The sequence below is a fragment of the Emys orbicularis genome, chromosome 6 (assembly GCF_028017835.1).
Source record: "Emys orbicularis isolate rEmyOrb1 chromosome 6, rEmyOrb1.hap1, whole genome shotgun sequence".
NCBI classification, from domain to species: domain Eukaryota; kingdom Metazoa; phylum Chordata; order Testudines; family Emydidae; genus Emys; species Emys orbicularis.
Window position 1 is genome coordinate 108,049,018 of NC_088688.1, and position 288,358 is coordinate 108,337,375.

At 41.5% G+C, this 288,358-nt stretch overlaps 1 protein-coding gene across 1 annotated transcript; it reads left to right on the forward strand.

Moving 5' to 3' along the window:
- Nucleotides 1–88,395: 88,395 nt before the first annotated feature.
- MPDZ (multiple PDZ domain crumbs cell polarity complex component) lies at nt 88,396–212,298 on the forward strand. The gene is made up of 48 exons (XM_065405917.1): nt 88,396–88,461; nt 97,830–97,901; nt 98,584–98,750; nt 107,821–108,048; nt 109,182–109,321; nt 111,436–111,649; nt 114,665–114,793; nt 116,265–116,468; nt 119,987–120,101; nt 125,148–125,236; nt 126,784–126,979; nt 128,387–128,476; nt 131,248–131,297; nt 133,116–133,262; nt 134,807–134,971; nt 139,360–139,548; nt 141,938–142,147; nt 144,178–144,294; nt 147,925–148,086; nt 152,075–152,359; nt 153,683–153,809; nt 159,257–159,455; nt 168,425–168,529; nt 169,780–169,872; nt 170,480–170,657; nt 174,305–174,415; nt 175,984–175,998; nt 178,072–178,164; nt 183,098–183,260; nt 188,603–188,799; nt 191,055–191,146; nt 191,470–191,560; nt 191,881–191,961; nt 193,369–193,461; nt 193,563–193,637; nt 195,415–195,604; nt 197,025–197,170; nt 197,583–197,666; nt 197,760–197,953; nt 198,410–198,557; nt 201,901–201,987; nt 204,229–204,325; nt 205,070–205,113; nt 207,437–207,559; nt 209,145–209,249; nt 209,591–209,703; nt 211,119–211,242; nt 212,152–212,298. The coding sequence occupies exons 2-48, from the start codon at nt 97,886–97,888 to the stop codon at nt 212,296–212,298; spliced, it is 6,228 nt and encodes a 2,075-aa protein (XP_065261989.1). The 5' UTR covers nt 88,396–88,461; nt 97,830–97,885.
- Nucleotides 212,299–288,358: the final 76,060 nt, after the last annotated feature.

The window sequence follows — 288,358 nt, forward strand, 5'->3', positions numbered from 1 at the left end:
AACTATTTTAAAAAATGCATATGGTAGTAATTGTCTAGCAAAATGGTTTATATCTAGAAATAACTGGCAGACAAAGGAGGAAAAACTGGGAACAATCCAGACTCCAAGAACATTCCCAAAGGACAATATTTGCAACAATAGGAAGGATAATATAGTAGAATGACAGGCATAAACCAGAGTTGCACTGTACTCTTTTTTTAAACTCTGTTATCAGTTGTCCTAAGATCTAAATTCTGTTTGAGATGTGTTTTATTTATAAGCATGAAAACGATTGACAGATTTAAATGAAGGGTAGGTGTGTGTCAGATTCTTGGCAAACGGTTGATACTGCAGCTCTTGGGTGGTGTCAGGGAGAGAGAGAACACAGTCCTGAAAGGACCTCAGCACCACGAAAATTACAATCATAACCCATTACCCCAAGCTTGTTTGTTATGTCTATATAGTTCTTTTAAAATAAAAATAATCTACCCACATATGCAGCATGCTATAGATTAGCTAGCTTCGTGTGTCTAGCTAAAAAGAGTTTGTGTGTTCTATTGTCTCTGTCACACAGATTGTGTTAATTATCTGTCTCTGGTGTTACAAGGTTTTTCCTTCCCCTAATGGCAGTTTTTTGGTGTTTTATTATTTTGTTTTGTTTTAGGATCATGTTGCTGTTAAATTGAGTTAGCAAATAAGAATAGTCAGACAAAATTGGTAGTGTGCTTAGGCAAATATTTGTGAGATGCTTGCTCTCAATATTTTTATTACAAGAGGGGCTCCATTTTTGTTGTTGTAAGAGAGGGCCAGAGAATAGTGAGCGTGTCTGCAGATTTTCAAAAAGGCAGTTCTCTATGGGATACAATACACAGACAGTGAATACGCATGAGCACGCACACACACAACCCCAATGTAGATAAGTTTAAAATAATAATATGAATAATAAAAAGAGCAAATAACAGTTTGCAGACACCTAACACAGTATAGTTTACCCTGGCATGAACTGTAGTCTAATGATGGAATAATAACATTTGGCACTGGCCAGAAGATACAACTCCGCAACAATGGCTGCACTGTAGCCTGTGTGGTTTATACAATTGCCTAGTGCTTTACTTGGGACAAAGAATTTTAAAACAGAGGCAAAGCAGAAAAAATAAATGAGCAGGTTCAAATTTACTGTAATATAAATATACATACACATTGTTGCAGATGTTATTCATTGGCAAATGTTGCCATATAATTATGCTGTGTGCTTCATAATATTTTAATGAGTTTTTTACTCTAAATAGCAACAAAATGGAACAAAAAGACGCTATTTAGGAGGAGAAGTCCCCCCCCTTTGGGAAAAGCTCATAACAGGTTATGTAAAATGTCAAGCGCAAAAAAAAAAAAAAAAAAAAAAAAAGTCTGATTCCAATAAAGTGGAATTGATTCTAATATGTGGATAGTTTCTGAAGCAGTGTTTTAAACAGTTCATTTGTGCTAAAGGTTACAGCCTAATTCTGGTTGATTTTATTTAATTTTTTTATTCAGGGGTGGGGAGGAGAGGGAAAAGCCCTTAAGTGGAATTGTTGCAAGGATGCTATTAATATATTGTGCTAATTAAAATCTTGAAATAAATAACAAACCACTTAATATGTAATGTAAATGTCATGCTGATTTAAGCATTGTTATTTATAGATTATATCTCTTTGGAGGATGGATGGCAGTCAGTGGAGGGGTATTTTGCTGTTTAACTTTGCCAGGATGAATTTCATTGAAAACCAACAGAAGTTGGATAACCACTCAGCACTCAGTGTTTTCATACAAATGGCCTGTGTTAGCATTAGCAGATTTTTTATTTTTATTTTTCCCATAACTTGGCATATCCCCAGCTACCTGAGCAAAAACCCTAAAGCACGATAATCCACTTGGATTTCATTCTAACATGCCACCAGTTATGGGTTCTTTACACAAAACCTTCTGTGCTTTCTCTTTAAAAAGATTAAGTATAGGGACTGTACTTTGGGGCCTGCTCCTGCTCCCATAGCAGCCAGTGGGACTTTTGCCCTACATTACAGTCGAGTAGGATTGGGCCTTTAGCACAGATTAGTGAAATCAATTGAAAGAAAACAGCAAGGTATGTTCTTCAGGTCTGTATGTGCCAATCCTCTTGACTTCTATTGATTTCAATGGCAAAACTCCCATTGATTTTTATAGGAGGAAATCAGGCCCCAAACAAAGTAAATTCTTCATATTTAGAGTTGCTTAACTGGAAAGTACAGAAGGTTTTGTGCCAAGGACCCATATCTGGTGTCATGATAGAATAAAATCCAAGTGCATTATTTTGGTACAAGATCATGTTCTGGGTCGAAGACCCTTGATTTTCCCTTGGGAATCACATGCCCCACCAACAGAGCCACAGATCAGAGAGCTGCAGCATTTACTACATCAGGATCAGTCTGCCAAGTAATTTTTCTCATTTGCTTTTAAAAACAAGTACATAAAATTTCAGCAGATACTTGAACTGACAGATCAATGACATTCAGTCAAACCAAGATATACAAATTCTACTCTGGTTTATCACTCCCTGAAATCTCATTGAAGTCACTAGAAAGATCCACGATGTAGATAAGGCCAGAATTTGGCCCTTCATCTCTACAAACTTCTATATAGCGGCTAATTAAGGATAAAATCCTTGAGGAAGTGCAGAGTAGCCATACAATAGCTGGGATATAGGCTGGATTGGCCAGCATTCCTTCTAGGCACATTCCCATTGACACTTATGGGAGGGTATCCTGAGTGAATAAGACTTGACTAATATGAGAGCCAAATTTTAAATACACCTTTTAATCAAAGTAACCAATGAAATGGAGAGGAGTGAGAAGACGAGAGAAAAGCAAAGATGCAACAGAACAGAGAGAACTGTAAAAGTAAGTGAAGAAAGGCAATAAAGACTATTTTAAAACATGGTTCTGCCATCTCAGCTTTGTTTTCCCTAACCTATGTTGCTGTGCCACAGCACAAAGTAAGCCTGACCTGATCATGTGAGACTTTGTATTACAATCTCCTAGTGCAGCATTCAGGTTTGATATCCAATACAAACAATACAGAAATCGGTAAAGTGACTGTTGATTTCTGAAGTCAGAAAGCCTGCAGATCAGAGTTTACCTTGGAGATATGCAGCCTGCTTCCTAAAAAAGGAAACCTCCTTTGAGCACTTTAAGCCTGCCCATTAAAAAAACATCATTAAAAACACAGGCATGCAGAATACTCCTGGACCAGTCTGCGTTGAGCTTGCAGATTCTTTGCAAACATTCTTTCTCCTTGCCACTATCTTGTGAACGCACCAAACTTCTTCAGAAAGGCAATCTGTGTGTAGAAAGAGTGATTAGAGGGCTACAGTCATTCCCTATCCACTGGTACTAATTATTTATAGTGATAAGTGTTTCAAAGGGCTGATTCCAATTCTACTCCAGTTAAGCAGTAAATACACAAACCAAAAATGTAACAATGTCTGGGTATTAAAATTCAGAATTAGACTTACCTACTTCAATACCCACAACAGGACAGACCGGGTAGAGAGTACCCAATCAATTTTTCACAGAGCTCCTGTTGGGGTGCGTGTGCGTGTGTGTGTGTGTGTGTGTGTGTGTGTGCATATGCCATGAGAAGGTCCAGTAAGGATCATGAGCTAAATCCTGGGACACCTTACATGAGCGCTCATAAGTAGGGCCTTACCAAGTTCACAGCCATGAAAAATGTGTTGTGGACTGTGAAATCTGGTTTCTCCCCATGAAATCTGGTCTCTTGTATGCTTTTACCCTATACTATACTGATTTTCATGGGGGGAGACCAATGTTTCTCAAATTGGGGGTCCTGATCCAAAAGGAATTGCAGGGGATCACAAGGTTATTTTAGGGGGGATTGTGGTATTACCACCCTTACCTCTGCGCTGCCTTCACAGCTGGACGGCTGGAGAGCAGCAGCTGTTGGCCAAGCACCCAGCTCTGAAGGCAGCACCCCACCAGCAGCAGCGCAGAAGTAAGGGTAGCAGTACCACTCTGAAATGTTCCAAAACTTCAAAAACTTTGGAAAAGTTAGAGTGGCAAAATTAAACAATTACACTGTATTCTGCCAATCTGGAATTTTTCTGAAGTTGGGAAGTTTTGGAAAGTTACAGAGTGGGGGGGGGGGGAAAGTGGGGGAAAGGGATCGGGGGGGGGGCACCACCTTGGATATCATTCCTTGTATTATACTCAGTGGCAAAGACTTTAATTTGTATGATTTTTGAAAATATATTTACAACAATATGGAAAAATTCTTCCATTTTTAATCTTCTGCAATGGAAACAGCTTGAAAATTATGAAACTTTTTTCAGAATTTTTTTTTTTTTTTAGACCAGTTTCAATGTTGATACCAGTGGAGCTGCCTCCAGGGGAACCCCTATCCTTGGCTGTTGGAAGCTTGTTGTTGTTAATAGCAGGGCTGAATTTTTTGTTCAGAGTTTTCTTTATTTTCAGGTTTTACTTAGTTTTAAGGAATAATGAATATTTTTCACTTTTGGAAAGCTCCTATTCTCTCTCTTACATGATGCTCTTTACTGGCATATCTTTGGGGTAGCCATGTTTATGCCCAGCCATTTTCCTATGAATTATACAAATCAGGGCCAACAACACCATTATACCATGCCAAACCTTTCTTTTAATGCAGTGCATTTTACAGAGAAGCAATATTAGGACTATTTAGATCTTAAAATGTTAGTTCTCCTTTTTTTTCATATCCCTCCCCACGGATATCTGGATTGCCTTAGTGCTGTGAGTCCAACTCTACAGACAGAGAAAAATATTATTATAATTTTTTGGAATGTCTACAAGCTTTTTGGAATAGCTTCTCTATAAATCAGGATGTCACTTTCTGGACTGATATCTCATCAGAATCCTCCTAGTGCTAGAAATTAATATTGTGCCAACAATGAAAAGGCGTATCTCTCAAAAATGATCAAAACCACCTTTTTCATATGTGCGCCTATCATGTGTATTAGTCTGGACTCTTCGAGAGCTAGCTGGGTTTCCTACTGGGAATCTGCTCTGTGCAACGCTAATAGTGGTCCCGTTTCTAGCACCATTGGATCAACAGATACCGGACATTAAACTTGTCACTGGTTGTGTGCGTGGCTATTGATATAGAATTATGTATCCTTTGCAGTATATTTGTGAAATGGTATTCCCACTAAATTCTCTCTGGTGCTGTTTGTCCGCTACCTAATGCAGAGCTGCCTGTTCCTCACTGATATTCTGCTGAAGTAAATGAAATGTTAAGTGGTACACTCTAGTTACAGTAGCACAGACAGTGTGTTTTTTGCCTTGAAGATTCCAGTGGTTAATAAAAATACATAGCCCTTCTAGCACATAGTTACTACATTATGCTATCGATGAGGGAATTGTCATCTTTCAAAACAAGATCTCCTTCTCAGATCTTGCCAAAAAGGCCTGGATCAAGACACCACCGTGCATTGGCGGAAAGTACAGTGAGAAAAGCATTTTCAATCAGTCCTCTCTAGAGCATAGTGTTCCTGCTGTAATGTCTCTTGTGCTGTGATAGTTCTGCTGTGGCTCTGCAGTGGGAGAAAAGCATTATGAGCAGCAAACAATACTTTTCAGAGCAGGAACCATGTCTTTCTTCCTTTGTACTGTGCCCATTAGAATGGGGGCTAGTCTCCCTTAAGACTTCTGAGTGCTACTGTAATATAAATATTAAACGGTAATAATAGATAAGGAAGAAGGAGACTTTAAAGAAGGCTGGAGTAGAGTGAGGGCAATGGAACTTTTCTTTACTGATTTTAACTATTTTCACCAGTATCACAGGGTATGTCTAAACTGCAACTAAAAACAAAACAAAAACCCACAACACTAATTCTCAGAACCTGGGTCAGTTGACTCTGGCTCCCCGGGATCAGGCTGCAGGGCTAAAAAATTGCAGTGTAGATGCTTGAAGTAGAGCCCAATTTCTGAATTCTTCTCCTCCCCCATAGGATTTCAGAGCCTGGACTCCAGCCTAAACCTGAATGTCTGCACTGCAACTTTTAGCTCCGCAAGCCCAAGCCATCTGACCCAGGTCACCTATGGCCATGCCTCAATCTTTTATTGCAATGTGTAGACACACCCTTTGGTATATGGTATGTCTTTTTATTACACATTTCTTCTCACACTCTGCCTCTGGTTGGCCAACAATTTATCGTGGCCTTTTCAAGGAAAAGTCCCACTCCCTCTTAAAATGTTCTCCCAGTGTAGTTAAAGAAAAGATCTTGTTCCATACTCTTCCTCACACATACACACATACTTTCTGTTTTGGGTGTCTCTGAGGAGACAGATCCTACTCCAAGGTTCCATGTGTCATTGGCTAATGTATGTTGCTCCAGAAGTAATTATACTCTTGGGATGGAATAGAGGTTTTTTAAAAAAACCTCTATAAAAACCCCATCAACCAGAAATGGGAAATTCACTGTGCTAGTCTGGGAGGCCAGGGTAGCAGGTGTCCAGCTCCCCCCGGCTTCCTCCACGGGGGACCCAGACCCCCACAAAATGCAGGAGGCACCTCCGGCCCTTGGGCATACTTGTCCGGAGTCACTCGGTCCCCCTCTGCCCTGCTGCTGGCCCCCAGAACCACCCCAAATCCTTCAGTGGCCACGCAGGCAAGGCCTGGCCTGGTAAGCCAGGTGCTAGTGGTTGCTGAGTGCTAGAAATTTTCTTCCCTTCTCCTTTTATACTGCAAATCCTTATCTGCTTTAAGAACTGCTACTGCTGTTCTCCTACCCACATGCTCCTAAAAGAGAAAACAGGGGCAAAATCCTAGCTTGCAGGAGCTGGAAGTGATATGGCAGAGTGCAGAACTCAGTTATGATGGTGATGTTATTAGAGGCATTGTCCACTTGCCTTCTTGGTTTTCCTCACAGTCTATAAAGAGCCAGAGTGTCCCCCTTAATCCACCTACTAATATCAATACAGGTAAACTGGTGGTGAGACCTTTCTCTGAATCATTTACTGTGAATACAAGCAATTCCTGGTCTTCTGCCCATTGACAAAGGCTGCATCCTTGTGAGAGAATACCACATACAGCAAAAATGGGGATGTATATACAAACATTGTTTTCCTGAAAACTATATGGGCAAATTTAGAATTCCTAGGGCCAAATTAATCCCTTGTCTAACTCCACTTAACCCAATTTAGAATACAGCAGTCTGTGGAATTACAGCTGAGGTGAATTTGGCCTGTTATTTTCTTACATGCCCATCTACAACATATTATCTGGTCTGTTGTGTCTGAATAGAATCATAGAATATCAGGGTTGGAAGGGACCTCAGGCGGTCATCTAGTCCAACCCCCTGCTCAAAGCAGGACCAATTGCCAACTAAATCATCCCAGCCAGGGCTATGTCAAGCCTGACCTTAAAAACCTCTAAGGAAGGAGATTCCACCACCTCCCTAGGTAACCCATTCCAGTGCTTCACCACCCTCCTAGTGAAAAAGTTTTTCCTAATATCCAACCTAAACCTCCCCCACTGCAACTTGAGACCACTACTCCTTGTTTTGTCACCTGGTACCACTGAGAACAGTCTAGATCCATCCTCTTTGGAACCCCCTTTCAGGTAGTTGAAAGCAGCTATCAAATCCCCCCTCAGTCTTCTCTTCTGCAGACTAAATAACCCCAGTTCCCTCAGCCTCTCCTCATAAGTCATGGGCTCCAGCCCCCTAATCATTTTTGTTGCCAAAAATATTGTCCGTAGTATTCAGGGAAAGGATCTGTGGAAAGAAAAATATGGCCATGAGCATATCGAGTAGTCAGCAGAACCAAGAACATAGTAGAAAGTACCTTTAACAGTGTTTTTCTAATGTGGTGTGGCAGAACTCTGAGAAACAAAACTGGCAGGTAAGAAATTCATTCTTTGTTTTGGCCTCGGTGTGTGTCTGCAAACAATTCATTATAAACAGGCCTTCACTGAGGAAAAGACTCACATTTGCTGTTCTGGATACAGGTTCAGAGGTTAAGAATAAAATAAAAATCAATTAATCACAAACGGTTCCAAAGAATGTTAAGCACAGTAATTACAAGATAAGCACTGAAGTAATTTTCACTTGACTGAGTGTGGGTGTGCAGAAGTAAACCTACAGTTTTCTGGCTGATGCAAGAATGGCTTACATCCTAATTAGAGTTTATTGATGCTAATTATTAAAATATATTTTAAAGTTGCAGTTAAAAACATGAACGTACTTGTATGGTATCTTGTAACTGTGTGCTGTGGTAAATTGCTAGGATTTTTTCTGAGAGAGAAAGTGGCTGAGTGAGGGTAAATAGCATGATCGAATTCTACCAAGTAGGTTATTGCTAATAAATCTCCTCAGGCACCCTTCACCCGAAAAGTGAACCAATATTGGGCCATGGCACTGTGAACAAGGAGCTGATACAGAAGAGTCAATGTAATGTGAAATTATGAGAACATCCTCTTGAAAATGCTGACCACTCCATACAACAGGAATCCCAGAGAAAGGAGGCCCCTTGGGACATTCCCTGCCTCTGGGAAACAGAGCTTTGGGTTCATTTCAAAATGCCCGTGTCAAGTTATCACTTTCTCAAGATTTCACTATCCTAATTTCTGAAATAATTGCTTTAGACACTGTTGTATTTAACAGCCTCCTGGAAATTTAACATTAAATCTGTTTCCTTGCCACCATTTTTTAACTCCATCCGTGCTTTTTGTTACAGTCAGAATATTGCTGAATGTGGGATTGCTCACACTGACTATTTTATTTAAAGGGGGGGGGGAAATCCCTTTTAATTGTGATTACTATGTGAGTCAATGCTAAGGTGTTTTGCTTTGTTTGATTTTCCTAAAACACCATACCTGGATACAATGAACCCCATGGATTAGCACTCATGCAAAAGGTAGAGAAGATATGCAGGTGAGGTTTGCAATTTACCAACCCTGACAGCGTTGATGGCCCAGTCTAATAATACCATAGGTCAAGAACTGAAATCATAAGAGCCTCCCGGAACTTCTCTGTCCTCAGGCTGATGGGCAGAACATGCATGTAACACGAAATAAAATGAGAACTCGTCTTCCATAGGAAGGAGATAGCTGCCTGTACACTAGCAACCTCTACTGGCTTCTACTAGAGGAAAGGTTATGATCGGAGTTGGGGGGGGGAAGGCGGGGGAGGCAAGTGGGGAGAGACAGACAGAGAGAGAGAAATTGGGATTTAGCCATGTGTAGTGCATGTGCGCTCTCTCCCTCTCTCTCTCTCTCTGTATTAAAGAATTCCCAGGGCTCTGTCACTACTTATGTTCTTTCTGATCATCCAAATGTGCCTACAAATCTGCTACAGCAGAGCAAAATCAACCTCAGTCATTGATGCCTTAACTATTCTAGTCAAAGTGGGAATTCATTCATAAGCTGTTCATACTTTAATTCCCCACCTTAATGGGAAACTTGACAAGAGTCAGACCTCTGCTTTGGGATAAAGAATATTAATAACTAAGTGTGCTCATTGACCTGAAATGCTGCCTATAGTGAGCACCTATACAGTCGCTTGAGAGCAAGAAAGAATCCTGCTTTAGCCAAAGATGCAGTGGATGAGCTCTTTTCATGCTGCTATTTGTTTGCAGGAGATGATCAGTTTGCAAAATGCATCAGTGTGGGGAACCAGAATAATCATAAACATTATTAATAATTAACAATTGCATTTGTAATGATGTGCATACGATGTTTAACACTTTCATACTTTACTCCAAAGATCTCCAAGCACTTCACAAGGATTAATATTAGAGATGGACTTGAGCTGTAAAATTCAGATCTCCATCTGTATCCAGGCTTCGTCACAGTTCAGAGTGATTCAGATCAGTGGTTTTGATTCAGCCTATTCCATGTAAAATACAAAGGTCCACAATGTTTAGATTTGGACACTACTTCAGCAAAATTCATATTGGTCAGATACAAAGCTTTGGTTTGGGTTCATCTCTAATTGCTAAATTTTCAAGACACACCTGCCAACTACTGCAGGTAACTATCATTACACTTGTTTTCCAAATGGGCAAACAGAGGCACAAGGAAGTTAAATGAGTTTACCAAAGTCTCACAGTGATTTATCAGCAGAGATGGGAATAGAACCCAGGAATTCTTACTCCAGATCCCTTACTCTGACCATTAAACTTTTCACCTTCTGAACATGAAACAATTCATGGTTAACTTAAAAGTCAGATATTAAAGGTCATTATGCTAGAAGCCACTCCTTTGATTACTGAGGAAGGTGCATAACTACAAGGTAACAAAGACACACTAATTAAAATTTGGCAGAGGACGGGGTGAGGTGGAAAGTGTTGTCCGTGAAGACTTATTTCAAAGTCAGTGGAAAAAATATATCACTTTCCCCTCCAGTGCTTGTTTTCAGGAAAATAACTAAGTACTTATGTTATTATTATTATTATTATTATTATTTTAAAATAACATGGCTAGGCAGCCTCATAGTATATTTAAAAAAAAAAAGAGATGCACATGCATCATCAATATCATCCCAGTGGCATTGCTTTGTGTGATTAGTATTAAGATTCAAAGCTATTTTACATAAATAGGATGACAGCTTAACACAGTTGGGGGTGTTTTTATTGCCAATTTAACTAGTGTTAAATTAGTGGGTATTTAAGTGTCACTAAAACAATTTAGGGACCAATTCACAAAAGTATCAACTCCAGTAATATTTAAATGCAAATAAAAAATTGCACTTTAGTGTACTGTTCAATTCATCATTGTTTTCTAATCAACAGTAATGCCACTTCGTTAGTAAGCATCCTGGAAAGGATGCCAGTTGCCTACAATTAAAATACATCACCTCGCTGAGAAGTGTCTTACAATGCTAAGTAAGCCGTGCATTGCTCTATGCATCTTCAGAGCACTGAGCCGCCTCAAGTCTGGTAGCAGTTAATGGAAGTTGAGTATGCTCAGTACCTTAAAATGTTGGGGCCTGCTTTTTAAAAGTCTTCTGGGTTTCCAAATATATATCTCAGATGGCTCACCTGGAAACCTTAAATTTACAATGTCATATTGATCTCCTAAACTTCTTTTAATGAACATACTAATCCACTGAAACAGAAGAATTCTAACGCCAAACTGGGCTCTATTTATAAATACCGCCACACAGTTATCAACCAGCAAAAGTATTGTTTCTTTGTTTTGTCCAACAGCGGGGATGAATTATTCATGAGGCCCAATTTCATATGCCTATTGTGTCTGCTGGTAAAGACACTGAATGCTGCAGCACCAGGAAAGTACAGTGCTGTGTGCCATCCAGGGGCTTAGTGTGTGCTTTCAGGTTAGTGGAGCAAGCACAGGAAGTTAACAGTGGCATCAGCTGTGGATGCAGCTGTTTTGCCCACCCTCTGTGCTAGAGGAAATGTGCTACAGGATCCCCGCCTCCCCCCGCGAATAGGGTGTGAATGAGAAAAAGTTGGGGGATCAAAGAAAGATGAATGTTTCACAGTAAGTGCTGCTGTTCTTCTCCCCTTCTTTCCCCCAGTCCTTTGAAAACACACTGCAATCTCCAAACGGTTCATGAGTCATTTCAGTCTGGTAATTTATGTATCAAGTTTTTGCTTGTGGAATTCAAAAATGATTTATTCTTTAGTTTATTGCTTTATTTACTTACCTAAAGGATTAATTGATGTGCCCGCATCCCTCAGGCAGCAGAGGCCCCCTGTTTCTGTTTTTTAAAAGGAAGTCAATTGCTAACAGACAGGAGTTTCACAAACACACTAAATCAGACCTTCCTTATTGTTCTCTGTTTATAATGAGTTCCTTTTGGCCCATGTAAAGTACCTGTCACTGACTACCCATTGAAACAGAATCCTACACCAGGCACATGGTTGACCGTGGCAGAAAGCCCTAGAACATAGGCAATAGTTTTAAGCCAACATAGGCACCCTCTGCAAGCAGTTCTCTTGAACTGTGCTTTCCCGAAAGTAATAGAGCCATTCCACAACAAAGGGAGTTATTACAATTCCATCTGGCATCGTTTATCAGCAGATGAGAGATGTGCAGGCATAGAAGTCCACAATTTGATTTACTAAAATGGAGATTTCTGTTTATCTGCTGCTTTGTGTGACTATCCAACCCGTTTCACTGGATATTCACTGCCAGAACTGATAGAGGTAGTGACTGGGGGACTAGGGGGGGGAAAGGATTCTCTGTCTTCATTTCTTTACAGTGCCTCGCTACTTATTCTGTCACTTTGTGGTGAATTATAATGTATGCTGAAGGAGCTCAGTTTTTCAAACCCTGGATAGAAATGTGTGTACAAAACTCTTTAATGTGCCAGGGTTTTTGTACATGTACCTCTCGCTTTCCCCCAACTATAATTGTAGCACTTATGCAGCAGTTTTTAATCTTTAAAGAACCATACAAAGATGAACTAATTAATTCTCACCACTGCCTATAAAGCAGGTAGTTTTAGCTCCATTTTACAGATGGGACAAGTTAGGCACAGAGGTTAAGTGACTTGCCCAAAGCAACAGAAAAGTCAGTGTCAGAGCCAGAATTGGATCCCAGGAGTTCCTGGCTCTCAGATCATCTTTTGATGAACCCTAACCTTGATGACATATACCAGAAATGCATGTTGTTTGGATTCAGTTCAGATTCTAAACTAGCTGGTTTCCAGCAAATCAGAAAGGGCATTTGAAGGCTCCCAAATGAACAACTGCTGTTCTACATCAGGCTCTTTGTTGTTAGTTTGGCACCTTGCAGCAAGGATAGATATCACATGAGTATGGAACTGAATATACGAATGATGAGGTAATGATACTTCCATAGTAATTATGCCAATAAATGCATTAATATCAAGGCCTTTGATGTCATTATGCACCTGCTCACGTGGATGCATATTTGAAGATTTTTTTTCCCCCCATTAGTTGTTGAATAATTGTGCTCTGGAGGATCAGCTTTCATTTTATTATTTTTTTTTAAATTGATTCTTATAGTGGTAAAGAAAAATTTCAAAATCTGAACTGAGTATATACCCCTGCAATAATGCCTGCCCGAGTTTGCAGACAGCCCAAACCAATAGTTTTGAGAGGACTTTGAACTGCCTCCATTATTCTCTTTATAGAGTTTTGATTCAAAAAGCTTAATAATGATAATTTAAATGTCAACACTGTTGATTGTTTCACTGCCTATTTAACAGAAACATTAATCCCACAAGCTAAATCAGTGTGGTTGGCTGTTGTAGCCCAGCAAAGGTTTGTTGTCAAGAGCTGCTGTGTGAGTAACGTAGAATTCAACTTCCATCTCCCAGTTATAGTCAGTTCATTTCCATCCCCCATCAAAAGAGGGCAGTAACTGGAGAAGAATCACTACTAACAAACTCCACAACTGCCACTTGAAAACCAAACTTAACTCTCATGCCTTCCTAAGTGCCAAACGCCCCCTAAAACTCAGAAGTTAAAATCTCCAGCTTCCCTCTGACATTTTCTACCATAGTTTCACATTGCAGTATTAAAAAAAAAAAAAAAAAAAAGTACAGCTAATGACAACTGGAAATGTCTTCTAGTATAAAATGGACAGTAACAAAAAATAAATAACATATGGAATACTGCCCTGATTGTACTCTACTGTATTAGGAGGTGCTGTGAGGAGCAGAGGGCTTCCTGGGAAGAAGTGCTGCGTAATTCCAGAGTCCCTGCTGCATCATTCTAGGACTCTTGCCAGCTAATTTAGGTCTTGTCTGCATAGGCCAAAAGGCCTCTGAGCATGCCCAGTGTGGACTGTATATTCTAAAGCCTGAAGAGTCTACATTCTGAGTTGGATGGTCATGCAGGTAATAAGTCTTAAGCATACATGGCCTCAGAAATTCTATCAAAACAAAGATGTGAGCATTATCCACTGAAAATTGATGAAGTACCAGCTAATCTCTAAGTACAGTTTTAGATGTAGGATTGCATTTTGACAAGGTGAGTCAAGTTTTAGATGATTTTAATATGCCATTTTGGAGGCTTTAAGTTTAAGCAAATGCTATTTGGTATTAGTTCTGCTCCTGAGGTATTTTAAAGAATAATTTCCCAGATTTCTGAAGGATTACAAAGTGATGAAGGGTAATGGATGATTTTTTAATTTGGGCTGTGGATTATAAAGAGCAGTGAATGACTTCAGAAAGTTTTGTATAGGCAGACTCCTATCACTGAATTTTAAAAAATCCTGAATTTGGTGAAGCAGCCAGTATCTGTACTGGACATAAATTGAACAACGAATTGCTAATTGCTAATTCAAATTAAGTAAAAACAACTGTTCAAATGTCAACTGCATAAGGTAAAGTGGATCTGCACAGATTTATGGGTATAGATCAGTGATATTCAGACCTTAGTGGTTCAGGAGCTAAATTAGCAATCAACATTACCCCAAAGAGCCATAGTTGTGAGAATTCCTTGTTTCAGTTACTATTTATATATAAATATTATTCCCACAGCAAAATGACCAAGTATTATTATATTACCAACTACAATTGGTTAATAACATAGTAAAAGCCTCCTGACTGGTTAATAACTTAGGCCTGGTCTACACTAGGCGTTTATGTCGAATTTAGCGCCGTTACATCGAATTAACCCTGCACCCATCCACACCACGAGGCTATTTAGTTCGACATAGAGGTCTCTTAAATTCGACTTCTGTACTCCTCCCCAACGAGGGGAGTAGCGCTAAATTCGACATGGCCATATCGAATTAGGCTTGGTGTGGATGGAAATCGACGCTAATAGCTCCGGGAGCTATCCCACAGTGCACCACTCTGTTGACGCTCTGGACAGCAGTCCGAGCTCGGATGCTCTGACCAGCCACACAGGAAAAGCCCCGGGAAAATTTGAATTCCTTTTCCTGTCTGGCCAGTTTGAATCTCATTTCCTGTTTGGACATCGTGGCGAGCTCAGCAGCACTGGCAACGATGCAGAGCTCTCCAGCAGAGATGGCCGTGCAATCCCAGAATAGAAAGAGGGCCCCAGCATGGACTGATCGGGAAGTCTTGGATCTCATCGCTGTGTGGGGCGATGAGTCCGTGCTTTCCGAGCTGCGCTCCAAAAGACGGAACGCAAAGATCTATGAGAAGATCTCTAAAGCCATGGCAGAGAGAGGATACAGCCGGGATGCAACGCAGTGCCGCGTGAAAATCAAGGAGCTGAGACAAGGCTACCAGAAGACCAAAGAGGCAAACGGACGCTCCGGATCCCAGCCCCAGACATCCCGTTTCTACGAGGCACTGCATTCCATCCTAGGTGCGGCCGCCACCACTACCCCACCACTGACCGTGGACTCTGAGGATGGGATATTGTCCACGGCCGGTTCCTCGGACATGTTAGCGGACGGGGAAGATGAGGAAGGAGATGAGGAGGACGAGGCAGTCGACAGCGCTTACCAAGCTGATTTCCCCGACAGCCAGGAGCTCTTCATCACCCTTACAGAGATCCCCTACGAACCGTCCCCAGCATTTAACCCGGACACAGATTCAGGGGAAGGATCAAGCAGTAAGTGTTTTAAACATCTAAACATTTATTTTTAACAGAACTGGAATATTAACGATAAGAACAATGTGTTTTTCATGATTTGTGTTCCCTAGGCGATTAACGTTTCAGTCCCAACTATTTAAAAAAAATCAAACAATGTCCGGTTGTGCATGATTCTGCTGGCCAAGCCGCTCCACTCTTTAGTCCCTGCCAGTGCAGCTATATTAAAATGCAGTCTATATGACTGGGGATAGAGCTGAAATCCTCCAGGGACATCTCGACAAAGCTCTCCTGGAGGTAATTTGAAAGCCTGTTCATCAGGTTCCTGGGGAGAGCGGCCTTATTGGGTCCTCCGAAGTAGGAGACGTTTCCGCGCCAGGAGATCCTCAAGTACTCCGGGATCATAGCCTTGCACAGCATGGCGGCATAGGGCCCTGGTCTTTGCAGGCTTTCCCGAAGCATCCTTTCCTTATCACTGTCCGAGATCCTCATTATTGTTATGTCGCTCATGATGACCTGCTTTGAATTAGGTAGGGGACTGTTAGTATTGGGACTGCTTGCCCGTTCCTTTACAGAACAGTAACCGCCGGTTTACAGCCACGCGGTGGAGGCGGGAGAGGGGCAGCATACAGGGATCTTTCCCTGGGACAGCCGCGAGGGGGTGGGACAGGGGCAGAGTTCATGCTTGGCCGATTGCTGGCAGCAGAGACTGGCATTGCTTTCAATGTGAAAGGAGGTCAGTGGTACTACTAAAGTTTTAAGCAGCCACAAGTCTACGGCTTACCATGTCTGCCTGCTACAGAAATTCCGGTGTCCTGCCCCGCTTCCCAGATCGGCAGTGCAAGACCCCAGGCACTGAAGGCGAGGTCCGAAAATTCGACCTTGTCCTGAGTGCGCATGTGATAGGTGCAGTGCATGGTCTTGTTCACAGAGAAAGACTATGTTCTTTGTTCACAACTACATTTATCTTTCGGAGGAATTCACTACCTTTTTCTCATTCCCACAGCCACATCTGCGACTGTCTCCCAACCCAGCCTGGCATCACACTCCCAGAGGCTAGCGCACATTAGGCGGAGGAAGAAGAAGACGCGAGAGGACATGTTCTCAGAACTAATGGGCTGCTCCCGAGCCCAGGCAGCCCAGCAGAACCAGTGGAGGGAGAATTTGTCCCAAATGCACCGGACACACATGGAACGTGAGGAGAGGTGGCGGCAGGAAGACCAGCAGGCGACTCAAACGCTGCTTGGACTTCTGAGGGAGCAAACGGACACGCTCCAGCGCCTTGTTGATGTTCTGCAGGAACGGAGGCAGGAGGACAGAGCCCCGCTGCAGTCTATCAGTAACGGCACTCCCCCGCCACCAAGTCCCATACCCCCCTCGCCCAAAGTCCAAAGAAGGAGGGGCGGCAGAGTCCGTGAAAACTCTCACTCCACCCCTGCAGACTGCTCAAGCACCAGAAGGCTGTCATTCCCCAAAATTTGAAAAGTCCTTTCCTGCCCGCCTCACCCAAGCCCCCGTCCAAGTTTCACCCCCCAGTTTCATGTGTGGTTGTTAATAAAAAATACGTTTCTGTTCATTACTGTTTCAATCATGTTCTTTTGGAGGAGAGTCTGTCTGAAGGGGGGGAAGGGTCTTGGTAATTGGACAGGACAGTCACCTTTAGCAGGGTACAGACGCGGGGGCAGGTCCAGCAGCAGGGCACATACACAGTGCAGTGACTAGTTACCCTGGTCAGTCTGGGAGGTGGTTTTCATGTTCTGTGCGTGGGGGGGTGGGGTTGCACTGTGACTTTGTTGCGGGGGAGGGCAGTTACAAATCTTATGCAGCGGTCCTTGTCCTGGATCACAGAGCCACGCAGCAGGGGATCTGTAACCCTCCTCCCCCTGCCATAAAGTCACATAGCCCCCACATACACGCAGTCCCGCTCAGGAGGGCTGGCAGGCTCCGTTGAAACAACCAGTCCGCCCCTGCGAATCCTGTCATTCCTGGAGTTTAGAAGGATCATTTGCATCAGTACACTATACCCGCTCCCCACCACAGTCTGCGTCCCAGGTTTAAAACATTCCCGCGAAAACAGTAATAAAGACAACGGTGTTCATTAAGAAAATAAAACTGATTTTATTTTTTTGGAAGGGGGTGAAGGGGGTATGTAACTGGAGAGGATAGTCAACATTAACTGGGTAAAGAAACGGGGGCAGGTTCAGCTTCTCTGTACAGAAACTTAAAAGTCACTGGTTACCCTGCTCACTCTGGAACCTTGCTTTCAAAGCCTCCCGGATGCACAGCGCGTCCCGCTGGGCTCTTCTAATCGCCCGGCTGTCTGGCTGGGCGTAATCAGATGCCAGGCTATTTGCCTCAATCTCCCATCCCGCCATAAAGGTCTCCCCCTTGCTCTCACAGAGATTGTGGAGCACACAGCAAGCTGCTATAACAATGGGGATATTGGTTTCGCTGAGATCACAGCGAGTCAGTAAGCTTCTCCATCTCCCCTTGAGACGGCCAAAAGCACACTCCACCACCATTCTGCACTTGCTCAGTCGGTAGTTGAACAGTTCTTTTTCACTGTCCAGGGCGCCAGTATAGGGCTTCATGAGCCAGGGCATTAGCAGGTAGGCTGGGTCCCCAAGGATCACTGTAGGCATCTCCACATCCCCAAGAGTTATTTTGTGGTCCGGGAAGTAAATACCTTCCTGCAGCCGTCTAAACAGACCAGAGTTCCTGAAGACGCGAGCGTCATGAACCTTGCCTGGCCATCCGACGTTGATGTTTGTAAAACGTCCCCGATGGTCCACCAGTGCTTGCAGCACCATTGAAAAGTAGCCCTTTCTGTTAATGTACTGGCTGGCCTGGTGCTGCGGTCCCAGGATAGGGATGTGAGTTCCATCTATAGCCCCACGGCAGTTTGGGAATCCCATCGCAGCGAAGCCATCTATGATGACCTCCACGTTTCCCAGGGTCACTACCTTTGAGAGCAGTACCTTAACGATTGCGTTGGCTACTTGCATCACAACAACCCCCATGGTAGATTTGCCCACGCCAAAGTGGTTCGCGACTGACCGGTAGCTGTCCGGCGTTGCAAGCTTCCAGAGGGCTATGGCCACTCGCTTCTGGACAGTCAGGGCTGCTCGCATCCGGGTGTCATTGCGCTTCAGGGCAGGGGACAGCAACTCACAAAGTTCCATAAAAGTCCCCTTCCGCATGCGAAAGTTTCGCAGCCACTGGGATTCGTCCCAGACCTGCAGCACTATGCGGTCCCACCAGTCCGTGCTTGTTTCCCGTGCCCAGAATCGCCGTTCCACAACATCCACATGACCCATTGTCACCGTGATGTCCTCAGCGCTGGGTCCCGTGCTTTCTGACAGGTCTGTGCTACTCTCAGACTTCAGGCCCTCACCGCGGTGCCGTAGCCTCCTCGCCTGGTTTATCTGCATCTGCCTGTGGTAAAGGTGGATGATAACCTGCGAGGCGTTGACAACGGCCACAACTGCAGCGATGGTCGCAGAGGGATCCATGCTCGCAGTGCTGTGGCGTCCGCGCTGTCACTGACCGGAAAAGTGCGCGAACTGATTTCCCGCCGGCGCTTTCAGGGAGGGAGGGAAGGCGGGCGGTAGTGACGGACGGATGACGACAATTACCCAAAAGCACCCTCGACCCTTTTTTTTTCCCCAGAAGGCATTGGCGGCTCGACCCAGAATTCCAATGGGCAGCGGGGACTGCGGGAACTGTGGGATAGCTGCCCACAGTGCACCGCTTCCAATGTCGACGCTTTCCCCGTTAGTGTGGACTCACAAAGTCGAATTACTGTCCTTAGTGTGGACACACACGTTCGACTTTGCAATATCGATTCCACATATTCGATTTAAGTGAAATCGAACTACCCTCGTAGTGTAGACATACCCTTAGATTGTTTAATATGTTTTAATATGTGCTGCAGAGAGCTGCAGGAGACGCATACAAGAGCCACTTGTGGTTCAGGAGCCTCAGTCTGAGTATCACTGCTATAGATTAAATATTAGGACAAATTCTAAGTATGTTGATAGCCAACAAGCCTGTAAGTAAATTACTGCATAATTATTTAATAAACTGGCATTCAAACAGGCATCAATTGACCGGTTTTAAAATACAAGATTTAACTAAATCAGTTAGATCATCTTCAGCTGCACAAGGAAGGGATCAAGGACAGACCAGCACAGAAGAGAGGCTCCCTGAATGCTGCTCTCTTATACTGCTGCTTCAGTGGCGCCTGTGGACCATGAAGGGTTGTGAATCATGTGGCTGGCCACATTGCTTTCTGCTCTGACCTCACATGTCCCCTGCAGTTGGAGGTGCTGCCGCCAGGGTATCCCCCAGAGTGCTTACACCCTACCTTAATTGCCTATTTATGCCAGCCCAACAGAGCAGCCTTCACTTGGGCCCAGGTGCATTTCTTAGGTAGCAAGTGCAGCCAGTTGTATTTCAGTTAAGATTCCTAAACTATGGGAAACTATGTCCAGACTGAAAGGCATGTTATCAATTGCAGTTGGTTGTCTATAATTACATGAAATAAAATGAGGAAAGAAAAACGTATGGTAGAAACTGATGATAAATTATTTGAAAGATTGTGAGGTGGGTTGTTTGTCTTTAAATCCCTTGGAATCCTATACAAGATGCTGACGCTGCAAAGATTTGGGGCAGATTTATAGTTATTCTGCTGTAAAGGGGCCATAGCACAGATGCACCTCCTCCTCAGTGAATAGCACTTGTTCAAAAGGGAACTCTATGACAAGCACAAATAATACTCCATCAACTCTGTACTACCTCTTACCCCAGGGGTGGGCAAACTTTTTGGCCTGAGGGCCACATTGGGGTTGCAAAACTGGATGGAAGGCCGGGTAGGGAAGACTGTGCCTCCCCAAACAGCCTGGCCCCTGCCCCCTATCCATCCCCTCCCACTTCCTGCCCCCTGACTGCCCCCCTCAGAACTCCCAATCCAGCCAACCCCCCCGCTCCTTGTCCCCTAATCACCCCCTGGGACCCCACCCCCTATCCAAACCCCCCGCTCCCTGTCCCCTGACCGCCCCCCCCAAACCTCTGCCCCATTCAACCGCCCCCTGCTTCCTGTCCCCTGACTGCCCCCCGGGACCCCCGGCCCCTTATAGAACCCCCGGCCCACTTACCAGGCCGAGCAGAGCATGCAGAGCAGCATGTCTGGCTGACACACCGGCCAGAGCCAGACACGCTGCCGCTTTGCTCGGCAGGAGTGTGCAGCTCCCCTGCCCAGAGCGCTGCCCGTGGGGCTCTGCGGAGGAGGGGGGATAGCAGGGGAGGGGCCAGGGGCTAGCCTCCCTGGCTGGGAGCTCAGGGGCCAGGCAGGACGGTCCCGCGGGCCGTAGTTTGCCCACCTCTGTCTTACCCCCTAGCAGGATCATGAGACAATATTAGGGAAGCACTGGAGTGGCTATGGGTTAAGCCTCTAACAATTCCAATGTGAAAGAGATGTTTCCAGAAGCCTGAGCAGCCCCAGCTGCGCTAATTATTCATGCCACTAATTGGTTGGAAAGAAGAAACAGCACCTATCTGCCTTCTGAGTACTTATTAAATGTTGCAATCACTGCTAAACCTGTTCATAGGGAATAGTCTTATCAGAAAGATGAAATTATCAGAGGAAAAATTCAAAGGTAGCACAAGCGCACCATTGTGAATGACAACTAGAGGATGTTCCAATAGCTTATGAATTTGGCAAAGCCATAGGGCATCTTATGAAGGTCAATTAAAAATGCAAGCTTTACTGTGAACATCATTTTCCATAGAACCATGCCACACAATGCTCAGAGTAGTCTCCTAATACAAAATATCAATTTGATTTTCCTCAGGAGATTAGCTCTCCTTTTGCAATGCAAATATTTTCAAGTGTACTAAACATGTTCTAGCACCTCAAAATAGGCACTAAACTATTCGCATGCAAAATTACCCAGAGTAGGCAGACTGGCATAAGCTTATGCTAATGCCATATGTGCTGAAGAATTTGAGCCAGGAAACAACTAGAATCTGGACACTATTTACAATTTAAATTTAATTTTGTATAATAGTATAAAAGAGATCTTAAATCTAAAGCTTCAGTTAAAATTAATGCTTCACATAAAGCTAATTCCCACCCCTAAGTCATATATTTAAAATTTTTCCTTTCAAAAAATAATTCAATTCAGGAACTCAGTGAACAAACTCTTCCAGTACAGCTGTTTCTCTTCTATTCTCCCTTCTCCCATGCTGTAGCTGCTTGTTTCTAATATGAAAACCACTGTCCCAAAACAACTTGTGTTCCTTCTAAATGTTAGTGTTTGTGTCACTTTGTTACCGCCAACATACTGTGTGATGCAGACTGATCCAGAGGTTCATTATCATTCAATATATAAACTGACCTCACTCATATCAAAACCAGTTTGCACGTAGAGAAATTGGATCAAACACTGTTCTTGGTTATACCACTGTAAACTTGGCGTAACTCAGCTAAAGTCAATAGAGTTACTCCAGTTTAACATTGATATAAATGGGAATAGAATTAGGCTAATTTTATACCTCTGTTAAATACATAGCATAATACAATTCTGTGTTTCACAGGTATCCAGAAGTACTGCCATATGGCAAAAAGACATGGTGTCACCTATTATTTAGCGTATAAACAGCATGAGCTTGAATGGGTATCCCCATGATTAGGGAACTATATCTACTCAATTAGGGGAATCTGGTAGTGTCTATATATAGTGTCTGCATCACAGATAATAGTTGTACTTTTCAGATAATCACTTTTTAATGGCAATGGTAACAGGAAGAAATCTTTTGTCCATTCAGCTCTTTTACAGTTGAAAGAAATCCATTTTAATTGCCTACCCTTAGATCCTTCAAAAAATTGGTTCCTTCAAATGTAGTTTCCAGCTCTGGAAGCAAAATAATTCCATGATCAACCTTAATTGAGGTTAACTGACTGGTAAGCAGATCTACAGAGTGGCTGAGAAAGAGGAGTTATCAACACACAGCTTTTCTTCCCCTTCAGGAACAGCACTATGTAGTCTAGGGCTTAGTACAGTATGTGAGCCTCATTCTGATCTCACTTAACATCAGTGTCAATGAGACGCAACTTCATTGACTTCCGTGAAGTTACACCAATGTAAATCTGGTATAAGTAAGATTCGAAGCAAGTCCTGTATGTCCATTTCAGCTTGAGGTTTATAACCAAGTTTAACATGCATTGGTTCTTTTTAAGGAAATAAAAAGAAATAGCATTAATTTTAGCAGTAGCATTATTTAATTTAAAAATTTACAAACTAGAAAACTACAGCCAAAGTCTAGATTTCTAGACAATCACAATAAAAAGTAATAGGTACAAAGAGCCAGATTCTCTGGTGGTATAAATTGGCATTGCTTCTTTTTGACTTCCCTTGAGTTACACTCATTTACATCAGCTGAGGAACTGACCAAAGATTTGTTTTGTTTTGAAAGGTAAATGCTGACCAGATATGCTTAATCTTACTACAAGTCTGTCTTTGAATATGCCCTAAATTTTGACTACTGTATCTTTAGTATCACCAAAAAAAACAAACAAAAACCCCTCTAAATTAGTTAGTGTTTTACATTCTGGACCTAAGTAAAAGCTGCTTTAAGTCAGATCCTTTCTTCCTAAAAAAAAATCTTCTTTGATTTGCGTTCAGTCTTAGAAATGTTGAACCAATGCCTCAGAGCATGAATCCATTTCTGTGAGGGTTTAGTTATAAGAGCCAACATGTCTGCTGCCTGGACTTTCCAAAAAATGTCCCACAAACGTACTAGAAATTTGCGGTTGTGTAGAAAGTTTTAATGGAAATTCTCCTCCACGTTTATGTGTCTACCCTTGCATATTAATACCATTACATTTAAAACAGTGGTTTGATTTCAAACATTGAATTAATTAAGCGGCAAAGAACAACGAAGTCAATTGGTATAGCAAAACAAATGCCAACATCTCCCTCTACTGGCTGTGGAAGAGAAAAACAAGAATTGTGGTTTTGAGAGAGCAAATCTTATTTTCAACCATGAGGCACCTTGAAAAAAAAAAAGTCATAAAAACTGGTTCAAGTTTAGAATAAATTGTGTAGTGGATTGTTTTGACTCCACTAGCCCCCCGGGGCTATACTGCCCTTGCACCTCACATGGGCCAGGGCCAGTTGTAGTCTTTGCATTCTCTTGAGTGCAGTGACTGCTTACTGCTAGGACCCTCTGAGACCCTAGCCACTGCAAAGGGGATGGGGAGGATGTGGCGCCAGGGTTGTCTCCTACTCAGCAGCCAGTAGAGCTGGTCTGCCGTGGAGGGGAGCATATGCTTCCACCTTTTAAGGGCTACACTGCAAGTGTACTCCACCTATGCTCTGGGGAGCTCTGGAAAGCATTGTCTTATTGAGGGACAGTGAGCTTTCCAGGAGTGTGTCTCCCTCAGCATGGGCTTGTGCCTTAAAGGTCCCAGGGGTTAGTTCACCATGGATATTAATCCAAAAAGTTTGGTTTCTTCTCTATAATAAAGTTTTCCCTCCTTATCTAAACCTTTTTTTTTTTGGCCTGGAGAGCAGGCTTGGAATCTCATGGGCAAATCTATGCAAAGCTCTGACTGCATCACTCACCTCTACTTAGAACTGCTATCCTCAGAGCACCTGAAACAACATATGACAGACCTATCCAGCCTCACTCATTTGAAGTGAGCTGTCTCCTCTTACATTTGGAATCATTTTCATGCAGCCATAAAGATTCACCGCATATATCAATGGAAAAAGTAATGTAACACTCCAAATTTTTCAAATCTCACTCATTCAAATGAGTGTGACTTGACTAGTCTGAAATGATAAAATAACATGAGGGATTTCAAAGATTTCACTTAAATGCACAATGAAATGAAACCTTTAAACTTTAGGAATGAAGATCTAAAATTGTGCATCAAACTGAGAGATAATGGAGTTTTTCTTAGTGAATAGCCTGTCACTTTTAACCCCAAGGTAAGTTTGTTTTACTTTGCTTATATTGTTTACTTGCTTACATTGGTGGAGTCTTTTTATTTTTAGCGTGGTGGCAGGGGTATATTTGAGCAGGGTAATGTAAGGTTACAGTGGCTCTCTCAGAATCTCCTGTTCCTTCTGCATCACGCAAGAGAAGAGATTTTCTTTAAACTGAATTCCAAGGGGCCTAATTTCCATTGTCCCCCTGTTGTCACAATAGCAGTTGTGTACAAACTACCTTTCCCTGCACCACTGTGAGAATTTAATCCTTATTAATAGATAAATTTAGTTGCTACATTGGGACGCCCTTCAAAGGCAATCTCAGCTAACCTCAGGGTAAGCTTGGTTCTTCTAAAAAACATTGTATAACACATCCACTGTAAAGATATGATTTACCACACAGGAAATATCCCAAGAGTAACACAGAGCCTAAAGTAATGCCTCTATCTTGCACGTTTAAAGAAGGTTGAATACAGTGATCAAACTAGATGCAGCACAACTGAGCATGCTTGGTTACTACTGTACAAATTCAGGGAAGAAGAGAGAGCAGAAGGAAATAAAAGGTTAAAAAAATAAATTCACCCAACTGCTTCAAGCGATATAAGGAGGAAAATGAAGCCAAGGGCCATTTGTGGATTTCATTTTCAACTCTTTGGTCAGAGACTGTGGTGATTTGAGCATCATTTTAAAAACCTACGTTAAATGGTTAGGTAGACCAGGTGGAAAAATAGTCATGCACAATGTAAAAGGATAGGTCCCCTGGATACTGGCTAATCCTAGTCTACATTAGTTTTAAAGACACACGACAATTTCAAACCTAGATTCCTAAAGTTAGGCTCCTAAATTCATATTTGGATATCTAAATATAAGTGGCCTGACTTTCAAAAGAGATAAGCAGCCATAAATTCAACTGATGTCAGTGGGAACTAAAGATGAGCAGCATATTTGAAAATCAGGCCTTTTTTTAAAAAAAAAAAGATGCCTAAATATGAATTTAGAACCTAAATTTAGGCATCCACATTTTAAAATTTCAGTCATAGGATTTTGAATTATTTAAATAACCCTGTGTGACAGATGGGACCATACCTTCCAAAGAGATTAGCACAAGTGTTGAGGCCACCGTTCTGGTATAAAGAAGCAATTTTATTGGAGCAGGCACTTACGGATAGGATTAATAATGACAATAGATTAGATTATAGCTGCTGTACAAACTCTATACAGGCGGCCAGATCCCACCCACAACCAACTTTAGAAGGTATAATAGATTCAAAAGCCAATGTCTACAGAGAGGTAGATTTGTGTTAATGTATGTAAGGGAAGTAAGATATAAGTGAAATGCCAACTCCGAAGATATAGCAATTCTGATTCACTATAATTGTAACATTGCTTTGACGAGTACAACTTTTCAATGACTATATTTAACTCAATGACAGAAGTTTGTGGTCAGTTGCATGTTTTATGTGAGGGAAGAAATTATAATCAGGTAACAAAGTACATGTCTATTACTATAGATTTAAGTTTTAAAGTATATTTTATTGACATGACTATTTAACTACGATGGGCCAACTTCTACTCTTGAATGCACATCATGCACACACTCAGCAGTGGGAACTGAGGACATTCAACACCTTGCAGGAGCATCTAACATCGGGCTTACAGTGATCAGTGTTTTATAAAAACCCACATAGATTAGATAGATGCTATGTGCAAATCCCATTGATTTTAGTGAGTGCCCCACATGTATCAGAGGGAAGAAAATAGTCCTGTATCGCCATTCCTGGGATTTCCCCCCCCCCCCCCTCCTTTCTCTGAAACATCTGTTACTTTGTCATTGTCAGAAACAGGAAATTGGAGTAGGTGGATCACTGTCTGATCCAATATGGGGATTTTTGTGTGCCTATATATTCGGGTGTAATATCTACATCAGAGTTGAGCAGTTAACGTTATTTCAACACTACATATGGAATACATGTACAGATGCTATAATCTTATTCATATACAGAACTTGCTGGGTTTGGTGTGCAGGTGGCTGGATGGTAGTTTAGTGTTTTATGATATACCAGGGGTCAGACTGGCCTCTTCTGGCCTTAAACTCTCTGATCTTTGCTGTCTCTGAAGTATACTCTCTATAAGCAAGAAAATGCCTAGATACACCCATAACATGGACTAATCACTGTTTGTTTGTTTTTTAAAAAAGACATGAGTTAACACATTTACACAGCTACTTGAAAGCTGGTTAGTTATGTAATGGCTTTTGTTACCTGTACTCCCTTTGGGAAATATGAGTTGAGTGAATAGGCAGAGTAAAAAGGCACTACAGGAGCAGTAGCAACAGACCTAAAGGGGTCTCAGGCTAAAACATTGGGCTCACAAATCAGGCTATGTCAACACTGGCGTGCATACTTGGTTACTGGACTGTGTACATTCTTGCGCATGCTCCCCATCATGTGCCGAGTGTCCACATACACTGTGCAGAACACAGTTAAGATGCTGTGTACACGCGTATACCCATGTCCATGCTGCCACTGTTGTTGTGTGATGTTAGCACTACCATTTTGGACAATATACCAGGGTTCTGTGCATCATAGGGACACGATGGACCGCTTTTCTATTAGGTGTTGGTACTGTCTCCCACCGTCACACATTTGCCGACGGTGGTGTCTGATGATGGTTTCTTGTTGTTCTCTGCCAAACTGGATTGAAGACATAGAACAATAGGATGATCTACTGGTTCTACTGATCTGGTTCTACTCCTGCTCCTTGTTGCAGACAAATGCTTATACAATGGAGTAGGCAACCAACAAGATCCTAGATGGAATTTGAGCAGAACTTTCTGACCCCTCGAAGGTGGTTGACCTTGAGGGTCAATGCCAACTCATTCAGCTCACGTGGTATGGATATGGTGAATGCCAATATTGCCTGGTCTGACTTTGGTAGGCCATTGCTTCTGGTGTAGGAGAACCAGCACATCATTTTGGAAACATGGAATGACCCACAGTGGCTTCTGAACGAGGAAACAGACCTTCATGGAGATGTGTAAGGATCTTTCACCAAACCTCCAGGGTCAGAACACGCAATTCAAGGAAGCCATACCAGTGCCGAAGCGGGTGGCTATTGCCCTGTGGAATACCCTGTGGAACCTGTGCACTGCTATAGATCTGTGCAAACCACTTTAAGGTTGGAAAGTCCACTGTCAGGGTTGTAGTTGTGCAGGTTTGCAAGGCAATTAACACTATCCTCCACCCACATGTGATTGTCATAAGAAACGTTTCAGAAATAATAGCAGTATTTGAGAAGATGGGGTTTCTGAACTGTGCCGGGGTCATTTATGGCACCCATATCATTAATGGCACCCATATGGCACACTTTGATCACCATAAGGGGCAAGTGTGTATGTGAAGCAAAGAAGGCTACTGTTCACTTGTTCTGCAAGGCTTAGTGGATGACAGAGGCAGATTCATGAATACAAATATGGAAAACTCTGAAAAGATTCATGACACCCCGGTACTGAGGAGATTAGGATTATACTTGAATGGGAGGACTTTGTTCCCCAAAAGTGATATTTTTCTGTAGGATGTCTGTGCTGACTGTTATTGTGGGGGATCCTGTATATCCACTCCTAACTTGGCTCCTGAAACTACCCCAGGACATTCCCTGGAAAAAGGGAATTCAATTACAAACTCAGTAGCTGCAGAATGGCTGTGGAATGCGCTTTTAGTAGACTGAAATCTTGTTGGCATTGCTTATGCATCTGTCTGGATGCCAATGTGGCAAATGCTGTTCATATAATCGTTGCCTGCTGCACGCTCCATAACGTTTGTGAGGATAGGGGAGTGCTTCCACCCTGAGTGGGCTCAAACTGGCTTACAAACTCTATACAGGCAGCCAGATCCCACCCACATACACACTGATTGCTGGTTTCTAGCGAGCCAAGAAAATCAGGGCCATATGTGCACATCTTGGCATAGCAGAGAGGCAGAGGATGACATCTTCCCGTGTTGAGGGACATCTTCACATGCTGTACAGCTGCTGGAAAAGCACATGACAGAACATTGGCACATACTTGTAGGATTATATAGCTTTATGGGGGTTTTGTTCCCCCATAGGGGATGGTCATTAGCCATTTGTTTGTGGCACAATTCACACATTAAAGATAATTTATACCAGAGCACTTCCACTGGATTAACTCTTTAGGGCTGAGTTTGTGCTGTGAAGGGTGGCGGTTGAGTTGTAATGAGATTATTGTGCAATGTTTTTGTCTTTGCTGTTCACACTTGTTTACAAACCTCTTATCTATAGCACTCAGTCTTTCTTAATGACCTTAATAGTTGCGTGGGGGGGGGAGTGCACCCTTTTTTTTTTAAAATTTATTTGTCTAACTGCCCATAGCAGCTGTTATGGCTAGAAACTAGTCAAGGTTGGGGGGAATAGGGGGAAGAATGAGGGGCCATTTAATCACCAAGCCATGGTAGATGCCTGTATTTTCTGCATGTGAACTAAGCCATAAAAACATTTATCTACCCATTTTTCTGTGTTGTAGATTTCTGCTGCATTGAGAATGAGCCGTGCTTTCTGTAAGCATATAACATTAACTGCACTTTCCCCATCCCTCCCATGTGTCCTTAGGACTTTGGATATTTGTGAACCTGGGATGAGTGTTGGTGTGGGACAGACAGAAAAATGCTTTGCAATATGACACCAGCAGACAGTTACACTATTCCAACTCGTGCTGTGAAGCATGGGGCCCATTTCTGAATGTGAAAATATATCTTATGTTCATCACACTTAGGAAGGGAGGGTCCATGCATCTCAGGGAAATAATTAAAATATTTTAGGGGAAAAAATGTCCACCAACATTATTTAAAACATGATGGGACTGAATCTGTGAACACTGCACAAATGTTAATGTTTCTGCACAATCAATTTGCCCTCCCCTGATAATGGGGGAAAGCTGGGGAAATTAGTTCTTGGGGACAACTAGGGCTGGCTCCTGTACAAGGTTTGAGGGGGGCACTTGGTGGAGATCAGGGACTCCTGCAGGCTCAGTGTTCCCCTCCTGGGGGTGGGTCTCCCTCTGAGGTATTTTGGGTGCAGATGGAGGGCGTAGTTCCAGTAGCCCTGGTCACTCAGGGGGTTGGGTTGTTTGGCTCAGCAGCACTCTGGGTGGCAGCCAGAGGATGAGGAGGTGGCGGTTCATGGACAGGTGCAGTGGCCATGGCAGCAGGCAATTCCTGAATTTGGCCACCAGTTTTTTGAACCTCTCCATTAGGGAATGCTTCCATTCCCTATGGTGTGCCTCCTGCTCCATGAACCAGTTCTTCAAAGTCTCTTCCTGCTCAAGAACGTGATCCTCCCATGCCCACAGGAATTCAAACTGTTCTTGGTTCTTCCTGCCCATCCCTACGAGCAGTTCTTCCAGGGTTCTTGTCCAACTGCCTCTGCTGTCTCTGGGGTGATGTTCCTGCCCTCTTAGCAGAAAAATTTCATTCCAAGGAGCCAAAGGTCCTACCACTTCAAAGAGAGGAGTAGTATATATATTTTTGTTCCTTTGGAAGAAGCTGAGAAATCTCCCCTGCATAATATAACTTTTCTGTAGAAATCCACAATTTAGCTACTTTTCAGTATTCCAGGAATGTGACTGTTAAGACTATCCTCGGTTCTCGGACAATTTTTGCAGCCCATGAGGAAGCAGCAGATAAATGTACTAATGTTTTTTAAAAATTATTATTTTCATAGTGTCTCAAGGCAGAGTGAAGAGGAAAGGGCAGTTCCTTCCAAGGGCTAAGTTACCAGTTTGCAATTTCATTTTTAAAGGCTGCCCATCATTTGGAGAACATAGCAGTTTTCGAGGTACCAGAATAGAAAAGAGAGGTGGCTTTCCAATCATGTTGAGATCAGGAAATCTATTTCAGACAGATGTCAGCCCTCTGCATATTGCTGAATAGAGGAGTTTGGTCAGCTATAAAGTTGAACCAAGCAGATTTGCACTGCTGTTGAACTTCAAGCCCCATCTGGAGTTTCTGCTACATCAGAAATGTGCTGAAATGTGCTTATAAGATTGGGAGGCAATTTGACTGGAAATTGTCAACTAGCATACAGCATTTCTGTGCAAAGGAAGCTGAGAACCATGAAAACTATGCACCCCAGCATCACCAGAAAGTCTTGCCTGGTGCCTGCCTAACAATGCTGAAATGGACCGGGGAAGAAGGAGACATGCTACAACTTTATTTGGTTCTCTTACGTTTCAGATCAGCACCAGAGGTCCCTCGCCTCTCCACTGCAAAGGGATGCTGTACGGTGTTTATGCAGCTGCCAGACCAGATCCGTCTCCCACCTCCATTTCCCCCCAACTTATGCAGCATGGCTCGGTGCAGGGAATGGCTAGACACCAGGGACAGGGATTTGTAACAATTTTGCAATCTTCCAAGGGAGAAAAGACTGCTGTGACTAACTTTTCTTCAGACAACCCAACAATTCCCATCTTTCCTGCACCTAACTGCCCTCCCCTCCACTTCAGCCATCCCCCACATTTTGAACAGCTCCTCTTTGAAAGGGGTTGGTAAGATCAAGAGGGTGGGTAGCAGAAGTGTTGAAACTATGTAATCTTCTAAGGGACAAAAGACAGCTGTTACTAATTTTAGATAAACAACTCTAAGTTCTCTATTACTGTTCCACCCCCAACCGGGACCTTTCTAACATGCACTCTCCTGTCCCCTGGTACTATCGCTGCCTGATTGTGTATTTCTCGGCCAGCAGACACAGAGGTACAATGATTGCTCATTAATAATTTATTTTTAAGACATATGTGACACTGCTTCCCATATTTTTCATAGTAATATTATGATATGATTGTGTCATAATCATAATGTATTTTATGCAAGATGGGTCACATGAGGTATCATTGGAAAGGTTATGATGTACTGGATATGATTATCCTATTTGTATAGATGTATCATTTTTGTATCCAAAGTTAAGAATATTGACTATACATCTGTACTACAAAAGTGTTTGCACCTGGGGAACGCCCACCAGACAGAATACAATCAGTTTGGCTGGCAAACTGGGAATTAGTCAAGGACCATTAGGGAGAACAATAGGTCTTTGAAGATGCTAATCTCCCACCTTCCTGAGAATCTTTCCTGGGATGCTACAAACAGCCTCTGACTGAGGGCTGCTTTGACACTGCAGTGTCATGTGATCAAGTCACCTGGTACTGGACTCCATGATAAATACCAATATTTTTCCACTGGGGGTCGGGGAGACACACTGGAAAACAAGGATTCCCACCACATGTAAAACCTATTTAAGGCAGGGGAGTGACACAATCGGTGTCCATTCTTCACTGAATCCCCAGCCAAGATGATTACTGTGAACATCTAAGAATCTAAGGGCTTGTCTACACTGGCACTTTACAGCGCTGCAACTTTCTCGCTCAGGGGTGTGAAAAAACACCCCCCTGAGTGCTGCAAGTTTCAGCGCTGTAACATGGCAGTGTAGACCGTGCACCAGCACTGGGAGCCGCGCTGATGGCTATTCCCCTCTTGGAGGTGGGGTTTTTGATAGCGCTGGGAGAGCGCTCTCCCAGCGCTATGCCGCAACTACACAAGCCACATTAAAGCGCTGCCGCAACAGCACTTTAACATTGCTAGTGAAGATGTGCCCTAAGACTTAACTGGGGAAGAAAGGACTGAACCCAGGCGAGAGGGTGTCTGGCCTGTGAAAGAAATACCGTCGTTTTAAGCTGCAAGCAAGAGCAGCTTGCCTTCAAGAATCTCTGCAATCTGCCTAAAACAACATTTAGGGTGAAAAATTACTCCTTGTAACCAGTTTCTTCAGTATCTTAAGTTTAGTTTGCGTGTTTGCCTATCAAATGAAACAATCTGCATTGATCTGTTTGCTAACCCTTATAATCACTTTAAAATCGATCTTTTGTAGTTAATAAACTTGTTTTTGTTTTCTCTAAAACCAGATTGTAGAATTCATAACTGGGAGTAGGGTGTGCAAAAGCTGTGCACATCTTCCTTCACATTGGGCGTGAGGGCGAATTTCAATGAGCTTGCACTGTATAGTTCTCTGTGTAGCACAAGATGATACAATTTGGGGTTTACACTCCATAGGGGGTGTGCACTTGAGTGCTGGGCAATTCCCTCTGAAGCCTTCCCATGCAGAGCTGATTTCAGTGTCTGTGTCTTTCTGCAGCTGGGTTGTCCCAGCCTGTGTGTGTGCTGGAGGAGGCTTGAGGGCCTGGCTCAGCCGGACAGTGTAAGGGAGGCAGACTGGTGGAACAGGGTGCTCAGTGGTACCGCAGTTCCAAATGGCACCCTGGGGGGTACCCGTCAATCAGCCAAACACATAGTAGTGGTTCATCAGAAATCAATAACATAGTTTGTTTATGTTGTGTCTTGCTCTGAGACCATTTTGGGGTGGAGTGGAGTGGGGGCTGGACTTAAAATCAGGAATGCAGCACCAGAGCAAGAAAGGATATTGGCAGGGGAAGGTGGCAGTCCATTGTAACTTACCAGTCTCAGGGCTCTCCTGCCACGGCTTGGGATCCTTTTCAGGTTCATCAGGGTCAGGGGGCAGTTCCTTGATTGGCTCCTCTGGGTGCAAAATCACATTCACCTCATCCTCCAGGGCATCCTCTGCAGTCCTTGCTGCCTTTTGTCAGCAAGGTGCACAACTGTCCTTCCTGGCTTTTCAAGGGTTTATACACCTTGCAATGCTTTTATGGATTTGATGAACAAATGGAGTGTTGCCTTGAATTAGTGACAACTGCAGGATTGCAGTCCAAAGGTTACAATTGTTTGTGTAGGTTACTACTATATCTGCCTACAATGATATGCAGTCTTTTAGAATAATTCCTAATATTAAATAACTATATTAACCTTTCACTTTGGCGCAACCACTTGTAGCCTTTATTTGTGCACACCTTCCCATAACAGGCTTGTGCAGTCACCCAGGCAGTGCTCTCCTGGAAGTCCGATCATCTAAGAAGGCAGTTCTGATTGAATAATGAAAGGGGAGGAAAGTGCTTTTCCCTTTGTAGTAGCCTGATGTGTAAAATGCACCCAGATATTTCAGAGATGGGCACTACAGAAGAAATGCACATGTTTGTAATCATTATAATCTGGAAGTTCTTAAGTAAAAAAGTAAGCAAAACTCCCACTGACTTTTGCCAAGTAACTGAATTGACAAATCCTTAATAATAGCTAACATTAGGAGAAGGCTTTTTTTATATGTGATAGCCATAAACTTTACCTACAAATACCAGTTTATCAACTTTCAGCCCTACATCAGAGAGTGCTGCTCTTTATTTTTAATGTGCCCATCATCATGGTATGCGAGCACAAATGCAAGACAAATCTGGAGTAGGGGAGGAACTACAACCCTGTGTGTAACTTATGAGGTGTTGCTCTTTTCATTCTTTTGGACCATATTAAAATGCAGACTCAGATTTGAAGGGAAGTGAGTCTGTTAATGTCATTCTCATCCAAACTCCATGTGAATAATAGCCTAAAATCACTAAATGTGCAATTACACTGAGTCAACAATCTGTACTGGGAAGCCACTGAAGGCATCCAGGCAGCCTGAAATAGTGTATTTCATGAGGGAAGAGGGGGGGTGTTAAAAATTGTTTAACTTGTCCTTAATTGCTGCTTTGTTTAGTATAAAATTTAATTCTTGAGCACTATCCATCTGTCTGTCACCTGTATGAAAATAATCTAGAAAAAGATATTGGTTAGGATACACTGTTACAGCTCTGCAGTTTATGTAATTCCCACACCTTACAGACTTACTACATAGTGTAGGAACATATAAATATTTTGGACTAAAACAGAGCAGAGTGTATTAATACCACTATTAGATACCATTCCTGCTTGGGTAGTAGTCATTCAAGGCAGATACTCTCAATTTCCTCTCTGTCCCTAGAATCATTTACCAACATTTCTCTATCATGAATAGGGTAAGCCACTTATCGGCTCCTGCTCCTCACCTATCTAAGTCATGTTGATTTTTATTGCCCTGTCCCTTTGTATTGACTGCCCTACCACAGTTTCCCATTAAGATGAAATTTCATCACATTACTGCATGTTCCTTCAAGGTTATTGCTATAAAAACCTAAACTAATTCACCCTAATTCTCAGTTTGTAGCCTTTTTTCAGACACATACCTCTTCTACAACAAGCTTCTTTCACTCACAAGTACCATGTGCCTTTGATGTGGAAACCAATTCTTTCCTTCTCAAGTACTATACTTATTGACCTTGTAGATCAATCTTTGGTAAAAGCTTCTAAAAAGGTGATTTACTAAAACAGAGAAATCGTACCCATTTGTCCTCCATCAGCTCTCTCTTCTACTTCCTTAAAACAATAAGGTGTCAAGCATGATCTCTCATTTATCAATCCTTTCTTTCCTCATTTTAAAATGACTGTATAATTCAGGTGTCCTTTTACTCTGTCCCACACCAGTTCTTCCAAAATGGCCTGTCTTAAAATTTCCCCACCCCATGTAGTTAATGGTAGATTATGGTAATTTGCGTTTCTATTGCATCTTCCATCTCAGGATCCCAAAGAATTTTACAGACGTTGAGGACTTAAGCTGTGCAACCACCCTGTGAGATAGGTAAGTATAACTATCTCCATAAGGAAAGGACACACTGAGGTACGAAGAGATTTTGTGGAAGCCTGTGGTGAGAAGGGAATAAAACCCAGATCTTCTGACTCACAGGACTGTGTTTCATGTAGTTAGTTCTATTTTTTTAATTACCCTGATCAGATGCTCTAAGTGTCATTACAATAATTAAGATCTCAGAGGCTGATTCTGCCTCCCACTCTAGCCCTTATGTGCTGCTCTGGCAGCATATAGAGTCCATACACAAGCTGCAAGTGGATAAGGGAGAATTACCCCAGCACGGGAACAAAATAGGGATAATGTAAGCAGCCTTACACTGTTTCCCCTGCAAGCCATAGCGTTGGGGATGGTGTATGGATGGGGCTGTCAGAGGGAGAGATTGTGCCCATAGAGTTGAGGGCAGTGGGTATTCTGGGCTACTGAGCAGCCCTGGGGATACTCTAATGTATGCCAGGGATTATTTTGGCCCTGCGGCAGGGCAGAATCCGGAGGACAAAATGTTAGCACCACTTTTGCTCCCATTCCTTTTGCTGCACCTTTCAGGAGGCAAATGGATTTTAAACATGCAAAACAAACAATAAAAACTTACCTCCTGAACCTCTAAAAAGACTCTATTGTGCAAACCTATATTAGATACATGATTACCCTTCCCGGACTTGGGAGTGGCAGGCTTTGCTATGACCGCACTTAATTTAGTGTGTGTGACCACTTTCTGTAGCTCCTCCCCATCCTTTCCCTCATTGTTTTACTGCAATCAGTTGCACAGAGTACTTTGTATATTCTTGTAAAATCAGCTCTGCTGAGATTCAGTGACTGTGTTCTCTCTCTTTCTTTTTTTTTTTTTTTTTAAATTCCTTCTTTGGTCCAAAATAAAGCCTTTAACTTGAATATTTATGGTCAGAATTGCCTATTTCCCCTGTCCCCCCAACTCTATAGACTCAATGTTATTTTTAAAAATAAAGCCCAGGCGGGGACAGGGTAATGGCTTAATCCCACAGCTACATTCTTAGGTTTGTTTTTGTTTTGTTTTTTGCTAAAGTGTCCAAACAATTGAATGAGGATAGCATGTCTAGAGCCTGGAAAAAATAATACAAGGTGCCTCATTTTCTAGGGTTACCATATTGCAATACTGCAAAAAGAGGACACTCCATGGGGCCCCTTCCCCGTCCCTGCCCCAACTCCGCCCCTTCCCCAAAGTCCCCGCCCCAACTCCACCCCCTCCCCTGAGCACCCCGCATTCCCCCTCCTCCCTCCCGCCCCCCGGCTGCTGCTGCGCTGGGCAAGTTGCTTCGGCCCCCGCCGCGGTGGAGAGCAGCGGGAGCCGGGAAAGTTGGAGCCCGGGGAGGAGGCAGCTGCGCGCTCGGATGCTGCCGCCACCTCCGTGCCCCAGCAGATCGGGGGGGAGTTGTTAGTTTTGTTGCAGCCACTCCACTTGCACTCGGGGTCCCCCGAGCGTCTTTTGCCCGAGTGCGAGTGGCTGCAGCAAAACTAACAACTCCCCCGATCTGCGGGGGCACAGAGGCGGTGGGCGGCATCCGAGCGCGCAACCGCCTCCTCCCCAAGCTCCGGCTGCTGCTGCGCTGAGGAAGTTGCTTCGGCCCCAGCATGTGGTGGAGAGCGGCGGGAGCCGGGAAAGTTGGAGCCTGGGGAGGAGGCGTTCCCCTTACCATGCCTCCCTATTTTCCCAGACATGTCCGGCTTTTTGGAAATTCCTCCCAGACGGGGATTTGAGGACCAAAAAGCCGGACATGTCCGGAAAAATCTGGACGTATGGTAACCCTACATTTTCTAAAAGGGTCAGAGACAGAATTTATTGTTGGAATAAATCTATAGTGGGTATTTACTACCGAGCAGCTGAATGAAAGGAGAAAAATATTAATGACTAAGCTACTAGAAATGGGAACAGTATATGAAAATAGCCAGCTGAGAATATGCTCAACAGTGGGTTATTGCACCAGCCATTTCAGACCTGGAGATGGATTAAAATCCTGGCCCCTGGTTACATGGCTATAAAGAATTCATAAACCTCATGCAGCTATGGATAGGAATCGGGGACTAGACCTACCAATCCTGAGGACTCTTGTGCCCAGTGTCTCATGGAGTGGAGTTTGCCCTCACTCATTTACAAGGACTGAGGTTGTAGTCCTTGATAACAAATGAACTTTAATGTTTTTACAAAACTACCACGTTTCAGCACAGATGGCAGACCCATTAGTGGGGCAATGTGTGAAGAAGTTGGCACATTGCTGGTGTCCTATGGGCAGCATGGACAGGTTGCTCTACAATTTCCTTTTCTAGGCTCTGGCATGTTGGAAACAAATGAAGATCTTAAGCTTTCTTTTAGGAATCTCACTTCCCAGTACAAATCTCCCCTATTGAGTCCATGTATGCACCCTCCTTCACCTACCTCTGCCCACTGTTTTCCTTTCTTCTTTTCGGTCCTTTTCACTGATGTCACCACTGCATTCTCAGGTCTGACTTTCCACTCCCTCCCTTCCTCTGCAACCCCTACAAAAATCATGCTCAAAGTGAGACTCTGATGCAGTAATCTAATTTGCAATGTGCTATTTGATTTCTGCAGCTCAACAGGAACATCCATTTGCAGAACTACACACTTTCCTGCCAGCTTGGCAGGACAAATATTAACCTCTTACTTCAAAGCCCAGTCTTTGGTGAATGCTGATTGTTTAACCATAAATCAATCCCCAAATGAAACTAACAGCATAATTCCATATGGAAATTCCTATAGAATATAGTAGGGTGAAATCAATAGACTTCTACTGACAGTTAATAGGTACTGTTCTAAAAACCTATAGAATTTAACCAGGGAAAGGGAGTGTGGGCTTCCCTTCCTCTGCTAAAAGTGGAGGGAACCTTCCTTTCTCTCCCTAGCTTGGGTAAACAGCACTCTTCCAACTGCTCCCCCTCTTGACTGTTGTAGTGAGAACTCCCCTTTCTTGTTCCATCTATTTTAACAACTGCATTTAAGAGAGATCCTTTTTACAGTTATTTTGTAACCATCCTATACCATTCTTTAGCAGAGATATAATTTTCTATTAAATCCTATAGGGTGGCTTTAAAAGGACCAGCTGCTATGGGAAGGCTATCATCTATTACATTCTATAGGACTTTTTCATAAAGGATTTCTGATCATTTATATACTCGCAGTTGTACATGCTTCTCCAACATTCACTGTGCTTTGCAGAACCCCACATCTGTAGTTTAAGCGGAAATACATTGAAAAAAGCTTTAAAAATAAATGTATAGCCCATAAAAAACAGAACTTGCTCATACCAAGTCAACTCTTTCACTTGTACTTATAGTTGGTACCACTGTAAGTTGCACTAGTTGCTGTCTGTAGGCTGTCAGCTTCCCTGGAAATAGTTTACTCTTAAATATTTAATGATCATTTGTTTCTTTAGGAGATTCAGCTCCCGCTCATTCTTTGAGGGAAAAAAAATTCTCTCTCAGCATCATTCATATGTAGGCCTCATGGTGTTTGGAAGACTTTTCAATAATCTTTTAAGCTATATTTGGGGGGCAAGAAGAGATTGCAAAATTTACTGGAGTTCATGAACCATTTTCTCCTGGAACTGATTGAGTGTGGGTTTTTTTTTTCTTTTTCTTTTTAAGTTAGATTCAATTTTAAAAAATGATCTGTAGATAACGTGCTATGTGCGTATTATGGATAGACTAATACTCCAGAACCAAACCTAACTCAGATTTTGTCCTATGTATAGTGGATGCTTATATATAACATGTTTTTTCATTCGATTTTTCTCTCTCTGCTTCTTATCTCACAGTCTCTTTATGTTAGTTTTCACTCCGCTCACCCCTTACTCTATTTTTCATCCCTTTTAAAGGTTGAACTGTTTTCTTTTTTCATAGTCTCTCCCAGTGGAAGGTAATCCCAGTAATGTTTTACTTGAAGTCCAGCTTTCAAACCTGTGATGTGAAAATGGGTTCAAAATTAGGCAAATGCTCTGTGTATGTGTGACTTACGAAGATGCTGGCCAGTGAAGCTGTGTTTTAGATACTTATGCTTGAATTCTTGCCAGTGAAAACAACTTTGAGGTTTTATTGTTGTCTGTTGCTAAAGGAGGAGTGATATGTCTACTGTTCTTACCTTTTGGCCTCTCCGGTCACCTTACTTCATTCTTATTAGTAGTGCTGTGGTGCAGTTTTGTTGTTGTTGTGAAACTAAATGAAGCATAGATGGCTTTTGTCTATCAATTATAGACTAGAGCAGACCCATAAATCATGGTAAAACAAGGATTTTTTTGAAAATTGGCTATATGGACATGCACTAAGGCAACGGTGCATTAGTATCTAGTATTTTCTGATATTCTACTGTGGACAAATGTGATGCATGAAGGATAGTAATTGCTATGTGTAAATCAAGCATATTTCCATGCTAGCATCATAATCATTCTTTACATTTTTAGAGTGCTGCAGAACCCTGTATGAACTCTACATTGCACACAATGTTATGTGATTTACAACTGGTAAATATATAGAACAGTAAAATAGCAGTACCCACCAGGCATGATTCCAGTCTCACTCACGCTGGTTTTTACACCATTGCAACCTCATTGCCGTCAATGAATTCCTCCTGATTTACACCAGTAAAGTAACATGATGATGAAATATAGAGCACAAAACCAACCATCATAACTGGGTACTAATTTAACACCTTTGAAGCAGTCTTAACAGAAAAACCAGAGATTGAATGGATCTGGAGTAGGTTTGATGCAAGACAACTTTTCTGCTGCTAACTGTTTTGTATCATGTTGGTGGATAAATAAAGGACTTCCTTCTTCAAGCCTGTGAAATTTGTACCTTTCTTGAATACACAGTTCACTTAAAATCTCTATCTAAACTTTCTAGCTACTCAAACCACATTCCCTAAACATTGGAGTTAGATGAACATATTTCTGTTATATAACAGCATTAGGTTCATAATACAAAATGAAATATTACTGTGGGAAGATACAAGTGCAAAACCATGCATATATTTGGGGTTTGGTGATGTAAATGCAAAAAGAATCCTGTTCCACACTTCTTAGGCAACATTCCCACTGACCTTCTGATGACCTGGGATCCTAGTTTTCTGTGATTAAAAAACCCCTCAAAATTCTCTGATTTAAAAAAAAACAATAAAAATCCATGTTTTTTCTGTGATTAAAATGAAAGGCTGAACTTCAGTTTTCCTAGCCACAATATACATGGGTATCAGTTGAACACATTTTATTGATATATAATAGAACCCTGTTTCTTTGAGTCTCCCTTATCTGGCTCTCTGTATGAACTGAAGCACCAGCTGCGGGGGGCTCACTGCCCCCACACCCTGCCACTGTCAGCCCCAGGCAACTGGTGGTTTGGTTAATATGGAGAGCTGGATAATGGATGCTCAGATAAATGGAGTTCTACTGTGCAGGTGGGGGGGTGTTGTTTGTTTTTTTTCAAAATGTAAAAACTAAAGAGTCTCTGTAAAAACATTGCTACGTTTTTCTGTGGCAAATGGATTTCTAAGATCCCTGATGATGACACACTCTTTCCAAATACACACTATATCCAGTATCTTTTGTTTAGCTTAACAACTACCTTCTTTATCTAGGGCAGACCTTACAGAAGTTTGTGTTCTTCTCCCTTACTCTAAAATCTTTTTTGTTTCTTCTAGAAATCTCCATCATTTGTAGTGCAGCCAATCCTGCTTGAACTGGCTGTTTCTTGTAAATGGATGAAGTAAAGATTTATTATCATCAGAACATGTGGAAATTAGAAAATGGACTAATGGAAACCATTAATGTCCTCTCAACAACCAGATGAATTGTAGATCAATACAGTATATTAATAGATTGGAAATGATTTAATATGGTATAAACATCCAGTCTCAGACAGTAGATGAAAAGAAAGAGCAGCTCTCTATTATATATATTTGAAAAATACAAAGCACTATCTCATAATAAAGACATGGTTCCCATCTAGTATTTTGATATCTCTTGGAAGGGATAATATGAAAGAACTATTCAGCATCCTTTTATAAAACCCACCCCACTTTGTTTGATATGAAACAAAATATTTCCTTATAAACACAAGGTTGCAGTACTATTTGTAACAATGAATAAATCCTTTGTCATGTATTCCACAGGTAAAATAATAATAATAAACCCCTTATAGCTTGCAGACAGTAATTGTTACTTTCATTAGTATCAATACCTTCTTTGTTTGCAGTGCGTGCATAACATTGTAAAAAAGAATGATTAAATATGATTGATATAACAGTTGTGGTCCCCACACACATTTTATATAAACCTCAAAGGAAACCTCAAAGAAGTTTTTTAAAAAAACAACAACCTCCAAAGGAAAATTACTGCAAAAGTACTTTGTGCTAAACTGGCATCAGGCATAAAAATAAAATAATGTCTGTAAGTGAATGATTCTTAAGCTTAAGGGACTAATTAAGATTTTAATGTGGTCTCATTCCTTGGAAAATATTAGAAGCCCTATGATTTAAGAAACTTTACTTCACAAATAAGAATTTGTGGAGGTCAGCTCATATGTAGCTTCCAGGATTGGGTTTTAATCACAATTCTTCAATTAGTTCCTGTTGGATCACATTGTGTCATTACCTATGGGAGCATTTATGAAAACAGGGAGGATGATTTGAACTACCACAATTCCCATAAATGAGGGATCAAAAGATTAGACCATTGTAGTTCAGTGAAAAAAAGAGAAAACAAACTATCTCCATCAGGAGGACAGCACGTTCAGCCAGACTTCACAGATTTTATTTTTTCATTGTTAGCAGTCCTCCGACACCCTCTTTCGCAGGGCTTGGTTTTAATGCCTTGCTGTATGCTGGGTCACTCTGATCAGAAAGAGAGTTTGGGACACACACATACAAATATAACTTGCAAAATATAGCTAGTTAACTGTGGGAGTTCTAACTGGTTTTAATAGGTTGCGTATAGTTTTCAATGGTATCCAGCAGAGGAAAATAGGCATGAATCTTGATGGCCTAATTTCTTTAAAGCGTGGGTTTAAGATGTCAGGAGTGGTGATGGAAGGTGGCCTAAATACCCCTTTCCATTAATTTTGACAGCACACACATAAATGAAAAGCAAGAAAAATTACAAAAAGCTGGTTCTTATTATTCAGATAGGAAAAATGAATGGGAGGAGGAGCCTGGCAGAGGGATTCAGTGTCACATCATTATGAATTTACTTCATAGTAATGTGGATTCTGTAAGTGCTCCATTGATGTTCAATTATACTTCAGTATTAGTTAAGTGTACCATTAAAGTCTTGTATTACTGACATAGGCAATATTTATTTAATTTAATTTTATGGCACATATTTCAAACAGGATAAGATGAAAAATGGTCCAACCTTCCCAGTGATCAGGAGGTTTATTGGCGTTGTCAAGCAGACTGAGGACTGACAAACCAGTCCCATTAATGTATCCGAATCAAGTGACATTGTGGGACCTTGCAAATTAAGCAGGGGTGGAAGAACTGCCTGAACAGGCTTAGTACTTGCTGTACTCCAAAATGGTTATATCTGTGACCATGGGAAGGATGGTTTGATGTCAAGGACTGGGGGAGGGAGGAGGAGGAAACTAAGGAGCTAAAGGTTCAAAATTGTTTTGATTTTAGGCTGCAGATGAGCATAATTCTGGTTTGAGCAGAATGAATGAAATCAGAACTTGGAATAAGTTGGTGGCCACCCTCCAGCTCTTATCAGGTGTAATACCACCATAATTGGCATTAACTAACCTCACCATGCAGGCAGTCTCATCAGAGAGCTCAAGAAGTGAATGGTCTGAGTAAATGAAGAACACTCCCACCACTATAGGTGGTCCCACCAATGGAAGGTTGAGACACATTGGCGGGACCATGTGGGAAAACCTGCACTGCTGTCTGTGTTTATAACTGTTCTGTGGAGAAATAGAGGACTTCAGTTTCCAAGGCTGTCAATCTGCTAACTTTGGCAGCAGTTAAAAAAGAAAATGCAAGGCAGATCATTGGATACAATCCTAGAGGTATGAAGCTGAAGTTGTTTTGGAATCAGAGAGGGCACTAAGTGAGACCTCGCTGGGAATACTGCTGCGTGCAGTTTGATCACTGGTGAGACTGCAAATGTTCATCAGAAGACAAACAGAATGTTAGGATCCAGGCTGTATGATGTTCATATAACAGTATTATTTGTGACTGCAAGGCAGAATCACATTCTTCCTGTCAAACACAGATGTATGGATATGTTTTATGTATGCTTATTATTTTTAAAAAAATGCAATATATAGTTAATTAAAAAAATGAAGCAAGATTAGCCAGCCCTGGCTTGAATACTGTAGGCAAAAATGAGACATGAAGGAATATTATTGAGGTAAATGAGATCCAGAATGGAAAAATATGAATTAATGCCAATAAGTCTCATATTATAGGAACCAATTTAAAATGTGGAGGTTAAAAAGGACCAGTCTACCGGCAACTCAGTCAGCATTTATTTTACACTAGAGTAAGTTGTGGGCTCAGTATTCAAATTCAGCTCTTTGAGAGGCAATCCAAGTCCTATATTTGGATGCTCAAACCGTATCGTAACTGGAAGTGAAATAGCAAACTCTATTGTAAGTCACACCTTTAGTTATCTGGGTGCAAGCTTGTATATGGACACTCATTTCACAGTAAGAGTGGTCTCTTGTGCTATAACTTAAGTTGATTTTTTACCACCTTAAATTATGTTGAAGTAGGCTACTCTTAGTGTGAAATAAGAGGGTCCATACACAGACTGCACTGACATAACTAAATTGGTTGTAATTTACAGGGTTATTTATTTCAGTTTCAGTTTTTGTGTAGACAAGGCCTAGGTGAAATGAGCATTTAGACATCTAGATTTTTAAAGGTATTTAGGCACCTAAGGAAGCAGATTGGTGCCTAGTGTCAGAAGTGACTAGATGCCTTAGGCCAGGGGTTCTCAACCTTTTTCTTTCTGAGATTCCTCCCCCCTCCACATGCTATAAAAACTCCACAGCCCACATTTGCCACAACAACTGTTTTTCTGCATATAAAAGCCAGGCTGGCATTACGAGGTAGCAAGCAGGGAAATTGTCCGGTGTCCCATGCCACAGGGGGCCCTGAGAAGCTAAGATGCTCTGGCTTTGGCTTCAGCCCCAATTGGTGGGGCTCGGGGCCTCGACCTTCAGCCCCATGCAGTGGGGCTTCCGCTTTCTGCCCTGGGCCCCAGTGAGTCTAATGCTGGCCCTGCTTGGCAGACCCCCTGAAACCTGCTCATGGCCCCCCGACCACTGCCTTAGGCAGTGAGAACCACTGCCTTAGGCTGCTCTTTCTGTTTTGCTGTCCTTTTATAGGTTAATTGCTTGTTCTTTTATTTGGTATAGCCAGTTTTGCTTTCCTCTTCCTTCCTGCCCTCCTTATATGTCCCCACTTGATGTCTCTTTGTCTCCAACCCCAACCCCTTCTCTCCACAGAGTGAGGAGTTTAAAAAAAAATAAATCTTATTCTCAGGTCTCACTCCTTCCAGGTCACTGAAAGGAATTAGTATCACATGGTGGGTGGGAGTGATTTCTAGTGTCTCACACTGGGGTCTGGGGTGCAGGGTAGACTGAGTCCCAGTTGCTCTCTCATCTCTGGGTCCCTTTCTTATATCCATTCTTCCTGAGTGAGTAGGGCTGCAGGTGTATTTCCAGATTAGCTCCATGTTCCCAGGCAGATGGGGGAGAGCCAACTGCTAAGAGTGAAGATTCCTGTACCTGGTCTCTGCCTAGGCCAAGCCTAGTAAGCTGAATACAGAACAGTTCACACTCCAAATACTCTCTCTCAGTCAGCAGTGTAAGAGTAGCCAGTGGCACCAGCACAAACTGACAGGGATATTTTTTTAACCCTGAGCCATGTCAGGTGATTGGGAGCCAAGAAATTAAGTTCTTCCTCTTGCCAGCACTCCAGTGGGTCACACCTTTATTACAAGGGGAAAGTACCCTAAAATCAGGTAGCTTTGTACCCATTCAGATACCCTGGGGTATCTGAGATTTTTTTTTAACTATTATTCTGTATCTGCTGTCAGCAGTGAAGGGCGAGACAGATAGACTGAATCATAGTGAAATCATGTAATTTTTTTCCAGTATATGAGCAAGATGTTGAGAGAGATATTCATTTGGATAATTTCTTAGCTGCCAGTGATTATAAATCTATCCCTGGGTACAGTACAGTATACAGATTCTGTTCTTTATTGCAGTTGCACTGTGGCGTCATACTGCATGCTCGCTGTGCAGATCCACAGAAAGTCCCATCCCTCTAATTATGTATCTGCTCGCAGAGAAGCAGCTGTTGGCTGTTGCCTCACCTGTGAGTCCCAAAATGTATTTGTGTGATTTTTTGTTTGTTTGGTGCATGCTGGGACAGTACAGCTGGTGCATAACAAATGGCACATGGGAGTTTCCAGTCAGAAGCTATGTAGTGTGCTCAATCCCAATGTCAAGTTTGCATTGTTATGTGCCAGGGAGTCTCTAGCCAGAGTCCTCATGTGTACTCAAGTGCCATGTAAAGTTGTAGCAGAGCTGTCTGCTAAGTTTGTTATTGCCCCGTCCTAATGAAGAGTTGATTTGTTATTACATTCCCTTTTGTTTGGTCACACTTCTTTGTAGTCATAGGTGTCTTGAAATTCTGGTGGACAGTCTTCTGGAAAACTCTGAATTGGGCGTTTGACTACTTCAGGCTATCTAGAGGCACACCCAGGAACTTCCAATAAGGAAGCAGAGTGGCGAAGAGGAAAATTTGTTACAGGCATAATTTGCATGGAAGTTTTTCTCACTTATAGACTCAATCTGTTTATTCTGTTTGGGAGGGGGGGGGAGAGAAAGAGATTGAGACATTACTAATCTTTAAAAGCCTTTAAACGTAAAACAGTTAAAATACAGCTAAAATATAATAAAGTATGTAGCACAGTGTCCAAAAAAAGAAAGTCACTGCATTTAATAGAGGAGGAGGTGCTGGTTTTAGGCAATGACCCTTGAAACCTCAGGGATTTGTTTAATAGGATGAGTACATAGTCTTTAAAAGTCAGCACTGGTTTTTGCCTTTTAACCACTCAAGTGTACACTGTTGTCCCCATTTTATGCCCTGGTGAGTCAAAAGTGAACATTAGGATGGATACACTATTCGCTCAGGTGTCACTAATTAATCACATGTTGCTAATGAGGTACTGAGTACAAAGCTATGGCCTTTTGAGCTGAATTTTAGTTCTTTGCCTTATTTTTTATTACAAGGATACTTTCATTAATGGCTACTGTTTTATGGCTTCTTCCCCTTAATAAAATGTATTAGTATTTTATGTGAACATAGTAAAACCTGCTGGCAACATCACTCTGCTTCAAAGCTTATGGCAATTTGACAATCACTTGATTTTTAGTGCTGATTTGAAACTTCTTGTTTTTGTCTTCATCATTTTTTATAGTAAGCTGCAAAGTGTCAGAAATTAGTAAACTTTTTTTTCAGTGCAAAACATCATCCACAGTAATTAGATTTTGATATTTATAGTACATTTTGAGAAATCAAAGAGGAAAACTGACAGACATAAGAAGTCTGCTTGTTGAATGTCCATTATAAATTACAGAATATTATGAGGGTGCTGAATATTCTGGAGAAAATAATGAATTGTAGACAAAATAGAAGGGGTTCAGTGAACAGCGACAAAACTTATAATGCGCTTGACTTATGATAAAATCTCCAAATTTATTTCTCTAGATATTTATATTACATTACTATAGTGTCTGAGCACCTAAAAAGCTAAATGTATGTTTGGATTAGTTTGGTAAGAACTGAGTTAGTAGCAGTGGAGAATGTAAGTGTCTATAGATGTTTGAAGGAGGGAGGGGATTTGTTTTTGGTGCTGCTAGAGTGTATTACTGGAAGTAACGGGATCCAATTAAGAAAATGAAAATTTAGACTGAATATCCAGTAAAACTTCCTGACACAGAGATCTACTAGAATGACTAAATAGGCCTTTTCTATGAATATCTAGAGATGGGGCTGATTTGTAAAGTTTGGATCTAGAGGAGTTCCAAACTCCCCCAAAGAGCAGGAGATTGCAAACCAGGGCTTTTCATTTGTTGAGCCACAAAATTTACATCTTAATCTGGGTCTGTACGTGCCAAAATCGAGGGCTTTACTTTATATTTTTTGAGCTGATGTTTTAGGTTCCAGTACATCTCTGAGTATCCTGCAAGGGTCACATGATTGGAATGAGGGGTGTTCAATAACTGAGGAATTTAAGTCTCATTTATCTGACATAAAAATAGGGGTAAATTAAACTCGCAATGTCTCCTTCCTGCCTTTATCTATGTAACGCTTTACTTCAGCTAAGACTGGTGAAAAAGCAAGGGAAATTTAAGATGGGAACAAAGCAGATGAGAGAGACAAGAGTGAATTAGTTTATTTGAACTATCCCTCTTTCCTCAAACCTGTCCAGGTCCCTCGACCCAAACCCAAGTATTATATTTGAGGTTTCGTTACGGACCCTCCTGAGGAGGAAGACTGCTGCAGGGGAGTTTTCCCACGGAGTTCAGAGAAAGCAGGATCAGTTCCTGAGCAGGTAAAACTTGTCCAACAGGGTGTAAATCAGACACTAAATATATGAAACTCAGAGGGAATGTGACTAAATCTGATGATATATAAAGACAAAGAAACACGTTTTATTGCTGGGAAAGTACATGGGGGCAGGATGAGGTGCTTTATTTCCATGAGAAGTTCATGTGTCTGGAGAATGTCTGTTAGGCAGAGAAAACAAAAAAGGGATGGCGTTAGCCATGGGGACCTAACTGCGAGGCTTTGAAAGCACGGCAGGCTTTTGGAAAAGGAAGGAAGCCTAAGTCAGAACCAAATTTAGGGTATTCAGCACAATTATCATCCCATTAATAAATGGGAGAACTGAGCAAGCACAAATACAATGGAAAGTATTTAAATGTGGATGGGTTTGAAAACAAATGCTTGATGAGGTTCATAAATGTCAAATGAACAGATGGAACTGAGAGTGAAACCAGCAGGGAGATAAGGCAGAGATTGCTGTACGCAGTGGTGGAAAACAGGAAACTCCAGTTGGTGGGCTAAAGGGTTAGGATGAAGGAGCAGGGTTTGCCAAGATAAGAGCTGTAGCAGAGGCGGATATGGATGATCTTCAGGCTAAAAGGAAGAGCACAGGTCAGATAGATCAGTTAAGTGAAGAATGACTCCTTGGAAGTGCTGGAAGAAGAATGAAGTGGGAAAAGACTATTCACTGCAAATACATTATTAGATTCCATATAGATATATTCAGTATTCTCTGTGCTATATAGTATGACATTGAAAGTTTTTATTATCAATTTTGGTCCTTTCATGTGTCCCCAAATGTGAGGCCATCACATGCACAACCATTAACGCATCCATTATACTATGTACTGTAAGATCTTTGGGGCAGGGACCATCATTTCGTTCTGTTTGTACAGCATCTAGCACAAAGGGGCGCTGGTCCGTGACTGAGGCTCATAGGTGCTCCTGCAATACGTACTGTAAGTCAGCATTTCTCTATCCACATTATACCATGTACTGGAGATGAGCAAAGTGGTCACATTTTCTTTTGGTGAAATTTCACAATTTTAAAAGGCAAGTATATGCAGAGAAGGAACACACCAAATAGCCAACTTCCCACTTCGGGTACCCTCTGTCCTGACCCATATCCTGACCCATATCACTTCCATGGGGGGAGGGATAGCTCAGTGGTTTGAGCATTGGCTTGCTAAACCCAGGGTTGTGAGTTCAATCCTTGAGGGGGCCATTTAGGGATCTGGGGCAAAAATCTGTCTGGGGATTGGTCCTGCTTTGAGCAGGGGGTTGGACTAGATGACCTCCTGAGGTCCCTTCTAACCCTGATATTCTATGATGGTTTCCTGCAATTTGGCTTTACTTCACACTATGCCTCAAAGGGAAGAATTTGGGCCTGTTTGTTTTATATGTACAATAAACTAGTACAGTCATGATCACCTAAGCAATCAAACTCCCTTCCTCTAAGGCTAAATGTTCTCACAGTTCTAGTGAATGGTGTGTATACGTATAAGTAATTCTCTCTAGTAGCAATTGTAATGTTGAGGAAGACCGTAGGCCTAATTACTAGAGGTATTGAGAACCCACAACTCCCACTGATTTTAACAGGAATAGTGGATGCTCAGCACCTATGAAAATCAGACTCTGGGAGCTTATCAAGTTTGTGTTTGCTGCCCCCTCCAACAGTGTCAAGAATTACCATGTAGTGAAAGCATCCATTCATTTTCCCTGCAGGAATCTATGATGCTATTGATATATTTCAACCTTTGATGATGACATGAGAGATGAATGCTACTGCCACTTCCAAACTCCCGTTTGGAAGGGACAGTGTCAACTTAGACATCATACTTCATCTGAAAGTGCTTTATTTACTAATATTGCAAATAATTTCTAAGATTACTGGAAGTGAAAGAGATTAGAAAGAAAATATTTTTCTATTTTTTTTCCAGTTTACTTTGTTCATTTGACACCATTTTGTGTTTAGTCAGTTCCCTTGTTATCCCTGTGTAGTGTCTAAGAATAGGGATTTCAATAGTCTGTGAGCTTTCTAGTGGTGCTCATTGCATTCTATGTTTTAGAAGCCGAACCCCTCCCCCCCCCCCCCCCCCCGTCAGAACAGCAGTACGTATGTAGCTAGGCCTTGTATATTTGTGTGTATATTTAGTAAATATGGCTATTTGGGACCCAACAGTGCCTATGTGATTTCTTCATGTTATTTTGTTGTGTGAAGAGCAAAAGATACCACAAATAATTTTTCCCTTTTGTTTTGTGAATTTTGCACAAAGCAATGGGGGAGAGAAAAACATTGGGGAAAAAACCCTGAAAAAAGTGATTGTAAAACTAAATAAAAATGAAATCCTATAAATGATTTTAACTTGTTTTTTTAAATTTGACTAGATTTGAAGTTGACTGTCTCTTTAAAGGATGCATTTGGTTTAAAAGACAGAAATTCTGTCTCATCCTAGGATAATCAGCACATATCTCTGATGTGTGTCACTTTGAAATAATATCTATAAGACCTGTCTTATTTACAGCCAGATAAAAGCACTTGTATATGAACTTGCAATGAGTTTTTGTAACATTCAGTGACTATGAAGGCTACTCTGGAGTGTTTATTCCCTCTGTTTCTCGTCCAATATCACACTCTCCTTACTCTTATTTAAAACTGAGTCTGAATGCAAATAAGGATTAACCTTACACAGAGTCTGGCACAACAATTGATGTACTTGCTAACTTTTTCCTACATAGCTGTTAGCAGAGAGAATTTAGTTTAAAGAGTTGCATTATAGAAATATCATTTTTAGTTCTTGACTTGCTGTCATTTCTTTTTCTTTTCAGTAACTGAAAACTTTCCTTGCCCTTTGAAGCCCCATGAAGTCTTTGTATGATCAATACTTTAGATAGTGACTATCACAAGTTCTTATGGGCAACTGAAGGAGCAACCAGGCAAGTGAAATAAACTATTGGTTTGCTTATAGTATATTTTTATTTAATTTATCCTTGATTGTAGTAGTGGGTATTACATTCCTGCAGAACTCTCATTTTACCAGTATTTGGTAATTCAGTTTCATGCAAATAAAGTGAAATTTTGAAATATCAGCAACTAAAGACCATTGAGTTTTCTAAAAACTTTTTGAGTAAATTTTTAGTGCTTATAAAAGCTGTAACTCAGGTCCTAGAGACTGAAGCCCCAATTCCTCAAGAACATGCTTAACTTTAAGAATGTGCTTATGTCTGCTCATATTCAGCAAAGGACATAAGCTAGTGCTTAAGTCCCAAAGTTGCTTTAGTACTTTGCTAAATTGGTGTCTAAAGTCTTCTTTATATCCACAGAAAAGTATTGCACAGATTCCTCACATTGTCACACTAATGTGCCTCCTTCCTGACCTGGAGTGGCCACCTCTAAGTGGCTCAGGATTGTTCACTCTCCATGCCTATTTAGCCCTTGGCTTCTTGGCTGAAACTGCCCTTGAAGGTATCAATTAGTGCTAAAATGGTGGCGTTGTTTGTACAATGGATATCTATTGCCTGGAAGTGATTTCAGACCACCAGATTCATTCGCATAGGCCTGCAACCTGCCATCAGATGGAAACAATTTAAGTTGGTCAAATATTTAAAAAACCTAATTCACAAATATTGTCATGAGTACAAGCATTGGCCTAAATTTTGAAAAGTGACCAGTAATTTTGGGTGTCCAATTTAAGACACCCTAAAGGGGCTTGGTTTTCAGAGGAAGGGGTGCTCAGCACTTTCTTTACTGACTCTTCAGTATATGCTTTTAAAAGAATTGTGTATTATTCTTTCAATGCGTGCTGTAACTTCTATATTTGTGAGTGTAATATTAAGTTGTCTTTCCATGTTACTTCACTTGTCAAGTGTGCTGTGTCAGAAGTAAGGCTCTCATTCCGCAAAGCACTAAAGAATGTAAACAGATGCTGATGTGCATACTTAAGCACTTAACTGTGTGCTTAATTATAAACTGATGCTTAGGTTCCATTGAAGTGAATCGGAATACTCACTTGATTAAAATTATGCATGTGCTTAAGTTATAGCCTGAATCAGAGGCTAGGAACTGGAAAGGAAATGAGTCATTTTTGTCTATCCACCTCTATCTACTTAAGGTGATCACTTTTAGAAGTGAAAATGACAGTAACCGCAAATTATAAATGTTTGTAAGCATTTAGGTTGGTTAACTTTCATATTTAAAAAAAGAAGTAACATTTCTTTTAGTCATTTCAAATGTTCTACAGTATGATCATAAAGCAAAAACAGAATTTCTGATACAGATATCAAATACAGAGCTGAATTGGCTGAAATCATAGCATTATTTATCCCGTCAGCCCAATTTTCAAATGTTGGCATCTTAATCGGTTATCCAAATCTTGCATTTAGACACTCTAAATAGCACTAGCCACAGGTATTTAAAATGGTCATTATCATGCCTAAAGGGGGGTCATTCAAATGTGAGATTTGGCCAGCCTGTTGGTACCCATGTTTGAAAATGAGGTTATTATAGATGTACATGAATATAATACAAAAATATTGTCTGGAGTTTGGGGTTATATCGAAAAGTACTATGCCTTTGTCTGAAAAAGTTAAAATGAAAGTTCTAGGTTAAAACACTGGGCCTATTAAAATCACTGGCAAAACTCCCATTGATTTTAATAGGGCCAGAATTTCACCTTTGATGTCGTAAGCCAAATACAATTGCAACAGTTTTTTGTTATTTTCTTAAACTATAAGGAAACCATATTAGTATCTCTCTTACTACACCTTTTAGTCATTTTAAAATACTTGCCTGGTGAAGGTTAAAGAGGAAGCACAGAAAAGAGATCCAACTTACAAAAGAGACCTGGCCAACACAACTTTGGATCAAGGCTCTGTCTAGCACAGTCTGTACAAGAATGCTGGCATGGTTCAGGCAGTGAGTCAGTGCAGTGAGGAGACAGAACAGTTGGGATTTTTCTATGAATATTGTAGCATACTGTAAAAGGGATTGTGGTGGGTTGGTAGGGGGTTTACTCACACGGTTCATCATTCCACCAGGACCTCTCAGTAGAATTATACTATTGTATTACATGATTTCTTTCCTATTATGTTTATTAGATGTATCTTTATAAATTCACCAACTCCAGATGCTATAACTGGATGGGATGGGGTGAAGGGGCAATAAGAAGGAAAATATTTCACAATAATGTAGTTATCATTTTAACAGCATAGACCTCTTATTTTTTATTTCCATAGAATGAAGGGGGCGGTGGGCTTTCTTTTTACCTTCATTTTTAATTCCTTAACTGCAGCCTCCTTATCATGGGGTATAATGATTCAGATACAGGCCTTGATCATGCAAATAACTATCTAAGTGCTTAACTTTATGCTGTATGAGTAGTCCCACTGCCTGTAAGCAACTTGTGTAAAATTAAACCTGCATAAGTCTTTACAGGATTGGGGCCATAAGTTTCACCTATGACTATAGCAATGAGGTGTTTCTGTGGGCATATCCTCTCCTAACCCCCAACAAAAGATTCTGCATATCAGCTGGCAAGGCTAGGTTCAGCAAATATTGCTTTCAGTGCTAGAGGACACCTTTTTAATTAGATAGGGTTCATCTTTCAAGACACCCTGTTCCAACAATATATTTTCATGTCTGAAAACCTCCTCTGTGAAGACATTAAGTTCTTTGGTTAAAAAAGAAAACAGAATTAATTTTTTCTTTTGGCCAGACTCCGGAGATTCTACAGAATTACTTAAAATTTAGTGAACAGAATACAGTAGTCATTTCTCCTCCCACCCCCCAAACTCCATCTTCTCTTAGGGTGAAGTTCTCACCCATGTAGAGGGCCCACACAAGACCCCTGCACCACTTAAGTGTCACTTAACCTTTCAGAGGGGAGCTTAAGTACACCTCTACCCCGATATAACGCTGTCCTCGGGAGCCAAAAAACCTTACTGCGTTATAAGTGAAACCGCGTTATATCGAACTTGCTTTGATCCGCCAGAGTGTGCAGCCCCACCTCCCTGGAGCACTGCTTTACCGCGTTATATCCGAATTCATGTTATATTGGGTCGCGTTATATCGGGGTAGAGGTGTAGCACATAGGTCCTGTTCAGGCATTCTGAAGCCGTTCTGCAGAGCTCTTAATTTTGTGCCAGGGGGTGAAAGAAAGAAATGTGTAGTATTCATGACCTGGGGAGGTGGAAGCTCCAGTTCTCCCACCTCCAACCCCCGATGGAAGGGTTGTTGGGGCTATGGAGATGCACTGCAGCCACTAGAGTGAAGCAGGAACAGCTAAACTTGGAGTTTAAAAATAAGGAAGGACTCAATTGTTACAGTCAATAAGGCAAACATTTACCACCAATATCAGAATGAGTTTATTTCATCATATGAACCCTTTTAGTGTGTGGTTTTTTTTTTTTTTTTAAAAGAATATTCCAGCTAGGATTAGTGGGGGAAGTAACAAATTTTAAGCCAATACTTCAAAGTAATTGTACAAGGAGAAATCTTGAATCTGAAAATGTGAATCTTTTGACTGGAAACCTGATTCCAAATAAGCCATTAACATGGAGTCACAGACAGTCCCCTTGGGTATTCCAGTTTATCTTGCCACTGAGACAAGCTTGCCTTTGTGATAGATGGTCCTTACACCAAAAATCACAACAATATTCAGGTTACTTCCAGCAGGGCCGGCTCCAGCTTTTTTGACGCCCCAAGTGGCGAAGGGAAAAAAAAAAAAAGCCGCGATCGGCGGCACTTCGGCGGCAGCTTCAGCGGCAGCTCTACTGCGCCGCTTCATTCTTCGGTGGCAATTCGGCAGCCAGTCCTCCCCTCCCAGAGGGACTGAGGGACCCACCGCCGAATTGCCGCCGAAGACCCAGATGTGCCACCCCTTTCCAGTGGCCGCCCCAAGCACCTGTTTCCTGTGCTGGTACCTGTAGCCAGCCCTGACTCCCAGTCCCAGAGGACCAGTCACTTACTCCAGGTTAATTGTACCTTAGATTTCTTACCAAAGACAAGCTTTTAGTCAATCCTACAATAAATTAACTAAAGATTTATTAAGTAAGACAAAAAATGAATTATTTACAAGTTTAAAGCAGGTAAACAAACACACACAAATGAATTCCAGTCTTAGATTCCAAAAGGTACCATTATGCTGCTGTAATATACAAACCCAGCATGTCCTTTAGAACTACCCCAAGCCAAAAAGCTTGGAGATCCCTTGTTTATGCTTTAAAATATTGCCCTCTCCAAATTCCAAGTAGCATAGTAATCTAGTTCCTACTGATCAGGGATTTTTATTCCCTTCCCCAGAGTTCAAACTGATGGGACAAATGTTGGCACCTGTCTCCTCATCATAAGGGTGTGTGAGATGGGGCAATGAACAAAGTCTTTGTCCTTTGTTCAATGGGCCTTTTTCTGTGCAGGATGAGCACTTCACTTATTAATTAACATTTCTTTCCTGTTTGGCGAGTGATACAATTCTAGAGCTTTACAATGCAAACACTCAATATAACTTTATATCATGGGCTACCGATGTTAAAAGTGAGGGCAATATATGCAGCATGCTACTAGCATTTCATCAAGTCTAAACATATTTTTATCAACTTAACATCTATTTTAACAATGCAAATGCACAGGTGCGCCAGACTGGTTTCCAGCTATGCATCTGTCAGTGTTCAGTGCAGCCTAGGGGCCTTGGCATGAGCTGGCATCTGGTCTCCCAGCGTCACAACTTCATCACTAGAGCTGCCTCTTTCTCTATATGCCCTGATTTTAATCTCTTTTTGACACCCCAGGGTAGGTGGTGGTATTTAATGTCTATTTATTATCTACTATAATCCATGCAGGACAAGAACACTTTATTCCACCTACTGAGTCATGCCTTGTACTAAGTATAATAGCGATAAAACCAATGAATTAATGTTATATTTATGTGGATGCATATATTCTTCCCTATGAATTCTATTACATGTTGTGTTTAACTATGCAGAAGATGCATATTTGATGATGACCAAGGCTGGCTTCAATCTCTGCTGGCTGGCAGGTAATGAGAGCTCTGTGGAGGTAGCACAATCAGCCCCTGTAGAGGAAAGAACTCCTCACATTGCTCAAAGGCAGCCAATTAAGGAGCAGCGCAGATGGATTCCAAAGGTAATCGCAACCCATTCTTCTCAGCTGGCAGAATGATGGCTCTGATGTGGATAGAGGGGATTTAAATCAGGGAGGGAAGGGAAGAGCCTCAGGTTTGCAAGTAGCTCCTTTGGGGTGAGAAACAAGTGAACTAATGGAAGTTTAAGATAAAGAAATAACCTATTAAATGACTGTTGGGGTTTTAGCCCCTCTGCTCCCATTGAAGCCAATGGGCGCTAGAGGCAAAACATTGCATAACATTTTGAAAATCTCCCCCAAAGTGTGGTTTGTAAGTGAGACGTCATCAGTAATTCATTTGATATTCATCCTTATAGTGATGATCATGTGCTCTCCCTCCAACATTCACAACGTGGGCATTATGGGACAATACAGCACCCAGGGCAGTCTCACTAGCAGCAGAAATTAGGCATTTCTGCTGCACTGGGTGGAGAGAGTGGGCAAAAGGGATTAGAGTGTGTATGGGGGGGGAGTGCTCCTCACTATGGGGTCCGTCTTCGCAGGGGTTCTGAATGCAACATTATCCAGTGGGTAGGTTGGGATATAGTACGGGTGAACTGAGGAACATCAGGGCCAGAGGATCAGCTGATGCCTGGATCCTTCAGTTCTATGCCCTACTGCTGCCACTCTGTGTGGAAGGATTGTTGGGACTGTGGAGACGCACTGCAGTCACTGGACTGAAGTAGTTTCCACAGAGAAGTTTTGCAGCTGCTCTGTGCCCTTGGTGATGGTATGATTCCTTCCCCTGTGGCCCCTCCATTAAGATATGGGGCCTTGGTTGGAGGTGGGAGAACTGGAGCTCCCACCTCCCCAGGTCATGAATACTACACATTTCTTTCTTTCACCCCCGACACAAAATTAAGAGCTCTGCAGAACGGCTTCAGAATGCCTGAAGCAAGCAAATGCAACAGGAAGGTTCAGCCTACAAACCATTTAAATGCAGCTGATTGTGGAGCTGCCTAGCCTTCTGCAAACATATGTTTACCAAATTACCCTCCGAACACAATCAACTGCTACACCAAATGTATTCCCGACTAAGGGAGACTCAGGGGTGCACAGCAGTGAATGAACTCTGTTACTAGAGATGTTGTGGGGTTAGACCCTTCCAGTCTTGCATCTGCCATGCCCAGAGGGATGTGAGGCTGTGGCAGGATGCTGCAAAAGGTCCACAAGGAGGCGCTAGTCCAGTTGAGTCACTACGTGCCCCAAACTGAAGAAACAGAGGTAGCCCAGAGCAGTGGATTTAGACTCTCTGCTGGGAGACCTGCCAGTCTTGCTTCACACAGGGCCCTAGGCTGTGACCTGGTGGAAAGGGAGGGTCTGAGTCCTTATGGAGGTGTGCTAGGGGGGCCAAGGTACCTCTGCCAGGGAAGCAAGGGGCTAGAAGTCAGTTGCACCAACCACCAGGCTGCCCAGCCCTCCAAGCACCCTATTACAGGAACATAGGTTGGCATGTTTTCAGGGTTTCACTGAAGAAGGGTGGTCTCTAGGAGCTGTAAAGGAATGTATCTGTCACCCCCAGCTTTTTGGCCAAAGTTATTCCTTTGTTTAGGTGTGTATATTTATACATTGCCTTTAAGGAGAACAGGATCAGCACCACACTCTAGCAATCTCAATCCAGGGGGTCTTTGTAATATGACTGCCAGTAACTGGGGAACCAGTTATTTGATTTTTGTTTGTTTGTTTTTAATAAAGAACAGCAGTAATAACCAATAACTTTCAGTCACCTCCAAGTGTTGGCAGAATTCTCTTTCTAATTAAATTAAGCTTGGAAGCCAAGAGATCACTGCTGTGGAAATAGTGTTTGCATTTCTGCATCTAAGAAACAGGACATCCTGATGTTAGTTCCTTAGAAACTTTCCAGGCTTCTGGAGGCAATGAGTCTATCTGCAGGAACACAGTAATTTCAACACTTCATGGAGTGAATTCCTTAAAAATTCCTAACAACAAAAATTCCTGGACTTTTTTATGTTGGCTGCTCCCGAAAGTCAGACTATTAGTTGTGTTTTACCAGTATGGCGTGAATGTTAATTACAGGATTATCCTGGCCATTCCAGGACATGTAGCCAGCTGGGCTCACTACTCTGTGTAGTAATAAACACTATGCACATTTCCTGTTTCCTGATCTCACACTGGGTATTTATATATATATATATAGATTTGATGGTTGATTTCAAGGTTTATCACTCTTTCCCCATTCATTTCCTGCTTTCCTCCTCTCCAAAGCACACTCCTTCCTGAAGTATATCAAAGTAAAGTACATTTCTGGGTGGGGAACTTTTATTTCCGGACAGGTAACACCCACCAGAAGCAGTTAATTTTGGAGACTTGAGATTTGAAAATGAAGATTTTTCACAGCACCCCTGACTCCCACTACCACTTCTGCATGTTGTTGCCTGACCCTTTTTAAGGTTGATATTGTTTCGATTAATGACCAATTGATCTGACTACAATAAGATTCTTCCCCCCAAATCAGACTACACTGAATTCACACTGTGGAGTTCAATATCTTGTGGGGAGTCTCGGGGTGGATAACAAGGACACTCACACTGAGGGCAAAATAAAACCTTAGATACCTTTATTAAAATAATAGCGAAAGCTACAAAAGATCCAAGCCACATAACAAGATAAAGATAATACAGGATTGGGTAATTTGTGGTATCCTTCTATGCATAAGCTTTTAGAAATGCATACTCACACTCTTAGTTGAGCACTGGCCCTGTCTCCGATGGCACAAGTTCCCCAATGAGTTGAAGGGTCAAGGAGAAAAGAAGCAGACAGCAATGGAAGAGGCCCAGGAAAGAACAGGCCCACACCACATGGTGACTGCCCTGTTATAGGGCCTGAGCATCATCTGCTCATGCTCAGTCCTCCATGCCCATTATAATGCCCATATTTAGCTTTTTCACAAATATAATACTGAAGTGTATTTATTCTATAGGTTAACATAACGATACGGGTAACTACCATTTCAGCACACGATCAGACCTGTCACCCCTTGCTTAAGCGGGTTTCTGGTCATTACTTCCATGTTCCTTGCGGTCGCACTGACTGAAATATTCTAACTCCTACCGTTGAGCAAGCTCTTCTTAGTTCCTAAAATCTAAAGGTAATGGTTGATCTGTGCCAAGAGTTACCGCCTACTTAACCACACTTATGCAAACTTATGCTCCAGCTAATATCTTACAGGATACAGGCCGGTAGGTTTCTTGTGTTACAGTTGAATATAATAAAAGGCAAGCCGGTGAATATAATGGGGCAAACTTGCCTATGGGCTACATTATCCCATGAATATTGTCATAGGATGACTCTTCCCTAACTTGGGTGATTGAAAGTTTATCATTCTTAATTAGTTTTTCCTAGAGCCAAATCATTTACCATGCTGTCGTAAGCAGTGTGTCTATATGTAAATGAAAGGAAATGTCATATCATAGCATCAAAGACCCGTCTAGTCCATCATCTCTGCCAGTGCACTATATTTCCCAAGTTTGTTCTTATTTCATGGTCCAGTACATATGTGATGGCTTTATTGCACACCTTATAATGCCTTTGGCATTAACTGATGCACTGCAACTTTATTCTATTAGCTGCTTTATTCTCATAAGGTCTGCATATTAATTGTATTTTACTATTTTAAGCACAGACCTCTCATTTTAGCTTTCTGCGTTGGTCAGGTAATTCCTTAAGATGGTTTCCTTTTTCTTATGTGATTTTCAGTAAGTTAGTGGAGTGCACAAGTGGTTTAAATATATATATATTTCTATTTAATGCTTGTGAAAGATGAGTTTGATGGGACTCTAAACTGAAGTCCTCTGATTCCCTGCAGAGCAGTTCCAGTGTGGTTAGGAGCCAGACAACCCACACTAGCCTACTGGCACTTTCCTGGAGGAATAACGCTCAGAATGAGGAAATAGTGCTCTTGCCTAGAACCGCCTCATCTTAAGAAAGCCCATGAATATGCCATTTGTATCAGGGGTGGTTGTTTGTTTGTTTGTTTTTAATTCTGTCTATGAGAATTGGACTAGGATCATTTCACATAGGCCACTGGACAGCTATCTGACTTTCATTCATGGGCTTACTCTGATTAGTTACCTAGAGATAAAAGGCTCTTATACCATAAGCATTCCTGGCCTTTTATATCTTTATTAACACAAACTTTAAAAAAAAAAAACCTAACTGCATACTCATGTGATACTCAATGTTTCTGCTCACACAGTACAGACACTTCTTCACCAGGCTTTTAGCGGTAGTTTTTCAAGGAGAGATATAGGGCTTGAGCTAATGGCCCTTATTAACTTTAATGGGTATCATGGCAAAGTCCCACACAAAAAGCATAAAATATTTAGGGAGCAGCCTGTTAAAATAAACACCCCAGATAATTAAATCTAGTGGAAAATGAGGCGCCGTTACGGTACCCATTGTGGATCCTAACAAATAAGTGATAGGTAGAACTGGCTGAATAAATATTAACAATAATTTGTTCAACAGATTTTGCTTTTTTTCTGTTTGCAAATTGCTCATGAACAGGTTGATCTCAATCAGAGTTGGGGGTGCTCAGCACCTTGCAGGTTTGGGCCATATACTTCCCAAATTGTTGGGGTTTCCCCATCATCACCTGTAAGATGTGCGGCATGCCAACTGGAAATACTTTTTCAGGTTATGAAGTTCTGCAGATGCAAACAAAAATTATGATACTATATTTAAAAAAAGAGAGCAATAAAGTGACATGAGCAGTTTCGAAAAACTCTTACTTAACTCTTTTTAAAATACTTGATTACATAGTTCTAATAGATTACAGCTGGGACAATGCCAGCCATTGTAGATACAAGAAAGGTGAAAATCTCCCAAAATTAAACTGAAATGAATGTGGCCAAAACTCAGTTGAATTTCCAAATAAAACTCCTCTGTAACTGCATTGGGTGCCAATAAACGGGTCAACTTTAAACCAAGGAACTTGAAATATAACACAAGCCAAGTGCTAGTTTACTATATTTCATGGCAAGAGGGATTTTTTTCCCCAATTGAGACATTAGAGGACACTTTTCTATGTTAAAAAAGGAGTTGCCTGATTTTTGCCTTCTTATAAGCTTATTTGCTTTATTATAGTCTTTTCAGTGAGACAAAAAAGGCCGATATAAAGTTCTCAGTCCAAATTCTCCTAAAGTAAGGAGAGTTATTCTGGATTTACACGAGTGTAACTGAGAACGGGATTCAGTTCTTTATGTGGAAATTTACTGTGAGTGCTCAACAGTGCCCTCCTTTTGATTTTTGCCTTTTTTGCTGTGGAAATATGTTGGTGATATATGAGAATTTACCACTACACTTTATACCTCTCCGCATCCAATTTCAACCCCTATCAGGGTGGGTGTGTGGCTGTATGTATACAGAGGTAGTGCTAGCCCACTGGGGGACCTAAGCAGGGCCGGCTCCAGGCACCAGCCTACCAAGCATGTGCTTGGGGCGGCACCTGGAGGGGGGCGGCGCTCACCCGGGGAGAGGGGAGCCGCAGCGGACTCGCCGCCCTCCCCCGGCACTCCGGCCGGCCGGGGAGAGCGGGGCCGCGGCCGGGCTCGCTGCCCCCCCCTCGGCGCTCTGGCTGGCCGGGGAGAGCGGGGCTCGCTGCCCCCCCCTCGGCGCTCTGGCTGGCCGGGGAGAGCGGGGCTCGCTGCCCCCCCCCTCGGCGCTCTGGCCGGCCGGGGAGAGCGGGGCCGCGGCTGGGCTCGGCACCCTCCCCTGCCGCGCTCCCCGCCGGCCCTGAACCTAAGTAGGAATATTTGCCCCCCACACAAACACACACACATAACACATACTTAAAAAGCGAATTGGGTGTCCCCTTGAGCTACTTGGGACCATAAGCAGTTGCTTAGTCTACTTATGCCTAGCGCTTGATCTGTATGTAGGCAACATTTTATAGAATTAATACCAGTAAAATATTTGGTTTCTTAATACAGACATGAGTCGAATATAAAATAATTTTAAAAATAGAAAAAGCTTTTAATTGTACATGTGCCTTAAGTACCTCCTGCATAGAATCTCCTTTTTTTTAGGTCTTTAACCATTGAAAAAAAAATAATCTGAGCCAGATTTCTCCCTGGTGTCATTCCACTGATACACCAGGGATAAATTTGCCCCTTTCTGTCTCTTTCATTGTATTTCCTTTCCAAGACCTTTGAGACATGTCTTCTGTGAGTCATGTTCAAAGTTGGAAGGTGGCCCATTATCATAGGGGCTCAACTGAGCATTCAATTAAGTCAGCAGAAATGAGAGGATCACTCCAGGGCTGATTGATGAGAGCTGTCCTGTATGTGAGCAGCCTGCAGAGAGTTTCTCATACAGCTTCATGAAAAAAGTTTTTAAAAACGCAGAACCTTGGAGGAGGGTCTGGTTGCCTACAGTCAAACAGAAAAGGGCTATTTGTGCAGTGCTGGAACTCAGCTGACAGGAACAAGGAAGGGTGCTGCTTTCAGTGAGCCTCATCTCTGTACCATGGCGGCCTCTTGAGTTACGGGGGTTCAGCCCTGGCAGAATTCCAGCACTGTCTCCTGTGCCAGTAGAGAAACTTAGTTTAAAAATAAAATGAGTTTTGTCAGCAGTGTGCAGGTCGTAGGCTAGTAGATTTTGATTTAAAACAACAACTAATAATCTCAATTGGTATAATTGGCTGAGGATCTGTGTAATTAACATTAATAGTGCTAACTAAACATAGATATTGGGGGGTCTGAAAGAGAGTGGAAGGGGAAGCTGAGAGGAATTGATCTGAAGGGTTTTCAGAAAGGAGAGTGAGGTGGACAAGGAAGAGAAGAAATAAGTTTGCCAGAGAAACTACTAGGGAGACAAGGTGGGTGAGGTAATATCTCGTTTTATTACTTCACCCGCCTTGTCTCTCTAATAACCTGGGACCGACGCAGCTAGAATAACACTACATACAGAGAAACGACTGTCATTTATGTCTCAGAATGCTCAAGAAAAAAGCTGAGGGTGGGGGGAATAAGTAGCCATATGGAAATGCAGAACAGAAAAAGAAGAGGAGGAGTATTGGGCTCAGAAATGTACGTTGAATAGATATAGTAGAAAAATTGACTAATGTAAGCAAACATAGAAGAAGGCAGCGAATAAGTTACACCACAATATACCTGCTCTGCAACTGACTTGTGTGACCATGGACAAAACACCTACGTGCTCTATGGCTCAGTTTACCCATCTGTAACATGGTGGTGATAAGAAGAAGAGTGAATTTCAATGAAGGAAAGAAAAAGGGGAGAAAGAAAGAACATACTATCTTTTAAAAATTGTGCCACTGAAGTTTGATACTGAAAGCAGCATGTGCACTAAAAGCACTCAGAAATACATCTGTAGAGGTCAAGATACATGACTGTGTAAGAAGGCGGGGGTTGAGGGTGGTTTAGGAGACCCAATGGAGTTTGGGAAGTGGGCCAGGGCCCTAGGTTCCTATGTATGAAGTCCCCTGCTTCAGTAGGGATAGGGTGATATTTTTATTTAAAATAAAATGCTTTCATATATGTTTCTTGTGATGATGCTGTGATATTTGTACATATGTATTTGTTTGCATCTGACGGGAAATATTCCAATGTGTTGGAGGCCCTGTGGTTTTATTAATTTATTATTAGAACAAAACTTACCATGGAATCTCAGATAAATACCATTTGGCTTCCATGTTTCAGTATAAAATGTTTGCTTTTAAATGTCCTAAAGTCTTCTGCAAGCAATTGCATTTGGTATTTCAGAATTTGCCTGGGGAATGTCCTGGATCCTGCACTTAAAAAATTTCCCTACTCCCCCTTAAATGAAATTCTCTCTGCTGGTTATGTCTAATTGTTTTCATGCATGTCAGATCTAACAGGGTTTTATATAATGTATGCCTGTGTAATAATATAGGGTACAAAAGGGGTTTCTCATAGTTCTGTGTCTTCCTCATTCTCAGGAATTGTCCTTTGAAACTTTGTGTTTAAGGAATCTTCAGAGATGAAAACCTTTGGGTTTGTTGTTTGCATTATCAATTGAAATGGAAACTCCAAATTAGGGTAATTATTCCAGACTAAAGAAGTGTCCACAAGGGAGAGTTATACCAGCATAGCTCTATTCTGCTAGAGCTGTGCTGGTCAATTTATACCAGCATAGCTCTATTCTGCTAGAGCTGTGCTGGTCAATTTTCCCATCTAGAGAAGCTCAAAAACTGGAGAGCTCAAGAAGAGATGAAAGGCTTGATTCTTGCAAACCCTTTGTGCAGACCTAGCATCTCTCCTAGATACACTAGCCAGCAAAGACTTCTTGGGGGTGCTTATGGCTTCATCTTCCTGAGCATTGGCATCCATAATAGGGAGATGCAACTACATACTCTGTCATCTGTGGGACAGACATTTGCTCTTATGTTGTGTACATAAAAGTCCCACAGCTTTCCAATTTCTGGACCTATGCTGATCTCATTGATGTCCCATGGATTTGGAACTGAGACATAATGTAAAAGGGAAAGCTTTGTTATCTGGTGCTGCTCTTTAATTTATGCAAAACTGGGGTGCTGTCATTCTTAAAATCATATAGGTCTCCAAAATGCACACTGTCCACACAGAGGTGGAGGTATCCTTAAAAGTAGATGGGACTATCTGTCCAAAGCATTCTGATCCTGGCATTTCAGTCAGACCATTGTAGAGATAAAGGTGAAATTTGCATTGTGGTTAGGATTCTGAACAATCCCCAAATTCAGGTGTGTATATTCTGGTGTGTACAGATCATCTGTGGTTTTGGTTCTGCCCCATCTCTATATAAAAACTTCATTTCCCTCAAAATACAGTGAAGACTTTTCTCTCTTCCCCTGTAAAAAAATTAAGTGTAATCACTTTTGTAATGTTTAGATAGTTATGGTAATGCTCTTTCTCTTGTGGCAGTGTTCTATGAAAAATTCAGTCAGTTCTACCAGGTACATGAACTCTCTAATCTGTGCTTCAGTCAGCTCTCCCGGGTTCATTTTTCATTGCATGCCTGGTAAGCATCAGCAGTCAAGCTAATGACGTTTCTCCATTGGCCCAAAGAGAGATGAATTTCTATTACTTTCCTAACACAAAACATGCTATTTAATCCCAGGCATTTAGAAATGCTCTCAGCCTCTTACCTGGTGCCAGGTTGCTGGGATGCTGCCAGAGGACTCCATAAGTAGTGCTGCCAATGTGCTAGCCAATGGCACAGAAACTTTGGCTGTCACTAGCTAATCTTTCCCACTCTTGCAAGAACTAGCATTGATCAACTGGATACCTGCTAGCACCTAGACAAGAGGGCGCAACAGGCAGAATCACCAACATTTGTTTGCTTCTCGCTCATATCTCGTGCCTTCATAACATGACCCATTTTCTTCTGCTGCTGCCACTTAGTGCCTCCTGCTTGGGATCGTGAAACTATTGCCTCTGATACAAGCTGCTGTCCCTTCTGAGCCCTGCCACTGCTGCTGCTGCCATTGCTGCTCCTTACTTCTGGTGCTGCAAAGAGCCAACAAGCATAGGCTGCTTCAAATGCCCCATTTGTAGGGTCTCTTACAACCCTGGATGTCTAAGATCCTGTCCAATTAGATGGATGGCCTTGCAGTTCTCCAAGCTGAGGCTGTTCCTGCTGCTGCAGCATTGCCATGCCACCACCTTGCTTTTTTCTACAGTGTGTGTATTAGCATACAACACAGAGATCAAGAAACCTCTCTTGTCAGCTCAATTCTCTCCACTCCCAGATGATCCAGCAGAAATTTTCTCAGTGCTTGAAGCCTATGCCAGAACCACTGGACATCCTCATAGGGTACCAACATGAGGGGAAGTGGACTTTATATATGAGTATTGGCTCTCCATGGAGGCTGATATACCGATTTCTCTCCTTGATGAGGCTGTAACACATTGGGTCTACCCTTCTGTGTCAAGTGGTACAGCCCAGTGGACCCTTTCTTGTACAATGACAGTAGCATTATCTCACATACTGGATCTCCCTCCTGCTGTGGCCAAATGGTATTCTAGTTCCTATCTCTGTTACTATGCTGATTGGGACTGAGGTCAGACATCTGTCATTATTACCACCCAGACAGACTTTACTACTAATACTGTATCGATGAGATGTAGGGTAGCCATCATGAAATATGATGACAATATCTACTACATTTTTTAAAAGATGGTCATTGGCCTCTATTAATGCACCTGCAAATGTGTACACACAATCACTTGCACATACAAGTTTACACATATGATAGAATTTGAAAAAAGGACCCAACCTGCATGTGCAATTCAAACACAAATGGGTTTTACACATGTAAAAAATGTAATTGGTAAGCACAAATTAATAGTGTGCAAAAGCTCATCTCAAAGTTTTACCAAGGCAATTTTATTCAGCTCCTTGAATTCCAAATATCTTCAGAGCTCCCAGTCAAAATATGCCTTCAGATCATGTCAAGCAAATCATGAGAGCTGGAGAAATTGGACTTCGCTCCCTCAGCAGTCTCCTCCTATCTTGCCCCTACACAGAATAAGTACTTGGTATTATCTGGATCCCTGGAAGCAGTTTGCAGTGAGGAGGATGAAAAGTTTTAAACAAGTTTCATGTGTTGGTGGGTAATGTCACCACCTAAACATCTTCTGTCAGTAGATACATGGAGATATACCTATCTCACAGAGCTGGAAGGGACCCTGAAAGGTCATCAAGTCTAGCCCCCTGCCTTCACTAGCAGGACCAAGTACTGATTTTGCCCCAGATCCCTAAATGGCCCCCTCAAGGATTAAACTCACAACCCTGGGTTTAGCAGGCCAATACTCAAACCACTGAGCTATCCCTGTCATGGCAGCATGTCAGCGGGTAAACTGGGTCTTGAAGGGGGTTGAGCTCAGCCTCACCTGTGCCAGATTTAATCTGCCTCCCAGGAGATAGGAATGCAGAGTCCAGAGATCAGGTGGCAGTCACATGACAGTATATAAGGGAAGCCAGTAACTCGGTCCACTCTGGTGTGGAATACTGTTTGTGTTTCCATTAGATTTCATTATATGCCACAAGGGGTGAACTCTGTGACCTAGTTCGAAGGATAAGTCACCTCAGTGTCAGCAAAGCACTGAAAACTCCTGTTCAAAAGGACACCATGTCCATCCACCAGCCTGGGGAAGGCAGCACAAGAGGGAAGCGATTCTGGCAGATCTTTGGGGAGTAAGAATCCATTACATAGTCCCACACAGGCTAGTAAGCTTCAGAAACAACAGTTTTACTTTTCAGTGTGGTTTTCTATGTTACTTTCTTTGGGAACTTGACTAATTCCCACCCTAATTCTATGACCCCAAAAATAAATCCATCCCAGATATGTGCATAGATTCATATACACCTCTACCTCGATATAACGCTGTCTTCGGGAGCCAAAAAATCTTACCGCGTTATAGGTGAAACTGTGTTATATCGAACTTCCTTTGATCCACTGGAGTGCACAGCCCCGCCCCCCGGAGCGCTGCTTTACCGCGTTATATCTGAATTTGTGTTATATCGGGTTGCGTTATATCGGGGTAGAGGTGTAGTTTAAGGCCAGTGAGGACCATTTGACCTTCTAATCTGCCCTCCTATATATTACAGTCCATTAATTTCACTCAGTTACTCCTGTATTGAGCCCAAACACTTGTTTGACTACAGCATATCTTCCAGAAAGGCTTCCTGTCTTGATCCGAAGAGATGGAGAATCCACCATTTACCTTGGTAGTTTATTCTGATAGTTAATCACCCTCATTGTTAAAAACTTGTGCCGTATATCCCAATTTGAATTTGTCTAGCTTCAGTTTCCAGTCACTGGTCCTTTCCTCCACTATATTAAAGAGCCAGTTAATATCCATTATTTTCTCCCCATTAAGGTGCTTACACACTATGATCTAGTCACCTCTCAATCTCTTTGATTAAAATAATCAGATTGATGTTCTTAAGTCTCTCAGTGGAACGGATTATCTCCAGCTCTCAAATCACTTTTGTGGTTCTTTTTTGCACCCTCTCCCATTTTTCAATATCCTTTTAAAAATGTGGATAACAGAACTGTACTCAGTATCCATCTCATCAATGCTATCTATAGAAGTAAAATTGATCCCTGTATGCCTACTCACCTCTTTATACAGCCAAGAATTGTATTAGCCCTTTGTGCCACAGCACTGCTGTGGGAGCTCACCTTGAATTGCTTGTCCATTCTAAATCCTTGACCCCTAAATCCTTTTCAGAATCGCTGCTTTTCAGAATACAGTGCCCCACTCTGTATTTATGGCCTGCATTCCTTGCTCAGGACATGTTCCACAGCATACATACCTTTGCCTGGTAGTTTTAACCTGCACCTCTCTCTCTAAAATGAATCTGGATGTTGCAGAGGCTGTTTCTCTTATGTAGGTTGCAGCCAGGTAATCTGGTCTGTCCGGTAACTGCTCCAGAGACTTTTCTTTCTAGACAGTGAGGCTTTGTGTTTCTTCACAGGGACTTGTCCTTCAAACACGGTATCCGTTCCTGTCTCTGTTGTTCTAGGTGCTGGAGTACCTGAATCAGGACCTTTGCTGAGTTCCTGATTAGTGAGCCTCAGGCCTTAGATACATGGCATTCCACTTCCTTTCAGGAGTATGTTAGGTGTAATGCTTGCTCTAATATGGCCCATCCCCATAGGTTGCCTCAAGGTCTCTGGTGCCTGCTTTCATCTTGTTTTTTTTTTTCTCCTCCCAGTGCCATCCATATGTCCTGGAAGCTTATCTCCTTCATCTCTTCTTACTGGATCATGATCATGGCACCACACATTGGTCATTAAAGTAAGCCTCTGGTAAATGCTATTGTTTCCAAATTAACTTCTTGTTAGGCAGATCCAGCTCACCTAGTCCAGGTATTAGGGAACTAAATGTGATCAGGGCATACCCATTGTCCACAAGCTCTGCAACTGCCATACTGTACTGGATGCAATTGCTCCACATATTAATGATAATGATCCAGTAATGCCCACTAGTTATTGAGTGACATACAAATGGACTATCCTGAGGAGATTGTTTGCAGCTGTGAACAGGTTATTAGTATGGTCTGAACTCTCACTATGTTAAGTTTAGAAGAGAGATAAGCTTGCCAGCGTAGATTGGGACAGGAAAGAGAGATCCATCATGAGCTGAAGTGTTCCATGTGCTCTTTTGGCAACGGTGCTGAAGCATACCATTTGATTATCCTGGCCTCTTTTGTGACTGATGTGCATTTCTCTGACATCTCTGAAACCTTCCTCCTCAACATAATGACTTGGCTTGAGGCATGGCTTGGCCTTGTTGAGGTCAGGGATACCAATTAAGGATCAGAATAGTGGTATTTGTGGTGCGTGCTCTTGGAACAAAGAGGGAGATCACACAATTAGGGCTAATGAGGTCTCTACTTCTGAATTCAGAGCTCCTGTGTTGTGAGTTTATGACATTTAGGGAGCTGAAGCAAATATCTATAATTTTGTTTAACTTGACCTTGTATATGGCTGAGCTTCTTCTAACATTGCTGTTTAATAGTTCACACACTCGTGTGTGGTTTTCTTCCCCTCATTTGGTTTTAAGAACGAATCTCCACAGTTCTCATTCTTCATGACCATCATGGACCCCGGTTCATGGAGTGAGAATGTTTTAGTCTGCCAAGAGGTGAGTTCAGGGTTTTGTTACTCTGTCAATAGTTTATGACATCACTAACACCTAAATCAATGCAAAGAATGCAGCTGTGTTCTGCATTAGGTGTTAAGGATGTCAGGGAGGCATTCAGATAGCAGGTGTAATGGTGGTTATATAAGTACCTAGATAGACTGTGACTCTGTACATAGTAATATCTGTCTCTGTTTTTACTCATGCCTTACTTGGGCAAAATGCTCACTGGAGTCCTTAGAAATTAATGTTCTACATGCAGTGGCTAAAACAGTGCATTGTAAAGAAACCCCTTATGTTAGGTTGTACACAATAACGAACACTATTGGTAGCATGTATATTTTAGTTTGTTTTTATGAGAGAGGGACTCAAGTTGCAAAATTTGGATCAGGAGTCACTCTCAAGCACTGCACAGCCTGCGGGTGTTGGGATCAGGGATTCAGCCCTTAAGTGGAAGGGACCTGTGTAATTGGATCTGTGGATGGATTTCAAACATCCCTGAAGTTAAAGGTTGTTGAGACCCAGGGTTTGGGTCCAGGCCTATGATTCACACCATACATGTATGTGAATGCCATACAGCTTCTATAGGTATGTTATAGATTAACTTCTGCTAAGTTATTGCTCTCTCTAGGAGCTCTGGCCCTGATTGGCTGTGCAATGGCAAGAATAAATCTTCCCCTTCCTTGCATAATTATGTGGAAGCAAGCCACTCACAACAGAAATTCCTAAGCTCCCTGTGCTTTGGGGAGCATAGAGACTGGTTGCTCCTGCTCCTCCTGGAGTAGGATGCTGTAAAGGGGTGGGAAGAGGTGAGGCCATGGCCATATATTGTGGGGAGGCAATTTGGTTCACTGTAATGAATGGAGCAGAATGCATTCCCTTTGGGACTAAAGAGAAGCCTTTAAGGCACAGTGATGGTGGTGTGGATCTGCACTACCCCCTACCCAGACTTGGCTTAAAAGTCACAACTTCCCCCTGAGTTTTGTCAAATCTTTAGCTCCCTGACTGGAAAAATAGAAGGTTCTCCCACCCCTATCTCACTCTGGGTGGGTCAAATTCTGAAGGCTTTACTCATTCTTTATCTCAGACTTTGCTCAGTCCTTACTCATACACCCTCCCTTTGAAGTAAGTGGGAGGTAGTGTAAAGACTGAACAAAATCCAAGTTTAAGGACCTCTTGATTTGGTCTTGTGACTGGATAGCTGAATAGGTCAGTCATACTCAGTCATTTCTCGTGTCTTACAAAAGATAATGTTGTTTTTCAACATTTCATAGCTGCAATTTCTAATTTTTTTATAACAAACCAGCCAAATATGTTTTGCATTTGTTGTGCATTACCAAATTTACAGCTAAATGATTTTGAGACTAGCTTGAGAATTATGGTCATTCCCTGCTCTTTCAGCCAGGCTTATATTTATATTTAGGCTGTTTATGTTTTTTGTGTGTTTGAAGGATTAAGGGTTCTAGTAAAACTGAGTACTTCTCAACAGGGGGAGCTACACGATATTTAGCAAAACTTCTGAAATAACCACACACAATATGTCTAGACAAATGTCATTTAAATTCAATTAGGTATATTTGGCAAATCATCTCAAGCCCCAGCTAGTTATCTGACCTAAAACAAGTTCCACTATAACTAACTAATGTTAGCTCATGATCATACTCATTGTCTGAATAAATTTCCTGCATACAATACTAAATAAGGAAACCACTTTCCACAGTCTAGTAATTGAGTTCCATGACTGTGGTGACACCTACTGGTACAATAATATTTATAACTATTATACATAATATTTGAGACAAAATATGACCAACTTGTTAACCTGGGTATACAGAAAATGTTACCCCTTGCGAATCACTTATTTTTAAAAAATAACTTGTTAATATAATTAACATTTGTTCTAAATGAAATGTACTGTCAAACAATTTTATTGCTTGAGAAGATTTGACATTAAACATACCACTGCAGTATTGCATATCTTTTAGCAAAGTGGAGAAGAAATGTATGTTCTTAGTTCTGTAGGGTAATTGTTGTTAACTTCACTTAGGCTAGCAAAGGAAAATGCAATGATACTGTAGCTAAGGGTATGTCTAAACACGGATAAAAGACCTGCAGCCCAAGTCTTGTGAGACCAAGTCAGCTGAACTGGGCCAGCTGCAGCTGTGCTGCAAGTCTTTTATCCCTGTGTAGATGTACCCTTAGGGTTCAGGCAAAATGAGGTCATTCTGTGTTAAATTTATCTGACCCCTCTGTCATCAGCTTTAAATGGTGATGAGTGTCAGATTCCCACCTCACAGAAAATTGCTTAAAGGTGTGGCTAGCATAACTCAATCTCTGATTTGACATAGTAGGTCATTCCACCAGCCCCAGTCAACGTAGTACCTAATTCTGTGATTGCCTTTAACTGCTAATAATTCATTTAAATTTTTGCCCTCAGAAAAATGCAATGGTAAAAGGAGCTCTTCTGGAGAAAACTTCATAGCTGAAGAGGGGCCATGGAAGGAAAGGCATTAAGTGCAGCCAAACGGTGTGGCTCTGCAGTGCTTGGTAATCAGGCAACACAGGGGCCTCCTATGGAATTCTGCAAAACTCTGTCTATTGCTGAGACAATCTCCATGGTGATCCATGGAACGGGAGCATGTGAGAGAGTGGGGTTACATTATGGATTGGCTAGGGAAGTGGCAGGGCCATGCTTGGTGGGACTACAAAATGCAGGGTCTACTGGTCACATACCCTGTGTGTAGGGAAGGCCTAGGTCCTGATTCAGCAAGGTGCTTCTTAAGCACGTGCCTTTATTAAAGCACAAGGTTAGTCCCATTGAAGTTAAAGGGACCACTCGCACACTTAAGTACCTTGCTGAAGTGGGACACAGCTGATGCGTCTTCTTCTCATTGGCTGTGAACATGGCCGACACCCTGACTTTTGACCTGAAGGGAGAAGTACTTCCTCCTACCCCTTCATTGATCCCCCTGAACTGTTATATTTGGATGCTGCTTGAGGGAGGAGATTTTTAACTCTTAGCTGGCCAAATACATTGTGACATCAGTGGAGTTACAGCAGGGTTGGATTTGGCCCAAACATTCCCAGGAGGAGATTGGTGGCTTTGGTTTTAGTTTTTAAAAAAAGCCTAGTCAGCAGACTCCTAACATCTAACTTTCACTGTAGTTTACAGAGAAATACATCTAAAATTGTGCTACCTTTTTAAAAATGTTTCATTACTAGATTTCATAGGAACATGAAACAAAATGTTTAAAGTTAGTAATGTTCTCTTTCATTTTAGTTGAGGCTCTCCAGACTGTAAAACAATATTCTTAATCTTCTCCAGAGAGGGGAGGCATGACGGTAGCCATGCCAATTCCATTAAGAATGGAGAAGCAAGACTAAGAAATTAGATCCCTTTCTGATTTAATGAAGAAATATAGGTTGATGTGCACCTAAGATACTTATAATGCGAATGTGGGGCTCTTGGAATGGTCTTAACATCCCTTTTAAAATGAAAAAAGTTGTGGGACCTCTATAGTAGCTATTGCTTGATTTTGTTTATTATCTTCATAAAATTTAACTTGAACAAGTAGTACAAAAAAGTCAACATAACATACTAGGGGCCCTTGTTAAACTGAACAGAGCTACCTTTAAAATGGATGATTTATGCTTGTCTTGGAACTAAACAAGAATTACTCTGGACATATACTCCTTTACTGTAGGTATGTTAGGAATTTTTGGTCTCAGCTTTTGGATTTTAACAAAACAAGAACATAAGTTTAAACTACAGAATCATCATAACAAAATCAGTGGTCCTGACAAATGATTATGAACTTAATTTGAAAAAAAGAAACAAAGACCTGATGTCCTGCTTATTATTTTTTCCTTAAAATCATATTTTGCATGTCTGAGGATTTCAAAGCACTTAGAAACATTAATGAATTAAGCGTCCAAATAAACCTATGTAGTAGACGTGTATTATTCCCGTTTTATAGTTAAGACACAGGGAGATTAAATTACTTGCTTAAATTCACAAAGCAAATTGGGAACGTTAGGGCTAGAACTCAGATCTCCTGAGTGCTAGTCCTGTGCTTTAACCTAAACTTTGTTTGTTTGTACACTTCTTTCCTTATTTTTTTTCATAAATCCAATAAGTATTGGAGAGGAGTGGAGCTGAATCTTAGAGTTAAGGGTGCAAATACATCATTAATTCAAACCATTATTGAAATGTTCAAAATTCAAACGTTTGAAATTGAGGAAACTCAGAATTAAGTTTTCCACAAACAACTTTAAATCTGAGCTTGCATTCTTTCAAACGCTGGAAATCTTTCAGCTGATTTCAGTGGGTCTTTGGATTTGGCACCATATGAGGATACTGGTAACTGCTAAGTGGTATAACAACTTTAGAAATGGTTCATATCATTCACTACAAATGAGAATGTAATACACTGCAGTAGTACATATGTTGAATTTATTTCAGTGACTAATATTCCAGCATATGAGGCCAATTGGTATATTGTTAAGTAGTAATGGTGAGTATTAGGCCTACCTGTGAAGGACGGCATCTTAGTGACATGCAGAGAGAGAAGATGGAGGAGGTAGCTACAGTGGAACTCCTAGTCTGTATTTATACATTCAGAGAGTAAGGCCTGAAGGGATCATTATATCATAGTTTGTTCCCATGTTAATCACCCTCACTGTTTATTTCTGTTTTGAATTTGTCTGACTTCACCTTCATCCACTGGAAATATAAAATATATTAAAGTGTATTATCTTATTCAATCATTTAAATAACAGCACTGATAAACACAGGAATTGATGTCTTGGTCAATTTATTAGTTTAATTATTCTTAATCACTGCTCTTCTTGATAAAAGGTGCTTTGTAAATATAAAGCATTATTAGTACTAGTTCCTCTCCTCTGATGCTGTTGAAAGAGACTTCAGCTGGTTTGATTTGAGTAAGCCACATATTGGTGTCAGATACTGTGGCTTTATCTGTCTCTAGATTTGGGGTCAAGTTCAGTATTGGTGGAAGAGCCAACTTCCACTGACTTCGATGGGAGTTCGTTACTCTACTCATGCCAGGGTTGAATGTGATATGTGTTTACTGTATGAGTCAAAAATGTAGAGAAGACAGCATATTCTTGCATCCCTTCAGTCAGCCTCACTCTTTACAAACAAAGACTGTGACAACTATTTCTGCACCTGGCATCAGGTAAACTATTAAATCCAATACTGGTCAGCTATTTTGTGTATCCCATCTTCACTCTTCAGTTAGAAATCTTACCAATATTTTATCATATTGTAATTTAACAATGGTAAATGTCAATAGCTTCCACACGCTGCAAGGGTTTCTCCCCAGTGAATTAGTGAAATGTTAATGTTACATTTAGAGCTAGGTAATAATAGCTCTGACTATGAAGAGGCAGGATAAACCCTACACTATGTCTGAGCCATGCTGGATGCCTGATTAAATAGAGAAGCTAATCTGGACTGGCTGCCTTTCCCATTTTATGATTCTATAATAGATGTAGTGAATTCCAGTGATGAGTGTTTGCCTGTAGTGCACGCTTCTTCTTATCTGACAGTCCTGGTAAATGTAATCCTTAAATTTCTTAGTGTTTCTGGGGTGTTCAGTTGATGTATTCACAATTTTGAAGAGAAATTAAGACTCTTTCTGAGAATTGTCCCAGATCCTAGTTTACTGAGCCATCTGCCAAATTAATTTGAAGTATCTATCTTTTTTTGTTTGTTTTGTTTGAGCTTCTATGCTGAAAGTCTATCCGATTTATTATTTTTCTCATTGGAGAAACACTTACTGAGCTTTAACAGATGTTCAAATTCTTTAATTTCTAGAGTTTCCAAGTCCCCCCGGTCTTAATGAGTTCCTTCAGTACTCTGGGTTACAAGACTTTTATGTTCTCACAGAAAATTTGATTTCTCAAATCTCCCATCAAGAGTGAAAAATTACTTACCCCCTGTGACTAATGCTGAGTTTTTATGGAAGACCCTCTTGTAGGCAATACATAAGTGTTATTACCATACTTAGTACTTGCTTCTCCAGCTAACTGCTGATGCCTAGAAGAAGTTAGTGACATCTGAAAGTGAGTAGACAAAACTGACACATGAAGTTATTCTCCAAATGTATTTGTTGCAGGGCTGGGGGAGACAAAGATCCTGCATCTGATTCAAAACTGAGTAAGAAAAGTTACTCTCCGCATACCACCAACAGAGCCTCAACTGCCATGGACGCTGGTTTGCCAATTAAAGATATTTCTTGGTTTTCCTTTATAAATTAGAACTAGATCCAAATCAATTTTCCCCCCAAACATTGGGGGGGTTGTTTGAATTAAGTAACCCAATTTGAGACTGGACTCTCCAGTTGGACTCTCAGGACATCAAGCCTTGGCAGTTGCACAGGAACGGACCAAATGGCCAACAATTGCTACGGCCGACTGTCTGGCTAAGTGTAGAAGAAGAAGAAGAAGAATTTGAGACTACTACAGATATGGACCCAAGACATACAGACCAGATTTGGCTGTGGATTCAGATTTTAGATTTGGCAGTTCCAGTTTGTGCCTGTCTCTATTTTTAGTAAAAGTTGTATAAGGGCTAATTCTGCTGTCACTTACACTAGCATAGTCATTGACTTGCACCAGTGTAACTGGGATCAGAGTATGACCCACAGTTATTCCAGTGTGGAACAATGAACTGTCACATTATTATAGTCTGTGGGACAGATGTCTCAGAATAGGCACAGCACAGAAGGTGCAGTCCGGGGGAAGTGCAGGAAAAAGGTTCTGGGCTGGCTGTGGGCTATTGCAGCCCCTGCTCTAACTTATGGCAGCTTTATCTAGGCTATCCAGAGGCTGTGCCACAGCCTGGAGCAGTCCAGAATTGCCATAACGCTCAGCACTATAGATATTCAACTTCTGCCCCTAACATGCTTCTTCCTGGCTCTACCTTGGCACATCTCTTATGCTGAGCGCTGTGATGGGGGCCAGACAGCAACCCTACACTGCTCTTGCACTGGGGGAATTCTGCAGCTGGCTGCAGCACCTGTACAACCCTTATATGTCAGCAGAGTAACCTATAGGGTGTGGGTTGGGGGCCAGAATTGGGTACCATGTGTTTAAGAAACTCTTATCTTATTGCAATATAGGGTTATATCTTTCAAGAGCTAAGAGCTGTCTGTATTTTCTACCTTTTAGCATTCTTTCTCTCCCCATGTGTTTAGTGACATTAATTTTTCAACTTTTTAATACTATTTTGCAATTTAGACCTGCAAAATCAATAAAATCAAAGTTCCCAAAGTGATGTAGGTGTCAGACAGCATCACCCCCATCAGAACGTTTATTTTCTAGAACAGAATTTTTATTATTTTCTCTCTGCTTATAAATTATATGATGTTAAAATATTAGTAACATCAGCTTCAAAATTCATAACTTTGCAACTCTTAAATCCATGTTCTCTTCATTTTTTTTTCTTTTTGTTGCTACGGGGACAAACCTAAAAGCAAGCATCTGATGGAGGTACTGGAAATCACAGCTCAGCTGAGGCTTTCTTTTCATAGCACATTGAGAAGCTTACTGGCTGTAGATTTGATTATTGACTGAGGCCAGAAAATTGAAAAGATGTTTTATGAGGGACCCATAACTCTATGCTTTGCTCTCAGTGATGTAGGGACTCTTACAGGCACTGATTGATGGATGGAGTCAAAAATTGAGAGCTGCTGGTTATTGGCATTGTTGGTGCTGAAACATAGCTAGCTAACACTGCTCCTGTCTCCTCCACCTGCACCTGTATCCAAACAGAGAACCTGACCATGGATACCTCTACCCAGATCCTGGTGTGGATTTGCAGAGACTGTGGCCTGCATTTCCCACTCTCAGAAAGCCAGGCTGGGGGACAGTCCTCTGTGAAAGGTGCCTGCTGGTGGAATCTCTCAGGAAGCAGGTGGGAGAGCCTACAGGAGGAGGTGGCTAGACTGAGGAGCATCCGTGCCCATGAGGAATTCAAAGAGAGTATTCATATGGAGATGTCCAAGGTTAAGGAAGCTATCTATCTAGAAAGGACTGTTGTCATGCCACCACGGGAGGAGGATATGGCTCTGTCACAGGGAGGACACTGGCTGCCTGTTACGTCTGGCAGCAGGCACTGCTCCACCCCTAGTTCCAACCCTCCTACCATAGTGATGAAGAACTGTTATGCTGCCCTGGCAGCGAGCAATGAGGAATCACCACCAAAGGTGGAGGAGGAGAAGCCATGTACCCCCAAGGATCGCAGCCACCACTCCCAGGAGGAAACATAGGGTAATGGTGGTTAGTGACTCTCTTCTGAGGGGGACGGAGGCACCCATCTGCTGCCTGACATGGCATCCTGTGAGATATGCTGCCTGCCAGGGGCCCATATCTGAGACATTATGGAGGGATTGTTAAGGATCATCCAGCCTTCTGATTACTACCACATGCTACTCATCCATGTGGGCACTAATAATACTGCCAGGTATGTCCCTGAGCAGATCAGAAGTGACTACAGGGCTCTGGGAGTAAGGGTGAAGGAGTTGGGGGTGCAGGTGGTGTTCTCTTCGATCCTTCTGGTCAGGGGTAGGTGGGCCCAGGCAGACAGATGCATCCTGGAGGTGAATGCCTGGCTGCGAGGATGGTGTCACCAGGAGGTCTTCGGATACCTTGACCACGGGATGCTGTTCCAGGAAGGACTGCTAAGCAGAGATGGGGTCCACCTATGGAGGAAGAGGAAGAGCATCTTTGGATATAGACTGGCTAACCTAGTGAGGTGGGCTTTAAACTAGGTTCGATGGGGACAGGTGAGAAAAGCCCACAGGTAAGTCCAAACATAAAGACCTGCGAGAAGGTTCAGAATTTGGGGGGAGCATGTGCCATTATAGCAGGGTTAAGGGAGAGACAAGAGAGAATGTGGGGAAATCAAATTAGTATCTTAGATGTCTGTATACTAATGCGAGATGTATGGGAAATAAGGAAGGACTTGAAATGCTAGTTAATAAACTATGACATAGTTGGCATCAGAGACTTGATGGGATAATACACATGACTGGAATATTGGCATAGGAGGGTACAGCTTGCTCAGGAAAGACAGGCAGGGGAAAAAAGGGAGGAGGTATTTCCTTATATTAAAAATGTATACACTTGGACTGAGATTAAGATGGAAATAGGAGACAGACTTGTTGAAAGTCTCTGGGTAAGAATAAAAGGGGTAAAAACAAGGGTGATGTCATGGTAGGGGTCTACTACAGACAACCTAACCAGGAAGAAGGGGTGGATGAGGCTATTTTAAGCAACTAACAAAATCATCCAAAGCACAGGACTTGGTGGTGATGGGGGACTTCAACTACCCAGGAGCGGCGCCAGGGTTTTTGACGCCCTCAGCGGGGGTCCTTCCGCGCTCCCGGTCGTCGTCGGCAATTCTGCGGTGGGGGGGGTCCTTCCGCGCTCCCGGTCTTCGGGGCACTTCGGCGGCGGGTCCTGGAGCGAGTGAAGGACCCGCCGCAGAATTGCCGCTGAAGACCCGGAGCGTGGAAGACTCCCGCCGCCGAATTGCCGCCAAGGGCGGCAAAATGCCGCCCCCCCAAATCTTGGTGCCCTAGGTGACCGCCTAGGTCTCCTAAATGGAAGCGCCGGCCCTGCAACTATCCAGATGTTTGTTGGGAAAATAATACGCCAGGGCACAGATTATCCAACAAATTATTGTATTTATGTAGTATACTTCATTTTTTTAAAGTACAATTTCTAGCATGTATTGAGCATTGCAGGGACTGATAAACTCTGCTCTGTTACACATATGTAAATCCTCAGCAATTCCATTGACTTCAATGGGGTTACTGTGGCTTCACACCAATATTACTTAATGGATCTTTTCTTATCCACAAGAGAATCTGCTTATCAAAAGTCAAACCATGTAGGGTCTATTCAATAGAAGGGGGTCTATTGAAACAACTCCCTGCTTATTACATTTCCTGTAATGTCAGGGACTGAGGAATTTTTTTTTTTTTTGGCAACAGTCTTACATTGACTCGTAGTCTGTGATTCACTATAACTCTCGGATCCTTTTCTGCAGTACTCCTTCCTAGGCAGTCATTTCCCATTTTGTATTTGTGTAATTGATTATTCCTTCCTAAGTGTACTATCTTGCATTTGTTGTTATTGAATTTCATCCTATTTATTTCATACCATTTCTCCAGTTTGTCAAGAACACTTTGGATTCTAATCCTGTCCTCCAAAGCACTTGCAACACCTCCCAGCTTGGTCTTGTTCACAAACTTTATAAGTGTACTCTATATGCCACTATCCACATCATTTTATGAAAATCTTGAATAGAACCAAATCCAGGTCAAATGCCTGTGGGACCCCACTTGATAGGCCCTTCTAGCTTGACACTGAACCATTGATAACTACTCTGAATACACTTTTCCAACTAGGTGTGAACCCACCTTCTAGTACATTTGTCTAGGATATGTTTCTCTAGTTTGAGAAGGTCACGTGAGATGGTATCAAAAGCCTTGCTGAAGTTGAGATATCACTTCTTAAATTCTGTGGCTATTCATTGCCTGCTCTATCAACCTGGAGTCCTGTTGCTGCTCTTTGCTTGGAACTAGAAATCATATTTCTGATACTTCAAGGAATGGAAACTGCTTATCTAAAATGTGTGATAGGGTATCAGCATTCTGTGGCATGATGGAATGGAGAGTGAATTTACCACATGCTTTTTAGTGAAGGTATGACAAAAAGGCTATACCAGGAAATCCAAACAAAACAGTCCACCCCCAATTTTTGGGGGGGAGAGGGAAGCAGGCATAGCATGAAGAGAGAGCATTTATAACTAAAAGAAGGCTGAGGTCCCATATTTATGTACTGTATAATCAAAGATCAATCACAGTGCTGATTGAACATCAGAAACCTTGATTTGTCAAATGTTGCCTTTTTTTTTATTAAATAAGTTATTTGACCAGCTGCTTTTGTATCACACATGGAGGTGGTGATATCCATGTGATTAACTGTAGCTATACACAGTGGACTGCTTCACCTTAGTCCCACTAATCCATCTTCAGAGAGTTTATTCTAAAAATAAATCAATTTGCTGTAGAAATGTCCTTGCAAATATGGTTCCCCTCCCGCACAAATACATTTTTGGTTTAGCATGGACTCTTCTCAGCTGAATGTGTCCTCCTGAGTGATGAGATGACAGAGAATGGAGACAAAGGAATACAATGTCACTTAACCACATGACACCATGTTAACACCCAGGACAACATAACACGCGGCAGAATTGGTCAGCGCCCCTTCTTTTTATTTTAAATCCACAGTCCCCCACATCTAGGCACGATCCATTTGTCTAATCCAAACTTTATTAAAAAGACATCTTGCCTCTTTAAATCCTGGAACAACCATTGTATTGATGAGTCTCCCATGTCACATTACATCTGGACTGCATCCCTTTCAGCATTTCCGAAAAAGTGTCTTTAAACTTAGTGGTCTGCGACTGGGGTCTGTCACATCTGTGGGCACCTTGCAGAAAATACAACAGTTCTTAAAATAGCCTTAATCTGACCAAACCAGACTCTCCTTGTAGGTATTCTGCATCTGAATAATCTATGATAAGGTGTATGTGCTTTGTCACTCATTTGGCTACTCTATTCTACCAAGAGCCAGGCCTATGCTTTTAAACCATCATGTTTGTATGTAAATAAATGCCCTTTTAATTTGCTGTAATTTCAAAAATTTTGTTCTGTAGTTATAAATAATTAACATACCTTTTATGAGATTTTTGATTCTGTTCTACCTTAAGGCATACTCTACCCTTCAAGCAATGTGTAAACACCAATAGCAATAACAGTTAGAGTATGTCTCCAGGGGAGACAATCTTCCTTCCTCCCCACCCTCCCAAATGCAAATCTATGCAATACTCTTGCCAAAATATATGCTCCAATAAATCAAACTAATATTCTGTACTTGCCAGTACAATAATCCAAAAATTGAATGAATCCCACCACCACCTTGACAGAGTTCCTAATTTTAACTTTACATAATAACATGAAGGGTGTTACCACCAGCTGCATTGCTGTCTGTTTAGCCTTCTGATTTTGAAGCATTATTTTTATGCTGAAAATATAGGGGAACATTATTTTGCATTTGAACGTATGTTTCTATACTGAAAGTTGTACTATCATTGTTTTCAAACCTTTCAAATGGTGGGGCAAGCCCTTTTGGAGAGGGCAATACTCTGTAATTTAGGAAAACGAACATGGCTTATGAAACTATTTAGTGTTTACATATATATATATATATATATATATATATATATATATATATATATATATATATATATATATATATTAGTTACGTATTGTTTTTCTGGTTAAAATTTGAACATATTTTGAGTTTAATGTCCTTGATTTTGGGGGAAAAAATACAATGGCTCAAATTTATATCTATATTTTCTTCTGTACCGTTACAACAAAAAGAAAAGACCTGAGAAAATAAATACATTGTTTCATACAAGAGCCAGCAAATCCTTTCTTTCTGGGGAAGGGTTGGGGAGATATCATTGTTCTCGAAGGAATCTGAGTGAATCATTTTAGTCTTCTGCCCTCTGTGGTAGGACCTCATCTAAAAAGGAAAAACAGAATAAACTAGCTAATTACTCAGGCATCAAATTGCTTATCAACTGTCTTCCTAGCCACTCCCCTAGACTGTCACATAGTTCCATTTACTAATTTACTAATGGATCTATGTAATTTATTCTGCATAATTTCCTTTACAAAGGCTTAAGAGAACCCGTACTAGTGTGACATTTTTTGTTATACCAGTATAAACTTCTAATCTAGACATGTTGAAGTGGTGTGAAGTAGATCTTGCATCACACAAACTCCTGTTACAGACAGTGTACTTAAATTGGTGTAGTTATGCCAGTGCAAGTTAATATAAACAAGGGCTAAGAGAGTACGTTTTATGAATTTTAGTAGATGTAACCTGACTACATCAAGAGACATGGCAAAAGATGAATTGTAAATGTCATTTTACTTGAGGAGTTAATGAACGTACCTTACCCAATATTATGCACATTAAAAATATTTTAAAACATAGATCCACTACAACTGCACAGTACACTTGGAAGTTGTCATACAGTAGATATTGTTATATACCTAACATGGATAATTACCTTGTGGGCCTAATTCTGGCCTGCCTTACATTTCCTGTAAGTCTATTGACTTCATTGTCTTTGACTTGTGGGATGTCATGGAGTGTAAAACAGACTAGAACTTGACCTTACTGAACTAATGTTTTCCAGTAAGCACTTCAAGTCACTTTGATCTAGGTAAAAAACCAAGCTCTAATTGCATCCCCTAGGAACACAGGAATTGACATACTGTATGATATCTGTGGTCCACTCAGTCCAATATCCTGTCTCCAACAGATGCCAGCACCAGCAGTTTCAGAGGAGAGTACCAGAATCCCACAGTAGGCAAACGTGGGATAATCTACCCTCAGCCAAAGTCTCATCCTCCTAACAGCATGTTTTCTTTTTTTTAACCAAAGCTGCACATTGACCAGAGGCCTTAATTGAGCTGTTTACAATGAACTCAGATTACTTTCCTGAGTTGATACAGTTAATTTAAAACATTATACAGTGTCTGAGTAGTTCACATCTTCCCCTCCAATGAAAACGATGTAAAATCTACCCAGTGGTGCAAGTAGGGCAGTCCCGTATGCCATACCAGAAAGATATTTATAGACACAGCGTGGCTGTAGCGCCCCCAGTCCTTCTACACAGTTGCATCTCCTGTCTGGGGTTTGTACAGCAGCCCCCCAGGAGGACAGGGCTGGGGGTGGTAGAGCCACGCCGGAGGAGCTGCCAGCGGGGGCTGCCCGGTGGCACCACATTCTGCTCCTTTCACCGCTGGTGTTCCCGGGAGAGTCCTGCAGTTCAGAAGTCTCCAGCACAGCGGGAGGAGGACAGAGCCCCTCCCAGCCCGGTAACGTGGGATGGGTCATGGGGAGAGGAAGGGGAAAATGCAGGGCATGAGGAGTCACGTGGGGTCATGTGAGGAGGTCACGTGCCCCCCCTTTAGCTGGTGCAGCATACTGAATGAATTGTAATGAATTCTATTTGTACTACTGTATCTACCAACCATCTTCGAAATTGGCATGCAGAGGTCACTAACTGGTTCTCATGGTCACCACATTCCCAACTGTCTATCTGCCCTAATGATCTAACTCCTATCACCACAGCCTGTTTTTCTGTCAACTTTAACATTCCCAGGAGTGATGTCATCAGTGTACGAAGAAGCGTCAGCCTCCTTTATATCAGTTAGAAGGTATGCCCTAGCTGAGGGTGGGATTCCTCCATTCCACCTGTGTGCCCTTCCAGCATGGGCGTAGCTTCCTCCACTTTCCCAACTTCTTAATTCTTTCTTTTCTGCTGAAAACTTTTTTAAAAAAAACCTCTTGTTGTTAACCCCTAAACTTTGCTACACAACATAATATAGCATGTGTCACCACATCTCACATTTGCAATGAATTGATAAGGGTTCCTAATAGGAAAAAAACAAAAAGGTCTCCACCCATCAGCTATGCTCCTAAATAAAGTGTCCAAATGCCTGAACACACAAACTTCCATTGATTTAATTTGTAATATTGTCTGAAGGATTTTGGCATTTCCCTGATGAGACTAAGAGACCTAAGACTTCTGGAACTGCTTAATTTGGTGTCGTTACCCCTTAATTTCTGTGCAAGGACAACTACACTTCCCAGAGCTCAAGTACCATTCCCAGTTAGCACCACCTGGGCTGCAAGTGACTCCAAATTTTCTATGGACATGGTGTCCCTACCCCCATTCCGCCTACTGATCAGTGGAGCTGGGTAGCTGCAGAGGGGAGTGCATGCTGCATCCTATAAGTGATGGTATAATAGGTGTCAAAGAGCTCCAGGAAGCATTCTGTTTCACAATGCACAGTGTATCCTGGCCACAGGTACTTTGCAACTCTTTCACTGCTGCAATATGGAGCAGTCACTAACACACATAGTCTGCTCCTGTGTTTCTGTTCTTCTGCAGGTTATTTTATGTGAGTAATTTTACAGCTAGTAATTATACAAGCAAACAAGCTGTAATTTACTTTTTAAATTTTGGGCTGGTACAAAAAAAGTGTGTGCAAACTTCAGAATTACTGGGGAACTTATAGAAGCCCAGTAGAGTACAGAAATGTCACTGTGACTAATATAACCCTGCTATTTAATTTAAAACAAATCAGTGGACAAACCAGAACATGATGGTCTGAAAGACAAAACAGAACCTTCCAGGTTGTAAATGTTTGAGTTTAATACCATGGCTGTATTTGTAGGATCTCTGTTCAGATATAGTCCAGTACAATCCCATTTAGCTAAAGGACAATGTTTTTTTTACCGTATTTGAGATGAAGAACACAATGGTGTCTTTTATTGACCTAATGTGGCAATGTTTACAATTCAGTTACATTTTGACAAAGTAAACCAAATCAAAACAAAAACAAGCAAATCAACACACAGTACCAGGCCCCAGTCAACTGCAACATGACATATTCAGCAGGGCAAGCCTGCCTTCTTTCTGGTACTAAGGATGCTATCACAACAGAGCTGCCTGAGTAAACAGGGAACAAGAGGTGATTTCTTGGCAATATAAAGGAAAATAATGACCCTACTGATAGTTACTAAATAAAAAAGTACATCAGATAGGAAGCAAAATGCTCAGCAAACATAAGAAAAAAAGCATTAGCATTCTTTTTTGTGCTGAAAATAAATTGCACTGTCATTGCTTTTATTCCACTTACATATTTGTTGTATTTTACTCTAGGGATATTTGTGTATATATATGTGAAGGGTGCACAGTAATCTCCATCTGTGTTTTTTTGGATATTATTTCAAATCCAAATAAAAGCTTAAATCCCCCCCCCCAACACCTCCCCTTTCTTTTAGCCCTACAATCCTACTTAATAACAAAAATTTATTTAAAGAAGTTTTCTCTCTTCTACCCTTCTCTGTTCAAACCCTGAACAAAATATCCCTTTCCTGGAACAAACAGCAGGATGTTTGGTTCCCTTATTTACTTTGTACAGTATAATACATATATCCCTCCCCCATTTTTTTTCCTCTGTAAGAAAAATCTCTTCCGATTCAGTCAATTTTAGAAAAGAGTAAAAAGAAAATTGTAGCATACAAGTCAGGGAGGGGTTATTTATGCAGTCTTTCCTGAATTAATAAAAGTGTTGCCTGAATAAGAGATACAAAATTAGGTCCAAATGTACTAGTGATCAAACCTATTTGATGGTGGAACAGTTTCTCAAAGGAAGTAGGGGAAACAATCACTGGCACTATTTTGTCTATTTTTTTCAATTTCCTTTATATATTTTATAGCACTTGGTATAGTCACTTGCAATGTTCCCATTGCACACAGTCATTTTTTGTGCTTTTCTCACAGTAAGGGGGAGAAAAAACATTAAAAATTAAAAAAAAAAAAAAGGAAAATGTGACCGCAAAACCACAGTAACTGGCAGGAGAGGAGGCAGCTCGGGGCCAGGTCTAGTATCTGAAACAACAAATAACTTCTAAAAAATGATTGGATTGCAAGTTGATGTCCCTTTAAAAAGAAAGAGAACTAGGTAAACGGCTATAGGGAATAACGCTTAAAAGCCATGTGCGGCCAGACCAGCTTGGACCGAGTTTTTAAAAGGCCACTAACGCCCCAATCCTGCGCAAAACCGTGTGCATTACTTTACTGACTAGAGTAATCCTGTGTGTTTGCGGGATCGGGTCCTGAATTTGCAACCTCCAGCGGGACGGCACTACGCAGCGTCCTGGATGAGCACAGCTCTGCATGCTGTCTCCACAAATTGCTTGCACATGTGAGGTACCGTGTGTGTCTGTGTGTTACAGGAGCCATCACTTCCCTCCCCCCAAGAAGACATGCTTGTGGCATGCGAATGCGGAGGCCGCCACTTTGCAAATGTGCTCCTGAGCAGAGCAGCTCCGAGGCCCCCCCTACATCTTCCCTCAGCAGGCAGGGCAGACGCAGCACAGAGCAATGCGGGCGAGGGCAGCAAGTGGGGCCCCTCCTGTTGCTGGCTGCTGTTGTCATGGTTCCTTCTTTGCAGCCGGTTCCTACTCCCACTTCTGCGGGGCTCGGCTTAAGAACGTCTGGTAGCTGGGAGGGAAAGGGAAGGGGGAGGGGGCGGCTCGCCGTCTAATGGTTGGGCAGGATTAAGTTTCATGGTAGCCTCTGCGTGTTTATCCTGCACCTCCTCTCAGGGCCGTTACTTGGGGGCGGGGGGGCAGGAAGGTCTGCAGAGCCAGCAAACAAGGGCTGCAAGTGGTCTTCTCCCCCCCCCTCCCGGCTCGGCTGCGGGGTGCCTGGAGCAGCAAGCCGGGTAAGCTGCGAGCGGCGGGGCGGCGGCGAGCCCGGGGGGCTGCCCGGGAGGGTAGCGCTCGCTCCGCCCGGGGAACGTTCTGTGGGCGCCTCGGGAGAGGCCCCGGGTCTCTTTGCCCCCCCCCCCTTGGTGTCACTGTAAAGGGATGTGGGGGGGAGGGGTTCGGGCATGTTCCCCTCTCACCCCAAAGAGGGGATTTACCCATAGCCCCCCCCCCGTAAAGTTTTCCTGTGCGGGGAGGGAGCTGGGGCTGTGGCCCCTGGGTTTTGCTAGGAGGAGGGGAGGGCGCCACAAGGCCTTGCGCGGAACAGGGGAAGCAGCTGGTGGTGGTGGGCTGAGCCTGTTGCTTCTTTCTTGAGCTTTCGTGCGGGGGGCTGGCGTGCAGCGGCCGTGCAAGGCTGCCGCAGCAGGGCACGCTCGCCGGCTGGCGTTTGCTAGACCCGGGGCGCGGGGGAGGGAGGGGAGAAGGGGAATGATGCTCTACCGAGAATGTTTACTTGGCTCGGCTCGTAAGGGCGCGTCCCTGGAGGCGGCGAAGGGATACTGGTCACTGCTGCTCCATCGCCGGCCTGGGCCAGGAGAGATCCCGCTGTAAACAAAAGCCACATCTCCGCTGGGTATTGCAAGTAGCTTCTGGCGTGGGCATTTTGTAACCCCTGCGAGCTGACCGGAGGGCCCCCCAGCTCGCCTCGTGGGCTCTGCACGCACAAACCCTATTTTTAATACGGTATTTTGCAAACGATCTTGTGTTAGTCAGCTCCCTCCCCCCATTCACCCCCCCATTCAACATGATAAAGTCTGAGCTCCAATTTAAGGGTGTCAACGAACGTGTTGCACGCCTAATTGCCTGGCGTAGAGAGAAGGGGAGAATGCAGGTTATGAGGAGCATCCTCCGTCCACACCATCAGTTGTAGAGAATTTGCAAGGTGCTCGAGGTCTGCTGGGAAGAAGAACTGCATGTGTGGTGAATCTGTAAAACCTTTTGCGTTGAGTTGTAGTGAGTGTATGAACCTAGGAATGCTGAAATCCTTCCCCAAATCCTTGTGATTATTTGTCTTTGAACCGCTTGGCTAAAAAAGAAAACCCTTCTCCACCCCCTATTCCCCAGATTAGTGCCTGCAGGCAGAATGTTTGTCTGAGAGACTCCATGAAAGCTGAAGTTGAAGAATTTGATGCAGCTACTAATAAGAAGGCTACACATAGTTCTGCATATCTTGTGATAAATAAACTACATTTGGTGTTGGGAAATCATGATGACTCCCTGTTCACTTTCACTGGAATTTCAGGAATTCTGATCTTGAAAAAATATTTATTTAAATCAACATATTTAGACATTTTTCCAGCAGAGTACAAACAAGGGCCAAATTCTGCCCTCAGATAGTCCTGTTTACTCAGTGGGAATTGTGCAAGGTATCAGAGGATAGAATTTGGCCTTGTGTCTGGATAACTTTATTTTATTTATTATGTTTACTTAGGTGTATATGCTTTTAAACACTTGAGAAGATGAAACTGATTACATACGTGTGGAATAAACTATAATACCTTTTGAGGGAAAGGTAACGTTTGCACTCTATTTATTTACATTTCATGAGATGGATGCATTAGTTTCTGACTTGTGTTGTGATGTATTTCCCCTCCAGTTTTAAAAATAGTACCTCATACAGCACTAGTGATGTTTGCCCCATATCACCTGCTGCCTGTTGAAAATAAAGTGTTAGTTTTGCTGGGATTTCTTATAAAGTGAGAGGAACATGAGGGAGAAGAATAGCAACCCCTTCCATGAAGTTTTGCTTAAGCACTGATTGCTAATTAGGGTATATTATTATTATTTATTTGTATTACCTGGGGTCCTTAATCATGGACCAGGACCTCAAGGTGCTAGATGCTGTACAAACAGAACAAAAAGACAGTCCCTGCCCTGGAGATATTACAATCTAAGTAGTATCTGTAAGGGTCCAATCCTGCTCCATTGTAATCAGCAGCAAAATGTCCATTGATTTAATTTTTAGCAGGATGAGACCCGTTACATTACTATATTATTCACTTCTCAAATGGACAACTTGGCGGTGGGAATCAAAACTAAAAGAGAGAAAAAGTGGGAGAATGTTACTTTAGAATAATGATTTGCTTTGCATTTGAAAACAAGAATGGGTACAATATAGCAGATAAAACGTAGTGTAGTTTTTAAATGTTTAATTAAACAAATAATGTATTTAAGAAAATGAGCTTCCACTTCCTATTTAGCTTCAGCATTAATGTATTTGTCATTAAATGTCTGAGTTGGCATATTATATGTCCTGAAAACTTCCCTGATTAACCAACAATTTATGTGAAGGGAAAACTGGGAAAAAGTGTCAGTCACTTAAGAGAAAAAAACCTTGGATGTCTTCGTTAGCAAGATAGAGAAAACTATGCCATTTGTAGTGTTTTAGTTTAATGTGCCTAAGAAAATAAAATTATGAAATAATTCTAACGGTATAGACATATTCTGTTAGTGTTAAAATATATTTATTTGGAGAATCAGATATCCAGTGTGTGACTGTCATTTTTATTTTAGAGTTGTCTGGGGTAGTTGATGTTAAGCTGCTATAGCTGCCATGCTTATTTTTGTATGGAAGAATGGTACAAAATGCATACTAGAGTAGTTTATATAATGAAAATGACTTATTTATATAATAGCCCAGACATGGTCAGATAAATAATAAATATCATAGAAAGATATTTTTGAAGAGTTTATTTCTTTTCTTTCAGCATCCCAGTTTTATTTAGAGAGCGAAAACATGCATCCACAGCTACCTACCTACTCTGGTCTTCCTACATTGATTTTTTTCCCGTGCTGATTATCATTTTGGTACCGTGCTAATGCTTTTCCTTTTCGCTAGCAGAGAAATGTGCCTATAATCAGTTACTTATGTCACTGGCTTTTATGAATATGCTCCCAGAACCTTACACTCCAGCCTACTATTGAGTAGATTTTTGTCTGAATACATTCTTCCTGCTTTGGGATAAAATCTGCCCTAGGCCATCTAATTGATATCAGCACGAGGAAACAAGAAAAAGCTTTGCTTTAATGTTAGTACATACCCCTTATATTTTTTTTCTGGCTTTGTGTGTCTTTGGAATCCACAGAACACAGTTCAATGAAACTTTTTACAGCTTATCAATTTATAGACGAGTTTGAATATTTTATTATAGAATAAAACTCCTCGCACACAGGCCACATTTTAATCATCAGATTTAAAACCATCTGAAGGCTTTCAGGATCATCCAATCCATGCTCCAAAAAAGTAAAACAGAAAATACAGTACTTACCCAATAGATTATGATTTCTGTGAAATTCATAAGGGTTGAATAAATCAGCTGCTTAAGTGACCTTTACTAGCATCCTACTGAGGTACCTGAAGTCAGCAGGCTACCATGTTTAATGAATATGACCTCATTAATTTAATACTCATGGCAATGATATTTTTATTTCACTCATTGGGACTCCTACCAAGATCATATTGCAATATTTAATTTTGTTCCTTTTCTACATCTGTCTATACATTTATGTGTAAATATGTGCCCTCTACTATCTTGGAAAGAAGCTTTGGGGCTGTTTTGGCTGGTAGTTGAGAAATAAGTGGCCCAAAAAGAATTAAGGTGTTAAATTGGTAGAATTCTCGTTGTTATTTGGAGCAGGTCTTTCCATTGAAAATATTAGCATAGTCAGAAGAAACCTGTTACATATTCTAATATGACATTGTAAAAATATGCTGAATTTAATAGTCTTTTAGTATAGAAGACATTGTTTTATATTTTCATGTCCTTCAGTTGTAAGAAAAACACTGAATCTTTGACAAACCTTTTTTTGAACTGTTGCTTACTGTGCTGGGAACTATTCAATATCCTGTAAAATATGTAGATGTTTTAGGAGTCCTAGAGTAAATGGTTCAATTTATAAATGTTTAAGAGTGTAAACATGTTTGGATTTGAAATACTAATTCCCAAAGTATATTTGTTGAAAAGCTTGCCTTGTTTTACAACTTGTGGTTAGCTTTATAATTGGTTGAAGCGACTAATTCCATCCACGTAATACAAGTTTACATTTCATATAGATGCTATTTTAAAAAAATAGTTTACCAAAATATAACGTAACTTCCTTATGAAAAATTCAGTTCTCCTAATAGATTTCCATTTTATAATGCTGCCAGCAGTTAATAATAGTTAAAATAATTAAGAATAAATGGAATCAGGTGCATTTGTCAGTAGGAAAAAAAAAACTTAAACATGTTTAAAATTTTGAATCACACTAAAAATATACTTAATTAAAAAGTACGTGTTAGTAAATAGAATACTTGAATGTACTTGTGTCTTATCACAGAACAGATTGTAATATTAAGAACAGGTGTATAGGTAACTTCATCATACAGTGTTGTGCTAAGTTCCAATTAAACAGCAATATGATTTATACAAAAGTGTTAACAAAATAAAACTTATAAAAATAAAGTAAATAAAACTAGAAGCTAATTTAAATGTTCAAATTATTTTTTCATCCATCCCTCAAAAATATTTAATATGACTTTTAGCTAAAGTAAAAATATTTTTATTCACTGTCATAATTAATATATATTCAATGTATTATATTTTATTTTGTGCATCTTTTTTCATCTTGGTTCATACAAAATTATACTAAATTTGCAGAGATTGGGAATAAAGCTTTTCATACTGAATTATTTACAGTCTTAATATGACCTACAGTCTTTTGTGAACTGTCTATTTTTTAAATACTTAATTGCATTTTTACTTTAAGGGTCTCAAAATCCTCTTTTATTGGTGTAACTTTTAAAATTTAGATTTCAGGCTTCTTGGGCCTGTCAGTTACATACTTTTTAGTCAAGGGAAATTTGTTTGGTTCATGAACTGTGTAGAAAAGTGCAAATTGCTTTTGCTTATATTAAATCCTCAGTGCAAATTGCTTTTGCTTGTATTAAATCAGTCCTCCTCCCATCATACAGAAGGGTGTGCTCTAGACTCTACTGGCTGAGGGAACATGTGGTTAATCTCAGTCTGGAACATGAATGTCCTGTCAATAAAACTCTGTATATCGCTCCTGTGTTTCTTCTTACCTTCTTGTCTCTGTGCCTCCCCATTTATCCATTCCCATTCCCAGCCTCTCCAAGCACCACCAGCAGAAGGTTGTGATTTGTGCATAGCATTTACTGAGCACAGTGAAAATGATACAGTCCATGCAATTCTTGTCTGTTTCACTCAACTTTTGTAGGCACTCCTAGGAAAGCACTTCAGGCAGTAGCATAGCCATGGTTCTCCATGGAGGTGAAAGTAAGAATATAGCAGGGTTCTGCTGGAAAAGTGGTTTTTTCTTTATCCTGTGCCCAAATTAACCTACCTACATACCTTAGAAACAGAATAACATGATCAAAGCAAAACAACATTTGTATGCCATGTGGGAGCCCAGAGTTCAATGTTTGCCTCCCCCTCGGGGTTGCAGCCAGTGGTGGCAGTGAGGCTAGGTGACAACAAGTTTACCTTTGGGGATTGCAAGCTGTAGTGACAGGGAGACTTGGCAGTAGATAGTAGCATCCCCTACTTGTGGGTTGCAGTTTGTACTCAGTGCCACTGACAACGACAACGCGATGGCATCCGAGTGGCAGCCAGACAATGTGGGGCGGGGGGAGACAGGACAAGGATGGAAAAAAGGTGTACTAAGCAGGCCAAATTCAAGCGTAAATGTAGATCGAACATTTTAAAATGTTGGCCTTAGTGTGTATATAAAATGTGTGTCCTGAATATTCTTTTTGTTTAATTGAAGCAGACTTCTGTTTAGTCTCTAAGCCTTATAGCCAACATTTGGGCCTGGATATCAGTCTTAATATAGGCATTTCTGTTGTATTCTGAAAATGCTACCAGTACAGTAATGGCTGTAGGATAAAGCCTATTATGGTGCTTTCTATTTTTGACATTGCATGTTTGCTAATCCAGCGCTATAAGCATTAGTTTCCAAGGTATTTATCTTAAAAAGGATTTGTGAAATACTAGATGGAGTACCAATCAATGAAGCAGGATGAAGCGCTCTCTTGGAAATTATATGATCAAATATAAAAGAACTCATTAGATGTGGGCCAATTTTTCTTTTTGGTGAAGCTTTTGACGGTTGAGTTAAATGATTTCACTGCTGTAGTTAAAGCGATACTGTTAGCATAAAGCTCACGGCTAGATTCAAGAAGGCCCTACTCCTGTTCCCGTTGATGTCAGTGGTGCAGGATCAGGCACTAAGGGTTCAAAGATGCAACATGCTGTACGCTTCTTGCCAATTGCTCTGCAAAATTGGCCCTAAAGTTGAAATAAGGAGGTGTAACTTACATTCTGCTCCAACAAAGGCGGATTCAACCCAGAGGAGAGCAAGTGCATTCTTGCTGCTGCCTCCCATTGAGATTATTCTAGGGGGACCAGCTTTAACCTCTATCTCTAGGAGATTGGTGGATGGGCGGCACTGAATCTGCCCTCACTGAGCCTCTTTCTAGTCAGTATCACCTACATTTTGTTGCTGTTTTGGTCCCCTGTTGACTTTCCCCAGCAGAAGGGAAAAGATGCTACCACTTTTGCCACCTCCTTGTCCTCCCTGTAGCCTGTGTCATCATAAATCCGGGTGTGAATTTAACCTCATATTTAAATAATCATGATTATCATTGCTTCTACTGCTTAAAGGATAACTTAATGATTATTAAATCATTGCTTAAATTATAACATAAATTTTAAATGTCCAGTTCACTTTTTATTGGCTTGTACAATGATAACAGAGGGCAGTTTCACTTCTCTTTCCAGTTATTGAGGGAATCTAGACCAGAGGTGGGCAAACTATGGACCGCGAGACTTTCCTGCCAGGCCCCTGAGCTCCTGCCCCGGGAGGCTAGCCCCCGGCCCCTCTCCTGCTGTTCCCCCTCTCCCGCAGCCTCAGCTCACCCGCCGCCGGCGTAATGCTCTGAGCGGTGGAGCTGTGAGCTCTTGCCAGGCAGCGCAGCTGCAGAGCCGCAGCCTGACCCAGTGCTCTGTGCTGCGTGGTGGCGGTGGCTGGCTCCAGCCAGGCGGCGCAGCTGCCTGTCCTGCTGCTCTAGGTGGCACGGCTGTAGCACCGCCAGCCACCGGTGCTCCAGGCAGCGCGGTAAGGGGGGAGGGAGCGGAGGAGTTGGATAGAGGGCAGGGGAGTTCGGGGTGATGGTCAAGGCAGTCAGAGGGTGGGGAATGGGGGTTGAATGGGGGCAGCGGTTCCCAGGGGGCAGTCAGGAACGGGGGTGGGTGGGTGGATGGGGTGGCTGGGGGCAGTCAGGGGCAGGGGTCCCGGGGGGCAGTCAGGAATGAGAGGTGACCAATTAACATTGCTATAGTTGTGCTTATTAGCATAGGCAGTACAGTACTGATGAAGCCAGCGCATAGAATGGTTGTTAGAAATGGTGACTTCAGCTCTAGTAGAAACAGAGTAGTGGACTCAACGTCAAGTTAAGATAGTAAACTCTTTGGGGCAGGGACTGTGTTTTAATCAGATATGTCTGTAAAAAAGCTGGATTGGGGCCTCTAGGTGCTACTTTAATACAAATAACTAATCAGAGTAGCCATATTGAAAATGAGAAGATCAAAAAGAAAATGCACCTTATTTTCAGTCTTCTAAGAGTGTAATACAAACAATACACTGAATCCTGCCCTCAGATATACTGGTGTAAATTCAGCTATGCCGCCATATCTGAAGGTAGAATTTGTCCCAATGAGCAGGGAGTTAAATACCAGGAAACTGTTAAAATAAAAGCTGCTTTTTTTTTTTTTTTTTTAAATGAGCCAAGAGCTTTTGTTGTAACTGCTCATGGTGTTTATATGGTTAAATACAGAGCTAGGCCAAGGCATAGTAGTGAAAGCCATTATGATTGAGAAGCTATCTCCCCTCCCTCCCCCCTAATAAATAAAACCCAAACAAGCTTCTCATCTTGTGTGTATCAGCTTCACATATCAATACATCTATAAAGAACAATCTGCTTCTTACCCATTAACATACTCATCCTTCAACATGTAAAATTACAGGACTGCTCCCATACCAGTTCCTCCACCTCTCACTCATCAATACTTTTTGTTCTATATGGAAGAGAATTCACTCACAGGAGGGTCACCCCAATTTAGGCAGGATTTATTGCTGCTGGAGAGCTGATATAACAGCTCCTGGCAATGAATCATTCTGAGCAACCTTACATTTTCATGGACTGTTCTAGTGAACAGCAGCTTTAGGATTGTGGAAACCTTTTCATGTCCCTCCTGAGCTATGCTATGTGCTCTTTGGCTGCAGATGGGGAATGGGGACTTACTCCCCGTTTGTTTTCAAAATGGGGCTTGGCAGGGCTTGAAGGAAACATAATTGGTATGAATGGATTACAATGGCGAGAGAACTGCAGACTCGTCCATCAAATTACAGAAACCTCTCTAAGCCCAAATATGGGCTTTGAATAAAGGATAAATTTAGGTATTTGCGTATCTGGCAAGAAAGGTAACTGGACAGACTAATTTGGGGAAGCCAATCCCTCTTCAATATGTAAAACCACCTCATCTATCCACTCGCTTATAAAATATAGTTATATGCAATATTATGGAAGCTGATCTAGCGAAATCATAGCCTCCTTCAGTTTTAGACTTCTTGAGATTTGATAGGCATGTGTGGGCATCGGCTATGCCAGATGAAATGAGAGAACAAATTCATTAGAGCTTGTAGTGTCCGTTACTGCTCTGTGTGTCAGTGTAGTGTGTGTCATGTGATAAGGTTACTTTTCATTCAGTCACTTGGAGAATCTGAATTCCAAGCTTGATCTGAACTGATGAATTGCCATGAAAAAGACAATTCTAGCTGTGAATCAGTGAAAGCATCCAAAAATAAAATGGTGTGAAATATTCAGACTTGTTGGAACTAAAGAGATGTTTGCGCACAAACTGTATTTAAACCCACTAGATTTTGGGTTTCTCTACTAACTCAAAACACAGTCCATGTTTATCAGCCATTCTTCATTGTTCATGACTTGTTCAAATGAATCTGGGCAGGTAGATATTTTCTCAGTTTCTGTGTAGGGAGGCATTCCGTTTACATTCTTCCCAAACTGCATGATTAATTGCCCTGTGGGGTTGTTCTCCTATTCCTGCCCCCATGCCTTCATCTGTGCCCCACCACACAGAATTCTTAAATGACCAGGTCTACCATGTCTCCCACCTCTCTGGTCTCCTTGACAATACACTTCTTCTAAACACTTATAGACCACAGTTCTTTGCACTTTGATGTGTTAACCAGATTTAAGTCAGGATGCAATATATTGCATATATATCACATAGGCACATAATATTGTTACAGATGTGAAGGTAATATCCATGTGATAGATACATTTTATCATGCACTTGCCTGCACTCAGCCCACTAATCCATCTTCCCAGCACCCAAATGCTCCAGACTTTTGAGCAACTTCAGAAAGGCACCATTTTCTTAATTAAATGAAAATATCAAAGAAATGTTTCCTCCACATATGGAATTCCTCACCCCTCTCCACCCAAATCTCTGCTGCAAATAAAATTGCATCTGTCTGAGAGCCAAGATGGCAAAATTCAATCCTGGACCAGTGATGAATTTCAAATCCAATGTCTCTTGGTACTGTAGAGCTTGAGATGGGAGTTATTCTATTCTAGTCCTGCAGGGCTGCAAGGTATTACATTTTAAACATAGCTTTTCTATTTTTTTAAAAAATCCCATGTAAGGTAATTTTATGAATTTTGTGTGTGGCTCCTTTTGAGATCTTGTACAGTTTACTTCATGGTAAGTGAAGCTCCTGACTTTTCAGGTGGATGGATTTAAAAAAAAAAATAGACCCAATAATAATTTTTAAATCTTTCTAAAACATTTGTAAAATAGTCTGTAAAATATATCACGCATACAAAATACGTGCTGGTATATTGTTGTATAAAGGTTTTAATGGAAGTAATTTTGGATGACATGCATAGCTTACATGTGGCTTCACTACTCATGAGTAATTGAGACATCTCAAAGTTGTGCTGATAAAGACCTTTACACCAGCATGTATTCAGTATAAGCACACAATAATCATGGAGCTAATAAGATACATACTAGTCTTTATCTTTTCATCCCTTTGGGTTTTTTTTGTTCTATCCTATCTTCCATCCTTTGTTTGTACATTGTCTGTTTAGATTGCAACCTCTTGACTATGAAGTGCTATCAGATTTTTGATGCTGTGTAAATAATAAATGAAGATACTGATTGCACGTATTCCTTTGAATCTCATAGATTTGCTTTGTTTTGATGCAAAACCATGGATTCTGACAGTTGGAACTCAAAACTCCAAAACACAAATTGTGCATGTAACACGTGGAAATTGATATTGTAGGAAGTACGTCACATGTGCTCATGCAAACAAAGCCCTCAAGTTTTGTACAGCATCACTTGGAAACTAGATTTACAGCTTCTGGTTAAAATAGTACACTACACCTAGCACATCAGTAGGCAAAAACAGCATTGTTATGGAAATTTAGAAACGTTATGAATAATCCTAAAAATCATTTTATACCTGCCTCTGGAAATTTGCACTACATGCATCTGACGAAGTGAGTATTCACCCACGAAGCTTATGCTCCAAAACGTCTGTTAGTCTATAAGGTGCCACAGGACTCTTGTTGTTTTTTACAGATCCAGACTAACATGGCTATCCCTCTAATACTTTCCATTCTTAGTTTTCAGGTTCAGAAGTGACTTTTGGAATATAATCAGCTGCTAGCTTATTTTAATTGTTTAAAGAGTGGTTGTGTTGATTGTTTTTCAAGAACTTCAGTGTTTTAAGATTTGATTCTTAATTCTCTTAATGTGATCACTTTTTTTCTACTTCTGTTATTTTTAGGGAAGTATATTAGCTGCCATTTGCAATTTTGGGATAGAAAGTGAGCAGTGGAAAACATGCTGGAAGCAATAGGTGAGGTTTTATGTTACCACTATATGTTTGTGGCCAAACTAGGTTTATATGATAGATGTGAACTTAAGACATTACTGTATAAGATAATTGAGCTACATAGTGTCAAACATAGCTACTATGCATAGAAATGTCTGATGATGTTTGGATTCTTGTGTTCATGCATGTATTTTGAAATGCACATCATGTTAATTATTCCTGATGAGCTATTTATTAGCATTGTCTGTTTCAGTTTCATTTTTTCATATTTAATAATAGAGCTAGATGGAAAATCATGTACATCTTTTGTGAAAATTAAAACAAAAAATCCACAATATCTCTACTTAACGGTGTTTGTATTACAACAGTCAATTGAAAGCTCACAAACTGTGATTCCTGCACCTGAGTTTACATGAACAATTTTTCACATATAGGACCCAATTCTGCATGGACATGTGCCACTACTATTGGCTTCTGCCCTTCCTTTGATGTCCATGGGAATTGTACCCACATAATTGAGGGCAGAATTGGTCTTTTTTTAAATTGTTTTTTAATGTTCAATATTTTTCACTTAATGTTAAAATTTGTAAAATATCACCCATCTCTAATTTTAGCTGGTGGGAAAGTGATGTTGTTTATATAGTCTTTGCTAGCTGCATGTGAGCTTTTGTAAGCTACTGCTGACTGCTAATGAATATCGCTGCAGATACACATCGGGCCCTGCAGGCAGTGGAGCGCCTGCAGGCGAAACTGCGGGAACGAGGTGACTTAGCAAATGAGGAGAAGTTGAGCTTGCTAAAATCAGTGCTGCAGAGCCCTCTCTTCAACCAGATCCTGAATCTTCAGACTTCTGTCCACCAGTTGAGAGATCAGGTAGGACAGTAGTATCTTGGGGAGAAGAGAAAAGATAAAATGTTGTAAAAGCTTATGTTTATCTGATTGCTGCTTGTGATAAATTAACAAAATGCAGGTTGAACAGTAAAATTAAATAACTAAAATTGAAGGGCTGATCCAAAGCCCATTAAAGTCAATGGAAAGACTCCCATTGACTTCAGTAGACTTTGGCTCAAGTCCTGAAGCTCATGTATATGTATAGATGTTTCTAGCTGTTTGCCTGTAGCTTATTGCTGTGTACTGTAGGAAAATGATGACAACATGTGGAAAGTTGTCAGAAGGCTGACTACTACCACCACTCAAAAAAGAAGGAAAAGGATACAGTCATGATAAATTATTATAGAATTAGGGACAGATCCTTAGTTGCTATAGCACCATTTACTTCCAAGGAAATACTCGGATTTACATCAGATGAGAATCTGGGGCTTTATATCCATCAATTGGCGTGCACTCTTTGTGTGATTTATCACGCTCATAGGCAAGAATACCATGTTGTTTAAACATGGATTTGTATATAGAAATCAAATCTGAGGGTGGACAGTCACTGCTATTTTGCCTTCATATTGAATGATTATTTTGGGCCAGATACTGCTTCCCTTTTGGTACAAACACATAGAAAGGAAGAGCTTAGTTCTAAAGATCTGTGACCATGATCCTTTTGTGCTACACTGCAGCTTTTCCCTAGTGGAGGTATGGCCTCTGGTGGTATAAAAAGACTGACCGGAGTGGCCATTACTTCTCATGGAAGGTTGAGATCCACAAGCACCATGGGGCCATTTACTTGTATGGAAATAACAGATAGTAGGCAACAAAAAGGCACAGAATAGGACATTACATTTTCAGCACTTTATCAGCATGAGTAAGAAAGCAGACATTTCCGTTATATTGGCTGGGTTAGATTTTTTGTGTGTGTGTCTTGAGAGAGCTCTTGAGTATAAAATTAGTTTATTGAATAACATTTAGGACCAGATTGTGCATCTGCCTCAGCATCCAGCTGTTCACTGACCTGTGTGAGAGGGGCATAGCTATGGCTGTTGGATACAGAAATCCCACAATTCCCTTCGGGTTAGCCCGTGCTCCAGGGGCAGTAGGAGGAAGCAGTCCCTGTATTCTGAAGCACTATGGGACTGCAGCTGTGATTTGCTTCAGGAGTGAAACTAGTAAAAGATTTCTAGCCCCTCATACAGCAGCAGCCGGGCATCATCTGGCCCTTGGTTTCTTGTCGTTCTTGGAATTAATCTTGATGCTATTTCACATGGGCAACAAATACTTTTGTAAAGTTTTACAACACTATCTTATTGTAAGTTTTACTCTTCATGTATTCGATATAGAGGAACTAGTTGCCTGAGAGCAATACAGCAATAATAATAAAATCTTACCAAAAAAATCAGACTGTTGAAATTCTGAGATTAACATAATGCACAGTTAGAGAATGAAGATTTAATGCTGACTTTAAAAAAGGCACAGAATGAGTTATGTGGTTGATGTCTGTGGGAGCATGCCATCTGATAAAGGTGCGCCAGAAAGTGTTACCAGGAATTTGCTGAAAAGTGAATGGAATTTGTATTACTATGTGTAGGGTGGGGAGATAAATGGGATTTTTCTCTTTTAAATGATTTTACTGATTTAGGTGAATACAGTATTTATCAAATCTGTAGCACACAAACACTCTTTGAGGGAGACAACTTTTTTAAAGTGAAAGGTTTATCTGAGGACATACACATGCAATTGCACAGCTATATTCATACATTCTGCTACTGTGATGGTGCTTGCAAATTGGGTGATTTTAATACAGTTTGGGTGTCCAATGAGCTATCTGCATGTGAATTTACCTGATCTGCATGCACCGGCACGAACAAATGCATATGCAAATATAAGTGTGCAACTGTGCATGGATCTCTTTTAAAAAAAAATGCATCTCTCTCTGTCTCTGTAAAGAGCATTCCTTAACTATAGTTTTAAAATAGGGACATGAAATTATCTGAGGTTGCTATTTTTTCTTCTTTAAATGTTTTCAAACAATACAATTGAAAATTATTTTTAAAAAAGAAAGAAAAACAGGAAGCTCAATTAAAGAAAATCATAATGATATTCCCAAGGAATTTCCTAGGTTTCAATTTTGTCCAAGGATATCTTATTTTCTTTGTATGTGTTGTGTAAATGTTGTGCTCTTGAAAAGATTGACTAAAGTTACTTTCTAGTGTAACTGACAAGGAAGACAATTGGTGTATTAGAGTCAGGAAAGAAATGCAGCATACCTTTGTTGTTCAAGCTCTGGGCTCCTGTTGAGGAATAAAGTTGTATGATGGTTTTGTGCGCAGTAGGTATTAAGATGAACACGTCAAATTTATTTTCACTTGAAACTGAACAGAGATTTGAGCAGTGGTCGCTAGGGTCTGAAAGCAGAAGAGCAGGTGCATTAACCTGTCCATTACTTAATGTTGTCTGAGGATTATTTATGTGATTGCCCGTCATGTACTATGTGCTTGTTGAATATTCAAGAGACGATAAGATGAGAGAGACATGCAGACTGAAGTTAGGGGAAGGGGAACAATGATGGCAATTATATATAAAAATCCCATTGATTCACTTGAAGCAACACTACAAAAGTGGGTCTTTCAGAAAGACTTGTATGACACCCCTACCTTGGCTACCTCCCTGAACTCAGCAGGGGCTGTACCATGCATAGGGGCTGTGTGGGGAAGGGATGGAGGTGATTATGTGAGAAGCTTAATTCTTAAATGTATCTTTGATAAATATTTAAAATTTGCTAGTAAGCCTCCAGGAGATTAGGTAAACGTAGTCCTAGCATACAAATATCATTTGCACTGTACTTAAGAGGTCGTTGCCACCTCTTTGGGGTCCAGAAAATTAGACTCCGTATTTTTGTTCACCGAGAATGAATCAATGATGTCACAAGCACCAAACCATAAGCTGAAAGAGCCACTCTCTGTTTTCATTCCCTTATATTTTCTCTGTTCTCTTGAGGTTTTTATGCTTGCTGTCACCTTTCCATCCTTTTTATTTGTGTTAATTGAGAATCGATCCCTTTCATCAGGAGAGGTGGGCTTACCTGACACCTCTAGGGTTTGAATTTGTTCTAGACCATTTGGTTTTGGTCTGCTGATTTGTTTATTTTGGTGTTGATGTTATGCATTGCCTTTTAGTATGTTGCTTAGATGCCCTATAAATATTTTAATTGAAATAAACAATTTTTGTTGGTTATTTTGAGATTCTTACAATGCAGAGTTAGGAGATGGAATAGGAAAAATACTTTCTCTCACTAAGAAAAAGCATGGATTCAGTTCAGTTCCTAGTAACATCATGCCTTCAGCACTCATTTGCATATAAGTGTACTAAAGCAACCAGGATGCTCCCCCCCCCCAACCCAGCAGCCTCTCTCTTTACTGAATGTTTGCTTTCTGAAGCTACAGAGCAAGCTCGGTGTTTGAAGATAAGGGAGTGACAGAAAAGACAAATAGAAATTCTGCCTTGTGGTTTGTTGAACTTCTCAAGTTTTAAATAATTTGATTTAATTTTTTCACCATGTAAAAATATTCTAAACATATTAATCACCCAGCAATGGCAATCCTCTCTTCTCCTTTCTGTCTTTCACTCTATGCTTCCTCTCCTCCCCCCATCTTAAGAGCTCAAGGCACTGCTAATGAGAAAAGTCCCTTCCTTGGCTGAACTGCATTCCTCAGATATTTTTCCCTTGGAATTATTGCCATTTTACATATGATTCAGGAATGGAAAAATAACCCCTGCAATGCAGACATATGCTAGCTTGCCCACAGTGGTCAGGTGCTCAGTGCTGTAAAGTCTATACAGCAAAGAAATTAAACACAGGCACTGGGAAACTAAATTTTTTTTGCCTGTGAAAGGTCATGTGATGAGCAAGTGAAACCCCTGCAAAGCATTACACAAAAAAAGCACTCACAGTTACTGTTTTGTTGTCTTTCCACTACAGTAGTGACTGTTGGTCCTGGAGTCTGTCATGTGATCCAAAATATTCCACATGCTCATAAAACCAAATATACTCTGACCTAAAAACTCTCCATGTGACTCAGTGAGGTATTAGTGGCAGGGGCAGTCAGCATGGCTCTTTTGGAACTGTGGTGCTGTGGATTGGGGTTGGGAGGACAGGACTCCAGGGATTCAGAGCTAACACTGAAAATTAAGGCTGCTATGTAGGTAATGCTGCTAGCCTCCATTGAACGGCGTGTTCATTTTTAAAGAGCTGCGGTAGGTGGTGGTGGGATTTGGGGCCAGTCCTAAGGCCTTTTTTTTTTTTTTTTGAGTGCTCTGTAACCCCCTACAGAAAAAAATGAAGAGAAAACATTACAAAGAGAACTTTGCAGAGTTAGCCTCTCACTTCAAGTTTTTCAGGATGATTGGACCCTTTATGATTATTATGCATGCTTACAACCGCCTTGATTATTTTAGGAGACACAAATACCAGATTAAATACTGTATTGAGGTCTGTGTCATCTTGGGAAATAGTGACACCTGCTCAGCCTGACACACACAAACATTTAAGTTTTAAACAAACTAATTTTGAGAGACCTAAAAATGCTGATTTGTTTCTTAAAATGCTGATGTACCAAAGATATGACTGGAATAGGATTTTTTTTTTATTAAAAACATTTTGAACAACCAAATGAAAGTAGTATTTAATTGCTTTGAGAGTCTAACTATGCAACTGTAACATAAGTTTTATCACACTGTGTGGTATCAGTGAATTTTCTTTTTGTCTAATGCCAAATTATGTCAATATTGCAGATGTTACATACAGTAAAGGAAAGCCAATCAAGGCAAATTAGCATAAGCCAAATTATAGAACAAAGTAATATTCCTTCTTACAGTACTTACATAATCACAGGGCTATAAAGCTACTTTATGATGGAGTTATAATGGTTTTATAACTGCCAAGCAGTGCAATTTATATGTTGTGAAAAATATTTCTTATAACCACAAAAGCATCATTTTTGTAGGACTTCCATTTGTGGTTTAATGTCACCCGGGAATGACCTCTATCTGTGTGATTAGGAGTAGTGTTCACCAGTGATTCTCAACCTTTTCTATACTGTGACCCTTACCAAAAAAATAAAAACAAAAAACAAACAAAAAATCAAGATCCCCTTCCTATTTAGCCATAAAGAAAGGGAGTATGGTCATGACCTTCCTTGTTTGCAGTTCCCCTGGGGGTTAACATCCTGCAGGGGAAGAACTCATGGCATACCAAGGGACAGGTACCATATAGCAAGATGGCTTTGCATAGTATCAATACTTAAAAAAACCCATTGTTTAAGAGTGTGTGTGTGTAGAGAGAGAGAGAGATTAAGTTTTGAATATATGTGAAAAACTTTACTTTTTCAGCCTTTCCCCCCCCCCCAAGTTGTGATCAGGAGTCAGAAGCCACTTTGTCTGACATAGTCTTCTCACATTAAGCTAATCCCCATTGAACATTCAACTAATTTCTTTAATTAGATTTAAAGATAAAGATCATTAAAGTGGAGTGCCACCATCAATTACAGTAGAAGAACTAGTATTCAATAATGCATCATAGCTGTGCTGTAGTCAGTGTTTTGCTGAAAGATTTTTTTAAGAAAAGAAGTCTTCCTGTGAGTGTAGATTTAAGAGCGCCTATGATTTTAGTCTTTTCTTATAGTGTATGCAAGGGGCATATCCGTATTCCTGCTGTAAATTCATACATAGGAGAAGCTTTTCTCACCCTGTGCTTTTCATTTTTGGACACAGTAAAGGATTTTTTTTTCTTACTGAGCTCCTTGCCCTTCCAGCAAAGTAAGTGATTTATTCCATAACAAGGAGGAGAAACAGTACCATGATCATGTAGAAGAGCTGCTGTTCCTAAAAAGGTCAGACCCAGGGAGTCACTGTGGTTCACTCCAGCTGGGATGCTGGTACATCTAGCTCTTCTATCTGCAGATATGGAAAGTTCTAGATGCAGCACAGGCATTGCTGTTGCTCTTTGTGGGGAGACAGGCTGCAGAGAGGCTGTTCAGAGGCAATCCATGCCCCACGTGAGATGGAGAGCACTTTTCAGAGGCAGCTGTTCCTAAAGAGCATGGTGAGAGGGCAGGGATGAGGCCAGTGGGTCTACGACTATGGGGATTTGCTGGTCAGGGATGACGGTAAAGGGGCATAGTAGTTGCGTGGCTGTAGCCAGCTGTGCTGGTGCTCTGCACATTAGGAAGGTAGTATACTATTCTTCCTCGTCTATAGGATGATCTTCTATGTAAGGCATCTCTATTTATTTAGCTTTGTTCAGGTGGTCCAAAATTTGTCTCTTCATCAGCATTATTTTCAGACTTTCTGTCCTTTTCTGACTTTGTCTTGGAGGGTGATTTTACACATCCCATCAAAGGGGGTGGCTTGAGAACCACACAGACTGGTCAGGCTTCCGTGGAGTATCAGGGAAGGGGGAAAATGGGGGCACTAAGACAGCATTCTCCCTACTCCATATGCGCAGGGTAAAATCTCCCCTGGGAGGGAGGGTCCCTGCCAATCACGTGCAGTGTAAGAGACACCTTGGCATTCTGATATTAAGTGAAGAATAATGGCCCCCAAGTACAAGTCTAAGGATAAAATATTTCATACACTTCTATTTGATTGTTTTCATAAGTAAAACAATTATAAAACACATTTCTATAAACAGTTATGCATGGTGCCTGTTGGGGTTTGCAGGTTTGGGCCCATGTGTTGTGACCTCAGGTTGTTGCACATCTAAAACTTTTTGGGTGTGATTCTCATTTACACTCAGGCCACTTCACACTGCTCTGGTGTGTAAAGGGGCTGTCATGTGGGAGTGAATTATTACACCTGCTTTAAGGGTGCTTTACGTGATTAGGAGTGTGTAAAATAGCCTTATTGTAAATGAGAATCAAGCCCTTTAAAATGTATTATGTTAGGAAACATAACTGTTATTGATATTTGAAGATGGAGCGTACAGAGAGGGATATAGAGCAAATAAAATGTTTACTAATCTTCAAACTGTCAAGTTATATCACTTGATCGGATTATGTTAGCTGCACAATAGGCAGTAGGTCATCCCTTCATGTCATTATACTATATTTGGCAGTGAGCAAGGATTGGGTTTTGAATTTAGATTCCAAGGGCCAGATAGATTCCAAGAATTTAGATTCCAAGGGCCAGATTCCAAGGGCCAGATTTTTAAATCCTGGCCTCCAGTTCGGTGGGTGTAAATTGCACAGACAAATAATTTTGGACATAGTTTTCTCATAATGATGGGCCCTTTAGAAGGTTAAATTTCTGACTTGAGGGTGCAATCAGGGATACAGATGTCTGAATTAGGGATTGTAACGGCATAGCAGGGCTTCCCTTAGTCCTGCCTCTGCTCTGCTCTAAAAACCACTCAGAAACCTTCTGGCTCAGCCCCTGTTCTGAGGAGTAGAAAAGAATCAGATGATTCATCATTAATAGAGATAATGAAATATGAACAGAGTTAGCATTTTGTGACAGAAAGAAGAGTCATAGAATCATAGGCAATTTTCAGCCCTTATGTCTATCAGGCATTCTTGTCCATCTTCCTGTCAATGCAGGATTGTGTCCTACAGTGTATTTTTAAGTGCTCTGTCCAGCCCTGTCCAGTTCTAAATAACTCAAGCAAAGAGACTGCACCATTAACCTTAGGATACTACTTCACAGTCTGAGAGTGTGTTCAGTCTACATTTTCCTTGAAATGAGAATGAATAGAATGAAATACTTTTCTGCTGCATTTGAATACGTTGGAGGATGTTTACCAGAGTGGCACTTGCAGGTAATGTGAAAGTTTAAAGCTGAGGAAGGAGATAAGTGACGGAACAAAATAATGATTATAGAATGACAGAAATAATAGTAAGATGTTTTGATAAATTTCATTACCCAGTGTAAGTACAGTAGTTAGGGCAGTGATATTGGAGTTGATAGAATAAAATTAGGGCTAAGAAAATGATTTTAAAAATACCCCCAGGAATTTTGAGATTTTCTATTGATATTTGAAACTTTGATGACAACTTTAAATATAAAGAAGGAAAACTACAATCTATTGTTTTACCTAATTTTTTCTTTGGCATTATAGGACATGATGCAAGCATTTTGGTCAGTGTTTGCTGTTGTAAACAGCAAATAAGTCCATAATTACTAGTCACAGTGCAGGAGGGAAAGCAGGCGTTCCAGAGCTTCTGTGCGTGGACAGGCAAGAGTGGGGAACAGACGGAGTCTTGACTCCCTGCCTTCAAAGCTCTAATCAGCACAGCTCTACTTGTGCATTTAAAAAAAAAAAAAGTAATCTGCTACTGGCCAAGGGCAAGCAGGGGAAGGATTGTGATCCTCTGAGTTAGTTTATTCTCTGGTCTGCTCTAGGGGCAGCACGATGCACAAGGCTTTTTCTCAGGGCAGATAGTAGAGGTATAAACCAGAGCTGAAAGATTTTCAGAGTAGTCTAGGGGATTTAGACACATCATCCGTTAGTTTTAAATTAAATCCTTGAGCTGATGGAGAGGTTAATAGAGAGTGACAATCTTACCATATGGTGACACAAAAGACCTGAACCATGAACTCTCAGTGAGACCTCTAATTCTGTCATCATCAGTGAGGTTTCTTTCCCCAAGATAAATCCAGATTTTTTTTGAAAGGGTTAAGTTGGTTTTAAAAGACTCTCTGGTATGGTGACGACAGCTCTGTTCAAATTTGTCCTGAATTACCACAGTGCTTAGAACAGTTCTGGCTGTTACACTAAAAGGGACAAATACATTTTATATAGGGTACAGATGATGCTTGCAAACTGTTTCCATGACTTTTTACTCATATATTTTTATGGTTCACAACTTGATATCAATTAACATATTGTGTGTATGAGGAAAAAGCGTGTCATTTAAAAAAAATCTAAGATAATTTTTGTGTTCTTTTTGTCATGGCAAGAAGATCTGTTAATCATGATGCGGTTTATCAGTAATGATTGTTTTGCCACACTGTAAGACTATGAAGACTAAGACACTGTAAGACTAATGTTGTGAATCATCTTCAGGTAAATGTTGCACCATCCATACATTCGGCTGGCGAGTTCCCACAGCTTCCCCATCATGGTGCTAGTGTGGGTTCCTTGCCACATAACGAATCCTATTTATTGGCTCAGCAGAATGGCAGCCCTGCTAATGTGCTAGAAGCATCTGTGAGATCTGTTACTCCTCAGATTAATGGGAAATCCTCCAGCTCCAGTGATGAGTTGGAGCAACTAATCAGAACTATGTCACAGGTAAGACAACATGCCTGCAAATAGTTAAATTTTCCGTTGACGTATTTTATGACTTATGGTAACCACAAATAGTTGATCATTGCAATTGTTGAATGAATTCAAAATATTTTTATTGTTATCCTTCTGCTTAAAGAGAAATGAATTACAGTACAGTATTTAAAAGCAAACTCCTCCTCCCCATTTAAACTGTTTTGCTGTGTGAAACAAAATATTTCTAGCCTTTTTATTTGAGAAGCACTTGGAGTTTTAGAATAAACATGGAAATATTCTCAACAAAATAGCATTGGTACTGTGCTATTTATTATTTACTGTATGGTTAACTACACTTCTCTTAATGGAGCAATATTCTTCACAGCAAATCTGCATTTTGGTATTCCTCTCTCACCATATGTGAAGAACTGCCATTCCATATATGAAAGAGTGTGGATTATCAGAGTCTGTATCAGTTGTGTGGCTCTCACAGTGGAATTTTGCTGTTATGGGGTGTTACAGGATTAATACAGTATATAATAGAGTCCGGAATTAGACGTGAAAGACCTATTAAGCCATCTAGTCCACCCCGTTATAGTGGGCCAAAGTCTGCCTTGACTTACAACTCCATTGACTTCAATCAGGTTGTACAAAGGGATGTTAGGTTAAAATTTGGCCAAGAAGTTCTTTCAGTGCATTTCCAGTTTACTTTTAAGAGACTCAGGGAAGAGGTTTTCCATCACTTCCCTTGAGAGATTCTTTCCCAGTCTAATAGACAATACTGTCAGGAAGTTTCTCCCGATAGCCTAAATGTTCTCTTTCTGAATTTCATTCCGTTATACCTAGTTATACTCCGTAATTACTTTTCTCCTTCAAATATTTATAGACATTTAAGGTTTCCCTTTAGTCACCACTCAGCCAAGCTATATGCATCTAGCTCTTTTCAGCCTTTTCCTCCAGGCTATAACAACTTTGTTGCTCTATATGGCCCAGAGATACCAGAACTGGATGCAGCATTCCATGGTTTTGCTGTATGTTCTAATAAGTTATTCATTTATTGATTTGAGCGAAGTCTACTTGTAAGAGTTTGTTAAAATGGTTCATTAATGCTGCTTTTGAGTATATTTAACATTTGTACCTTTTTGTTTGTTTTGCTTGAACAGGGTCGCCTCGTCGAGACCTTAGAGCTGGTTAAACCTCCAAGTGGTGGGCTGGGCTTTAGTGTTGTGGGATTGAAGAGTGAAAACAGAGGGGAACTGGGGATATTTGTGCAGGAGATCCAAGAAGGAAGCGTGGCATATAGGTGAGATCATTGGTACTGAATAATTACATCATAATGTAACTTAGTCATTGGTATCCTTGTTTGTGCTTGTCATTATTCACGGTACCGCCACACATTCTCTCTTACTCTTAGGCCCAAGACATTTAAAGTCTGCTTTTCAGTTGAGAATTAAGATTTACATTAATAAAGTTTCAATCATAAATGTAATCCTAGTATCATATTATTGCATTGGATTAGATCTATATATAATCACTGATGTAGTATTTTTAAAATTTATTCTACCAGATGAAAGAGTTGATTCTGATCTCAGTACCCTGGTACAACTCCTGTTTATGTTACTGGGGAATATTGTATACTTTTGAAGATAGAATAGTCCCCTCAGTTCTTAAAAAATAGTTTCAAAGATGTATGTTTGAGCTAATTGTTTTTGGCCAAGATTCTGATACGCTTACTTTAAATAGTAATGTACTGTAGGAGTATCCCCAGTGGAGTTACAAGTGCTGTTTGCAGAGTACTGTAGAGCAACAGTAAGGGGACCAGAATGCCTTTACAAACAGTGCTTAACCTAATATGCTTACACTTTAAAAAAATTGAATTAAACAAGTATAGTCAGAAAATGTTACTTGGAACTCACCAATAATGATTGTTTGTGAAAATATCCTTTACACCTTAATCTTGATCCCACAAGCCAGGCTTGAACAAAGAACTTTTGGGTTTAGGAGCTAAATAGGAAAGCCCCTAGTCCTAGAGACTATTAGGAGGTGTAGGAGAATTGGTCCACTGTGCTTTCCCCCTCCAGCCCCTGATTGTTTGTTACCCAGTGGATTTGCACTGTGCATGAACCCACTGGCTATGCCCCTGCCTAACTTTACCTCTCGGTGGCCATGGGAAGTCCCTGTGGATATCCTCTGTTATATGCAGCAGTTCCCTGCATGGGATCTCCCTGCTCACCTCTCTGGGCAACAGATTAGTATTTAAACTGCTTTTGGTCTCAACGCAGCCATTCAAGTGAGTGCAGTGTACGGGCCCTAGAGTTAAATTCAGCCACATATGGTTTGCTGTTCATCGCAGCAATCTTTTCTAGACTGTTTAAGGCCCACCTTCAAATTACTTTTCCATGCAAGTGGTCTGTGTTGCCCTATTCAAATGGATGAGCTGAAACATGTTTTTATTGAATCAACTCCTTATTGATTTTATGAAGAGAAAACAAGTACTATGTCAGTTCTAGGGTCACTTTAGTGGGGTACAGAACTGTTCAACTGTAAATTAGAGAGTCCCTGAAGCAATAAATCTTACAGAGGATTTCAGTTCCCAGCAAAATATTCTGGATTGGGGCTAGAGGACATTTCTTCTTGGTCACTTCTAAGTACTTTGGCCCCTTTTCCAGGCCAGGCAACCAAAGAAGTATGTGATATGGAGAAACCAATTTTCGACTTTGATTTTCACAGAGCATTGTCATGTATATATTTTGAAAAAGAGCCTTTGCTTGTTTGAATCTTTCTGAAGCAATAAAGCTTAAGAGTAACTCATCTGTAGATTTCATACACATTCTTTTGAAGTAGGTCTGGGAAAGGGCTCAATGTGTGACTGTACATCAGTACTTCCTTTGCCACAAAATGATTTATTTTATAATTTATGTAGGTGTTTCATTTAAAAGGGATCTGTTTTATCATACATTCTCTCCCTCTTGCTGAAAAGAAAATTGGTTTTTCCTGGGATCTTGATGAAAGTATGTTCCACTACATGGTTTGATGAATATTCAGAACTTGCACACTGAACAAAGTAGAGCACTTGGTCTGTTAAGCAAGCTCAACGTCAAGAATAAACATAAGTTCCCAGGCTATGGTTGGGAGCAACTCAATCTAATATGCTTAGTCTCGGATGGGGGTACAAGGGAGAAGGGAGCTAGCTAGGGGGTAGCAGCCAGGAGAGAGTGGCAGTGGGATTAGCTTCAAAGGGAGCTGATCTCCCGAGTGCCACAATAGCACCTTGTAGCAAAACTGCAGGGAAAGATTAAGAAGTGGGGAAAATAGAAAACAGGATAAAAAATACTGGAAAATTGTCAAAATACTATGTCTGTAGCAACATTTTTTTTTCTTGTGGGGTTTTTTGTTTTGTTTATACATTTGTGACAGAGATGGAAGGCTGAAGGAAGCAGATCAAATCCTTGCTATTAATGGACAAGCCCTTGATCAGACAATTACACATCAACAGGCTATCAGCATCCTGCAGAAGGCAAAAGATAATGTCCAACTAGTTGTGGCCAGGGGTTCCTTGCCTCAGCTGATCAGTCCTGTAGTTTCTCGATCTCCATCTGCTGCTAGCACAGTCTCTGCCCATTCCAACCCGGTGAGTACCTTCCAAATGTAAGGGCAGTGTCTATGTTTTCAATTTCAGGTGCATATAGGCTTACAATATCCAGTACTATGTAACCCATGTATTCCCTCCCCCCTCCCCCCCCCCCCCCCCCGCTCCTGACCTCTTTCTCCCAAAATAGGCCAGTCGGGCTTTACCTTTCCTCCTGTAAATACTGGAAACATTTCAGGATTGTCCAGGGGGCTTTGGGGCTTGGTCATGCCCTTTCTTCCCATGTGTTAAATTCTGTCTTCAAAGAGGCAAATAGAGCACTTCTGCTTCATCCATTGCAATCCCAGCTTTTAAAGCTTTTTGGGAAGCAGCAGCAAATGGAATCTCCTCCTGTGATCTACTCCTCTCTTTTTGAGGGAACAGAAACTTGTGGGGCTGTACTAGCAGCCAAGGTCATTCTCCCTGTTTATGCTCTCATTCTCTTATGGCAGAGAAGGCCAAATAGAGCATGCAGAAGGCCAAGGTGTGGGAAGGGAGGCACAGTCCAAATGTCTCAGATTGCAGGAGACATCTATCATGATTACAGGGCTATAGCTGCACCTCTGTCTCCTTTTCTGGTCTTTCTGAGTGCACCCTCTCAGGTGTCAGGTCTATACCAGGGAGGAAATACACAATTCTACAACTCTTTGACTGGGCTACAGTACCTTGTGTAACAACAGCTCTTACCCTGCAGTTCCAACTGAATATGAACTCTTCCTTTCGGCAGTGTGTGACCAGTGGTGTATGTCGTGACCAGAGAGCCTTCTTAAAACCAACTATTGTTTATTTTGACAATAGGAACAAAGCATCAAGAGAGTGTTTAAAAAAAAAAAATCTGCATGCATGTCTGTCTTACCCAAGGCTTACTGTCCCTCGATTGTACCCCCGGAAGGCTTAACTTTTTCAGATGTGCCCGGCAGGTACCTGTGTCTCAATCTGGTTTCCCCAAATTCACCCCTCTCTTGAAAGCGTGTTCGTTTTGAAACTTGCCACAGGTCTGTTGATCTCTTCTGTGCGTGGATGGACCTTTTCCTGTTCTGGTGTTGTCTCTTAAGCCACTTCTTAAAGCAAATGCTTTAAGGTTGTTATCTTGAGCCTGCTTGTTTTTCCTTACAGAGGACTATTAAATGAAACCATTGTATTTGAACACCCCAATAATCAGGTCAACATACAGCATAGAGCAGTGGTTTTCAAACCTATTCTGTGACCCACGAAAGGACTGGGTCGTGTCAGCTCTGGTCATCACCACCGACCGGGCCGTTAAAAGTCCCGTCAACGGTGCTTCCTGGCTAAGGCAGGCTAGTCCCTACCTGTTCTGACACCGCGCTGTGCCCTGGAAGTGGCCAGCAGCAGGTCTGGCTCCTAGGCGGAGGGGGCAAGGGGTTAGGAAGTTGCCTCTGCACCCCAGCTGCGCCGCTGACTGGGAGCCACCCGAGGTAAGCCTGTGCCCCAATCCCCAGCCCTGAGCCTCCCCCGATCCCCAGCCCTGAGCCCCTTCCTGCACCCCAAACCCCTCATCCCTGGCCCCACTCCAAAGCCTGAACCCCAGCCCAGAGCCCTGACCCTTCCAGCACCCCAATCCCCTGCCACAGTCATGAGGCCCCCCCAAACCCGGAGCCCCCTCCTGCACCCCAAACCCCTCATCCCCAGCCCCACCCAAGAGCCTGCACTCCCAGCCCAGAGCTCCCTCCTGCACCCCAACCCCCTACCCCAACCCTCCCACACCCTGAACCCCTCATTCCCCAGCCCCACCCTGCAGCCCTCACCCCTACACCCCAAACCTCTGCCCCAGCCCTGAGCCCCTCCCACACCCCAAACCCCTCATCCCCAGCTCTGTTGGGTTGCAGGCATCAACAATTTTCTTCAACTGGTCACCAGAAAAAAAAGTTTGAAAACCACTGGCATAGAATATCCATAAATCATTACAGAACAGCTCCCACTTCCATCACAATGTCAAGCCCAGAAAGAAAACCATCAGGCAACAAATATTCCATTCTCATCATATCAACCTCAGTCTACCGGTTGTAGCCTGGGAACTTCTGCTTACCACTTAAGGGACAGTTCTGCATGTGCATAAAGCTGTTGACTTGAAGTGGAATGTGAAATGAATGATAGCTGATTATTTGGATCTACAGTGAAGAGGCTTTCGTCCTTTTCAGTGGACTGAAAATGCCTGATGCTGTGTGATGTAATCATAATGATTTACACCACTTAAACGAATAGTACTCTTCATGTCCTAATTTCTTTGAATAGACACAGATTTTCTAACCCGTGCTACTTTCATGGTGTAAAGGGAATAGAAAGCTTGTTGAATTTTCCTTGTTGAGGTAATCTCTGGCATGGAGGACTCCTCAGGGAGAATAGAGTTGGCATAGCCAGTCATGCAGCCTCCTGGTGTAGGGGCCCGTTGGGGTTGGAGTTTGGCTAGAGTGAGCTGTGCTTCAGCTATTTCTATTGGGTGAATGGTCCCCTTCGGAGTCATAGCCAGTGTGTGTCATTTACAGCAGCTGCCAGGCTGGTCTCATCTATGCTGGGGATGGAGTAGAACTGGCCCTCTTGCAGTCTCCCCCTCAGTTGTAGCTGAGAATTGGATCCATAGCCCCTTTTCAGTGCATGTATGTGACTTCTGGTGAGAGTGACTCATCTACATTATAGGAGACTTTGAGTCCCAATCCAGTGAGATGCTAAATGCTTCCCATAAGATATTAAGCACATTTTATTCCTTTTGACTGCATTGGGAATTGAAGGCACTCACCACCTCCCAGTATGCCTAAGAATTTGATCTGTAAACAGATTCATGGAGAGGCTACATAGTGGAGAAATTCTACTTGTTAAATGCCCACCTTCCTTTCCAGTGGGCTAATAGTAACTGATCTAGAGCTGCCTTTAGTTTTTCTTTCTCCCCTCTTTTCAAAAATATGCCATAGAAATACTGTATAAGTGTCTTGTGACAAGATTTAATAGGTGTATTCTTACTTCAGTCATTTGCAAGCTTATTTACAAGTTTACTCCTTGTAGGTCCATTGGCAGCATGTGGAGACCATTGAGTTGGTGAATGATGGATCAGGTTTGGGATTTGGGATAGTGGGAGGAAAGTCAACTGGAGTTATAGTTAAAACCATCCTCCCAGGAGGAGTAGCTGATCAGGTAAACTCCCCCCTAACAATTTCTTCTTTACTGTTTAGTGTGCGGTAAATTTATCATGTAAATCTGCCATAATAATGTTAAGTGACAGTTTTCTTCCTTGTAGGCTGAAAGAAAAAGATGATGCTAGTAATGTATATGGGCAAATTACCCTTATTAATGATCATGTATAGAATGTGGGATCTGCACATACAAACCCAAAAGTGGAATCTGGCCTTCAGTCACTCTCCTAAATCTATTACTTTGCACCACTCTTATTGTGTGCTGATAAGTATATCATTTCTAACTCTGAAATAAATATTACGATAGTCTTTCACCTGTACATCTAATCCAACCCAAGTTAGAAATGACCAAAGGTTATTACCATCATAGTGACCTGTGTGAGATGAGTTTGGTGATCTCGCTCCATTTCCCACAAAACCACCACCAAGGGCACCCTTTTCAGCAGTCCTGGCAAAGAGCGCAAGGATTGAATGGGCTTGGAGACAGGTTGTTCCTCTGACCTGTAGTCTCTGTAGGTCAGGATTGAGGCACTAGGGGAAAGTCTACACTGCAATTGGAGGTGTGATTGCAGCATATGTAGACCTACCTAGTGCAATTACCAATAGCAGTGAAACCACGGCAACGTGGACTTCAGCATCGGCTTGCCCATGGTGCTGTGGCTTCACTGCTATTGGTTCTTATGCCAACTATATTAAAGCTAGCTTGGGTATGTATACACTTGCTGCAATCACATTTGCAGTTGTAGAATAGACATACTAAACACTGCTCTGTCTGTAGGTAGCTGGTGCTGCTGATGTCCATGCTGCATGTGTTCTGTGGGCCAACAAATGAATTCACTCCCCCAGTCTGTCAGTTTTAATACCTTTCATGGGTACTAAATTCACTTGAAACATTTTTACAGTGTAAAATAAAAGAAACAAGAAATAAATGAAGAATGTTTTTAAAACAATATAAATAACTATGATATCACAGTAACTGAGCAATATAATTTATTTTAAAAAACATGGTTAATCCTGAGGGCCAGCTCTTAAATAAGAGGGCCAAGGTCTGTACACACACAAATACATGTTTGTGTGTGCACAAATGACAGCGCAGAAAATTACTGAAATTACAGGTGCAAATCAGGCATTAGTGGGTGTACAAGGGAATTTTGAAGACAAAATTCCCATCTTTGTATAAAATTGCTAAATGTGTAAGCCGTTTACATAATTATACACAGTTTCGTACGCAGAAGTTGGTCTCCACTTCTAAAACTATTTTCCTGTACACATACAGCTGCACTTTTATCACACAAGGGCATATTCTTTTTCCTCTGCCTCACCATGAATGTATGGCATGACATTTAAAAACTAGTTGCAGAGCACACATTTTAAATTGACCAATATGATCGTTTGTGTGGGGGAAAGGGGAAATGGCTGCTAGTGTTTTTTATGATAATTGTGACTGGTTGGCTGGTTACTTCCTTATCCAGCATGGAAGGTTATGCAGTGGAGACCACATCCTGAAAATTGGCGATACAGACCTGGCTGGAATGAGCAGTGAACAAGTGGCACAAGTTCTGAGACAGTGTGGAAATCGAGTGAAGCTGGTCATTGCAAGAGGTCCCATAGAGGAACCACCTCCACCAGCCGTCCCTCCATCAACCCCCGTACCAACTTCCATACCAGAGAAACAGGTACATATAAACAAATATCATTAAAATGTGGCAACTGTCACTCTGTTACCAGTTGGATAATATTACATTTATATCAGGGGCCAGTGTTTTAATGACCAGTAGCCATGTTTTCATCCTTTAGCTATGGAAAGCAGGATCTTACAAGCCCAGTGTGTAAGGAGCCCCATTGAAGTGAGTGGGAGTTGTATGGATGGAGTTCTTTCAGGATCCACGCTTGAAGACGTGTGTGGTGGAAATAATTTTTAAGCATCCAGGTTGACTAACCCATTAACTTGGATGTGCCCGTTAGTGGTGCTTTGGGACAGCTGAACAATCAATGTGTTGCAGCACCTCCCTGAACTTTGCAACCCTTTCTCTAGAGTGGGCCAGCTGGATCTGCAGTACTTTCCTCTGTCTGCCTCTCCATCTCCTCCTCCTCCCCAGGCACATCTCTTCATCCCCATATTGTCATCACCATCCGTCAGACAGCTCCTCACTGTGCCAGCCAGCACACAGCTGCAGCTCCTTTCCTTGGTAACCTGACACAGCTTCATGAGCTAGCCAAATGCCAGACAGTCACCCAGCTGCTACCTTTATTCCTCTTCTGATATTCTGACACTCCCTCTTTCCTCCATTGTTTTGTTTCTCTCTCTCCTGACTCCCCCAAAATATACCCCATCTACCAGTGCCTCCCCTCCATGATTTCTTCCTTTAAAATTCAGAAAAAAATGCTGAGGGAGAAGATGTTAACATAGGGGAAAAAATGGAAAATACAGGAAAGTGAAAGCATTAGTAATCTAAGCGCAATTCATATGTCAAGTTCACTTATTCAGATGTTTCCTATCATGAGAATTATCACTTTTTCACGAAGCACACTATAGTAGGTACGTCACAATGAGCTGTAAATTTAAAATAGGAAGCTGAAAATCTTTGTGTGTGTGCTTATAACATAGCCTAGTTCAATGCAATGAGTACCTACTCAACTTAAGTGTGGCAGTATCAGTCCCATAATGAGCACACACAAATAGCCACATGTAAATAAGTGAATGAAACAAGAGAAAACATTGTTAAACTTTTAAGACTAAAATAGATCTTATTTATACCCCATAATAAATTTCTCATTTCAGCTTTTCTTACTATTTCTAGGAATGTCTACTGATGTCAATGAATTTAAAACACTTATTTAAGTTAGATAGACCACTTTGAGAAAACTCCTTTTACCTGTCTTAAAAAACAAAACAAAACAAAAACAATTTCCCCTCGATAACTGATTTTATACCCGTAGCTATTTCATGTTACAGAAAGAGGATAGAATAGGCAGATAACTTGACCCCTCCTGTTATATTATAGGCAGGGTTCTACATGCCCATTAGGTGGTCTTGAAACAGTTTGAGAGGAGATTACTATTTGCACAGTGCCCAAAGGTTGGGGAGGGGGTAGGTGGGGGAGGAAGAGAAGTTAGCTCTTCTGACCCTTGTTTGCAAATCAGAATTGTCCCCCTTTTTAAAAGGAAATGTCTCAATTCAGAGCATTTCAACAGAAGTTTCTTTGCAGGAAACATCAAATAGAGGAGTCAATAACCACCCTGCATATATTATTTAGCTGTAAAACAGTACTTTTTGAAAAGCAGCTGATTCTCATGACTTCATGTATCAGAACATCTAGATTTATGCTGTTCTGGCTGTTACATGATGTGAAATGCTGGTATTGGAGATTGCAATCATGAGGATGATATTATCCAGTGCTTCCATTACTACTACGGAAATAATGCCAAAACCTCACTTTTATTTTTTAGCTCCCTCTTCCCCCCTGTGGTTTTTTTTGTTTTGTTTTGTTCCCCCCCCCCCCCACCTTGTCCCTAGCAGGAGGTGTGTTGTGTTTGGGCAGCTGCCCTACGTTTGCACAAAATCTCCCTTGTTGAATATAGACCAGGGGTCGGCAGCCTTTCAGAAGTGGTGTGCCAAGTCTTCATTTATTCACTCTAATTTAAGGTTTCGCGTGCCAGTTATACATTTTAACGTTTTTAGAAGGTCTCTTTTTATAAATCTATAATATATAACTAAACTATTGTTGTATGTAAAGTAAATAAGGTCTTTAAAATGTTTAAGAAGCTTCATTTAAAATTAAATTAAAATGTAGAGCCCCCCCGGACCGGTGGCCAGGACCCGGGCAGTGTGACTGCCACTGAAAATCAGCTTGCGTGCCGCCTTTGGCACGCGTGCCATAGGTTGCCTACCCCTGATATAGAAACTCAGTTAATGATGCCGAAAGCCGCAGTAACTTATGTGTGGACATTTACCACCAATGTTTTGGAGAATGTCGCTGATGCAGCTTCCCCTCAGGCATCCGTGGCTCACTCTTAAATGCAGGATGGGAGGATGGGCCTTAACCGGGTGATGCTTCTACAGGACATTAAAAATACAGGGATGATGCCGTGAAACTGGCATCCCTCTTCATGATTCTCAGGAGAGATTAGTACTTCTGGAAACTAATCAGCTAACGGAAATGGAAGGAATTATTGGGCTCTAAACATGGATTGTTATAATTTATGTGCTGTCCAAATAACCCTGTAATATGAAGGAGGAGGGTTTAGAGCTGCAGAATTAGATGCTTTGCTTGTGCTTGACTGTATTTTTGGATGGAGTTATTCAGACAAAGAGATGGGTCAGATCTTCAGCTGGGGTATATCAGCATAGCTCTATCGACTACAGTGGAGTTACGCTGATTTACCCAAGCTGGTAATCTGGCCACTGAACATTTATTTTAAACGCTAGAAAAAAGACAGTTCTGTGATGCCTCAAAGTGAAGTTTTCCAAGTTTTTTTTTAATAAGATATTTATTATTGACGTGGGCATTTAACGTGCATTCTCCTGTTGTAATCAAAGCACTTCCGTTAGCAATAAATAAATGAATTAATTACCAACAGCCTTTTCTGTCACAGAAGTTCAGAGGACTATAGTGGGTGTTAGTGGTGATTGTCATCATTTAAATAGCTGGAAGTATAATTGCCACCTTCTAAAATAGAAATTTCAAGTCTTGCTAAAAACAGGAAACATAATTGTTTCACTGGAAATAGATTCCATTATGTTTTAAACTTGGCACGTATAAGAAAAAAATAACTAAAATTACTGGCCATTTATTTGAAAAATTACGAGTTTAAAAAAACCTTTTTGTTTGTGGTTATTTTAAATTTAGAACAAGCCTTTGTGATCTGTTTAAAGCTGAGATTAAAGGAATCTCAGAACTGTATGCATCCTGTATTTAAGCATGTATTGTGCAAGACATATATTGCTCAGCTTATTAGAGCTTCATCTGTCATTTATTTTTGTGTGTGTGTGTGCTGAGAAGTGTCAGGATTCCAGTAACATTCTGGTGAGGAATGTTGTCTGTGTACAATATGGCTGTCTGTCTGAATATCAGGGTTGGAGCAGAAGAAAAGTTGCTACTTTGTCTTTGACATTTGTCTCTAATGTTTGACTTTATGGAATGCAACTTCTTTTTTAAAAAAGGTTTCCTTTTTCATTACACTCTCTTGTTAGGCAGAGACTTCTTTTGATATTGATGAAGATGGAGAGAAATTTGATGTAGAACTCACTAAAAACCTCCAAGGATTAGGAATAACTATTGCTGGTTACATTGGAGACAAAACCTCAGGTAATGTTAAAATAAATTCCTGAAGTTTGCTTTTATATTGCTGCAGCCTACAATAGCCTGTATGCATTTCTAATTTGATTTAGACATTTTGGTACATAAAGGGAAAAAAGCTTCATTTAAAAAAAAACTTGTTAAGGATTATTTTAGGAGTTGTAACTTCAGATAGAATAGGCTAGGATCATCAGTCTTTCATCATGAAATTCTGTTGTAAGATTTTGTAGCAGCCTTGAAAATCACTCTTGGCTGAACCTTGACATGCATTTTTGAAAAACATTTCTAAAAATTGATACAGCCATTTTAAGGTATATGACTATTTTTTTTAAAAAAATGTATTTTAAAGGGAATTTTGGAGAGAGTAAATTTCAGGACTTGTATTTGCAGAATTGCAGTCAGTTCTAGCTGATATTATTTTTAAATCAGTGAACCAAATTCTGCTTTGTTTACATCAGTATAGATGTCCACTATCTCCATTGATTTCAATTAGGTTATTTCAAACTTGCACTGGTGCAACTCAAAGCAGAATCTGGCCCACTGAGTTTTTTTGGAAAAAATGTAATGTGCACATATAGTAATTTATTTTTCTAATAATTTCAACTACATTTTTGAGAGAACTGATTTAGAAATGTATCATGCATCTATATGAGGCAAATTGATGCAGTACTCTTATTAAAACACATTAATAGATTGCCCCATAATGATTTTCAAATAGCTGCTGCTGTGTTTTCTGTCCTGGTATATATTGAGAAAAACATAAAGAAATAGCATTTTGATAATATGAAACATTTGTTAGTACAGTAATCACTATCATCATCCCTTTTGAGGGTTCTGAGTAGTAATGCAGACATCTTGACTAAATCTTGACCTGTCAGATCAAAAGAAGCCTCAATTGCCATAGCAAGGAAGGAGCACAATTTATGTATTCCCCTTCTTCTAGCACCACCTACTATCACCTTGAAAAATACAAATTAAATTTCAAGTGTAGAACATGTTGTGGGTCTGATATCTGACTCACAAAAGTGAGGCTGTATGTCTGAAATGTTGCTAATTGAATTGCTCCATTGCACCTTGGTATATTAGGAAATCTTACTGCCTAAGGGAATGGCTGGTAAACTTACTTATTCCTCCAACCAAAAACCTTTGTTAAAGAATAGCCATGGTTGCACAGAAGCACCAACACACCTTTAAAAAGTTGGGAGATCACTATCTGAGTCCTTGTCTAGCCCTTGCAAGCTACAACTGCATTTTCCTTGTGGAGCTAACGGGCTCCTTTATCATTGCATGGTATGTTGAGACTTTTAGCAGTGTTGCCCTAGTACAAAGGCACTCAGCTTCCCCCCTCCCCCAATCCCAGACCTTCTGCAAAGCTGTGGACTGTTCTAAAACATATAACCCAATGAAAAACCCTCTTTCCTCTCTCTCTCTCTCTCTATATATATCCATGTTTAATACTCCAGCTCCCACAAAAACTGTAATCAACTCCTTATTCCTCCCCAAGGCCTGCTCTTTCTTCCTACCCCCATGTTCCTGCTCACCATCCCACGTCCCTACTTGCCTGCCAGTTATCCCTCAGAGCATACTCTCTATAACCTCAATGGCCTTCCTGGCTCCTATGTTCTCTGTGAAGAGTGGAGCAGGTGACTAAAGGAGACAGGATGGCAGCATTGGAGAATAGAAGCAGCTGACAGATTGTGTGTGAGAGTGAGAGTGAGTGAGTGAGGTGTTGATGGAGACTGTTTTCATTTAGATATTGAACCCAAAGAATTATTGAGAAAAGCAGGGCCCACTTTTTAAAAGGGAGCATTTTTAAATGCTCCTCTGCAAAATGCAGTAAGTGTTTTGCTAAAATGACAATTTAGGAAATTCATTTATCCTCTGGTTTTAGTCTACAAATTTGGAGATTATAATTTTCAATCATGAAAGTGTGAAACACGTGTATTGTAGTCCTGCTTTGTGTGTAGGGTTGCTAACTTTCTAATTCCAGAAAACCGAATGCCTTTGGCCCGCCCCCTGCTCCGCCTGTTCACCGAGGCCCCGCCCCCTTCTCACTCCATCCCCGCTCCTTCCGTCACTTGCTCTCCCCCACCCTCTCTCACCTGCTCATTTTCACTGCAAGGCCCAAAGAGGCATATTTATTGTTTTGACAAATGTATTATGCTAAGTTCAGGTTTTATTTGTTACAGAATGCTAGAGCTGGCAGCAAGATAGTCAAAAAGGGTAATTAAAAAAAAATGAAATTTCACAAAGGTTTTCATGATTCTTTCCTTCCCCTCTTCCCATTTTTCGTAACCAGCTCCATGTCTTTTGTTCACTAAAGTTATTGTAATTTTATGTGTGGAATTAGGACCACACATTATCACAGCTGCAATGGGCCCATTAAAGGCCCACTCCTGAAGTTCAAATACAAATCCATAGAGCACAACCACAGAAATGCACACCTGTCCAGATACCTATATAAACAAATCTGCAGAAACTGACTCCCACACCTACATGTATTCTTGTGTATACATCTAGCATGCACTAACACGTATACTTCCACATTATTTATTATTACAATTCTTGTTTAGTGCCTACAGGCCCAACTCAGGGCTCCAGGGTGGTAGTTGCTGGACATACCCATAAAAAGAGAGAGTCTGCAACAAAGAGTTTGTAATGTAGCTAGACAAAGGTGGGGAGAAATGTCTGATACATCGGCTCTTCTGCAATTACTAGTCAACAACATTCACTTTTAAAGAAATAATACATTCCTTTTAGAGTTCCCTTCTCTTTTAAAAACTTGTTATGAAATGAATACACACACATTTTATGTCATAAATTTTTTTGTGCGCAAGCCAGCAAAAGGAATAAAAGTCAAAGAGTTAGGCTGCAAATTTTATTCACACAGGTATACACACATGTGGTAATACACGCACCTCCCTACACAAAGACACACAGTCTCTTACACACATACAATGCATGCATGCACACACTTGCCTACACAGAGGCACCTTTTCATACACTTTTCCAGGGATGCCTAAATCACCCACCTGGGAAGGGAGGAGGGTGGGCTGGAGAGGAAAAGATGGGCTGTGTGTGTGGAGGAGAGAGGATGGGGAGGGAAAGCGGCCAAGGACGAGAGCAGGTTGGGGATGAGAGGGGGCAGTGAAGGAGAGAGGAGGGGACGTGGGGTGGATGTGGATGCAGGGAGAGGCAGAAGGCTACAGGTGCATGAGGATGTGGGGGTCATAGGGATGTATAGGGACATAATGGGAGTGCAGCAGTGTATGGAGGTGAATGGAGCGCAGGGCTGTGGGGGGTGGGGGACATAGGGGTGGCGGCTCTGGGAGGTGGAGAGGATGGGTGGGAGAGTGCTGTAAAGGGTACAGGCCTGGGATGGGTAGGTGTGTGGGGGCAGGACAGGATGGGATGGGGGAGGGATGCAGTGAGGGGGATGGAGGTGCAGGGGGTGGGACGGGGAGGGATGCAGCGAGGGGGATAGTGGTGCGGGGGGGTTGGGACGGGGCAGGATGCAGAGAGGGGGATGGAGGTGCAGGGGGTGGGACGGGGAGGGATGCAGCGAGGGGGATGGGGGTGCAGCTCCATTCCCAGCACTCGGAGACTGGGATACACATACCTGGAACTCCTGGGTGCTGGCAATGGGGCGACAGACCATGGTGCGCCGCAGGGCACGTACCGCAACTTGAGCCCAGCCACACGAGGAGCGTGAGGAGAAAAGGGCCAGGCAGCAGCGGGAGAGGCGTGCGCCACGCGACCCCTCAATAGCTGCCTGCTGAGCACTTGCGAGTTGCGTTCGCACTAGTTCCTTCCCTGCCCTGACCCAGCCAATGGAAGCTGCGGCTGCGGGTAGGGGGTGGGGCAGCACACGGACCATCCTGGCCACCTCTAACGCTAGGAGCCGGACATACCGGCTGCTTCCCAACCCGGGAGCCACGTGGCACAGCGGCTAGCAAGTCACTCTATTTGTGTGCAGTGCCCCGTGCTATCTGTTATCATTTTGGGGGTGGGTTAAGACATGAATTCCAGCTATGCCAAGACAGATTAAAAGTAGAGCTGGTTGACATTTTTTTGATGGAACAGTTTTCCATTGGAAAACACTGATTAGAGGGAATAGAAACCATTCCAAAGGAATGTGTCAATTCCATTGGAACTTTTGGCAGAAACCAGACCTGCAGGCAGGCTGTCCAGCTCTCTTCCCAGACAGGCAGCTCCCCGTCTCCTTGGGCTGCGGGCAGCTTGGACTCCCAGGCTCTGCAGCTCCTTGATAGCTCCGTCTGCAGTTCCTGTGGCTCACTGGGTCCTCTGGCTCCATGGCTCATTGGGCTCCTCAGCTCAGTGGAGCCAGGACTGGAAATTTCTGAAAAACTTTGTTTTGCTCCTTCTGAAACAGAATTTTTTGAAAATGTTCCTCCTACAGAAAATTTTGCATATCTGACTTTTCATTCCAAATTGGAATGAAATATTTTTTTGCAAATGCAAAATTTTCTTTGGGATGGAAACTCCTCTTCTTGTCCAGTTCTAGTTACAGTGCTGTCCTAATTTACAAAGGCAGTTTTTTCAATCTGTAAGTTCTTCCCTCTGGAAAGGGAAAGCCAAGCACATATTTGTTCATTCAGACATTTTAAAATATAATAGAAAAGGAACCATGTTTCTTTGTCATATTTACAATAAACAAACCAGGGGATGTATGCATGATGCATGATAAATTTCCTTGCCTTTTGGGGTTAGGTCAGACCTGTAGCAAGGGTTCTGTGGAGTTTTTATAGTCAGTTTTGTCAGTCATGGTTAGAATATTTGCTTACTGTAAAAGGTCTAGTCCTGCTTTCATGGAAGGAAATGGGGGTTTTGGATGGCTAAACACGATGAAAACACTGATAATTTTGTGAAAAGAATAATGGATGTATTATAATTAAAATTTACACTTCCTTTATGGCATTTTCCTTACCTCACGTTGATACCACATTTTTTTTGAGGGGTGGGGGGAAGGAAATATTGTTACAGAATTTGGACAACCTTTGGTATTAAATATCTTTTTCTTTTTTAAAATCCCAGAACCTTCTGGTATTTTTGTGAAAAGCATTACAAAAGGCAGTGCTGTTGAACATGATGGTAGAATCCATATTGGAGATCAAATTATAGCTGTAAGTAAATACGGAGATAAGACTTATACAGCCAACTCTGAGTATGTGAAGTTATTTGTATGAGAAAATCCCTCCTATTACTGTGGGAAGGTTTTTGTTGTTGTTTTTGGTAGATATACTAGTATCATTTTAGAATACTTATTCAAACAGATAAAGATTGGGTGTGAAATGACAGATAGTGTGACAAAATATTCAATCAAAATGAACTATCTTTCCGGTCATGCTAGTCATATAAGTAAGTGGGGATTTTCCCCCCTTGTTTGAAAGAAATCAGTGACACTTTGTTTTCTTTTGGCAATAGAGAGTTCTTTATTTCTACAAAATACTTGCTTGTTCAGTAGTTCCAAGCAGACCTAATAAAATATGCCACTACAGTTCTTTAGCAGCTCTGAGATGAAATAAATTCTTTTAAAAAATACTGACATTAAGGGTGAAAGGCTGGAAGGTTTTTTTAAACTTCTCTGAAGGTTCTTCATAAGATGTATTGTGCGGGGGGATTCAGAATACAAATGCAGGAATCGTTTTTGTCTAGAAGATGTCAGAACTGGCCTCTTAGCTATGTGCAAAGAAAGAGGAGAAGGAAACTACAGTATGTGCATGCGCACATGCATACATACAGTTAAAATAACTGAGTATGAAGTATGTATATTCTGTAGATAAGACCATTACTAGGGTGAAGGGATATGATATCATTGGTAAGTTTTTGAAAGATAAAGATAGCAGGGAGGTAGAGGAATAGTTTAGGGTGTTTTAGGTCTTGGGGGGAGGAGGAAGAGTGTATTACTAAGAGTTATGGAATGAATTTGAGAAAAGAAAACTTAGGCTTGTTAGACCGTAGAAGAGTTTCACAGTGACAGTTGTGTAGGCCCCATTACTCAGCCCTTTAAAAACTGTGGACTAGACAAAAAACGTAATGTAATCCTTGATTGGCTGGGGAATTGGATTTGATGGCCTAGAGTAAAACATCTTTTCCATATCTAATTTCTGTGAAGCTTTGATAAATAGCGATTAAACAGGGAAGAGGTTTTGAAGTTTTAAATATTGCATATAATAGGAATATTTCTAGACGACTAAGAGATGCTTCCATTCTTTCCTTCTTATCTCCTGCCCATACCCAGTAATCACAGAGGACGTTTGTTCTTGACTTTTTTTTTTTTTTTACATTCACTTTCCAGACCTTTGGGAGCCCTAGTGTAAACAAAGCTACTGGAGGCCTACCAGAATTTTAAGTGCTTTGCTATGTAACACTGCTCACAGTAGGTCTACACGATAAAGGGCTAAGAACACTGGTTGCAACCAGGAGTCTGCTTTCACCATTGCTATTATGGCAGTAGTAGTAGTGGGCTATTATAGGCACAGTGCCTGGTATAGATAAGGCCACAGTGGCATTGAGGTTTTTTTCCTCTGTCCCCCCTTGTTTTGTGCTCAGATTAAACAAGTAGTGCCCTAGGCATTTTATTTTGCCTTGGAGAAAAATGTGATTTATTTTTTTTGAATATTTTATCCGTGTAATGGCTTGCTGGTTAATAAGATGTTTAATCCTTCAGGTGGATGGAACAAATCTTCAGGGTTTTACCAACCAACAAGCAGTAGAGGTTTTGCGGCACACAGGACAAACAGTTCGACTCACTTTGATCAGAAGAGGGCTTAAGCAGGAAAATCACATTCAGCCCCATGAGGACTTCACTGCTGCTGTTGAAAAGGACTTAATTTTCCAAACTGTGGATAATGGCACAGCCAAAGGTAATTAAAACTGGCTTTGCTGTAGAGTAGCTGGAAATATTTTTCTTCACAGGATATGAACTGGACGTGTTGAGCCTAGTTAATTCCTAGTATAACTCAACTGAGTTCAGTGCTGCTTCACGAGGGATGAATTCAGCCTGGTACATTTTAATCAGTGAATCAGTGGCATTATTCATGACATTTCTAAAGCAGATTTTGAAATCTGTGCACTAGTCTCTGCTAATTTGCCCTAAGGCTTTGGTCTTTCAAGTCCTTGCTTCATGTGAGGCAACGAGTGCAAAGTTGTGTCATGGCTCAAGTGTGAGTGAAGCTACATACAAGGACAAGTAGGGTTAGCAAAGACGTACCTTCTGCAGTGAGCAGAGGTAAATCTCAGGGGTATAAGGGCAGAGAGTATAAAAGGGGAGTGGTGTGTGGGGAGAGAATGGGCACATCCTGGACAATTGGTGTCTGTCTTGGACAGTGCTTCAGGTGTATTAGGTGTACCCAGGTCAGAAGTCCCTGTGAAACGTAAGGCTTGCCAGTGACTGAAATGCAGATTAGCAAGGTTTTAATGGAAGCACTAACATTATATCATGTATTCACTTCTTGAGATGCATGTGTACTACCAGTAATTTGTTAATATTTTAGATGATACAATGCCCCCATCACATCGGCTCTGTATGCATGTAAAGAATTCTTAAAACAACTCATTTAATTCATTGATTATTGTCAACAGAAATAGATCCCAACTCACAAGTTAAACCATAATGATCCCCTTCATGCAAAATCTTGAGAGAATAGAATCCCTTTACGCTGTGTCTTGTAGGTTAGCACTCCTCAGGCTCAGCTGAAGCCATAAAGGAAATAAATTGCATGGCCAAGGGCCTTCCTTTTTACTGCCCAGAGATTTCCAAACCTGGTGATTGCAGTTTAGCTAATCTCAATTTGCCATAGTGGCACATAAAGGGAGAAGCAGTCTATGAATTAGCCAGGGCCAAAAAGATATGTGACTTTATAGCTCAATGTCAGCTCCTTGACAAAAAAAAAAAAAAAAAAAAAGAGTTGGTAGATGAATGTTAATGAGAGTTGCATGTCCTCAGTATCCAGCAATCACGTCCTTATACCTCCAAATAACAATAATGGATCTAGCAACTTATGGACATTCTTTCTTCTTTTATTGAAAACTTTTCATAAAAAACAACATTTAAAAGAAAACAAAACTTCTTTTTAAATGCACCACATCCTGCAACCATTTCTTCAACACTGCAGTAAAGAGCCAGATCCTACAAGGCATTGAGACCCTCTTTCTCCCCCTCACCCCCCGCGGTAACTTGGTCATTTAGCACCTTACAGGATGGCATGGGAGAGATCTTGATGAGCTTTAAAATGCATAGAATGACTGAGGATCTTCTTCTTCTTTTCCAGAACAGTGTGAAAGAGAGCAGGGATCTCCACCACTGCCGTGCAGTGCTGGTGTGGTACACATTGGAGAGGACAGTAAACAACAAGAATCAGGTTCTTAATATTCAATAGCATTTTTCCTGTGAAAATGCACTGGTATGTGCTTACATAAAAAGCAATCATTTTGTACAGGTTCCCCAGTGTTAACTGCAGTACATGTCTCAGATTATACAGGTGGCCAATGGAAGTAACCAAACCCAGAAGAGAGTTTCCAAAATCTGGTTGTATGAAAGCAAGTATTGTCATTGAGTGTAATTGTATATACTTAAGACTAAGATGTACGTCTCAGCGTTTAAGGCAAAACATGAGGCAGTTTTGCTTTGGCAAATATCCTTTTAGTTTAGTAAACTAATTCCAGTTAGTGTTACTCATTAAATTCTTTATTTTTCATGTTAGGCATTTTCATTCCAATCTTCTGTGACCATCCAACACTTGTAATTCTTGTGATAGACTTCCCTGTGATATATCTCCTAAACTGCCTTTATTGTGGAGGTCTCTATTCTCTGATAGTGTTTGAAATTGAGACACTTCTTGCTCATTGGAACACTGTGACTTTCCTGTTCTCTTTCCTGAAATTCTTATTTTCTATCTTCCTAACTCTTGAGCTGCTATTTCTCACTGATGTGCTGTGGAAGGATATATTATCTAATACCATGCTCTTACAGTTTCTTGATTGGCATGTAACCGTTCTGTACATTCCATATCTAGGAAGCAGCTGAAAAATGCCATCACAACTAGGTCTCTAATTTAATTTACTACTTTTCTGAGTTCTCTGTAGGCTGGTTTCTGTCATTCTAGATAGATGATCAAATTTATTCATTTATTTATTTTTAAGAGGTTCCGCTCAGATGCTTCGTTCCCAACTGAGTCTTCTGATCTTGGGAAAATATTTTCAAACATGAGTACCAGTGGACATCTAAAGAAATTGCCTTATTTTTATTTAAGTGCCTAAATATAGACTAGAGCTGGGATTTTTAAAGTAGCCTGAGGGAATTAGAGAACCATTTTCCATTGAAAGTTGATGAGAGTGAGAACCTAGCTCCGTTAGGCAACTAAAGCTGGGATTTTGACATGAGCCTGTCATTAGCGCCCATGTTTGGAGAGTATGTTCTTAGTATTCTACTAACAATTCAATCTTTGTAGCTTTGATATCGTGGCTTTCGCTTGGTCACTCTAGGTTCTCATTGGTTTGTGTCAGTATCATCATGAGAATCCAACTCTCTGTCTGTGTCTGTTAGCTCTTTTATCTAAACACTGTTGTTTCCTTTCCTAGAATTGAATCAATTTAAATGAGAAAAAATGAACAATAGAAAGCTGCTATTTCTTTGTAGTTTTCAGTTGCATATAAACTTTAGATCATGTTAGAGTGACTGGAGTTTACTGCCTTGTTTAGCACATGATTGTTTCTCATAGCATTCTCCTCTTTTGCCCCCTTCTTCTTTTCTAATAAAGCCTTTGTTGTTCCCATAACCTCTAATGTATATGTTTTCTCTTTTTATGAAGAAAATTTGACTTAGGAATTTCATTCTTCCACTGCCCTCTAGGGACCACAGTTTCAAAAGCAGCCTCTAAATTTGTGCTTCCAATTCTGAGGGCTTGAAAACTCAAATTCATGTGTGCGAATTGGGTACTTAGACTCTTGTCATGTAAGCTGCTCTACATGCGCACAGGTGCCTGCTCATAAGGAGCAGTTTGCAGTATCAGCGCCTTAGGTATGTAAACATCGAACTGGCTCTCACACAGTGTGTGTGTGTGTGTGTGTGACTCAGACATTTGGGGCATGCTTATAACTTGTCCCTCCACATTTTGAGGTTGGATTGAGGCTACTTTTGAATATTTGGCCCCAGGAGTCATCCGTATGTCTTTTTCTGACCTATACTTCCAGCTTTTTGTTTGGACTTCATGTGTTTGGGAAAAACATATATTTAAAGCTTTATACTGTATCTTACTGGTACCAGTTTTCATTTTACATCAGCATGCAATAGTATAATTTAGATATACCTATGATATAATATGATTTTTATTAAACTGAAAGTGTAAGTCAGTTTAATGGGTAAAAACAGCATTTAGAGCTACCACTGTTAGTCTTTTCCTCACAGTTCATAAAAATGGGCTATGTTATAAAAAGGTAGAAGGTACTTGCAGTTTCTCCATTAATAGAAATGAGGATGGCACAGTAGAAGGTAACCAGAGAAACCCCCAGGGTCTTAGTTATTCAGGAAAGTCAAATAAGTGAGGACTGCATTCTTTGGAAGAGAGGAGTTGAAAGAAGCTTCTTGAAGCATACACAGCACTGAATGGAATAAGACTTAGTAGGTGTTGAAGGCTATTTGGGCTAGTGTTAAATATAAAAAACAAAGAGACACAAAAGTAAGCTAAAAAGATGTTTTTCTGAAGGAATTTTAGTATGAGCTCTTCACTCTGCAAATGTGTAATGTTTGAAATATACTACTAAGGGCAGCGATAGAAACAAATAGTATAAGTACTGTAGTATTAAAAATAATTTCACAAGTATGTTATATAGACAAAATGTTTGTGTGCTGCAGGTGCAACTCTAAAGCTGTAATGGAGCAAACCATCTTTCCAACCCTTTTTTCCATGTTAAAATTGCAAATGTTCCTGTATGCTAAATCTAAAACCGGGGAGGAAACGCATGTTGCACTTTTAAATAATGTATGATAATATTTTCAATATTATGGAATACTGTACCAGTGTTGCCGCAGTCCAGGTACTTTACTCACTATAGAAATAAGATTGTCAGGTTTTCATTGTAGTAATCTCAATACAATTTCTAGGTTTCCAGCTAACTTCCACAGGAGAAGCAGTATTGCAGAATAAATGGCAGAGGATTATGGGTACAAATTATGAGATAGTGGTATGTAAACTCTAATTATTACTGTTAAATGTTCTTTCTAGTGCTTACCTATAACGTTTACTGCATTCAATTTTGCATTTTAAACTACCGATTCACAAAATGTGTTGGTTTTTTTTTTTTCATTTTAAATGCTGACTGTAAAGATTTAATTTCTCCTAAATACATTTTTATGCAGTAAGCCAGACAAGCAAAAAATAAGCGCAGGCTTCTGAGCAAATTTATTATTTGCCGGAAAGTGGATTTTTTGGGTGCTGAAACAATTCACAAATTTAGTGAATAATTTTGGCCAAATGCAAAAGAAAAATTCAGAAGTGTCAAAATGCGTTGATATTTTACAGTTCATTTCAAAACAGCATTTTGGAAATGAAACATCATTTCATTTTGAAAATATCGATTCAAATCATCATTCCAGATGTTTTGTTCAACCCGAATAAAAGGTTTTCATGTTGGTAAGAAAAAATGAAAATATGCAGTTTTGGTTCAAAATGAACCATATTTGTTTCAGATTTTTGATCAGCCACTGAACTGAACAATCAGTTATTCACTCAGCTCTACTTAGGACCCTCCATCCACTCTGTGTAACGAGTGAATTGTTTTGATTGGTATAATGATCAAACTACTGTATGAGGCATTTATAATAAACAATGAAAACACTCAATGAAGGGATTGATTTTTCAAAATTGCATGCCCACAAGTATACACTCTAAAATGTGTGCTCTATTGCAATGTAACTTTTTATGTACAGTAACTGCATTTGTACAGGCTAAAGGGGTAATTTTGTGTGATAATGACCAGGTACTTATGTAACTGTCCATTAGTACAAGCAGTTACACTATTTGTATATGCAATTGTGAAAATAGTATGTACTGAATTTAGGTGGAAAGAGCCTCCCCTCTTGTGCACCCAGTGTAAGGGTAGCCAGAATTTCAGTTTTTGTGCTCAGGAAATTACGAAGACTTTTCTCCTCTGTACTCCCTGGAAATATGCAGCACCTCAAAGGAGTATGCAGGGCAGCGGGAGGTGGGGCGATGGCTCCAATCTCTCCACCCCCATTCGCTGACTAGTACAGCTGGCAATCTACAAATGTAGTAAATTTCATTTTACAGACATGTATGGCATCACACGTGTAGCCACTCTCTGCTTGAGAGCTCCAGTAGGGAAGTGTCTGTGTGGAACACCTAATTGTGAATCCATGTCTGTTGTGTAGAAGACCCAAGAGAGACAAGGTGGGTGAGGAAATATATTTTATTGGACCAGCTTTCAAGCTCCAAAGAGTTGTCCTTCGAGTCTGGGGAGAGCTCTGTGGAGCTCGAAAGCTTGTCTCTTCATCAGCATAAGTTGGTTCAATAAAAGATATTACCTCACCCGTCTTCTCTCTCTCTCTCTCTCTCTCTCTCTCATCCTGGGACCAACACAGCTACAACAACACTGCAAGCATAGAAGACATTCCTTTTAAAAAAACTGTATTAGCCTTTGCAGCTGCATAATTTCTGCTGGATTGAGCCCTTTGATTTTAGCCTTCATTCCATTTGTTTGGAGTTCCACCTGGACACCTTTCATCTATAGGGTAGTCTTTGCTACCAGCAGTTATAGTCCTCTAAGTAGAATGGGAAGTTACAGCTGGCTGCTTCCTTTCAACTTCTGTGGTGATTCCATCTTGTGTTTGATGTAAAACTAATGAGCAAAGATGCTCTTTCAAATGAGTGAACTTGTAGTTTAAAAGCAGAATATATCTGACAAGTCTAATATTTCCCTTCTGAAACTACTGTTTCTTTGTATGTGAATTTGACTGAAAAATAATTTTCTCAATCTTTTTAGGTGGCTGAAGTTAACAAATTTAGTGAAAGCAGCGGGTTAGGGATAAGCTTGGAAGCTGCAGTGGGACATCATTTCATCCGATCTGTTTTACCAGAAGGGCCAGTTGGACGATGTGGCAAGCTGTTCAGTGGAGATGAACTGCTGGAAGTAAGGGAGAATTACCACTTTAATTTGCTCCTTTATATAGCAAGGTTCTGAAAAGGTGGCCTAATTTCTCATGTAGCATCTCTTGTAACACACAATTCTTTAAATAAAATAAAATAATAAAAAAATGAGCAGCTGCTTTGTTGAATTTTCAAAGGTACAGTATGTAATGGCCCAGAAGCGTACAAAAATTCTGGATTTAGTCAAAACATAATTTTAAAAAATTGATGTAAGTTTGGTTTTTACGAAGGCAAGAGAACAATAAGATTCATCGTAGTCTATACATAGTGCTACTGTTCCTACCTAGCTCTGCTAATATTGTTCAATCTTTACCTGCCGTATCTTTGCTTTTCCTTTTCTGGGGGGGCTCTCTCTCCAGACAAGAGACCCATTCAAGCTAAAACTTATGGTGGTTTATGATGTGAATACATGTTTTTTATGGAATGACCAAACTCATTACCCACTTTTGACTATTCAGTTTCAAGCTTATTTTGGATCTGAGCCTGCTCAATGAACTTTCGTAGAAGCAGGGTTGGGTCCTATATTGATATATTTGTGCACAAATCAGAAAACCAAAGGAAGTGAAGAGAAGAAATTCTTTAATTGGCTGTACACTGATGCTGGGAGCTTGGGTAACAAACAAGAGGAATCAGAATTGCTCGTCTATGAGTATCAATTCAATCTAGCGGGTATTACTGAAACCTGGTGGGATGATGTGCTAGACTAGAATATTAAAATCAATGGTTATAACCTATTTAGGAGGGACTGAGTAAACAAAAGGGGTTGGGGAGTGGCAGTCTATGTCAAAAATGGCATTACCTGTTTCTGAGTCACTGACAACTCAGAAGAAAATGATTTTGAATGCTTATGGATCAGTGTTCTAAGAGATAAAGCACAAGATGGGGTACTAATTGAGTCTTGCGACAGACCACAAAATCACCCTAGGGAATAGGATGACTGGCTCCTTAGGGGCCTGCCTGTATAGGAAGAAAAGCTGTGTGATCATGGAGAACTTCAGTCTGAATGATGTATTAAAACATCCTTGCTATTTCTAAATATTATAGGTGAGTTTCCTAACTCAAGAAGAGTTGTGTCCAACATTGGGGGAAGGGAGAGAATTCTATATTAGACTTCATCCTGATGATAAAGAATTATTGATTACTTAACTATAAATTAGTAGTAGCTTAGGTACAAGTGGTCGCACACGTCTCTCTCTCTCTGCGCCTCCCTCACCTACTTCTCCCTGCTTGTTTGCTTTAAAAAGGGCCAGATTCACAACCCATTGGAACAATCTACGAAGTATTGTGGTGAGTTCTCCATCACTGGCAATTTTAAAATCACGATTGTATGCTTTTCTAAAAGAGAATCTCTAGTTCAACTGGAATTATTTCAGGAAAGTTTTGTGCCCTCTGTTATGTAGGAGGTCAGGCTAGATGATCAGAGTGGTCCTTTCTGGCCTTACAATCTGTAAATCCATGCTAACAAGTTTATTCTCATTTTTATTCTTTGTCATTCTACTGAATGTGCTTTGTTCTGTTTTTCCTCAGGTGAATGAAATATCTTTGCTTGGGGAAAATCACAAGGATGTGGTAAATATTTTAAAAGAGCTGCCTATCAAGGTTACAATGGTCTGCTGCCGTCCCATTGCTCCACCCGTCAGTCAGTCAGAGTTGGACAATCTGACCCTCTCTGAGATTCAGCTCACAGAAAAGGTACTACTGTTAATTTAAAAACAACACCTAATTTATTTATTGTTATTATAAAATATACCTTATTGTAAACCAACAAGATTTCATGTAGAAAGATTTGAAAGACCATTATAGTTTTAAATTAGCGATGGAAAAGGACAAACTTTCCCTCAAACCATATACTAACTCACCAGCTCTGATTAACACAAAAGAACTGATTGCCTTGCATCATGCCTAAGATTAAGCTTTTGTTATGGGTGTTTTCAATAAAAGTCAGGGACAGGTCATGGGCAATAAACAAAAATTCACAGAAGCCCACGACCTGTCTGTGACTTTTACGAAAAAAAAATAGCCTGGGGGAAGCTAACAGTCAGAGCGCTGCCAGGAGTTGACCTCCAGCAGCTGTTCCAATCCTGCCGCTGCTCCTGCCCTTGGTGGGGGTGTGGACCCAACCATGGCTGTTACTTCAGTCCTGGAGCTGGTGCTCTGGCAGCCCTGGACCAATCGCTGGCTAGCTGCTCTGGCGGCCCTGAGGCCGGCCACCACAGAAGAAGTCATGGGAGGTCCCAGAAAGTCATGGAATCTGTAACCTCCATGACAGAATCGTACCCTTAATCATGCCCTAAGAGAAACGGACATAATCTCCATTTGATCCCTGGTGAAGGAAAATTCCAGAGTCAAGGTCTGAGAAACTCCATAGCAAGGATTTCTTAGTGAATTTGTAAATTCGGGGGTTGTACCCTATGACTGGAGAATTGCTAGTATAGAACCTATTTTTAAGAAAGTGGGGAAAGATCCATCGAACTACAGGGCTTTTAGTTTGATCTCAGTTGTATGCAAGGTCTTGGAACAAAAGAAAGTAGTTAAGGCCATAGATGTAAGTAGTAATTATGGTGTGGTTTTAGAAAAGGTAGATCTCCTTCTTTGAGAAGATAACTTATTTTTAGACAAAGGAAATGCAGTAGATCTAATCTGCCTGACTTTCAGTAAGGTATTTGATTTGGTTCCACATGTGAAATTATTAGTTAAATTGGAGAAGATGGGGATTAATATGAGAATCGAAAGGTAGATAAGGAACTGGTTAAAGGAGAGACTACAGTGGGTCATATTGAAAGGTGAACTGTCAGGCTGAAGGGAGTTAACTAGTGGAGTTCCTCTGGGATTGGTCTTGGGGCCAATCTTATTTAACATTCTCATTCATGACCTTGGCACAAAAGGTGGGAGTGTGCTAATAAAATTCATGGATGACCCAAAGTTGGAGGTATTGCCAATATGGAGGAGGACCGAAATATCATACAAGATCTGGAGGACTTTAAAAACTGGAGTAATAGAACTGGGATAAAATTTAATAGTGCTAAGTGCAAGGTCATGCACTTAGGGACTAACAACAAGAATTTTTGCTATAAGCTGGGGATGTATCAGTTGAAAGTGATTGAAGAGGAGGAAGACCTGGATGTATTGGTCAATCACAGGATGACTATGAGTCAGCAGTGTAATGTGGCCATGAAATAGGCTAATGCCATTTTAGGATGAATCAGGCAAGATATTTCCAATAGAGACAGGGAGGTGGTAGTACTATTATACAAGGCACTGATGAGACCTCATCTGGAAAACTGTGTGCAATTCTGGCCTCCCATGTTTAAGAAAGATGAATTCAAACTGGAACAGGTGAAGAGAAGGGCCACTAGGATGATCAGAGTAATGGAAAACTTCGCTTATGAGAGGAACTTGGCTTGTTTAACCTAATCAATTGAAGGCTGAGGGGAGATGTGATTGCTCTCTTTAAATATATCAGAGAGATAAATACCAATGAGGGAGAGGAGTTATTTTAGTTAAGCACCAGTGTTGACACTAAAACAAATGGATATAAATTGTATGTCAACAAGTTTAGGCTTGAAATTAAAGGTTTCTAGCCATCACAGGAGTGAAGTTTTGGAACAGTTATCCCGGGAAGTAGTGGGAGCAAAAAACCGAACTGACTTCAAGACTGAGCTTAATACACTTATGGAAGGGATGTTATGATGAGATTGCCTACATTGGCATGTGGCCCCTCTGCAACTGCTAGTACCAAATATTTCCAATGTCCAGAGATGGGGCACTAGATGAGGAGGGCTCTGAGTTACTACAGAGAAACCTTTCCCAGATGTCTGGCTGGTGTGTCTTGCCCACATGCTCAATGTCTAACTGATCGTCATATTTGGGGTTGGGAAGAAATTTTTCCCCAAGTCAGAATGGCAGAGACCTTGGGGGCTTTTCACCTTCCTCTGGAGCATGGGTATGGGTCACTTGCTGGTTTAAACAAGAGTAAATGGTGGATTCTCTGTAATTTGAAGTCTTTAAATCAAGATTTGAGGACTTCAGTAACTCAGCCAGCGGTTAGGGATCTACTGCAGAAGGGAATGAGTGAGGTTCTGTCCTCTGCAATGTGCTGGAGGTCAGACTAGATGATCATGATGTCCTTTCTGACCTTAAAGTCTATGAGAATACATGCCATGCAAATGGGCATACATAATACGGTAAATGAGCATAGCTATGTTAAAATGTGAATGTGGTGTTCATAAACTCAAAGCTATGTGCAGACAGGCCTTCTAAACATGGAGAAATGTCCTCCATATTATTATTAATAATAACTAGCAGCAGGACTTTTTATCAGGAGATCTCCAAGCACTTTATGAAAGTGGTCAGTATCCCCATTTTACAGTTGGGGAAATTGAGGCACAGGGAGGTCAAGTGACTGATTTGCCCACGGTCACTCAGAAGGCCAGTGGCAGAGCCATAAATAGAACCTCGGTCTCCCAAGTCCTAGTCCAGTGCTCTGTCTACTAGGTTACACTGAAAATTAATCCAGGCAATATCTGGAATAACTATACTCCTGGTCCTGTATAGATCATGTTTTGACACTGTAAGGAGCTCAGTTATTGCACATTTCTGAGTAATAGCGGAAAGTGGATCCTGGGCTGCATTAGACAATGTTATCAGATTTGTAATATGACATCTCCAGATACTATTTGCACACACTCCATGAGGTCGATCTCTTTATCCGTTGGCTTCTTCAAGAATGTTCCTATCTCATAAATCTGTAGAGTGGCGACGTGGGCGTCACTCCATACCTTCGCAGAACACTATGCGATTACTGGGGGACTCTGCCTCCGATGCCATCTTCAGCTCCATAATACTGTCATCTATAACTGACCCGACTCCAAAGCCCCAGCCCTCCAGGAGGGATCCTGCTTGGGAGTCTCCTACAGTGGAGCTCCCATAGGGACACTACTTGAAGAAGTTACTCACCTGGTGCAGTAACGATGGTTCTTCACGATGTGTGTCCCTATGGGTGCTCCTCAACCCACCCTCCTCCTCTCTACTACGGAGCTCTTGTCAATGACTCTGGGGTGGAGAAGGAACTGAGGGGGATTAGCTCCCGCACTGTCTAGCCTTGTGGCGCAGCACGAGGAGGGACAGCACATGTGTGGGCCTAACAGACACTGATCCCAAAGTTCTCCGATCAGCAGTGCAGGGATGCAGGCGCACCTACAGTGGAGCACCCATAGGGGGACACATCTCAAAGAACCCTTGTTACTGCACAATGTAAGTAACTTCTTGTCAGTGCTCTCAATACTGCATCCGAATGCCTTGCTGCTGTTGAGATGCCATTGCATTTGGTATCATTCTTAGTCATACAACTGGTATTGCACATTATCGCCACATAAATGTGGCATCTCCTTTTGATTGTGTACATCACAGAGGTAGAATGTGGGTTAAGGCATAATTCATTACCTTAGAAACCATGTTTGTAAACTTTACCCACTTAGTATATCTGTATGTTGGAGTAGTGTATGGCGGTTTCTGTAGAGGGAGATTCACCATGTATTTTGAATTTTGTGCTTATATGGCATATGGAGCAAAATTTGTCTCCTCACTGCTAAACATCTGTATTCCACTAAAGGAATGAATACTGTCAATACTATTAAATCTATTAGGGTGCAGGTTGCAGATGTGAACTGTACATTTGTCGAAGAGTCTGAGATGATAGATGTAGTATAAACGTGTAGATAGCTAGAGAGAATGATTAATTCTGCATGCAAGAATCCATTTGAATGCACAATACCCCATGTTGGAAGTGCAATTTCCTGTGGGATTGCATGTTTTATGACAGGCATAGACCCTGTTCTTTAAAAGTATAACTTTGATATTAAAACACTTGAGCAATGATGTTTAATCCTTCTGTATTAGATTTATTATATACTTTTGTTTGTTACATTCCCTAGATACTCTGCACCATCAGATAAAATGAAATATAACCTTTGAGCTTTTATCTCCATTTTGGTGTGCATCACTTGGTACTGGTAATTCATTAAATTTTACATGTGCCACATTAATATTATGGGGTTGGTGGGTTTTCTTTGTCTTTCCAGTCTCATGTAGACCTTGGTGAAGTCATTGGCTCCTCAGACACAGAGGGTACTGGCTTGGAAATGGCTGATGTAGGTCAGAATATTGACGAGGTGCAAGGATCTCCTTTGGCAATGTGGGAAACAGAAATACAACACGTTGAGCTGGAGAAAGGGAGCATGGGACTTGGCTTTAGCATATTAGACTACCAGGTAACATCTATATTCCTTATTTTAACAGAAGAAGGTAAAATATTTTGTATTGAATGTAGATCCCATCCATCTTATAAATATATATTTTATATGTGAGGTGAATGAAAACCAGACAATATTCTCATGTTAGAGTAACCCGGTAATAAAATTTTCATACTCCTCCTGGGTCTTACTCAGACATCTCATTAACTATATTCTTCATTCCTCTTATTATATTAAGAGCACAGACTATCAATCCAGCCCAAATAAATAAATATTCACATAAAGGGCTAGGTTTTTAAAAGGCGCTGCTTCCTATTCTTTGAGTGCAATGAGTTGTGCACACAGTTCAATGTATTCAGGGGTTCTAACCAGATGATTTGCACCTGCAGTTAAGTACTGAGCGACACAAGTGTTCTGGTTTGCATCCAGAGTTCAACTGCAGTTGAAAATTATGCCCACGCTTCATTTCTTATGGATAGGCTAGAGGGTGGGTCTTTTGAAAATACACCCCCACAGTATTTCTTTACATAGTGAGCAGTTAAGGAATATAATAGCATTACATTGTCTAATAATGGTTCCATATTCTGAATTCTGGAGATTATCAGATAAATGTACAGTTCTTGTGAACATTTTGATATTTACTATGAACATATTTCATATTTATTTCTATCAGTTCTTTGAGATTTCATGAAATTGATTTACTGTTCTCATGTATAATATGGAAAAGTCATTCATAATATTTATGCTTCTTTTCTCTCAGGAATATGAAGGATGAGCTAAATTTAAAGTATAGTTTATATTTGGAAGAAGTTTTGTCTTTATTTCTAGCAATTTTTCAGTTAATTCTTAATTTTGACTATAGTTACGGTTACATAAGCATGAGTTGTTTCCCCCCCCCCACGCCCAATGAAAATGAGCGAGTGAGGGAGGGTGGGGCAGAGTGAGCAATGGAGGGAGGGGGGACTGGAGTGAGCGGGGTAGGGCCTAGGAGAAGGGGCAGGGCAAGGGTTTTCAGTTTTGTTCCGTCAGAAAGTTAGCAACCCTAATGTTGAATAATGGGATAACTGTAAGCAGATTCCTTGAAAGGGGGGAAGATAATCAGTGTGACAGGTAAAATGCAGTCCCATCTCAGATAATGCTCTTGGAGGAAGTTGTGAAGGCTGCTTCCCACTCAAGTAATGTCTCCAGAGAGATTACACTCTGTAAGACATTTATTATGTGGTATTGTTTACCACTCTCGCATGGATCTCTACCTTATTATGTCATACTAATTCCCATGGGTTGTCAGGGATCTTGTCATTTCTTCATATTAACTCTCAAGAGGCACTTGTTTCCATATTTTCAGTTGTACAATTTGTAGTGCTAAGCTAGCATCTTTTCCAATACTTAATATATTGGCATGGAAAGTTGCTATGGTATCTAAGTTGAAGTTGCTAAATGTGTTGATCTAGGTACCACTATGTAATTTAGGGTTTTAACCACTAAGCTTTTAGAATTAATAAAGCTTATACTGTATTATGTAATATCCTACTGTGCTTGCACAGCGGAATGAAAGTAACATATTGTGGGAAATTAACGTCTGATGTTTTAACTATGGTCCTTGTGAGAGTCTGTGCAGTATTATGCAAATGTATATAACTCCGATACTTTAGATTTTGTTATAGAGATTAAGTTCCTGTTCTTGGTCTTTGATTACAGTATGTTTAATTAAAATGAGTGTGTCAGGGAGTGGGGGATTATATTTTTAAGTGTTAAAAGCAAACTTTACTCTTTTTATATTGCATTGTTTATAAAGTGCTTCATAAACTTACTTTACAATGGCATGTGTAAGTCTCTATTAAAATGCCTGTCTCATGTACGTATAAGGGCTCCTCTCTTATTATAAAGTCTCTTCATGACTGAGTGAGATCAAGTACTACGAGCTGCAAGGAGACTCTAAATAAACCCTTTGGTCCATCAGAGCCCAGATATGTTAATCTTCCAAGCTTTTATCCCCAGGCATTTGAACATGTGGAAGGTTGAGGGCTGGAGAGATGTTGTTACAGTGGAAGGTGTTTGTTTTAATTGCTGGCATGTAATTCTTTGTTACACTGGGAAGTGCAATCCATGATTCAGTAGCTTTACTGTGAAACTAGATGATGTAAAAGCACTCAGCGCGTGTGAGGACTAATTATTTGTGCTTTTATGTATCAAAATAAATGACTAAATAATAATAAGGCCAAATCCAGAGGTCTTTTCTAAGTGTCCTGAGCCGTTACTGAGGTAAGCTCACTTTGAAGAGTCATTTGGAGTTTTCCCGAGTAAGGACTGAGTCAGGACCTCAGGAGCTGGCCCATACAGGGTAGATAACTTTTTATTAATTAAAAATAAGCATATGAACTGGTTTCCTCACTTTGTTTTCAATTAGGACCCAGTGGACCCGGCAAACACAGTAATTGTAATCCGCTCATTGGTTCCTGGTGGTGTTGCTGAACAAGATGGCAGACTTCTTCCTGGAGATCGGCTGATGTTTGTCAATGATATCAACTTGGAAAATGGCAGCCTGGAGGAAGCTGTACAAGCACTGAAAGGAGCACCAGTAGGAGCAGTTAGAATAGGAGTTGCTAAACCACTGCCTGTAAGGATTGGGCTCTAGATGATTGATTTTCATATGTTGCTGGCCAATATCTTTGCTTAGTCTATGACTGCTTTTGTGCCACTCAGATGGCATAAAGCTGCCAAAAGGCATTTTAGCTGACTCACTGAATCTTCTCCTTGCCTGTGGGAAATCCCTGGGTGGTACAGAGCTGGTGTAGTACTTCTACAGCCCCTCACTCCTGCCCCCTATCTATGGGGCGTGGCTGGGGAAAGGGGAATGATTGGAGCATCCCAGCTACCAACGCAGACACCTAGGGCTGTGGATAGCGAGGCATAACTTAGCATTGTCCTGAGGATGCTCTCAGATAGGAGGGTATGTGAAGGTGGTTTAAAGCCAACCTTATGTCACCTTTCCAGAGCTGTGCTAACTCTGGTGTTAGTCAGGACTTACTGAAACATATAGCTATTTAATATCAAACATATTTAGATTATGCTCTTTATGTTAAAAAATGTGTACACTTCAGTTCATCCAGTGTAAACCTAATAGTTATACTGAAATGCTATAGTGTTTCAGCTAATTGGAGTGTGAGGCTGTTGTGCAGTTGCTGACCTATAACTGTAACATTATCTGTTATTAATTCACTTCTGTGCACTCTGGCTGGGCGGGGGTCCTAATTTGAACGATGAATTCAAAACACGTTGCAAACATTAATTAAACCTCAAATGATCCTTCTTCGTTAAGCAAGATTACCCACATTTTAGAGAGAGAGAAATTAAAGCACTACTAAGAGGGTAAATAGCTTGCTCAAGACCACATAGAGAGACATGAATAGAAGCCAGAGCTCATAGAACCATATGCCCTTCCTCACTGACCAGGGAAACCTTTGGGATAATCACAAAAAGAACAGGAGTACTTGTGGCACCATAAGCTTTCGTGGGCTACAACCCACTCTAAGGTGCCACAAGTACTCCTGTTCTTTTTGCGGATACAGACTAACACGGCTGCTACTTTGGGATAATGCTTCTTTGAATAATTACAGAGTAAAAGCAAAATATTGGGCCAGATTCTCCCCTGGTTTAAGTTGGAATCAGTGGAGCTACACCAATTTCCACCATCTGAGGATCTGGCCCATTTTATTTTTAAGACTGAGTAATTTTTTTCTCTCTCTGGAATGTTACATTCCCACAGTCCTTTCCTGCACAGACTTCTCCTTGATTTCAGATTCTGGCTTTTAGGAGGTAACCCTTTAATAATAACAAAATTTGCAAGGAATTTTGTTTTGTTTTTTTTTCATCGAAAGAGATATTTTTAACTTGTTTCCTGTAAGAAACTTTTGCAGATTAGAAAGAAAACTGCATGTTGCACAATAATGTTTCTTGCAAAACACATTTTTCAGAATTAATATCTTGTTTAAAGCATGAAAGAGGATGAGGCATGATTAAATGTTACTTTTCTCTGGCTTTGTATAAAGCTTCAGCATTAAATATTTAACACGTTACACTTGCTGAGTTCTGCCACACTAGAAATAATATTTTGCTCTATGGGGGTGTTCGACAGATGCACCTAACAGCAGCAGCAAATTACATGGAAAAAAATTGATGCATCTGTGCCATGCTGACTTTTGTCGTCCTCTAGTGGCTGGCCTACATAGAGGATAAGAGCTCACTACTGCTACCAGCTAACAGTTACTCCTTTAGCTCTAGTAGTAGAGGCCTATTGTTTCAGTGATTAAAATTCTGGGCTCTGTACCCCTGGGTGGACCATGTGATGACTGTTTTAGTAAATGCTTAATTATGGGCAAAAAATACAGAAGCATTAGACTTACATGTACAGTATCTTTAGACACTAATGTTGGCTATCCCAATGTTTCATTACTACAGCAGGTAAAACAACATGAGAAGATTAAAGTATATATAATTTTATTTACCTCACACTATAATTTTGATTGAGATAATCTCTCTTCTGTACTTGGTATTTATTTGCATTTCTAAAACTCCCTTAACATTACTGACTCTGCATGTCCTGTATACTGGCCACTCATCCAACTCAGAGCTTCATTCTTTCTGCAGCTTTCACCAGAAGAGGGTTATATTTCTGCTAAGGAAGATCCCTTTTTCTACACTGCCCAGTCACTTGAGGAGGAAGGGCCAGTTGATGCAGCCCTCTTCCATGCTGAGCTGGCTCTGGTTAGTGGGCACAACTTACCAAGATTTCTGTTAAAACCCTTTTAACATTGTTTTTTGCCTTGTCCAAATGTAATGAAAAGTCTTTGATTTTTTTTTTAAAGCGTTTAGCCTCACTTCACATGTGACCTATCATGATCTCGCCAGATATCCAGATGCTGTAAACTGGCATAGATCCATTGAAATCAATAGAGCTCCACCAATTTGCACCAGCTGAGTATCTGGCTGGAATGTTTTAGCTACTGGAAAATAAGAAAATATTTGGCTGAGATTTTTTCAAAGCCAGCTAAGAGATTTGTGTGCCCAGTTCCAATCGTAATGATGGGCACTGGGCATTCAGACTTCATAGGTGGCTTCGAAAAACCTTGCCCTTTGTACATAAGCTTTTATTTAATTACATAGTAGAAACTTCTATTTACCAACATGTGACAATGTTTGAAAAGTCAGTCGAACTCTGTTTTGCCTTTAAATGACATTCTTGCTGTTCAACTTTCTTTAAAAGTTGCCTGCATTTCTTTTTATTAGTGATCGCAAGATTTGAGAGTATAAAAGCTATGGATTTTCACAGTGCAAGCAACTTGCATGAAGTGTAGATACTTTTTATGCATTTTGAAAAACTGCCAATAGGAGTCCAGACTTTTAATGTACTCTTCTCTTTATTCGCACAGACCTGGGTCCTGAACTTGCATGATGCTGAGCACTTACTTAGAAATATTGAGTACCTTCAGCTCCCATTGAAGTCATATTTTGATGTAGATATGAGTTGAGAAGTTTAAGTTAAATTTATAAACAATTGTCAGCATCCTTAAAGAGGATGTTTCATACAGAAAAAAAACGGTTGAATAGGAGAATTAAATCCTTCCACGTGTTTGTCATAGCTTTTTCTTAGCTTGTTTGTGAATTACAAAAGTGCTTTTTTCTAACAATGTCGTTAAATCCCACTGTCAATATCCTCTTCCTGTTCAGTCTTGCTTTGCTGTCATGGTACAGTATTTATAATATCACAGTTATTTTCCTGACAAGATTATGACTTTATTGATACATCAAAGAGAAACTAGGTTGTGGGTGAGAAATTTCCTTTATTGTTAGTTTGCTTGAGTAAGGATTGAGTAAAAACTGAGCTCAGAATTTGACCCACAGATTTTGCCCATGCAGCTCAGGTGCTCACATTTCAAGGATGTTGATAAATTTTGAGAGGGTTCAGAGAAGAGTCTGGAGAATGAATAAAGGATTAGGAAAAACATGAGTTATAGTGATAGATTGAGCTCTTTGAGTCTATCAATTTAGTTTAACAAAGAGAAGGTTAAGGGTTAACTTGATTATAGTCTTGAGTGTCTACAGGGGGAACAAATATTTAATAATGGGCTCTTCAATCTAGCAGAGAAAGGTAAGTCATGATCCAATGGCTAGAAGTTGAAGCAAGATAAATTCAGACAGGAAATAAAAAGGAAATTTTTGACACTGAGAGTAATTAACAATTGGAACAATTTACCAAGTGTCAAAATGGATTCTGCATGGCTGACAATTGTTTAATCAAGATTGCATGTTTTTCTTAAAGATCTGCTGTAGTAATTATTTGGAAGAAGTTCTATGGCCTGTATTATACTGGAGGTCAGAAAGATGATCACAGAGGTCCTTTCTGGACTTGGAATGTGAAAAATGTTTGAAAATAATGCTGATATATTAATAACAATACAAAAAATGAAATAATTATAAGATTTAAATTTTCATAATTGGGTGTCTAAATTGTATCTGCGAAATGGGAATTTGCTTGTGCAGTTACAAATTCAAGACTCGGAGACTGCAAAGTATATGCAGTTTCTTGTTTTCCATTTACAAATATAGGGCCAAATCCTGAAGTCCTTACTCACTTTACTCAATCCTTATTCAGGCAGTTTAGACTTTGGTCTAAATTTGCCTGAATATGGACTGAAGGTAAAATTCTCCAAAACACCTTAAGTGACTTAGCTTCCTAAGATGCCTAAATCTCCTTGGTAGTCAATTGGATTTGGGTTCCTAAGGTCCAGATTTTTAAGGATATTTAGGCATCTTAGTCCAATTGAAGTGGGAGATAGCTGCCTAAATACCCTTAAAAATCTGACCCTTAAATGCTTAAATCACTTTTGAAAATGGGACTCAGTACACTTTTTAAAAGAGCCTGAGTTAAAACTAAGTTATAAGCTCAGGATTTGGCCTGTAGGTTTTCCGCATGCATTTTTAAAAATTCAGAGGAAAGTCTTTGACATCCTTCATCTGGCCTGTTGTGGCCTAGCAACATGTATTTCAGGAGTCTGAGTTAGGTATGTTACGTTGTATATTTTGGAGCATAATCTACCTAGCAGAAGAGCATATTGCATGTGCTGTTGTACCTAAGCACAGCCGAGTCAGTTGAAGACTGAATGTAAACATTTACTCTGAATTGTGTAGGGACGCAAGGTAGTACCTTTTTTTTTTTTTTTCTACACACACACACACACCTTTGATAAAATTGAGTCTGTTATGACAGAGGTCCATTTGCGTGAGTACAGGGGTCTCAGTGGAAATATAAAAGATATTGCTCTAATCCATGGTCATTGATGCAACAGAAGAAATCAATCCTTTTGAGACATTAAAGTCCATTGTGACAATTATCATAATTGGAAATCTGAAATTACTAATTAATAATATGATTAACCATATAAAATAAAATATAGTATTATGAGCTGTGTTACCAGCTGTATTTAGAAGGGTCTTAATCTGATTATCGACAGAGTTGGCTGTATTTGCTTCTTTTGGAGTTGACAGTGTAGGTATGATTCTGGTATACACCTGTTTTACACTAGTGTAATTCCTGATTTACATTGATGTGAATTAGATTAGAATCAGGAACAGAGTATATAAATGATAAAGTACAGTATAAAACAGCTGCCACTGTACTAGTATATGCATATTAGAAGTCTTATGAAATTGTAGTGATTGTACATGCATATAGTACATGATTTTTAAGCCTCACTATCTGTCATATTAGTTATTATCTCACATTAAAAGATAGCAGCTTACAAACCTTTTTAATAATACAAGCTAATTTGGAAATATGGGAACAAAGTAAAGGGTCTAAAACCCCAGAAGTTTGTATTATTAAAATATTTCTGTACCTTTAAAAAAAATTCTGTACCTTTTAAAACCCACCAAGCCTATTTAAACAAGCTATAGGTGGAGGGAAATTAATTTGTCCCTAAAATATGGCAGTAAGTGAAGATTCCCATTTTTGTAGCATTTATTCACCCAGGAAAACAAACAAACAAAAAAGTCTCAGGGATTTGTTGACGGCATGGGATAAAGCAGCATTTTCCCACTATCTAATATCAGTGGTCATGGCCATTAGCAAATCTCTGCTCTGAAGTATTTGCAAAAACTCAGAGCCAAGTTTGGCTTTCAGATACACCTGTGCAACCTTTATTCAGTTTTGGATTACATAGGTGTAATTGCATGTGGAATTTGGCCCACTGTGTATAGAAGATTTTGTATAAAACAGAGAAACAGAAAAATATTAAGCAAAGTACCAGCAAGGATTTAGCCACACATGTGCAAGTGTTTGGGGCTTATGTGGTCTGAAGATCGCAGATAGCCTGATTAAATTGCCTTTGTTATTAGGTGGACTCAAGTGAGGCAGATCTAGCGGATGAATCCACCTTTGAATCACAGTATACTTCAGACAATGATGACACCTTCCAGGCTTCTGTGTTAGCTCTGCACGGCAGTAGCTGTAGTGATGGTCTGAACTATAGCCTCTCTCTTCCATCATCAACTCCCAAGGTAAAAAGAAAATATAATTGTATTGATGGCAGACCTTGATTATAAGTATAAAAAACTCAATATTTATGTCTAGCTGCTGTATTAAATATAGAGGCATTATGTTGCCACAGTTCCATCTGCTCACAGGTTCGTTATCAGATTAAAGTGCAATTTCATTTAGGTAATGTTGATTGGATACCTTTCAGACTTGTATGTCAGAGAGAGAAGGAGATAGAAGGTTCAAAGCTTTGATTGTATTTTGTATCACCAGAAAGTTAACCTATTGGGAGACAATTTGTACCATCAAATTTGTGCTGAGTAGTCTGCTACAAAAATGTAAATTGTTATTAAATTTCAGAGCATATTAAAGACTGGCTACATAAATGGCTGTACACAGAAAAATTGCATTCTACTACAGGTACAATAGTTTAGGCATGAAAGCAAAAGTAAGTCTCCTTTTCAGCATATCTTTATCATGGTATTGTTAGAATTATATTAATTTACTATGTTCCTGAGACAATGATGCTGTAATTAATTGCTGATTGAGATTCCATTAGCAGTTAAACTCAATCAGCAAAGAACAAGTTCCTAAGAAATATAAACATGATTTTTTATTTTTGTGCCATTCACATACCCATATTGAATTGCTTTTGTATATTGATGGTGCCTTTTTTGTTTCTCTCAGTCATTGCTTTTTCTTGTTTTCTTGGCAAACTATTAATTTTTTTTAGCCAGGACTTTTCCAGTGTGTTTCTTCAAGTATTCAAGGTAGACCCGTCATCATCTTTGCAGGCGACACCATGTAGTTTTCTTGGATGGTTTGCAGTGTGTAATCTTGAATAGAGCAGCTGCTGCATCTTCCTCCACACCTGAGACTCAGTGGCTGGCTTTATCTCTTCTGGAATGTGTTCAGCCTTTACTATCCATGGGACTGAAAGCCGAGTTCATCTCCTAATGGAATCTCCTAATCCACAACAGAGTGTACCTTTGCTCTGCCAATGGGACAGATTGCATTGTTTAACTTAGTAATTGTTACTTAAAGGGATTATGCACTATGCATGCTGAGAAACATACATTTTACAGGACAAAGGCTGGTCTTACAGAATACACGGTGCTGGGGCTCCCTGAAGTCTTCATTTTTTTCAGCATTTTTTAAAGTCCGTTTTTGTTGGAGCTTTTAAAATTTAGAGGTCTGATTCTCCACTGCCTGGCTCCTTGTGCAGATATTTACATCAGTGCACAGTGGGTGTAAAATGTTAATGTTCTATTCTTGTAGCCCTTTCAACTCTCTGCAAAAGTGTAAACAACTACACATGGTGAAAGGCAGTGGAGAAGCTAGTGTTAACAAGGAGACCTGTGAAACAAGTGGCTGATGCAGTACAACCCAAAGAAGCGTATGCTATAGGCATTATGAGAAACAGTGAAACTGGGTGTGTCTAGCCATTTGGAAAGTGCATCTCATATGATAGGTCACTGGAATACAAGCTTTTGAGTGCTTTATTGTTTTCAAAATAAGTGAAGAAAAATGTTTTAAATCAAAATAATCTGATGCATTTTCCTCAAATAAATAAAATATAAGTAGCAAAGTTTAAAGCATTGACCATTCTTACAGAGTAACAAAAAATGTGGGGAGTGGAACCAGTTTAATTCATTTGTAGCTGCATATGCACTAAAATATAGAACCTAAAGTTTTTCAGGCAGCAGAAATAGCATCATCAGGAGAATAAACATGAACAGACCATGTGTGATGTAGCTTTCCCATCCTTGTACCATGAAATGGGCCATATCTGTACCATGAATTGAAGTCAATGACAGTCTAAAAGAAGTTGCTTCTTTCTTCCTGAAGACCATGTGAATTCTCAGTTTGTGTGTTAAGACTTACAGCATTCTCTTGCAGTTGTTATAGATTATATATATAACTGGAAGAGAATATAATATAAATATAATATAAAAAGGAGAATACCTGCACTGAAATATGGTAGCTACACTCAACCACCTAGCCAATGCCCACCCATATGTCCATGCATGGCTGTGCTTTTCAGTGTACTAGTATTCAATGCAGTAGATACACAGAAGGGAGAAAAAGATAGATATGCACAAATAAACTATATCAGAAGACAATCTTCACTCAATAGTCATCAAAACAGGCCCACATTTGAGTATTCCATCTAAGTTACATTTGAAGAGATAAAAGCCTAAATCCTTCTAATCACCATGGTGCAATAAAAATAAAATCACCTCCTACCATTTACAGAACACAACACAGGAACCCTAATCTATTTAGTCATCATCTGCATGCTTGAAAGACGGCTGCCATTTCCACCTTTAACACTATATTTACTCTTAGAGGGATTGATCCAGCTCCCATTGAAATCAATGAAAAAAACCTTTCACTGACATCAATGAGAACTGATGCCTTCACATCTGCTGTACTGCTTGTGCATTTGCTCACACATGATGATGGGACTAGGAGCAAGCAGAACATCTAAAAAGCCAGTGAAAATAAATGTTAATGCCTTCTGATGTAAAATGTCACAAAACACTACTGCTTGCTGTGCACTTTGAGTTCTAAAGGTGTGCCTTATAGAAAATGAGTGATATTTGAAAGAGGAATAAGGGATATTGTGAGAGCAGTGTGGGAGAATTAATGGAGGGGAGAGTTCTTGTAACTGTAATGAAGAAGGAAAGAGATGGAATAAGAGAAATTGCGCACTATTTCTGATGTTGAAGGAAAATGCTTTAATGTCTTTGATACATAGTTTAACAGTAGGGAGTAGCCTGCATTTTCAAAAATGACTAGGGATTTGCATGCCAGTTTGCAACTCTAAAGGGCCTGATTTTCAGGAACTGCTAAAACCCGGCCCTTTAAGGTGTCATAAACTGTGCATCCAAAAATCAAGACATCCAAAACCACCAGTCAAGTTTAAAAATTTAGCCATTGTAAGGAGTGTTATGGTAGTGCTACCCTTATTTCAGCACTGCTGCTGGCGGTGGCGCCACCTTCAGAGCTGGGCAGCTGGAGAACGGCAGCTGCTGGCCAGGAGCCCAGATCTGCAGACAGAGCCGCTGCACTCGGCTGAGTCCTCAAGGGTTAACAAGTTGTTAATGTAGCCTCACACTACAAGGCAGCATGAATGGAGGGAGGGAAGACAGCATGGCAGAGAGAGACAAACACACACCTTGTGTGTGAGAGAGATGTGCATTGCCCCTTTAAGTACGCTGACCTCACTCTTAAGTAAATTGCCTTTTTAAATAGATCAGCATGTTGAGACAGCAGCTGCTGCCAGCAAGCTCCCTGAGCCCTGTCGTCCCCCCTGCCCTGCTCTGTGTATGGTGTAAAGGAGCAAGGGGGAGGGGGACACCTTCTCCCCCACACCACCCCCCGCACAGCAAGCAGGAGGCTCCCGGGAGCAGCTTCAAGGCAGAGGACAGGAGCAGCATGTTGGCAGTGGCGGGAGGGACAGCTGAACTGCTGGCAATTGATAGCCTGCTGGGCGGCTGCCACACAGGGAACTTAGAGGAGCAGGGAGCTGATGTGGGGGCTGCTGGTCCACCCTGGTCCCAGCCCCCATCAGGTAGCTCCAATGGCTGCTCTTTCTGCAAGCAGTGGACAAAGCATGCGGCTGCCAAACAACGTTATAAGCGAGCATTGCACAGCTTTAAACAAGCATGTTCCTTAATAGATCAGCAACGTAACAACGAAACAACGTTAACCGGGATGACTTTAAGTGAGGAGTTACTGTACCTAAAATAATCTTGCAACCCCCTAAAATAACCTTGCAACCCTGCTGCAACTGCCTTTTGGGTCAGGACCCCCAATTTGAGAAACGATGGTCTCCCCCGTAAAATCTGTATAGTATAGGGTAAAAGAACACAAAAGACCAGATTTCACCTGGGGAGACCAGATTTCACAGTCCGTGATGCGTTTTTTATGACTGTTAATTTGGTAGGCCCTAACTATGTAAGATCATTAATTTTTTTTCTCACTATTCCTGATTCTGTTTAACAGGGTGCTGGTGAAGATTCCTCAAGTGCGTCAATTGATTTCCGACCATCCAACAAGAATCTATACAACATAGATCTAATCCAGGGAGGGGGAGAGAACCAATCCTTAGAGGACACGAGCATGGTACCTGCTGGTGGTGTTTCCAAAAAGGATCCTATGCCTTCAGATATTTCTGAGAAACTCGCTGAATATGAAAATATAGCTGCTTGGATGGAACCTCAGACGTCAGCCGAAGTTGCACAAAATACAAACTCTGCTATCACAGTGCACCCTGACCTTACTGGAAAAGTAAAGATCCTGTTGTATGGCTTTTATACAGAGAATATATATTTACATGCCATGGTCATTGTTAAAAATCAACATTTGCTCACAGCTACTTCCTGGCAAACATAAAGTTATTTCTGGGAGTCAACTATGGTATCTCATAGCTGGATTGTGACTTTAGGCACAAGCCAGAGTAAGGACTACCAACCTAGGAGTAGCCCCGTCAGGTGGTGTGGCCCAGAGACCCATTCCTGCAGGGCCGTTCCTACCCATATGCAAAGTACGCAGCTGCGTAGGGCACCAGGAAATTTGGGGCACCAAATTTCCTGGTGCCCTACGCAGCTGCGTGCTGCTCCAGCCCCTGCCCCGCCTCTTCCCCATGGCCTCACCCCTGCTCTGCCCCAGACCCGCCCCACTCCGCCCCTTCCTGCTCCACCCCAGCCCCCCCACACTCCCCTGAGGCCTGCAGCAGGGCCTTCCCTGCACTCACTGGCGGCGGGAAGTGAAGTGACCCGGCCCCAGCTGCCGGTGAGTGCGTGCTGGCGGTTCCTCCCTGCCCCCCAAGCCCACTCCCTCCCCCCACGGAGGCATGCGGGCCCCCCACCTCTCCCCTCCGGGGGGGCTGCATAGCGCCCCAGAATAGCTAGGGATGGCCCTGTATCCCTGAGTCACAGTTCTTTCTCTGTGTCCTCCTTGCTCTGGGGGAATGGAGGAGCTAGTAAAGGAATTGATTGCTGGCCTGTAACAGCAATAAATCACTACCACAGAGGCTGGGCAAATAGGGGAACTGGAGCCAAGGCTCTGTGTGATTTTAATTAAAAAAAAAAAAAAAAAAAAGGATAAATTGCAATTTCTTATTAAATTAGCTGTTATCAGACATGCCAAACTCACGAAAAAACACAGAAATTGGGCTTGTTTTTGGCTTAATTGGCTTGTTAGCTGCTTGTTGGCTAGTTTTTGGCTTGTTGCTTGTTATTGCTTGTTGCTTCTTTTTTTTTTTTTTTTTATCGGTTCTCGGCAAGCAGGGGCAAGGGGGGGGGAGAGAGTTGGGTGCACAGTGGGTCCACCACAGTCCCAGACTGCACTCTGGGGGGGATCTAGTCACATAGAGTGTTGGGATTCTTAGGGATTGGCTTGTTTTGGCCTTGTTTTGAAATGGGATTCGCTTGATTTTTGGCTTATTGTAAAAGTCGGGGTGCTTATTTACTGCATGAAAGTTGGCAACTGTGGTTGTTATTCTTAAAGCTTGGCTTTTTGTCAAATATTTGTGATTTTTACATCCTATGAAGTTCAGTCATATTTTGAACTTGCTGTTTTGAATTGAAATGTTGTTTTTCTTTGTATTAGGATCCAGTGTATTTAATGGACAAGAGCTACCTGACATCTACTACTGAGGGAAGTTCCACAATCCAAAATACACCCGAAAACATGCATGAGAAGACTATCACTATTGCAAAAGGCAATTCAAGTCTAGGTAGAGTATCTGATCATTGGTCTGATTGCTCTTTCTCGGCTAATATTTCCCTATCTGTATGGTCTGTTGTCTTCACAGTTTTCAGCCTACTCCAGTTACTGCTAAAGATCTTCACTGTAGTATGGTAGGTGTACACTTCCCTTTATACTCTGTCCTCAGTTCATTGTGAGTTGTGAAAGCTGACGTTACCTCATCAGTCAGTCAAACTCCAATAATAAAATAAAAATCAACAATCAAAAAAAGTGAAGTGCTTGATAGTCCAACCAAATATATTTCCTTCTAATAAATCAAAAAATGGAGGAACTTCTACAATGAAATGTTTTGTCAAAAAATCTAATACTTTTAATATTTTTTTCTTAGTTACCATCATTTATATTAACTGATTTAGATGGAATAAAATAAAGCTAAGGTCATGACTGAAACTTGAGGAAAATGAGACTAAGCAGTTTGTATAATCGCCTATCAGGGTTGAGGCATTCTGCACTGGAGCATGAAAAGGACTTTGGTTAAAGGACTCTGGGCCAGATTTTCAAGGGTATTTAGGCACCTAAGCATAGAGATATGTATCTAGCGGGATTTTCAACAGGGCCTAAGCAGGTTGAGCACCTAACTCCTATTGATTTCATGTGACTTCTGTTTTCATCTTTAGGTGCCTAAATACGTTTGAAAAAGTTGCCTTTTGTCTCTCTAATGGATAATACTTTGAGTTCAAAGACTCAATAATTGTTAGGTGGTATTCCAGACTTTAAGGTCTTATGTTTATCTGGGATGTGTAACTTCCTGGGCCTAAGGACTGCACCCACAGTATGACAAGACAGTATGGAGTGCTCAGGCCCTGTTGTCAAGTTGAAACACTTTGGGCTAGATGTACGCTGCCCTTCAGAGGCCCTGCAGTGGGGAATGGACAGTAATCGCTCCCTGCTCCATTTGGTATGTCCTGTATAAGGGCCATCTCAGCCCTGGCACCTGGCTATGCAGGGACTACAACCAACATGGCCATTCCCTGGAAACAACTCAGCAGAAAAGAGGTGGAATTCCATCCCCCTCCTCCCCCCGCCCCAGGCATTGGCCAACAAAGCTGGCTGGCTGCATGGAGAGGGATGTAGGCTGACCCCCTTAAAGGTTGTGGTAAATTATTCCCTTTACAGTGCATCTAGTCCAGGGGTGGGCAAACTTTCTGGCTCGAGGGCCACATTGGCATTGCGAACTATATGGAGGGCCGGGTAGGGAAGGCTGTGCCTCCCTAAACAGCCTGGCCCCCGCCCCCTATCCGCCCCATCCCACTTCCCACCCCCTGACTGCCCCCCTCAGAACCCGCGACCTATCCAACCCCGCCTGCTCCTCGTCCCCTGACCGCCCCCTCCCGGGACCCCCGCCCCTAACCGCCCCCCCGGGACCCCACCCTCTATCCACCCCCCCCCCCGCTCCCTGTCCCCTGACTGCCCTCCTGACCCCTATCCACATCCCCGCCCCCTGACAGGCCCCCCGGGACTCCCACGCCTATCCAACTTCCCCGTCCCCTGACTGCCCTGACCCCTATCCACACCAATGCCCTAACTGCCCCCCGGGACCACACCCCCTATCCAACCCCCCTGCTCCCTGTCCCCTGACTGCCCCAACCCCTATCCACACCCCCGCTCCCTGACAGCCCCTCTCCCCCGGGACTCCCACACCTATCCAACCCTCCCTGTCCCCTGACCTCCCCCCACCCCCAACTTCTGCCCCATCCAACCGCCCCCTGTCCCCTGACTGTCCTCTGGGACCCCCTACCCCTTATCCAACCCCCACCCCCTTATCATGATGCTAAGAGCAGCAGGAGCTCACAGCCCCACTGCCTGGCCAGAGCCAGCCACACCGCCCACGCTGCCCAGCAGGAGCAGTGGGCCAGAGCGCTGGCGGCACAGTGCGCTGTGGCTGCCAGGTGACAGTGGGGGGCGGGAGGGGCGGGCAGAACGGTCCCACAGGCCATAGTTTGCCCACCTCTGATCTAGTCAATCGCAGGAGGCACTGCGCCACTCTGAGACAGAATGGCTTATGGTGTTCCCCATGGGGCAGTGCAGCTCTGGACTGCCCCCAAAGTAGGGCACAATGTAGCCCTGTGTAGTCATTTCCTTCTAGTTAGCTAAATAGCTAACAGTCATGTATTGATGATTGAAGTATGTAGGGGGAGCCCTGGCCTGCCATCTTTCTGCTGAGTTGTTCCCAGGAGAGGAACAACTCTAGACAGCTGCCCCGGTGCCGCTTCAAATGCAGATGGTATGATTCTCGATATCCCTTACCCAAGATGTGCAAAGATGAGTGGGGAGCTATTACTCTCCCTGCTCCCCACCATATAACTGGAGGGCACAATGTAGTCCAAAGTCCAGCCTTTGCCAAGAATAACTAAGCACTCCATACTGTCCACATGTACTGTAGGTGCAGTGAGTAGGGTCAGTAAGTTGCATGTCAGTGAAACATAAACATAAGAACACCCAATTATATATTTATATGTAGTCCAAAGTTAAATTGCAAAAAGCTGGAATTACTTAGTAGTAGTATGTATGATATAATGTGAAAATAAAAGAATCTAGCTTTTGGCCGTCCCCTCCCCCTTCCCCTTGCAATCCCTTCTTGTTCTGGACCCCTGTGCTGCTGGGGCCTGGCCAACGTTTTGCACACATGGCTGCACTGCTTTTAACTTTCACTTTTAGTAAAGGAGCTAAATCAAGGGCTGTATAATAGTGTTGAAAGCTGCAGCTGTGTCAATTATTTCAGTTGAGAACTGGCATTTTGTTTCTTTAAATGGCATCGGTTCATGGCTTCAAACTCAGACACAACACTGTTAGCTTGCAGTTTAATTTAAAAAATGATGTTGGGAGAACTGAACGTGTCAGATATAATGAAAGGTAAGGTGTCATTACTCTGGTAATATATTATTGAAAGCTGTTGATGCACCAGCAGTGGCATTTAATTTGTTTTCTTTGCTTGTACTTCTGAAGTCGTGGATGTGACATCCAACATGCAAGTAAAGTTTAATATTGATGTGATCTCATAGGTAATGGGCCAAATTTGTCGTTGGTGTGATTGTGTTGATTACAGTGGAGCTGTGCCCATTTACCCAAGGGAGGAACTGGGTTCATATTCTAGAGACATATTTTGGTTGGCACCCTGGAAATGGGTAATGCCCACAGAAAGGAGCACACACATGCTGCCTGTGTTCTGGCTGAGTGCAACTCAACATAGAACTACAGGTGCATTCTGTTTCTACTAAGAATAACCCGTGCAAGTGGATCTCCCCAGAGATTATTGCTGGATGAGGGAGTGTATGAGAATAAACATATGGATGATGCCCCCAGATCACAGCCTATGCTGGCCATCTGTCATGTGTGCAGCATTTGCTTTGGACATAACTAACCTAGGAGGCAGAATAAAGGCAGCTGACTTCTGTCATGTACTCCCACTACTAGCCATGGGGTAGAAGAATTTATGAAAATCTAAAGCATCCTTTCCTCTGGGTGATTTAGATTAAAATACATATGTACATGTTCATTGAGACAATCAGAGAACCTGCCCAGAGCTCAAATTACCTGCCAAAGGTGAGTCCTCTACCCCAAATAACCTTGTGTCCTTCCATCTGTTTCATTATTAAATGCCCTGAAAAAGAGATGGGCTTTGCAGTGTGCCTGGGAGGTTAATAAATCTGGGCCCTGGCATGCCAAAGCAAGGAAGAACGTTCCAGAGTTCAGGGCAGTGCCCTGCTAGCAGCAGCCCCCTGCTTCAACTCAGGAGGCTCCAGCTCAGTAGCCTCCACTGATCTCAACTGCAAATGGGGAGAGAGAGGCGGTTTCATGTAATCAGGAGCCACTAATAAGAGCTTTATAGTTTCTGGCATGAGTCCATGCATAGGACAAGCCGGTATTTGGCCTATTGTTACTTGTTTCTTTAAATCATTATAACATTTCCCCCTCTCAAAATGCGTTTCTCACTTTTTATTTGTGAGTGCGAAAGAACCTTTATGGTGGTGCCTATAGGTGCCCAGTTTTGTTTACCTCACCGTTTATGCCTGTTTTCAAAAGCCCTAGGGCTGTAAGCAGGCTGAATATAACCTTCATGAGTGTTCCAAGGTCTTGATGTGCTGGGCAAAATTTTCAGATTTTGGGTGCTGGCTCCTATATCTACATTTAGGCCCCCCGGTTTGCTTTGCAGAAGCAATGAGTTCCTTTAGTTCCCACTAAAGCCGGTGGGAGCTGGGGGTAGTCAGAACTCTAAAAATCAGGTCCTTTTTATTTAGGAGGCTAAATATGGATTTAAGAGCCTAACTTTAGGTACTTATGTTTGAAATAATTTGGTGTTAACTGGCACACTTTGTGGCAGTCTTACTAGAGAGGACAAAGACAGAATTGGTTAAGAAGATAGTATTAACCTCCCATCCCTAGAGGTTCATTGGCAGTGCTGAGTAGAAAGATTGACCTGCTGTCCTACAGGTACGTTTCTTTTGCCTATTCTGTGGATTATTAGAGAAAGATGGCTCTAGAGAATGATAGTCAGGTACTTTTCATGAGCACTAAATGTCCTCAAAAATAAAAAATAGAAAAACTCATATTTAAAAAATATTTGAACACACAATCATACTTGAAATCCTTCAGTGAGTATGAGTCAGAATCAAACAAAATAGTGAGCAGCATCTGTCTTTCCTACTTCCTGTAGTGAAAGGAAGATGGAAACAAGGATTGACTGTAATTGTTGGCTTATAAGGTACTGCTGTGACCTAGCTAAAGTGTATATAACTGACATATAATCTCTCTCTCAACAGTACACACTCTAACCTAAATCATAAGGCACTACTTGATCCAGTGCCCATTGAAATCAATGGGAAGATGCCCATGAACTTCAGTGGACATTGGATCAGGCATTCTGTACGCACCAAGAATTTGCTGCTTAGTGTTAGGTGTATTGATTTTCTGTTCCTATTTATTGATCCTGACTTTGTTTCAAACCTCAGGGGGGGTTTTTTTTTTGGTTTTTTTTTTTTTAAATCCTTCTCTAATATAATTAAAATAAATAAAATTACCTTTTAACATGGTGTTATAAAAAATCTAAGACTGATCGATCTGATCATGTTTAGAAGCAATTTATATCTCTCCCACTCTAGCTTTTTTTTATTTTTCTTTCTCTCTATTTTAAATACCACTACAATCACATTTTTCGTTTGGTAAGAAACTTCAAAAATGAATGTCTTTGTGTAGGGGCTGTGACTGCTGTTCCTGCCCACAGGCTGGAATAGCATCTTTGGGCCTGTAGAGTGCATTGAATCCTGTTCAGCAGACCCAGATGTAGGGGGTGGAATTCACATCTCCTGCATCTGCATGCTCTGTTAGTGCTCAGTGCAGGTGGAATGTATTTCACCTTATACACTATGTTCCTTATTTATATATACAATAATCTGCTCCATGCCTGTCTTATAACAGGGATGACAGTAAGTTCCAATAAAGACGGCTCGGGAATGATAGTCCGCAGCATCATCCATGGCGGTTCCATAAGTCGTGATGGACGAATCGGTGTGGGGGATTGTATTCTGTCCATTAATGAAGAGACAACCACTAATTTAACCAATGCGCAGGCCCGGGCTATGCTGAGGAGACATTCACTCATTGGACCTGATATAAAGTAGGTAAAGCTAGGGTAAGAGTTGTGGTGGGAAGGGACTAGCAGTCAAGAAATATAGTGCAAGTCAATATTCTAAACAAGACAGGTTTTGGGGGAGTTTTTTCCTCCTGAAAATTAAAGTCATCATTAAATTGGGGCTTTATATGATTGAAAGTTGAAATCATTTGTGAAAGGTTTTGTGTGTTTCCTTTGCCACTATCATCATTGCTCTGCCTGTCTTTATTCAAGAACAAGGTAATCAAAACCTTTTAAAAGAGCAACTTTCTCAAATCAGGCTCATTCAAGTCCCAACATTTCTATTTCTATCAAGAAAATAATAAGACTTTAGTTGGGGATTTGTGATTCTGAAATGTGAATTGTTCTTGCCATGGCATAAGTGATTTTGTTTGCAGAATATCTTTATAATGAGCTCATCTTTGCTGGTTGCCTAACAGAAAGTATGACACATGATATTAATGCAGAAAAAGAACATTGAAAGGATAATTTTCAGTACATCTATGACAAATGGCAGTTTTCTGTTGGTACGTAAAAAGGAGCTACTATTGTAATAATAGCACACCAAAGAATGGACTTTTTAGAATTTGCATGATTTAATACAGGGCTTGAAAAATCCACTTGCATGTGGCGAGTAAGTGGTGTGTGTCCCCCCCCCCCCCGTATATTTTGTCAATTCCTTCAAACTCTAAGCTTTCATTTAAAATGAAATTGTGTGTGTAGCTCTTATGGTTGTGGAGAGAACCCTCCAAACATGAACCATCTGTAAAGGGATTCAGTGATGTCTTCCTGAGTCTGCAGAGACCAGGCTCCAGAACCTGTGCTGCTGCTGCTCAGAGCTTTGCCAAGCTGATCAGTCTTGTTAGTTTTCTGAACCCCGGTGAAATTGACAAGCATCAGATCAGTTTCATTTCCATTCCTGTGTGGGGTGGAGGGGAAGAAAAGGCATTATCTGTACTACAAAAGTACACTGTTGAAGTGAATTGATTTAAAACTCAGTCTAGCAAAATCAGTGCAAACCCCTAATATTGACACTTAAAACCATTTTAATCTTTGCTTATATTGAATAAACATAAATTGGTAATTTGCTGACATAAGCTAAATCAATGCAAGCAAGGGTTAAATCATTGTTAAATTGATTTGGTGTGCTTCTCTAGTACAGACAAATCCTCAGAGGGTATGTCTATGCAGCCCATGGCACCCAGCCTCCCAGACTAGTTGTCTGACTCTGGCTTACAGGGCTCATTCTACTATGCTGCAAATAGCTTGTGTAGACAATGCTTTGAAGTTGTGGCTCGTCCTCTGAAGCCCACCGCCCTCCCGAGACTTCAGAGCCTGAGCCACAACATCTACACCTCTATTTTTAGCATGGCTGTGCAGTCCCCACGAGCCCATGTCTGTCAACCTGTGCATTTCCTTTGCTATCATCAGCATTGCTCTGCCTGTCTTTACTCGAGAACCAGGTAATCAAAACCTTTTGAAGAGCAGCTGGGAGGCTCATGGCCATAGGTTGTGTAGACAAGCATAGCAGCCCCAGTAGCATTAATTGGAGATATTCATGGGGGCGGGAGAAGGGAGGGAGATTTAAGAGTTTTGAGAGAATGAGAAGGTTAGAGTAGAAGAGCCTCCCCCAACTCCACCCCCCCACACACACACACTCCAGTCACAATCAGAAGGAGAGGGGAAGGGTAGAGCAGTGTAGCCCTCCCACCCACCCTTGCATCAGAAAGATGAGATCAAAGATAGACTGCTTCTTTCCACAGCAACCAAAGAGAACTGGGAGCATCACTAGCATTTGATAAGAAAGATGGACCCAAGCATGGTCAAGGAGAGCACCCTGCTGGGAACCCAAGCACACCCCTCTTTCCCAGCATGATGCTGGAGAAGAGAACATCTGGGTGTTGTCCTTGAACAGTGCAGGCTGCCCATTTTTGTATGAATCTTTGGCTAGTACATTTAATCCAGTGATTGTTAGGTGTCTAAATAAAATTTAGGGGTAAATGGGTCTGTGAGCGGGTGTGAGAGTAGAGGAGAGGGAAAGATTGATTGGATTAGAAAAGAGAAATTGACATAAAGATTTTGAGGGGAGAAGTGGAAAGGGGGAAAAGAACAGAACATATCTGAGGGGGTAGAGAACACGTATGAAAAGAGGGAGAGAGAGAAGGAAAAGAGGAAACAGTTACTTAAGGCAATGCAGGAAAATACGCATCAGGAACTGTGGTAAGAAAGAAAATATGGTGTAAAGGGAGAAAGGGAAATGAAGATATAAATAAGGCAAAAGATATGGAAATACAATTTAAAAAGTAGTGAGCAAAAGGTTGACAATTAAAAAAATAAAATAAATAAAATTAATGGAGATCTCCTAGAGCTGGAAGGGACCTTGAAAGGTCATCGAGTCCAGCCCCCTGCCTTCACTAGCAGGACCAAGTACTGATTTTGCCCCACATCCCTAAGTGGCCCCCTCAAGGATTAAACTCACAACCCTGGGTTTAGCTGGCCAATGCTCAAACCACTGAGCTATCCCCCCCTTAAAGCACATAACAGTTGTATTGCTTTAAATTGCAAAGGGCATGGCTTGGGGCAGCTGTGGCTTTGGGTGCAGCTATACCAGGATTTTTTACCCTGGTTATTTCTTTGCAGTGTGGGAGGAGCGGACTTCAACTTGTAGAAGTACCATTGATACAGGTTTTTGAAAATTTATTTGGTAGGCTTTTAACTGGTAAATGTAGATGTTAAATGAAAATTTGATGTTGTAGTCAGGGTGGTTGTAATTCTATCAGAGATTTGATGGATGTAGCAGTGTTCAGAAAATCTCAAAGAAATAGGGCATTTGTCATTATAATTCTGAATATGTCAAGTTTTCATTTGACATCTACAGTTACCAGTTAAAAGTCTGCTTAATAAAACTTCACAAGTTGAAGCCTGCTCCCTCCACTGCAAAGAAATAACAAAATAAAAGGCCAAACCCTGCTGTGACTTCACTGGGAGTCTTGTAGGAGCAAGGACTGCGACATTTGGCTCAAATGACTCTCTGTTTTTGCTCTTGCTCTCGTTACCCTCTTTTGTCAGTACAGCATCATTTCTCATTCATTTTACACTGTCAAGAGCACTGTAAAGTGCCAGAAAAACACTGAATTACAGTATCACAAAAATAGACCTGGATTTTTCTGCAAATGCCCAAACTGGAGAGCTCTGATTATGCAGAACTATAGTGATTTCTGATTGCTGAACAGGGCGCATAGCCTAGCCCATATCAGTCTGGAGGCCAGTGAAAGTATTCTGCACTGCCATGCAGGAGACCCTAGTGGTTCAATGCCCAGTCTTTCAGGCTAACGGGTTAACAGTCTTGTGGGAGGCAGCATGCTTCGCCTGTGGGGAGAAGAATCAAATCATTCCCATCACAGTCTTGATTAACTTACAGCATATAGGCAGGGGGCTGCACCGTAGGGCCTAAAATGTGAAGTTGTTGAGGCACTTTCCTGTACCAGGTGACCTCAATGTGGAGTTGGGTGGGGCTTAAATAAAACTATTTCAGTTACAAAGTTGCATAGCATATTTTATGGGGAATATGATTTGTTGAAAAACCACCCAAAACATTTGTACTGTACACCTATTGCAGACCTCAACTTTGTTTTATTTTTATGCAAGGATATTTGAGCTTCAGGAGTTCAAGACCAGGCAGTTTGAATTCCAGGTTTCATTATTTTTTTGTGGAAAACCAGATGTGTGGCCTTGCCAGAATGCATTCTGTTTCACTTCTCACTCCACCTTGCCAGAGGCTCTTATATTTCTGTAATAATAGCCAGGGTTTTTTGCTCAGCAGCAGCTGCTAGTAACATCTGCCAGATAATTACTGAGCTGAATCAAAATTCACCTGCCTTAACCTAAAGTGTGTGGATGAATTCCTGATCAAGGAATAAAAGATTGATTGCAGTTCCATTTTTCCATGCTTGTTAATAATCACTGCTATAGACACCAATAAAGAGCAGATGCTTTCCGGGGGAGGTGTAGATGGAATGTTGGTGGAAGGGGTAAAAATAAATAAATAATAAATAAATAGAAGCTCACACTTTTAACTACATATGTATGCAACTCACATTCAGCATGAGACACTGACATTTGTTAACACCATTGTAAAAAGATGCTGCATCGTATGCTTCACATTCTAGATCTTCTCCAGCACCTGCTGATGATCAGGCCCCCTTTTATGTGTGAGTATCGGTGATTCAAAAGCTCATTATGGCTCTATGTTGCAACTTGTCTGTGAATCATTTCATGCTTTTATAACATCCAAAATGTCAGGGATGTATCCAGATATAGGTACAGTAAATATATATATGGCTTTTAAGCATGCAGATTGGAGCATACTTCCTCAGACTGTATTAAAAACACTGGTTTCTGAAAAATTGCTGATTTTTATTTTGCTTTATTTCAGTCGTATTATCCATGTAGAATGTATCCAAATAGCTTGTGTGTAAGGGGACAATCATTGGAATTGATACACATCAGATACATATGTGGATGTACTGATATCTGGATTAATCTCAGTGTCATATTTTCTTTGGCACTAATGTTTTATTTTCTCCACATGTAACAAAAAGGTTTGGTATAGTTATAAAGTAAACTGTATGTTGACTACAGTAACTTGTCCTTCATCACTCAGTTTGTTTCCTCTGTTAGTGTTTAAAGGTTTTTATGTGGCTGTTTGACCAAGCATGCAATGAATGTTCCTTTTGTACTGCATGCGGAGTTGTGTTTACGAAATGTTTTCATATCTACACCATTTGGTGTATCCATTGTCACTGCTTTCTTTGCAAAGTGCATGTTAATTTTTTTTTTTTTTTTTTTTTTTGCATCTCATCAGAAAGGAAATAGCAACATTTTCAATATAAAACTGACTGTTATAAAGGAGAGGAAGTTATTAAACTTTGACATTTTAACCTCTTACAGATCAGAAATACAATGCATCTATAATTCGCTCATTTACCCTTTTTTCTCTGATTTGTATGTCCTCTCTATTTCCCCACTCCCCTCCCCCACCCCCCCAGCAGTTTGTTTCACTTCTCCATCCTTCTTCCTGACCACATTTTGGAGTAAGTTTTAAAGCTGGTGTCAGTTTCTCCTATGGACGAGCCTTTTCAGTGTTGGAGTAGAACATTGTTACCATTATTTCTGTCTCTCAGCACTAAGAACCACAGTGGCACAGTACCTGGGAACCCTCACAGTCCTGGGCCCCTGGTCACCGATGATTTGATCGTGCAAGGTACTGAGCAATTCCAGCTCTCACTGGAGATGGCAGTCAACATCTTTCAGAGACTAGCAAAGAAAGCAGCCCCAATAAAAGAGGGCTTTTAACAGAGCTTTGCTTTGTTAGGACATTGAACTATATGCTCTCATGCAGAGCCTCACTCCCTACAATTTTGGTTATTCCACTAGATCTAATTCTATAATTTCATTTGAGTAACATGGTGTAAATATAGGGAGAGGGGGGAGGATTCTAAATGGTACTTACTTTACAGTGGAACCTAGCTAATCGCAGGAATGACTGGGGAACTGATTACAGATGGCTGAATTTTGGAAAGTGTTGATTTGCTAATCGCATTAACTTCCCCGCGCAGAATGTAACTTTTCATCTATGACAATTATAACTTAGTTTTTTATTCATGCTGATACTTTCTGGTGTACTCGCAAATATTCTGTAGCATATTTTGTAAAATAACTGAAGCCTTTATAATCGGCTACATAAAAAACAAATTCACAAATGGACACCTCTATCAAATCTTAGCTGAGAAATGAGAAGAGAGAGGCAGGTTTTGTGTGCAAATGATAGGGTGTGTGGATTAGGGCAGTTTAAATTAGCAAGGTTGTACTGTATTTATTTAAGTGCATTCAAATTACGTGTTTGCGTTGGTATGTTTACTGTAGACAGAGGATTGGTAAAACTTGAGCTGTTGGGCCCAATTCTTCCTTCAGACACATAAGAATAGCCCCCACTGATTTATATCAGTAGGATTTGTTTGTGCCTATCTCAGGGCAAAATTTGGACCATATTGTTTATATAAAACATTATAATGGAATTAATTAGGAAGTCTGGCTTGCCATGTTCACATTTGCAAACATAATGGTGAAGATAAGAGACTTGTGAGACTTCTATGGATGTGATCCCTTGAAACAATATATTGTTGTTTTTTTTGTTTTCTTTTTAATCTGGTCTTTTAGGTCTTGATTCTTGGGTATGGGTGAGCTCTTGGTAGAAGACTCCAGGGGAGACAAAGGTGGCTTTACATCACCATGGCAATCTTGTGATCCTGGGGGTCAGATCACCTCTCAACACAATTTAGAGCAGCCTCAGAGTGGGGCTCTAACTAACACACTAGCAGAGACTGTTTATGGTCCTGAATTCTTTATAGCAGATACCTTTTTAAAATATTTTATTATTGTTTGCTATTTATGTCTGCATTTATATTAAGGTGAAATTTGATTAATTTGAGTGAAGGGTGGAAATAACTAGATCAATAGATGCTTTTCTCTTGTTTAAATGACATTTTAATGTTTTCATGGCTTTTATAATGGCAGGAATTCTTATGAGCTAGCCTGCAAAAGTAGTGGTTGTGTTGCTGTGTCAGAGCAGCTCTAACTCTTTGTTCCCATTTATGACACTCACAGCTGGAGAGATGAGATTGTGTGACAAGGGAGGTTATTTTAAAATGTGGAGAAACAAAGGGAACTTTGCAAAGTAGTTTTATGAAAAGTTTGATTTGGTCTTTTTTTCCATTTCAGAACGTAGGTCTGATAATATAAATGTGTTGTACTATTGTATGTCCACTAGTGATGTCCAAGAATCCTAGAAATCTGTTTGCTATGGAAAAACATGGAATTTGTGAGAATCTTTAGTTTTTACATTTTGTGAAAAAAGAAAAACATATACGGTAGAACCCCATTTATCTGAGCCTCCATATTTGTCTCTCTGTATTAACTATGCTACCAGCTGCCTGGGGCTGACAGCAGCTCGGGCGGCCAGCACCCACTGCGTCAGCACTGGGCGGCTGGTGATTCAGTTAATATGGAGAGCCGGATAATGGAGGCTCCAATAAACAGGGTTCTATTGTGTATCAATAAAACATTGTGTTCAACTGATACCTGTATATATTGTGACTAGGGAAATGAAAGTTCAGCATTTCATTTTAATCGTGGAAAAATGACGATTTTTATGTTGTTTATTATCGGAGAATTTTGCGTTTTTTTTTTTAATCACATAAAACTAGTGATGTCCTACTCTTGAGGAAATGCAAGTAGAAAGGTGTGGCATTTCTCTGAATGTTTTGTATTGGCATTTTGTGTTTCAGAACTGAAAAGCACTCAGTAATTGGCACTAGTGTTTGAATGGGGGCATTTCCATGATGGACCAGGCACAAAAAGCTATAGGCCTTAGGAAATAAAACCAAACAACGTGGAGGGTGGGAAAACCTGGAATTTCAGCCAAAGGGAAACGATTTTATTGGAGAGGATTGTGTAGAAGAAGCATTATTTCTCCCTCCCTCAGTGGAAGCCCCTTGTGCATTTTTGAGACACTTTGATTGTGTGGTGGGGACTGGTGCATGCCTTGTCAGGGACAGTGGAAGGGGCTTTTCTTTGCCATCAATTTTATACCCCAAAGCTGTAGGTTGACAGCATTGTTTTATGTAAGTTCCTTCTACGTGCTCTTCCCTTTGCTCCCTTATCATGTGCAGTTGAAAACCAATGGGAGCACAAGATAAGGGATACTTTTGTGGAGTAGTGAAAAGGAACTGGGCTTCTATGCAAATACCCCAGCCCCGTACAGATACACTGAGTGTTGCAGGATTTCCTTCCTCATGGATCTTGGGATCTCTCTGCATTTGCCAGGCTTTGTCTCCATGCCCATTCTGTGGGGGAATAAATAGCCTTGCCTTTCCCATAACCAGATGATTGGCAGGGCAGACCTCAGTTTGAAACTAGTAAGTTTTCTTCCAGTATAGGACAAGATCTGGACCAAAAGATTTTTGTTTTCTGGAACTTTTAAGAGTTTTGGGGGGGGGGAAATGGTGGAAAAACCCACTATTTTTTCCCCACTAAACAGTAGGAACAAGAGACTGTGATTCCCCTTATTATCTAGGTTTTTGTCATATTCTTTGGAACTGTTCTCAAATACCCAGCTGCAGAGAATGTTCTATCAGCATCATTCTCCTGTTTGACTATATTGGAATGATCCATTCTTTTAATTGGTAAGAATGCTGAAGGGCTTTTTGGACTCTCCCCCCCCCCCACCCCCCCATGAAGACGCCATTGTCATTAGCATTGGCTGTAAAACAAGGAACCAATATCATTTTCCTGCACTCCCTTCCCCTCTACTGTTTTGCTGCTGATGTGTTATTCAGGCTCCTTCCTCTGTGTATGCATCACCCTCATAGCTGTCATTCCATCTACCTGCTATTCTTTTTCTGTTTGTTAGAGTGTTTTCACAGGAACTGTGGAGAACAAAATCAAATTCCAAATCTTGATGGAAATCATAAAAGCTACTGTAAAATGTGTGCAAGCATTTTCCTGCTAGCATTTGGGATAGTAGCGCTGCTGCACACCAGTCATGTTCTTCAGCATGTTGATGCCGAGGGCTTTTTGTTGTAAACCAGTCCTTCAGCAGGACAATCTTTGCCACAAGTGAACTGTACAACTTCCAGTATTAGAAATGAAAAATGGTGTGATCAGCACCAGATAGCTTGGTGAAGTGGACAGGAGCTAACATGACTACAGATGCATAGTAATGTGACTGCTTAATTAGGGATATGGTTTGCATAGTTGCAAATCATCCTTCCTTGTACCTGGGCTATCCGTTTCACATCAATTGATACTTGAGATGGTCTGAAAAGGCGATCATTCAGCCTTTCCTTAAGTTACCTGAGGCATGACCCATGACTTCTGTTTTGCTTTTGTGTGTTTTGTTTTGTGTTTTATTGCAGGATTACATATGTGCCAGCAGAACATTTGGAAGAGTACAAAGCCAGTTTGGGACAACAACCAGAGGACACAATACCACCCAATCTCTTTTCTGCACATACTGTAAGGTGAATCAATATGTTCTCTTATTATCCGACTGTAAGGGCTTTTTGCTTTAATTCTTCCCATGCATGGACATCAGTATTGCAGACTTTTGCTCATAGAGAATTTTTTTATGGGAAGGCAAAATATCAAGATTTTTTCTTTATCATTATGGTAAAGCACTGGCAAGTAGATTTTTGTGCCTGGCTAGCAGTTTTCCATTACATTTTTGAAAGGCTAATATATATGTGTCTGAAAAGAGGTGAGTATACACCATTTAAAATCCTATTCTAATTAAGTTCATCCCTTTCTAGGCCTCTCACTGAATAAGAAGATGGTGTATATGTAAATACTGGTTGGGAATACTCTTCATTAATTAAATAGTTTTTTAAAGCAACAGTATACTGAAAAAATACTGATATTTCAACATTATCAGATTTTAGAGACAATGGGAATATTCTGTGAAATCAAGCAGTTATAGAGGATGGTGGGGGGGGGGTTAAGAAAAAAATTCAAATATGATGTCTTATCAGCTGTACTTTTCCAAAATTTGAAAATGGCATTTCTGTTCCATCTAGAATGTATGTTGCCACAATTAGCTGTGAATTTCCAGTCGCAGAATGAACTGTTCTCAGCATTCTCCTAGGCGTCAGGAAATCGTTAGAATTATTGGCCAGGATTTTCAAAAGTGACTAACAATATTGCGTACTTCCATTTCAGCTTGAGACACTTTGAAGAAACCTGATTTTCAGAGAGAGAGAGAGAGGGTGCAGATCACCTTCAGAGTGTTTCAAGTTGGGCAACAAAATCACTAGTCACTTTTGAAAATCATAGCTGTCATTCCCCCCCCCCCCCCCTTTGGAAACTAAACTTCAGTTTGTTTAAATTTTGGCTCCACTCCCATTTAGAAATGCAGAGTATTCTATTCAGTGGTTGTCACTGGTGAAAGCTTAATTGAAGAGCGTGGAAAGGGAATTCCTAAACACAGGCTATATTATATCAGAAGCTTACTGGGAGGGTGGTGATTCCAGATGGTTCACAGCTGTACCATCAGAATTTTAAATCTTTCTTACAATATAAGGGGAACACTTAGAAGTATGCTAGATACTAAAGCACTTTTGTACTCACTATTTTCATGTGTAAAAGCATGGCTACCTCCATGCTCTGTAGAAATTCTAATTCTGGCAGTTTGATCGGTCTGGTGTTCATTGCATAACGTCACCTGTGACTTCATTAGGATTTTAAAAGTACTTTGTTTGCTCTTATTTATTAGCAGAGAAATTCCAGAACTACCTGAACGTGAAGAGGGGGAGGGAGAAGAAAGTGAACTTCAGAATGCAGCTTACAGTCACTGGAACCAGCCCAGACGGTGAGTATGGATTCCCAGTTGAATGACACTCTCTCCTAAACGCTGGTGTGTTGAAATTGGAACTATAGTGGATCCTTTCATATACTGTAAAGTAAATAAGGAAGCAATCAAAATAGTGTAGTGTTATATCTGTGCATAGCACAAATAGGGCATATTTATTTTTACTGCAGTCAGCCTAAATCCCTGTGATCTAACTTGTGTGCTGAGTGCCTGGGAAGATTAGTTTTAAATTTAATTTGCACTTATCAGCCTAAGCCAGGGGATGACAAAATTAACTCTTTACATAAATGAGTGGGATGGTATCCAAGCTCTTCGAGGTATCCTTCCAATTATAAGAATATGTTAGTCTTGCTGTAGCTTACATAGGAGATAAGAGGGTTAGCTAGAAGCCCAAAATAAATGGAGGGCAGTAGACAAAGGTTAAACACTAAATAGACGTGTTGGTCATTCCCAACCCACTGTCATAGAAAGGCATGAAAACATCTAAGGAAGAATTTTTCTCAGATATGTTCCATAGAATTGTACAAATGACAGGCCTTTGGAATTTGTAGACGAGAGGCTGTGATGTAAATACAGTGCATTCCTTTTTGTTTTTTTGTCATGGTAGGGTTGAGCTTTGGAGAGAACCTAGCAAGTCGTTGGGAATCAGCATCGTCGGTGGACGAGGGATGGGGAGTCGGCTGAGCAATGGTGAAGTGATGAGGGGAATCTTTATCAAACACATTCTGGAAGACAGCCCCGCTGGCAAAAATGGAACCTTAAAAACTGGAGATAGAATAGTGGAGGTACCATGCAAACTTATAACGTGCTTTAATTTTTCCCATGTATATACATCAACCTTGCAAATGTCTGCTTGTTAATTTTGTTATGGCGAAGAGATCATGATTTTTTTTTCTCATCAGCCATCATGGTACAAGGCCAGCAACTAGATTTTGTGCCTACAAATACAAGGCCTACGCGGCGTACAGTTGTCACTTTTTTTTATTTAAATATTTCTGAATATAAAACCTCCAGCACCACAAAGGAATGTAGGTAGCAGTATGATTATTGCACCTCCCCAATGTCTCCATTACTGTTAGCACTACTGGCAGCCCTTAAGTGTTTTACCATGTGGTATACCTAATGTAGTTACTGCATTATAATCCTAGTCCTATCATGTGTGTGTTTTACATGCAAAGGGCCTCAGGCTTACATACAGCCTCAAATGTACAGCGTCTTCAGAGTAACACAGGGATGTGCAAGGTCCTGGATACTAGCCCCCCTTTAGAACAGCTGATTCAGGAGGAAGATTACCATGTTTTGTGCATCCGCAAAAGGTAGTTAAAGAGATGGCCATAGAGAGGAGGAGAACTGCAAATAGGTGTCCCACTTACCTGCATGTTAGTGCCCATCCAGATCCTGTCTTTCATCTTCACTTATGCTCCACGTCCGGGTGGGAATACATAGAGCTCTGCTTAGCTGCTAATAGAGAGGTGGTTAGAGCCAAACTTGTGGGGCACATAAAGAAACTTTTCCACCCCTGCAGATAGGTTAGGGGGAGACTTCTTTCTCCTGATCACTGATCCCCTTTTTGCCATCTCTGGAGGGATGGCGCTCTCACCTTCACCCCACCCTGGTTCAGCTTTGGAGCAAAGTTGGCAGCCAAGATTAAGCTACATTCTTTCTAAAACCCATATCGTAGGTTGTCAGGAAATGCACTATTCTTTATGATGTAGTATTCCCTGGACCCTGGCTGCCATTCATTAAGTACATGGCAACCCACATGGCAGAAACTGTGATTCTGCCTCTGGGGTAGGGTGGTTCTAGGTGGGTAATGTTTAAACTGGAATGACATGGCTGCTACTGCTACCCAGGACAACGTATAGGACATAGATGCAGGGCATCAGAATAGCTTCTACAATGAGCAGCCAGAGAGGATTGCAGAGCTTCCATTGGCCAACAGATATGAAGGTGGAATTTGGGCTGGAGAGGACCCATTTATAACATATTGTATAAATAAGCACTTCCATAATAAAAAGATACCGCTTCATCTAGGCACTCAGATGACCTATCTAAACACCAGAGCAGAGCTCTATTAGGTGTTGGTTTTATAAAATAGCACAAATAGTCTTGTATTCAGAAATGCCTGGCGTTGGCCTAAATGTTTTGGTCTGTCTCCGATGTATGAAGACATTGATTAATATCAAGGATGAGAACTGCTTTTACTTCGCAGAATGGCTAGAAATGTAATTAATGGTCAATAAAAGTGAGTAATTGGGTTTAATGAGCATATGGACTGTCCCAGAAAATGAAACTTGCAGAAGTGTATATGGGGGAATACACATGTTAACTAGTTGACCATAGATACAGTGTGTGTTCGTGTGACCATGTATGTCTGGATGTGTACGTATAGTTTCCCTTTCTCATACTGTAACATAACCTGGTTCAGTTAGCAACTGCCACTATTTTCGTCATTGGAAGTGATAGAGTTATAACAATATTGTCTTTTTCCTAATAGATTTAGAATCTGCTATCTTAAATTGTTTTCCTTCTCTTCTTTATTTTACATTGGATGGTTAAGTCTCAGATAAGCTATGAAATTAAAGAGGCAGAAGTAACTCTTACTATATGGCTTCTTATGCAAGTACTACTAACAAATAACCCTTGTATCTTGGCTTTTAGCTATTATCATAGTCATTATGAAAATGCTTTTCTAATGCTAACTTCACCATAACATGGATTTTCCTTGGATACCAAGATAAACTTTTTTTTAATAAACACATCAGTACATGTTATACAGAGAGCGAAAGAGAGAGTATGTTACATCTCCTAGAAAATTGTTCTTAGCCATCCTTTGTAAATACTTTCTTTAGGGAGGAAGAAAATTTTTCAACTCTGAACTAAAACTAGTTTCGGGGGGTGGGGGAATGTAACAAGGAAAAATTGTCTAACATTTAAAAAAAAAAATACTTTGCACTCATATAATGCTTCTCCTCCACCAGAGATCATCAAGTGCTTTGTAAGTATCATATAATTAAACCTCACATTGGCTTAGTGAGGTAGGTATAAACAGCCCTGATTCTGAGCCATAAATCACTTGAAGCAATTGTTGGCAAACTCTATCATTGCTTTCATGTTATTACATAGTCTAAAACCGTGGCTTTTGGGACAAAATATCGACATGGAACTTGAATCAAGCAGATTAATAGCCTGTTTTAAAATCCTTTAGAATATTGAAAGCCTGAATTATATGGCTGGGATTTCAAAAGAGCCTAAGGGAGATAGGCACCAAAATTCCCAGAGTTAAAAGTGGGTGTCTGTGTCCCTTTGGACTCGTCTAATGTAGTAACACAAAGGCCTTGTCTACACTGGCAAGTTACTGCGCAGTAAAGCAGCTTTCTGCGGTGTAACTCCTGAGGTGTACACACTGTCAAGCCACTTAGTGCGCAGAAGCTCCTCAATTGCAGCATTGCAAAAAACCCCACCTCGACGAGAGTCATAAGCCTTAAAGCGCAGAGGTTCCAGCACTGTATTGGCAGTGTAAAGACACTATAGGGTAGAAAGTAATCAGTTGGCTTCCAGAAGTGTCCCATAATCCCTCAAGTGGCTGCTCTGCTCATTGTTTTGAACTCAGCTGCCCTGGAGACATGCATCCCTTCCCTTTCAAAGCTCCCTTTCTGACAGCCATTGCATGCTGTGCTGATTTGCTCTGGGACACAAAACAAACCATTAATGTGGAATACTCCTGCTGTTGAACACAGAGGCAGGTGTGTATGAGAGAGAGACAAAGAGGGAGAGACAGATTGCTGTGCAGAGCGCTGAAAAGCAACTGGCAATGTGGTAGAATGCCCATGGAACAATGGGATTGGGAAACCTGCATCATGTGACGCTGTGCCTGCCACATGAGGCATTGCAAACCCTTCCCAAAGCACCCTGCAGCCAGTTGCACAGTGGAATAGCTACCACAGTGCACTGCTCTCTTCACCGTTGCAAGAGCTGCTAATGTGGATGCACTCCACCGTCACAAGGAGCACAGTGTGGACACGCAACAGCGGTTTATTAATTCCAGCGCTCTAATAAAAGTGGTATAACTTGTTGCTCAGAAACTTGCCAGTGTGGACACACCCTAAGTTAATATGCACTATGGAACTTTTAGTTTGCACCAGCGGGGTCTACGAGGACCAGTTAGTGCGTAGCATGTTGGTGCATTTTAGAATTCACATTGCTGTGCCATGTAGCTAAGCTCTTAGATGCCTTTTGAAAATCCAGTCTGTATGTTGTTGGAGCCTAAGGGCCTGATTCAACATATGTTGAAGTCAACGGGGATCATTCTGCTGAGTGTAGAGGCCTTTGGCTCAAGCTGTAATAGAGGATCCAAAATCAAAATCTTAGAAGTTGCTTCATTATACTTTAAGCTTTGTGTAATGTTAAGCTGAGGCCTTCCAATTTTCAGGTGGATGGAATTGACCTCAGAGACGCAAGCCATGAACAAGCTGTGGAAGCCATACGGAAGGCAGGCAACCCTGTAGTCTTTATGGTACAGAGCATTATAAACAGACCAAGGGTAAGCATCTTAAATGTGAAAAAGAGACCAAAAATAGTGATAGTTTAAATAAATGTCCAAGCTGATATTATTTTTGGGGTGGGGGAGAGATATTTAATCCTGCAGGTTCCATCTCAAACAGATCATTATAGGAACAAAGGTTTGATAATATTATTTCCATTTAGAATTAAATTGATTTGGAATTGGAATTTACCTACAGTGTGCTCACTTCAAAGTATTTTGAAAATCCTCCAAAATTGTTTGTTGAGGAGAAGGGAAGGAGCCTATCTAAAAACAAGTCTTAGAGATTGATATTGTGTCCAAGTGCATGCAAAATATATGGCAACAATTGTTGTTATATTAAGTGAGCATTAATGAAAGGACCTAGAAGTACACAAAGAGAATTTTTCCTTCATTAAGCTGCATGGACAATGCAAACACAAGCTAATAAGTTTTAAAATAGTAGCTTGCATCACCTGAAACTAAACTTCCTCATTGTAGATTCTATGTAATCTGCATGTTTATTTACTAGTTGTCTCATAACTTTTGTTTCCCAGCCAGAATCTCTCAATAGCTCTTCATCAGCCTCTGCTCTCAGTGGGCAGAAACCTACTAACCCATTTTATCATCAGTCATCTCAGGTAACGTTGCATGGAATAGCTTTCCTGAATGTTGGCTATTGATACTCAGTCTGCTAAAATGAGGATTGTGCATTTGCTATGATATGGGCAAGATTCATGTTGTTTAATGAATGTTTAGGATGAGAGTGATGCTTTTACTTCATCACAGATGACTTTTTGTGTATATATGAGTGTTACTTCAGGAATTTTTAAAATTACAATTCTCCTTGTTCTGTTTCTCTACCCCCTAACTAGCTTTACTGTATTTTAAAATTGACTGTTTATTAAAATATCCATACTTCTGTATGTAAAGCAAGGCATTGCACATGCTTTGTGATATAATTTTTAAAACAACACTTTTTACTATCTTAATGTTTTGAAACTTAGATCTGTACATATAGTAAGAACCAACGAGGGAATTTCCAGTCTTCGTTCATGTGTACTCATCCAGACAGCTAGCTGCATACAGACAATAACAATCTGTAATATGGTGCGACAACACATCTACTAAAAATGACTGTTTCAAGAGAGTCAGATTTTTTCTTCAAGATACTGTACATGGAGATTAGAGTGTGGCCCAGATAATATGAATGGGCTGTGTTGTCTGCTGGAAACAAATTTAGTAGTTCTCCATGCAAACAGTTATGCGCCACATCTGTGATACATCATGACTCTGCTCTGGTTATTTTTAAATAAGAATTACCAATTGAGATGAGTGTCTCTCCAGCCACATTGCAGGGCTTCACCCTTATGCATTTTTTGAATGCATTGTTTGCTGAAGTAACTAAATACTTTTTATGATAGTGGTTCCTTCTGTTGTGCTATGTAGATGTGTGCTTTCTTGCACAATGGTATTGTTGACAACATTCTTTTTTTTAGATTACATGAAATGGAAGGTAATTCTCTAAACGGTGTCCTGACTTATCCTTTGCACTGTCTCAATAACTTCAACACAGTGGCATGGGATAGAAGTCAGGCCAGCCAGTGTCTTTTAGTTGACAAATCATTATGTGCGAAGTATCTGAGGCACAAATATGAATGGTTGGGAATTGATTTTCTGTGTTAATACTAGAGCTTGAGTATTTATGCACAAAATATGTGTTATGCTAATTTTATTTATATAACACTCCGTCAAGATAGTTTAAACTCTTAATGCAGGTGGCAAATCTGATTGTTACATAGGAACATTAATTTCACAAATAGTACTTAGAAGACATTGCGTGTGTAAACAGAAATTCTTCTCATAGGGAAAATGTTCTCTGTCGAGTTTATGAGTGGCATTGTCACAGTGGATCCCTTGTCTTAACATCGCTCTGCCTTTCAAACTGTAAAATACTGTAGATGCAAGAAATGTTACATTGGCAAATTAGATCAATTTTATTTGGTAAACTGATGCCTGAAAATGAATATTGAACAATGAATTTTCTGATTTTAAGTGGGTTTTTTTTAATAGCAAATGTTCTAGCTGGTTCAGAGATTTCTTTACACAGTAAGATAAAGGGCTTTTCTGTACAGAGCAGCAGTACACACCGTTAGTGCATCAGAGGGGGTAGAGAACCTTTAGTGTGCACCAGCAAGCTCTATATGGAGCAATTAATGTGCAACATGTTAGTGCACTTCAGAAGTCACACCCCATAAGGTTCATTACTCCACTGTGCAGACAGGCCCAGAGAATAGTGATTTTTGATGTATTTTTCCCCCTGAAAATTCTCCTGCTGTTTTTTATCATTTTTCCTTTATCAGTGCTAAAGTTTGCACTTTTCCTTTTACCCACTACTTAAGCATGTGTAGATTATGTAACTGTGATACAAGAGGCATTCCTTTCTAAGCATTGTGCTGCCTGTTTTCCAGCAGTGTTAAGCTCATAGCTGCAAAGAATTTTGGCCAGCATAGCAGCCGGTTCCCTTGTAGAATTTATTTGCATGAATTTAGGACACTCCTATCTACTATAGAACATCAGAGTGTTTGCCTCTTTCTTTTAAGTGAGCACGTTTGTTTCAAAACAGTTCTGGTCCTACAATACAGTACGAGAACTGCATCAATGGCATAAAACAAAGGTTAAAAATGTTGATGGTAAATGAGAAGAGGAAAGTAACTAGTATTGTCTCAGGAAAAGCCAGCTAATTCTTATTTTGTTAAGCCATAAACCCAATAAAGCTTACTAAAAAAGTGGTCCCTTCCACTTAGCTGCACATATTTAATGACAATATGCTATAATAAGATCCTGTATTACTAAACTTAATTACTTCTGCAAAATATCCTGCTGCCCATTTATTAGTATGCTGCTGTTTACTTGTCAAAATAAAAGCACAAACTAAATTTTGCACTACATTTTTCCACAAATTGTTCTTATGTTTGTTCTTTTCCTGATTTGCAGAATTTGTATCCAGGTCATAAATGCGAATTAGTGATGTTCCAATATAGATCCATTGAAGCATTTGGCTATCATCACATAATAATGAAAGAAGGCAAATTTTTCATCTTCTCACTCATGAAATTTTAAGACACTTAGTATGTGTATGAATGTGCTTTTATGCTATGTATACCAATTCTGAATTCCTTATTTAGCCAAAAAGCTGCCATTTATATCAGTGGGAGTTTTACCTAAGTAAGGACCATGAGGATTGGATCAAAAGACTATAGGGGGAGATTTTTGGAGGTACAAATGGCACTTATGTGCCTAATTCCTGTTGGCTTTCAGTGGGAGTTGGGTGCCTGACTGGTGTTTGCGCCTTTAGAAATCCTCGCTATATGTAATAGCTGAAAGGAAATACTAGCTTCAGACTTCCTATAGAATGAGGGAAGAGGGCCATAACATATGGGGAGGATAAAACGGGTAGACTGTTCTTCTACCCATCATTTAATGTCACCAGTGTGTATGAAGCAAATGTAAATGTACAGCCTTGCCTGCCTTCACTCTCAGATGTCTTTAGCATAGCATGTGAAATGGGCATTGTTTACTTAACACAAGAAACCTTGTGGTCTGTTCTATAAGCCACAAGGTTTTATTTTAAACCTACCTTCTTTGTTGTTTAGTTCCTTTTGTTTTCTTTTTAGCTGCCTTTCACGCAGCACAACCTTTTCTATGGGCCTGATACCATCAGCAGCACTAATCCATTTGCTGATTCTCCTCAGTTCAACACTAACAAGGTTGGATGACATCTGATTGTCTTTATTGGTTCAGCGAACGTTATTTATGTGCTTCTGCATCACTTGTGTGTCCTTCTCTGTTTGTATTTTTACCACATTTGGGTAAAATACTGTGCTGGTGAGGATGGAAATTCTCCATGATAAATAAGAATGTGTAGAAGTATTGTACAAATGCCAGCTACATAATCATAAGCTCTAAGACTGAGATTTTCAGAGCCCCCTAGAGGAGTTTGGTAGTTTTGAAAATCTCAGCCTAACGTGAAATGGCTTTTCTCATAGACAGAGGTATTTTGTTATCAGTTGTTTGTATGTCGGTCCTTTCTCTGTATGTGTGTGGTTAGGAGTTTCCTACTTTATTTTTGCCAGGAACAATGTGTCAATACCTCACATTGTAAGATGCTGACAACTTTTTTGATTTTTTTGGAAATTCTTGCACTGTACCACCAGCAGGGTGCCAACATTTTTTGGAAATCTAGAAAAGTTAGATTCTTCTCCTCATGATTGGTGCTAATGCAAGTTATCCATGTACAGGGAGAGACTAGACCTCTAACGCATCCCTAATTAAAGACTAAATCCTATCTGCATGTACATGCACACAGCTCTGATTTTGCACAGTCACTTGTAGCTCCTCATGCATCTGGGGGATGAATTCAGCTATAAATCCGTGCTTCCTCAATTTTTGTATTTTCCCTTAATCTCGTAACAATCTCAAAATGTATAAAGAGCATGGACTGTCTGTATAACTGCATATGTATGTTTTTGAAATCTGTGCCCACACTTATAGTTCTGAGGTAAGGAGAATAGAAGTGTAACAGAGGTAATTGCGTATAATTTCTAAATAAGCAGTTGTTACCAAAAAAATCATGTTGCACATAATTACATGCAAAAACGTATGTTCTTGCAAATATTAGAAAAGTCAAAACCACCTGCCACCCCCATCTGAACCCTACCACTGTGGCCATCTTTTTGCTTTTTCTGCCAGATTTTTGTGGAGAAAATTATGAAGGCTCGGATTCAGTAAGATACCTTGCTGAATCAGGGGTTAATTAAGTCATGTAAGCAATTTTGTCCATTTTAAAATAAAATGTGTGAATTTTCTGCAGTTTACAAAATACACCTGTCACTTTAAAACATTAGTTCACATTGCTAATGCTACATATTGTCAAAGGTACTGTAATATATGGATTGCTGTTTTCTGTTACTGTAGGATGTGCAGAATCCTGTTAGGGTTGCCTTCCATTGTTCCCCAACTAACCCTTTTGCCCCCACACCATTTAAGGTTTGTCTCCATGTGAAAGTTACAGTAACTTGTGATTGTGTCACACATCCTTTTTGTGCTGTGTTTTGTTTATACCTGTTTGTACGTGGCATGTGGTAATTTCGGAAAGTACCGATCTTCCTTCCAAATGGGTCTGCTACATTGAAAGTGATACTGCTGTCCATTCACTGCCGTTATAAATACATGCTCGGTTGTGACCAGAGCCACATGGGTAGCCAAAAGGCTCAATGTGTTGTCAGATGTTTGCATTTCGGTATGTCATGAGTCAAAATATTTTTACCTTTTGTATAGGGCCCAATTCAGAGAACAAAAGTCTTGTGTGTAAATAAAAGGGCCAGATTCTGTCCTCGAAGATGCATGCATACTTCCAATGACTTTGGAAGACAGAATTTGGTCCCGTACGTTTTTAATTGTTAGGACCTTCTTTGTTTTACTCTTTGCTTGCAGAGAAGACTTCAAGCATTCATCTGCTTTCATATCAGCATTTGCTTGAACTTAAAACAGAGTTTATACATGTACATATAGCGAGACGTAAGGAAACGTTCCTTGTCCATCAATATATGGCACTTTGTGCTTTCTTTTAATGATAAATCCACTGGAATTTCATTCGTACATACAGAGATACACCCGTCCTTCCAGAGCTACTGGATAGCAAACCATCTTATTGTTGTCCTGATCATTGTCTTCAGTACTGCAACATTTTAGGCACTTCCATTGCTCACAAAGAACAAGACTAAAATGATGCATTACTTTGAGTTAGTAATTGTAAACTACACTAAATCAGTTGGTTCATGTCCTTCCCTAATCTTTGTGTAGACACGCCCCTTTCCACTCCCCCCACACAAACACCTGCATTAATTTAAGGTTATACGGCCTCCAGTGAATATATAGGAAGTGCTTATTGAGTTTCTGGAACTCCTCTACCCTCACCTTGAGGTAACATTCTGCTACTTACTTTTTCCAAAAAGAACAGGAGTACTTGTGGCACCTTAGAGACTAACAAATTTATTTGAGCATAAGCTTTCGTGGGCTACAGCCCACTTCATTGGATGCATAAATTTTTTCAGTTAGGAATATGCATTTTAAGCATAAAAGTACAGCATGAATGCTAATGTATGCTTTTGCTACCACCCGACACTGATTCTGAAGTTTAGGAACTGTTTTGCAATAAGTGTGGTTTATGAAACGTCACCCTCCCTGTCCACATCGGTGTTTGAGTTTTTCAGAGAGTGCTCCCACAATTTAGGTTTAGTAAGTATCTCAGTTTTCATAAAGACTAATCTAATACCCTACATCATCCCAGCTGGCATTTAGGAATTTCAGCAGGTTGCTTTGAACTCTCAGATGCTTTCTGCACAATGGGTTCAAAACAATTCAGATGCCTCACATTCACTTAAAGCTCCAAGTGCCAAGGGAGGGTTGTGTATAGCAGTACTCGCTTGTGTAAGACTGAGTTTTTTGCACCATTCTGTCAGCCACCAGCATCTGTCTTGTTGTTCTAAGTGTGTGCGGTACCTAATGTGAAGGCATTTAAACAGATACCATTTTAGACCCCAATGATATTTTGAGTTAACACGTATTCAGCCTTCTTCATATTATTTCATGACTTCCTTGAAAAGCTCCTAGAATGAGAGGAGAAAGAAGCTCATACAAGCAGCAGAGGAATTTGGGGGTTCAAATGAGACATTAGCATTTTCTTTACACGTTTGGAGGGGGAGAAAAAAAAGGTAGTTTGTTTCCTCTGGACAATTGACATTTCCCCAGATCTTCGTAAGAATAAGTGAGTAGATTTTTAGTCTTCTCAGCTGAAAGGATGTTATCTGAGTGTGGCACTGTGGCGGGGTGACGACTCACCAGCTGCTGGTCGTCCAGGGAATTGGCTCTTTCCAGCCCAGAGTGCCCTCTGCGGGCCGTTGCCTTGCCTGCTGCTGGCCCCGTGTCCTTCCCAGACCCCGGTGCCCTTTGCCCAGGGGCCCTGCCCACAACAGTACCCCCTCGCTCTGGGTCTCCTCTCCCAGAGGAACCCCCTATCCCCACCTTGCCTCAGTGGCTACTGCCAGTCTCCATCTAGCCCCCGCTCACTGGGGCAGACGGCAGTCTGTAAACCACTCATCATTGGCAAGGGGGGTTGGACCAGCTGCCTCTGCCTATTCCTGGGCTGCCCCTCTGCAGCCCTAGTACCCTTTTTGTGGGCCCTCAACTGAGCCTGCAGCCTGGGGCTTAGCTAGGCTGGAGCTCCCCAGCTCCCTCTGCCCTTCCCCAGCACTGCGCCACCCTAGGTACCCTCCTCAGCTTCCCAGGCAGCCAGGTCCTTCTCTCTCAAGAGGCTAGAGAGAGAGTGTCTCCTTCTGGCCCATTGCACTCTTATAAGGGCCAGCTGGGCCCTGATTGCACTGGCTACAGCTGTGGCTGCTTTCCCAATCAGCCCAGCTTTTCCCCGGCCACAGCCCTCTCCCAGGGCTGGAGCAGGGTAACCACCCCGCTACAGGCACCGATGGATTCCTATCTTTGAAATCCTTCGGGGTGGGGAGGCTTAATAGAATTCTCGTGTTGGCTCTGAAGAAGGTGTATTAAAATTTTTGACCCCCTAGCAACACCATCGGAGATGTTATTCTCTCACTTCCCACTAGAATCAGATTCTTAAAGCTGAAGTGAGGAAGGTAAAAGCTGGAAGAAGTCAATACAGTACCTGCAAATTTCAGTTCTCTAAAATGGTACTATTTTTCATAGGACATCTATCAGTTGCTGAGTCTCAGCACCTGACTTATCAATTACCAAGCCCTCGTGGCCTATTGTTTACTATTGATCACAGTGCCAAATACATTAAAATGATACAAGTTAAAAAGATGGAGCCAAATCATACAGTTTTTGATCACATTTCCCTCAAGCAACCTGACTGTATAATGGGAGTTTTGCCAGACTAAGGAGTTGAGGATATGACCATGATTTGCAGTAGTAATTTGTGTGCATATAGTTTTGTTTTTATTTTTTAATAGAAATTAATCACAAGACCAAGAGTTGGTCCCCTCCCCCCCTTTTTATGGTGAAATCTTTCTCCTTTTTGACATGACTATTCATAGGTTGTATAGAAGACAAGTAAAGGACTTGGAAGAAGGTATTCTTGTGTTCTTCACAGTAATTTTTTTTTTAAATAGGCCTTTCTACCAACATTTCAACTAAATATTCTTTTTACAAGATTCTTCAAAGCTACCTTAACTCCATTCCTCCATCTCTCCCGTTTGTATATATACAAAATTATAGCAGAAGAAATTGTTTAGTGACTCAGTTTTTTTCTTTAGATATAAAAAAGAAAATCTGTGCAAATTGGATATTGAAAAAATTCAATTCAGTTTTCACACAAGGTTGTTTCTCAGGCAAAAAAGCAACACACAAAACTTCACTGAATTGGGCTTTTAATGTCAGTTTTGTTTGCTTAAAAATACATTTGGAGTCTTACTCCTTCTTGCCTAGTGTTCTTTACATCTCTGATATCCTGGTGTCTCTCTATGCTATGTGCTTTGTTTAGAATTCCTGGTGCTTGGTATTTAAATTTCAAAGCCATAGTCATTGCCGTTTTTATATTTTCATGTACTAGATTGCCCTGCTCTAGAGTCTCCATATATTTAGCCACAGCATTTTTCTTGTTCTCCACAGGCATCCAGTCAGTCAGATTCAGAGCCAGAAAAGACTTCATTTAGTAACTTGCCTCTGCCCCCTCCTTCAGCATTTTCAGGAATGAGCTGTGAAATTGTACAATCATCTTCCAGCAAAATTGAAGAGGATGTGGAAGATGATGATGAGTTTGGTTACAGCTGGAGTAAGTTTATTTTTTGTGCTATTTGAAATGCTCAGCATTGAAATAGCAATGATGTGGAGTAGGTTGGGGCGCAAGTTTAACCCCTTCATTTTCATCTATCTGGGTATAAAATGTTATTTTCACCTTTCACTTTTGCTTGAACAGCTGCACATTCTTGAAACACAAAAGCATTTGCCCTTGTTCTGTGCATTCAGTTTCAATGCTGGTCCTGGTAAATGTAGGTTCTACCCTGCACATAATGAATCGCAATAACAGTTTCGATGTAGTATATGTCACCCATGGTAATCGCATATACAGTTCTGTTATCTGAATGTAATCTCACCTGCAGTTAAAATATAGGAGTGCATGGGCAGACAAGGGGACTAGTGCTTTTAGAAAAAACCTTCGGGGGGAGGAGGGGAAACCAAAGACTCCTAGAAATGTGGGAATGGAAGGGGCCTCGAGAGGTTGCCTAGTCCATTCCCCCATATTGAGTGAGTACCAAGTATACCTAGACCATCTGTAATGGGGGACATTCACATCTTGACTGCCCTCTGATACTTCGGGCCTTTTCCTGCTCCTGGGCACCCGTTGTAGGTTGTTGACTTTGCTAGGCAGGTCTTCAGTGACTCAGCCCTCCAGCTAGGTCACAGAGTCAAAGAGTTCCAGAGTAGCAAAGAGTTCAAAAAATGTCAGCCCTCACCAGGGTCTTCAGCCCTTTAAGTCCCGCCCTTCACTCGGTCTTCTAACCAAGCCTTGTTCCCTTTTCAGGCCTTAGGTCACTTTCCCAGTGGCTGGTGGGGAAACTTGGGCCTGTTGACTACTCCGGGTCCCAACCTATGGACCCTGTAAACAGCAGCCACTTACTGCTTCCTTAGTTGGTTGCTACTATGTTCCCTGGGCCTCTTCCCATCCGGTCTCGTTTTTACCTCTGTTCAATACCTTAAGGCTAGAGCTCCTAGCAAATGCAGCCCATCAAGTTCTTTTGACCAGAGTGGAGTAGAGCCCTGCATGGGATTTTTTTTTAATCCCACTCCCGCTATTATGGCAGCGGTCCTGCGGGATTCCAGTCCTGCTGCAGGGCTCTAGAGTGGGGCACTTTCCTTGCCCCTCTGGTCCTAGCCAGGGACTGATCTGTTCAGACCTTGCAGCTCCTTTTATCTGAGCCTGCTGGGCTCTCATTGGCTGCTTCTGTGCAGCCTTTCTAGGCAGGCCTGGAGGACCCATCTTCACTGCTCCTTCCTGGGGTGGGTGTAGCAGGACCTCAGGGGTCATGAAGGGCCAGGCACACCTTGTCATACCATCTGTGAGAGGTGTTAGTCTAACCTGATCTTAAGAACGTCCAGTGATGAGGATACCACACCCTCCCTTAGAAGCCTATCTCCAGTGTTTAACTACCCTTATAGTTAGAATGTTTTCCTAATATCTTACCTCAATCTCCCTTGCTACAAATTAAGGCGATTACTCTCTTACATGTCCTTACTTGGACATGGAGAACAATTTGTCACTGTCCTCTTTGTAACAGCCCTCAACATATTTGAAGACTGTTATCAGCTCCCCGCTCAAAACGTTCCATTCTTTTCAACCTTTCCTTGTAAGTAAGGTTGTTCTCTGGACCAACTCCAGTTTGTTCACAACTTTCCTAAAGTATGGTACCCAGAACTGATTACAGTACTCCAGCTGAGGCCTCATCAGTTCCAATTACAGTGGGACAATTACCTCCTGTGTCTTACATATGACACCCCAAAATATTACCCTTTTTTACAACTGTATTACATTGTTGGCTCATATTCATTTTGTGATCCACTATAACGGGTCCTACCAAATTCAGTCCATTTTGGTCAATTTCACAGTCATAGGATTTAAAAAATAATAAATTTAATGATTTCAGCTATTTAATCTGAAATTTCACAGTGTTGTAATTGTAGGGGTCCTTGCCCCAAAAGGAGTTGTGGGGGGGGAGGTCGCAAGGTTATTGTAGGGGGGATTGTGGTACAACTACCCTTACTTCTGCACTGCTGCTGGTGGCAGTGCTGCCTTCAGAGCTGGGCAGCTGGAGAGCGGCGGCTGCTGGCTGGGAGCCCAGCTCTGAAGGCAGAGCCACTGCCAGCAACAGCACAGAATTAAAGATGACATGGTATGGTATTGCCATCCTTACTTCTGCGCTGCTACTGGCGTGACCCCCCCCCCAATATAACCTTGCGACCCCCCCCCCTGCAAATCTTTTTTGGGTCAGGACCCCCAATTTGAGAAACCCTGGTCTCCCCCGTGAAATCTGTATAGTGTAGGGTAAAAGCACACAAAAGACAGGGGGAGACCAGATTTCACAGTCCACGATGCATTTTTCATGGCGTGAATTTGGTAGGGCCCTAACTATAACCTCAGATCTTTTTCAGTAGCACCTAGCCAGTTATTCCCCATTTTGTATTTGTGCATTTGATTTTTCCTTCCTAAGTGAAGTTCTTCGCTCGTCTTTATTGAATTTCATCTTGTTGATTTCAGACTAGTTCTCCAGTTTTTCATGGTAATTTTGAATTCTAATCCTGTCCTCCAAAATGCTTGTGATCCCTCAAGGCTTGGCATCATCCACAAATTTTATATGCATACGCTCCATCCCATTATCGAAGTCATGAATGAAAATATTGAACAGTACTGGTTTCAGGACAGACCCCTGCGAGACCCTCCCAGTTTGACAGAGAACCATCAATAATTATGCTTTGATATGGTCTTTCAACCAGTTATGAATGTACCTTTGTAGTAATTTCATCTAGATCAGATTTCCCTAGTTTGCTTACGAGAGTGTCATTTGGGACTGTCAAAAGCCTTACTAAAATCAAGATATATCACATCTACAGCTTCACCCCCATCCACTTGGCTAGTAACCCTGTTAAAGATGGAAATGAGATTGGTTTGGCAAGATTTGTTCTTGACAAATCCATGTTGGTTGTTACTTGTTACCCTATTATCCTGTACATACGTACAAATTAATTGTTTAATAATTTGTTCCAGAATCTTTCCAGGTATCAAAGTTAGACGGGTTGGTTTATAATTCCCTGGATCCCCTTTGTTTCCCTTTTAAAAGATAGGTACTGTGTTTGCCCTTCTCCAGTCCTCTGGGACCTCACCTGTCCTCCATGAGTTCTCAAAGATAGTTGTTAATGGTTCCAAGATTGCTTCAGCTAGTACCTTAAGCATCCTAGGGTGAATTTCATCAGGCCCTGCTGACTTGAATACATCAGTCTTACCTAAATATTTTTTAACCTGTTCTTTTCTCATCCAGGCTTGTGTTCCTTTTCCTTTATTGTTAATATTAATTGCATTAAATATCTCGCCATAATTAACCTTTTTAGTAAAGGCTGAAGCAAACTAGGCAGTAAGCAACTCAGCCATCTTGATGTCATCCATTATTAGCTCTCCTTCCCCACTCAGTAGTGGACATGCATTTTCCTTCCTCTTTCTCTTGTTTTTAATGCTTTTATAGGTCATCTTTTTGCATTTTATGTCTATACATTTTGTGTTTTAGCCTTGCTGATTTTGTCCCTACATCCTTGTGCTATTCTTTTGGAAAAATTGCTAAGGATGAACACACGTTTCCACTTTTTCTGGATTCCTTTTTTATTTTCAGATTGTTAAAGAACTTCTGATGTTGACCTTGTACTGTTTTTCCTATCTTTCCTTCATATTGGAAAAGTTTGCTCTTGTGTCTTTAATGTTGTCTCTGAGAAACTGTCGGCTCTCCTGAACTCCTTTTTGCTTTAGTTTTTCTTCCCCTGGAACTTTACCTACCAGTTCTCTGAATTTGTTCAAATCTTTGTACTGCTGCGCTCATGCCTTAGACTCATGAATTCTATCATTCCACGTTCACTTTCACCCAAATTGGCTTCCAGCTTCAGATTCACAGCTAATTAATCCCTGTTAATAAGAAACAAGTCTAACATGGTTGCCCTCTGGTTACGTCCGCCACCTGCTGCAACAAGAAGTTGTCCCCAGTATGTTCTAAGAATTTACTGAACGTTTTTGCCTTTTCTGGATTACTTTTCAAACAGATATTTCTGTAGTTACATTCCCCCATTATTACAGGGCTTGTGTTTTGGATATTTCTGTTGGTAGTTCTAGAAATCTCTCATTCATCTCCTTCTGATTTGGTGGTCTCAATTGGACCCCTACCATGATGTTGACCATTTCCCTCCATCTGCTCAGTCATACCTGTCGGTATCATCAATGCTCACATTAGTGAGCAGCATGGGATAGTTGTCAGAGGGACGGAGCCTCGGCAGCCTTTCCACAAAGTCTCAGACATGGGCTCCAGTCAGGCAGCACATCTCCTGGGACATCAGGTCAGAAGATGGATGCCTCCATCCCCCTCAAAAGGGAGTCCCTGATCATCAGCCCCCTTTATCTCCTTCTCTTGGGTGTGGTGGCCGTGAACCTCCCAGCCTTGGGATGAGTTGGCTCCTCTTCCTCAGCCATTGGGGCCTGCTCATCTCCTGTTTTCTGTACAGCATACCACTTCTTGACCTCAATGGAAGCAGGACCTTGGTGTGGAGTGGAGCACTTTCTGCTGCCCAAGCTGGCTAGCAGCCAATCTCTTCCCCCACAGAGCAGCTGGTTCTCCTTCTTCCTCTGGTGGTGCTGTATTCTGTTCCAGCTGGCTGCATCATCCATCCTGGACGTCTTCATGTGCATCCTGACAGTATGTCCTTGTGCTCCGGCAAATGAGCCACACCTCCTGCAGCTCTCTTACCTGCTTCCTGAGGGACGCCACCAACAGATGCCTCTTGTACTGGGGGGGAGGGGTTCTCCCTTCCTGGCTTTCTTCGGCAAGGATGTGCAGGCTGCATTCCCAGCAAGTCAAGACCATGAGCTGAGTGGAAGCCTACAAGATCTGGATGCCTGTCAGGTACAGGCCGAGGAAGAGCTAGCAGTGGTGTTCGCAGTGCAGTGTTTTCCTGCCATTGTAGATTCTTTCTTGCAGAGTACCTACAAGTTAAGGGGGAAAAACCTGCTTTCCTTTGTTGAGGAGCTCAACTGGCTAACTCTCTTAGTCTCCCAGCTGCCTTTGTCTCACCAGCCATGTATCCATGTGAAAGATGTTTTATTTATTGGGATCAGGGAAGAAACCCAGAGAAAAGATTTTAAAATTTTCATATTAAACCCAGCCCCCAAGCAACTGGAAGCATTGTTACAAGTGACATTAGTTTTAGCTGAAAAAGGGAGTAGTTTGTGCTGCTTCAGTGATGCAGGGATTCTGCTGTTGGATAATGCCTGTTGCGCACTAACGCTGATTAGCTGGATGACTTGTAAAGTGTTCTAATATGAATTCAAGCCCTTCTGCCCCCACCTTTTCTCCCCCTTACATTTAGAAAAGATCACACAGCGTTATGGAACTCTACCAGGGGACCTGCACGTGATAGAGCTGGAAAAAGGAAGGACTGGTTTGGGACTTAGCCTTGCTGGCAACAAAGACCGGTCCAGGATGAGTGTCTTCATAGTGGGAATTGATCCAAATGGGGCAGCTGGAAAAGATGGAAGGTTACAGATTGCAGATGAGTTACTAGAGGTAAGTTTCTAGCAATTGTACTTAAAAGCAAACATGTTGACTATAAAGGCAGTAGAGTGGTAGTTTCTTGGTGCAATATATAGCTTTGAGTTAACTATATAGCCTTGTAATACCAACATTTATTTCTTTGAATTCACATTTTCATTCTGGTATGTGCCTGCTGGTTGAGGTTGGGAGGGTTTTTTTTCTTCAGTCAGACCACTACTGCATAAAATTTTATATACAATAAGTGAAGAATGCAGCTTTGGCATCATGGGGCCGGGTGGGAAGGAGGAATTAGTTCGTGAACTAAGAAAAATACTGTGTCATACAGTGATAGTCCTGAGATTCTCCCACTAGATTCTGTGGACTGCTGCAGGCCATTCTCGTTACAGCTCTGTCTGCCTCTGTCTGTATTGTTTATACATCTGTCACATGACGTGAAAAGGAAAAAAGAAATCTGGAACAGCTGTATTTGTATCTTGGGCTTTAATGATTTAATAGTCTATTCAGGCTGCTTTCACATGGTATCCAGTGATATCAGGACCCTCATTGCACAGACAGGATCCTAATTCTAAACCACTATTTTTTTTTTTGGTCTAACGTGTAAAGCTTTTTTTTTAAATACTGTCTCAGTTCAATAGATGGCACTTGCAGCAGTTGCTTTCTTATAACTTTTGCACTCCTTTTCCTTTTGGTGTAGGGTGACATTCTGCCTGTTGCTCAGAACTGGCAAGGCCATCCCCACCACTTCAGCTGTGTGGTGGGGGCTATACAAAGGGGAATGCCAGTGGAGAGGGGATGTGGGGGCAGGGAGGTTGAGCAACTCCTGAGAGGCACTGTGCCAGTTCCGAATAGGCTGATGCAGAAACAAGCACTTTCAGACCAGCGGAAGAGCTATGGGATCCATGACTGTGCGGATCCACTGAGATGAGGGTATTCACATACTGGCTGCAGAGGCCCAGTTTTCACTACGAAGGACTTTTTCAAATCAACCAAAATGTATTTTCATATAGAGCTTGATCGTGCAGGATCAACTTTCATCGACCCTCAAAACAGTGCCCAGAACTGTACAAACAAAGGTTCCCACCCTAAGACACTAAGAGCTGGATTCATTCATTCATTCATTCATTGCAGCGCTAAATGGACACTGAGGGCTCTCTGCCACACCCGATCTTGTGAATGCCAAGACTATAACAGGGTTAAAAAAAGAACTAGATAAATTCATGGAGGATAGGTCCATCAATGGCTAGTAGCCAGGATGGGCAGGGATGGTGTCCCTAGCCTCTGTTTGCCAGAAGCTGGGAATGGGCAATGTGGGATGAATCACTTTATGATTACCTGTTGTGTTCATTCCCTCTGAAGCATTGGCTACTGTTGGAAGACAGGATACTGGCCTAAGTGGACCTTTGCTCTGACCCAATATGGCCGTTCTTATGATATTCTCACTCCTTTTGCTCCTCCAGAGCCTTCCTGCTAACCAACCGCCCTCTCCTGTCCTCCCCTCACACTTCTCTTTCTACCTGTCTTCAATGCCACTTCTGTGCTTGTAATTCCTTCCTTCTCCTCATGCCTCCATACTCTCCTTCAAATCCTTCCTTTAAGATGCTTCTACAGTTCTCTCTCCAAGTGCTCACCACAGCTTTTGTGATTACGCCAGCAAGTGTTGCTTGTAAACTGCATTGTCTGAGAAAATGAGTGCCTGATCATGCAAAAACACAGGAGTAACTTTCCTGATATGAAAATTCCCTTCAGCTTCAATAAGACTACTCAAGCAAGGAAAATCACACATGTGCATAAATGGTTAGAGGATCCAGCTCTCAGTGCCTTAGGGTGGGAACCCTTGTTTGTACAGTTCTGGGCACTGTTTTGAAGGTCAATGAATAATAATAACTTTCTTGTTGGATAGAGGCAGTTCATTTACTTGTACTTATAACTGGTAGCCTTTTCCTATGACTGTTTTATTCACTGCTACTGAGTCATGAGGTGATCAATGGCAAATGGAAATAAATGATATGCCTAAAGGCAAGCCATTGTAACCTAGAGAAGGACATTTTCAGCACAGAGAGGGAGTCTAGAGCCAGACCAGCATTGGGAGGAATGTTGTGAACTCGAGGGGTGAAAACAGAGTGTTGTATATTGCAGAGTAAATTTTCAAAATGATGTTTAGCAGGTGATGGTGAAAGAAGATAAGTGTTTGTTGTAGATCACTTAAGCTGGTGAAAATTTAAGGAAATTAACATTCGGAGCCATATTTGCCATTCTCCTTCATCTAGATCAATGGACAAATTCTCTATGGAAGAACTCATCAGAATGCTTCCTCAATAATCAAATGTGCACCATCTAAAGTAAAAATCATCTTTATCAGGTAAGCAGTGTTTAAAGTGTCTTTCCTAGAGATAGTAATCTTTAACATGTTTAAAAATGAATTTTTTCACAAGCTGTTTTTATACAAAAAAATAAAAAAAAGTCTTCCCAATATCACAGTTTTGTCACCCAGGTAATTTTGGTGATGTACTTCTGTAAGTCCAACATTTGGACTTTACAGGTTATGTATTTTCTTTTTTGTATTTTGATCTGCATCGTGACTGCCAAAAATAAAACAAAATAAGAAATGAAGGTAGCAAAATTTAAACTTGTGAAAAGAACCATGGTGATGCTTCAACACGTATATGCTTTAATATATTGCAGAAATAAAGATGCAGTGACTCAGATGGCTGTTTGCCCTGGGAAATCAGTAGAACCTTCACCTTCCCCCTCAGGGACTCCTCAAAATCAAGAGGTAATCTAAACCTTGTGTGAGTCTATTTGAGCTGATTAACAGCTTTCTGGAGAAAAATACTCTAATATTTGTTATATTTTACAGCAGAAAAAGTCCTAGTGGAAAACGTAATGGGGTTTTAGCATAGCTGTTGAACATTTTGGTCCTGATGCTGCTCTCAATTTACACCGAAGCTACAGGAATCATTGAAATTATACCAATGTAAAATTGGCTTGAGGGGGGAGTGAGACCCACCATGCGTTTGTTCAGTTTTTAAGGGTACACCAAATGCCTGTTTTTAAAATACAGTTGTAAATTGCTAAATTGTCTTCCTCTCTTAGGGTGAACCGAGTGCTACAAATCCTGTTACGGCTATAGACTTAAATACATATAAACATATTCAGCATGTGGAACTCCCCAAGGTAAATTTATATTTTAACTAAATTTATATCAGTGCAAGTTTATTGTCACAGGGTTTCTCTTCTGTGATTATGTCCCTCTGGAAACAGAGGGACTGTTCCTTCCCTTGGAGAGTGAGACGGACCACTGGCAATTTTATTCTATTTGCAGGTTGTCCCAAAAACTCTTCCTAAAGCAGCAGTTGGGCCCAGAACCTCCTCAGCATCTCAGCTAGGCCCTCCCCCCACGTAGTTGAAATCTAGCACGTCCCATAGCTGCATTTCTCAGGAATAATGCACTGCTTGTCTCATCTGCAAAGTTTTCAGTAAACAGCAGCAAGGGCCCAGCACAGACACTTCTGGAGATTTTGGAGGTCTCAGTGCAATCAAGAAAAGGTAGGCAAGGGAGTCAGGACACAGATGTAGGAAGGCCAGCTATGTTGCACTGGAAAACTAAGTGTGGTAGAACCTCCATGGTACATTTTGGGGTTGCACCATCTCCGTCCTTCTGTGAACTTGTTTGACCTAAACAAAACTGTTTGGATTGAGCGCACAAAGCAAAGTTTGGTTAGGACTTACCTGTGACTGTCCAGGTGAAATCATTGACTAAATTGTTCCGAGTAACTTAATTAGCAGACTGTCAACACCAAATCCCAAGGACAGCATACCCAGGAATAATGTATACTTTGCTACCAGAAATCATGCATCTTCTGGGAGAAAGGAGCAAGGTAGTTTCTGAATATGTACCTGCCAGAGGAGGGAAGGAAAATGTTTGTTGCTTTTTTTATTAACTCATAAAAGATAGCTGCATGCACTAGACTTTAAGCTCTGAGATTTGAAAGTTGCTGGTTAGGCTATATGCACCATTGCCATCTAGTCTTTTCCATCTAACTGGGAATAGATGTTACAGATGATAGAATCCAAATAGTGATTTGTTTGTGGGTGAGGAAGCCAGGGAAAATTCACCCCACCCCCACAAAACATTAAACATTTTCACTGGAAGTGAATGTATTTTTCCCTTTTCTACATTTCCCACTCTTCTATATTTTTTCCTGTGGTCTGCAGTATCATTTGTTTAACTATGGTATGCCACCCTATTTTCATCATTCCACAGCTTCAAAACTTTTGGTGTGGCTTCCTCCTGTTTTAAGAATTGCACAAATGAATCACAGTTAAAATCCATTGAAATTTAGAATGTCACAAGTTAGAATTCAAAGCATTTCAAGCTTATTTAGATTCTCTATCCTGTTCATGGATTGGAGAAAGTGAATCCTTTCCAAATAAGTCTTTAATATTTATTTCAAGCTTTGAGACTTCATGAAACATCAAACTTCTATGACATCTGCAAACTTCAGTAGGCTCACATGAATACATGTAGTTCAACTTTGATAAATGTAGCACCTTATTGACTGTACATTCCTATTCCCACAGGATCAAGGAGGACTGGGTATTGCCATCAGTGAAGAAGACACACTTAATGGAGTGGTTATTAAAAGCTTAACAGATCATGGTGCAGCAGCGAAGGTGAGAATTGTAAATTACAACCCATTCGGGAAAGAGGATGGTAAACCATTGAGGAAGAAAAATCCCGTATTAATCTTTTTTTGGTCAATTTTATTTCCCAGGATGGACGGATCCAAGTTGGGGATCAGATCCTTGCAGTGGATGATGAAGCTGTTGTGGGCTATCCTATAGAAAAGGTACTTTAGGAATAAAAGGACTATAGCAGTTGTATCAGACAAATCCAGACCCTTCCTCTAAAGTTGCAGAGCAACCTGTGCAGGAGATCTTGTGTGGTTATACTCTGACTGAGCTCTGGAGTGTGGATGTTAGCCTGAGAGGATGATGGTCCCTTAGTACTGGAACCACACACATTAACACTGATGTATTGTACATTAGCATATCATTCTCTTTGGGAAAGCATAATTCCTGACAGCAAATCATTAAACTGTGGTGACACTCTGAGAAGTGACTGTAAAAATGGTATTGTGGGGTTCTGAGTTTGTTGGCTCTGTGGCTTCCAGGTAAAATCTAACTCAATTGGCGATTTTTCCCCCCTAATTTCCTGCTCTGCAAACTCAACCTGGTTTCTGTAAGGAGTCAACCTGGGCTCTTTCTGTCTCTTTGTTACCACTAATAGTCATTCTGCAATTAGAACTGAGTTAGCAAATTCTGTTTGATACAGCACAGCTGGAATAGAATCCCTCTCTCTCTGCCAGAGCTGTATTGGCTCTGCAGAGTTAACAGGCAGTAAAATTCATTGTTATCTGTAGAGGAAGCAGATGTGGTTTGGGGTAAAGAACAGATCTGTTGCCTAAGGTGTCAATTTTACAAAGTCACTGTTCCAGTTTGAAATCTACTTTAAAGGCATGATCCTGGGAGGTGCTGAGCACCATCCACTCTCACTGAAGTAATTTTGAAGTCAATGAGATTTGGAGGATGCTCTGTATGTCTGTCAGGATCATGACCTAGGGAAGTTGGGACCACGGGTCAAAGCAGGATCAAACCTAAGGCTGAATACCAGAGGATTTCGTAGTCAAGTTCCAGGTTGGGGTTGATACCAAAGATCAGAGTCTGAGTCAGGTTTCAGGGATCTGGTCAGGAGGCGAGATCCAAATTAAGCTGAGATTGAAGCCTGGAGTTCAAAAACAGGGAGCAGGAATGGTTATAGCAGCTACAGGAGAGTTGCGCTGTTGCCTGGATGCTTCCTGGGATTCCCCTTGGGGTTATATAGGGCGAGGAGCCAATCAGAAGCCATGAAGCTGCTTCCTGTCATACCCCTTGAGGAGGGACTTCCTGTGGTCTTATGTCCTCAGTGGATTGTGAGTAATTGAGCATGAGCTGGTCATAGCTGACACAGTATGGCAGCATGGAGGTGTCTGCTGCCTGGCAGTTCTGCAGGCCTGCATTCGAGACCCGCTGGGCCTTACAACCAGGCCCTGTGTTTGCCCGACCTTGCTTTCCTTTCCAACATCCCCTCCCTCTGCTCCATAATTCAAATATTAGTTGTACCATATTCTCCCCTCCCCAAACCAAAGATTTAATCAAAGACATTGGATGGCCTGCTCCTACTACTATTGAAATCAGTTTTGACATTTACTTCAGTGGGAGCAATATTGGGCTCTGCACCAACATTAGCACTTACTCCTAGTTTTCTGATTTTGTTCTAATAACCATCAACGTATAGTGTAGCATCCAGGAAAGCTAACATAGATTGTGTGCCATAGCCTCAGTAGAAATTGGCATAGTTTCACTGAAGTCAGTTGAACTAATCTGATTTACACCAGCTAATGATCTGGCCCACAATAATTAACTGTGTTGCAACTCATCATCCAAAACGTCAATCTTCTTCATTTCCGTCTCCAAGAACAGCAGGTATGTGTGACTTTTTGCTCCTTATCATGGAGCAATTGCTATGACTGATCTCTGTAAGTGTTACAGTTGGATCATTCGCTGTTCTCTTTATTATTCAATAAGTTTATCAGTCTGCTGAAGACATCCAAGACCACAGTGAAGCTCACAATCAACTCAGTTGAACATGATAGTCAAACATCTCTTCAAACATCGACATTCCGACTTTGCAGTGCTACCACAGGCGAGTGGAAGAACATCCAGCAGTCGCTGATGATTCCGTCTTCTGGGTCTCCAGAACCAGAGACAATTAAAAGTAAGAACCCTCATGTTGTCTTTAGTCTTAACAATGGGCTAAGTGATAAAAAATGAAGAGCGTTATGAATGTCTTCAAAGAGCTTTTCTTCACTTTCTTGCACCTCTGCTCCCAGACCAGTCACAATTGCATCCCTGCGCTTTTCTGAGTGCAGAAATTGCTTCCTTCTAGCACCCTACGGTTGGTGAGCAACCTAAGTAGAGCAGGAAAGCAACAGGGCTATGACCTTACTCTATCTCCACACTGCCCAGGTACAGAGGGAGGAGGACAGAGAAAAGCATCTGGCTCACATCCTAAGGGATTGTGCAGGAGCTCCGTTTCCCCCTGCATGTTAGGGAACGGTTGGATACTCTTGTTCTTCCTGGGGCAGTGGATGTTGCAGCAGCACCACCAGCCTAGGCCAGGATCTGAGTGAAACAATCTGGCCCTATGTGCGTACAATGAAAATGGGTGCATTTGTTGATATAAACATTTATTTATTTTTCTAGTTTTCCTCTAGTTGCTTGAGTGGAACCTCTGAAAATCAGGTCCCTTTTATTTATTTAGGATTTATGTGCCTAACTTTAGACAACCAAGTTTGAAAACTTTGGTTAAATGACTTGGTTGTGGGCACTCTAGAGCATTAGTGGTATAAGTGAAAATAAAACCCAGAAGCTCTCATTCCTAATCCCCTTCTCTGGTCATAGACAAACACCTGTCAGGGATTGTCTAGGTATACCTAATCCTGCCTCAGCATAGGGGGTTGGACTAGATGACCTCTTGAGGTCCCTTCCAGCCCTACACTTCCATGATTCGTCAACACTGCCTCCCTAATAAGTTTTTAAAAGCAAAAAGGAAAGCCAGGAAATCCACCCAATGGCCCTAATTGATCAGGTACATTGCTGTATAAGGGCATATCTTGTAAGATCAGGGACAGTGTACATGCATGCATGACATTACAGTATAGTAGGCACTTGTTACCTGTGATAAGAATTTCTCGTTTTGGAGCAGGTATACTGGCCCAAAATCTGCCCTCAGATAAGTGCACAAAGCTTCTGTTAACTTCAGTGGCTGCACATTGTATGTACGAGAGCAGGGTGTGGCCCGGCAATGAAGAAATAAGGCCACGTGCAATATACACATCTTTGTCCACAATCTCATGGACCTGGTGATGGTTGGGCACCAAGATTAGGAGTTGTGATTTTAACCAGAGCACAGCTCTTGTTTTGGAGAAAGGGGAGGGCCAGAGGTTGTATAATTTTATTTCTTGGGAGTATTTTTAAAATCAGATGAGTAATTAGGGTAGGTTGATTTTTGGGTCCATTTGCAACTATTCTTGTAAGGCTGTCAATGATCTCTCAAAATGTTATTTTAAAGTTCATTTATTTTTCAATTATTGTGGCCACTCACTGTAACCAGCCAGTTTAATTGCTGTGTTTAGATACAAGCAGGTCCTCAACTCCAGCCACGTTAGCCTCTGACCCAGCTACTTGTCCCATCATCCCAGGATGTGAAACAACCATTGATATCTCCAAGGGACGCACTGGACTTGGATTGAGCATTGTTGGGGGAGCAGACACTTTACTGGTTCGTAAAAATCAGTGATACTTCATAATGAGATGACAGTACCAATTTTAAGTCCCTAATAGAAAATGTTTCTCTGAAGGTGAATATATTATTTCAACAAGTGACTGGAGACAAAGTCTGTCTGAGATTTGCTGCACTGAATTGATTTAAGCTTGAACCACAAATATTTTTGTAATCACACTTTTTAAAGCAGAAGAAAGTGACTTATTTAAAGATCTTTTGCCTTTAGAAATGAGAACCTGAGTTCTCTTATAGCCTGCTGATTACTTTGTTTGCTGTTATCTGGTTACAGTCCTGTCTTCTCGTACTAGGATTTTTTAAAAGCTTTCTTCAAAGCCAAAGCTTGGACCAGTTGCAGTGCATACGAGAGGTGTTCTTCAGTGTGCAATGTATTTTTATTGTTAATCCACAGGGAGCTATTATTATCCATGAAGTATATGAAGAAGGAGCAGCATCCAAAGATGGAAGGCTCTGGGCGGGAGATCAGATTTTAGAGGTGCAGTCTTGTGTATATCACTTTTAAATGCCCATGAACTCTTTAGTCATTTAACTCATGAAAATACTCAATCACCATGTGGTTACATTGCAGGTGAATGGAATTGACCTCCGGAATGCCACGCATGATGAAGCAATAAATGTTCTCAGACAAACACCCCAAAAAGTCCGTCTCACTGTCTACAGGGATGAGGCCCAGTACAAGGAGGAAGATATGTATGATGTTCTCAATATAGAGCTGCAAAAGAAGCCAGGCAAAGGCCTCGGATTAAGTATTGTTGGGAAAAGGTATGAAGTCAGTGGAACTACACTGATATACCCTAGCTCAAGACCTAACCCTTGGACCACAGAGCCAGCCCCAGGATTAGGGGAATGAAAAGATGAACCCTCCCTCCCCAAACTTTACTCCTCCACCATAGATAAATTGTCTCTCTCAGTAAATCTGCTCTGTGCCAGCATGTTGTCAAACAATGTCAGTTGTTTCTTTTTTAAACAAAACAAAAATAAAAAGTTGTTATAATTTTACGGTAGGCCCATTTGGCCCCCTTTCTGTGGGATTACTCAGGAAGTAAGGTACTACTCAATGTGAGTAAGGGTGGAATGGTGGGATCTAGCCCACATTTACTAACCAGAAATTCTAGGAAACAGTTTCTCAGTTCTAAGCAAAAGTCTTATTACAATATGGATAGTGAAATGGTACAAAGAGTGACACGTTTGAAGCACAATAAAATTGTGTGTTTGCAGAAATGATACGGGGGTATTTGTGTCAGACATCGTCAAAGGAGGAATAGCAGATACAGATGGGAGACTAATGCAGGGAGACCAGATATTAATGGTAAATGGAGAAGACGTTCGAAATGCTAACCAGGAGGCTGTTGCTGCTTTGTTAAAGGTAATTGTAAAAACAGAGTTGGAGACAAGCTGCAGAGTTTAGATCTGGAGCCAGACTGTCTTGAAGTTCAGGTTGGATCCAGGGTTCATATTCAGACCATCATAGAGCTGGAGGAGGTAGTGAAGAACTTTGGAGCCAGATCTGAACTTTCCTAACTATAAAGGTGTACAGGTTTGGTGTTTTACCTTATGCACATTTCTAGGTGAAATTAGTAATGTTGGTGGCACACAGATTCATATATCTTAAATATAGAAGATCATCTAGTCTGACTTCCTGAATAATGCAGGACACAGAACCTCACCCAGTAATTTCTGTCTCAAGCCCATAACTTCTGATTGAACTATAGCATATTTTTAGAAAAACATCCCATCTTGTTTTAAAGACTTCAAATGATGGGGAACCCACCACATCCCTAGGTAAATTGTTCCAATGATTAAGGACACTCACTGTTAAAAATGTTCCCCTTATTTCTCATCTGCACTTCCCTAGCTTCAGCTTCCAGCCACTGGATCTTGCAATACCGTTTTCTGCTAAATTAAAGAGCTGTCCATCAGAAATCTCTTCCTGTTATAGGGACTTGTACATTATGATGAAATAACCTCATAACTAGAACAGTTCGAGAACTGGAATTTCTGCCCCATGAGGAACTTTGCTTTTGACTTTTTTGTTTTGTTCCTGCACCGCGTTTTGGTTCTTTCACAGCTGCAAACCTGTACACCAGGTCACAACACCACTCTGTTTGGGGCCCGTTGCCACTCCCTCCCCACCTCCAGGCAGCCCTGGAGTACAAGTTATCTGAACTTGCCAATTTAAAATAATTTAACTTGAATAGGAGTTTAACATCCTCCCTAGCTACCAATGAATAGACAGTATTTCATTGTCACTTTAAGTTATTAATACAGAAGAGAAATATTTAATGAATACTTCTTCCTTTTCTGGGTCATAATTTATAATGTGACCATCCTTGTTTATTATTGGTCCTGTGCCATTGCTAGAATTTTATTTGTTCCTGATACATTTAAAGAATTCCTTCTGATTATCTTTAACCCTATTGGCCATAGATTTTTTTCATTGATACCTTTAACTTTCCTTTTCACTTGTCTGCATTTCCTAACAGCTGATTTGTACTCATTGTTATCAGCTTCCCCATTTTTCCATTTCTTAATATATGTTTTCAATTTTTTATTGCTGCCTTTATCTCCCCTCTCCATCAAGATGGTATTTTAACCAAAGAAGCCTTCGTTCATTTTTGCAAAATTGTAGGGTTTTTGTGAATCTCATAAAACATTCTTAAATTCCCTATTATCATTCACATGTTTGTTTAAATATTTCCTCATACTCCATCTAGGTCATAATTGTTCTCAGTTTGGGAAATTGGATTTTTTAAAACTATATATGGACTATATTCTGTTTGCACGTTGTAAATGAAATTGGATCATGATCACTTGCACATAGGCAAGCATCAGTTTTTAATTCAGTGATCAGTTCCATTCTTATCAATCAGAATGAGGTCGAATATAGAATTTCCTGAGTTGATTGCAATACTTCTTGTGAGAGAAAATTAAACATCTGTAATCTTTAGAATCTCCAAGCATGAAACCTCCAGCATGTGTGCCCGAGATTGAAATCCCCCATGATGATGTAATTTTCCTTTCTATAATTATAGATAGATAGATGTTTAGGGAGCTGCTCATTCTGTTCCCTCGTATGATTTAGTAGTCTATGGCAGGTGCCTACTGGGTTACCATCTTGTGATTTTTTCATATGTGTGGTGGGGGAAAGGGAGATGAATTTACCACTTGTCTTAGTAAAACTGAATGTTTTCCTCATGTTGAAAAGTCTTGGCTCCCAATTTCCCACATCGTAACCTTTAAATGACATTCATGGTTTTGAGTTATATATTATAAAATGATAATTTTAAGTAGGTAGAATGCTTTTGGGGGGGGGGGGGAGTGGTTATTTTGGACCAGTATGAGCCAATATGAGTCTGTCTATTGGGAGGTAGGGATCCTTTGGTGTAAACCCTGACCACGTTCACCCGCAGACATTTGTAATGTCACCATTATTAAATAAATAAAGTGTAGCTTCTGGGATCATTGTCTCCACGTTGCCAGTACTAAAAGAAACTAACAGCAGACCATGCTAATTATAAAGGTGTTGAAACCCTGTGCTTTCTATGTCCTAGAATTAGGTCTGGTGTAAGACATTGGCCTGTTTGGATTTCCTGACCAAAATGTGAGCCTCTCTTAGGGTAATACAGCTAAACCATAACAGAGTAATGGCACTTCTGCAATCCTCTCAAATTGCTGTCCACTCGCCTACATGGAAATAGGATTTTATAATAGTGAACTCCCAATGGAAAAGGAGGAGGAAAAGCAAAACCGTGACCAGACTGAAATCTCTCTATATAAATAGGCTGCAGATAGAGGCCTTTACACCGAAGATAAAGTTGTTTTTACAAACAACTGTCTGCAACATCGTAATATCTGTCTTTCTGTCTAGGTTGTTATAGTGAACCTACCATCCTGGTATCTTAGTGCTTAAATGTATGTTATGTTCTTTTCACCAGTCTCTCAAAGTTTTCTTCGTTTCTGTGAACTAAATTCATTCCTGATGTAATATCAGTTTCCTTGTGGCCATCTAATGTGTGCGTCAAAATCCTACAATTGGAAGCTTAAACACCAAAGAAGAGATTTTTCATTTAATCATTTGGTTTCCCATTGGAAGTCTGAAGGAGTAGGGCACTCACACCACATTTGTGCATTAAAAATCTCCCTCCAGATCCTCATTTCAGTTACACTGGTGTTAATCCAAGGTAGATGTTAGTTTCAGTTGCCATTTTAAAATTTTAAATACCAATTTAAATGCCATGCTCTCAGTTACATTATCGTAAATGTGGAGTAAATCTGTAGATTATATGGCCTATTTTGGTACCCGCATTTGAAAATTCTTTACATTCGTGATTTAAAAAAAAAATTATTTATTGAATAGCTACATCTTGAAAGTGAATTTTACATGCTACTCCCATTTAAGTGAATGGGAATAGGATTAGGCCCTGAGTGTAATTTTGGCATCTGAACTGTAATGTTCATTTGTTAAATCCAAACATTCTGCCCTGTATTTTATTTCACAGTATATAATTGATATACTGTCCTGTTCTGGCTCTGATCCTGCAATGAGCTTCACCTGTGCAGTGCTCATTGCAGGATTGGGGGCTGTGTTTATACACCTTCCATAAGTCTTAGTTACTGATGATGGAAATAATAATATATGCCTTTAATATTAGTACATTAATGGGTTCTTTCATGGTTGGGAACTGCATTATAAATTTCCTGTTCTTCAGTGTTCATTAGGTATTGTAAGACTAGAAGTTGGAAGAATAAAAGCAGGTCCATTCCATTCTGAGAGGAGAACATCCCAAAGCAGCCAGGTTTGTAACTGTGAAGCTGTTTAGTTTGGAAGAAATCAACTGTGGTTAAATAATTCCCTTTATTTGCTTTTATTGCTTTTTACAGTGACAAAGATTTTCCATATAATGAGCCCAGGATGAGTTTTTAAAAAAGCAGCTTTTATGTACTTCACAGCTTTTTCATAGCCATGTCATATGTTAACTTTAGCATATTATGTGTTTAAGGCATCATACTGCCAAAAGTTATCCCATGGATAAAGTTTACCTCTTTGCTGCATTGCCTGATCATGATTTTAGGGCCCTCTCCTAGGAGGTGCAGAGAACTCTAACTCCCACTGAAATCAGTGAGAATTGGAAGGTGCTCACTTTCTTGCTGGATCAGGCCCTTAACTTAAGAATGCCTCTGCTGTTCTAGATTATTGTCCATTAGGTATTTTATTCAGCTTTCTACCATACTGCTCTGATATGCCTACAGAAGGCTGCAAACCAGTGAAAAGGTTGAGAAAACAACAGAGTTTTAAATGGTTAATAGAGTCAGTCAGAAAACGGAAATTTTGGTCGTTGTCAAGCTTTTCCAATCAGCTCTACGGATTAATTCTAACATAACAAAAAAGTGTTTGATCTTCGTAAGTTTCCATATCTGATGCCTTTTCTACACTGTGGGTGACATGTGGGGTACGTGCAGCTAAACACTGCAGTGAAAAACAGGCTGCATCCACACTGCAGTGTGTTGCTATACAGGGCAGTGAAAGGCTCTGGCAGGGGGGAGGCAGGGAGGAAAGGTTCTGACTACGGGCAGGTCCGGGTGCCTTTCCTCTCTGCCTCCCCCACCAGAGTCTTTCTCTGCTGTTGCAGCCTTTCCCTGTTGCGGGGAAGGGCTGAGGTAACGGGACATTACACTGCTAAAAATAGTAGTGTAGAGGTGGGAGGCACTGCTTGGGCATGTAGAGAGCCATGTAGGGTATATACCCTAGCATGTCTAAGCAGTGCTTTGTCATCTACACTTCTATTTATACCAATACTGGGGCAGAATGCGGGGTGGGGGGGTGGGGAGAGGCCTGAATGTGTCCTTAATATTAAACAGTTCAGATTGTACTGCTATGGTGATGTGCCTCAGTGTTTTCGTTATAAACTTTATTTTTCAAAGACTCCGAATTTTTATGAAGATTTCTCTGACTAAAAAGTAGGCTTACAGACCATCAAGGCCTCTGCCTAAAATGTTCATCATCAAAGACCATCAAGGACCTGAGCCTAAAAAACTCAGGTCAGATTAGTTAGGATTGAGGTGAAGATTGCAGGATTTGACCTGGATGCGTTTTTCAGTAGGAGTTAGGATTGAGTAAAGACTGCAGCATTTGGTTCTCCTTAAATATATATGAACCTTCAGAATTTGGCTAAGATGAAAATGCAGAATCAAGCCATAACCCAGGCTGTTAAGCCCGTAGAAATATATAATGAGTAATATTTAGTAGAAAAATCTATAAAGCCATTGTAGTCTAATAATGACACAAAGTAACACAACATCAGTCACTTTGTCCCCTCAGATATGTGTACACACATAGCTGATGTCAGAGTTCTAATGGGAGGTGCGCACACAGCTGAGAGGATAGTCTGGCCTCAAAACTTTATTTATATAGCATCTGAATTAACAAGTGAGTACAGACTAGGGAAAAAATGTGTGTTTTCATTTGAAATGTAAACTGAGTAGAGAAATTCAAATCACAAGAATTACAGAGCAGATTTTAAAGACAAAGGGGATATGGTGAGGAAAAAGTGTTTTTATAGTCGTGGCTGATGATGTGGTTACAGACAGTGGAGGCAAATGGATGGTGTGGATTGAGGGGGAAAAGAGAAGCAATGGAATCATGTGTTAGGGTTCCCCTATCATCTGTGTCAATGTCTATATTCTGTCCTTCCCTTTTTTACTTTTGTCAGAAGATTGTCATCAGTTACACCCATAAAACTCCAGCAAAGTCATAGGAAGTCCCATGAGTTAATCTGAGGGCAGAATTTGGGCTCCTAGAAGCAATCTTTCTAAAGGTTGTGGAAGTTTTAAGCTATGCAGCCACAAACCTTCAACTAAGAGAGCCCTCCAGAATGTTCTGAGGATATAGAGGAGTTATTGTTAGTCTCACAGTACACCATTTCTTACTAAGCACAAGAGGAGAGGAGTAAAATAGCGCTGGAGCTCGTCATTTTATTTTCTGGCAAGCTAGAAGTTTGAAGACTATGGTATAATCCCAATGTGATGTTATATTTTAGGTCAGTGAAGGAAGTGGCAGCCTGTCGTCATTCAGTTTCCCACCTTCTGGTTCCAACCCATCTGAGGGCTTTGAAAGTGGTCTTAAGAAGAATGCCAGTAAGATTCATTTGGTGCCTTTAATATTCTATATCTAAAACTTCTCCCCATTATCCTGTCTGTGAATCGGTAGCTGAGGTATCTTTTGTTTGTCTGAAGTGCTAGATATTGTTTTGAACTGTAGGCATAAAAGCAGTTCCTTTGTAATTCAAGTCTAAAATGCTGATAGGGCAGTTATTGTATAAAAAAACCCACAACCCACATAGGTATCATTTTATATTCCTTTATAAGCGTAACGGCGGCAGCTTGTTATACCTTATGTTGTATTGTAAGAATGCAAGTTATTAAATCAGACACTCTCATCAAATGTAAGTATATCTTCCATTAAACTATCTCATGCATCCCACACGTGAATCTGTGACAGTAGCAGATTTTGTATCGTTAAATCAGGAAAGATGAGTAACAATTTTCTCATGTTTAAATTACAAGAAAGTCATTATTGCCCTGAGTCTGTTTTGTTAATTGCTCAAATTGAATAAACCTGGCAGTCTTATTCCAGAATATATGTATTATTCAGAAAATGAATGATTGGGTATCTTTTTTTAATTTTGTGTAAAATACACCTATTCCCTCCTATCTCAGAAGTAGTTCAATCTTGTTAATGTAATAAGAGCAGATGTCCAGGCATGTTACTATAAGAAAAGAGCAAAAGCTAAAATCATTATAACTGTTTTTATGGCTATGGAGAGCTTCCTTTAAAATCTTACCCAACCTTTTATATATTTATTTTTTTTCATTTCACAGTATCATCTGAAATACAAGGATTAAGAACGGTTGAAATAAAAAAGGTAAGTCGTACTGTAAAAATGTACTGGGAATTGGAACCCCTCAGCAGCTATAAATTAGTGTGTTTACACTGAGGATCTGGCCCTAGATTTTTACCTATTGGAGAGAGGCAGTGCTATGTCCTGAGACTTGTGAAAGACACTTTAGGTTTTCATGAACATATGTCTAGTTTTGTTAGTTAATCCATTTTATAGAACAAACACACCAATGGCAGCTTTACATCCGGCCCCTAGGTTTTCCAGCTGCTGTGGTGATGTAACACACAGATCCCCATAATATCAGTCTGAGTCAAGCATCTAGATTCCTGTAACCTACTTTGAAAATTTAAGGGACAAAGAATTAGCAAGAGTTTGAGCCATATTTTTATTTTAGTCATAGTCAGTTAAATCCAGAGTAAATGGAGTTTAGTAGGATTTACAGTCCCAGTTTTTATCATATTTTTCTTATTGAATCATTTTCAGTTAGGATGTATTTATACAATAACTATTTTTAACTGTACTGTATTTAATAAAATCATCAGTATACAGATTCTGAGATCAGTTTCTCACACCAATTTTACACCTGTGCAGTTCCATTGACTTCCTGATCCTCCGACAATATGCAAATATCAGCAAAATCAGGCTCTTTTATTTTCCCAGTATTATTTATTGTTACAATTGGCTTGACATTCAGGGCTTTTCATTGTATGGATTTATTTTAGCTGCTTTATTCTCTCTGTCCCTTCTATAAATAGCTTTTTATACTGTGCTGAAATGTTATTTTGAACTTTCTAAAGCTGTTACTGCTGTGTGTGTCATACAGCAGCAATACACTAGGAGGAGTATTCGTCCTCTTTCTATATTTGCAGTGTTACAAAAGAGTGTACATCACCACAGCTAGTCCGATTACTTACAGATACAAAACCAGTAGATCCTCTTCTTAAAGCACAGGCCTATAAGGGGGGCAGTTTCAAATCATGGCTGCTATTTGAGTGCAGTGACAGAATCTGCATGCTCAAAACCCAGTTTGTTCATATAAATTGAGCTCAAATAGATTTTGCTCATGTATAGTTTCACTGGTGTGCACTATTGATAGGCCTGGTCATAAAATCAGGAGCAACTCCCCTGAAGACAGTGGAATTGCATGGGTGTAAAAACAGTGTAAGAGAGGTGGGGGGAAATCAGGCTGCAATGTGAAACCAATTTCATGCAAATGTGATACGTACACATGTAATTTACACCACACAAAGGGCAGCTGTATTGAGTCCTGTCTGAATTTTTTTTTTTTTTTTTTTTTTTTTTTTAGCAGAACTTAAGCTAAACAGCTTTAGGTTGAGATTCTTGATTCTTTCACTGTGGACAAGTTTGCTCTTTTTTTCCATCTCTTCTTTCCCCTGAGAGATCAACATTGTGCAAGAGGAGTTAAATTGTTACATGGCTTCCTCACTGCTTGGGTCATTGTTATAAAAGCTTTGGGTGAGCCAACACCCCCATCCTACGCCACAGTATCGCTTTTAATAAGCCTCATTATTGGCTACGCTTCCCAGTCATTGGTGCCAGGGAGCCTTATTCTGCCCAGTGGTTATCAGAGGCTTCATTCTGCAACTTCAGTGATAAGGGCTCTGTATAGTAAAAAATCAAGACAGAATAGCCAGCCTGATGGCACAGAGGTGTGAGCTCAAAATGCCTGCCAGGCAATCTACAGGGCAATAGTGAAGGTGGAAGGAACAGAGATTCACATCTTCTTGGCTAGAGTAAAAAATTCTCAGTGGTAGTGAACCAAAACAATTCAATTCATTGTTCCTTCTCCCATTCCTGCCTTCCGTTCTCCCCTCACTGTACTCTGTTGCTTGCTTACTAGCATCTATAGACGTTTTACGTCTCAACTTTATTTTTCCTTTTTTTCTCCACGAGAAACTATTGTCTTCAAAAAAAGGCTCTTTCTCCTACTTCTCTCAGTGAAGTTTCTTGTGACACACTATGTGAAAGACCCTACATGAAGACAAACTGACATGCTTTGAGGAATTTGCAATGGTGGAATGAAAGTGAAGAGGGCTGAGAGTGCCATATCCCCTCCCTGTACATTGACCTGGAGGAATTAGGGCTGAGTTCTTCATAAGTGAATAGTTGTTTTACATTCCTCAATTTTAGGGTGCCTGTCTTAAGACACCGAAAAGGGGCCTGACTTTGAGGGTTGGGTGTTCAGTGCTGTCTGAAAATCAGGCCCCTTTAAGAGGTCTCAAGTTGGGTACCCAAAATCTCTAGTCAGTCTTGAAAATCTGGGCCTAAAGGTAATTGTGTATTTTCTCTCAAGCAGTATCTTAATCTATTTTCCTTACTGTAACAGGGTCCTGCAGATTCCCTAGGAGTGAGCATTGCTGGAGGAGTAGGAAGTCCCCTAGGAGATGTTCCCATATTTATTGCTATGATGCACCCAAATGGAGTTGCAGCTCAAACTCAGAAACTCAGGGTAAGTTAATTGCTAAGAAAGGAGGTTGGTAAAAAAGCTTAATGTGATGGTGCTGAATAAATTACTCTGGCTTGGTCACAGAGTAGAGCCACATAGTGTATTCACTAGCGCTTCAGGCCATGCCAGAAATTTCTGCCATTCAAATCAAGAGTACAGTAGTTTTAGATGGTAGCATTTTTTTCACAAAGATTAGCAATTGGGGAGAAAACCTTAAAGCAACCTTGGAACATGGAGCCAGCATGGCTTTCAGATACCAAAGTGAAGAGCTTGTGGAGAAAGTTAATAGAGAAGTGTTATTTATCCTTTCACACAATACAAAAACCAGGGATCACTCAATGAAATTAATAGGCAGTTGGTTCAATACAAACAAGAGGAAATACTTTTTCACACCACACACAACTAAACTGTGGAAGTCATTGCCATGGGGTGTTGTGATGGCCAAACATATAACTGGGTTCAAAAAGAGCTGATAAATTCATGGAGGGTAGGTCCATCGATGGCTATTAGCTAAGATGGTCAAAAATACAACTCCATTTTTGGGTTGACCTTAAACCTCTGACTACCAGAAGCCAGGAGGGGGAGACAGGTGGATCACCTATAATTGCATTGTACTGTACACTCCCCCTGAAGCTCTGGTATGGGCCACTGTCAGAGATAGGATACTGGGCAAGATGAACCATGAGCTATCCCATATGGCAGCTCCTATGTTCTTATGTGTAGATAAATAGATCCCACATCTGTCCTGATTATTGGCACAGCAGACAGCAGCCTTCCCAGTGCCTGCAGTTATGTGATTTATTTTACTTCCTTCTGTTAGTTGCTTTTCCTGCAGCACATTCAACTTACCCATCTGTATGTGTAGGCTATTCTTGTTTTATACACCCACTGAGTGCAAAATTGGTATGAATGAGCGCATTACCACTTGCAGCCATATATGTCTGGTTTTAAGACCAGTTTGCATCACCACTGAATGTGGCCCATGTATTCCTCTGGGAGTTGCACTGGATTATTCCAGGCTGCATTTGAACCCGGGGGACCTGATGATAATATGCTACATTGGTCTGTCTTCCCAGAATGTGTAAATGTTTGACTGTCATCTACTGATTGAAATATCAGAGGTGTGTTGACTTCTAATGTCTAATTACAACTATGTAAACTATAATACTGTCATCTCTATAGTGTATGTAGGTTCAGATCTTAGAGGATATAAACCTCAATAACTACTACAGAATCAGGGCTGTTTCACCAGTTATCACTAGAGAATTATGACTTGCACTGGAAACAAAGGGCTAGATTCTCAGGTGGTGTAAGTTGCTGAAGCTTTGTTGAATTCACTAGAGCTGCCTTGATTTAAACCAGCTGAAGATCTGGGCCAAAGACTTTATTGTATCCAAGATCAAGAATATGCAGACAGGTGGTAAATATTTCCTTGATACTATATATATTTTTGCAAATCCTACTAGCTACTCAATTCAAGTATTCTTCATGGAAAGGGTACCATCTTATTTTGTGTTGGAGATGGCATGTAGATCTCAGTGACATAGCTTCTTATTAATGGCTGGCTTTTTAATTTTCTCTTCTGTAGGTTGGGGATAGGATTGTTAATATTTGTGGAACATCCACTGAGGGCATGACACACTCCCAAGCTGTCAGCCTACTGAAAAATGCTTCAGGCACTGTTGAACTGCAGGTAAGGAGTTTCTCTGCACTGATGTTCAGAATGCACTTTGCAGTTTTGATTTTGAGGCTGAAAAACCAAGAGTAACACACAGCTGCCCAGTTCTGAGGAAAACGTAGCCAGAGAATATAAAGGGTTGGAGGGTTATGTTGTGCAGTTTTCACATCCTCTCCATATTTTGCTCCAAAGTTATCATTCTTATTTTAGCTGAAAGGAAGAAAGGTTTTTTGCAACAAATGAGGCTTGTTTTGGTCATTTCACCTTTGTAAATACTGTGGTGTTAATCACTGTGTGCTCAGTTGTCCGAGCATCCCCTTCCTCATTTCACTGCTATCTACAATGTGCCCTCTCAGGTGGTGGCTGGAGGGGATGTAAGTGTCGTAACCGGTCAGCAACAGGATCCACCAGCTTCCAGCCTTTCATTTGCAGGACTAACCTCAAGCAGCATCTTTCAGGATGATTTAGGGTAAGTGCATATATTATCCTCGATGGATGCTTTCTAATTGAGTGACTATAAGACCCACTGGCTGGGACTGCACCTGAAAATTGCTTAGAAGTTGCAGCATGTGCCGAGTGAGGTGTCCTGCTAACTTAGTCGTGACTGTCACAGGAAACATATAACTGGGCTCCATAGGCCACATAGGACATTCTAGTTCATTTCAGGATACAATTCACTATGCTGATTTTGACCCATAAGGCTATGATTTGATTTGATTTCAGCACCGTAGAGACTGCTTCATTCCTTGTGTTGTAGTTGAGATCAGCTGAAGTACTTAAGCTAATTGCCCCCATGCTTAAATGGCCGGGCATTTTAAGTATGGATCTGTTGACTCTGGAACTCACTCTCCCTACCAGTCTATCAGAGCCTGAGTTTGTTGACTTGTCGGGTATGCTGCAAGGCACAGCTGTCCATTTACTGCCTGAGAGAGTGTTTTGGGGGCTTCATAGATTTTGATAGGTCACCTGATTTCCTGGGCCAACACAACCTCCATGGTGGTTGGGGTTTTTTTTGTTCTTGGGGCGGGGTGTTGGTGTTTTAATTTTATACATAATTATACCTGGAATTCATTGCAGACACAAATATTAGTAGATATTTAAATACATGATGTGTGTGCCCAAAAAGGTAGTTGGATGCCTACCTGCTAATATTTCCATCCTGAGTGCAAATATGTGGGCACAGTTCTTTGTGGTTGAAAAATTTAATTATTTCAAAGCAGACCATCACTGAAAATCAGCCCCCAAACTTGTAGGTATACAGTGTATATTATATTCTACTGGAGGAGTGGTGAAAAACGTGATTGAAATTGTAAGTTCTGTAGTTCTTATAGTCTGTCAAAACATTGCAAATTTCTAAAAATATAAGCCCAAACAACAGAAGAGAACAGGAATGACTAAACCAGGCTTAGGAATTGGTTGGGGCTGTTTTTGATTTTCTCTTGTATATGAGTTTTGGGGGAGGGAGGGATTTTTAAAATAATGTTGTAGTTTTTGTGGGGTTTATTTTGTTTCTCTCTGAGCTCCAGGATATTGGTACTTACTTATCCATAGGTAATAAGCATCAGTAGTGGACCATTCAAACAATTATGCAGTGTATTAAATGACAGAATGAATAAACTTCTGCAGCCAGAAGGTAAAATACCATGGAGAAGTTATGAAAAGAAACTGTAAATAAGTAACCAGCTTATGGCATTAAGCAGGATTTCAGTGGTTGACATGAACTGAAATATTCACCGCAATATACTTAAAATCCTGTGTAGAGTTCTCAGCAAAGGAAAGTTTATTTGTTAGTGTTGAAAGGTGAAGAGCCTCTTTGCTGAACAATCCACATACTGAACTAGACGTTCACAAAAGAAACAGGATAACTTCTTTTCTCTGTTGTAGGCCCCCTCAGTATAAGACCATTACTCTAGATCGAGGACAGGATGGTCTAGGCTTTAGTATTGTGGGAGGATATGGCAGTCCTCATGGAGATTTACCCATCTACGTTAAGACAGTATTTGCAAAGGTAAGTGCATAGGTGTAAAACTACTCAAACAATTCAGTGCTCAGGCTCAGCAGCTGATTTATTAATATATGGCCTGGGGAGAAGCCAGTGGATTCTGGACAGTTTATCTTATTGCTGTCTTCTCCAAGCAGGAATGCAGGTACCATTTAAAATTGTGTCCGCAGTTTGAGGCTTTAAGTAAACTGGGCCCTATTTTCTGAATTCCCAATTTGCTCACATCAAACATTTGGATTTGAGGATGTAATTTAGTTGTCCACTTTGGACAATTGGCCCCTCACTATTTAGTTTGCATTCTCTTCAAGCAGTGCTTGGGGTTAGTTTGAATTATTTGCTGTGAATATTGGAATCAAATATAGGCCAGAACCACTGGATCCAAACCTTAAGTTTGGAGAAGTTCAGATCCTGATCTAAACTTGGTGTATAGCAGGCCTGAGTCGGAAAACCAAGTAGGAAAACCTCCAGACTTTGACGTTTAGGTTCAGATCTGGATTTGATTTCTAATTTGAATTGTTGAGAACTTTGCCAGCCAATCCAAGACGGCTGAAGGAGTTTAAAAATTCCACAGCTCTGACTTATAGAATGTATGCATTACATCGTTCCCATGTTGTAAATGTAATTCCATTAATAAGGTGATGAGGACTTTCATTACTCCATCTGGTTAGTTTGCACAGTGGAAACTTTATGTAAAAACCTATAGGCAGATAGAACCAGCACCTACTAAGGACAAAATGAGCCTGGATTTCTAGTAACGAAAACTGATCAGCTTAGCCTTTCTCAAGCAGAAAAGTTTAATGTGTGCTGTATATTGAACCCATCTTACTAAGACCCTCTTTAGATTTCTCTGTGAACAGCTATAAAACCAGGAGTTTCAGAAATGCATGTCTGCAGTTACATGCTGTTTAATTTCAGGGTGCAGCAGCAGAAGACGGACGGCTGAAGAGAGGGGATCAGATCATTGCTGTCAACGGGCAGAGCTTAGAAGGGGTGACCCATGAAGAAGCAGTTGCTCTTCTAAAAAGGACAAAAGGGACTGTCACTCTGACTGTTCTCTCATGAACTGGCAGTCCAAATAATAGGATCAACAAGATTCCATTATCTACATTCCACATAGCAAAGAGAATGGAAATGTTTATGTAGCCTTCTTGCTACTCCAGCTTTACCAGACTGTTATATCACTGAAGAAAAAATAACACTTAATCATATTTTTGAACACAATAGAAGTATTTGTCTTACTGTCGAATCACTGGGATGGGCTTATGTAGTCTCTGGCAAAGACTTAAGGTTTTTTATTATTATTGTAATGAATACAGGTGACCCACCAGAACATGAAAGTTTGCATTAGTAACCGCATTGCAAAACTGGAATGTTTTGCAAAGAGGCTTGGAATATTTGAGATAGGTGTGGGAGGGAGAATGTGTGCGCTAAATAGTCAAGGGGGGAGGAGATAACTGAGACTATTTAAATAGCAGAAATAAAGTCATAGGAGGAACAACAGTTTAACAAAAGAAGATAGATGGAAAAATTAGTTAGAGAGTCCGTGTTGCTAATTACATGCTCCAGAAGCAAAATAATGGAGAGGGAGGTTGTTGAGTTTTTTTGGTGCTCAGGGGTTGAAAAATCCACTTGCAGGAAACTTTCCCTGGTGAATGAGGGAGCCCTCCTGGACCTGCAATATCACAAGGATTTCGGCTTCTCTTTTAAAGTAGTGAAGTTCCTAAGCTTGGTGGGTGTGAAGCTAATGTTCCCGATGTGAACAGTAAAATGAACACTGCCCTCTTCCTAAGTTTGCAGACAGGTAGATCCAGTGTCACAGTCACTGCTGCTCAGAGCTTCTTGAAGTAACAGTACAAATTAACCACTATGGCTAGCTTCCATGTCACTAGTCAGAGCCCAGTGGAAGGTAGTGAAATGGGTGAGGAGTCAATTTCATGCTGCTGCTATTGCTCTATAAGCCAGTGGTGGGCAACCTGCGGCCCATCACGGTAATCTGATTGCAGGCCGTGAGACATTTTGCTGACTTTGGCCATCCCCAGGCATAGCCCCCCGCAGCTCCCAGTGGGCGGGAACAGCGAACTGCGGCCACTGGGAGCTGCGGTGGGCCATGCCTGCAGACGGTCAAGGTCAGCAAAATGTCTCACGGCCCGCAATCAGCTTACCTTGATGGGCCTCATGTGGCGCGCAGGTCGCGGGTTGCCCACCACTGCTCTAAGCTGAAGCAGATACTGAAGACATTCAGAGTGTAGGAGGACCCCAAAAAAAGAGAGAGGAGGGGTAGAATAATAAAGACCCCCCCCCAGTATAGAGGAGTCCAAGAGTAGGGCAAATGGTAGAGGTTCCTCTTCATCTTCACCCTAGTCAGAAAGCATGCAGGAGGGGAAAGGATGGGCAGAGAAAGAAGTCCCTTAGTCCTTCCAGCTGCTGGAAGGAGTTCTAAATTATTGAACACTTACAAGCCAGACCCTGATATGTAAGATGGAGCCCTGTAAAGCTTTAGGAACAATGCTCCTGGCTTCTCACTATAAAGTGTTGTCCCTGGACCTTACTTGTGAACTCCCTAACTGTCAGTTTCCCCCCTTTTGCCTAGTACTGTATCTGCTTGGTCAAGCCCCATCTGTGATTTACCTTGTCACTAAATACAATATGTCTTTAAAACCTTTAGAGAGGAAGAATTGTCAAAGGTCATGTGAGCACTGGTGTTCCTTTAGGCTAGGGTGCTGCCCACAGCGTGTTTTCATGTAGCTGCAAGACTGTTGACCAGCAAACACCTAGAGCAGCCGGAGCACCATGTCAGTTGTTTATAATATTTAATTCTAAAGTGGGGGCACGTTCAAACTGTGCTAGAGAAATATGCAAACGAGACACCATTCATTCATTTTACTGAGTGAAAAATAGCAAGGTTAGGAATGTTTAAGAGATACTACACCGCTACCTCGATATAACGCGACCCGATATAACACGAATTCAGATATAACGCGGTAAAGCAGTGCTCCAAGGGGGCGGGGCTGCGCGCTCCGGTGGTTCAAAGCAAGTTCAATATAACGCGGTTTCACCTATAACGTGGTAAGTTTTTTTGGCTCCCAAGGCCAGCGTTATATCGAGGTAGAGGTGTACTTGTGAATTGATAGCTAAATGTAAGTGGATTAACTTAAAAAAAACCCTCTTTTTCAATAATTATTTTAGATGTTACAATACAATAGGCTAAGAAAAACAGATGGTGCCAGTACTTGAGGCAACTGGTGATGCATTATTAGCCTGTACTCATTCCCAGTATAGTGTGTGAAATGCCCATGTTAGAGTATGTAAAGTCTCTTCAAATATTATCTATATTTGTAACAGAAGTAGTGTACAGATATTTTATTATTGCCTTCGTGTCTAAATGCAGGATTTAAGAGAATAAATATGAAGCTGTAAGAGGTGAATTAATAAAGTTGCAGGTGTATTTGTGGTTGCTTTGTGATGGAGTTGGTTTTTTTCCATTATTAAAGGGTTGGTATTAGGCCCACAATTTAGTTTTTGTAAAATAACAACATCAGATTTAACAAAACTGGGATTAATGATATAAATGCATCAAGGATTCTTTTAACTTTTCCACTAAAAACTATATGTAAATGTATTTTTGCATAGCTGCATCCCAAACACTGCAATACTGTGTTCCAGCTAATTCATGAGAACCAGACATCAAAACTAACTAGAACAAAGGTTCTCAAACTGTGGTCCGTGGTCTGCAAGCTCCATTCAGGTGATCCGTGGATAGTTCCCTCTAAGATGCGCGCCTGGGCGGCTGCACACCTAAGAATGAAGGACCACCCACTTAATTAGTGGAGCTGCGCAGGCATAGCTCCACTAATTAGGTGCCTGGACCCTGGAAAGGATGCACATGTAAGGTGAGGTGGTGGCCTTGGAGGGAATAGGGTGTAGGTGGGAGGGGGCAGTGGGGTGAGAAGACAGGGTGTGGGGCAATTTGGGACGTGCAGGGCTGCAGTGGCCAGAGAGGGCACCTCCATCGCATTAGAAAGGTAAGACTACTGATATTAAAATATGAGTTGTGTGCTTTTATTTGTAGAACAAAAAAGTTAATTGTTACTTTTTTTTATATAGTGCTTTTATCCAAAGAGCTTTACAATAGTTAGCTAACGGTACAAACAACATTTGGAAGGATCAGTAAGTGGTCTGCTGAGCCCCTCAGCAATTTTCAGGTGGTCCGCGAAAAAAAAAGTTTGAGAGCCACTGGACTAGAAATAAATGTGAAATTCACAAGTTGTCAGATGGAAAAAAACAGTGAAAATAAAATTAGATTAGGGACACAGAACTTGCCAGAGCAGTGATCCAGCTAGACTAGTATTCTGTTTTTGACAGTGGCCAGTACTGCTTCCTCAGAGAAAAGCACAAGATACCACATAGTGGACAACTATGGAATAACTTATGCTTCAGTGTATACACCAACCACTGATGGCAGGGGGCTGATTACCCTTCTAAAGTTTTTTTTCTCTCTCTCTCTCTTTCATCATTGTGTAGTTAACCCTATCTAATGTAACTGGACTCCATGTGCAAGGTGCTGAACCCTCTGGCCCTGATTCTGCAAAGCACTAGTTTTCCAGTTATTTCGATGGCTGTACTCCTGTGCTTAAAGTTAAGTACGTGCTTAAGTGCTTTGGAGGATTGACATCAGTAGGAGGGCTCAACATTTCAGAGGGCCAAGCCCATTATCCATACAAATGTCTCATCCTTTAGTTGAATCCTACTAAGCACTTGACTTTTAATAAGATAGCATGGTATTAGTAAAACAGATGTGTGAAAAATGTGGGTCTGGATTGAACACAGCTGACATGGAGGGGTGCAAATTTCTCCCTCCCCGGCAATGATAGTGCTGGTTTGCAAAAGGCTTTCCATCAGGGAAAGGAGGATTTAATTTGTGGTTGGGGTTTCAAAGCAGCCCAGATCGGTGCTTAATCCAGTGGGGTTGAGATTATTCATCCTCTCTAGGAATCAGTCCCATAAAAACAAGAACATGAGCTGTATATTACATGGCAAAAATTGCACCTGCTTAATGGGCCTGTTTGTTCTGCTCTTCAGTGGCAAAGGGGCACGTACTGTTGCAGGAAGAGAGCACAATGGCTAAATATTCAGCAATGATTAACCAAACTCTTATGTTTTGCAAATCCAATATTTTCCCAAGCTGTAAGAGGTAATCCATGTTACACCGTTTTTTTTCCTTTCCACTGATTTGTAAAAACAAAACCCATTTCTGTAGAATGGCTAAGCTATTTAGCAGGTATTTCTCATCTATGGCACATATGATGCTGGTGGGAAGAGATGAAGACTTACTTTTACAATGTTACTAGAGAAGTTGCTTGCATGGACCACCCTTCAGTGCATAAAAGCCTTTAAAACTAAAACTACATTATACATACTTTTTATTTTTGTTCCTTTCCAACTACTGGATCACGGATCTGCCATGGCACCTTTACAGATCTCAAACTTTTGGAGTTACTGGGTGTTCATGGTCACTATAGTAAGGTTGGTGTAAGCATGTAATAATATCCTATTGCTTTTAGCAAAACTTCCACTTACTGATAGCGGACACATAAATTTCAAATTTGATTGTAATAATGTCCCTGGTGATGGAATATGACCTCATTTCTACTGCAGAATGAAGACATGCTTCACTTTAAATTGTTCTCATTTCCCCTCCCCTCAGCATTTCTTTTCACTATGGAAAATGCTTCCACAATGGGCTCAATATTGTTATTTCTGACAGAACAATAATTTGAAACTATACATAAAAAGTGGATAATGTTCCCCTAATAATTCTGAATAGCAATTAAATAGAAAGGATATGAGATTAAACAGTGCAAACCCTGAAAACTTTGCTTGCATCTCCGATTAAAGATCCTGGCACTCTCTAAAAACCTTTATTTATTTTAGCTTAACTTGCTGTTTTTTATTGCCAGCATTGTCATACAAGAAAATTATTGTATTAAAGTGTAGTGGCAAAATGTATTTACAAGAAAGAAACCCACCTAATCTTCTCCTTTGAGACACATTTTAGAAAACAGCCTTTATCAATAAAATCTGTGAAGGTATTAGCTCAGGAATAGAGAGTTCTGTAGAAAAGATTTTTTTTTAAAGTCCATGAATGTGCGAATCGCATTACTTATCAATATAACTAGTCTTAACTAACTGAGTGCTATACTAGAGGTTTTAGTATCTGATTGCATTTAGAAGCTGAAAGGGCATCTGCGGATAGGTGATAGCAAACATCATTCGCCTGCAGCAGAATTAGCAGCTGCGCTGCTAAAAGCAGGTGAGGACCAGTTTCAATTTCAGTGCTCAGACAGTAAATGTCTGACTTGTTACCCAATTATTTAAGAGTGCATTCTGATGGGGCAAAACTATGTTTATTTGGAAACAATGTTAAACTTTTTCATCTCTCTCTCTATCCATCTTGGCAGACTTAACCAGCCCTATGCCTTCAGTATATGAAAATAGTCTACTGGGTAATGGGATATCCCAACACAGCTATTGTCATACATAGTTTTTTGTCTATTCAGGGTGCTTTTGTACACTTCACTTGGGAAGTGGGTTAAAATCTAGAACTTATTCCATGGGAGGAAGCATGTAATGGGGTGGGAGTTGGTCTGAGTTCTAATTCTGGCTCTCCTAGACAGCTGGTTTGGCCCTGAATAAATCATTTGGTCTCCACTTCTGCCCACACACAACTGAGATTAAGGAAATTTGTCTCGTGTTGGGAACTTTCTATTCGCACTTAAAGTGCAGGCTTTGTACTAAACCCAAATAGTAAATACAGTAATTTTCAAACAGCTGATGAAGTGAGGAAAATGAATGAGGTCTATGATAATGTATGCAGCTTTTATGTAACTACTTAGACTTTTTTTCAGCAGAAAAAACTAAACTAAACATGTAGTACTTTGCATGGCACCCATAACAAACAGGTTCGTTAGCCATGAGGTTTCTGTGATAACGCAACAATGCCTCAAGCCTATCCATCACACGTTAACATATTTCATTTTGTATAATGCTTTAATTTTTCATATTAAAACAGTTGGCTTTCTTTGGTTTACAATTCTTCTAAACCTCTGATATTTCTGTAAAGATCAATAATTGTGTGTGGAAGGGAACAGGAGCTGGGGGTAAAAATGGAGCCAGTGCTTGGGATGTACAGTAGATGTACTGACAATCACTGATTCTTGTATGTGGTTCATCTACCCATACTCATTTTCATTCTGAATCATTCCAAACTTCATGGTCCTTTCTCTACCTTTTCTTATTGACCAGTTCTGTAGCACACCCCGGGGGCAAGATTTTCAGCCTGTACTTAATCATGCCTTGGTTTTTGGCAACTGCAGTTTTTTGGGTACAAATGAGGATGCGTTTTATATGAATTAGACAGCTAATTAGATGTCAAGATGATATGAGTGCCCATACATAATTTTTGCCACGAACTTGCACCTGCAAATATTGACTCTCAGGAACCACAGAGTCAGAGGATACTGATCCCTGTCACAGGGTAAGGGTATTATTAACCTCTGTAACGGTGACCCTGGTCAAGTGCTTGAGGTAGACCATTCAGTTCATGATGCATCGCTCTTCTGTGTAGTTATGACTCCCAAGTATTTCCAGCAGATAAAATGGAAGCTGGGTTTTCAAAATCCGACCCTTTAACTCAAACATAAAGAATCTGTACGGGCCCAAAGAAATACTGTTTGAATGAAATTATTCTGAGGATTAAAGTGAGGCTAGTTTTAAATATGTACTAATCTTCATTGCCAGTTCTGTTACCTGCAACACACAAGAATAAAATAACTCTTTAGATTAGATTTCTGCCTAGGAATTCCATCACATACACATTGGGATATCACACTGGATATGTCAGTTTTTGTAGCTTGGAATTGAAATAGGGGAAATGACATGCATTAGTGGAGTAAAATGAAGGTTGTGCAGAGCTAGGCAGACGGTTCATACTTAATTATTATAAATGCTACAAAGCTTTAAATTTATTAGTAAAACCTCATTTGAATATAAAATACAGCACTGTATGTTCACTTGGGCCCAGATCCACAATGGTTCTAGGTGTCAAACAGGGGGAGGTAGGTTTCTGTGTTTGCTCTAGCTAATTTCATGGAGGGAAGCTGTGCGCTCTACTCCCTCCCTGTTGATTTTTTTCCCCAAAAGCCAACTGTAGGGACGCCAGCAAGGCTAGAGCACAGCCCATGCACTTCTCCTTTTCATATACAACAATCCAATCATGTTCTTTCCTTTGTCAGTCATTGATGCACTTTTACTATTGACAGAGGCTAGATCTGGATTTGTGTCCTTCCCCATCTCTCTCTCTCTCTCTCTCATAAACAATGGGGTTATCTGTAAAATTTGCTCCAGGTTCACATTTCTAATATGTCCAGTTCAATGGCATGTGCATTCTTAGTTTTGGGTTGGCCAACTCTTTAGTATAAATAGTCACTCTAAGCACTAGAATGTGTATGGTTTTAATGTTGTTGGTGTTTAACCTTATATAAAAATATGCAGGACCCAACTACCTGTGTACACTGCTGCTCGAGCAGGGTTCTGAATGGCTTCTGCAACAGGGATTATTTCAATGAAGTTATTCATAATTTAATGCACAGTACTTAGTACTGGTTTATTAATTTAACTGTTCCAAAGCCAGCAGGGGGTAACATTTTTTCAGAAGTCACTTAAGTGCATAGGCACGTTGGACAATTTTTACCGTGATGCACATATCTCAGCCAAAACCCTTCTAGTGACTCACTACAGAGCAAGTCTAACTTTAGCTACATGCTCAAATTTAACAAGTGCTGTGCACAGTAATGAGTTAGATACTAGTAGTATGGTAATTATAGGCAAATGAAGCTGGCAAAAGGCAATCAATCAACCTATTGCCGGGGACATCAGACCCTGCGTGGGAGAGAGAGGCTTGTCTATGTGATACGGGTTATTCCATGCTTTTTTGGAAAGTATCATTGGTTCTTCTTCGAGTGCTTGTTCACGTCCATTCCACACTAGGTGTACGCGCACCGCGTGCACGAACGTCGGAAACTTTTCCTCTCAGCGGCTCCCGTTGGGCCCGCAGGGTCTCCCTTCCCGCCAGAAGGCGCCCCGCCCCAGCGTATATATATCCCTGCTGGCCCGACCCTCCCTCAGTTCCTTCTTACCGCCCGTGGCGACGTTGGAACAACTCTATCTCTCGCTTGAGAGTGTCCCTTAGCATAGCCATTAGCAATAGTTATCAGTTCATTGTTTAGTTAAGTGTTAGTGTTAAGTAGTTATTTAGTTGTCACAAAGACCAAAAAAAAAAAAAAAAAACACTCTTGGTGATAGGGGTTTGGTCAACCCCGGCACCGGCCCTGGGCGGCGGGGCATGCCGCACGCCCAAGGCTTCAAGGCTTGTGCCGCGTGCCGCAGGCCCATGCCAGTGAGCGACCCGCACGAGTCGTGTCTCCGTTGCCTGGGGGAAGCACACCAGAAGGAGCGCTGTAAAATTTGTAAGGCTTTCAAGCCCAGAACACAAAAGGAGAGAGACTTTCGTCTGAAACAGCTCCTCATGGAGATGGCGTTACAGCCCTCCGCTTCCACGGTACCGTCGGCTTCGGTGCGGAGTGCCCCGGCATCGGTCCGCGACCCGACACAGGCGGTGCAGACTAAGCCTACGGTGCCGCCTTGGCGAGATCACGCCCGGCACCGGTCTGCTTCGCCGGCCAAGCCTAACAGCCAGCCCAAGGCCCGGGGTCGCTCCCCGCACAAGAAGGTTGCACCAGCGAAGACCGCTAGTGCGACCAAGGCCGTGCCGGCCCCGACACAGGTCACGGTACCAGTGGCTCCGGCGCCGAAAGGCCCGTCGAGCCCCGGGAAAAGCGCGTCGAGTGAGGAGGAAGGGCTGGAGGAACTGTTGGAACAGCCCTCCACCCCGGACACATTTGAGGCGGCGAAGGACCTCATTGAATTGTCCTCCGTCAGCACACTCCGCGCCAAAGACATTCCGCCGTGACTGCCTTCCAAGGGCAAGCCGGCGATGATGCGCCCATCGCGGTCGCCATCTCGGCACCGCTCATGGCGCCGGTCCCGGTCGAGCTCCGCCTCGGTGGACTCCCGGCTTCCCGCCGCGCAACGGGCCTCCAAACAGACAGGCCCCGACGCGAGCGAGGCACCGTTCCAGCAGCCCGGCCCGAGCAGGCGCCGGGACGCTTCGACGGCGAGGGCCCCCAGACCATCTTCCCGCAGCCGTTCCCGGTCCCGCGGTCAACGGTACCGTTCTAGATCCAGATCGGTACGGCGCTACTCACGGTCCCGGTCCCGACGGCACCGCTCCCCGACACTGGACCGGCACCGCCCCACGGCACCGCCGTGGCCCTCCAGGTCACCGTCGCTTGCGTCAGAAGAGAGCTCGGGGCTTTCGAGATATGGCCGCAGAGGGCACGCCGCTACACGGCACGAGGCCTCTTGGCAACCGCATTGGAGCCATCCGGGACAGTGGCCGTTCTGGACCCCGTGGGCCTATCATCAGCAAGGCCCTCCGTCCAGAACCTCGAGATCGGGCCCTTCAGGGGACCGGTCCCGCTCCCCACGGTGCCGCCCCACCTCCCGTACGGAGGCCACGGTCTCCAGACCACCTGATGCAGAAAGGGCGGATTCGGCACCGAGCCCGGCACCGTCCGTGACCCAGGGCAGGGGACGCTCCCCGGAGGGCCAGCCCGCTGAGGAGGAGTTACAGGAGGATGAGGACGCTCAAAAGGCCATGACCTCCTCCTCCTCACCGGATGAAGCCATGGCGGGCACAACAGTGTCCGGCCCTCCCCCGATTGACCACCGGGCACACCAGGACTTGCTCCGCCGGGTGGCCCTCAATTTGGGGTTGCAGGCGGAGGAGACGGTCAAGCAGGAGGACCCCATGGTAGACATTCTCAGCCCGGAGGGTCCCTCCAGGATTGCTCTTCCATTAATAAAGACTGTACAGTCGAATTATAAGACTGTGTGGCAGACGCCAGCCTCCTCTGCGCCGACGCCGCGGGGTGTCGAGAGGAAGTACTTTGCCCCATCCAAAGGGTTTGACTTCCTCTTCTCCCATCCAGCCCCATGTTCGCTGGTCGTTTCGGCGGTCAACGAGAGGGAGCGGCATGGCCAGCAGGCCCCAGCCCCGAAGGCCAAGGAGGCGAAACGATTAGACTTGTTCGGCAGAAAGGTCTACTCGTCGGGAGGCCTCCAGTTGCGGATCGCGAACCAGCAGGCGATCCTCAACAGACATAATTTCAACTCCTGGGCGTTGGTGTCTAAATTTAAGGATGCCTTGCCTCAGGGATCGCAACCCGAGTTTGCGGCCATTGTGGACGAAGGAAAGGCGGTGGCCAAGACCTCGTTACAGGCCTCGCTCGACTCGGCTGATGCGGCCGCTAGAACTATCGCGTCCGGCGTGGTGATGAGACGCTCAGCGTGGTTGCAGGCGTCTGGTCTTCCTCCAGAGGTGCAAAACACCCTCCAAGACCTTCCGTTTGAAGGGACGGGGTTGTTTTCGGAGCAGACAGATGCCAGGCTCCATGGCCTCAAGGACTCGCGGGCTACCCTCAAGTCCTTGGGGATGCATACCCCTGTGACACAGAGGAAGCCCTTTAAACCGCAGCCTCCACAGAGGCAGTACCAGCCTCGCCCTCGACACGAACCTTACCGTAGACGGGGCAGAGACAATAAGCGTAGGCGCAACAATACGCCTAACCAGGGCCAAAACCAGGGCAACAATAAGCCGCAGCCGGGAAATAAGCAAGGATTTTGAAGATGCGATCGAGGACAGCGTACCTATCTCTTCCCCGGATCCTCCCCTGTGTTTCAGGGACCGCCTATCCCGTTTTTTCCGTGCCTGGTCCCATATAACATCAGACCATTGGGTCCGGCGCACGGTAGAGTCAGGATATGCCCTCCAGTTCTCCTCGCCCCCTCCCTCCCACCCACCCCCCCCCGTCCCTCTTCAGGGACCTCTCTCACGAGCAACTTCTTATGCAGGAGGTACGGACCCTCCTCGCTGTAGGGGCGGTGGAAGAGGTTCCTCCAGACCTCAGAGGAAAAGGGTTCTATTCCAGATACTTCCTCATTCCCAAGGCGAAAGGGGGCCTCCGTCCTATCCTGGACCTTCGCAAGCTGAACAAGTACTTGCAAAAACCACGTTTCCGTATGGTCTCCCTCGGTACCATCATTCCTTCCCTGGATCCGGGCGATTGGTACGCTGCCCTCGATATGAAAGACGCTTACTTTCACATCGCTATCCGCCCAGCCCACTGGCGGTTCCTGCGCTTCACTATCCAGCAGCGCCATTTTCAGTTTGCGGTCTTGCCCTTCGGCCTGGCAACGGCCCCACGTGTCTTCACGAAATGCATGTCCGTGGTGGCGGCCTTCCTTCGAAAACGACGGATGCGCGTCTACCCATACCTAGACGATTGGCTCCTGGCGGGCCGGTCAGAGGCAGAGGTTCACGCCCACGTGACATTGGCGCTACAAGTGTTCCGCGATCTCGGCCTGTTGGTCAATGTGCCCAAGTCCTCACTACTCCCCACACAGAGACTGGAGTTCATAGGGGCAGTCCTGGACTCGGTGGCGGCACGGGCGAGTCTTCCCGTATCGCGATTCCTGGCGATCCAGGAGGCCGTGACCTCCATTCAGAGATTCCCCACGACCACGGCCAGACGTTGCTTACAGCTCTTGGGGCACATGGCGGCATGCACCCACGTAGTTGGACACGCCCGCCTCAGGCTCCGGCCTCTGCAGCTGTGGTTGGCCCAAGTATATCGCCCCAACAGCGACCCATTGGACATGGTCGTCACGATCCCGGCTCGGGTATCGAGCGCCCTCTGTTGGTGGCTCGACCAACAGCAGGTCTGTGCGGGGGTCCCGTTCGCCGCCCCACAACCAGTTCTGACGTTAGTGACAGACGCGTCGGACCTGGGTTGGCGGGCGCACCTGGGGGACCTGCGTACTCAGGGCTTGTGGTCCAGGGAGGAACAGTTGCTTCACATCAACCTGAAGGAGCTGAGGGCGGTTCGCCTCGCCTCGCCTGCCAGACCTTTCACGCCACCATAAGAGGGCACGGCGTGTCAGTTCTGACGGACAACACTACCGCTATGTTTTACATAAACAAGCAGGGCGGGTCCCGGTCCTCTCCTCTCTGTCACGAGGCTGTCCTCCTCTGGGACTTCTGCATAGCCCATTCAGTGCACCTTCGGGCGGCATATCTCCCCGGGGTCCAGAACGGATTGGCGGACCGTCTCAGCCGGTCCTATCTCACACACGAGTGGAGGCTGAGGCGGGACATCCTCCGTTCAATCTTCCTGAGGTGGGGGTTTCCCCAGGTGGATCTGTTTGCCACCATGGACAACAGCCAGTGCCCACAGTTTTGCTCCTTCCAGAACCACAGTCCGGGCTCTCTGGCGGACGCCTTTGCAATTCCGTGGGGCGGGAGCCTGCGGTATGCCTTCCCCCCGTTCCCACTCATCCACAGGGTCCTTCTAAAGACCCGCAGGGACAGGGCGACGGTCATTCTCATCGCCCCGGCGTGGCCACGTCAACACTGGTTTACAACTCTCTTAGAGCTGTCTGTGGCCTCTCCGATAACCCTCCCCCTCCATCACGACCTCATAACACAAGACCGAGGTCGCCTACTCCACCCGAACCTGCCATCGCTGCATCTCACAGCATGGCTTCTCTCTGGCTAAGTGAGGTGGAGCACAGGTGCTCTCAGGAGGTCCAGCAAATCCTCCTGGGTAGTAGGAAGCCCTCCACAAGGGCAACCTACCTTGCCAAGTGGAAGCGCTTCTCCCTATGGTGTGAGCCTCAGCACGTCCAGCCTTTGCAGGCCTCGATACCACTGATTCTGGACTACTTGCTGCACCTTAAGCGCCAAGGCCTTGCCCCCGCTTCTATTAAGGTGCATCTAGCCGCCATATCGGCGTTTCACCCGGGGGATATGGGGCTGTCCGTATTCTCCAACCCCACGGTGGTCCGATTCCTCAAGGGGCTGGAAAGGATGTTCCCCTACACTCGCCCACCTATACCCCCGTGGGACCTCAATCTGGTCCTCACTAAGCTCATGGGGCCCCCCTTTGAACCCCTGGCCTCTTGCTCCCTCATGCACCTTTCGTGGAAGGTCGCGTTCCTCGTGGCCGTCACCTCGGCTAGGAGGGTGTCGGAGCTGAGGGCCCTCACCTCGGAGCCTCCTTATACTGTTTTTCATAAGGATAAGGTGCAGCTTAGACCTCACCCTAAGTTCCTCCCTAAGGTGGTCACGAGTTTTCACATGGGGCAGGACATCTGTTTGCCGGTGTTCTTCCCCAAGCCCCATACGGACCCACGCCATCGTAGCCTGCATACCCTCGATGTGCGGCGGGCGCTGGCTTTCTATCTGGACCGTACCAGGCCCTTCCGCAAGTCGACTCAACTATTCGTGGCCATTGCGGAACGGATGAAGGGCCAGCCTATTTCGACGCAACGCCTGTCGGCGTGGATCGTGCTTTGCATACGCACGTGCTACGAGCTCACCAACGTGCCTGCAGCTCCGATCCGGGCTCACTCTACTAGGGCCCAAGCGTCCTCGACGGCCTTCTTGGCGCAGGTCCCACTTCAGGAGATCTGCAAGGCAGCCACCTGGTCATCGGTTCATACTTTCACAGCCCACTACGCGATCCACCATCAGACCAGAGATGACGCGATGGTCGGCAGGGCGGTGCTCCAATCAGTTATTCCTTGACTCCTACCCTCCTCCAATGGTAAGCTTGTGAGTCACCTAATGTGGAATGGACGTGAACAAGCACTCGAAGAAGAAAAGACGGTTACTTACCTTCTGTAACTGTTGTTCTTCGAGATGTGTTGTTCACGTCCATTACACTTCCCACCCTCCTTCCCCTCTGTCGAAGTCACCGGCAAGAAGGAACTGAGGGAGGGTCGGGCCAGCAGGGATATATATACGCTGGGGCGGGGCGCCGCTCTGGCGGGAAGGGAGACCCTGCGGGCCCGACGGGAGCCGCTGAGGGAAAAAGTTTCCGACGTTCGTGCACGCGGCGCGCGTACACCTAGTGTGTAATGGACGTGAACAACACATCTCGAAGAACAACAGTTACAGAAGGTAAGTAACCGTCTTTTCTTTAACTTCCAGAGCCCTCTAAAATCAATGGAGTAACACCAGTGTTTATTTCAGCCCATGCTCCATTTCTGATTTTGCAAAACTTCTTTGCTCTGTTACATGTCAGGAAAAGGAGCGCCTCCTAATCCAGTGCCTGCATCTGCACCCATAGTTGGGATCTCACTGGAAATAATGGGGTTGAGTTACCGCTGTTACTCCAGATTTATGTTGGTATAATACCATTGAAGTTAGTGGTGTTACAGTGGCAAACAACTGGAATAATGAAGTGGGAACTCAAGCCTGATATGTATGAGTTATAGTAAAAACTAGTGAAGAGGAGGAGTATTTAGGGAGGCTATGCAAATAGTAGCAGGATGTGTCCAATATAAACTAAATATTTATGCCATTACAATGTCTCCTGCTTTGTGGAAATGTACGTATTCAATCACAGAAACAAAGTACAGAAAACTTTTTGTTGTTTTTTGGCACTGGGTGGGGGAGAGTGCACTATATTCATACACATACAAACATGAGCCAAATTATGTAGGTTAAGCCATGTCTCATAGCAATAAAGTCTGGCAACTAAATAGCATATGATTCTTTGACTGGCCACAGGCACAAAGGATCTATCCATATGTTCTACCCAAAGTAAACAGTGCTCCAGAGTGCAAAACAGCTGAGGTCCATCTCCACTGACTGCCTCTATTCCCACGTTGCACAAGAAGGTTTATTGAAGGAATTTCAGCCCCATACACTGATGCCAGCTCCATGCTTTTAATATTGGGGGCAATTTTTATTATTTAAGAGCTAAATCTTGCCCACTCCTTAATGGCTACAGTGGGCCTCTCTGTAATGGACCAAGAGGGGTTCCATTACACAGTGGACTATTTGGGAAGCTTATTCACTTACCCTTGTGTGCCACATAGCATGGGTCATGGGATTATTTTTCCTGTGAATTGGGGTGTTTGGGGGTGGGGCAGTGGCAGCACAGCAGCTGAGAGCAGCGGTGAAGCTGGTGGCTCTGCAATAATGTGGCTCTATTGGCCACTTCCCCCACTTCCTCCATAGAAGAGGTGGGCATCAGCCATATGGTCTGTGGCAATCCGAAGGCTGCAATAGCACTAATGCCATTCCATGACCTGTGGAGCCACAACTATAGCCCCTGAAGAATCCCCCATTCACAGTTCTTCTATTATGAGTCCCCAGTTAGTAGCTGAGTGCTGAGCTAAGCATAAGTCCTGAACTCAGTACCTGGGCCACAAAGACAGTTTAGGCACTGGGCAGATGCATGGGGGCAATAAGGAGCCTCCTCTTTCTGAGGCTTCAGAGTGCTCATATGCACCACCACCCCCCCTTAGAGCAAGATGGGGGATCTACAAAGGGAGCTCAGGTAGAGCAAAGCTCTGTGGCAGCGGCTACTCATTCCCTTCACCCAGCCCCACCCCGACTCAGCAGACCCATCCCAGGTATTTACATTGTTTGCTGCAGGGGAGGACTATTTTCTTTAATCCCACTCCTGTCCTGCCTCGCAATACCCAGTCCCACCTTGTTTATTGAATTTTTATCCTGCTCCTTCTTTTATGGTAGTGGGTTCTGCAGGACATGCGGGATCCCAGTCCCACTCCAGGGCTCTAAAATTGTCCCTGGATGTGCTGCCCTCAGCCGATGTCTCCCCACCACAACCTACCCACTCCCTGAACCCCAGTGCAGTGGGATGGGAACTCCCGCAACCCTCCCAACTCACCCATGCAGAGGGATTGGAGTCCTCAGGCATCCCTACAAGGGGATGAGCAGCCCCTGAATCTCCCCTTTGCCACCAAAGAGATTAGAAACCTCTAAACCTCCATGCAAATGGCTGGAGAGACCCTGCATTGTCATGCAGAGGGAACAGAAACCCCGCCACACCCAGACACAGGCAAAGAGTGCCCCCATTGCTACCCTCACTTCTGTGCTGCTGCTGACAGCGGCGCTGCCTTCAGAGTAGAGCCCTGCAGCAGAGGTTTCATTCATTTTAATTAATTACAATAAAATGATATTGAAAACTTCCAATTTAATGTTTACAACAAACAGAAATTTGTTTGAGGGATTTTTTTTTATCCAAAGCAAAAGTATATATAATAAAATAGTTCATTGTAATACATAAATAATCATAATAGTATCCTGGACAATATGCTCCAGGGCTTGTGCGTTGTGTTTCATTGTGTTATCCCTTACAGACCTTTTTTTCTGTTTTATAGGTATATTATGATCGCAGATGGGGGTAAGCGGTAGACTACATTATTTGGAAAGGGGTATGCAGCCAAAAAGTTTGAAAACTACTGCCCTAACTAAGGAGACCTCTCTACTTGCATCTATGCATGTTAACTGTTTTTCCTCTTTGACCACTAGATAGCACTAGAGAATCAAGGTAATTTGTGAGTAATGTAGGAGCTGTAAGTTTATTTTAAGGGGGGGGGGGGAACAAACAAAAAACCAACCACCAGATCTGCCTTGCTTAGTGCTTTAACTCTGACCAGTGGCCTAATGGAAACTATTCAGTCAGTGTGAGTTTATTTCACCTGATCCTAGGTTTAAAACTTCCATATAACCACATCCCCAATTAAACAAAATGAAATTAGACAAACAAAGATAACTACATCCTCCAGTCCTCTTCTCAATATTATAAGGCCTTCTCCAAAGCCCACTGAAATCAATGGCCTTCAAAAGTGAATGCTTTGGAGGGTTAAACAATAATGGTGACAACAACAAACAATCCCACAACCAAAACCATATGGTTGTCCTTTGTTCTTGAAATGAGTTCTAGCAAGAACTAAACAAAAAATGTCAATTATGCGAGTCAATTTCTGAAGCTTCACTCCAGCCCTTATAAAATTCTCTGAAACATTTTTGCTGAAAAGCTAAATTCAACCATGGTGACACAGATGAGGTTACATAATACTATCACTGACTTTACTATTGAAAAACCAGGAAGCACTGCTAGTGACTGATGGTTTTAATCTAATGCTTTTAAAAGGGAAAGCAATAATGATACATTTAGTCAATAAAAGACCATCTAAATCAATCCAATCAACTCCAGAGCTATGCATCAGAAAAAACAAAAGTTCACAGATGTTTGGATCATCATCTATTTGTACTGTATATGTACGTATGCCTGCCTGCATGCATACAGCTCATCTTTTTCAATTGGCTCACATCCTCACACAGCTAAATCTAGTGTTTTATCTGTGCATTCTATATGCAGATTTTTTGGCAGGCTGCAGGAATATACATACGCTGGAGAGTAGTACTTTGCCCACATAGTGATAAGAAATTTGCACCAAACTCTGTTAGTCCCTGAAAAATACGTGCCTGGAAGGGGCGGCTCTATGTTTTTTGCTGCCCCAAGCATGGCAGGCTTTCAGTGGCGTGCCTGCGGGCGGTCCGCTGGTCACGCAGATTCGGCAGCATGCCTGCAGGAGGTCCGCCGGTGCAGCGCCTTCAGCGTCCCCGCCACCGAATTGCCGCCGAAGCCGTGGGACCGGCGGACCTCCCGCGGGCATGCCGCTGAACGCAGCCAGACTGCCTCCCTCACAGCAACCGGCAGGCCGCCCCCCCGGGGCTTGCTGCCCCAGGCACGCTCTTGCTGCGCTGGTGCCTGGAGCCGCCCCGGTGCCTGGGTACATTTTCAAAGCATTGTACTGTAGGTACTCACAAATCCTGTTATTATTCATTAACAGGATTTGTACACAATTCCCACGATACTTTGAAAATTTACCTCTACAGTTAATGGCATGAACATGAAATGTTCCAGTTTAGCAGTGATTGATGGGAGCGTGGATGCAGTTAAACCTCCCATATGCTTATCTCCAAGGACAGACTTGTAATCAAGATGGTCATCAATCTCTAGTGTTTTGCTGATAAAATTAGATTAAACAGATTAACACCCAAGCATATGCAATTATTCCAGAGGCTAATTTGCTGTAGACATGCTTCATTTCCTTGACATTGGATTTCAACAACAGTACCTTGGCTGTTGCTGATGAAGATTTTCAGAGACTTATGAGTCAATGCTGTTTAAACATGAAGAATTTCAGCCACTGAGCTGTTTCTTCCAGAAATAACAACCTGTTATCAGATGATGCAGGGGGAAGTCTTGAGGTTTGCTTGCAAACACAACCCATCCAGAGTATCACTGCTTGACAGTTTTCTGGAGAAATTCAACTTTTCCTTTCAGTGACTTAAGGAAGAGTGTGTTTAAACATGATAAGGGATTAAGCAGTACTAAGGATTGATCATCTATTTCTCCACAGTTAAAGTTGAATGAATGCACCCCCTTGCCAATGCCCTCCATTCTGGCTTGAAGGGGCAAACTTTCTTTGGTGATAAGAGTCAATTAAGTCTATGCTAACTTGGAGCGGAGCAAGGTCTGCCAATCATGCTTGAAGCCAGTGGCAGGCATTCTTGTTTAGTGGACAGCTAGTCACAGCAGGCAGACTAGCAAAACAGTTAAATGCAGACTAGAAGATGGGCTAAAAATTAGCATGCTCCTCAAATGCTTCACAACAACCCTCCTCCCCCCCCCCCCCCCCCTTTGTGGACTTATTCATTTATTGCACATATAAAACTATACTAATCATGTCCTGGCCATACAATTATATTGCACTCTGAAATGCAGCTAGTTTTACAGAGAGGTTGTGCTGTGATTCATTTCCCTCCAGATGCCAATGGCGGGGAAACTGGTTGGTAGCTAAGAGCATTGAAAACAAGTTCCAGCAAAACTGATCTTTATCAAATCCTGTTGAAAAGGCTGCATTTATTTATTGAGTGGTGAAACAGGCTGAACAATCCTTTATGTAACCCAGATTAAAATTTAACCAACGGAAAGTGGCACAGACTGACATTGTTTTTACACCCATTTTAACTCATAATAGGGTAGGGAAAAGGTCCACGCTATTTTTTAAAAACATAGTTATAATAAAATGATATGAGCCTGACTTTTCTGCAGCTTCTCTGCTGGGCTGTGTTTGGGAGGCAATCACTTTATAAGAGATGCATTATGTAATTCAGTAACTTCATATGCAGGACAGCTCTTGATTATGGGACCTGCTGCCACCAACTAATAGTCTAGTCTCCAGTGTGCTGAAATACTATGTTCCAATTTTGGTTCTTGGGTTCAGTGTGTGGGTACTTGGTGGTGTTGGTGGCCTATGATATACAGGATGATGATCTGATGGTCATTTCTGGCCTTAAATTCTCTGACTTTAAAAGGAATGTTTCTTCCTCTGTGTTTGTTTCTGTTTGTTTTGTTTTGTTTTTGTGATGCTCCCTCTCCAAAAGTGAAGGCCATTATTAAACTGGCGTTAAGGAGAATTGCTGCTAACAATTTAAGGGACTTTGACATGGAGATAAGGGGTTCTAATTTTGTCCAACAGAGAGCAGTAATGTGCATAGCCAGTTCATCACCATATCCAATAAGATATAGCTAATGGGCTTTTACATTTAAAGTCCGTTTTGTTTTGTTTTTTAAAATAAAATGTCTTATTTGATTCCAGTCTGTACAAAGAAATTGTAGTAGCATTACAAATAATATTAGTAGGAATAGCAAAAAAAAACTATTAAGATTCTTCTCTTAGACTGGTGTAAATCAGGTGTGTTTCTATTAAAATCAGTGGAGGTAACACAGTTTAAATGAGAAGAAAATCTAGTCCTTGAACATTTTTTCAGTTTTATTTTATTTCTTAGTTACTGTGAAATCCAAACTAAGGACCAATCCAAATAAGTAACCTCAAAATTTATATAGCCACTTAAAAGTTTCTCCAAGGCTTCCATTCCATTTATGTTTGACCTTTCTTTAAAAGGACGCCAACACTTAAAAGCCTTTATTTAAAATACAGAAAAATTGTTCTTAAGGTCTAAGAGTACATAAATTCCTATCGTATGCCAAACTCTGATGTCATTTACGCTGGTGTAACTACAGATTAACTATTGAAGACAATGGAGTTACTCCAGATTTATACATGTGTAACTGAGACCAGAATTCAGCATACTGCATCTGGCCTTCCCCTCTGAGTACAGACACCTTTCCACTGGCATCAGTCCAGCTTTCACTGAGGCTTCACCTACATACAAGATTGCTTTTAATAACTCACCACGTGGAAAACTTTGCTCACTTCACTTTTCAACACAAGAATGAACTAGAAATCAGAATTCTGGGAACACTACTGACTAAATCCTTGGCCTTGACAACGTTTACAAGAGGCCACAGCTGGTTGAGGTTTTACGCTCAGTGGAGAGCCACACAGTCAGGGGTGCAGAAATCATAAGCATCAGAATACAAGGTGATTTGGGGCCTGATAGCCCCACTTGGTTCCCTTGAGAAGCAGAGAAAAAAAAAATCAGCAGTAAAAACCAGACGAAAATTAACCTGACAAACTTGTTTCCTTTGTCTTTAAGTCTCTTTAGTAAGTCAGGTCCCTTTCTCAAAAAGTGAACAGGGGCCCCAGCTGCCCAAGTGAGTGAGTCTATTCCTTTTTCATGTGCTAGGCTTTTCCATTACACTCAATGAAGCATCCTGGCTATGAGTGAAGCCACACTGAAAACTGGGGGTGGGCCCATGAAGAAAAGAAAGATGGGAAATAGTGACACTCTCTCTTTATGTTGTAAAGGCAGGGCCATGACGCATTGCGTGGGCCAGGCTCATTCACTAGCTCAAGACTACAAGAACACCAACCACAAAACAAGGACTTCAGGATTTGGCCCACTGTATGTGTCCAGGGACAATGGTGGTAAGCACTCTTTATACATTTAAACATGAATGAATGGTCATTAAACATAATCCCCAGTCCAGTGTAGGTGAGGTCTTAAATTTCTTTGTGCCTAAATTGTGAGTTCTGATTCAGTTGTATCAACTCTTAAGTATCATAAAGATAGGACATTATTTATTGATAAATGGAGGCTGGAATTAATGTAATCCATAGACAAACTGCTAATGGACCAAAACTAGATGGAAAGATGACTTGAGCGTACACAAATACACAAAACCGTGTGTCAATGATGAATAGATTGTATAATGGGAAGAGCAAAGCATTAATCAACTGAAAAGATTATGGGCAAAATTCTGCGCTATCTTGCATGTGTGGGTTGGGGACAGGCTGGGGGGAGGCTTTATACACCCACCCATCCCATTCCCAGGGCTCACAACCCTAGTGTGTCAGCTGACTTGGTGACCTGGGGTTGGCACCCCACCCCAGCTCTCCTCTCCTCCCCTCCCCGCACAGGTGCTGCGGGTGACAGCAGGTACTCTGGAGAACTTCTTCACTTCAGAGTATCAGTGAGGAGCTCTGCAGAGCACATTTCCCTGTGGCATCCTGAACTATCCTATCCTGCTCAGGCAAAAAGAAAAAACCCTCCCAAATCCACTAGAGCTCCTTTCCCCAGCATCTTTCACTCAGAATAATCAGAATTTTGCATTTGGATTCCTAAACCAAGCTAAAATTAAAGTCAGGCCAAACTGATTAGCACAAGTGAAAGCACAGAGGGGGGTTAGCTTGTCTTCCTTTATGGTCTCTATTACACTGCATATGCCCTTTGCAGAGTGCAGTCCCCCATGCAGTGCAGTGCAGATTCCAGGCATGTTCTGACACTCAGACAGGAGGCCAAGCTAATTGTGGCTAGGCAGCAAATATTCTGTAGGGTTGCAGATATTTAAAGACAAGCACATTTCTAAAGTGGAGTGTCTCATATGGAATACTCACATTTCATTGACAATTTTCTAGATTTCCAGTACTTTTGTGTAATCTGGGAAGGTATATCTGCGTTTCAGCTTCAAAATGTTCATTTCCCCTCAGCCTGTATAATTATTGTCCCTCCCCCTCCACATCTTTCAAAATACCATAATTAGGAGTTTGACAGATAATCCATATAACTAGAGTTAAAGCAAATATAATATGCAGCTGCCTTTGCATTAAGTGATTAAATGAAATAGCACAGTTTTGAAGTAGCTCTGTAGAGCATAAATTTACCTCGTGGCAAAACTCACTATGTAACACACCCTGCACCATCTGCTCACTGAAAGCTTCCAGTGCTCACATTATAAATATCCCCTGGAACTACTGTTACGGACAATAAACCAGCAATCAGTGATAGTTCAAGTGCTGTAAGAAATGCTCAGTTTGCTGGATCACATTCTTGGCTCTTTCTAGGGATGGCCACATCAATTGTCTATGTTACATCCAAATGTACATATTTTAAGCCAAAGTGTGGTTGTGATGTAAATCCTGTCAAACACCCTGAAGCATCAAGGCTATAGACATAGCACATTAGAAAAAGGCTAGTGGAGAGATCTGTCAGATTTATTATGACATAAAGGAGCATGCCACATTCAGAAACTAGGAAAATTTTTTTTGACATGATTCTTATTTAACCAGAACAAACAAGAAGCAACCTTAATCCAGCCCCTTGTGAGCATAAATTATGAAGCCATCTTTAATTACATGATCACATACTATTTCCCCATCAGCTCCCAGTCCCAGTCTTCTTGCCCAGCCTGTCCTAGTCTCCACCACCCACCTCAATCCACTTACCATGAAGATTCTTTTCCCAGTCTATTCCCTCCACTGCCCTTGCCCCCACTGTCTGGCTCTTGTACTTCTGCATTTGAGACGGGTGACTTCCTACTTGGGATGCCTGGGTTCCAGCAGAGGGATCATTAAGAGCATTGAAAAGAGCCTCCCTGCTTTTGGTGTCTGTGCCTGGCCCCCAGCAGCAGGAAGCAGCAATTGCAAACAAAGTCCTGCTCAACCCTCTATTGCCAGATTGAAGCATGCCAGTACAGATGCAATCTCTGGAGAATTTAGCTGCCAAACTCTAACACGTCTCTTCTGAGCATGTATTAATTGAGATTTTTGAAGGGCTTATCATTTGGCCAGAGGTAGGGATAGGAACTGCAAAAGATAGATTAGTTACTGGCATCAGAGATATCTCTGAAACCCACTAACTGCCCATCCCCAAATTTCAAGTCTTTTCTCCAAAGTATGGTGGCACTAGATCATTTAAGCATATGCTTAAACATGTGCATAACTTTAAACACTGGGAATTAAGCATGTGTTTAACAGCTGATCTGAACATGGAAGCTTTCCTGAATCAGGGGGCTTTAAAGAAAGGAGCCTCCTTCCCTTTGATATTGACATATAAAGCTCCATATGGTCTGGGTCCTGGCTACCTAAGAGACTGAGTCTGTCCCCATGCCTTGCTCTGGCAGTTGTAAAAGCACCTTGGGCAAACTCAGAGAGTCCCTTGATTTATTTATTGTGATATATCATAAATATGAACTTAAAAAGTGATTCTCCTGGCTTTTTGACAAAAATTAAAATGACAATCAAATAAAGAGAATCAGTAGCAGTTCCTGCCCCCTCCCCCTCACCAAGATCAGGGGAAACAATTCTAAACAGGATAATTAAGTTTAAACAACACTCCCTTCTTCCACAAATCTTAGCTCTGACAGTACCCTGACAGTCAACACATTCGGGCTATTTTGAACCAAGATGGGGGAAAAGGATCTAAAAATGAGGTCAGTTTATGGCTAACACCCTTCATTCCATACAACCTGCCTCAGAAAAACCCTCCATATATTTTGGCCCAATCTCAAACCAAGATCTATTGACACAGTGCAGGCAATCGGATATGAGCACCATCATTGCCAGGAGGCACTGGACATGGATTGGCCATGTGCTTCGGATGGAAACTGATTCCATCACCAGAGTAAGAATAAGATGGACACCTTGGCAAGTGAAAATGAGGCCGCCCGAAAACAACCTGGTGAAGAGCTGTGGAAGCCGAGCTGAAAAACCTGGGGCACAGCTGAGGAACCATTGTAAAACTTACCAGAAACAGACAGGAGGAGAGGAAGTTCGTCGCTGCCTTAAATGCCAGAGGCATAATGGGAACATGATGATGATGATCCTGTTGGGAGCTCATTCTCCTTTATACCAGGAGACGCCAGTTGCAGGGCATCTGCAAGTTCTAGCTGTAGTAAAATGACCTGGGGACAGAGATGTGATTTCTCAGGCAGGCAGAACCCAATATTTAGTTAGGGCTTTATAGGTCAAAATCAACACCTTAAACTCTCTGCAGAAATCTATAGGTTGTCAGTTCCAGAGCACTGGGGAGGCAATATAATTAAAACTGCAAGGAAAGAAGATAATCTTAGTAGCTGCACTTTGTACATAATGGACAGAGCTGGACACATTTGAGTGCAATGGTATGGAGAGGTTGTTTGTGATGGTAGGGGACAAGACTCAACAGCTCTGGGTCTCACTTCCGATTTATGTCTTATGTTCCTAAAGCTCATGTTTCAGGGTTTCAGCTGACCACAGGCAAGGGTTAGGAAGGGATATCTTTCCCCCACCAAACCAGTGTATTCTGTGAGGGATTTTTTAAAAATCTCCTTCCCCTGAAGCATCAGGGATGGCCACAGCTAGAGATGGGACATTGGGCAAGTGTTCTGAGGAGTTTCTCTCTGAGGTACTTGGCTGGCTCATTCTCGTTCATGTACTTAGGGTCTAACCGATGGCCTTGTTGGGTTTGGGAAGGAATTTCCCCCCAGGTCAAACTGGCAGTGAGTGACCTTGGAGGGTTTTCGACTTTCTCTGCAGCATGTGGGTGCAGGTCATTTGACAGGATTATCTGGTTATATCTCACTTAATCATTTCTTTGCCACTGCGGGGGCCTGAGGCACTGGTGCACCCAAGTCCTTCCTATTCTCTGCCTAACATAATAGTTTAGTCTCCCGTGGGCTGTAATAGTATGGTCTCATTCTGACTGTTGGATTAAAAAAAAAATAGAGCTGGAAAGGACCCTGAAAGGTCATCGAGTCCAGCCCCCTGCCTTCACTAGCAGGACCAAGTACTGATTTTGCCCCAGATCCCTAAGTGGCCCCCTCAATGATTGAACTCACAACCCTGGGTTTAGCAGGTCAATGCTCAGACCACTGAGTGTGTGGGTGTTGTTGGTGGCTGTGATATGTAGGAGGTCAGACTAGATGACCTTGTGGTCCCTTCTGGCCTTAAACACTATGATGGTGGGGAGGCTGCATTGGAGAATGTTAGAGTGATAAAAAGGAGATGAGACCTGAATAAAAGTTTTTACTTTCTAGACAGAAAGAAAAGGATGGTGCTTGGAAATGTTACAGTGAATGTTGTGGTTATAAACCAGTGAACCAGGAAGTACCAAGGGAATTTATTAGGATTTTAAAAAAAAAATGAGTTAAAATGTATTGTTTTCTGTGCTAAACATTCCTCAGAGTTAATAGTGGGAAGATCTAGCATAGAAACTGTCCTTAAACCAATGTTCCTGAGTTACAAAATGCTATTTACAAGGTAGTGGCTATTTCAAGTAGTACGCTTCAGACTAATCTCATCAGGGCATTTGGTTTCACTTCCTACCCCGACAATAACTTTTACACTGTGACTCAGGTCGGGTTTAACTAGATCAGAATTACAGATATGCAAGTGCAACAGCATCCATGGTAGCTGGTCATCTAGGGTGCACACATCTCCTGTCCACTAATCACATGATGTGAAATCCTAATCACATCATGCTAGCATCTTCAGGTATTTAGTACATGAAGTTTTTAATGTTTCTCAGCTTGGATATTAATTTCAGCTATCAGGCAACCATGCACAGGGCCCGATTCTGCTCTGCTACACTAGTGTAAATCTTGGCCTTCGTCCCTGCAGCACATATCTTCTCAGATGCATTTGAAAATCTATACAAAGCTGCCTCTCTATAAGCCTTAAGATAGAGACAGTGTAACCATATATAACATTCATCTAATAGTGTTTTTAGCCTCTTTATATGATATCATACCTAAAAAATTGCATTCAATTCTGGAACCTCACTACAAGAAAAATGTCAACAAACTGGAGGAAATTCAGAGCACAATAAAAAAAATGGTTAGGGGGATAGAAAGTTAGGAGTAAAGACTAAAGAACCAATATAATCAAACTTGGCTAAGTGAGGGCCAATGGGAAATAAGGATGGTTTGGAAGCATTTGAAAGATGAAAACACCCAAAAGGGAGAAGGGAGTGGGGTGGGAACTTCTAAGAGTTATAGGATGAAATTCAGAAGAGGATTATTTAAATTGAATATCTAGGAAATATTTCCTAAAAGAGAGACCTATTAGAGGCTGGAATAATCTCAAAAGGCAAGTGGTAGAAATTATTTTAAAACTAGACCTGATAAAGCAATGGGGGGGGGGGGGTTATTGGGAAAAATCTTGCATTGGCAAAGGAAAAACTAGACCTAATAGAACTTTTCCACCTCTAATTTCTATCAGCATAACACCTACATTATGTGGAAAAAACAACATTGATTTTAGCAATGGATGGAGGCTTTTTAAAAACAAGCTGTAATTTGTATCTCAGGGGGTTTTATGTACCATTAGACAGCCACTGTCAAAGAGCAAATCAAAGTGGGATTTATCTCCCAGGCTCTGCTCTCTGGTTTGGTTTGGCTATTACTGACATTGGAGCCATACTGCAGTGCAAGAGGGCCAGTTCACACATGCTAATCCTTGCCTTGCTAGTCCTCCCATAGCCTGGCCACCTTCCATTTCAGGTAAACATACCCACCTGCATGCTCAGTGGATTCCAATCTTTCTGCTTGTATGAGAATTGTTTTGCTTCAAAGCTTGTGCTAGTCTTTGTCTTTCACCTACATGCTGCACAATGCCATCATTGGGGTCCCCAGGCAGCACAAAATTTGAACTCAAAGGGTGTGTCTACACTGCAGCCAGGAGCATACCTCACAGCTCAGGTAGAGCTCTACTAAAGCTAGCACGCTAAAAATAGCTGTGAGGATGCTGCGGCATGGGTGGTGGCTCAGACTAGCCGCCCGAGCTTGGACTGAGGGAATCGGGCAGGCTTGTACTGGGGCAGCTAGCTTGTACCACTGCCTGTGTTACAATACCTACACTGCTATTTTTAGTACACTGGCTCAAGCAGACCTAGCATGTGTCTGTCTGCCTGGGCTAGGAAGCACTCTCCTGTGGATGGAACCAGACAGTCACGTGCTAGCTCTGCTCAAGCTACTGCACACAAAAAAGCTGCGTGGGCATTGCAACACAGGCAGCAGCATGAGCTGCCTGACTACAAGCTGGCCTGAACCCCTGGGCCCAAGCTAGAGAGACTTGAGTACAGAAGAAAGAACGGGGTGAAATCCTGACTCCACTGAACTCAAGGTCTCCCAAAATGCTTGAAAGATTGTTAACAGTTGGAGAGTGACAGAATAATGAACAGGAGAAGAAAGAAAGAAAGAAAGAAAGAAAGGAGTACCGGCAAAGGGAGCAAAAGCCCCACATATCTTCAGATGAGATTTGCAAAGGAAGAGAGAGACAGAGACAGGAAGGCAGAAGAAAGGAAAAGGTTCTCATGTCCTAAGTGATGATACGGCTTTATGAGACAAGCAGGCAGCACCAGAAATGTGAGTCTAGAGAAAGTCACGGTCAATGAAGGAGGTTAGGTTAAATCCATGAAGGTTTTAAAAACGAGGATTCATTTTTAAAGCAGCATAGTGGCTTAGGACATTTTTGTCCAGTGCAGTAAAGATTCACAAGATTTTTCCAACCACTTATTTATTTCAGACAGGACAAATGTCCTTCCCCATTCTAAAAAATCATGTTATATAAATTCACAGATTTCTGACCTCATTTGTTCTGTGTTGCACAAGTTCTCCTGTATAATGGATAACTTCACTGCCTTGACAAAAACTATTTGAGCTGTTATCTAATGCTTTACTAATGCAACATACTTTTGGAAAAGATGCGTCATAGAAGGATCTCTGACTTTCAGAAGAGAGAACACCTTTGTCCTGATCAGGTGTCTACCAACAGCCACTGTCTCTCAAATGCCAGTCTTAGTGCTTTTGAAACTGCCAGCCAGGCCACAAAATAGAGAAGTATTTCAGATCTGTCACGTTGCCTTGCTATGAACTACAGGAAAACTAGTTGTTGCTTTGCTGGGATAGATGTATTTTGTGCAGGCAACTAACTATATGCTACTTAATAAGGCTGGTCTACATTCTGTAGCTAATGCAGATTGAAGCCGCTCAGTTATTGCCTAGAGTAGGCAGAGAGAGTCCTGCCCACACGCTGCTGCAATGAATGACTTCTCTAGCTGCCTGTGTGGACAAAGACTACATTTAAGATTCAGGTTTAGAAGTAAAGGCTCTTGTGGCTGTACAGCACTGAAATATTTATCCCTCACCATGCTGCCTTGCCAGTGCGCTTTAACTCTAACCTGGATGGTGAGAAGGGGTATTGGCATCCCCGAGTATTCCAAAATCATTACACAAGCCTAAACCAAACCAAACCAAACCCATGAGATGTTTTTAATAATATATTTTCAGTTAATTGTATTTGTCTCCTCATTTCTTAGCCTGTAGTATACACATCATGTTTTCAAGCTTTTCACTGCAATCAAGAGGGCATTTACTCTTTTTAAAACGAAAGTTGAGATTCTCTCAAACACATGACTCCAGGAGTTGGGGCTTTATGCAAAACAGTGAGACCTGTGATAAAATCATGTGAGTTGGCACTGCTGAGAAGGTACCGGTAATTAATTTTCTGTGTTCATTTCTGTGTTCTTTGGATTCTTTGCTGCGACTCTCAGGAAGAAATCTGAAAGTAGTTTGAAAAGAAGACTGTCCGAATTTCCCATCAGTAGCTGGCAGCTGACATTTGTACATTTCAGCGGAAATCCTCCTAAAAGTAGCTTCAGAAGTTTCATCATTTTTTCCAAAATACATTTCGGAGTCACTTTGTACACATGGAGCCAAATTCAACTCAGATGCAATTCCACAATGAAGTCATCATATTTGGCTCACATCTACATTGGTGTAAAAACGTTGTCAGATACCTATTTCTGAAGACATGCGGCTAATAGATTAAACTTTAAGAAGTCTTCAGGCTTCATCATACTAACATTGCATAGAAGAAATGGACCAAGCAGTACCAACTCTTAGCCCTGCACAATACTCAGGGGACCAGGTCCTATGCACCCACACCTGGCACCACCTGGGGGTTGGTTCATTCACAGCCTTTCTCACTTATTTTATTTGAATGTATTGGCTTTTCCATATCAGAGCACCTCACATACTTTAATCACTTTAGCCTCACACTACCACTGTGATGTAGGGAAGTGGTATTATCCCCGTTTTACAGGTGAGGAACTGAAACACAGAGAAACTAAGTGACTGGCTGAGCTTACTGGTGGTGCCTCCTACTGGTAAGGTCTCCCCTCACCAACAGTCACCCCAGTGCACTGGTGGTCCACTTTTCAGTAGGTAGCAACCCAGCCCTCCAGCCGGGGTCATTAATTGAATTCCCCCTCTTCAGGTGTAACAGAGTGCAACACAATACATATAGTCCAAGGTCCCCACAATAGAAAGTTTTCTGCCCAGTTCCAGGCCCCTAGGGATAGCAAACCCTTGACTCAGGGCTCACAACCTCTCTACTCTCTCCTTAGCTCAAAGGAGATAGAGAAGGGGGTTTATGACCCTCCTCAAAAAGGGTGGTTGATAAGGGAGTCCAAGTCCTCCCTCTCCACTGGGCTCTGACGCAGGGCCATATGAAAGGCAGCAATATCAGATACCCTGGAGATCTTTGAAGTTGCCTTCCTGGGCCACTTCCTACCACTCACTCACCCACAAGGCCTTAAAGGTACATCTACACTGCAAAAACAAACACCAAAAAAGGCATCAGTGAGTCTCAGAGCCCAGGCTAACTGAATCAGGCTCATGCTACAGAGCTAAAAATAGCAGTGTAGACATTTCTGCTCAGGTTGGAGCTTAGGCTCTGAGACCCACCCCCACTTGCTGGGTTTCAGAGCCTGACTGGGAACATCGACACTGCTATTTTTAGCCTTGTAGCGCAAGACCCATGATCCTGAGTCAATTGACCTGGGCTCTGAGACTCACTGCCGCTGGTGGTGGTGGTTTTTTATTTTGCAGTATAGACATAGCCAAAGTCCTTCACTTAGGGCTGGTCTACACTGGGGGGGGGGGGGGGGGGGAAATCGATCCAAGATACGCAACTTCAGCTACGCGAATAGCATAGCTGAAGTCGAAGTATCTTGGATCGAATTACTTGGGGTCCAGACGGCGTGGGATCAACAGCTGTGGCTCCCCCGTCGACTGTGCTACCGCCGCTCGCTCTGGTGGAGTTCCGGAGTCGACGGTGAGCGCGTTCGGGGATCGATATATCGTGTCTTAACGAGACGCGATATATTGATCCCGGATAAATCGATTGCTACCCGCCAATACAGCGGGTAGTGAAGACATACCCTTAAAGTCCAACAGAAAACACTTAAAACACATGCATAGACTTCAGTGGAACTACTCACTTGTCTAAAGGGAAGCATGTGCTTAAATATTTTGCTGTATTATGCTAGAGTGTTCAGCATCTTGCAGAATTGAGCCCATAATGCTGGAAGAGCAGCTCGCTGTTGCTGTATGTACTGGGATGTGATGCAGATAGGATGTGTTCTAAATAAGAAGGGTGTTTAGTGGGTTTTAAAAAACCTGGAAAGGAATAGTGGGCTAAAAGCAAAAAGCAAATGGTGACTGGACAAGGTCTGAGGGAAAACAGGTTAAGTAATAAAAACAGAGAAAACTGTAAATAAGATTAGGCAAAGTTCAAGGGCTAGGTGGGAGTATAATAGGGGTTAAGGAAAAACAGGACAATATTGTATCCCATGCTCACCCCTGCTCCATTTTCTGTATATTGCCTCGATAGATGTAAACTTTTCAGAACAGGGACCTCTCTAACTGTGTCAGGAATGCATCTAGTTTTGGCTGCCATATAAGCAACTATGTATTAGGATAGGATTTTTTTAGCTTAGACTTTTGCATTGTTAACAATAAATCATCACTAAGAGGAGCACAAAACACAATGTACTGCTGGACCTATTCTTAAATATATAGTACACAAAGGACCCTTAATATTTCTCAGTCAACAGGACTGACCAATTATATATATCAATTTATGTAGAGGTTCATGCAGTATTTCATTCTGAGGAAGTGAGGTTGGTGGAATATTGAGAATGGAAAGACATGCCAATAGAATTTATATGCTGGAAATAAAACTGTGAGCTGTGCCTTCCATTTAAATTTCCATCTTCTCAACAGCTATTAATCAAACTGACTGCATATTACATAGCAGCTTCCAATACAGTCAAACTGTCTGCACGTAAACTATAGTACTATACAAAAAGCAGAGCAAAAAAGTCACTCACATTTTTCCTTTTGATTGGGGGCAGATGTCAAGAGTCTCTCTCTCTCTCTCTCTCTCTCTCTCAAGTCCAGTACACTGAAACACTGTCCTCTTAGCACATCCTTGCTTTATCCCTACCTATTAAGTCTAAGCCTGCAAAAGTACTGAGTGTCCTCAACTTTCACTGACTTCAATGTGTGTTGCGGGTGTGCAGCGCCTGCAGGACTGTGTCCTAGATATGGCACATTCTGTCACCTCCAGACCCAGTACCTCTGAACTTCACATTTTGAAAACATGGATCAAGGACATGGGATCTTCTCATCTCCAAAAGTCTTAAACCAGTGATATTGTATACCCCCGTCTGACTCTCCATGAATTTATATTGATTTTAATCAAGAAAAGCTTCCAGATTACATGGCAAAAAACTTCATTAATGCAGAGTTCAGGTGGCCTGGTGGTTGTTTGTGCCCTTCCAGAATGATGAGCTCAAATTTCTGAAAACCAGGAAATACAGACTTAAGGTAAATGCTCATGAAACCTTAACTCTTCCCCACTGGAGCTAGCAATAGTCACTGGGAATTATCTCCATGCACTCCAGCTGCATTCACTATTAGGTGTAACTGTGTTGAATGGTGGAGGGATTAGTTGAAACACCTTGGAAGAGCCATGGCTGTGAGATGAGGAGATCTAGGGATGAGTTTGAGGAGTGTCATAGAGCTGTGATAGGGACATAAGGTGACCTTGGTCTATGTCCCCCATATCTGTCCTCTTTCAAAGGAAAGAGGCTTGAAATGATCTAATTATAACACTTAAGCTTTATACACAGTATTTCATCCATAGATTTTAACCAGTTTTAACTAGAGCTGGGAATCAAGCACCCATCGGGAAAGCAGAAATTCAGCACTTCTGCAACACCCCGCCCCCGACTCCCTATGGCAAGAGCCCCTCCCCCCCCAAATGCACAGCGCCCTGCACAACCCTGCAGGTTGAGAGGAGCAAGTGGTGGGCGGGGGGAGCCAGTGGGCTGGCAGGGTCTCGGGTTACAGTGCAAGTGGAGCAGGTCGGGGCCCCTTCTGAGCATGGGCCCAGCTCCATGGCGCCACTGTAAACCCAGCACTGGGTCACACCACCACTCACTGAAATTTGGCCCACCTACTCTTCCAGCTGTACAGAGGAGTGGCTGGATCAAATTTCAGTGGCATTGTGACCACACAGCCAGAGATCCAAACCACTCCAGAAGCAGCCTCACAGATTTAGTACAGGACCACTCCTTAAAAGTGGCAGGGCTGTGGCCTCCGTGGCTCTTTGAACTTTGAGCAAAAATCTTTTTTGAGGGGGAACGGAGGGCATTTGCCCCCCGTCCCCCGTCCCCTCCTAACTGGTGCCATTGAGAGGAACTGCAGTGCAGTGTGTGAGAAGCAGAGACAGAGTGACCACAACAGATCGCTTACAATCTCTGTTAGCATGGGTCCCAAGTATTCTGGACTCTCTCTTACCACTTGAGTAGTATAATTTAGGGCCTGATCCTGGGGTACGTTCATTGACTGCCATGGAGTTACTCCCAGTTTACACCACTGTTAATCGGTCCCTTAATCAACTCATCAGATTTATACCACCTTGAATCTCTGCTTCTGAATCAGAGCTCGAGCTCAGAAGATTGCTGAAATTCACAGGAAATTCACTTTCTGAAAAGCTTGGCATTCAGAAGGAAGTCATTATTAAAGCTTAGGGCAAGTCTACGCTACAAGATTAAGTCAACCTAAGTTACGTTAACATACAGCCACCACAATAATTAAATCACTTTTGCATGTCCACACTCCACTTCTTGTGTCAGCGGTGAACGCCTTCACCAGGAGCGCTTGCACAGATTTAACTGTCAGTGTAGGGCATTTTGGGACAGCTTCTGAAAGGAAGCAACAGTCAATGTTAACAACACTGACCCTGCGTTGACCCAAACTACATCAGTCTGAGCGCTATGCCTCTCATGGCGGCAGAGTTATTAAGTCAGTGTATTGGGAGCTACATTTTAGTGTAGATGCTTACAGAGTTAGGTTGACGTCAGATTCTTATGTTGACCTAACTCTGTAGTATAGGAAGGCCTCAGAGGAACTGCTAAAATATTACAGTCTCCAATTTTCAAATAAATTTTAATACTTATTTTAGGGCTTTTCTGTAACACTGTAAATATATTTGAAAGATGGTCTTCTAACATCATATTATCCTTATATAAAATAGATATAAATTCTTACCTTTTAATATTTTCCTATATTCAGAGCGTTGAAGGCTAGGAGGACCATTAGATCATCTACTCTGACCTCCTGTATATAACCCAGTTATTTCTATACCGAGCCCAATAATGTCCCTGTTGGTTAATGGGGCCTCATTTTAATGGACTGTTAGAACTTGCTGTTTTACTATCATAGGCGCATCCATGACTTGGCCATAGCAACATGGTAGATGCTCAACCTAAAGGCCATATGATTGAGCACTGAAGAGAATCCTCTCCATTCCTCTTTAGCAAGGCAAAGCTTTGAGGATGGGAGAATATTCATGGCTCTAGGATATAAATGACCATCTCCCAGGAGAGAGAGTCAGAGTTCAAAATCCACTAAGTTGTTGCCATCATCCTGATTGCCTGACCTGGAGAAAGAGCACAACAGTCCAGCTATTTACGTAAGGAGCATTTCTATTTAAAACCTCAAACTCTTTTTATGAAACGAAAGACATTTGCTTTCTCACACTTGCTTTCTCTCTTTCTGGTTCCTTTCCTTTGAAATGAAATAGTCCTTATTAGGGCATGATAAACTATGTATTATCTAAGCCTGTCCAAACCTCATAGATTTAGAACAGCTGGAGTTACTTAAACACTCCCTAGTGCTGTTCTTGAAACTTGATGATTTACAGTTAGTGATTTACAACTTTTATTTATTTTTATCATGCTTTGCTTTTCCAGTCTTTATTTCATTTGTAACAGTTCTGTAATAATGTAATTATGTCACTTGTCACAGTTATCTCATGATAAAAGCTGGTAAATATGTTGCATGTCATATGTTCTCAGGAGAGGAGTTGTGCTCAGAATTAATAGTCCAGAATTCCTGGATTCATTCTGGTTTGATGCTAATTTTAATTGGTAGGGATGCTTAGAGGTCTGTTCTTAACATCACTCTTGAATTTTTCTGTCCCATCCCACCACACAGGCAAAGCCTAAAGCAGAAGTGGGCCAAAGCCATGAAATTTAGAGCTAGATTTCAAACCCTTCACCAATGTTCAAGGGTGCTTGGACCAGGGCAGTACTTCATGCCTATAGTTTAAACACATAAATATCTAAGTGTTATATTTTCCATTAGAAACTTCAAACCAAGCAGAGTGGCCTGACAATGCTGAGAAACCAGATTCTAGTTTTATTAGTTAATATAAACTAATCTGTTGATTGGTGTGGTAGGACTGTTTACAAGCAATCACTCCTAGCCCCCCTGAAGTCAGTGGCAAATTTTCACTTAAGGGCATAGGATTATATGTTTAGCAAGGCATGGAGTAGTCCCTGTAATTAGGGGGTGACACAACGGAGAGCTGATTACAGACTGATCTTCATTTCCTGGCTCTAGTCACATGACATGGGATCAGGATTATGTAAAATAACTGTGGTCTCATGACAAAGGTCAGAAAAGAGGTTAGTGATCTGTGCTGATAAGTTTCATTTCTCTTTTATTGTTGCACAGCACAGAGATGTATATATCTAGTAGAAATACCTAGAAAGAAAGATAGATGTGTACTAGCATGGAAATATTTTTCTAGCTGGACTAAATTTATTTCCCAAAGGTATCAACAAATTTATTGAAGTTGATGGATCTTGAAAGGACAAATGTTAAACAAATAAGTGCCAAAATTAACAACAACAAAAAATGCTACATACACATATAAATAGAGGGCTGTTTTTTTTTTTTTTTTAAACAGGGTGTGTAACCACTAGTTGCGTATTTTAGCTTTAGGGCATCACCATTTATTTCCAACAAATTAACATGGAAATCTATGCACTCCTGTCTATGAAATATGCTTTTTATTGTATTTTCTGCTTAATACAACACATTGTTCCCTTTCTCAAAAATGACTTTAGTTTCTCTCACATATATTCAAGCACATGGATATCAACAGCATAGCTCATTTTATAATTCTGTATAAAGAAAGTGTGTTATGATAGGCTGGTATTTCTTCGAAGAAAAGTGAAGATCTCCATTTAAATTTAACTGAATTACCCCAAATGTGAAGGGGCTAGGAACTAGCATTCTAGATCAGCTCCATCTTACAGTGATGGTGGCAAACTGAAGAACATGGCTCTGGCTAGGAATCTCTACAAAATTCAAGGGAGTTTAGGCACAGATCTGGCCCTATTTAATCATGTTATAAATACTGTGGTGTAATTGTGTTGGTTGGATGGGTTGGTTAGTATAAACCTTAAATATAAACGTTCTTTTTGTTAAGTAAGTACTTTTCTTTTTTAATATGCTAACTACTAAGCTTTAAACAAAACACAATACGTTCAGTTCAGATCAAAAGAAAAAGTCATATTGGTTATTGCAAGCTAGGTTTGCAAAAGAAAATTAAGTAAAAGAAAGAAATAGAGCTAGATCCTCAGCTGGTATAAGTCACCATGGCTCCAGTGACTTGAAGATCTTGCCAGATATTTAACTTGGACATATTTTTCTTAGGGTAGCTATTCTGTTTAGAAAAAAAGTCTTCAGACATTGCAGTTGTGGCCTCATTATTACTTAGTCATTTACTGCAGCACCCACAACATTCCAGGCACTTTTCAAAAATTCAAGAAGAGTGTTTGGTTTAAGGAGCTCATAATCCAAGGATAGACAATAGACAAAGGTTACAGGAAAAGGAACAAGAACAATCGCCAAATTACATATAATTGATATACAACATGATTCATTGTAAGTGACACTACAGAACACCACCATGGATTTCATTTGGATGCAGTTATGCCACAGATACCTTGGCCCATGCTATTTCCATCCATTTTCTTATTATATAGAATATATAAAGCATTACTCAGAGGTTGCATCAACATGGCATAGACAACTCATACTGGAATGAGGGGTTAACCCCCACCCCTCAAATAATTTTACATCAGATATATTTGAGTAGCAGAAGCCTGTGTTGTTAAGTCACAGAACATTACATTTCCATAACACTAGCCATAGTTTGCTGTCCTTGACCCTATCCCTAAGATACCAATTTCTCTAGGGCAATAGATACAGATTAACTAGTTATTTTGCTTTGGACCTGGCATTTGACTTACATGAAACCACGATTAAAAAATGTAATCACCAAATCCAGTATTTCTTATTTAATTTTTTCTCTGTGGACTGTTGTCAGAGAATTGGCTACCATTTTCTCTGTTGTTGACTTTAACGTGACTTCTGATACAACAGAGCTGAGAGGTAGGGTGGGATTTTCAAAAGCACCCAATCTAAGTGATTTAGGAGCACAAGTCTCACAGAAAGTCAATGGACTTTGTGCTCCTAATTCATGTCAGCATTTTTGAAAATCCCACCCTAAATTCAGACTAATTATTCTCAATTCTCTTACAAATTTTATTCCACTTGAAGAATGGTGGTTTACAAGACACTTAAGGCTTCAATTGTTTGTTTGTTTTCCTCACTGACATGGGATACATCCAGGTGATACATAAAACACTATGTACTGGGTGCAGTTTAGTAACCTAAAATCCAGGGGATACATATAGACTTTGAAGTACCTGGGTAATTCTTTGCCTTTCTTCATGCAGATGTCATAATTAGGTGTGGTGCAAGAACTCAGGAAGAGAGAGCTCTGTGAGAAAAGCTCTGGCTTGTTGCAAAGGCAAGTTACATTTTTCATCACAGTGCTGAAGAACATAGCTCTCCCTTTCTTGTCTTGTCTTGTCTGTTCAGACTGGTGCTGCACTGGGACTTCATGGAGGTTTGTATTATCCCTACTACTATTCAGAAATTAAATAGCCTAGCCCTTCTGGTTTCCAGGGAAACCTTCCAAATATGAAATATTGGAATTTTCTCTTCCTGCATCGGCAGATAGCTCAAAACAGCGGCTGTAATAGGGGTGTGAACTTTCCACAATCGTTTCAAAGTTAACATCCTGTGAGAGAAGTAAATGCTGCCAACTTTGCACAGCTTTAACATGAGTTTTGCACTATTTGTTGTTTTTCTTAAAGCCCCAGCATCTGGAGACATATGATTATGTGAGAATATCAGCCTTTTTTTTTTTTTTTTTATTTAAAGTGGCTGCAGGGAAGAATCTTGAAAATGTGACTCCCCAAAGGGTCAAAGAACCAACCAAAATCTCGTGATTTTTAAGCAATCTTGTGATTAACACTGGCTGTTGGTAATATAAAGCTGCTCATTGACATTAATTAGATCATAGCTGATCATCTTATCAAAAAAATCAAACAAATATTTTTTCCATTGTTGTTGGATGCAGTGAGCAATAAAAAAGTGCAACACTGTAAGTGACAGCACTGTAGATTCACCATTCCTTTCCTAACTTTGCCAACTACCTGCTGAATTCCTTGCTTTCTGCTGATTAGAATGGTGAGGGTGCTGGTAAGAGAATGCAGCCACTGTAAGCTTTTTCCAGCCCTGCCGCTAGTCAGGAGTAGGTGTGTGTTGAAAGCTGCGAATTGCTGTTCCTGTGGCCATATTATATATATTATATATATATAAAAACAAACACCAATGTGATGATTAATTCTTGGCCAGGATATACACAACACAGAGTACAAACAATCTGGAGCGCTTTCAAGAGTTTTTTTGTCTATACTTGATTTAGTCAAACACACAATTCCCTGATCCAATTCTCATCTAATAACTTTTGTCAATCTGGTAATTTAAACTAAAAAGTAGGTTTAAGTTTGATATAAGTAGAGAAAAAAGGAAATTGTTAAGATTTTATATAATTAAACCCCATTTTGAGGTGGTTGCTTCCTTAAAGGGAAGATTGAGCATAAAGAAGCACACTTTAATGGCGAGGACTTCTTCAGTGTAAACTGACAGCAGTTATTTGGATTGGTGGCTGAGTTACTGAACAAAGGGAAGATGGAAAAAAAAAAACAAGAATAAACTGAAAGTCAAGGGATTTTTTTAAAAATTATATTATGTATGTTGTGGCACTTGGCAGTGATAAAGGTCCCAATGAAGATCAAGGGCCCATTGTGCTAGGCATTGTGCAAACACATAGGATTAGGTGATAAAGGGGTCATTGAATATTCTAAAAGGGTGTGACTGCAATAAAGATTAACAAACCAACCCCAGGTTCTGAAGTAAAGGATGGACTAAGTTGGAACCAAGATTAATAGATTCATAGATTCTAGGACTGGAAGGGACCTCGAGAGGTCATCGAGTCCAGTCCCCTGCCCACATGGCAGGACCAAATACTGTCTAGACCATCCCTGATAGACATTTATCTAACCTACTCTTTAATATCTCCAGAGATGGAGATTCCACAACCTCCCTAGGCAATTTATTCCAGTGTTTAACCACCCTGACAGTTAGGAACTTTTTCCTAATGTCCAACCTAGACCTCCCTTGCTGCAGTTTAAGCCCATTGCTTCTTGTTCTATCCTTAGAGGCTAAGGTGAACAAGTTTTCTCCCTCCTCCTCATGACACCCTTTTAGATACCTGAAAACTGCTATCATGTCCCCTCTCAGTCTTCTCTTTTCCAAACTAAACAAACCCAATTCTTTCAGCCTTCCTTCATAGGTCATGTTCTCAAGACCTTTAATCATTCTTGTTGCTCTTCTCTGGACCCTTTCCAATTTCTCCACATCTTTCTTGAAATGCGGTGCCCAGAACTGGACACAATACTCCAGCTGAGGCCTAACCAGAGCAGAGTAGAGCGGAAGAATGACTTCTCGTGTCTTGCTCACAATACACCTGTTAATACATCCCAGAATCATGTTTGCTTTTTTTGCAACAGCATCACACTGTTGACTCATATTTAGCTTGTGGTCCACTATAACCCCTAGATCCCTTTCTGCCGTACTCCTTCCTAGACAGTCTCTTCCCATTCTGTATGTGTGAAACTGATTTTTTCTTCCTAAGTGGAGCACTTTGCATTTGTCTTTGTTAAACTTCATCCTGTTTAACTCAGACCATTTCTCCAATTTGTCCAGATCATTTTGAATTATGACCCTGTCCTCCAAAGCAGTTGCAATCCCTCCCAGTTTGGTATCATCCGCAAACTTAATAAGCATACTTTCTATGCCAATATCTAAGTCGTTAATGAAGATATTGAACAGAGCCGGTCCCAAAACAGACCCCTGCGGAACCCCACTTGTTATGCCTTTCCAGCAGGATTGGGAACCATTAATAACAACTCTCTGAGTACGGTTATCCAGCCAGTTATGCACCCACCTTATAGTAGCCCCATCTAAATTGTATTTGCCTAGTTTATCGATAAGAATATCATGCGAGACCGTATCAAATGCCTTACTAAAGTCTAGGTATACCACATCCACAGCTTCTCCCTTATCCACAAGACTCGTTATCCTATCGAAGAAAGCTATCAGATTGGTTTGACATGATTTGTTCTTTACAAATCCATGCTGGCTGTTCCCTATCACCTTACCACCTTCCAAGTGTTTGCAGATGATTTCCTTAATTACTTGCTCCATTATCTTCCCTGGCACAGAAGTTAAACTAACTGGTCTGTAGCTTCCTGGGTTGTTTTTATTTCCCTTTTTATAGATGGGCACTATATTTGCCCTTTTCCAGTCTTCTGGAATCTTTCCCGTCTCCCATGATTTTCCAAAGATAATAGCTAGAGGCTCAGATACCTCCTCTATTAGCTCCTTGAGTATTCTAGGATGCATTTCATCAGGCCCTGGTGACTTGCAGGCATCTAACTTTTCTAAGTGATTTTTAACTTGTTCTTTTTTTATTTTATCTGCTAAACCTACCCCCTTCCCATTAGCATTCACTATGTTAGGCATTCCTTCAGACTTCTCAGTGAAGACCGAAACAAAGAAGTCATTAAGCATCTCTGCCATTTCCAAGTTTCCTGTTACTGTTTCTCCCTCTTCACTAAGCAGTGGGCCTACCCTGTCTTTGGTCTTCCTCTTGCTTCTAATGTATTGATAAAAAGTCTTCTTGTTTCCCTTTATTCCTGTAGCTAGTTTGAGCTCATTTTGTGCCTTTGCCTTTCTAATCTTGCCCCTGCATTCCTGTGTTGTTTGCCTATATTCATCCTTTGTAATCTGTCCTAGTTTCCATTTTTTATATGACTCCTTTTTATTTTTTAGATCATGCAAGATCTCGTGGTTAAGTCAAGGTGGTCTTTTGCCACATTTTCTATCTTTCCTAACCAGCGGAATAGCTTGCTTTTGGGCCCTTAATAGTGTCCCTTTGAAAAACTGCCAACTCTCCTCAGTTGTTTTTCCCCTCAGTCTTGATTCCCATGGGACTTACCTATCAGCTCTCTGAGCTTACCAAAATCTGCCCTCCTGAAATCCATTGTCTCTATTTTGCTGTTCTCCCTTCTACCCTTCCTTAGAATTGCAAACTCTAGGATTTCATGATCACTTTCACCCATGCTACCTTCTACTTTCAAATTCTCAACAAGTTCCTCCCTATTTGTTAAAATCAAGTCTAGAACAGCTTCCCCCCTAGTAGCTTTTTCAACCTTCTGAAATAAAAAGTTGTCTGCAATGCAGTCCAAGAATTTGTTGGATAGTCTGTGCCCCGCTGTGTTATTTTCCCAACATATATCCGGATAGTTGAAGTCCCCCATCACCACCAAATCTTGGGCTTTGGATGATTTTGTTAGTTGCTTAAAAAAAGCCTCATCCACCTCTTCCACCTGGTTAGGTGGCCTGTAGTAGACTCCTAGCATGACATCTCCCTTGTTTTTTACCCCTTTTAGCCTAACCCAGAGACTCTCAACACTTCCATCTCCTATGTCCATCTCTACCTCAGTCCAAGTGTGTACATTTTTAATATATAAGGCAACACCTCCTCCCTTTTCCCCCTGTCTATCCTTCCTGAGCAAGCTGTACCCATCCACACCAACATTCCAATCATGTGTATTATCCCACCAAGTTTCAGTGATGCCAACAATGTCATAGTTGTATTTATTTATTAGCACTTCCAGTTCTTCCTGCTTATTACCCATACTTCTCGCATTTGTATATAGGTATCTAAGATACTGGTTTGATCTTTCCTCCCAGTTTTGTCCTGACCCTCCTTTCTCTCTGCCAATATAGCCCACACTTCCTCTCGTTTCCGACCCATCTCCCAGGTCTCCATGTTCCCCACTTACCTGTGGGCTTTGCTCACCTGTCCCCGTCGAACCTAGTTTAAAGCCCTCCTCACTAGGTTAGCCAGTCTGTGTCCAAATTGGGTCTTTCCCCTCCTCGAAAGGTGAATGCCATCTCTGCCTAGCAGTCCTTCCTCGAATAGCATCCCGTGGTCTAGGAAGCCAAAGCCCTCCTGGCGACACCATCTTCGCAGCCAGGCATTCACCTCCATGATGCATCTGTCTCTGCCCGGGCCCCTACCTTTGACAGGAAGAATCGAAGAGAATACCACCTGTGCTCCAAACTCCTTCACCCGTACTCCCAGAGCCCTGTAGTCACTCTTGATCCGCTCAGTGTCACACCGCGCAGTATCATTTGTGCCCACATGGATGAGTAGCATGGGGAATGAATAATAGGTTATTATAGTAGATAATGAATAATAGGTTTAGATTCACACTGTGCCTGTGGTTTGGGAAGGGTATCCTAATATTATTGCTGGAAAGAGCAGAGACAGGCCATGAATAATATATATGCACCACTCACTGGCCTAGCACATGACATGGAACATTTTCTCCATTTATCTGCCATGTGTCTGGCAACCACTGCCCCAATGTACACCTCCAGGCACATACCGATAGGTGTTTCCTAAAGCTTTACTGAGCAGAAACATATACCACCAAACACGAGAGTGTATAAATGTGCTGGATTACATGAGGTGCTTGGGGGAATTCTTGGAACACTTTGTCACTTCTTAAAAGTGTCCCAAATTGGTCCCTACTGCCACCCCACCCTCCTCTTTCACCACTTCACTGATGGGGGATGTTTTAGCTCATTCAAATGCATTTATCACTTTGACAACCGCGCCAGGATGCTTAATCATCTGCAGAGGAACTCCCCATTTCAGACATACTTAAACATCTCTTTACCCACCACCTGTCAACAGGTAAGTGTTTGCCACACCTTGTGTACTGAACAGGTTTCTCCCAGTCACTAAGGACTCCATAGTGTGCTTTGATGAACTATTGTTTGAAACTTTAGGCATACAGTCTTGCATGATTTCTCACCCCCCCACCCCCAACCTTGAGATTCTGATATCTGCTCTTAACCTTAACACTAGCTTAACGAAGTTTATTTCTGGAAAGCCAAGATTATTTTATTTAGTACCACCATGCCACTAAACTCAGTCACTTTTTGTGAAAAAGCTAAGCAAGCACAAAAAGTAAATTTAAACCTAGTGAAAGTGTGTTTTGGTTCTGGATTCAGATTTGGATTGTCACTTGCTAATAATGCAAAATATAATCCTAACAAAATATTCCCAAAATACATAAAATCTGATTTAAATTACTCACATGTCTATTTATACAGCTTTTGTGAGATAACCATCAGCCATTGGAGTCATTTCACTCTAGGTTCTGAGTGTAGGTAAGGTACAGTAAGTGGAGAAAAACCTTTCAGATATGCCCGGAGTTCTGTGCAAATATTAATCGTGGGAATGAGCAGAAAAATGTGGATCCAGATTGGAAAAATCAGCTAATATTTTTGCAGTGGTAAATTGGGTTTGGATCCAGAGTTCAGCTTTGGGAATATCTTTGCTACCTATTTCAATTAGAGATCTCAACATTTCATGGCTTAGTTACCTTAATAACTTTATATTTTGGTACACTGTTGGCCTGGTGTAATTCCATTGACTTCATTGGAATTACACTAGGAAATAATCTCTCTCAGATGAGATTCCTCTGTAATGCAATTTTGACTCAAGCCAGTGTTACTAGTACCTCATCTGAATGCTACAAGATTCATGGATGTATTTAAGAATTAAGGAAAGCAATAAGCAAACTTAGAAGTCTTATCTTTCACATGTTCTGGGTGATCTCCTAGTGCTCTTCATGTGATAAATTAAAGATGTACTATGTAAATAAATGGTTAAAACTGAGATTTGTGTATTAATGTACTATATCAAAGTGACAAGAGAATTTGCAATTTATAGCCTAATTGAATGAAGAGCCATTTCCACCATGATTGATGGGAATCATGCATAACAAACTAGGAATGCCAAGCAGTGCACATGAATTTCCTCATACACCACATTGAGCATTCAGCCCTTATAACTGACTTATCAGGGGAGGAAAATGTATTTATGAATAGGGACTTCCATTCAATAGCCTTCTTCATCAACAAATTTCACAGGCTTCGGGCTTGCAATGGGTGTCAGGAATACAAAAATTCAGATAACTTTAAGTCGAGATATTCAAACCTCAAGCAAAAGCTTTTGGTGTTCAATATTAAAGATAACTGGCTAGGTTTTTTAATACATGATGGAATGTTCATACAAGGACATTGGGGTTTGCTTACTAAAAATTATAACTTTTTTCCAGACTACACACAAACTTAGCTCTTCAATTGCCATACGTCTCTCTAAGGCAATTTTTGTCTTCAAAGCTTTTTTATTGCAACTGGCATATTATTCAGGACAGGTGAACTAGTTCACATGAAATAAGCGAATATCAGAAAATTTTTTGAGCTTTGTGGGATTTTTACCCAGGTTTAGCCGAGATCAGAAATTAAAGTACCAAAATGCCACAAGGCAAATGCCAGGGTCTGTGTGCCAGAAGATAAAACAAGAAAATTTGTTTTTATTAAATTAATTAATATTAAATGTTATTAAATTCTTAAATTTTCTTTTAGCCATGTCTGCCATACTGTTCCCATTATTCATAGAACACAACCCTCCAATATGAGTAAGTGAATCAAGAGAACAAATGCTCAGTGTAATAGGTTTATGTTTAACTTTTTCAAGGTGCCAGAAAATTTCTTCATGTTATTTTAAGAGGCGGGTCTGCAGAAAATAAGAATGTTAGTCCACACAGAGATTTCTTTATCTCAGAGAATGAACAAGGGAAAAAATGAAAGAGAGAATGAACTTAAGGTTCTTGTTTTTCTAGTTTTTTCCTTTAATTAACTGAACCTCTCTCTAAAAGCGCTGTCATGTCAGTTGCCCATTGTGACGTTCCCCTGGTGTTATCTGGGCCGGTGATCTGATAGGTCACTCCAATCCTTGACTCTGGGAGACAGCCTTACCCTGCTCTGCTGTGAGAACCCCCACTCCTGGGCTGTTCACACACAGCCTCTGGCATGTAAGCTGCTTGGATTGTGCAACTGAATGACACTAGCCAATATCTCCAGTCCCAGACACAACCCTAGGAACCTCCATCTTGCAGTGTCCAGTTATGCCCAGTGGATTCTGCAAGCTTCTGAGTTTGTCAATTTAACAAAGAAATTGATACGTACCAGGCTTCTTATCCCAAGGGGAGTCTCTGACATGCTTCAAACCAAGTGCACTGCTTCAGGTAGAATAAACAAACAAATTTATTAACTACAAAAGAAAGATTTTAAGTGATTATAAGTCAAAGCACAAGAAGTCGGATTTAGTCAAATGAAATAAAAGCAAAATGCATTCTAAGCTGATCTTAACATTTTCAATGCTCTCACCACAGGCTGGCTGGTTGCCCTTCAGCCAGGCTCTCCCCTTTGATCAGCCCTTCAGTCGCTTGGTGGATGTCTATAGATGGAGGTGGAAGAGAGAGGAAAAGCATGGAAAATGTCTCTCCCTGTTATGTTCTTTCTTTTCTCTTGGCTTTGCCCTCCCCTTTCAGGGTCGGGTGAGCATTACCTCATTATAGTCCCTGACTGACCAAGGAAAGTGGGGTGACTCACTCAAGAGTCCAACAGATCCTTTGTTGCTGCCTAGGCCAGTGTCCTTTGTTCCTGTGAGGCTGGGCTGGTTTTGTCCCATACATGCCCTGATGAGGTGTGAACTGGCCTTCTGCTCTTCGAGAGTTTTGCCTGGGCTTGTTTTAAGCCATGAGGACACATTTTCAGCCTCATAACTATATACACATGAAATTACAACCTATAACATTACTATAACAACAATGCTCAGTGCATCATGAGCCTTCCGAAGACACCCGACATGACAAACTTTGCATTGGATACCACACAATTGTATTCTAAGGATGAACATGGTGGTGCAGGGCATTTCCCTGAGATACAGAGTGTCACACCCAGGTAAAATATTACTCACTTATTGTAAGCAGAAGAACCAGATTCATCTGTGGATCATTGTAACCAAACTGGGGCAGTCAAGGAGGGATGGCCTTGTGCTGAAAGCATTGGGCAAAAGACTCAAACTTTGAGCTCAAATCTTGGCTTCATTAGAGACCTCTTACATTCTTGGCTAAGTCACTTAAGCCTGGTCTATACTAGAAAATTAGATCAGTTTAACAAAGTCAGTCAGGGTGGGAAAGATTCACCCCCCAAATGGCATTGTTGAGCTGACCAAAGTCCCCATGTAGATAGTGCTTCTTCCATCGACCTACCTACTGCCTCTTGGGGAGGTGGATTAACTATGCTGATGGGAGGGCCTCTCCCATTGGAATAGGTAGTGTACACAATCTATACAGTGGCACAACAGCTGTACCGCTGTAGCATTTTTAGTGTAGACAAGCCCTTAATCTCACTCTCTTGGTTCTTCACCTCTAACATGGGGACAACAATGCTTCCCTAACTCACAGGGGTGTTGGGAGGGTAAATTCATTAATATTTGTGAGATACTACTGTGAGGGGAACCAAAGAAAAGCTTATTTATAAGAGTGACAAGGTGAGGTATAGCTCATTTTTCTCATGCTTTTTAGTGTGTGTGGTTATTTATCTGTTTAATCAGCATGTTTCTGCTACAATTACAGGAACTTGCTAATTTTCTAGGTCTAGATCATAGCTGGCCTTTGCATGGGTGTGATAAAGTGTAATGAGCCTGAACCAGCCTCCCTAGCAGTCCCTGTGCTTTACCCGGCACAGTGATTGCTCCCCTCCCAACATGCCTTGGGGTGCAAGGCATCCCTAAAGGAGTCAAAAGTAGGCAGAGCTGCTATTCTGCCCTCTCCATTAGCTGACCTGGGGAGCTGGCTAACCATGGAGGACAGCATATGATGCACCCTCGTAAAGGGTAGCGCAATGGGAGCGCTTCCCTGAACTCCAGGATGTATGATGTGGTTCCACATGAGCTTGTTCTCAGAAGGAAACAAACAATCTTGCACTGGCAATGCAATGGGCTACACCTAAATGGTTAAATTCATCCTTAGCGCAGTACTCTACAGCCAGCTAATTTATCTAAGCTTTATACCATGCTCGTTAGTTCAGTTACTGAGTGCCTGACATCAGCAACTTGCACCAGGGATGAATTTGGTCTTTTCCCTCTCTAATTTATATCAATTTATGATACATTTTCTTGTCATTTTATTTTAGTGACTACAGATGCTCCAAAATTAGAAGAATATTGGACTTTTTTAAAATCAACATTCACAAGCCTCCCACTGTAGATAACCGTTACTGGCATAAACCTGAGGAAAGTTGGGATTTTAATATTAAAAAAAAAAGCCCCTCACATTTTAGACTGAAAACAGATGTTGTGAAGTCTTGGAAACAATCTTCAAATCAAAGGGGAGAATTATTCTTCTTGCACAGTTAGAAAAGAATTTGTTGGAAGGAATCCTTGTCAGGTACACATTCCCAGCACTCTGTTCGGGGGGATTTTTCCTTTGGCCCAAATAAGAATATACAGGGCCCCTGACTGTGGTGAAGTCATTGTAGTGCGGGCATGGAGAGGGTAAGGAGCCTGTGCAGGAAGCCTGTGCAGCTATTCTACATACCCCCACGCACCCAAAGAGCAAGGTCAACAGGCTCCCAGTGCCATAGGCTAGAGTTATGCTTTGGCTGATGGATTTCTGACTCTGTGGATCCACTGGCCAAAACCCCTCATGGAAGCCCCTCATGGAGAGGGAGGGATAGCTCAGTGGTTTGAGCATTGGCCTGCTAAAGCTAGGGTTGTGAGTCCAACCCTTGAGGGGACCATTTAGGGATCTGGGGCAAAAATCTGTCTGGGGATTGGTCCTGCTTGGAGCAGGGGGTTGGGACTAGATGACCTCCTGAGGTCCCTTCCAACCCTGATATTCTATGATAAGCCCACACAGCAACTACAACCCTGAGACTATAGTAATTACCCCAGACAGGCTCGTGTGCTGCTGAGCATTATTGCCCTACCAGGTTTCTCAAATGCTCCCAGCGCACAAACTGTTTAACTGGGCTGCATCTTGAGAAAAGGAGATGGACCTCAGTGATTAGAGGTATTTAAACACTATCATAAGAGAGAGATTCAGAAAAGTAGTTGGCATGTCAGTTGGAAATCCATCATCAAGGATAATAAAATAAAGATACACACCACCTGCGAAAAACACTGAGGTCTGTGTCACATAAACTCAACATATGAAACTTATGAACATGTCTTAAAATCTCCCCAGAGAGACAGAATCTGATATCACGGACACTAATGTAGATCCAAAGCAGCTCCATGGAAGCCAGTGGAGTTATTCTGGATTTACTCCAGAATAAATGGATGCAGAATATTTTCTTTTGGAAAGAGTAGTATTGTAATGTGCAAACTGACTTTAGGTTTTAGCATACCTCTACATTTGTATTTCAGACATTTTAATGGGATCCTTGTTAGCGATGGGATTTTTGCAATGAGGTAAGCAGGAAAAATAGCCATTTACAAATACTTATTGGTAGAATACCATATTTTTACTCTGGTTATTACTAATTGTGAATCAAATGGCTGTCACTAGAACTAGGAGCTCCACAGGTCTGAAAATGAATGATGAAAAATAAAAACAAAGGAGATGGCTATACTTTATCCTGCTAATTATCAAGCCTGTATTCTTATTTCACAGTCAGAAAATCAGGAGTAATTCCATTTAAATCACTGGAGTTACAGTGGGTAAAACCTAGGGTGAAATCAGGATCAAGGCCTAATCAGTTTGCAGATATGTTAACTAAATCTTTGACCCCACTCACTAAAAAGCCAATGTCGCAACTGTACCTAGGGTCCCAATTGAGCAAAATGTTTCTATTCAGCCTAGCATTTAAGCACATACTTAAACCCCATTGACCTTAATGCTTTGCTGAATCAGGGCCTAGAATGCCTGCTTCCTAGGTGCCTGGTTCAATAAAAACTATTTGATTTTGATGGGAGTTGGATCAGGGCCATAGTGGGTAATTGTACCTTTAAGGTTTTCCCTATGTTCTGAGTGACAGGAGCAGCTGACTGAACAGTTGATTCCTGAGCTGTTAGGCAGTAAGACTGGATCTCAAGGTATATGTTCATAAAAGGTTATCTGAACCCAGCTCACTGGAGAATTCTTAAAACATGAGCTAGTGCTGTACTCTGAGTTCCCATGTGTGGGTGGACAGTGCTTAGCACATTGTAGGTGCTACTGTAAGAGCAAACAATACAAAGCCTCCATTGAGCTGGGCCCATATTACCTCAGACTGCTTCTCCTTCAGGAACACTTCATGGTAGTTATGATATGCAGTACACTATGTTATCAAAAACTAGAGACAGACTTGTGGGAGTTAGAGAGACAGCAGCAAGCTCAAGACTCAGGAACATCCTTGAACCTCTCCCTCAAGTCTATTCAAAATGCTTTTGGCTCCTCTTCCTGGCCCATTTTTCTGACCTTTATTTGTGTATAACAAGTTCTTCGCTACATCAAAGACACGCGGTTTTTTTTGTTTGTGTTTTATTTTTAAGCAGTTTTATGGGCCTTAACTATTTACCTCCACCCTACATACCAAATTGAATTTCTTATTGCAATGTCAATCCCATCCCTGGTCTGCTAATGACTCCAGCCTTGTTCTCCCATTTGTTTCCCTGCAAACACCTCCCTTGTTTCTCCTCTGCTGATTCTTACACAGTTGAAATTCGTAGAGCCACCATCCTTTTCTTTTAAATCCCTCCTCAAAACCTTCTTCTGCTGTGGTGCCTGCAGATCACATCCTTAGATCATTGGCTAGCCTGGAGACCACTCAGACTACTAATTTATGCAAATATACCTGTTCTTAATTTCAATTGGTCTCCCATCCCACACAAAATTGTTTGTTTGGCCACCTGTTGCATCTTTCTTAATTATAGACTATGAACTCTGAGGCAGAGACTGACTATTTTGTTTTACTCACTGGTACTATGCCTTGCAAAATGGAGTAGCAATCACTGACTGGGGCCTATAGGCATTACCACAATATAAATTAATCCTCCTTCTCCTCCTATTCCCCTGGATCCTTGTGCACTTTGAGGTCATACTGTAAAACACACTTCTTTGCTGCAGCATTCCCTAAAAATTACAGAGTAGAAGAAATCCTGATAGCACGCTCAATGACATCTGATGAATGAACCTACAGAGGTTCGAGAATGAATACTGTGTTCAGAATCTGGATGAAGAACTGAAATGGCTTCTGTGAGGAGAAGAGCTTGTATGGGCATATGGACCTTATATAAATATACAACTGTATATTTTAAATGGCTTGTATCTTGATGTGCTTTAAAAGTAACAAATTGCTGGTTTAAATGGGACGTTTCCAAACTGATACCTGCAAACTATGACTGAAATCAAACTTGATTGGACTGAGTTGCATGGCTCCAGGGTAGGCCTCATACTGGGTTTTCCCAAAGGCCTTTTAGGGAGGTTTTGCAAGAAAAAGTGGGCTAGCAGAGATCCCAGTGCGACAGTCAGGGTCAAGACAGCTCAAGGGGAGAACAGAAAGTTTAAATACCTAAAATGAGCAATTAAATCAATCGATTGCTTACAATGCTGTTGTACTATAAAAATATATTGAGTAAGGTCTTTTAGGAAAGCAAGTAATGTTTTGATCTTGACGGTCATTGAGATATGAATAGGGTGACCAGATGTCCCGATTTTATAGGGACAGTCCCGATTTTAGGGTCTTTTTCTTATATAGGCTCCTATTACCCCCCACCCTGTCCCGATTTTTCACATTTGCTTTCTGGTCACCCTAAATATGAATACAGACTGTAGTTATGTATTTGTGTATCTAGAAAATGTGCTCAATCTTTGCTACGCCTCATAGCAGGGCCTTGAGCAGTCAGGCATGGAGGGGCATCTCCCAAGCTATTTGTTGACATGAAACAACTATCCAAGGTCTAGCCCAGGAAAAGACAATGATGAACCATTAGAATTAATGGAAAGACATTGAGACAACTGAAAAAAAAAAAAAAAAAAAAAAAAAAAAAAAACACCCTAGCTCTCACATCAAGACAGAATTTCCCCACTTGAAATAATCATGAGTCACCATAAACAGAGAAGAGGGAAGGAAGGAAAATAAAAAGGCAAAAGCCTTTTAAAAGCAGGCCTGACACGGATGGTTTTTATCCAGAATCTGAGGGACAGTCTCGAGGTTGGATACTGTCCATGACCACTGGATCCCTCCTCTAGCTAAGGGCTACGCTGAGAAACTGTTTATAAGGCAATAGGTAACCTGTACTAGAAAAGGGATTTTGTCTAGTATGAAAGTGTAAGACCCGAGTTTCATCTTTATGTTTATTTCCTGTGTAACTTGTACAGGTTCTCTCTCCGTGATTATTTCATCTTTGAATCTGTGGTTTTTCCATTAAACAACCTTTTTGTTTATTTTCATGCAAGCGGGTCTCTGATATGCAAAACTACGTGGAATATGTATGCCCATGTGAGCTGGTTTCAGGGGAGGCTGGTTTCGTGTGTGTTAGACAAATCAGAGGGGAACAGTCCAAGTGTCCGGTAGTTAAGAATTCAGGGAGACTTCAGAGTGGAAGGGCTCTTGGTATCACCCTTCAAGAAGTAACCAGGCTAGTGTCACCCATAATTATTGGTAAATATCTACTCATCAAGAGTGGTCTGTTAAAGTCTGTATTACAATATCCATTCTGAGGGGGGAGGAAAGGCTTAGCCACTACAAAAGAACTGAGGTTTGAGGGGGAAGCTTTATGAAATTAACAGATTATGGTTCAGACATTTGATACTTTGATTGCAGTATTAAGTGATTTAGTCTGAAATTATAGATTTGATTGGCTTTAGTTATAAAGCCCAGCTAACAAATTTTACCAAACAGCTTCTGCCCTCAACTTTTCTTTTAGAACTTCATTAAGGACTAATTATTTTTGGTACTTATTTTATAATTTAACTCTACTCCAATACGGAAAGAAATGTTTTATTTTAAAGTTAGCATTTTCTTAGTTAATAACTTTGTTTTCTTGTAGTTGAAAAAGTTTTAATAAAATGTCTATAATAGACACAGATACTAAAGCATATTTCTTTCAATAAGCAATATGGGTTCCAGAATCTTTGAGGCCCTTTAGCAGATGTCAGTCTTCTAGGTTGAGCAGCTGGTCAGTCCCACCCTCCCCCCAGTAAAACTAGAGTCGATCCAGCTCAATGGTCAGATGCCTTTTTTTAAATTTATATAGATGCCTACGTAATACCTATAAACAGTTTGAATTGTTTGTGATATGTAAGTACCTATAGGCTACACCTACACTGCACGCTTCTTTCGATGGTGTGTAGAGAATGTAGGCAGGTTTAAGTAGCAGTGGTGCCAGCCAGGTACAGCTTTGGCAAGTAGAGTAAAGACACACGTACAGGGGGTGGGTAGGTATCGGAGTACGTACCCTACATAGGTCTCTGTCTTGCTGTGAGAGCTGACTCCAGCTGAGGAGAAAGGCTCTGGCAAGAGGGAGCTGCTGAGAAAAGGCTCAGCTTTTCCTTGTCCTCCCGCCTGCCAGAACCTTTCACTGACACGTTAGCTACACACCACGAGGACACAGCTTGCTTTTCAATGCAGTGTGTAGCTACACATATTCTACACACTGCTGAAAGTCACGTGCAGTGTAGACATAGCTACAGTAGCAATAGCTGCTTTATAAATAATGAGGGGAGGGTGGGGAGTAGAGAATAGAGTTACTTAAAAATTAACTTTTACCTTGCAAAACCTGAGGTGTTGAAAAATTTGGATAGGCGATATGTTGTGCTAAGTTGAAGCTTAGTTTTGTCTAACTTCAATGAAGTTTGCATTCATGCCACAAAATGCACTGAGATTTTATATTTTTCATGCAATATTTTGAAAATTGAAGCCCTCCTTTTTTCAGCGGTTTTTAGCAACTTTAGATTGTTGAAAATGCTAATGGAACATTGGGGAAGATGAAGGTTTGTAGAAGGTCTGAACTATGAGAGGGGGAAAATGTTTCTTTTTGCAAAACTTATTTTTCACACCACTTTTGCTGGGTGGGAGAACTTTGTTTGCTCTAAAATGTGCTTTTTAGAGCAGTGGAACAACGGCTTTCCCAAAGCTCTCTTCAGTGTCGCACACTTGAAGAGCTTTCAAAAGAAAAAAAACTTTAGTATTATTTTTATGAAGCACTCTCTTCACAGCAGTGGTTTTCCAAACTCATTAGCTCTAATTTTGTCTTTCAGACAGCTTAACATTTATACACGTTTGGTTAATCAAGCCTTATGTAAGTGAACATAAGTTGTAATAGAATATTAAAGCAATTGGCTCTCTGATAATAGAATCCATGCCAGAACAAACAACCTATGTCAGCAGGGATCTATTAGTAATGAGGAAGGAGTATTAGAAGAACTAATAATCAACTGGAAAGAGGTCATTTTGAAGGAAATTATGTACATGCAATTTCATGCCATTACCTCATTGGACAGGAACATTTGATACAATATGTCAAACCCTATCATTGGTCCATTATGCCTAGTATCTGGCATCCAGCAGTGGCCAGTATCGGATATGAAAGCCTGCATGGTGCGGGGCAGGAGGCTTATGATAAGCTTCTTTCCCTTCAGTCCAAGTTTTTTTTTTTTTAAAAACCTTTATTTACCATAAAATTATCTTGCCAATTTAAAAACCCATGCACAGTATTTGACACTGACATCCTGAACATTTATGCAGGATGGATTTACTTTGACAGGAAGATAAACTGCGGGAGGAGTCCTCTCCCCCCAACCCCCAAGATCTTGGTTTTGAGTTAGATATTACAATGAAATCTTAATTTCACACAAAACCCTACAACTTTGGCCACCTTGGGATTGTTTCCTGAGTTTGCAAGGCAGTAGGCATGCTGGTTTGCAGTAGTTTGTTTGCTGGGCAGCCACTTCCACAAGCAATGGCTGTGCAGGTTCCCATCTTACTCCACATGGTGCCCCCCCCCTCCGATAGGATAACTGCCAAGCAAGCTCACATGTACCCTGGAAAGAAATCTAATAATGTCTCATGGTGTCAGTTTGAGTTTGTCTGGTCACCAAGGCAACAGCTGTTTGTATTGGGCATTACATATTTACAGTTTTACTCTTTAGCATAACACACCAGGCCCTCTCCTCCCCCACCAATGTCCTTGGGCTTGGCAGATTTTGGCTGGAGAAACAGCATATTGAGAGCCACAAATCCCCATTTTAGATAAGCTGCCTCTATCGGAGAGTTGAACAAAATTATTATTCTAAAAAGACTTGTTTCCAGGGATGGATTCCATTGGCAGAGTTCTGATCTGCATCTCAACTGTGTTTAGATCTGACCTTTTTAAAGAGCACTTTAGATTGAAAGGTCTTCAACCTAAGAAATGGCTTAAATATTTAAAATTAAACATAATTCTATTTTGCAAAATGGCTGTCTAAAAATGACACCACCTTCCTCAAATCTACTCACTTTGCATAAGTTTTTACTGGTATTTATTTCTGTAAGCCCTGCAGAATTCACGGGGGGGCGTGGGGGGGGGATTCTACTCCACCTTATGCATTAACATAATTCCTTATGACCAATGAGGGTAAAAGGGATTGCATTGGTATTACAGAGGGACTAATTTGGTTTGCCAAACCTTCATTACTAGCAATGATCCACAAAAATGAGAACCCAGCTTAACTCTCAGAGTCCAGGCTGAGTTTACAGGGCTTGATGTTAGAAAAAACAAAAATCTTTTCATGTGTAAATGCAGTACAATTGATCTAACGTTGTTTCAGGAACGTCTGCAGGTAATGCCATTTTTAGAGAGCCCTATTTCAAAGCAGAATTTTCAGTCCATGTTTATTTAGCTGGTACTGTTGAATTGAAAACAATCAAAGTTATATTGTAAATTAAAACAAAAAGTTAACTTCAAAGCTTTCAGCGGGGTGAATGAATGACAAGCGTTCTCAGACATAAACCGGGTTAATACAAGCCTCAGGTATCTCTCTCACACATTGCCATTATGTTAAGCAGTGCTTCTAAGTGTGAAGTCCATTGCAAGAGAGAGCCACTAAGGGGAAATCATACCATCCCTACTGGAGATAACACTGCAGAATTTGCAAAGAGGTTTCTTGCTGGTTCATTATGCAGATTATTTTCCACTCTGTAAAATAAAGACATTTTATCTGGTGAGTAACCTACGCTGGGAATGTGGGTGTTACAACGTTAGGAAGCTCAGAATTGTAGCAGTGTCAAGTTTATGAACCAAGTTCACATAAGGTACATCTCAGCAGAAGAAAGTCTGCCTGCAGGGGATTGTGGTGATGCAGAGGTTGGGGGCTTAGGTGAGAAGAGGTTGTGTGTTCTTAATGAGGGGGCATCTAGGGGAAGGATGTGGCAATTCAGCACATTGCCATGGCAACCTGTGTCAGCTGGGGTCCTATTGAGCTTCTGGCAGAGATTAAAGCCGCCCTCATCCAGAACTCATGTGATGTGAAACTATAACGTGCCCTGCTTTGGGGGGTGAACTCACCCCTGAGTTCAGCACATAAAAATATTGTTACAACATATCAGATAACCCTCATCCAAATATTTTTTCCATCTTTGCATACCAGGTACTCACTATTGCCTGGGACCAGGAGATTTGGCAAACGTCTTCAGATTTGTATCACATATACAGTAGGCGATCAGGATGGCCATAAGGAGTGCAAATGTACCTAGACAAGAGAGATAGAGGGAGCTCACAATCATATCCAACTTTTGGATTAAAAAGATATGTTTGCATACAGCCAAATTTTACATCTTTCAGTGCTTTTATTCCTATTCGTGCCAATGGACATTGTGTGAATAAGTGTGAAATCCCCCCCCCCCCCCCCCCCGTGCAGTGGACCAATACAAGGCCCATGCACCACTGAAGTGCACAAAAAGAGGGTGAAATTTACCCCTAAAACTAAGTGAAAGCGAAGTATTTCAGCATTTGGCCCATAATTCCTATCCTTATTGTATTCATTTTTACTGGCATAGGACTATCTGCATCAGCAGTTGAAGCCCAATACAAGAGCATCTCTCACCCCCTTTCCCAGCAACACTACGTTCTAAAAGGCTGATATTTAATAGAGGTGCAGTGAATTTTCCAGGCACCTCTATGTCTAGAGAGAAGTAAGCAGGTCAGTTCATAGCCTGAAATGAGAGTTTTGAATGCTGCCTACATACCTAAAAACACTGCACCACTTTATACACGGTGTGCGCTTAGCATATGGAAAACTAAATGAGGACAACATATATAATATATGGGCTACAGTATTGTCTAAGGGCTAAATCCTCAGCTGAGGTAAATTGGCATAGCTCCATAAAAGTCCATGGCACTATACCAAATTTACCTCAGTAGAGAACAGGCTTTAGGGCCAAATCCATTTTGGGGACACGGACACGGACACACTTACTTTTAAAAATAATCATCCTGGAACTAGCGCCTTGGAATAGATTTTTCATTCCTATCACTTGATTATGTCTACTAGGGCACTTAAATACCTTTTTTTTTTTAAATCTGGTCCTCAGTGTTGCTGTGCTGAGAGCAGCAATGCCTAATTTAGGAGCCAAAGCCTCATTTTCACAATGGATTTAAGCACTTGAGATTTAGGCTCCTATATCAGTTAGGCATAGCTGCACTCAGTGCAGCAAGATGAATTCTTTAAAAATCTGGGCCTTGGAAAACATGTTGTTTCTAATTTTAGTAACTTAAACAGATTTATGTCGGACCGGACAGAAGCCATAATAATCAGTCCAGTTAGCACTGGGAATAATGTGTGTTCTATTTCACTTATGTCACATTTCCAAAAAATGTAGACACATAAGGAAAGCTCAGCTTTCATTCCTGCTCCAAGAAAGTGTGTCAAATTTTCCTTAAAGCTGCACTGCAACTCTCATATAGAAAGCTGACAATCATATCTTGGAAACAGAAACCTTTAAAATGTTTTACCAGATAAGTCCTGGTGCAGAGGGAAAATACGTTTTTTAAAAGAATATAAAAAGATTAGAAACTGAAGCCAGGCCTCTTTCCAACAAGCAAACTACATTTTTGTATTAAAATTATGCCATCATCTGGATTATAAATTAGTCTCCTGATCTCCCTCCTTGCTTATGAAGCCTAAATTTGAAAGATATTAATTGCTTAGTGATTTGCAACAGAGAAAAGAGTTTATTACTTTCCATTCTTCATTATGGAGGCTCTCTTTAGCTTAGAGACATTTGGAATGCTGTCCCCTTGTCAAGTCAAAGGATAAAAACACATTAAAAAAATTCTGTCCTCTGAGCAACAACAAACAAACAACCAACATGTTGCATGATCTCAGGATTTGAGACCAGTTGGCTAGCTGCTGTCTTCCTTCCAATAGGCTGCATACAAAAAAGAGCAAGTTGGAAAAGTACTACCAATTACCAGTGATGGGGGAAAACCTTCAAGGAGTCCAGGAGAATTGAGATCAGATTTTTAAACAGTGCATGGAAAACTTTGAGATGGCCTGAAATGAACCTATTTCTCTGTAGGTCTCACCCATGGAAAATTAAATACATCACTGAATTACTACTACAACATCACAGGTGTGCACGGCTCCTAGGCACTGAGACTTAAACATGCATGCTCAGCTATATTACAGACCTGAACAGTCTGTGCTTGAACTGGCTCAGTTACTAACATTTCAATTGATGCACAATGTAGTAGAAAGAGAGCCTGAGACATAAACCCTTGTATCAGAGGCCTGGTATGAGGCAGGACCTGCTCACAGAATTTGGCAAGAACAGGGCTGATATTGCACAAATACACATTCCTAAGAAGTGCTAGTCACAGAATGCTCACGCAAACACATCCTGATATCAAGTGGTACCAGAACATCCCGATATCAAGGATGGTACAAAAACATTCCCCAAGGATAACAGGAACAAACCGATCCCTCCTAAAAGACAAGGTCAGAATGACAGTACATAATAGAGATGTTTTGACTGAACCAACAGGTACAAGATGATGGGTGATACTGCCCCCTGAGGTCACTAGTTAACTAACTATATCAGAGGAGCAGTACTAACTACAAACTAACTGTTAGTACAAACTAACTGTTTGTATCAGGGTATAAAGATTTCTCTCAGAGGGAGTATCTTTGTCTAGCCTAGTGAGGAATGGAAAGTCCCATCATTCACTGAGAGGGTCCATTGTTACAGGCATACAAGTATTAGTGGTCTGGTAGAGTCTGTGGGATACTAGTAGTGTGCTTTGTTGGCAATAAACCTGGCTGGGTGCCTTCATCCCTTAACGGATCTTGTGTTCATTGGGTTGTTCGTTTGAAGTCTGCCAGGCCAGCTATCTGCACAGGGCTGGGGCAGCACACAGAGGGAAAACAGACACATGCAGCCACACACACTAGTCATGCAGAAACAGTTTAAATTCTGCCCTCTGTCTACACTAGTACTGCCTTAAACCATTTCAGTTGCAATGTCTTTTGGATATCTACCCCTTCATTCCTCACTCAGCTCTCTGAAGCATTGCATTGTGGAAGATTTCAGGCCACCAGTGCACTATGGAACAACAAATGGAATTGTTTCAGTTAGTTATTTTGTGTCTTCAATACAGGTGGTTGGAAATTTTCCATCAGAATAATCTGCTGATGGAAAATGCCCTTTTTTCCTCCCACAGGAAAAAAAATCAAATTTGCAGAAAAATCAAAATGACAGCTGGCTGATTGGCTATCTGCCTGGGAGGGTCTTGTCAGCTTTGTGTTCTCCAGGCAGGCTGAAAGTGAAATTGACAAAAAGCCTTCTGGGAGGAAAGATTCTATATTGGTTGTCCCAAAACTGAATGTTTTTGGAAATCCCTTACTGTGGGGGGGAAAAAAAAAAACCACCCACCCCAATGCATTTTGGTTTCCCTTTTCTAGCCAGTTCTAAATTGGTTCAGATGGTAATGGTTAAGCTGTACCTATTTATTAAACCTGCTGAAAGACAGTCCATTCTAACCATTTGCAGCCTCTCTAAAAAAGTGTGTGTGCGGGAACACAAAGTGTTCTATAAATGTTCTCAAACTTTTGTACTGGTGACCCCTTTCACACAGCAAGCCTCTGAGTGTGACCCCCTCCCTTATAAATTAAAAACACTTTTTTATATATTTAACATCATTATAAATGCTGGAGGCAAAGCAGGGTTTGGGGTGGAGGCTGACCGCTCGGAATTCCCCCTCCCCCCCGTAATAACCTCGTGACCCCCTGAGGGGTCCCGACCCCCAGTTTGAGAACCACTGCTTTACAATAAGTCATGTACTAGATGCTACAGTGATGAGCACTACAGAAAAACCTAAGAGACAGATGTTCGTGCATATTACACCGCTTTATTAGCTCTATTGTAAGTACTCCCTACCACAAAAGTGACTGGGAATAGGAGTTAGAGAAACAAAATGTCAAAAAAACACCTCACTCCCCAAGCAGAGGAGCCTGGGAACCCACGCTGCATAATTTTGAGAGTCCCTTCTGTTCGATTTAATTACCATACCAGAGAACTCCCTAGCTGAAGGAAAGTTGCCATGACACATAGGCTATGCCTTCACTTGGAGCTAGGGGCATGATTCCCAGCTCATGTAGATATTCGCATGCTAGCTCAATGAGAATTAGTGGGCTAGAACTAGTAATGTAGCCAGGGTAGCGACAAGTGGAGGCACAAGTTAGCTGCCCAAAATATGCACCCTTGGGGTGCAGGTGGGGTTATACAGGGTGGCTAGCCATGCCACCGCTGCACTGTTTTTAGCAAGCTCGCTTAATGAGCGCTAGCATGAGTAGGCATACTTCAGATAGCGCCAAAATAAATAAATAAATAAATAAATAAATCACACTACTGGCTCTAAGCAGACAGACTTGGAGGAGGTGGAAAATGGGAAGAGATTTTCGCTGGATAAAATGTTTTTTTAAGATGTCCCAGAACTCATGTCTGCTTTCCAAGTTGATTATAAATTATGCTGGATGTTTTGTGGTTCAGGGATAAATTCTTTATTATTTTTATTACTGTAGCACATAGGAGTCCCAGTCATGTACCACGGTCTCTGCTGTACTAACAGAATACAATTTAACTCTTTCTGGCAGGGATATTTTTAAAGTATAAAACAGAAAGATGGGGGAATACAAGGAAACAATGACACAATATTTGTCTGAATAATAGACAATGATATCAGCTCAGTGGGACAGTCAAATATCTGGCATAAGGACAAGGACTGTGTATGTATCCTTAGGGTTGTACACATTTTAATACCTGAATATTTCTAAGATGACATATATCCAACTCATTGGATTGTTGGTATTTAGTTTGAACTGATTTCAAATAATCTGTACACATTTTTATATGCACTTTTCCAAAGTTGAGATTGTGTCCGAAGATTTATTGAAGTAGGAGACAGATGTTTCAGCAGGATTTGTGCAGAGATATGTAAACTTGTGGATTTAAAAGATTTTTAAAATGTGCATCTTTCATCTTGCTCTTGTGTCTTATTGCAGAGGGTCAGTAATGCAGATGCTGGCTTTTTAAATTTTAAAAGCCATTCAAAATCTATAGAAGAAAAATTAATTCCTATTTAGGTTAATCAATCCTTTAGATTTGTAAATAGAGAGTTTAGATTATTAGTAGGGGTTTTCAACACATTTTCATAGCACATGCTGAAACATGACAAATACTTACTGGCCCTGATCCTAAGTTCCTAGGCATGCGAGTAGTCCCATTGATTTAAACAGGACTACTCGTGCTTAAAACGTAGATACATGCTGAAATAAGGCCACTGTGACACACAGAATGGAGACTAAAGTGATGATGAAATGCAGATAGTGCATCTTCACCTTAGCCCTCTCTGCATTTCAATGAACATCGAAGTCGGTTTATGGGGAATAGAGCATTGTAACTTTAAATACAAGTGCACTCTCAAGGTATTGTTGGAAGGGAATGTCCACAGCTATTTATTTCTCATCCACATAAGACAGAAAAGCATATGGCAGCTCTCAGAAAAGATGTATGTCCTCTCACGGTGCTCCAAAACGCAATAGCATCTGCATGACTCATTTGCTCTTATGATGAAATGGATGCTTCCCTCGTCCAGCCACAAGTGTTACCTGGAACAACAAATGGAGAGTACAATGAGTTCTGCTCTCCTCCAAACCCATTCATCATACTACGTGTGATGGAAGAGTTGTTTTTTTTTAAATTCAGGGGCTGAGTAAAATACCACCAATCAATACAGTCTCTTGAAGCAAGCCAAGAATTTTGTTGAAGAATTTTATTTTTAATGCAGTCAAAAGAGCACTTGTATAAAAAAAACAAAAAAAACCAAAAAACAAAAAAACACACACACACACTTTTCCCTGGTATGATAAACCAAGTGGAAAATAGGGAAAAGGATGTGTTGCCAGAAGCCACTGCCTTTTATTATTTAGTAACTGAAAGCAGATATAATTCCCCAGTAAGGAAAGAGCAACTGAGAAAAAGAAGTTACATTAGCGTAACCTATAGTTTTCAGTTGAATGTGAAAGTTCATCTTCAAGACAGATCATGTTTGTTGACAAGCAACAAGCTTTTAAAACTAGAAGACTTTACCTATGAGATTGTTTAACCCTGTTTTATTACTATTATTCTTTTGAACTAGGATATCATTTTCTTACACTTCCCTAAGACTAGGAAGACTTTTGAAGCTTAATTCTTGCTTCAAAAGTTTCAGAGAAATGGTAGCTTTGCCATTGACTTCAGTGGACACAATCAGATCCCTAATGATCTTTCCACTGAAGTCAATGTAAGGATTCCCCAGGCCTTCAGGACATACCAAGTGCATTCTAAAGGAGCAAGGTACTGTGTGTAAGCCCCATGAACTTGCTAGTCTTCATAATATCTCCACTGAATCTTAAGAGATCAGCAATAGATGGGTATGACTGGCTAGGTGCATGAAAGTCAAAATTGCGGGCACAGTAAAATTGGGTTCTGGGCCTTGCAAGAAGAATCAATTGCTCAAGCCTGGGACCTCCTACAGACTGCAGGAGTGGCCTCCTTTCTGCATACACTGTCAGGAACTTCATGAGGTAACTAACTAAAAACACTCACACATTATGCTTTTACATTCAAAGGGTAAGTTTCATTGACAATTAAAAAAAAAAAATCTGGAAAAAAGGACTACTTTTTGAGGTTAAAAAAATTAAACTGTTCCTTTATGGGTTCTTTTTGGTAGTTAGTGCCTAATGATTTTTAGTATCCTTCCTACCCACAAAATCACTTTACCCCAAAAAGTTGGAAACAGATTGGTTTTAACATTGGCTTATGCAAGAGGCAGTTTGAGACAGGCAGGAATAGTCAAGTATTTATGGAATTATCACTATTTGAAAACTAAACATGACTCTCAACGTAACTGATGTGAAAAAAATAGGGATACAAAGAATAAGTTAATCATCCACCTCCAAACTAGCCAAAACTATTTTTCATTTAGTTCCAGAACAACCCTCCTCCTAATCTCTGCTGGGGGAGGGGAGGGAGAAAACCCAGGGAAGTTCCAAACACAAATTATTGCATTTTAAATCAATGGAGACTGGTGAGTAAACAACAATCTACATACCCATCCCATCATTTACAAAACCCAAGATCTTAAGCAGGAAACAAGAAGTCTTATACCACATGTAAGCAATAAATACTGCATATATTGTCAACACCTTTAACTCTGACCACAAAATGAATATTGTTCTCACCAGTAATTTCAAAATATAAATGCAACCTTTTTGTTTAAAAATAAATAATAATAATAAAAAAATCTTGCACCTACTTCAAGCGCATGCTATTCTCAGGGTTGCCAACTCTCATGATATTTGGTGCTTTTATTAAAGTCTCAGCTGCTTAAAAAACAACAACAACAACCACCACCACCACCACCACCACCACCACCCAAGAGATTGAATGAGAATCTCACCTTTCATTTAAAAAAAAAAAAAAAAAAAAAAAGGAAGTTCCTAGACTTCATGGGTGTGATGAAAAGCTTAGCAATATGAAGCAAGTTCGCCCTAAAAGGCTCAGAAACTAAATGAAAATAAAAACCAACCCACACTTTATCATTAAAAAAAACCCATATTTTTAAGCAACTCATGATTTTGGGGTCCTGACTCATGATTTTTCAGTGTTTGGGTTGGGAATATTGTATATTCCTGAATCCTTTCAGTTAAACCTGATCATCATCAGTTATGTGCTTAGTACATCAGTGCTGTACTTATTGGAGAACTGCATAGATACAGCTACACAAGATCTACGTAGATCTGAGAAGGAATAATGGTTAGGGGACTCCCTTACAGCAGTCTATTTCTTATAGAAAGATAGAAATGGATAGGTCTTCAGAAAGGTACACCACACAAATGAAGGTGATTGTAATGAATGTACCTTGTAAACTGGACCCACTTCATTTTAATGAGAGGCATTGGAGTGCCCAGCATCCTGAAAGAGAAGAGGGAATTAGTATGAGGGAGCATGAATCAGAGATCTGTCAAGTGGCAGCTCACATGGGACAATTCTTTATTCAGTCTGCACGTAACCATTCTGATGTCAGTAAGAGCTTGGGCATGCATTGGAAGCACAGTATATAATCTTAAAAGAAAATATGGCTTTCAGAGGGTGCAACTGGAAATGGAAATAAGCAATCCTTCAAGAGACCCAATTACAGAGGAAGATGCAAGCTGAGCTACCTGAGGCCTCTGGAGAGGTTGTAAAATGGTATGTTACAAACTGAACCCAAATGTGCTGACGACTACTTACAAGGTAAGGGGAACAATAGAAGGGACGAGAGCCCTAAACTTACTACATACTTCAAGTATTCCACAGCCACACTCTTTTCCATGTGCGCCACAACATCCCTCTAGACCTTTCTGACAAGTCTAAATCAATTTTAGAGATTTAGCAGATTGTTACTGCAGAAAGTAGTCCAGGTGTGGAAATTATTTTATAACAGCATGAAAAAAAGTAAAGTAAAGATGCATGCCTTGACATGGAGGTTACCATGATGAATTGGAGTGTTTATAGGGGGGAAAACGCATTCTCTCATTGGAAGCCAAACTTTAAAGGCATCAGGCTTTATTCCAAATTGGATGCAAACCCAACGTGTTGGCAGGTATAGCCAAGTAAGAAGTCAGTTCTTCCACATGCTTTATTTGTATTCTTAGCAGACATTACTTGGGATTCTGCCAGTTATGGAGTGCATCTGGGATGTGTGTGAAGGGAACAGAAAAAACAAAACAAAAAAACCCAAACTTTTTGTGAGTTCAAGGTCTGGAAATGTGCTCGCCCCATCCCTTCCAAACAAACATGGTAGATGGACCAAATTCTGCTTTGTTACACTGCTATAAATCTGCAGTAACTCCAATGATGTTACTCCAGATTTACACTGTATAACTAGGAACTCCACAATTTACCTTGAAGTGGATGAGATTGGTTTGCTCTGGGTATTGATTCTTTTGTCCTATGCTAACCACAGTTAAGATTATGTGCTGCTGACCAAAGGCAATACAATTGCTGTAAATTTGTTGCTAATATACTAGTGCCTATAATTAAACAATTTCTATTTCTGTGAAATTTCAAGAGTAAGTTTGTTGTAGCAAAGAGACTGCAAACAAAGCACAAACCAAAATGTCAAGGTAACCCTTTCAAAAGTGAAGAGTTTGTTGAGAAGTCACCTCTGTGGACTAGAAGAATTAGCACAGGACTGGGACAAAAAGTTTGAGTTCTGTTCCCACCCATCATTTACTTTGGGGTTACAAACATTAGTTAGGCCTCCTAACACTGTTGGTATATATTATTTCCATCTTACAAATGGGGAACCAGAGGCTTAGACAGGAAATCAGTGTCAGAACAAGATGCCTCCAACTCCCAGTCCAGTCCTAATCCACTAGACTGCTGTACTCTTTAAACAAGTCACTTAGAGAAACTGAGGTTTAGAGGTTTTCTATAGAAAAAGCGTAAGTATTTTTTACAAGTAACTGTTACCCAGGGTTTTCAGAACCCACAGCAGTAGTAACTTAACTGTTTCACGACAGGCTGTGTCAAGAATAAATCAATGGGAACACAATGCTCCAGCTGATGAAAGGTTAATGCAAGTAAGCATGCTCTTATCTAAAACTACAATTTATTAAATTCAAGCACAGACACAAGCAATAGGTTTAGAACATCCCAAATACCAGGACAGTATTGAGTAATTGACCGCAGGCCCACAATGACCAGTTGCTTACCCTCCAGGGAGAAAAGGTGTCAGGAAAAAAGTCTCTCTTAGCATAGCTGCAGAGGACTGCTCCACGCTTATCTAATCCTTTTATAGCTAACTTTTACAAATTACATAAATTATAGTGACCCTTACTATGCCATCACGTCTCCTAAAAATCTTAGTCATAATAAGCTTCCATATCAAAGGCACCCAAATTCATAGGTTCTCACCCATTTATTTCCTTTCAGTCTCAATGTGTTGACTCTCTCTCCCTTCCTTCCATTCTGATTAGCAGAGTCTGCAAACTTGCAGCTAGTTTTGGTCTTGCCACCAGAAGCCCTATTTTATTCACGTTAACCCTTAACTATGTGGTATTCTATTTAATTAATTCATGGCAGCTGAATGCACATAATATGGTTGCAATTGGCTTACTCATATTCTGGGGCACACATACCCCTCAAATCCAGGGTGACTAACATCTGAAAACATACAGGATTTAAGATGTCCAAAGCTTTATGCCAGTAGCTAAGTGATATTAGTACAGTTTTACAGATTCACAAAGGAGTAATTTATTCTACCTGTTTTTCAGGCTCTGTATTTTTGCCCCCATTACACTTAATATAATTACAGGATTGTGACATATGGAGAATCAGGCCCCTTGTCTTTCCCCTACTGTGAACTAAAGTGGTGCTCAACTAATCAGGGAATGGAAAAATAACCTATATCCAGCATGGTATCTGTGCTTCTGATATAAATAGTTCAGATTACAAATTGTGTGCCTCGGATACATGAAGCAATGCTCTGGCAAGCAGTTTATGAACCATATTCCGAACTATGTTTTCATGAAGTAATTGGGCCCTAATTTTTAGAGGAGCTGTGCAGAGGAACACCTAAATATCTCTAAAAATCTAGGCCTTGTTGAATAATTCTGAACAATGAATACATTTGAGACAGTCGTTGTGGACAGTTTATGAAAGAAGGGCCCCAGGCCCCAGAAAAGTAAAACAAAAATCCTAACCCTACAAATTGTTGTTCAGTGTGATGCAATGTATATAGGACAGAATACACAGGGAAAGGGCATACAATACAGTTTCTTAAACTACAGCTCCCCACTTATTAGTTTTCCTAAGTCTTATTGAATGTCAAGAGGAATCTTAAGAACTAGCTTACCACCCTCTCTCTTTATGCTAAAAAGTTTTAAGATAAATAATTGTTAGATAATGGGATCTGGGCATTCATATCATGATTGGAATCCTTCACAACTCCAATATGACTTTCAAGGGAGTGAAAAACCAAGAGTTGCCGCCATATGACCTGTGTGTGATGAGCTGATTGTCTGGTCTTAGTGCTAGTTTCCAGTCTAAGTGTCCACATCACGAGATTTCATATAGTGACTGAATCACCATATAACTTCTAGAGCTAGCTGTCTAGGAAAAGGTCATGGTGCACTGGAGAGACCGTATTTGGAAGTTTCCATTCTGGCTGCCCTTGCTATATCGGTCTCTGGGAATTCTGACCATCATCTTCCACGGGACGAAACTCAGAGCTGTTGCTGTGCTTTTTAAAACTGAACACTAGTGCAGGAGTTCTGTAGAAAATATACAGATGTAGAATACAATACAATTATGGAAAAAAAGTTATTTCCCCCCCCACTTATTCACTCCAATTTAAATAAGATTATGTTCTGTTTTTTAAATATCTAGCTTAGTATGAAAAATTGACTTCCCTTTCCCATTCAGTCAACTGCTAAAACAGTATTAAGAGGTAGAATTCATGCTAATGTGATCAATACCCAATTATTTAACAGCATCAATGAAAAAACTGGACTTTTTGCAAAGCAATTTTATATCTGTGAATGCTTTTAAGTTCCTTGAAGTCCACCTTTCAGAACAAGCTTTCTTTTCTCCAATTACAGATCATTTTTTCAGTAAAATTCATGACAACCTTTTTCCATTTAGTGACATAATACAGTCACGTTTTTCCATTTGAAAAATGCACCATACATTAGATTCAGTTTAATAGCTGAATTCTGGTATTACATTCAACTCCAGAGTTGAATAGTCAACTCAATTTTAAATCCATTACAGTTATAAAATTATTCTGCTATTCTACTTCCACTTTTACTTTGATTGTGGCAGAACAGTATAATTTTCTATACTTATACAAATCCGTTTGTTTATTTGCTCACTCCCTCCACCCAAGCTTTTATTAGCAGACATGTCTCCCCGTAGCTTATATGCATTCTCTTGACCCCTTTTGAGCTTAGCATACAGAATCCATTTCATACAGGAAAAGCTATCTAATTCAGATTCATTTCTATTGAACAAGACAAAAAACAAACCGGACGTGGCTTTCCCCTACCCCCACCCCCATTAAAATAATTTTAAAATGTTTTGGGGGATGATTAAGGAGTAAAGCTCTGGCTAGATTTTTTTTGGTCCAGAGGCAATAGTTTTTAGGAGGCATACTTCTGTTCCCCCTCTCCAGAGCCTGAATACTTTGCACTCTCACTGTGCAATGAAAAGGGATGTGTCCCCCCCCCCCTTTATTTAACAGGCTGATAACATTTCTAGCCTTGGCAACACAGAGAGTGAAAGTCCCTAGTTTGTTGACAGACTGTCTTCCCCTTATGCAGTACAACTGTTGAATCATCTCCCTGTCTGGAACTCCATTTCTGTGTCCAGGAGGATGCTCAGTGCAGCCAGGATGTTAGGAAGCTCTGTGGGACTGGGAACATGTTCAGAAATTTTTAAACTCAGGTCCCTAACAAGCTCTGACCATTTGCAAGTAGTGATTTTCAGAGGCTTATAACTCTGCCAGCTCCAGGTGGATTTTTTATGCGAACACAAAAGCCATATTCCTGACTTCTGCACTATTCCCTGCCAAATTTCAAGTCCATTCTCTAAAACACAGAGGTACTAGAGTTCTTCAGAATTGGTTGGAAAAAGTTTAATATATTGACAAAACTCCTGAATTTTTCCTCTAATCTTGTTCTCAGAAATAACTAAACGTTTTTTTGCTGAAACACACCCACTTTCTGAGACAGCATGGGACGTTTCGGCTTGATCAATTATATTATATTTTGGTGAACAGAGGCTCATAATGGAAAGTGTTCTGCAATCTTAGAAGGCCTCTGATTCTGCTCACTTTACACACTTTTCACCTGTTTAATTAATTTGTCCCAGAAAGTGTTCATGTTACACGTAACAAGTAACATTAAAAACTACTGCTATTGCCACATCTCAGGTGATCATGGGCTAAGGGTGAGAAAATAATCAATCAGGAAGGTCACCATATGGCCTGGTAAATATAGCTGATGACTCACTTTGAATTGGACGACACATATGTACTGTACAATGAATAACTGCTTTGTGCTGTAGTATGACAGAATCAATAGACATTGCAAGGCCACCTGCTCTCTGTAAATCTAACCTTATTTAAACAAAATAAATGCACCATGCTGGTTATCAAGGTTACCAAACTCAAGCCCATGTAGCCCAAGGAGAGATCTAAATGAAATGAAATATTAATATGAATATTTTTGCACTTCTCCACCAGCTTCCTATAGAGTATAATTGAGCCTCATCCCTTTATGTCTGGTACATTTCATGTAAAAATAGGCACAACTATTAGTAGCAATTCACCTGAGAGTGAAACTGTTTATGGGCATAAACATCTGATCTGTGAAATAATTCCCAAGGAGATCCACTTGCCCCTAACAGCAACAATAATGCCCTTCATTTCCCATTTTTTATCCTGGGTTGACTGATTGAATATAATCACTCAAGCAGACTCTTGCAACTTTGCCATATTAAATTGCAAGTAGGTGACTCGATCATATAAGTGAAGTCTGCACTAACAGACTGGATAGAAGGTTTGTTTTGTGTTCATAGCTCAAGATAGTAAATACAATCTAGAAGCAGCCGAGAAGGATGAGAATGGGATAGAAGAAAATGTTCCTTCTGAGTGTGAAGGTAGGCTCAGGTATATCGTTTTGCCTGTTTTCTATTATTTGGTTGCTCACAAAGGGCCAACCCATAAGTTGGTGTGCCTGAAGTTAGGCACCTAAATCCCTTTTGCTGCCTAGCTTCAGCCACCTAAGTTTCAAGATTTCCATGATAGTCCAAAACAGTCCTCCAATGGGTCTTATCCTTCATGCAGAGGACTCTTCTCGTTTTGCCTAGAAGTACTACTTCTATCAGGAGGAGTAAGGAATAGCCTGCATATGTATCAGCTTCTTCTGGCTAAATCTTGTTGCTTTCACTTTGTAGCTTCTTCCTCACCAGCAGATATTATAGGACTTTTTTTTTTACTGCTAGGAAGTATAACAGAGCTTAGACTCTTGGCACTCTATGAAAGATACAGTACTTATGAATGCTGCTGAATCCAAACATATAGACAAGTATAAAGGCTCAGAGAGCTAGCACTGACAATTTGGAAAAAATCTGTTCAATGAAATCACAGGGAACTATTTAATATTTTTAGACCCCTCTCCCCCCTGCTCACTGATAACCTAATATTTAAGTTTCTAACAAAGAAGAAGCCTACCAGTCACTTGGCCATGATCTTGCAACAAAATGTATTGGCCAGCATTCACAAAAGAGTGCAGCTTTAATCTTAATAATCTCGGAAAAGATCTCAGTCAAACAGCTGTTCAAAAGATCTTCTTTAATAAGTTGACCCTAGAATTGAACTAGCGTTGCAAACTTCAGGGAAGAAAATTAAATACAGCTCATATTGAATCTTTTCTCTGCAGTATTGGTGATTCAGTAGTTGCATCTTACCTTCTAGCTCAGAACTGTAGTCTCAGGGAATCTGGTAACCAGGCCAGGGTACCAGTCAATTTTCATGAGCACACCTCCAATTTATAAAAGCTCAAACATATAGAACTTCAAGATCTTCCTTCAAGAAAGATGAAGTTTTAAGTAATGCCTACGTTATACAAGGGTCCCAGAATTAAACTTTAGCCCACTCCTCAGTCCCCACTTCAGCCTGCCAGTGATTAATTCCAGGCACAAAATAGGTTATAAGTTTAGGAAATTTGTTCCAGATATTACAAGCTTTCATCTGGCCCAATTCCCTGGTGCCAGTTCTTAAAGAATGTAGCAATCAGCAATAGATTTAAGATAGTGATTATATTTTAATGTGCCAAAAGGTAGCAAAACCACATACGTTTCCTTTCCTAAATAATATCTTGCACAAAAGAAATATACCACCCGCACACACAAATCCTTTGCAAAATCCTTGTAAAACCTAGAGAAAGATGTACTAGCAACAGAGACAGTGATCAACAGTATTCAATTGTGGCTGCTAAATGGAAAATCCACTTAGTAATTCATCCAGGGGGGATAAAAGTGTCCCATCTTCTACACCCTGTTAAGAATTGAGTTAAAACTGAATTCAGTTTGTGCCTGAAGAAGTGTTTAGATCTAGCTCTATTGATAGGCTTTGTATACAGCTGATAAATTTCATTTTCAAGTAGTTTGGTCTGTAACATTGTAGTTGCCAACAACAAACAAGGGGAAGATCAGCTAAATGACTGTCAGCCATGAGGAGCCTTATTACAGGAGCTCTTGCTGAGGACAGTTCGCCTTTTCTTTGTTGCTCTTATATTCTGCATCCTATTTCTAAAGCTGTTCTCTCTGCAGACATAATTACATGTATTAAATAGGTTACTAAAATGTGTGTTCTAAAATAAGACTGAATAGGCTCATGAAAACCTTTTCTCCGTCTTACCTACTGGGCTTGACTCCGCATTCTGTGGACATCCAGAATTCCCCACAGAAGTCAGTGGGAGTTTCGGGTGCTACAAGCAACTCAGATTGAGGACATATTGGTGTCACATGCTCCACTGATAGCAGTGGCTTCAGATACCCATCATATTATGCAAATACCTCATACCCGCATGCTCACTCCTGGTGTGAAAACAGCATGCACCCTAGATATCAGAATTTTCAGTCTCCCACCCCTTTCAGACTTATGACACTCCCCTCCCCTCCCTGTGCAACCTGGGTTATTGTCATCATACATCCACAAGATGTATGAAATGAAGCTAAGTCATTCTGAAAGCTTGAAATCTTGTTGCAACTCTGACATGCCTCTCTGTCCCCCTCCCATTTTGGCAGATCCAAACTATACCATTAGCAGCAATTAGGGGAAAATATGTTGGAGACAAAGAACTTTGTTACTTCTTAAAGTTAGGTTTTTAATCTGGAGGACACATCAATGATTTACACTGAAATCATCTTATTCACATTTCAGTCAGAAGCAAGTTTTTCACACTTGATACCTTATCTGACTGAAATGTGAATAAGATGATTTCAGTGTAAATCATTGATGTGTCCTCCAGATTAAAAACCTAACTTTAAGAAGTAAAAGTTTTTCCAACGTCTAGTAATTTCAAGTATTGTAAGTGTGACTGGTGCCAGCTGGCAAAGGGTTCACTGCGCTTTATAAGCAACTCCTGTCTCAAGCCTAACTCACTACTTTCATGGTGTTTATCCATAAAGGGTAGCATGCGAGGGCCCTATTGAAAGCTTGTAGTTTACCAGTATTTGTCATCACGAGATGTGTACACAGGTAATTAAGAAATAACATAACTATACTGAAAAATTATGGTCTTGGAGTGGAAGGGAATCCTGTGATGGCCAAGGGACAGCAACCCTTGTATCTCTGAAACAGTGAGGAACCCCCTTGGGTGAAGGCACCAGGTATCAGATAAAAAATCCCAGAACCCAACCCAAGCAAGGAGAGGGGAGAAGCCACTCCAAGTATCAAGCCTCCTTTCTGAGGCTTTACACCACACTGGGAATTAGATCTATCCCTGAACTATAAGGGATAAAGGCCTTAAAACCCCCACACAAAAAGTCATTATCAAAGCAACAAAGTAATTAGATCAGCTCCTTCATTGTGAAAGAGTGAGTCATTCCCTTCAAATGACCAGATTACCAGTCCTTAAACTAAAGGCATTGTTTTTGTTTGTTTTTTAAAAAGTCAGAAGTGCTGACCAATCAGATTCTGTATATTGCTTAATCCCTCAGGAGATTACTTGAGGGACATGTACAGCTCAAAAAGAAAAGTGCACTGACTACAGACCCCATGCTGTGGGGTTTCCAGTTTCTGGAAAGAGTTTCCACTGCTTACAGACTCTCACTTCAAGATCTGAATAGGCATTGCAAACCTATGTCTCTTATGGTACAGGGCCATTTCCAGGAAGACACACAGAACAAGGTGTTTGGAAGAGAGAGGATGTTGAAACCTCCAGATTGAGGATTTTTCTGGTCTGAGCCTATGGTTTACAATATTAAGTGTATTCCTCCCCAGCAAGAGTGAACATTTTGTGTTGGCTACCAAATCTAAGATATAAAGGTCTTACAGCAGAAGAAATCAAAATTGATAGTGTCTAGTCCTAGTTACTAACTTCGTTGTTCAGCAGTAGACATGTCCCCTCCAAAAGACTACCTTCTTATGGCATCATTCATGACTAGCGGAAAGTAAAACAAAAGTAGAGCGAATGCAGAACACAGGCTCACCTTCTAAGCAATATGCAGTGGTCCTCCAATGAGGCCCCTTTCAGGGCCAGCACCACAAACTCAAGAACTGGGGTCAGTTCTCAAAATGCTGCATTTCAATATCAAAAGGGAATACAAGACAATGAAAATGGATATCCTCCTCCACCTAGTTACTAGCCTTGAAGCACATGTAATCTTGCTTCAGAAGACACACTCCCACCATGGATGCACAACTTTTAGTTCTAGACTATGCTGTCATAGCTTATCACCATCACTAGCCCTATGGGAAGGGATGTTATGTTAGAGAAGAGCGGTTTGCTGTCACTATAGAAACATGTGGGCCCAATTACATCATAGAATGGCAAGCAGTAAAGGTGAGTGAGCATATACTGATCGATGTCTACAAGCCATCATCAGTTCAGGGCAAACCTTCACTCTGCTCACCCTCCCAGACTCTTCTCCAGTTGAGGTGGTGGGAATTGAAGGTCCCCACAATAGATGGAATACCCTGACAGAGTTTATCAAAGTGGGCATCAGTCACTGATTTACAACTCCTATGACCCAAAGAAACACCAGGCTTTCACAGTAGCAAATAGACAACCGACTCTTCGCCTAACATCACCTTGTCATCTTTTGAGAAACTGCTGCCAGCGGGTGCTTGAAGCTTTCCTGAAGTCTCAGTATTGGCCATCTTGATCATTCTGGGCCTGTGGCTATCAAACAGCTTTCCAAAAATTCTACTCTGTAAGCTTGATGGAAGGTCTTTCAAGCAGAACTAGAGACATCTGTCAGTGAGCTGGTGGAATTGGACTGGACATTTCCAAATATAAAAGGACTCCTACCAAACTGTGATTTAGTTCAGGCAGTTGCTATGAAATCAGTCTCTAGAAGCTATTGCTGACAGTATATTTCCATGTGGTCATCAAGCTCTACCCGGAGTTCAAATCTGCTAGTAACAAACAGGGGGCTGTTAATAAAAGCAAGCAACATTTCGACTGCTGTATCAGACCAGGCATGATTGACAGAGACTGTCCCAGAGATGGACAGTATTCATTCTATCTGGAAAGCACAGCAGACCACTAAAACTTTCTGGAGATTCCAGCCTCATCAAAAAGAGGTTTCCAGTCACTGCAAATGCTATTACATCTAAGCTGGTGGCTAATGACCGTATGCAGAACTTTATAAGTTTCAGCCACGTGGATGTGTGTGTATATATATATATATATATATATATATATATATATATAGGTCACAGAGTGGTGGCAGGCTCCTAGTGTAGATTCAAACTTGATGGCTACTTTTTCAGATGGAGATGGAGCAGGCCATAAAGTTTATGAAAACAGGAAAAGCTCCAGGCCTAGGTTATATCCATATGGAATTCCTGCCTAAACCCAAAAGCTTACAGGTTTGGTCCCTCAACCAATATTTCCAGCACAACTGCGTCCCAAAAATCTGGTGCAAGGCAAAGGTTATAGCCATTCTGGAACCAGCAAAACCGCTGGAAGATCCCCAATAGGTACCAACCGATCTCTCTCCTGTGTCTCACATACAAGCTTATGGAGAGACCGATTCTGATGGGCATCAACAAGGTTATCAGACCACCACTGGCCTTTGTTCAGGCTGTCCTCAGATGATGACAGTGTACCCAAGATCAAGTAAGTCAAGATATCTTTGAGAAGGGCAAGAAAAGTTGGCACCTTTTAGATGGCAGGGGGAAGTCTGTCAGGTGCACATGAGACCATCTGGCACCTGGGGCTGACTGCCAAGTTGTTGCAGACTATTCCCTGTAAGTCCATGGAAGTGATGATAAAAATCAGAGTTTCAACTTACAAACTGGAGACAAAGTCATCTGACTTAGGCATCTCTGTAACAGACTCCCACAAAGATCCATTCTAGCTCCCCTCTTTTTCCACATGTATACTTATGACCTACCAACAACTAAGTATGTATAGATGGATGACATCTGTCTCACTGATTTGGTAATGATCTATGTGATATCGAAGGGTCACTCAGCCAGAACATAAATGTTCTGGCCACTTAATGTAAGTCTCCACTGACAAAGTAAGTGAATCTACGATAGTGGCCACTACCTTCCATTGGAACAGTTGACTGGCTAATCACCTCTTTATAGTCCAGGATGAAGACTGTCCACTTACTTTCCAGACAGTTATCACTTATTTAGGAGTCAAACTGGATCACAGTCTAACATACTGGTCCCATGTAGACACAAAGAAAAAGATCACCTTCTGTACTGCCTTGACCCAGAAGTTAGCAAGAACCTCCTGGGAAGTAGAGGCAAATGTTTTACAAACCTCAGTCCTGGCACTAGTATTTGCTCCAGTGGAATATTGTGCAACAATGAGGAGCAGAAGCTGGGACATGCATCTCATTGATTCAGCACTGAATACTGTCATCTGTATCGTTAGTGTGGTTAAGGCAACTACTAACATCTAATTTATACATGTCAACTTAGATCTCGCTCCCAAAAACTTCAATAAGATGCAGTTTTAAGAGTGATGACATCGAGTGCCATGACAGATCGAGCCAGCCTACTACACGCAATGGTGACAATGGTTCCAATTGGTACAAATAAGCAACATCCCACAAGATCTGCCCGCCTCCTGAAGAGAAACACCTGCACTTGCAGTTCCTGCTGACTTCTCATGACAGACTTTACGACATCCTTTTGCAATGGCTGTTCATGCAGTCACATCCAGTGCTGCCAGTCCAGTGCCAAGGTTGGATTAAGAACAGCATATCAGGGCCTACAGCTATGTCTTCTCAGAGTGGCAGCAACTCTGCGATAGACAGAGCTTTTGAAATTCATCAGCAGGCCTAACTTCCATCCACCTAGGACACAGATCCTGGACTAGGCTTTATACCAGAGGTCCCCAAACCTTGGGGCACGCTGCCCCAGGGGGGTGTGGAGGAATGTTGGGGGTGGGGGGGGAGAGAATGCAGCTAGGGCCCAGGCTAGCCCCCACATGGGACAAGGGGGAGCACCACCCAGCTCCACTCCTGGTCACTGGTCTTGTGCCTGGCTCCCTGCCTGAGTCTCTGTTTCCAGCCCCGCCCCCAGCTGTGGCCCCTGCCTCTGCCCTCTTACCCCGGTCAATGTTACAGGCTACTGACTGGAACGGCCAGAGTGGTTGCCAAAGTGCAGAAATTTGGCTTAGCCAAATCTTCAGTGTTACTCCCTGGCAGCAACAGACCGTCAAATATGTGGTGGAGGAGCACACCATGAAAAGATTGGTGAGTGGACTGCAACTAGGCAGCAGTTGACTTGTGACACAAAAGAAATTCAGCATTGATTTTTCCTCCCTCTCAGCTTAAGGACTCCTTTACAGAGGTATTTCATTACAGCAATAATGAATCAACTCACTTTGCTTAGACAGATGAAAGGTCAGTGCTAATACAAACAACCCCTCCCCAAACCTGCAACCCCTAAAGCCCTAACAGGGCTTCCCAGTATTACTTGTTCTTAAGACTTGCTATATTGTCTCTTCCCCTTTTGCTACTTTAGAATAATTTCAAAGATTCAGCTTCAAGAGGAGTAACTCGAAAGAGGACATTATAGTACAGCAGGATGTATTAGC

What these genes read in the sequence shown, in the direction of transcription:
- MPDZ (XM_065405917.1), top strand. An exon ending in GGACTCCTCAAAATCAAGAG is followed by an intron (nt 191,561 to 191,880) that starts GTAATCTAAACC and finishes TTCCTCTCTTAG; the next exon opens with GGTGAACCGAGTGCTACAAA. An exon ending in ATCTTTCAGGATGATTTAGG is followed by an intron (nt 209,704 to 211,118) that starts GTAAGTGCATAT and finishes TCTCTGTTGTAG; the next exon opens with GCCCCCTCAGTATAAGACCA.